The following is a 276,750-nucleotide window of genomic DNA, read 5'->3' as shown; positions in this document are numbered from 1 at the left end:
GACCTATGACGAATTACATGTTTACACTTCCATTGGCTGGGATGAAAACAAAATGCATCTGCAACTGTGGAATCACCAGAGGGCTCTTACCAGGGCTGCCACGTAGACTTTGTAGACAGGGTCTGCGCACACCATGGAGAGTACACTACAGCAGGACTCTACCACCACATCCCCTGAGATTTCATTTCCTGCTGCTCCAAGCCCCGCACCTATTCCGGCACCTCCGCTTGCCAATGAGCGCTCACCATTGGCCAGCAGCAGAGCACCACTCACATCATGTGACAGTCGCCTCAGTGCCATCTCTCTGATATTCCAGTTTCGGGAGAAAAGACAGCCCACCAACTCCAAACCAAACACCTGACAAGGACAGATCGCAATAATATAGAAAACTTCAACAAACACTATTAAACTGATATTTTTTGATCAAAGTCAATATTCCAAAAATATATTTATAAAAAAAAAAAAAAAAAGGTTTTACTTCATGCCACTTCCATTGAAGGGAGGAACAAATACTTATGACAAAAAAAGATGCCAACATCCTGACTCATAAATGTGACAGGAAAGTAATGTCACTACCGAAATAATGGTAAGTACAACCCCCACCCCTCAAAAAACCAAACAAATGCTTGGATCTATGAACATGGAGGTAACATCTTTCACAGCCTCAGCTCACTTTGATCCAGGGCTCAGCCAGGTCTTTATAGGTCTGTGGGATCTGCTGCACTCCATAGTGAGGCAAGGAGAAGTCTCCCTCTTGGGCCGCCCTCTGGCCTTCGGTGTGTGAGGATGATGAAGTGAATGAAGATGGCTGGCTCTGGGATCGACTTGTAGGGCTCTCCACTGCAGACGCTGGGTCATGACTGGGCAGATGACACATGGATACATTAAATATTTGCCTTGAGTTATCTGGATGGTTTCAGTTGCAAATTATATTGCAAAATTGCTATATATAATTTCATGTCTTATTCTAATACAGTTAAATAAAACTCATGAATGTTTTTAGAATTAATAATAAAGCATCAAACAGTACAAAGCTGCAGATCTCTATCACCAAGGTTGAAAGCTTCAGGTCTAACTAATTCAAGTGTACTGTGTACTGCTCTGTGAAAAATATATAAGCCACAGGAATGCAATGTAGCAGGTTATTCACTTTTTGAAGATTGCTCTTGGTTACGTGATCACCACTAGTTGCTTAGTGCAACGCTATTGCTCATCCCTTCAAAGTTTCTGAAGAGTCAATCAGAAATTGTGATTCTTCATCTGAAACACCAGCACAGGGCTTATTTATCTCAAGTAAGAATGCCCAGTATGACAGCACTAGTTTAGCTGCTCCTGGATGGTGTCACATGAACATGCTGATGCAGTCGTTGTAGTACCAAACAAACATCGACCTTTGAAATTTAAAAAGCTTTTACAAACTTTACCAAGAAACACTAGCCAGCTCAAGTGAACCAAGACACACTGAAGATGGGGGAAAAAGTGCCATCTTAATTTCAAACATATGTTTTCCATAAAATTAGAATAATTGTCATTTAAAGGAAAAAAAAACAAAACAACAACAGGGTATGGTTTCAGGCTTTTTTGTGTGGGGAGAATCCCATATCAGAGCCGCATTCATGTCCTGAGGGACGGGAGTCACTGTGTACCTGACTAGCTGCTAGCATTTCAGCCCAGGGCAGAGACACAAAACAGAAGTGGTGGCATATTGTCTAGCTCACCTAACCGCTGAGAGGAGACTGCTGCTTACAGATGCCCCTACAACAACCAGCTCCTAACAGCTACCATTGTTCCCAGCCTCACTACCTTCTACTATAAAAAGGGTTCCAAATCAAAACCAACACACAGTATGCCTTAACGAGGCATTTGTATGGAGTCCCATTTTTAATTTATACTACAGAAAAAGTGAAGGATCTTGACATTCTTAACCCCCTAATCCTTTGTAAAGCACCACTGTACTGAATACTGGTAGAGCACATTTGTGAGGGTTTGAGAGTCACTCATGCATGCTGGCAGACCCTAGCATTCCTGTGCTCCTGGTGAGGTCTGGGATTTTGAGTCATATTATGCCTGACACAAGTGGCTTGGAATGCCTCTGGAGCCCCCCAGCAGCGGCACGGGACCCATGAAAGCCTTCCGCCTGTTTGTTTTTCCATGGGACCCTTCTCTTCCTGTGTCTACGCATAGTTGCTCCTCTCAGTGCCGTGGACGCTCCTGCCGCGTTTCCTGACCCTCATCTGATTGTCTTATCTCCGAGCTTCACTGTGTGCTAAGCCTGACCTTTCACCCCCAACCACATGCAGGTGCTTCCTCCAGCACAGGGTGGAAACACCAAGCACCGTGGCCTGCTACGCTCTCGCAAACTAAAACAATAGCTGATATTCCTGGTACACTCTTTCGTGGAGGTTATATTAGAGGAATTATCCATAATTTGTGACAATCATTGTTCTGTGAAGATTAATGACTGCCAGTAAGAATCATTTTCAAACCTCTCCCTCAAAAATCACTTGACATATAACTCATTTTCCACAAAGCCTTTTTTACCTGTAAAAGTCATGAGACTTCCACTTGGCTCTACACAGAGGACAGATTAAGGGTTCATGGTTCCGCCGACATTCTTCTGCCCCTGAAAAAACAAAGAGAAACGGGCTTAATATCAGATCAAGTGTCTGGCAGGAGGTATCTTTTCAGAGCCTGTCAGTGGACAAAGCCTCATAGAGAGGACTGGCTTTTAAAAAGGCCATGCCTTGGTATGAACAAGTCTGGCATTTGATGATCCAGGCCTGCAGCAGAGAGGCTTCCCAGAGTGGGAGTGGGAAATAGCCTTGGCTGTGAGAAGATCTTAAACATCGGCTGTTGCAAGCACCACTTGCGCTTAAGAGGCGGATATTAAAGCATTATAGTGTTAATTAATAAAGTATAATTTAAAGCCAAAACTAAAAGATTTTTGATTGGGTGAGTAAAATATGGGGAATATTCATTAGGTTTAAATGGCACCAATGAAATCTATTGGTGTCCACTCAAAGCAAGGCAACACACTGCACCCCGGTGTACTGTAAAAACTACATGTCTCCTTTAGGTACTTCTGGAGTGGCCTGTTGTGAACAGAGGACTGTGTATAATGCTTGTAGACCTGCACTCACATATGGACATGCAGTGGTGGTGCAGCTTATTCCTGCATCCCTCCTCGCACACAGTCAGACTTTCCTCGTCCAGCATATCCAACAGACAGATCGGACACATCTGCTCTTCCTCGTCCTTCATACTGCAGGGGGGATAAGTGGAGCAGAGTGAATGCTTTTAAACACTGGCCTTTTCTTAAAAGACTAATGTTTCATACCAGATTTGGTAAGACATTTTATCCCCTAAAGTCGTACTTTGGGGGCTTAACTAACAACGGCGCCTAGTCTGGCTTTGGTCCCTCATATGATTGAGATGACTGCATCGCAACACATGTGCTGCACCAGACTACAAGGACTACTGAGTTTTCTTCTTTTCCTCTTAAGGCTGACAGAGGAGATTGCTATAAATGTAAAGGCAGACCCAAAAAACATCATTAATTATCTGAGCAAAACTGATTTCATGCGGAGGGCTCCTTAAAAATAGCGAAACCGTCCATCGAGACTAAAAAAAACCCCACTAAGTTGGCAGTGTGTCGTTTCATATCTAGGTAACATTTCTTTATGAAATGAACAACCCTAGCTAGTCACTTTTTCTATAAAACAGATGACATCACATTTTTGTTTCAGGTTACAAAATGCCTTAGCAGCAAAGACTTTCCACACGCTTCACCTTTTAAGGAACAAAATGAAGGGTATAAAAATGTAGAAATGATTTGTAACTTTCCAAAGTTCTAAAGAACTCCAGAAAATAAGTAACATGGTTGGACCAGGACATTCAGGAATGCCTGATCATTTCTGCACATGGCACAAAGTTCACTATATGCATATCCACCCATCTTTTCTGTTCCAGGCTGACAGCTCTCAGACCTCAATGGGCTTAAGTACCCACCTGCTCTCATTGCTGGAGGGCAAGGAGCTGGAGGTACAGCTGGTGTGAGAGTTGGACATGCGCGAAACGAACTTCTGGATGGTGTTGCGCGACGGAGCTTTGATTCTCGAGCTCCGCCGATTGTGGTACTTCTGAAATAGGCTCTCCACCTGGGCATAGAAGTCAAGGTATGAGCTGGATGATCACCGTGAGCTGACTTTGAATCTTTGGTGACTGTATCAAGTGATGGGCATAGGCTGTTGCTGAGGGGTGCTTCTCAGTTTTACCTCAAAGTTTTTGAGAGTCTTTCTCCAGAGTAGAGGGTCGGATGACTCCAGCTGGAAGACTCTCAGCATAACGAAGAGGACGTGGATGCAGAAAGTTCCTCGACCACAGCTGCACGTCTGAAGCAAAAAATCTACAGTTGCACATTTTTCCCCCCACTTTTGAGTTTGAGGTGAAAAGTAGCAGAAACCATAATGTTTATAAGCACAAGAACAGCCACGCCCACATTCTAACTCAGCTTCCAATGCACTTGAGCCATGCAGAACTAAACAACCATGTCAACCTGTTTACTTGCATGCTGGAAGCAAGAACAGATCAAAATGGTGGCTGGGTGCTGAGAAGCAAACAGCCATCCCTACATCCTACATCAGCTTCTGACTTCAGTTTAAGACCATTTCACCGTTCATATGTCTATGCTCACCTGAGGTCCAATGAACACACGGTATTTGTTGTCAGGGCTATCTCCTCCAATCAAGAAGGAGTTAGGTCCTATTTGCTGGAGCAGGTAGAGCCGGGCCCTCATGACCTTGTTGACCCTGCGATTGGTCTCTTCTGGACTGTATGGGGAGAAGCCATCGGGCGACGGAGCTCGGCGAGGGGGCGTTACCCTGCCGCTCTGGAACTACACAAACCAAAATCAAATGCTCGAGCAACACACCAAAACGATGCACACAGATCATCCTTGAAACGATTTATTCCCATTACATGAACTTGGTCACCTCGGCAATACATGTATGTGAAAATATTTCTCTCAGCTGTCATAGCTACTTTTAGATCCACTTTTAAACCCATAGCTACTTTTAGATGTGCATCTAGATCTTCTGTGTACGCAGCAACCACATGTTGGAGTACTTTGTAAGAGAGGCTCACAGGAACTGGGGATGCCCTCTTCCTGCGAAGGCCAGGAGACTCAGGCTTCCCACCGGTCTTGGCAGATGAGGAGGTGGAAGAGGTGGAGGATGAGGAGGGGCTGGGAGAGGGGCTGCGGAGGCCCCTGCTATGGGAGGAAGATGAGCCTGGACTGTCACTGCCAGCCTCGAGCGCCTGCCGACCAGCCTCGCTGCCGTCTGGCCGCAGGGGAATGGGCTTCACGACCTGCAGAAGTGCAGGGTACACTTGGTCACTACCACACACACACACACACACACACACACCCACACCCACACACACTAGGTCTACTTGAGAACAGGACCCAAAGAACAAGAATTCAATACAAGAATGGCTTTTTTGGTCCCAAAAAGCTTGTTAAAAAAAGAAGAACACACTCTCTCAGTCTGAGAGAAGAAGTAGTCCTATTTTTCCAAGTTGTTGTCAATATGGGCAATTTTGTAACATTGATAAAGCAGAATGATGAGCCATTTTTAATTCTTTAGAGAGTACACAGAGAATGCTGTAATGAAGACACTGAAGAAGGTGCCTTTGTAACAGCTGACTCTCTAAAGAACAGGGTGCATGACAATACTGGCTCCGGGACTCACATGACCCAAAAGTGGCTTGCACAGCATTCAATTCAGAATACTCATCTCTCCCCATACAGTCCAGAAGAGAGTATGCACATATGATTGTGTGTTTGGAAGCTCACGTAAAGGCTGAATCATGACAGCTTACGTGATGCTCGGTGGTAGCAATTATCTGGAAGAGAATCATCAGGAATTTGGGGTGTGTGTGTGTGTGTGTGTGTGTGTGGCAGCTCACCACAGGGCCTCTCCTGTTTCTCCTCTCCAGCCACTCATGTTTCCAGGTGGGCATACAGGTGGCCTTGAGCTTCTCCCGGATCATCCGCTCCTCCGGCCGGTCCTCTATCTTCTGCAGGCCACGCAGCGTCTCCTTATTCTCCATGTCCCGGCTACATCCAGATAAACAAGGCAGCGGTATCAGTTAACTCCACAATGAAAGGGCAACTTCTGGAAATTCATAAATTTCCAAAATCCTGTGCACATCTTCATGCAGAGTAGACACAAGCACAGTGAGGACTTCCATTCTAAAAAGGTCTCTTATTCCTGGAGCAAAGGTCACTCAGGAGATGAACAGCACGGGAAAATCTCCATCAGCATGACAGTCTAATGAAGAGCGAAGCTGAGCGAGGAGAAGAAATGTAGTTTGCCCTTATGTCTCCCTCGCGAGACTCAGGCAGTCATAGTGCTTCAGAACAAACAGTCTGCTTTGTAGCAGAGGATGTTATGATAAGGTTCCTGAGCAGTATAATCTCCTAACATTTACAGTACATCACCCAAACGCACCCTGACAGCAGTGCCCATCTCTTCCCCCCCCCCACAGTGAATGAGTCCTTTTGACAAATTAAACTCCCAGTGCTTATAAAAGACAGCGAACAGAATTCGGCCTCAGAAAGAGCAGAGGCCAGTGCAGGCGGGGGAGGAGCCCAGCCGCACTGGCCTCTGGCTCAGGGTGAGTAAGAACAGATCTGTGGGACAGGGCGGTTAGTGTTTCTGGAGCTTTGGTGAGCTGGCCTCCTCACCTCCCCTGATGCCTGTCCTCAGACAGAAAGTGCTGTATCACTTACACGCCCAAGATGAAAACAAACTAAACTGTTTTTGAGAAAGTAGTTACTAGGGTGCAGGCGGTATGGTCCTGCAAATACCATCTGAAAGGTAGAATTTTTTTTTTTAAGGCCGCAAGGGAAAGATACTAATACCCATTTTCAAAGTAACGCTTGCATGAAAACTTCATGTTAGAGATTACTGATGATAAAAATCAAAATTGCAGGTTTTAAGTCTCATTAAATCAATTATGTCTGACTAACTGGTGGTGGGAAAATCCCTGACCAGCTTGGCAGATAAAGAAAGGGACCTCACCACCTATTTGGCTCCATTTGCCCACATGTGGTGGGGCAGCGAGGGGCAGACCAAGGGCAGCTTGCATCCTTAATTAAGTGCAGAATTGGTGGTGGACGGCCCCTCTGGCCCCCTTCACCTACTCAATAAAGGGCTGCGCAGAAATAACAAAAGCAGGCAAGAGGAAGTCAGAGCTTCCTTTGCTCGTCACTGCCCTGCATGTAGTCAAAATGCCACACATCATGGAGGAAGAGAGCCCCAGTTCTGACAACTGCAACAGCAGCTAGTCGGGCAGGAGCTACTTTTTTTTTTTTTTTTTTTTTAAATGTACTAACTTGAAAAACAAGTCAGAGTTTAGGACGAAATCAACAGTTCTGATTTGAGATATTTACACGGCTGCATGAAACTGGAGATTCAATTCATCTTTATATATGAATATGAGCTCTTAATAAAAAGGAGACGATGCCAAATGTGTTTTAAAAAACGCAAAACAAAATAAAGAAGTGGGGAAATCCCACGCTCAAATCGAAACAGCTAAAGCTTAATGTTTCTTTAGAAATTTTTTTGGGGGAAAAAAGCAGACACTTGGCTTGTAAAGCATTTGACCCTTTTATTATTGCATACAGTGTGAGAACTGCAGAAGGGGCCTTAGACATCTCCACAGCAAGCACAAAGTGGGACTGTTAGTAGTCTAGAGACAACCAACAGCACCTTTCACTTCCAGTACAAGTGGAGTTAGCTGCAATACACAGAGTGCAAAGCAAACAAGCCGAAAGGTTCCCTCTCCCTCCGGCTCCACTCAGCCACGCTGAAACCAGATAGCAGGAGTTTACCATTTTTACTTTGAACGAAAAAAGTTGGCGGTGACCAACCCTTGCGTCTCGGATAACAGCTATCCCACAGTGCCATGGGCCAGGAACAAAGGGGCATTGTGGGCCATGCAGGTGGGACGGGGAAGAGCCGTGGGCTGGGAATCCAGTTCAAACCTCGGCGTAAGCTGAGACTGCGCCTCTCTCCCTCTCTCTCTCTCTCTCTCTCTCTCTCTCTCTCCCTCTCTCTCTCTCTCTCCCTCTCTCTCTCTCTCCCTCTCCCTCTCTCTCCCTCTCCCTCTCTCTCTCCCTCTCTGTCCGTCTCTGTCTGTCTCTGTCCCACACACACACCCATTCTCACGGGCCACACCGCTCCCAACTCTCAGGTTACTGTTCACATAATCAGTGGCTCTTTGCTGGAGGGGACAGTGGAGTCAGTGGCGCTCTGCATAATGACGAGAAGTGCTTACCAGCCTCGCATACACACTCAGACTTACGTTACAGGCTCTGAACACAGACGCAAGCACAAAGGCTCCAGGACAACTAAACAAAATCATAAATGTAAAATGGGTCAATGGAAAGAAAATTGAAATTGAACAGGATGTAAACCACCCAGCAAATATTTATTACATCTAAAACGTATATTAGAATCTTTATGTCGTCCTGAAACTGGGCAAGGCAAAAAGAGCAGGTGTGTTGTGAAATCTTAACCAGACACACTTGGCTTAAATGCAGACTCAAGCTTCTGTCAGTGAAAGGTCTTTCCAGCTATGAGGAAACATACTAGGAAAACAAACTCATAGCAGAAAATATGCACTAAATCACTGTACAGAGCAGATTATGCCAAGCAGAACACAAAGATCAGTAAGCATACACGATGTCCGCGCACAGTGCAGAACATTCTCACTTGGATCATTGTGTAGTGTTTCACTGTGCTTCAGCTTGTAGAGGGGAGTGCACCCTATAAAACCCTGGTTTCACTGGCTGCACTGGTTAAATGCTTAAGGTTGGGTAGCCATGTTTTAGATCACGTGTTTGAAATGTTTGCTTTAGCACACCTTAAACCAGAAACAATGAAAAATGTGTCAGCTGCCATATAAATTAACATGATGACATGCTGTAGTAGTTCAATAACCAAATATTGATTAGTTTAAAGGTTGACCCACCCTCAACCCCACCTTCTGCCACACCAAAAAAGGTCATCCGAGACCTGCACTTCATTCTGTGTAAACATAGCATCTTGCACTTCAAATGAACAAGCAGGGAACAGAGGTACACAACAAACAGAGAGGCGGCGCGAGCATCTCAAAGGCAACGACAAGTCTACACATAACGAGCCCCCCTGAGACCGCCCTGGCCTCCCGCAGTCTTGAGGGAGAGTGGAGGCCTTATGCAATGTGAACAGATTGCCCATCAAACGGTCGGGTTTTTATGCAGAAGTGAGCTTTTCGTCGGGAAAGGCTGTGCTCGAAATGGGGAGACAAATCTTTTTGGAATTTCCAGGTGAATCAAGGCCTAGCATTACTGGGCTAGAGAGTAAGAGCCATTGTTTAGGGTCAGTTTACATATACCTGAGACCTTCAGAGTGAGCACTAGTAAGCAACAGTTAAGATTTATGCGTGTTGTAGAAAGAGGGTTTAGAAAAGAGGGAGTAAGTGCATCAGACAGGCTCTGAAGGGGAATTCTGCTGAACTCCTATCTGCTGCATCAGGTACCCCCTCCACACATATTTGCCTCTGTGCAAGGGTGGATCTCGTGAGAAGGGGAATTTGCTCTTTATCTAGAGAGCACCAACCTTGGCAAAACTGCAGGAAAGTCAACAAAAAAGGGCAATGGAGCAGGAGAAAAGAAGAGTTGGCTGCGTATGATCAAAAAGCCAGATTAAGAGAAATGAAATCTTAATTCCTGGTGCTATAATAATTCAAAAGCCCAGTGGGGGGGGGGATGGCTATTCAGAGGCCAGTGTGAGCCTAATGCACACTTCCTCTCCTCATCTCCTGTTGAGAGTGCATGTACGTCACATGCCGTTGCATCTTCCTCTGCCTGCTGCTAAAAACCCATCCAATATGGGTCTCTTCCAGCTGCCTTTAAAAGATACATGTTAGTTAGTTGGCAGTGCTTAAAACTACACAACCGCCCTGCCAATTAATATAAAAAGCATGATGAATAATAAGAAGGACAAGCATGGTTGAAGGCCTTCAGTGTGAATACCTTCTGTACCAGCTGAAGCAAATCAGGTTCATCATGCGATGTAGAAACGAAACTATCAAATGATAAACAGGATCTGCCTGACAAAATGACATGGCTATGTAAAATCTGTGAGAAGCTACCTCTGTCACACCCAAGGAAAATATGTAACCATAACAGGACCCATCAGATGCCAAGACCAGAGCTCAGGCGCTTTCCATGCAGGTTTAATTCGGACTACAAAACCACAACTATTGAAGAGTGCATTTTTTGGTTTGTTTTTTGATAAAAAAAAAAAAAAAAAACCTTTTAAATGTATATGCATCATTTTCTGTTTAGACAGTAAAATAATTAGCCAAACCATAGCAACGCCACTAACCTCTAAGGAATCACATAACGCAGTTCACATATATTCCATCTTTAGGCTGCATGTGGAGAACTCTACATCATTACAGGAGAACTCTACATCATTCTGTATGTTATCAACACTAATGTTATTTTTAGTGCCTTTTAAAGCACTGGATAAATTAAGCTCTTGCAGGCTAATAGCGTGTGTCCTTATAGCCAGCAGGCTTTGACTCATTTCTAGAATAAATGTGTGAACTGGATGTGACTCCAGGCTCTAAACAGCCTGCACTTGATGGCAGAACTCTGCAAACAGCTTTTATTTTGGGGGGAAATCCGAGACTCCCCATATCTTTATAAATTTCTCCATTTAGATGCAGCAAAAGCCAAGGAAGTGCTCTTGCACAGTCGTGAGCAAGAGAAACTCTGGTCCCACATACGGGATGGGAGAGCAGAGAGTGTGCATACACTCTTTCACAAACTTTTCTCCAAGCTATAAAATTCAACATGTCACTTTTTCCTAAAAAAAAATAACCAGCTCTGTGTTTTCCTGGCTGGCTGGCACAGGTGTGGCAGACAGGGATGGAAGGCATGCACTCTGTGCAGCCTGTGTGACCCACTGCTTCAGCTCTGCTATGTGGCTGGAATGCAGAGGAACTTCCTCTCCTACCCAGTGTACACACCCAGCGCACAGCGCCCCCCAGGATTGGAGAAGGGATGTCCCCACCATCGCCACACCCACCGGCTGTTCACAGCAGGGGCAGCGTCGATAACCTCTCCCTCACACTCATTCTTTGGCTCAAAAACTGGCCAACTAGCACACCGCATGCAGACTCAGGAGAAGAGAGCAAATCTGGCTGTTGACATTACAGTACAACGCTCCTCCCCTTTCAAAATGTCCACAAACACAAAAAAGAAGTGCGGCTAAGGAAGTTTAAGTGCAGGGATAACAAAGAGCTGCCCTGGCTGTCCCCTTACACTTTCTCCCAGACTGCTACATTTACCTCCCCCTACAATACACACAGTTCCAGTGTCAGAGCAATTGAGCCAAGAGAGCCGATGAACAGGCATACAGGCAGTCCATTAATGGCCTGATAGCCATGGCACAGTAAGTGGGTCAAGGACTCCTTATGACACACAGACGCACACGCGCACACACACACACACACACACACACACACACACACACACACACACACACACGGCAGGCATCAAAGAACACTGTAATCATATAGTGTACAGATCATCTAGAGATTAACTAGGGTTTGGTCATCTTTGGAGTGTGGGACTGCTTAACATGCCAAGCAGCTATAAAACAGCCAAAATAACTACCGACCTAATCTGTATGTGAGGTGATCAAGGCCTGATCTGAAAAAACCTGGCAACTAAACGGCACCTCAAATTCAGCACAGGACACGGGCAATGTGGGTTGGACCCTCAGATCTTCTGAATGCCCGCCCCCCGGGGCATTACACCTTTGAGCAAAAAAATTAAGGCCACTATGCATGATGGCTGCTGACCCCTGGCGCCCCGGGCCCCTTAAGGCTCCCATCAGAAGCAAGCAAAAATCAAAAGGGAGCTGCGGTAGGAAACTCCACCTCAGGGAAGAAGACCGTAATTCTAAAGTGACAGGTGAGTGATAAGAAAAGGGATTTTGGATGTACACTGATGGTATCCTCCTGGTATTGTCATACAATTAACATCGCAATGTCACAATGACACAAAAACTAAGGTAACGGAACAAGAGCCATGTTTCATTTTCACCTTAACACATGCCATTAAATACACCTTAAGGTCAGAACACAACAGGCTTCCAGTCACACATCTAGTTGCCATACCAGTGATATGGCCTGCTGTGCACCCAGCCTTATCAATGTGGACCACTCGCACATGATGGGTTAAACATTTACTTTACACAGAATGAGCAGAGAAGTGCTGGGAAGTTCAAACCCCAAGGGTAACCGAAGATCAAACAGCTAAGACGAAATAAGAGTGTCTATTTATAAACACGTTCCTCTTGACAACTGTGGTTAGACCGTACAAGTTAATCAAAGACTACAGCAGTAATGGACACACTACCATAAAGCCCAAGAAAGCATTCCACAGTCATCAAATCAACATGAGCTTCAGGTAACACATCTGTGTGTGCAAAACAATAAGTTGATTTGATGAGTTGTGGTGGAGGTGGTTTGGAAACACAGGGAGGGACTCTAGACTGTGGTGAGCAACTGTCCTGATCAAGATCTCCTGGCTGGAGATGTGATCTTCATCCCAAGTGCATATCAAGATGCTCTCTCCGATTTGAGCTGACAGGAACACAACAGCGGAGTTCAAAAGCCCACAGGATTCATCAGGCAATAAAGGCAAAAGCACCTCTGCCCCAAAGACAGAGGAGATTACAGGAGGCAGAGTGGGAGAGAGAGTCCAAACTGGGGAGGAACATGGCCAGACTATAACGGTAACAATGCGGCCTGTTCCATTTCTCCATCAATTACCACCATAAAGTGCAATGCATTTCAGAATTCCAAAGAAATGAGAGAGATTCAATTCATGAGAGAATCTGGGCCAACTCTGCAGGGAATCACATGCCTGGCCTCCTCCAGAAATGAATGGAGAGAGCCCCCCCCCACACACACACACGCACGTACACACACAGAGTTGAAAATTAAGTCAATATTTAAGCTGTCCCTTCCCTACACATGAAAAACAAGAATGAACGTTCAAAATTATACCAAATAATATTAGTTAGATCTAGGTTGATTGGACAAGTTAATAGCAAAAAGTTAGGCATCACTGTTAAACTCAAATGCAATGCTGAGAAGCCTCTGCCCAAGATTAGTGAATAATGCTCACTAGACAAAAATACTCAAAAATAATGCTCAAGTACTCTTTAGCTAGTTTTTTTTAACTCAGGAAGTCACCCTGAAATATTATGATGTTGCCATTCATAGCAAAACACTGGCTGGCCACATCCCACATCATATGTGGGGCAAAAACACAGCCTATGTGAGCTCGAACCATTTCCAGCAAAGGAAAAATACACTGCACAAAGAGCAAAGAGACGACGGAAGGGCTGAAGACAAGAGGACAAGGAGGAGCCAAGTGGCATGACAGCAGATGGAAGAAAAAGCTCTGTTTAGACAGCAACCTCTTAAAGCCCAAGAATGCACTTTGTATCTTAAAAAACAAAACAAAAAAAAACCACTTTCTGTAAGAATTGTAAGCAACGGGCCAGTAGGAGATTAACACACAATGCTGTTAAATCTTAGCAGTCCATCTTCCTCAGAACGCACTTGTGCTTACTACATCATTTATTATTACTACTAGATCGCGACACTTAAGAGGAATGATGTTGCAAGAGTTCTCTTATAAAAACAAAAAAGAAAATCTGTGCATCCAGCCTTAATACTGCTTTCAACCAGAAGAAGAATGTCACGTGAGACGAAACTTGACCTCGAAAGAACAGAGCAAGGCAAAAGGGAAAGGGAGTGCGGAAGAGTGTCCTGCGAGCCAGGCCGAGGCCGTTGCCACGGAGGAACTCGGAGGAGAGACAAGGTGTGGCTAGGCAAACTCCTCCAAAGGCTGTCCAAAGTTGGACTGCACTGTAGCAGAGGGCAGGCTGGTAGAGACCGCAGAGGCCTGCAGGGTGGTTGAGGGCAGGCCGTTCCCTCTCGCTGACTCTCTGCGAGCTTTGAGCCGCAGACTGGGAGTGCAGCGCCATGACGTCACAACGGCAGCCTGTGTGCCGCCCTGCATGTGGCACAAGCCCCATGCAGCATGTATTTATGTGGCACGCCAACCAATCAGCATTCGCTCCACATTTAGGAGGCAGCTTCTCCGTGGAGGGCTCACATTACCCATACACTGTCCCTTGGAGGAGGTCGGAGGACTGGAGATCAATCCAGGTTTCCCATGCTGTTACAACTTGCAGTTTGTCAATGGCTAAGACTGCAGGGTTGAGGGTGTTTGGGGAACTACTACAGTGTTAATAGGGCAGATTAATTTGATTCAACCTCAGGATGACCAGAAGCCACAAAATGTTTGCTAAGGAGGAGCCAACTATATCATGGGGCCCCGATCCTCAATCATGTGAACCTATGACAGTACATCACACTTGTTACTGTGGTTAGGCCCCATGGGCTGAAAATATCACTTCAGTTTCAGTTCCTACAATTCCTGTAATTACAGCTACAGATCTCCCATGCATTCTAACCTGATACTGGACTTGCTGTGTCTTGATAGAGTTAATGTCTTTCAAAAGCCCATTGTCTTTCATATGTCTGCCAGTGTGTGTACATGCTACGCATGTGTGTAGGAGTTTCATTATAACAGCGTAATATGCATACCACTGTTTAACAATGGTTCTTCTATTAGGCCATCAAGGTCTGGTCTGTTGCGTACAGTATAGCAACTGCAGTCAAATCAGTCCCTTTCTGGACTACACTAAAAGGCTGTAAAAAGTACACTATATATGGAGGTTCTTCAGATTGTCTAAACACTTCTCTAAAATCAGCAGCCACTCATTTTAGAAACACAAAAGCCTCCCTGACACCTCATATAGGCAAAGCCATTTTTTCTCTCTCCCCGTTTTGCAAAGAAACTTTTCATGCATTAACTTCCACCAGTTACTCATCATGCACCATTAGTGAAGCATGCAGTTCTGGGATGCGACCAGTCTTAAATGTGCATGCCTGTGTCATGTGTAAGCACAGAGGGCACCCAACGAAGGGCCCTCTACAAGGCACGTTGTTTTAACTAGTAATGTGGGCCTGATTAATCGGGGACCCATGTGTTTACTTCTCACATGTAATCTCTAGCTAGCCTCATCCTTCTGCTAACCAAACAGAAATGGGGGTTGGGGGGGGGGGGGGACCCCTGTGCCTCCTGAGAGGGCCTAATGGGGATGGAAATATCCAGGCCTTTGTTGCCTGCATCCGGGCGTGAGTGTCCGGCTAACCCCAGGCTTTAAACTGGCCTTTTCTGGTGACTATGAAGAGGCCACTGCTGGCCTTTCACAATGAGAGCAAACATCTCTACGCACCAACCCTGGCTACATTTATAGGCTAGACATTTGCCTTCTAACCCAATAATTCTGCTGAGTATTAGAAAATAGCTAGAAACACTTTATTCTGTAAAACTAATACTGAGATATTTGTTAGCCAAGAGATAAAAACATACCAAATTTATGAGGCTCATAAGTTGGGTATTTTCTGGTGTGTTGTAGATGAATAATATGTACAGTGTGTTGTCTTGTACCTATAGCTTATGGTCTTTGTGGCCTTGGTGGTCATTATACAGGTGGGTATTTCCCGGTGCCTTGAAAGGGCGCCAGTTTAATCTACAACCCACTTCTAAATCATATACAAAAGTACACAAACTGTAAAAGGCCAAGTATTTTTACACAAGGTAAGGAGAGATAAAAAGGTAGCTTCTGACTCCCATGCATAGGATTCAATTTCAGGACATTCTTGCCCTTGCCTGCCTAGCAACAGTACACTTGACACATCAGCAACCCTTTGGAACAGCTCATAATGAACATTTGCTTGTAGCATTCATAGAAACTTTATATATAACCTGGAGCCTGTGCAAGGAAGGTTATGCAAGAAACTGCGAAATGCAAGAATGCAAGAAACTGGTAAAGCTTTCAGAACAATAGCACACTGCCATAAAAAAAACAAAAAACAAAAACATATTGGTGGAAGCCAATATGCTTAGAAAAGTTACCAGGAACTGGCAGGAACTTTGTCTTCACCAAATCCCAAAATTTTATTCCCAAGCACTGAAGTGCCACATGTCACACACAAATGTCATTGACTCACTGGATATATTTGCCATGATGGCATTCAATAAAATCCACCCTCCCACCCGAACATTCTTCATACCATATCAGTTTCTAAAGCATAGGCTTCCCAAGGGAGCAGCAGCGACATGCGGCATGTTTGAGTGCCGAGTTTAAGGCAGTCGGGCCGGCACCCTCCACTCTGGCTACCTAGGCACTGAAGTCAGCACTGAAGTCATTCTGTCCGTTTTGGGAGGGTCAGTTTTATGCAGTCAAGTCTGTCAGTCATCTTTTGCAAGCATGGTGGTGGTGAGACTCATGCAGTGTTTCTCTAGTCATTATAAGAGCATAACAGGGAGAAAAACCAAATCCATTTCCTTTGTAGCAAAGTAACATTTGTTCATAATGCATACAGTACATTTTACCATACAACATTACAAAAAAGTAACAGTACACCAGATCACAGACTTGACAAGTCATAAAGACAGCTACAGTAACACAATCAGTAAAATCAGTGTTATTGGTTACCCAATAACACTGCATCAGTTATACTATTTATATTTTAAATTTCTCTCTTCAGGCATATAAAACCTCATCTCTATTTATACACTTATTTCAAAAGCAAAGAATAAGAAGTGTGGGAGGACTGCAGTCTGTAGAGAGATTGTTAGATGTGTAGTAATTGTAAACATCAGATATCTGACAATAACTATGCCTTGACCTGATAGTAAAAGAAGAACCTAAAACTCAAGGAAATGAACATCCTACACGCCTCAGAAATATACATTCTGTTCCAAGAAAACCCAAGAACTATCATATGACTAATCAGATTTTTTCAGTTAAAGAAGAACTTTGCTTTAATGCATTCAGCAGTATTAACCCACACTCAAACCACCTACAGTTTGATTCTCACTGCTGTGAGATAAAGGTATTTCACTTGAATAGATGAAAGACCAGCAAGATTTTACTTTGCTGGGGAGGTATCTTATCCTGCATCTGCCTGTCTGCCTACTGTAAACCAGAGTGTCAGAAGTCCTGCCACATCCGCTGGAAATCCAAACAAATTAATTCTGATCCTGTGGGCTGGGGAACACCCAGTGGAGCCACACCAACCGAGTCCACTTTACAGGAAACTTTAGTCTCCATTGCTAGTGCTGCAGCTGTTTCACAAGTGTAGTCCATCCATTGCTAAATAATCAGCTGACAAAGGTTAAGAAATTCAACCCACATAAAATCACATTATAAAACAACAACAACAAAAAAAACCCACACAACACTGTTTTTGCAATCGTCTTAGAGCTCAGATCATAGTATAATTTTGAAAATGGCCAGGGAACAACCAGAACAAGTGCCCCTTAATGCCCACTTTGAAATGGATCTTTTTTAAATTTCCAGACCAGGACTTGTTTTCATGGAATTTGGGCAAAGGCATTTCATAGAAACTTTAAGTGCAATAGCCTTGCGTGGTCAAATGAAACCTGACCATCACTTGACAACCCATACAGTGATCAAAGGCTTACCCTTCAAAGAAAAAAAGCAGTCCAGACCTCTGAATAACATATTCTTTTTAAAGCTATGGCAACCTGATGATGTGTCCAAATAGCATACTTCTTTTGATCTCACCGCAAGTAGACAACAGCAGTTGCGTTCAGCACTAACACTAGAGTACATACAATTGGTGAACATCTGCTTTTGAAATCTTCTCAACACCTGTCTTGAAAAAAGCTTCCAACACACCGTGACATTTGGTTGGTTTGTGTGTGTGTGGGGGGGGGGGGGGGTGCATGGTATAGGAACAAAAGCGTGTGATGCTCCTCTTCTCACCTGAGGGGATGCCATGGTAAATGTATCAAGGCGCTGACGCAAAACGAACTGCTCTGACTCAGATTCCCCTTACTTCCATAACATGCGAACATGAAGAAAAAAAAAACGAAAACAACTCGTCTTCTTAAAAAGATAAAGTCACGGAACAAGTAGAAAACCTGCAATCTGACGCAGAGAAAAGAGAATGATGATTCTTTTTACACAGCTTAGTGGGACAATTCATAAAAATAAATAAATAAATAAATTAATTAATTAAAAATAATTCAAGAAATTAGAATATTAACAATATACAAAACCCATGAAGGAGAGCTCCTGGGAACTGTTTTTTGGAATACGTCTTTTCCTCAGTGGCTTACCAAATGCCATTATCCTACACAACAAACCCCCGAGAACAGCATACAGCTTTTTTGAGCCATGTCTTCATTTTTTTAGTGTCCTATTTATTCCTCATATTGTGTAGTCCCAAAAGCAAACAGCTCATATGGCAACAAACCCTTCACTCACCCTTCTCTCAAAAACCCCTTAAAAATCATTTTAAAACTATCCTTCATCCCAACATACACCACACTTCCAGAAATGGCTATCCTATGCACTGATCTGTGAACCACTTCTTCAACACTGTTTAACTGGGCCTTTCCTTTTAAGGAAAAGTTAGCAGGGGGCCATAATTTTAAGCAACCTACAGTAAACAAGGCTGAAAATAAGTTGCCCACCTACATTTTTGCTGCCCTAGAGTAGACAATCAACAACGACATTCTAAAACATAACTTGAATTCCAAATCCCGTCTTCATGGCATTTGCATCAAGAAAGCCATTATGTCACACAAAGGCAGATTGTTACAGGAAAAACACTAGAAATTGCATAAATATGGTTTGAAGCAGCACTGAAATATGCAACAGATACACTACTATAACTGTGTTAGAGATATTACTGTTAATACTTTGCACTTGTGGTGGACAATTAAAGCAGTAAAGTCTCAACAAAAAGTAAAAAGGCATACATGTACATTAATTGATTCACATCTCATATTGAAGCTAGTAAAAACAGCAGCAAAAACAAAACATTAATTTTGGTCTCAAGTGAGTTAGAAAGTCTACAACGACTTAGGCACAAATTAGTTATTTTAGTATCACTGTCCACGACAAACTAAATGCAATGTACAACCAAGCACAAGAAATCCTTTTGAATCATTCTCTAATAATGGCATCTCTCCATGTATTGAGCTACGCAATATGAAATACAACTAACAGCTTCTCATACTGTAGGTAACAATACCGATAAACAAAAGGCTAGTTACATACTCTACTAGATCAGACAAAACAAAGTAGACTAACGTTAATTAAATCTGCAAAAGGCTCTCTCATATGATAAGAGACGTGCACGTCTCTTACTAAACTGCCCTATACATTTAGCGATGCTAGGAAGCTTCACTTTCAGAAAAGCGAAGTTAATCATATCAGTTCATTTAAAGGAAAAACAAGTGGGATGCAAATTTGTGCATGTGTGATTATCCCGCCTATGTTTGCACTAGCAAGTTTTCTGCTGCCATAGTACACCATGCTTATTAGACGTCTTCAAATTTCTTTTCAGTGCCATTTCCTAATGTCCAGAGTGAACACCGAGTGAAGAGAAGACTGATATCTACGTTTGAGTTCACTCGAGCCACAGCCAACGCATCAGGAAGTCAGAGGACATTCGAAGCTCCCCTTGCAGCTTGACGTTTGCCAAACACGTCGTTCGTTGTCACGTTTCTACTACCGGTATATTTCGTCTATAAAGGAAAATTGCCACTTAAACCCTTACCTATGTTGTGTAAAATTCACTTCCACTGAAGTTCCGGTAGCAGCATTATCAGCACTGAGATGGTCGCTGCTGTTTTTAAAAGAAGTTTTCAACAATTCCTGAGCTGCAGAAGCCAAACTATTGCTTGTTTTATCAATGAAGGGATGTTCAGTTAGTGAATTGCTTTGTTGAATATGATGAGTTTGCTGTAACAAAGTAGCCTGGACCGCACCAGGCGAGGAAGCGGACAAGAAGTGCAGCTGCGCTGATATCGGAGCTGTCCCGGTCTCCGGAGATAGGAGCAGAGCCTCGGTTTTGTCCAGATCCACACTTCTCACTTTCCGCAGCTCTTTACGTCTCCATTGTGAATTTTCTCCCGCATTTCTCTTCGCCTTCCCTGGACTGCTCGAAAAACCAGAAATACTGGAGCTTCCCTGAGGTCCGTTTCCAACGTTATTTGAATCTAATAATCTTGACGACGAGGTCCGGCTCCCCGCCGTCGCCATTTTCTGTACTGAGTTTTGCCACTTAATAGGTTGTATGGGAGAGGGAGTGGAGGGATTTGGGGGAGGGGCAAGGGGAGGAGCCAAAGCACCCTCTCCTGTTGGCATGCGTTCGTAAAATGACTAGATACGTTTGCACGCAAAATGTTCACTGACAAAGTTTCAGGTATGCCCATATTCATATAACTGTAAAATACAATCTGTGTCGCATATAAATGATATAAAATATGCAAAAATACACTATAGGCCTAAAGCAAATGGAGATAAACAAAAGTTCACTCAATCAGTGTAATATTACTATAATAATTGTGATATAAGTGTTTTTTGAAAATAAAGTTGGTGTTTAACTTTCATCGCGGATGCTTAATATGTATTTAGAAAAATCTACCTGCAACTTTCAATTAGCCCAAACACTTCTCATTTCACGCTTTTGTGAACGTGCTTTTTTTGATATTAGGTTCAGAGTGAATTTCAGTTAAAGGCGTTGCTTCAGAGTAAACATCACAGAATGTCAACATTTTACCAGATATACAAGTGCTGGAAAAGTATAGGAGAATGACATTTATTTTTAGCAGTGCTTACAGATACAATTACGTCATCGGAGTTGATTGTTCACTTTTTCCTCGTATTATCAGTCATTAGTCCACGTATGTTAATGTGTGGTTCAGTGCGTGCCCATTTTCTAGGCCAACCATTGGTGTGGGCAGAGTTGGTCTGGGCTTTGTGAACCTGCAAATTGCACGCTCTTCTGAATAAATCCGTCTTTTGTATATGGTATGTCTTGCAAGTTATGTAATGACCCCATATGCCCCATATACATAATTGGGGAAATAGTCATGGCTTCTGAAAGTAACTAGACCATATTTAAAATGAGAGTTGAATGTTGTCATCAATCTAGACTGTTAATAGAGTAAAATATTTTAATACATATTTACTCTTTTAAATCATTCTTATCCTTATTATTGTTATGATTATTCGTATTCCAATATAAAATAAACTTATTCAGAAACCCTTTTGCAACTTATTTATTCTGGATCAGGGATTGAAAATAAGTAACCAATCCAGTTACTGGATAGCGAGAGGTGCAAGCGGTTCCTTGAAGCGTTCAAAAGAGCTGGAACCTGCTGAAACCTTAGGTACCGGGGTGGCTAGAAAAACGATTTCCTCTCAGTATGGATCCGGTCTATCACTGAGCGCTATTTTTAGACAGGCGTGCTTCCTGTAGCTTCTGTATTTCCTGCTCACATGGAACACTGCACAAACTATTTGTTCTCTCATGTTTTCTCAGCAGTGTTCATTGCCGTTGAGTTGCTTTGGGGTAGCAAATAAAATTAATCAAATTTTCAAAATTTCAATTTTTTTTTTCTTCAAATTTTAATAGTAAATAATACCTTCATAAAATGGCATTTAGAATATGCATATGCTTTGTGAAATTCGGAAATGCGATATGGTTGTATTTTATCAAATTACTTTATATAGAATTTTTAAAGTGTAATTTTAATATTTTTGTTTTTAGTATTTGCCTAAATGCTAAATAAATCTTTATGCCTATGAAGGCCAAAGCAGAATACTTTTCTACTGCAGCAGAAGTTGCACAAAACCAAAGACATGTTTGCCTTCCAGCAGCAACAAATGACTTGGATTCAAACAAAGGCTTAAAATTTGCTTCCATGGTGATCTTCCATGCAGATCATTCTTTATATAAAAGAGGCCCTCCCTACAAGGCACAGGTACCAAAGCAGTTTCTCACCTCTGCCTGTTACTTTTGTACACAAGAATTTCAAAAAGTCTGAAAGCAGAAGCAGTCACGTTTGGAGCTAAATGAGTGAATTGGTTTGGTGAAATCAAGTGTTCCCATGAGCAAGGACTGAAGTGTCAGTGACATGGCCTCTTCCACTTTCAGTGGAAGTCAGCAACATGGCTAGCATACAATAGGCATGGCTGTGCATTACTTTGGGAATGTGCTGATTTAATTCCCCAGCTATACTAAGTTTGTCTATTGTCACAAATATAACTCATAACAATGTGAACAGTGGCCACTTGCCAATTTATTCATACTCATTTTGTATTCAGCTAAGCTACTTATTATCTTAAAACAAATTCTAATGAATTGACAGTGCTTTGTACAACATTTGCAAAAAGCCTACTTTACTGAAGCATTGATTAAATCATATCATGATTGTTTTATAAAGTGGTAGACTACAGGATTCTTGTTTTTTAATGCATACTACTTTATTCATGATACTGCAGCACAAACCATGTTCAATCATTCACTTATTTTTTTCTTTGCGGAGAATCTTCTATTGTCTTTCAGGCTATTGCAAAGGACCAGACCTTTGTTTTATTTCTGACAGCAATACGAAGCTCATGCCAGCTTTCTAAATATGTCCCTCAACTGTCACTGAACTTTTGCATGCAGTTCCAACAGATCACACTACTCATTCCATTTGATTTGACATTGATTTTACACCAATGAAATACCCCCACAGCCCCACAAATGCCTTTTACTCCTACTTGTCACATGGTTCATTTGCATCAGGCACTCTTGACGATCGCTTTGCGATCAAGCCCTGGCTCTGCCCTGATTCCTCAGGACTGCCTGCACGACACAGCAGCCTAAGAAGCTGCTCCCCTCGGGCTGATAAAGCCTGTGCATCTGTGGGGCTAGCGGAGCTGGGATGCCAGCCCAGAATGTGTCACATGCTGGAGGAGGGACAGCTTTTGTCCTGGGGAACCCCCCGCCAGGCGGCTACAAGGTGCATACCTTCAGAAGTCGCATTCCAAAGCTCAAGGGGTTTGTACGAAGGAGATTTCACATTCATTGTACACTTGCACACGCACTCCACCCCAGCAAACACACATAGGCCCCCACTTTGTTGATTTAATAACTTTGCAGCTTGTTTGCATGAGATTTGTGGTCACAGCTATCATTTAGATGTTAGATGTGTCTGATTAATATTTAAAACACTAGGAAATTTTAAGCCCAGTTTTCATGGCAAATTTGTGAGCACTCTTTTTTTTCACTGTGAAGGCTGATGGTGAGTAAAAACCAAAACCATGTGCACAAAACATTTCAAACCACAAAGCACTGTTACGCTGGTTTTGAAAGAAGGTTAATTGAATTACAAAATAAGATGATGAAAGAATAAAACAATTTAGTTGAGATTTAAAAACCCGCCATTTTTTCCTCTGGGATCAAATGTTCTGCACTGTAGCAGTTTGTTTAACACTTTACCATGTCATCTCACTGCCCCACTCCCCTATATAGTTCTGGGTATAAGCCTTGGAGACACGTGGCACCAGGAACAAATGATCAAGTTTCACTTACTATTTTTAGGTCCCCAGTATTAAAAAAATAAAATGCTGAGCTCACTGCATTAGTACAGAGGTACAAATGAAATATAGTTTGTGTGGTGCTGAGGCACCTCTGATCTTTGTCTGGTGTAGGATCAGAGCAGAAGGTTCACTCCTGGAACTTAGGTCATGTCAAACATTTACAGCTCTGAAGCTGGCCAAAGCATTGGCTCTGCTGGTGTCTTTATCTTGTCATAAGACCTATGATAGTTGTACTATTGTAATACCCCAGTATATTTTAAACAGAGAACATTCAAACGTATTGAAGGACGTAATCATTATGTTAATGAATGAGGTCATAAAACAATGCTGTGCATATCCCAATGAGTATGCCCATGTGATCTAAATATGCAGTTTAGAAGTGAACATGGAATGTCGCATCACACTGCCTTCCTTATTTCAAGAAGAGAATAGGTGATTATAGGTGAGTAATAAGCTTAAAATGGAGCACTGGAAATTTTCAGATACCACTAGCAAGAATGTGGCCTGGAGCTATACAAAGACAAGATACTCTATACTGTCTTTCTATGAAGAAATGTGGCTTGATATTGTATTCCCTATTTCTTTTTGTGCACTGTTTCTCACGCCTGTAAACACATATTGTAGAATAGTGACAAATTCACACATTTCTTGAGTATGTAGTGTTAAAAGGTCTAGTCTTTCCCACCAAAACGATTTAAAATCTCCCATTGTAAGTGTGTTTGGATTTGAGTGGAGAGCAGAAGTGGAAAGACAGGGTGAATGGGCTCGAGTTCAAATTTACAACACTGCAAGGATGCTAAAGCCTGATTTAACAGTAGGACAAAGCAGGTCCAAAATGGGCATATGAAAGTGTCCATCAAATGTAAGGACACACACACACACACACGCACACACACACACACACATATATATATATATATATATATATATATATATATATACACACACATACACACACACACACACACACACACACACACACACACACACACACACACACACACATATATATATATATATATATATATATATATATATATATATATATATATATATATATATATATATATGTGTGTGTGTGTGTGTGTGTGTGTGTACACACACACATATACACACACACATATAGTGTATATGTGTGTGTGTGTGTGTGTGTGTACACACACACATATATACACACACATACATACACACACACACACACACACACACACACACACACACACACACACACACATATATATATATATATATATGTGTGTGTGTGTGTGTGTGTGTGTGTGTGTGTGTGTGTATGTGTGTGCGTGTGCATGCATGTACACACACACACACACACACACACACACATATATATATATATATATATATATATATATATATATATATATATATATATATATATATATATATATATGTGTGTGTGTGTGTGTGTGTGTGTGTGTGTGTGTGTGTATGTGTGTGTATATATATATGAAAGTGTCCATCAAATGTAAGGACACACACACATAAATTACACACATGTGTGTGTGTATATATATATAAACATTTTATAAACTCATTCTCTTCTATGATATCATAGTGATATCATAGATATCATAGTCTTTAACTACTGCCTAGTCCCAGCCTCTGTAACATATATGCCAAGGAGTTTACTATAACATGACTTTGCAATAATCTCAGTCTGCAGGACTTAATTTTCTGTGACACAATGTTCAATATAGTTATTTCATATCAAACCTGACCTCTGCTGTGGAAGGGGATTGGCTGCCAGGCTTTAATCTTGTGAGGGTTTGTGCTGAATCAGTGATAATAAGTCCTTGAAATGTCAAACACTCTGACTCAGCAGTATTTACCAAGAGCTTTATCACATTTCCTTCAGGAAAATGAACTACCAAACCTGTTTTGATATTTAACTCCCAATAAGGAAAGGTTTTTTATGGAAATAATATTATAATAATTTTTCATTGATTAATATTACTGTACAAAATAGTAGTTCTTTCTTTGTAGTTCTAATTATAAAACATCATGGTATTATTGCCAATTAATCAACAGTCATGAGAACTGAAAGTATACTTTACATGATGGAATTCTATTAATGCCAAATCAGTGAGCCAGTCAATTTAATTTGGTACTCTGCATTAGCCCAGATGAATACAGAAAGCACAAAGTGCACTGTGCTTCACATGGATGGTCTCACTGTGGTCATAAGTCCAGCCTTCTGCCACAGTTCAAGAGCACAACAACGATCATGTCGCCTACACCAAGACCCAGTCAAACTCTCCTCACGTCACACTTTTCCTTTCATTGAGTGGGAACAATAAAATCTCTCCACAAAGCTGTTTCCTGCCTCTGTCCAAACATGGAAAACTGGCTCTCTCTCTGAATATACATGGAAGAACTTTATTATTCTTCTTAAATAATAATGGTTCTCCATATTGACAAGGAATATGTTTAATTGAATAATTTCCCCCAAACAAACCTCCTGCAGATGAAATGTATTGGAACACTTATAAACAGAATATAAAGTATGGAACATTGATTGCCAGCATACTCTATCTGACACTTAGCGTATGGTGGCTTCTTCCAGTGACTACACAGCTTGTCAAATGCATTAGCATGTTCAGAGAAATCAGCCCTATGGAATCATCCCTATGGAATCAGCCCTATGAAACTTAAAACACAAAAGCTTGAGGAAGACATCAGTCTCTCTCTCTCTCTCTCTCTCTCTCTCTCTCTCTCTCTCTCTCTCTCTCTCTCTCTCTCTCTCTCTCTCTCGCAGTAGATAATATCCTCTTCAGCCATGATAAGCATCACTGTGGGCAAATGAAAGTAAAACTTGAGCCACAAACATGAAAAAAAAGGCTGATGTGACTTACAAGAAGGATTGCATCATGTCCTTTAATATTAAACACAAGTCTAGGTTTAATGATTAAAGGGTTTCAGTCATGGTTCTGTTCCTCCAATCTGTTTTGATGCCGAATATGTCATACATGTTTATGTTAGCATAGTCACAGAAAATGTCACACTATGATATTTAATATTTATGATATTCAATTTCATTTTATGTGCATAGCAGTTTTTACTAATGCAGTTTCACCACATCAAAGGCAGCTTCACACACAGATTTAAAGATTTTGGTATCAATGTATCTAACAGCGAACAATTTTGTTAAGGTTCAGATCTATTAAATGGTTTATTTTACTTTTCTACATGTGTGGACACAACTGAGTAGAATAAATTATTTGTTTTCTGGAGAAATACTGCATGGTCTGCTTCCTTGACTTTGCTATACAGGTTCTGGCTTGTCTGAAATGTTTTAAACACACCAACGTGCCAAATGGAGGTTAAAAAGGCATCTGAAAACAAAAATAGCTCTGTTTTTGGTGCTAAAAACCACAACACAGCTGCACTGAGAAATGGTCCCATGCCCTACAACATTCATGCCCTAAGAACAGGTGTAAGAGCTCTATAAAAACAAATAATTAACTGAGAATTTGTGTTTTTCACAGATTCTGACCTCAAAATTGTAAGATAATCTCTTCCTCATTCATTTCTTTTTCACAATAAATCATTTTATCATCAGTTGCATGTGTGAAGAGAGAGCTTTTATCTAATATGTAAAAACTTCACAGGCATGTTTGTCTGTATCGAGTACACACACACAGGCAAGAAAAATATGAGCCAGGCAAATAAAAAGATTATGGGTGTTGCAAGGTCTTTGGAAAATCCTCAATTTGCCTAGCTTCAACATGGTCTCAGAAACCAACATAAATTACAAAGTTCAAAAACTGTTTAGAAGTTTTCTTAATTTCTTATTAGGCCTTACAAATAAAGACAAAGGACTATGTTTCATCTAGACTTTTAGACAGCTGTGTTGGCCTTAAAATTAGGCCACGTTGAAAGATGAGTGAGAGAAGAGAAGAGAGAACTGCTTAGCCCTCAAAGGACCAGTCATGTGTGTGTGTGTGTGTGTGTGTGTACCTATTTTCCTCTCCTCATCCCTTATCCCTGTGAATGTATACAAGTTCCAAGAGATGGAAAACAATAATCCTTTTTAATGTCCCTCCAAGAACAACAACTGGAAAGAATAACATGCAATTATAAGCACAATAATCAGGTTAGTGCATGTATATTTGGATTATTTGGTCAATGGGCTACACAATCTGCTCCAGGATCTTCTTTTGTGATTAGCATCACCCTTAAGAGAACAGCAATCTGATCCTGAACAAGCACAGCCATCTCTACCTCCTTCAGTTCTACAGGCCCAAAGCTGGACGGACTGGGATTGGAGAAGAAATGGAATATAGAGTTAAAAGCAGAGTGCTGACTTGCCTCTCCTCCCACCTGCACCGTGCTGAAATGCTGTGCCTGGTACAGCATATTGCCTTCATCTTTCAAAACAATGATTAATCGACACCCCCCCCGGGACGCCCAGACACAGGCTGCCTCTGAGGAGGGGCTCGTTGCCAAAACAGCCAGGCTGGGAATACAGGAGTCTAACTGTAAATGGGGTTTCAAGGACGTCGGGTAGGTGCATACAGTAGTATGTCTGATTACTCCATGCTACTGGATAATGTTATGGACAATCAAGAGGTAACCAATTATGTCTCACTCAGGGGTAACCAACTGTCCTGCACAGTGGATATAGATGTTAACATTTGTCTTGAGGGTACTAAGGACAGTAACATTTGTTAGCCTAAATAGTATTTCATTGTCGATTAAAGATCCCCATTTACAAATATTTGCCTGATTTCCATATATATATATATATATATATAGAGAGAGAGAGAGAGAGAGAGAGAGAGAGAGAGAGAGAGAGAGATTAAATATTGTTGTAAGGTACACAGAGTTTCAAGAGAAACAGGACGTTTTGGACAGAGGTCCTTCATCCGCTTTGTGCTTCTTGGACTTCTTTCCGAAATGTCCTGTTTATATATATATTCCACATATAAGTAGGATGAGTTAGAAAGTTTTCTAACAAACTTCCACATTTGAACAATTAGAAGGGTAGCTAATCTTCGCGTTCTAACAGATTAAAATAGAATAAGACAGCTAAGGATTAATTTACCTATGGTCTGATTGTGCTCAACAGAACGTAGGGATTTAATCATACAAATGAATGTTTTGGGGCCATACCCAAACAAATCGCAGTTCAAGGTAGGATAATTAATAGGATTTAATCACAGCAGTAGGGGAGAGGGTAAGGTCCCAGATGCATCCTCCCAGACAGAAACTATGTTCTGCTGGCCTGACTGATTAGTCTACTAATTTTATCCAACTGATGCACAAAGTTTTTTTTCTCCCCTAGACAATGGTCATATGCTTGTGGGATTTCAGAACTACTGCCATCTTGGGTATGACATAATTATACATTAAATGTTGCTTGCAATGCAATCAAGTAAATTTTTCTACATTCCTAGTTTTCTATGACTCAATCATTGGTAAGGCTTTGGTTTGTTCATACCAGGTTTGCAGTCAGTCAAGCGCAGAGGATGGGAGACGGGAAAAAAACACTTGAGGCATGTGCCCAAATATGTGTTTTGTTTTAATTTGAAATTTCAGGGATGTACTTTTATAAGAACAACCCTGCTGGAATGTTTCCAATCCTTTGTGGACACACTATCATTTTTTCCCACATAGAATATTGAAAGATTCAAGTGCTCGAGAATGGGAACACAGGATAGCTGCTGCCTGCAGAAACCTTGGTCACATTTTTTCTATACTATAACAGAGAATGGCATGTCAAATGTTTTACATTTTCCATGAATTCCTCTCTTGATTCAGCATACTTTACATTTTTACAATCAACTCATAGAATGTGTTTAACATGAAAATCTCAAGGTCATCTAAGAATTCAGGGACTGAGCTTTTCCTGTAAATGTAAGGCATGAGGAGGCGCTGAACCTTCTCATGCGCTCTACTCTATCTCTCTCCCTTTCTCTCTCTTTTTCACTCACTACCCAAATACCTTTTCTCTTTACAGTCTCTTTGTGTTTGACTGGAATGTCATGAGTCAGTACAACAGTACATATTGCGTTCCATGAATCAAAAACTGTTTCCTCCCACTAGTTGAATTGTTGAATTAGAAATCCTTGTAAACACTGAATTCTAATACTTGGTAAGGTGCAGAATGTCTGTTGGCCAATAATCTTGTTTTTGCTTGCTGGTGATGACATTTGAATCCATTTTTGTGGGGTGCTCAAACATTTTCCCCCTTGACAAATAAATGAGACAAACTGGAGTCCTTGCCAAGCTTGTTCTGTTGAGGCACGCATACACATCAGTGCATTTCCAGATAAAGTACATGCGTGACTGAGGGTTTTGGCTTTTGCTGGGTACCATTAAAGTGCACTCAGAATGCCCACATGGCCTTAAGCTATTCCTGTCTATGAAAAACCTCAAGATGAGCTAAGTGGCAACGGGTCTCTTTACCTCAGTAGAGTTATTACTGACAAAAAGGAAAAGACAGGAACACTGGCCTTATGTGATAAGTATGTGATGAAAAGTGCATTTAGGAAAAGGTTGCCAAATACAAGTACATGGTGACATGATGAATGCTGAACATTTCTGATTAAAAATGTGCTTCAAACTCCGGAGGACCCTGAAATCACATAATTTCCCGCAGTGTGCGGTACAAATAGTGGTCTCATTGTTTACAACCAAAATCAGAGAAAGAAGTATGATACATTACATTACATGATACATTACACACAGTATGATACATTACAGTGTAATGCAACGCGATGCACTGTCGAAAGGAAAAAGTATATAAAGGAACATCACCACCTCTGTGCAGCTGCTAGACATGGTTTGATTTAGTTAGATTTGATTCCCATGAAAGTGAATCTGTCCCAAACTCTGCCTATCACAGACAGCTTCCAGCCAAATATGTCTCTTATGTGAGTTGGTGTGCTCATAACACACACTCGTTCTTGAGACTTTCTTCACAACCAGTAAGCCAAAACAGGAAGTAAAAAGCACATCAAGATGGTCTCGGATATCCCCCCTGCTTGATCAGCTGGTCTTCATATAGACAGATGTTTAAGGCTTTATCCAAAGCTTTTTGTGATGTCTGGCCCATGTAGATGTCTGGCAGAAAACGCTGAATGCTTCTCCAAAGGGAGGAAGCTATTGACGTTCTTCCTGGATGTCAGAGGAAGGTACTGTAATTATTTGCGTGCTTCCATTCTGGTTTCATTAACTAGAGTCTCTGAGGAAATGGTTAGATTTGGTTTAGCTATAGTCTTGTTTCACATGTGAAATCCCAATAGCATATCACCATTGTTTGGAGCAAGAATAATTGAGAGATATAATTCTGATATATGATGATTATTACAGTGTGGGTGGATGATCTGGTGGTCAGGGCGGCAGTTTTGTATACATTATTTCACAGTGTCAGCTTTTGAATTTAATTCTACGGTAATTTAAGATGGCAGTTTTTGATTGAGGGCCCAGCCAATACCAGTAGTACTGTGATCAGAAGATCAGTGAAGAGTCGTATATTGTCGTATATATCGTATATTTTAAGTTTTATTCTGCCATCAATGACGTGATTAGGTTTGAAAACATCTGGTGTTAAAAAAAATGAGATGGCTTTTGTTGATTTTTTGAGTCGAATTTCTTTTCTTTTTTTGTCATTCTATGTTGCTTGTTTGCTGCATATTATAACTGATCAATAAAGGTTTTAGTAAGTCTCTTCCATGCATACTAGAAAACTCCAGTCAGACTTCTAAATGACTGATGCTTTAAAAAGTAAAAACATATATAGTATATTTGGATTAATATTCAGGTTGTTTTTTTCCCAACTGAAGCCAACAACTTGGCAGCTATCAATTCAAATGACAGAACACATTTCTTCATCCTCAGGAAACTGGACAGGCAAGAGCTTTTAGTAAGCCAAAACACAACCTGTGAAGGATATTCCAGAGCAACAGTGTCCCTGCCCAGGGTTATATACAAGGGTATATAGGTTGTATACAGGATTATATACAAAAGGTATATTAAAGTTTTGTAACAGCTCTGAAAGTGTTTTTTTTTTTAATAATTGATAACTTAGATAAAGCTGATTGGTTTTTTTTTGTCGCTAACTGCTCTCAGAACACAAGCAAAAAAAAAAAAAGAACAGGCACCAACTGCTAACATAATCACCAACTAGTAACATGATTTTGGTGTCATAACATCAAGTAAATGTGATCAAGAACTCCAAGGTGAAAATAGCTTTTGCTGACTGACACTGCTGTACGACTCAGTGTAGCTATAAAATGTTAATGTTCTCCTTCAAAAGCACTGAAGACCCAGCATCTATTTAAGCATTTTGTCTGCGGTATGTAACTTTAAGAAAGAGATCCAAAATTCATCCATCAAATGTTGTGATCTCTGAGAATGGCTTCAGATTCAAGGAATGTCTCAGTCTGGCATGGAAGAAAATATTAACGAAAAACAGTTTGCCAGGTTTACTATTCTAACCCCTGGTCTGTTATTACATTGAGTTTAGTCATTACATGACATGCAATTCATCATTGTGTTTTTTATGAAACACTCTATGTAAATTAAGCTATTCATGTCTATTCACTTCAAAACTACTCTCTATAAAAAGCAACATTTCCATGATTTTACAAATGTTCACCCATGATGTATATTGTAGTGTTTTTTCTACATAAACTATGCTAAACTAGGTCATAGAGTTTCTATGTTTATTGTTTTCCAGCAAGCAAAAACTTTGGAAGATAATTTGGAAGATATTTTCCAACAGACTGAAAGGCCTTTGAACGTGTTATTGTTAAATATTTGTTACACCCACCCAGCCTGACGGCAGAGAGTTGTGTGTTCCGTAGGATGTGATACACTATGTGTATTGAAAACGTGAGAAAGTCAGTGATATTTTGAGTCTTAGGTATCATAGCGTGCAAATGTCAAGCTATATTGTTACACTTCCCTTGTGTCAGTATACTCAAATGAGAGCAACATCGGTTTGCTTCTCTGCATAAACACATTCCAGGCTACCTTTGATATTCATTACTGAGAAATCAAAATCTTTCTCATTGTTCTGTGTCGAGTGGTAGTAAAACAAGAATAGTGAGTGTGTGTGTGTGTGTGTGTGTGTGTGTGTGTGTATGCGTGTGTGCGTGTGTGTGTGTGTGTGTGTGTGTGTGTGCTTATGTGCATGTGTTTGTGTGTGTGCATGTGTATCCATGTGTTTAAAGGTTTCAAAGGAAATTATCCATTGCTAAAATATCAGCTAGAACTTTGGTAGCCATACAACATCTCCAAAGAAGGATAAGTTGTTCTTGAGAGCAACTATACAGCCCTGAAAACTCCCACCATCACCATCCATTTTCTTAATCGCTACGTTTAGTCATGGAAATTATGTCATCAACAAAATGTGGTCATAAGTCTAACCTTGCATCGTGCATTATTGTCATAAGAGGCAGTCCATTAACTTTTGGCCTGTACAGCTACAACAATCGCCATAAGCCAGGCTTGCACAAGCCGTTCAAGGTCGACTTCACGTCCTCGAGGCTGCCGTGGAGTCCCGCATGCCTGGACATCCAATTTCACAGAGGACACCCTGCGCTGCTTTTGGCCTTCTTATACGCTTGCCTTTCTTGTGCCCCACAGACAGCCAGGCCCCTCTGCACTAGCAGTAATCCCTGAGAGACTCGGGGCCTTGTTGTAATGAGGTGTTCCTCTTTAAGGCTGTTATCACTCATTCATTCTCTTATGGACCTGGGGCCCGGGCCGGAGAGTAATGAGCCCGGCATCGGCCTAGCTGGCCTGACATGTTTGCTCGAGCTCGGCTATTGATGGCGTGATGAGAGTTCTGATGCCCAACACCTGCGCCACGTTTATGGGATGCTGATGAATAGCTAGAAAACGTGGGGCTCCCACCGACACACAAAACCGCTTTTATTTGTCCAGCTGTGAAACAAGTCTCCACTACAAAGGAATATTGTGGGAGAGAAAAAAAAGACAAGAACCTATGGATAAAGCAGCAGCAGAGAAGAAGAAGAAGAAGAAGAAGAAGAAGAAGAAGTGGGGAAACTGTAAAAATTTAGGAGTAGGAGTATTTGATTAAAAATAAATTTTTCTGCACAGGACAATATAAATGACATTTAAAGTAAAGGTAATAAAAGCAATTGTAAACCAAAACCAAATCTTTTTGCAGTTTTTCAGCTTCTCCTGATAGGGCAGTCCTTTTCTGTGTTAAGTGTAGTGTTTTGTGGAACATAGAATTGCTCTATTTGGTATTGAAGTGTTTTTGTGTACTGCAAGGATTGCTTAGTGCTTGCAGGTCTCTAACAGTTTATCTTCGTTATTTGGTTTACCATGCATGAATGCAAACCTGCAAAAATCCACTAAGAAGCTATTCAGAAGACAATACAACTTCTATATGTTTTGGACATATGTGTTTAAAGTATTTAAGAGTGCTGTCAGGAGCCTACTAAAATTAATAGTTATCCTTACTAAAGCTAGAAGCCTTGGGGTTATTTGGGAGTGATATTACTGCACGTCCGGTACAGACCCAACCCTGCATTTCAGCGCTTTTGTATTGTTAGTGGATACGCTCTGTAGTGGATACACTCTGTAGCTAATCTAATGACAAACACAGGGGGAGGGACACCAGCAAATGATATTTGTGGCATGCAGTGCAAAAAGGGGTCAGAATGTTTCTCAGGTTATCACCGAAAGGCAAGCATCTAAACTACGCCAGGGCCCAAAAGATCTGAAGTCGAAACAAACGCTGCAACCATGTAAGCCAATGCAATGCTTGCAAGTGCACAAACAGGCAAATGGTAAACCTAAGCCACCTAGCACACCCCCTTTTTTCACTGGTGACATTTGCTTTCTGTGTGCCACCTACAGGCTTTGATTTTGCCACACTAACTAAACATGGGGCACTATTTTTGCCATTTCCCAAATGATGCTGATTATGTTTAATTAATTATGTTTAATTATGTTTATGAGAAATCGTGTGTGCGTAGTCATTTGCTTCAGGAAGCTACAAGAAATAAGTAACAAAACCATCAGAAAATGAACCAGTCTATTCATTAATTTTAGGGACTTGTAATTCCCAGTGTGATTCAGTATGATTAATTTAAACTGGTTTTGTAACCAACTGCAGCTACCAAATAAAAATGGAAGTTAGGGAAATCCAGTATAATTATATCCCCATACCTGGTAATATTTTCATGGTATTAAAATACTTGGTAACAACATGAAAATCAGACCTACTTTTTCAGTAGGTATGGCAAATGCCACCTGGCTGCTGCATCCCCATGTCTCTTCACTCTTCAGGAAATGTAAAGCTATGTTCCGCCCCACACATACACACGAACTGACATTCCCTTTAAACCCCTCCCCAGTCTCTCTCTCCCATACACATACACTCTCTGTGTCTTTCTCTGCTCTCTCTCTCTCTCCTTCTCTGTCTCTCTCACTCTCTATCACTCGTTCATTGCACGGCTCTCTTCCACGCCTTTGTCTGGCCTTTCTGATGACTGTAAATCATCTTGTGGCTGGCAAAGTTTACTGCAGGGCCCCTTTTCAAAGCCCCCTTTTGTACTTCTCTTTCTTTCCCGTCCACACCCACCCACACTCCCTCCACCTCCCCACCCAGACTCCCTCCACCCCACCATCCATCCTCCCTCCACCTCCCCACCCACACTCCCTCCACCCCACCATCCACCCTCCCTCCACCTCCCCACCCACCCTCCCTCCACCCCACCACCCTCCCTCCACCTCCCCATCCATCCTCCCTCCACCCCACCACCCTCCCTCCACCTCCCTGCCCACACTCCCTCCACCCCACCATCCACCCTCCCTCCACCTCCCTACCCACACTCCCTCCACCCCACCATCCACCCTCCCTCCACCTCCCTACCCACACTCCCTCCACCCCACCATCCACCCTCCCTCCACCTCCCCACCCACACTCCCTCCACCCCACCATCCACCCTCCCTCCAACACCCCACCCACCTTCCCTCCACCCCACCACCCAAACTCGCTCCACCTCCCCACCTACACACCTTCCACCTCCTAGTCCACACCCCCTCCACCCCACCACCCCCAGTCAGCACCCCCTCCATGCATCAGTCTCTCTCCACCTACTCTCCCATCCACACTCCACCCTCCCCATCCCACACACGACCTCCACCCCACCACCCCTCTCCATTTGTTTTTTTCTTCTGCCTCACTCTGGCCCACAACACACACAAAATAATGGCAGTTTCAGGTCAGGTCATGTAAAATGAGCATACATCAGTTTCTTCTTTGTCTTGGCAGAGGTTATGGAAAGGACTAGACTACAGCTGCATCTGTGAGATAATTGCCCTTATAATTGCCAGAGAGTTCTGAATTAAAATTGGCCACTGGCACAATGAAAAAAATGTAAGTCATTGCAACCTGTCAAAGCTTCAGGTAGCTTGGATGTTTCTGTATGAATGAATCAACTCATTCCTGATTTCCAGGCAATATGTCTATTATTTTCTTACACCACCAGTGGGTAGGGGGATTTAATAGCACAGTCAGTCACTTTCCTGTAGTTAATTTTAATATACTAAAAATCAAAAATCAGGCAGATTTTTGGCAGAAATCTGCCAAATGTCATACAACACACATCATCATACACATTATTTAACATGCTATATAAAACTAGAGGCAAGTATCTCACAAATGCACAGAAAACAGCTCATTAGTTAAAGTGCTGGCTTGGTCAGCCAAGCCCCTGAAAAAGTTCCAAGGGCCCAGGTGATCAGGTGGTTTGCGGGTGGGAACAGGCGCTGTGGTGGGAGCTGGGTGGCTAAAGCTAAATAAGGATCTCTCCCTTAATTTGTTCTCCAAGGGGAGTGGTTGGGTCCAGCCAAATGCTCAGTAATTCCATTAACTCAAACCCCACCATGTCTCCAGAGGACTGAACAAAGTGGAAGAAAAGAAGAGGCTGACAGAAACACAGGCACTTGAGATGCCGCTGAAAAGTAAGAGCCACTTCGCCCTTTCAGTCAAGAAATCTGCACACAATGAGCAAAGATTGGCGAACGAAGACCCTCTAAACTAAAAACATGTACATTAGTCAGACATCTGGTTGAACAGGATCATTCTAGCTCATGATACTGTTGAGCAGAAATTTTTTCTCACTAAACATTTCTGCTCAGTGCCAAAAATCTAATTGATGAAGTAAATATTAAAAAGTTAAAAATACTAAAAGGTCATATGTGGATGACCAGGGATTCTCAAGCCAGTACTGCAGTTATTCCCAACTACTCCCAGGATTTTCTACACTTTAATTTCACAGATTATCAATTTTACAAAATCATTAAACATTTCACACCTTGTGAACACTCCAGCCAATTAGATTTGTATTCTTTTCACACCTGGAAAAGTTATTCATGTTTGGTTTAATAAGTTGGTTAAGAGTATCACTTATACAGAAGCATGATAGCAATTTACCTAAGTTCTTCATGCTCCATCTCCAGGCTTAAAAAACCCTCCTCCAACTCTGCACTATTCTGGTTTATGGTAGTTTACACAAAGTAGTAGTACATGCAGCTCAAACTGATATCAATTTTGTCCTCTGTCTTTATAGACCTATGCACAACACTGTGGCAACTATGAAGGAGTTATTGTGTTTTGAGATGATTGTTAAGCCCCTGCTTGACTTTAAAATCTAAACCGGAACACAGTACAAACATAGCCTTGATCTTACCATGTGCACATAAGAGCGAGGTGTGGAACGATGGATTAACATTTATCCAGGGGTCAGAGAAGAGGATGCGCGCTGTGCTGAGCAGCCAAACTGTCCAACAGCAGGACTTCCTCTCCAAGTGCTTCCTGTCCAGGACCCAGCCCCTCTCTATTTGGCAGTCATTTTGGAGCCATTTCTTGTGATGGACATCCAAAAACTCCCCAGTGATGTTGGCATGCTTACACACTATTTCAAGGGAGCATAGGGTGGAAATTTTTGAATAATTTGTTGAAACAGCTTTGTCAGTTACAAAGCTTTGGAACAATCATGAGTTTCCAAACATTGAGTTAATTTTCATGGGAAAGACAATGTATATAAAGTCTTTAGAATGTGCTGTTGCTTATAGAAAGGGGACTTGTGTGGTTAAATTAAAATGGTATTATTAAGAAATATTGTTAATCTTAAAAACCTGCCCAACAGATCTGAATTCATAAAAGGTCATTTTAATTCATGCATGAGTATAGGCGGAAAGCAATGTATTTACCATTTAATTTAATGCTGCTACTTTGTCAGGCAATAGTTCACTGTGCGTACGGGTGTTCGTATGTGAGTTCGTGTGTGTGCGTGTGTGTCCTTATACATTAATGTCTTTGCAGGCTCTGTCCTCCCAAAACCACCCACCCTGAGCTCTCTCAGCTCTGGACATCTCCCACACAACTGACGTTCTCATTTCAAATTCCAAGGAACAAAAGATGCAGCCCACGGGCTCGTCCAGACAAACAACCAGCCTACAGTGCTTCAGTGGATACAGGCTCTTTGGCAGAAAGCCACTCACTGTAAAAAAAAAAAAAAATCCCGTTTTTGTTTTGCTCATCCAATAACAGGGGTGGGAGAGTTAACTAGCTCCAACTCCTCAAAAGAATGTGTTAATAATTCATTTCAAAGGAATACAAATGCATTTTTATTTTAAAAAAAACCCAAAAACAACAACAACTCACATAGTTGCCTGTTTTATATAAGTGGATGCAACTAGCTTACTTTCACCTCTGTCATTAGGCATATGATTGCGAGGGAGGTGGTATACAGAACAATACGGTAAACAGAAAGTCTTATTAATGTTCTAAAAGGTTTGTTACCTGTCTATTATATTTATGCTAATTAACAGTTGCATGTCTGGGCAGCTAAAATTTCTGCACCATTGCACTGACCTAACAAACTGTTTACACTTTCTATTGCAATGAACAGAATGTGCAGACATGATTGTAATCCTGATTTCCTGTTTTCCCAAATCTCCCGCCTGTGTACATTTGTTTTAACTGCTTTTTCCATGCCAGTTATGAATCTGGGAGAATTTTACATCACATGTTCAGATCAAAGGCTTTGTCAATATGCAACCAAAGCGCAAACATTTTTCAACATTTTCTCACTTGTTCCTTTTTAAGTAAATAACATCATGTGATCAAAGCAAACCATATGTGGGAAAGTCAGCATATGACTTTTTTGTATGTTGAAGCTTCATGTTGTTAATGGTGCCACTGTTCCTTTATTTGAATTAGAACTAAAATGGCCAAATCTTTATTTTCTGTAAATCTAATGAAGGCTACCACTTGGTTTTGAGCAGGTCAGCATATTTCAGAGCTGCCTGTTGTCCAGGGATTTCCTCTGTTTATAGATTCTGTTGCATCTCTTGTCTGTTTGCCTAAAGCATGTTTATCCTTCATAATTACCCAAAATCCCCTTCTCTCTAGACTGGGCCAGTCTGCATGCTTTCAGAGGAGTTCATGGAAGGCCAGCACTAGACTACAGCATTTCCTCTGTTGCGAAACAGCCAGCAAAGGCCAAATGCAAAATGAATAAAGAAATGATTGTGAATGGTTCTGTGTTTCAAATGAGCCTCCATAAAACCCATAATTTTTGCTTCGTGTCCAAAAATGTGAGAAGTCCAAAATGAATGAAGGAATTTCTAAAATCCATAAGACCATGTATTGTATCATGTCTCTTTTAGCTCACCATTATTCTTTTAAGGTTTAGGGCTCTATTAAATATTCCTGCAATGTCTATTACATATATTTAGTAATATTTTTAACGAAGCTGCTGCACTTTCCTAGCTTGTGACTTTCTTCAGCTGTAGCCATAGCTCACTGATAAAGTGTCTACATCTGCTGGACAAATATTGGCATTGCAGTCATGTCATTTATATTTGCATTTACATTTGGCAGTCGCTCTTATCGAGCCCACGACGTTGGCGTTACCTCATGCTCTGCAAGCTACATATATAATATTTTTTCCCAATTTCAAATCATAACATCAAACACCCTAACATCATAATCATAACATTTCCTAACATTTCCTAACATCAAAATCATAGAGCATTGATATCTGAAATTATAAATATGATTAAATAAATAAATAAATAAATAAATATATAAATAATTATTTAAAGAAAGAATTGGTTATTAGAACATATTAAACCTTTAGCGAATCTTTATACCCTCTATAAAGATGTATTTCTGACTCAATATTTAAATTCAAACATCTTTCCAATTAAGGTCATAAAATACAATTGATTACATAACCTCATGGAATTACTGCTATGATTTAAACATCTACTTTTCTTAAACTGGCTTCACATCCTAGAGCTTCAGCGACACTTTGCTTGTACAGCTGATGAAAAACCTTGTCCAAACGTTTCCCTGGAATTCTTGTGTGCTTTCGAAAGAAGAAATACAGTTGGAACTCTTCAAATGTGTATGGGTACAGGTCGAGTGTTTACGCGGGATTAACTCATATATATGTATAAACTTCACCGTTCTCATGGCGACAAGGTGCATGGCAAATATGAATGGAATGAAAATATTTTAATATTTAATATTTAGCTTATAGCAATGGTTTTTTTCGTCCCTTATTGAATCTCTTTGTATCGCAGACCGTGTCAACTGTTTTACGTTATAGGTATACAAAATACACTGGGGCAGCATAAAGAGTGGGTGTGGTTTAAATAGCAGCACATTTATAGCTGCATTTTAAAAAGTCAAAGATTGCTCCTGACATTGCTCCCGTCTCTTTGGACCCCTCTGAACGGAGACAAGCTGCATTGTGATGCTGCTGCACATGCTCAGTGCGAGCTTCTCCATCCCCATTCACAGATCGCTGGAGCGGCGCTTCGTCTACACTCGCCTCACGCCGTGTCCAGCCATGGATGCGTAGAATGCCACCTGGAGAATCCTTCCCCAAATTTTATCCTGCCAAGGTTCTCTCTCTCTCTCTCTCTCTCTCTCTCTCTCTCTCTCTCTCTCTCTCTCTCTCTCTCTCTCTCGCTCGCTCGCTCGCTCTGTTTGGTCTGTCTGCGGCTATGGGGGTGCACCATGTCATAGGCTACCGAGGACTCTCACACCGGGGTTGATACCGTGGTGATTTTCTCACGCTGTGCTTCTCCGCCATGGAGTTCACCTCTTCTTCTGTATTTGACCAGCACAAAGGTAAGCAGATGCGTGAGGATGTAGCTAGTGCCGCTGCCAGTGTTGCCATAGTAATCCCTAGCTCTTATCAGTGGTCTTTGCAATAGCCCGCCACTCGGCGTGGTAATATGTTTATAATGGATGCTAGAAACTTGCACATTGAAAACAGTCCAGTTATACTGCATTTTTTTTAAAAATAAAAAATTAATAATAATTTTTATGAGATTTTCAATAAAACCTGAAGCACAAATGTGGTTGGCACAGTAGCTTTGCAGGTAAGATGCAAAAGGGTTACACCAGGGCATCCAACAGTGACGTGCAAGGGGGTTCTCTACGAGGTGGCTAGTGAGGAGTGTTTGTATATTTATATATCCCCACATGGCATTAATGATAAATACAGGGATAATTATTTCAGGGACTCACTTTCATTGTTAGAATGGGAAAACAGCCTCAAAAGTCATAACACAAATGACTTCAGAGATAAAAAATAGATACAGATTAAACTCTAGGCCTAATAATCTCTTGGCTATCTGTTGCATCTGTAGGTTAGGCTCATTTGATGCCAAGCAAGAGGCTAAATTAAAGGATGCGTTCAGTGATTCAAGCAGTGTATTCACCAAGTTTACAAGTTCACTTTAATGCATACTTAAACCTGATTCTTCCCCTTTTCCTTGCTCTCATACTTAATGCAAAAGCACGCCGCGCTCGATTTGAGGGACATCAAATGTGAGGGAATGCCGTCTGTTCTATTTCAAGAAGACCTGATCCATCTTCCTGTGCCTGTGCTCATTAGACTGTGTTGAGGAGGTCGACCTCAATGTGGTGTTCCATGCAGCAGCCACGGGGGACGTCAACACGTTGACTGCCACGATCCGTGAGGACCCGTCCATCCTGGAGTGCTGCGACCGTGAAGGCAAGCGCGTTGCATTCAATTTCCCCTTCCGTTTCAATACTCATTTTAATTCACTGTCGTTTAACTATTCTTCGCAACATAGACATTGCACAGGGCATGGTCAAAGCACAGCATCTCACTATAGCAACAAAAGGTCCAAACACGAGAAACTGTTTTGAAGTAGCCATGAAAGTTAATTGGGAGTGGTAATGAAAGCTGGGCAGCAACACGAAGCATGCATATCTGAATAGAGTCGGTGTCAGGTATCATTCCAGATGCATGCAAACCTGGTCGCTTTTGCCTCATTAACTGCACTCCGCAGTATGTCTACCAAGCCTGATCCTTTCCAGGCTCATTCAGTGGATCTGAGTGAAATGTAACTTGGCGGGTGGACAGGGTTTTTTTTCCAGACACCTTGTTTATGGCCTACATGTTGAGACGGAGCCCTAAGCTGGCTACTTATGTCTGTGGCCCAGGCTCCACGCCCCTGATGCACGCCGTCTCTGGCAGACAGGTGGATACAGTGAAGCTACTGCTGAAGATGGGAGCATCCATCAACACCCAGGATGCGTGTGGCAGGACCTCCCTCTCCCTCGCTACATATTTGGTACAGTCCATGCTTCGGCATAGTCATATATTCAAAAGGTCTATAAAAGCCCCTTAAGAATCATATTTGCCATTATACAATATACATACATGGTATTTAACATGCATCGTATTTCATAAGAAAATCATGTTTATAAAGCATAAGATTTGCATCTGTAATCATGTAAAAAAGTATATTTTTAATAATATACTTGTATAATATATACAAACTCATGATCATTCATGACTTTTCCAGACCTTTTTCATGTGGCATAGTAATTGGAAGTAGGTTGTAACAGAATACAGTACAGATTTTGGAAAGTTCATACAAAAATGATGGTTCATAAATGCCAGGGCACTTTACTCAACATGGTTATACCACACTGTATCATGACATACTGTATCACTGTATCATGGCTCTAGCTTGAAAGAGTTGTGGAAGTAGACTATAAAAACAACTTGTGTGTTAATGACACACTGAAATGAAAGAGTGAGCTATTTGTCTTAATAGCCTGCCCCCACTCCATCCCCACCCTGCCCCACCTGTAAATGGGATATGCCCAATGCCTGTTGCCACATTTTAACATTATAAAACACGTCCATGAAATTCACATTTGCTGACTTTTAACTTATAATAACTTAAGTTATTATAGCTAATGCGATATCTTCTAAAATGTAAATAACATTATCCATTTCAATAGATTAAAATTGTAATGTGTGTGTGACGGCCCAAGTACTGCAGGGCAAGGAGCAGGATGCACAAACATATATATATACACAGAAAACATTTATTTACACAAAACACAAACAGTAAACAATATGCTACCCACACATTATCAGTGCAGCGTGAATACGATTTACGAGTACAAAACAAACGTGAGCAAGAACTTGAACACTTAGGCCAACACCAACAATGACCAACAACCAACGACACACATACACGGGTTTATATGCATACATACAAACTTGATGTTCTCACACCTGAACCTTATCTTTCACAAGAGGGGCATGGTCACAGATAAGGAGGCAGTCACAGTTAACTAAATCAACAAGTATGAGTCCCACAGCAAGTAACGGTGTATGGGAATGTACTGTTACAGTAACCCCGCCCCCTAGGGCATGGCTCCCAACGCATTCACCATCGGGGCGGCATAATCCAGGCCACTGTGGCATGGCGAAGCCTGGTGCCAGCACGGAACAAGGCAGACTGGAAGCCACCACCAAGGGAAGTCTCTCAAAAATGAGGGGGAAAGTCGGAGTCCGTGACGTTCCCAGGGCAGTGCAGTAACCTCCGTGGTGGGACCAGCAGGACTAAAGGTGCAGTGACAAAGAGCTTCAGCAGCACCCTTGACGGGGCCCCTTGAAGCGCATCGGCAACTAGTGGCGGAGCATCCGCTATGGGACCAGAAGCATCCGCTATGGGACCAGAAGCATCCGCTATGGGACCAGAAGCATCCTCAATGGGACCAGAATGGCAGCAGCCTTGGCAGGACCAAGCCAAGACATACAACATGGTACACCCACAGAGACAGTGCGCGCGCAAAAGACAGACGAGATGGTACGCCCACAAGCACAGTAGGCGTACAGACAAAAGTGCCTTCTGGGAGCCCAGGCACTGAAGGCGTGTCCCATTCCCTGTAGGACATGCCAAGGAGCACATCTGCCCTGGGTCTAGACGTGCTGTGATGAATTTCTGCCCACACATCTCAAGCCACCCGGGGAGAGCCCATCATGGAGGCGAAGCCCTTGAGGCAGTTCTCCTCTTGGGCTTTGGGTGGACCCGCCACGTACTCAAACCCACACCTGGAACTTCCCCTAGCGCCTGAGTAGTGTGATTCCTCCTGGCACATGCTTGCTTGATGCTGTCCTTTTGTCTCACGCATGAGTGCACCCCCGTGAACAGTCCATGTGTCAAGAGCATCGACATCCTGTGGTGGTCGGTTATTCTGTGATGGCCTGAGTGCCGCAAGATGCGTAAACGTCTCTCTAAGCAGATAAAGATTTATTTACGCAAAACACAGACGATAAACGATATAGCAGTCACACATAATCAGTGCAGCGTGAATACAATGAACAAGAAACAAGCACATTAACATAAACATGAGCAATAACTTGAACACTTACACTAACACCTACAATAATAGACAACCAACGACACACAAAGGGGTTAATATACATACATACATACATGATGTGATCAGTAAAGTTCAGGTGTGAGATAACAAGGGGGGACATGGTCACAGATAAGGAGGCAGTCACAGACAACACAATCAGCAAGTATAAGTCCCAAAGCATGTGGTGGGCCGTATCACGTCATGTGTGGGGTAGGGGAGTGTACCGGTACAATCTGAAGTAACCATTTGAAGATTTGCAGAGTTAATTTGAATGCATCAAATGTTTTTATGTTCTCACAATAATACTTTTATAATAATACTCTCACAATGGTACCCTTTGATAATACTTTTCAGCAATGTTGCATGGACGCAGTATGTTTTTTAGCTGCTATCGTTGTTGATTGAGGCCTCCATGATATTAAAGATAGTCCTCGGTTTGCTTGACACAGCCACACTCACAAAATTGGAATCCAAGTCTATGATTCGCTGATAGGTCCTTCTGTGTTATCGTACACAGGGCTGGCTGGAAGGCTGTGTTTGTTTACTGCGAAATGGGGCAAAACAGAACATCCCTGATAAAAACGGCCGATTGCCACTTCATGCTGCTACTGCTGAGGTTGACCTCAGGTACAAAGCTGATTTTTCTTCTAAAGCTTGTTTTGTATAGCTCTGCTTATCAAGAAACAAGGTTCTCAGAAGGTTATGAAGGTATAACCCTAGATATCATGCCATAATGTCCTTTCAATGCACATTCTGTTAGGACCGTCCATGAAGAAATCATTTTCTGGGCTATTATGGTTGACCTAGGGTTGAGGTTCCTTGTGGAGGATAACAGCTAAAAGGTTAATGTTTGCCAAAAGCCTAACTTTGAATTATTCCTTGCAAACATTTCAGAATGATCACTTTAGCTGTTTTTAATGTTTACTTTTTCAGATCTAGTTCATATAGGTTCACATATGTTTATTGAACACATTAATAAATAATAATAAGCAAGCATGATGCTAGGTGCATTGAAGATACTTGACAAAAGTAAACATTAATTGACAAACATAAACATTTGAAAGTACATTCAAATATCTGTCAATTTATATCAAGAAGGTTGATCATCAATTTTATAAATACTACTAAATCCCCTGTAGTTCCCCTGTAGAAATGAGGAAGTATTCCAGATTCATTTAGAATTCTAAAAGGAACTGAAAGCTCTTTGTAGTATCCACAGCCACTGGGTCAGCAAATTGGCTTCTCCAGATCATAACGTGGTCATGGTGCGTGTTAAGGAGTGCAGACTTGCAAGTTGCTTCCTCTAACAGGAAAACCACACTCACTGGGGCTACATTCATGGTACCTATAGCAACCAGAGACCTATAGCACCACTGCCAAGCTCCTCTGACAGCAGGAAGGGGGAAGGCAGTCTACATGCATCACTACCTTGCATATGCTCCTCCTGCACAAACAAAGCCAGATGCTTTCTTGGCACTTCCTGTTTCTCTCCTGACCATCTGGCAGTCTCTTTATGCATTACTAGCAGTCATGGTAATGAGAATGTAGTGTCTGCAGAAGTCTTTCCAAACAGAGTGAACATAAGCATTTTGCAATTAGCGTTCTCAAGTTGAGAAGAGTTGGAAATAACTTTACTAAGAATTAATTTACTAATTACTAATTACACTTGCATTAATCGATGCTTGATATTAGACAATGAGAGTCAGTAAAGAAGGTCATGATATTATGCTTACATTTTATGTCATGTTGTTTATAGACTCATGGCTGTGTTACTGCAACAATCAACTCTGTGTGAAATAAATCATCAAGACAATGAGGTAATAAAAAGATGTTAATCAGTCATCACATTACGCACAATCAAAGACAAGTGCCCAGTGCAAAAATAGAAACATAGATTTTAAAGTAATTTCCCTCACAGATAGAGCCAAAAAAGACTGTTCCCTCTGTTAGCAGTCATCTCATTGTCCTTAGTCATTCACAATCCTAAAGATGAAGAAGCTATGAATGTGATTCATGCTGATGATTCTCTCTTTAAAACTCACCCTTGGCTATCATTTTAAGCACAGTGACATTTAAAAATCGTTAAAAAACACAGATTAGTAAGATCATGCTAGGCTATAATTTGAGTATTTGGCAGCATGTATTTTATGTTCACAGCGAGATGTGAGAGCAGACTCATCAAAGAGGGCTTTAGTACTAAACCTGTAGTAGATAAATACACGGATTTCTGACTGGTTTTGTACATGTAGTAAGTAAAGCCAGTATTTGTGACACTTCTAGACATCATTTGAAATGATTGACATAAATCCCAAATTAAAGTGTACTCATTAAGTGAACACATTAACATGCATTTCATGTGCCCTTCCCACAACTTCCATACAAACTTTCATCAGTACAGCATGTTACTGTCATAGGGATTTGTATACCTTGTTAGAGAGGGTAAGGAGGTTGCCATCACCTTACAATTCATAACTAGCGTTACTACCAGACACATTGCTGGATTTTGCAGGGAATGACAGCTCTTCACTGGGCATCCTTCCATAACCGCCCGGAGCACGTGCAGGCCCTGCTGCAGAAAGGGGCAGACCCCACGCTGGTAGATAAAGACTTTAAGACTGCGCTTCACTGGGCTGTGCAGGTAGGAAAATATCTTTCTTGTAAGATGATTAACTGGACTTTTATGTGTGAACTGTGTGCAAGCCTTCAGTAGAACGATGAATCATGCAGTAGAAACATTGTTCAGCTACACATGTTCTAATTTTAAGAATTCTGACTTTTGATTTGTTTTGTATGCTCCAATATGTTAATTAAAACCCAAATGTATTATATATTGATTTTGAAAGAGCAGTTCATGGCATGTTGCATCATCCATAGCCCTAAAGTTTGGTTGTCATGGTGAATCACTCTAAGGCCCTTTCCTTTCTAGATATACACACTTAATCATCCTTTTGAATGAATAATCTGAAATTAAGTTTTGTTTTTTTTTAAATATGACTGGTGTGTGTGTGTGTGTTTGTGTGCGTGCGCGCGCGTGCGTGCGTGCGTGCGTGTGTGTGTGTGTGTGTGTGTGTGTGTGTGTGTGTGTGTGTGTGTGTGTGTAATCCCTCTGAGATCTTGGTCAGGATGCCCTATGTCATAATGAGGTACACTAAGCTTGTGTTCATCTCCCTCAGGCCTTCATCTCTGAGGGAACAAGGCTTCCTCCCCCTCAGTCAATTAGCTGAGACTTGAGCATGAGCTAATAAAGCTGTTGTCATATTATTCTTGTTTATCTACATTCAGTAGAGATCTATCTATCTATCTATCTATCTATCTATCTATCTATCTATCTATCTATCTATCTATCTATCTATCTATCTATCTATCTATCTATCTATCTATCTATCTATTCATTCGGCAGAGTGGTAGCAGATTTATGTGCTCACTAATTCTTGACCATCATCTTGGCTGCTCTGTCATCAACTATGATGATGAAAATGGCAAGACCTGCGTCCACATTGCAGCAGCAGCAGGCTTCAGTGACATCATCTACGAACTGGCACGTGTGCCAGAGACCAACCTGCAGGCCCTAGATGTGGACGAGCGGTAAGAGAGCATGCTATACAGCATTGCACCACTTGCAGTCTTATCAAGTAGCATCACCGCAGACACCCAGGACATCTGAGTGCCTATCACCTTTATCACCTTTCTCATCTTCCACGCAAATCAGTAACTACAGTTCTGCCTGCTCCAGTACTGACTACTCACTCTGTCTAGTGCTACTCTGATGAAAGCGCAGATGACAAAGGGGCTCTTTCTAAATGAAAAGCTACGAATTAAGGACTGTGGAGGGGGATACGATTTCAAAACTCAGAATAATTCAATTTAAGTGCACATGTAACATTTGCAGCAACAAATTGCAAGCATTGTTTGTTGTTGCATAACCATGACATCGCACAGTGCCCTTGTGTGATAAGGCTTACTTGCTCATGCCAAGAAATCGGGGCGGTCAGTGTTCTCCCCCAGCATGCTCTGTTCAGAACTTACTGCCACTATTGTTCTCTGAAGTTTGTGAAGGATTGTACTGGAGTCCTGTATCCTGTCTACATTGTATCAGTTTATTGTCCTCTTTCATGAGTGACATGGTTTTCAACATAGGACATATCTGAGTAGGATGTTTTGAATATATATATACACACACCTTTATTAAAATAAATATGTTTTTAAGACATGTATGAAAGAAGCCATTGGAAGCATATCCTTACTGTGGAGAGAACAAGACTATGGTAGCTGTAGAGTAGGTGAACTGGCAACTCAGTGTATATACCATACTATACATATTATCACCTTTTGTTTGCTGTACTGGCACTTCCTGTTACCCCTGACTCCTAAATTAGGACCCCTCTGCACTGGGCTGCTGCAGCAGGGAAGGAGGAATGTGTGCAAGCTCTGCTACAGCTGGGTGTTGAGCCTGGTCCAAGAGACATCAATGAGAACACACCCCTCACGTACGCCATGTATTGCGGTCACACTGAGTGTATCAAACTCCTTTCGGCTGAGACCAGGTCAGGGCTTTGATCCTCTAAGGTTTTCTTAAATTAGACTTCTATAAAGATGTGACTGTAGGCATAGATCATGTAGTTGGGTGGAATTACCAGGTGGTCACATTTTGCAGCCACATTGAATGATGTTAGAGCCATTTCCATGTTTTATGCAGTGAAACCTTTAAAGTATCTATAGTATTATAAATTACCAAAATTGTTATAATTGGGATTATTAGGTTTTAGACAAAATTAGCGTGTTAATGAACAGTGATATTATATGTAACATACTCTCTAGTATAACATAATTTTCTTATTCAAGATTTTACTATCATGTCCTCTTTCTACATGAACATGATTAATGGGATTAAAATCACTGGGCTTTACTTAGTGACTTCAGTGACTGTTTAAATTTTGTAACATATAGGCTTAGGCTGAATTTCTGCTTATACTGTCTAACACTATAAGACTAAAAACAGTATGTAAAAAAGCAAACAGTCTGCTACAATTAATAATTAACTGTAAATTCTGCTAGCAACACTTATGATCTTGTTTGTCAGCAGGTCTGAGGCAGCTCGACAGGTACACTTTCAGAGCAGTGATCCCTCCATGAGAAAGGAGGGCAAATTCCGTGTGCTGAACCACATCTTTTCCTGTAAAAAGAAAAAAGATGTGCATGCCATACGACAGAGGGACCTGGGCCAGGAGCAGCATCTGCAAGAGGAGACCTCCGAAGTGGACGACATCATCACTGTGTTTGACTGCATTGTTGATCTCCCAAGCAAGGAAGATGGCCGAAAGCACCCTAATGAATCTGAGAAGCTGTATCTATTAGAGGACACCACCACCAAGGACTGCAAGAGCCTGCCACCCATACGTACACAGAGTCTTCCACCTATCACTCTGGGAAACTCTTTGTCAGCCAACTCACACACTGCAGCACATGGGACTGTCTCAGGGCAGGGGGTCAGTCATTTGGTCCGTAGGTCGCAGAAGAGCAAGAGCGAGCATGACCTGTTTGATGGCAGTGTGCACGGTCAACAAACTGCTGGACCTGCCTGGAAGACAGAGTCTAGCCAACTGCTAACACACAAGGCTTGGATCTCACCTCCATCTACACTGTTGCAAGAAACAGCAAGTCCCATAGATGTGCTTTGCTCTAACCATGTGCCCTACATTCAGAGAAATGATCAAGGTGATTCACAAAAACAGCCTCTGCTTATTGAATTTTTTTTTTTTCACTGCAAACATGTGATATCTGTTTTCTGCTTTTCCCCCTTTGGCAGCTGCAAATACTCACCTTGTGCCACTAAGGATAAGAGAATCTGTCCTGACACGTCACAGTTTGGCTCCCATTCATGATCACTGCACTCATAGATGTAAGCTTCTTCATAAATGCAAAATTTTATCCCTAAAATTCAAATACCTTATATCTTAATACCTTAATATTTTAATACCTTAATATCATAATATATTTTAATTACTTGCTTTGTTTGTGCTTGTTAGTTAGTAAAGGTACTGAGAGAGCACTTTTAGAAACTTTATTTAATTAGTTTAGTTATGTTTGCTAAAGGTAATGCGTCTATACATCTGTATGAGCTGCATCAAAGTTGCTCAACTATGGTCCTAGAGATCTGCCTCCCTACAGATTTTAGTTCCAGCATATCTTGCTCTAATATTCAGACATGATGAAGGCCTTGATTAACAAGATCAAGTGTGTTACATTAGGGGATGGAACTAAACTCTGCAGAGTGATACATCTCCAGGAGAGAAGATAGGAACCTCTGTTCTACCAAATTAGGACAGCACACTTGATATGATTTGATTTCCTTTCTTGTCTTCAGTCTCCTTGCCACCTGACCAAGTGTCTCAAGGAGTGAAGAAGTCCAAATCCCTCCCACTCAGCTCTCTGGGACGTAATCTGGCAGGACTCCCACCTCCTTTAACCTCCAAGATTTATAGGTCCAGCTTCCCTCAGAGCCAGTCGCTATGTTCCTTTCCCACTCCTCTGACCACTGAGCCCCTGCGCAACATACAAGTTCTTCCTGCCATCCCTCCTCAGAGAAAACGAAGCCCCTCACCCCCAAAACTCCAGAATGTTCACAGCTCAGAGTAACCCCGACAAAAGAACTTAATAGATCTTCAGTTTACTAGTGACCTCTCATAAGCCACATTGTGACTGGCTCCACTCCGTAAACTTGAAAATATTCTTTAGGTTTAATTAGACTATTTTAAAGCAAAAAACTATTGATCTTCAGAGTTGCCAGTACATTTTCTTGGCAATGAGAGAAGGAGAAGGTCCATTTTAATTAATTGTTATAGATAATATGTTTGATAAAATATATGAACTTATTAGCCTATTTTTCATACATTTTTGCACAATAATTGAATTTTTCTCTATGGCATGCACTGTGTACTAAATGGTTTTCTGCTTTACCTTGTAATTTGAACACAATTTGAGTATGTAATGTGAATGTTTTAATGATGAAAATGAATAAATATGGGTATATATTTTTAAATAATACATGTGTTGGTTTCACTCACACACTTAGGAGGAGATTGTTCACAAGCTGAAGCGATCAGCGTTCAAGTAGCTCTTAGGCACATCATTCAAACGGAGGAAACTGGTAGTTTTTCACATTAGCAACAGTGTGTGCATAGTGGTTCTTGGTCAATCTCTTTTTTTCAGAATAAATGAAATGGTGGTTGAAAATGTGAAATACCATATGATGCCTACAGTTGAAACTCCAGTTAGCTCCATGTAGTCAGTTGCAGAGTTTTCATCTTTAATTATTAAATGAATAAATCAATAATCAGTACTAAAATCGTCAACATGTATTAGTGTTGACTGGCTGTTTGTGTGTTTTTGTATATTTATGTGGTTTACGATCCCATATTCAGTCAGTTGTAACTGATACCTATCAGACCTGTCAAGGTTAAACGGAAGAGTCAAGTAAGAGTACTGCTCAGTGAAAACAAGTCAAATAGAAGTAAAATGACCCTATTTAAATCATTAACCGCTAGTTGGATTACAAAATGTTTAGTCATTATCAAAACTAGCCAAGTACTGAATTCCCTCTTGCAAAGTTAATTAGGCCATGTGCAACAGGACCCAACGCAAGCTGCGCATAAAGTAGATTATTTTCCGCATAAAATATACTTGAATATAAAAATGTCTCGGAATGAATTTTCAACAAAAAAAGTAGGCTACAATTCTATCACAGATTTTACTTTGTGTAAGTACAGCTAACTGGCTATCTACCTCTAGTTCAAATACAATACACGTGTTTGCTTGTAGTGACCTCAAAATCTCTATTCTTTAAATATAAAATAGCGAGTAAACGAGAAAATGAGACGTTCAAAAAGTTTTTGGACGTAGTCCAAATGTACGGTTTCCCGATAGCCTGGGAACTACACTAGCTGAATAAGAGTCCCGTCACCCCTCCCTCAAACGTGCTTTCGGGAAGCGGGTGGAGTATAACTGGAAATGTAGTAGCAAATTCCTGACGCGTTACATTTTGTTGATTGACAGTTGAATTGACGAACCAGAACGGACTGCAGGCAGGGTTGGCTCTTAGGGTTCGTGGTTGCGCATTTTGTTTTAGATCTATAGAGCCTTCCTTCTTTGTAGATTCAAGTAAGAGGTTTGCTGTTTTTAACTTATGCTCTCAGTTGCAAAGTCTTGTGTTACTGGCTGAAGTAGCTAAGAAGGTAGCTAGCTCGATAAAACGGTCACGCACAACATATGACAATGGTTTGATAACACCGGAGGTAAGAATTATAAAAAGACAGTTTAGTTTCAGAGGCTTGTATTAACCGAGACAAATTCATTAATATATATCTATTCATTATCTTTCAAGGTAGCTAACCTATGCTAGCTAACAAGCGAACTAGGTAGTGTTTGCTAGCTAACTAACTTGCGTAGCTAAGTACCTCGCAGCCTCCCAAGCTAAACAGGTAGCTGGCTGTTAACATCTGGGTAGCCGTTAACAGTTTGCTAGCTCCTGCGCCCACTGTAATGCCACTTGCTGTTGTAAGTCATGGTTTTGTCCCAGATTCTTATCGAATAGCTGAATTAAATCTTTTTAAACACATATTTTAGCGCCAGTGTTCACAGTAAAGTTAAGCTATTCGAGACCTTATATGTTAGCTAGGGTTAGCTAACCAGGTAGAGAAGTATCTGTCATTTGTATTTTAATCCACACCCATGCGTCATTGGATTTCATTTGAAGCTACAATTAACCTGGCATTTAAAGTTACCGATTGTGATGTATTTTACAGGTTAAAGGTTTGAATACGTGATCTGGATCCATACAGCAGATTCAGAGAGGGAAAGGAAGATTAGTTATTATGGCTCAGTTCTAAAATTGTTGAACAAAATTGAACTAGTTAGTTAGCTAGCTAATTTAGGCATTCATTTTATTAAACGATCAGCATCGATAGCTAGAGTATTCAGAGGATCTCTGCTTGGATGGGCTACTACTCAGGGGCTCACTGCCGATGTTCTCGTATATTTTGTATGCTAACTATTTAGCTAGCTAACTTCTTTAGTGCAACACTTACAGTTAATGTTTGACCCCAGAAAACACAGAGGATTAAATCTATAATAGTTAAAAGTCTCATCAAAGCATGCAAGCATATCGTCTGGCGTGTTCAGGGAGTTGGTTAAGTAGGTTGCTCTAATGAATGACACGTTATAACAAGTCTCGGTAACCATAATTTGTTTGGATATAGTGACGGTGGAAGTTGTTTTGCATGTAAAGAATGTAAATACATTTTCTGTCATTGTCGTGGCCTATGTATAGATCAAGAAAGTCAGCTGTTAAAAAAGTGACTTGACACACATTGCATTGTGAATGTTAATTGTATACAAAATATTTTATGTAGTATAGCTCAGCCTATCTTGCAAATGCATATAATTACAAATTACTTTTCCAGATGCTGGCAATTAGTGTCAAAATGAAAACCTCACTACGTTTTTTACTGCTTATCTTTATGTCCTTCAGCCATGCAGTTGGTAAGCAACTTGTTATAACCTGATAATACACAAATGTCATAATATCCTATGGCAATATCATTTTGTCATAATCTTAATATTCCAGTATATATTGTTATTAAGATTGTTATATATTTATTTTAAAGTAAATTACTAGTAAAATCAAGTACTAGTAAAATTGCTAGTAAAAAAAAACCCTACAGATTTGAAACTGCACATTTTAAGCACACTCATGTCATAGCAGAAAAGGGATTTAAAAAGCAAACAAATACATAATAGAAATGGAAATGTATTGTAATCTGCAGGTGTTTGAAATGTATACCTAAAAATGTAAAATATTGTAATTGTCAGGTCAGTGTTTAGCAAATTAGATGATTATAGAAAATAATGTGGTATGAATTCCATACCTCATAATGTGTCATTTCTGTCATGCTGTTTAATTTTTAGTACGTTATTTGATTTTTAGTTTCATTTGGATTTTTACCCCCTGTCCTCAGGTTACATTGATAACTGTGCAAAAATACAACCAGATTCTGCACAGACAATTCCAGTTGAACTAGACAAGGAATTCACAGCTACCTGCATTCTTCATCCAAATTCAAAGTACAGCGCAGACAACATTGAATGGCTCTTTGGAAATATTACTGTTCCACATGAGTTGTACAAGAAAAGTAAACAATTCCAGCTGTTGCTGTCACTGTGAAAGTAAGCAGTGACATGAAAAACCCACTGATTTGTAAAGCACATAAAAAATCTCCTTCATATGAAGAACCATGCAATTATGGTATCTTCCTTGATAAAGGATGTAAGTATTTTTTAGGTGTTCAATTTGTCATAAAGGTCTGTGATGGTGTAGTGCTTTAAAAGGGAGAATTATTGAATTTTCAATAGTTTATAGGAGATAATTGTATTAATTGTAATGTGATATTTTTTTAGATCATAGGAATGTGTTACACTTTTACACATCACACACTTTAAAATTTTTCTAACAGAATGGTGGCATTGATGTCTTTCAGATCCACCATTAAAGCCACAGAATCTGCGATGTGTTGCTCTTCAACATAACAGATCGGTGTCTCCTAATTTGACTTGTTTGTGGGATCCCGGGGAAAGAAAACCAATATTTATCACCAACTATACACTCAAAGCAAAGACTGGGTTTGTTTTGGTGCTTGAAATGAATTAAATTTGAAAGGCAAAATCCAGAAAGCATGATTTTAAAAAGGGGGACGCATTGAAAGTCCTAAAAGTAGACTTTCCTACTAAGTAACTCTTTTTCAAAACAGAGCTTTTATTGTGAATTTTTGTGTAATGTTATGAAACAAATGGCATTTTTTGTTTGTGTTGTTTTTCTTTTCTAGAACAAACACATACTCAGCCTTCTCTGTTGACCCACTCTGCCGCAACCTCACTGTAAACCTTGACACTTTTCCCCATTATATGGAAATAAATGTGTCGGTCGAAGTGAATAATGTATTGGGCTCTGTGAAATCGAAGAAACTGCAAAATGATCCAGAATGTTTTGGTATGTAGTATAAAATTTAAGATGATTTTCTTGCATTTTATTATGGTGGCAGTTACCTTAGTAGTCACAGCTTTGAAAGGTACCTGTATTAATTGGCAGCATTTTAACCCACTCTTCTCTCCAAGTGTAGCTCAGAAATGGTACATATTTAGGCAATTGAGTATAGTGATTTGGGAGGGTTATGTATTTCAAATAATCCAGTGAAATGATGAACCCAATGTTTTTTGTCTCTTCTTTTCTCCAAGTAAAACCAAATCCACCATTAGAAGTGAAATTAATTCCAGAAGCCAATTTCCCAACATCTTTATTGGTTACCTGGATCCATCCCATTCACAAAGCAACCTTCGTGCTTAAGTACAACATCAGATACTGCCATGTAGGCTCCCATGTTTGGGAACAGGTGCCTTGCTCTTTAAATTATCCTGTATATAAAGTTGGATAATGCATGAATGTCATTTGGCTAATCTTTCTGGCAGGTGAAAGCAACAGTATGTGTGTTTTGTTTATCAGTATTACTGATTTATTAGGAGGTTGAATTTTCAACATTCCATTTAAATATTGCAAAGTCATTTCATGTTGTCCAAAACTATTGCTTCCTTTTTTGTTTTATGAGTCACATTACCTTTTGACGTTCTCAGACTAAAGAAGATTAATTGTTGTGGCTTAACTACTTTCTTATTTCTATTAATACTTTGTTACCCAGAATTATTTAAAAGTTGGACAGTCAGATTCTGTCCTGGCTCAGGATGTCTCTGATCTACCACATCATAAACATTCAGCCTGGGATGGAACTAGAGGGACGTTTAGCCATATGTCATGTGATGTCCAACTTGGACCATGTTCTTTCAGGTACCCCAAAGCGCCACTGAGTCATACATTGAGTCCTTCAGGCTGCAGTTCCTTCAGCCCTACACTGATTATGTGGTTCAGATGCGCTGCATTAATCAGAAGGGCATCGTTACTGAGTGACTGGAGTACCCAATGCAACAGCTCGCACACCAGAAGCCAGTAAGTCACTGCTGAGTAGATTCATCTTGTAGGATTCTCAGTGGTTATGTAAAGCCCAGTACAGTCATCTTTGATCATTTGCATATGATCTTATTATACCACCCCATTTTACTCAGAGCCTGAAAGCAAATCAGATCTGTGGAGAGTCTATGAAGAGAAAATAATACAGTGGTGAAGCTGATTTGGAGGTGAAATGTTTATTAATGTTTGGTGTAAATGTTGTTACTAAACACATTTATTGAAATGGCTTTCTTTGGTAGTGTATGTGCTTTATGATATGAGAGCAAATGATTTATGTTTCTATTTTATGTCACAGGATCCTGTGAAATCCAATGGAAAAATATTAGGATATAACATCACAGTTGAAGAAAATGGGGTCAGTGCCGAGAGACATGTTGTCCATTCTAAAGAGCACCAGTTGCATATAAAGGGGGAAAAGATGTTTATCAGAATGACTGCACACAATTCTGCAGGTGTTTCTCCTGTGGCTTCTTTAGTGGTTCCAAGATCTAGCCAGGGTATGTGAAACATGTCTCATTGTTCTTGTAATGAAACGTTTGCATTGACTGTGAAGAAAAGAGTTTGTGCATGTTGTGCATTTTTTTTATTTTATACCCTACCCTAAATGAATACTCTTTAGAGGTACAGGAATGAAATGATGCAATTTGTGCACATCAGTCGAATAGTTTATGATAGGATTGATGTGCAATTACAAAATTAGGAATTCAGTAGCTTTTTGTTAAAAAGAAACACTTCAAACCATAACAAACATTTAGGTGTTTTTGGGAGTTTTATTCAAAGAATTCAAAGAATTTGTAGTTACAGTTAAAGATGATCACGAGATGTGTAGTTTGTCTAATAGATGGTGACCAAACAGTGACTTTGGTAAATAAGACACATTCCTATAACACAAAGGAAGTGTTAACAGTGGGCTTTTCTTATTTTCTCATTTATTTAGCTCAAAATTGTCAAATAACCTTTAGATGAACACATGCAGCAGTACTTAACTTCAATATACAAAACATAAATCAAAACAAAAATAAAACAATATGGTGTTTTGGTTTCTGTAGCAAATCACCCTGATCTAATTATGTGGTTTTACCTCTCAGTGCTCCGAGCTGGAGCAGAACAGGTGCGCTGGTCAGTCCGAGATGGGCAGCTGTGGGTGGACTGGCTCCCACCCTCTGGTTCCAAATGGCTCTTACGTGTCTTTGAGTATGTGCTAGAATGGGTCTCGGTACCTGAAGGAAAAAGGGACTGGCAGAGAGTCTTGGCCAAAAAAAATGCCAGCTCATACAGTGTTCTGCTTAAAGGTGGGAAACTTTACATTAGAATTCATCTTGTTTGTATTTGTTATACCATATTATACATATAATATTATATATTATGTTAAATATTTTATTTGTATTTATTAATATGTTATTTTTTCAGCTCATCTTTGGTATATGTATGGTGGTTGTCTGACTTTAAAATCTAATTAGTATTTAATTCTAGTATTTCATTACTGTATATCAATAGTTCCTAAAATAACACCTTATTAATTACAGAACTGTCATTTGTCAGGTGGAGGATAGCATATTCTACATTAGTATTCTCATGGATATGTTTATATTGGTGTCCATTTTCAAAGAGAAACAACCTTTAAGCCAGCCTGAATGTATTAATGGCTTCATGATAAGTGTGGTTCTATTAACTATAGACTCCTTTTGACTTTACCTACTAGGTAACTTTGAGCCATTTGTACGCTACAAAATATCAGTCTGTCCAATTTATGGACTCAAGCATTCCAACTTGTATTATAACCTACCAGGAGACAAGGTCACTGTAGAAGCCTATCTCAAACAAGGACGTACGTATCATCAGTTTGCCTCAAGCTTTTTCACACGTATTTATATGATTCAATTTCTTGAACTTTCAAATTTCAAAGTGTTTTAGAAAAAAGTAAAAATAAACTGATGTAATACATTGGTTTCAAGAGACATTTGGTGAGTCCTTTCTAACAAAAGTAAATGTGGATAATTCACCTGCATTAATGTACTGAACTTCTTTTAATTTGAACCCCAGCTCCTCTACGGGGCCCCTCTGTTGAAGCAACTGAAACACAGAAAAACAGTGTTCACTTGAAATGGGAGGAGATACCAGTTACCAGTCAGCGTGGATTTCTCACCAATTACACCATCTTCTATAAAACAGGAGATAATGAGCAATGTAGGAGAAATTGGTTGAGTCTTACAAAATGTTACTTTACTGCTTGTGCTTATACATACTTGATAAAGACTATGTTGGTTTAGATGATGTTGTGCAGGAACACTCTCAAGTTTGTATCAGTACTGAATGTAAAGTATAATTCATGACCTTTTGTGGCTCATAATTCAATCTGTTTGCCAGTTGTTGTTGTTGGGTCTGAGTTCCATTCACACAAGCTGACCGAACTGGCCAGTGCAAGCCAATATGTGGTACATGTCATGGTTTCCAACATGGAGGGCTCAGTCAACGGCTCTGATTCCAGTTTGTACACAAAGAAGTATGGTGTGTATTCCTTTGAGATTACCTGCATTTTCTTTTGCTGTTGTTTATATTGTTTTTATTTTACATAGCACACAGTATAATGCATGCATTTTACAACATATCTGAATTTAATGTGTATTTGCTTTCATAATTCAAAGATTTTGGTGAATTTAAGTGCTCAGTGCGAATTGTTTGTATAGTATAAGTGAACTTGCATAATTAAAAAAAAAAATTTCTGCCAAAAACAAACCAATAACCACAAAAAAAGAAAGAAAAATGTTGCTAAGTTGTAGTCTAAACAGAAAGTTCAGTGGAATTTCACACATTTAGTGTAAGCTTACCTGTGAAGAATGTAGGCATACAGGTTTGTGAAGAGTGTAGGCATACAGGAAAAAGAAGTGTGAAGTTAATGTTACTCTCTTGAGCAAACTGTGAAAGGGTGCTTTCATTTACAGAGTATAGTTTTCAGTATGTACAAATGAATGTGCCTTTCTGCAAATATGCCTTTTTTGTGTGTCTCCACCCCTGTGAACTGTAGATGATGGTGAAATTGAGATGATCGTGGTATTGGTGTGCTTGGGCTTCCTCTTCTTTGTTATTTTCATAATGATGTTCTCCCTCAAGAAAAGAGAAGCGTGAGTCAGTTACCACATGAATCACCCCTTTTTGCTTAACTTAAAAGACAAATCCACAGACCTCCCTTAAACCCTAACACAAGCAGAAAACTTGCAAAAGAAACATTAGTATCAAATCTTATATATTCATGAATACAGTATTGGATTGGATTGTTGATTATATAACCTAATGTTGAAATATCAATACAGCGACATCTATTTCTGTGTCTTTTAAATGGGTATTTTTGTTGTTTTTGTGATTTGTTACCTCTTTCTTCTTAATCTCTCTCCAGGATTAAAAAACGGTTTTGGCCAAAGGTTCCAGACCCCTCCCACAGCACAATTGCTAACTGGTCACCTGACTGTCCCACTAGGGTGAGTGAGCAGTACATTCTCTGAATTTTTTGCAGTTACTTTTTTTTCACTGCTTCTATAATTTCATATAAAATGTAGGACTGTTACCTAGCTGATGGGACTAATTTGTAGGAGTGTAATGGAGCATTTCACTCCTGGTTTGATTCAGTTCTTGGTTCTGGATTCACAATTTGATTTCTTCACGATATTTTGAAACAAAATTTGAATGACAAAAAATGAAGATATATGTCTTTTTTATTTCTTAAATGCATAAACAAGGCAAAAAATATGCACATTTATAATATAAAACTTTAAACAAAAAGAATATTTAGTCCCCTGAATTTGAAAGAAATTGGGAACAGAAGTTTATAATTGTAAAATGTACTGTAAAGAAAATGTAGCTTCACTATATATAAAAAAAAAAACAAGTTTCTAATGCATAGTCAATGCAAAAGACTAGGATTTGCTAGTGTGAGTTAAATCGAAAGGTCTCTGGTGGTCAAACATTGCAACTGCATTATATGGCATAATACACAGAACATTTTATCCATCTCCACAGTGCACACTGTCACATTTTTGCAGTGTATGTATTGCAATGCTTCATTACACCCTTACTCATTTGTGTGCATAGAACCCCAACAGCTTTATTGCTAACTAATTACATAGATTAGGTAAACTGTATATTTATGTATTTTATATCATTAGTCAGTCTTTGGTTTAATTTATACAGTCTCATATCAAATTTGGAATTCCTCATCAGCAGTGGGATGTTCTATATGCTGTTTATACAGTCTCATATCAAGGTTGTATGACTTGTTAGCAGGCACATTTGTGTTTAGCGGAAGGTAACAACTGTTTGAAATTTCCTTAGGCGGACACTCCGAAAGAAAGCCACGCTACCTGATGGTGAGTGTGGTGGAGGTGGACATGTTTGATGGGAAGTCTCTGTGCGAGGAGGACAATGACAGTGCTTGCCTCTCAAAAATGGATAAGTACTTCTCAGAGGAGCACAGCTAGTGGCAATTGGGGGCTCCTCCTGCATGTCCTCCCCACGGCAGAGCGTGTCTGACAGCGATGAGGGCGACTCGTGCCAGACCACCGCCAGTACTGTACAGTATTCCTCTGTGGTAGCCAGCGGCTACAAGGGCCAGACCCCCAGCTTGCAGGCCCCTGTCTTTGCCCGTTTCTGAGTCCACACAGCTCTCTCCTGGACATTGAGGAGACACCCAGAGCATCTGCTAGAGGGCAGCAGCCACCCAGAGAAGTGCTTACGTCAGAAGAGGCCGAGGCCTGGAGCAGCTGCAGATGCAGGAAGGGGAGGAGCCAAGCTGTAGCCCCCTGAACTTCAGTTCAATGGAGGAGGAGGACACACCCACTCTCACAGAGGATCCACCTGGCCCTGCCACCGGTTACATGCCACAGCAGAATGGCTACCGACCGCAGTGATAAAAGGATGGTGATGCTGCGGCATTTCATTGTTAACAAGGTCTGTGCCTTTATTTGGTGACGTGATTTCATTGCCACATTTTATTGAATGTTGTAGTATTTTTCCTTTGGTTTCACTCTGAATGCTGCTTAACCCAAGAACATGTTAAAGACACACATGTGCCTGACAATTTCAGTTTTATTTTGTATATCAACAATCATTTAAGAAGAAAAATGTCTAATTGTGGTGTTGCACATACTGTGTCAGAGTGTATACATAAGAATATGCCTTAGTCATATGACTGTGAATCTCCTTTAAAATATTTAATATTCAAATATATACTATGTATGGCTCTGTTTATGCTTTTCTTTTCTTTATTGAACAAAGATCCTTTTATTTTTTACGAAGCATTAAGCTGTTTACTGCTTTTGTAATTTTTAATTATTTAAGCTAAAGGTCTTCGTTAAAGCAGGAAGGGTTATAAAATACTGACTATAACTTTTGAAAATAATTGAATGTACTTTTTATTTCATAAATCTGTAAAATATTACCAGGAAAACTGACCACTATACATTGCTGTGGCCACACTGTACCATAAAAGTTCCCAGTTTTCAAAGTTTTACTAGCATGTTTTTATCTGACTGCTTCTGCTGTAACTTGCATTTGTTGGACTTTAGTTGGAGGTAGAATTCAGCCCCAATTTATTTTCCTAATAACAGCTTTGAAGCTCAGGACACATGGCTGTGGACGATCCACAGGGCGTGCTTTAAGTAGTGAATATATGTGAAATCTGGAAACTGGTGAACAATTTCCTTGTTGCTTAAGTATCACTGCACTTTTTTCATAATATGCAGCTTCATTCAATCACGACTAAAACATCTCTACAGGACTGTCATAATCTACTAGAATGCGCATATTGTGTGTATGCACATGTGTATATGTATATCTGTACGAAAATCAACACTACATTAACTAAATAGACACCTTTTTAATGCATGCCTTTTGTTATGTGCACATTCCCCAGGATTGTCTGACATTTCATCAACAGAGTATTTACACTTTGTAATAACCTAACATTGAAATAAAGGGTAATTTATCAAAACAATCTATCTTGCGCTTAAGTTCATTAGTCCATTACGATAAGAGCTGGAAAGTGCATTTCATAATATTGTCAGATGAGTAGATCTGAGAAACTGTTTCTATATGCTTATACTGTTAAATATAAATGACAATTATTGGACATAAACACGAACAGCTCAAGATTATTCAAGGACATGGTGTGTATTTACTCCAAATTAACAACTATCATGTACTCATTTAAAAGGTGAAGCAGTATGGATTTCACAAGGTCAAACAGGACAATGTCAGGCAACAGCCTCAAAACACTTGGTTATTTCCAATCACTACTACATTGCTATCTTGAGAATAATCTGATATCTAACATGTCCAGTCAATAGCTGTGCTGTCGTCAGAAGTTGACCAGGGCTACAAAATGACTAACGCAAAACTATGCATGACAATAGATGAAGTATGTTCTAAAAAAAGTTACTGTCAAGTGTATATTCACTGCCCCTTGAGAGATCTTGACTGACTGTTAGCAGATGCGGTCAAACATCTTTTCGTTCATTTAGCATACCTAAATCCATGTATTCCTGCTGTGTTGTCATGTGTCCTACAACAATTTAGGCTTACTTAGAAGTTGAATAGTTATGTTACCAAAGCATAAGCATTTTCCAATCTCAAACCCTTGTCAGGCTCAGGAGGCAGAGATGGAGCTGCTTGTATGAATGTAGGCATTTAATAAAAAATCATAGTCGAAACTCAGTGTTGGTAAACAGGCAAGGGTCGGTAACAATGCAGACAATAATCCAGGCAAACGCCAATGGGAGAAAAGGCACAAAGACGTAATCTGTAGAAACAGGCATAAATCGGTAGTAAAGGGGAGGGTGTATATACACTTAAAGATGTAGGAACAAATAAGAGGCAGGTGATGCTAATGTTCAGGGGATCTGGAACAATGAGAAATGTAGTCTGCGGGTTTGCGGCTGAAGACATAACAAGAACGGGCTGTTTGTGTTATTGCACATTTAAGATGGATAGAAGATCAATTGAGCTCTGTTCTGATTGGCTGCAATTTATTGTGCCTGTTTCAAAAACACTCAGAGCTGAAATACGCCTGAAAACTGCAATGTATGTGGTAGGGGCTAAACGGCTGTTGGCTGAATAGGCTAGGATATATAGTTCTTTTTTTTTTTTTCGTGACATCAGAGAAAGTGATTTCAGCACAGGATGTTTTTCATCTTACATTTCATGTATGGATTGTTTGGACTGGAGGAGTGAATGTTGTGTTTTGAAACTTTAAACATATATTTACATATATTTCAAAGTTCTTTATTTCAATAAAGCAAAGGAAATTCAGTTTTCCTTGATAAGGGCCCTGTAAAAATCTAAAACTAGAGTGCATGCCAAAATCCAGAGTGCATCCCAAAATCTTTTGAATCTCCTTTACTTCATCTTAATTCACAAGTGAACATTTAGAGGAAATAAAAGAAGTTGTAATATGATGCAAACATGACTATTACAACATCTTTGGTACTTTAATGTAAGAAGTAATTAGTCTATCTGAGAGACACATTTGCCTATCGTAGCGCGGTTACCCTAAAATTTTATGAATCTGGTCCAGTTTCTCCAGTCTCCCTTGAGGAAAAGAAGTAACCTATATAACTGGATGATACATAACTGTAACGTATGGAAGCCAGCTTCATTGAAAAGAATGATTTCCCAACAGAGATAGAAACATGAATTCTGAAGGAAGTTTAGTTAATGAGAGGCTGTGGGCCAGATTCATAGTTCACACATTCTCCAGTCATCTCCTTCCATATCTAACAGCACACCGAACTTGAAAATATTTCTGGAACAAGAGAGGAGAAACAAAAAGTCTCACTACACGCTTATGTCCGGAGGATTTAACACCGCCACCCCAATGCCTATATATGGAAGTTTATTTTGAGAGGGTCTCCCGCTTCCAGATACTTTACAAACACTCACCCTCTATGAATCGCTTAACCTAACCCCCATTTGGGACCACTGTACACACAATGCCACTTTCTCCAAAGCTCAAAATATCCACCTTGAAATTAAAACGTTCTTTTGCTTTGCTAATAGTCGTGGTACGTTAGGAAAAGTGCCTTTGGAATGCTTCATGTCTTTATTTTTCGTGCCGTAGAAGTACATTTTATTTGCTTAACAATGAGTCACTATGCTGCAGACGAATGTGTCATCTTTGTTTCTTTGTGGTTACAAAATGCCTAACTAGTCTATATTTCACTGAAAGTCATTCTGAACCGGATGCTGTCCAACTTCTGTCGTATGGCGCTTTCGGGCAGTGGGAGGAGCATAAGTGTAAACGAAATAACAAACGCCTCACTGTGTAACCGACTCTTCATAGATTGACAATAAAATTAACCAACCATAAAGGGGTTAAGGAAAGCGTCATTCCCCGCGATAGTAGGCTACGTGCTCATATTTTAGGTTAACTTTAAATCAGGTTTCTCATAGTGACTGAAGTCAGATTTTACATGCTGTGCATTAACACTGTGAACCGTCTCGGACTGGTAACTGATCCAAGGAGCTAAGAGAGAACACTGTTGTGGAAAAGGTGTCCAGCAAAACAGATCACGTAGCCTTTAAGGGATGAATATAATATGACCATTCCGAGGAGGTAAGATTTCGTAAACTTTGACACTAAACTGATTTTGGAGCCGAGACAGCAAAAACTAAATATTTATCCACCATTTCAGTTAATATGATTCATAGACGTTCTAAAGTATAAACATTCAGAGAGTTTAATTTGTGCTGTGTGCACTATTGTGTTGTTTTTATTTTGTATGTTTGTGGTTTGTATGTTTGTATGTTTATTTTGTATCTTTTTGTTGTTTAGTTTAGTGTGGGGTTTTTCTTTCTTTTTTTTAATAAAGAAGAGTGTGGGAAGTAGAATTGAATAGGAAGCGCAAATTAGCTTTTTTTTGGAAAACTAGGATATAGTTAAACGCAAATCAGATATTTTCCTAAAACCTCTGACCATACAGTTCTGTGGTAGAGGAAGTCTAATAATGTGTACATAGTTTTGGACATGTCATCATACCTCTTGCCTCTAGTACAGCTCATCTTGAACCACAGCCCCTCAAGAGACAGGGAAGACATGACTCTTTGGCTACACAGCAAGTGTAGGCTTGAAGTGCTTTAACAATCACCAATCCTCCACTTACTTCTCTACATTAACAGGATTCTAGTTTAATGGTATCCTTAGACTCAGACCTAGAATACTAGAATTTCTTACAGGGAAACAACTAAGCACTGTGGACAAGAATGTCTGATAAATGTAACGTAATGTGAAATTCTGTTTACAAGATTGTACTGCCTACCTTTTCCACTTTCTACTTTAAATGTTGACTTTATTTCTATATTACAGGTGTCAGTAACTGATTTGAGTAGCTGTAGTTACATGCAATATTATATGTAGGAACTATAAGAAATTTAAGTCCAAGTCCAATGTTTAATATAGAATTTCTTCTGAAATTAGTTGTAGTATGACAATCCCAGACCTCCTTTATCGGGTCATGCTCACAATATATAGAAACTACTGGAAATTTCCTAAACACACCCAACTAAATTCGGTTAATGATGCCTGTAACAAAGTCATAAAGCCAGATTTATTAAGCGTAGTTTCTCCAAAATAGATAGTAATATCTTCTAAAATTAAATTTGGGGTCAATCATAATCATTGTGTTCAGTAACTTTGGCAAATGTCATAACTACAGCAAAATTAAATCAGTTATTAAATCCTGCAATAGATCTGTAAAGCTAGACACACACACACACACACACACACACACACACACACACACACACACACACACACACACACACATTCACACATTTCCAGGAATAACCATGCAATTATAATAGATTAGTAATATGCTCATATTTGTGCTTGTCGTTACATTGCATTTTCCTTTTGTGACATTGTCATTGTCTTTTAAAACTTTCTCAAACAAATCAGCTGCTAAAACCTACTTAATATGCATTTTAGTTAAGTTGTTTTTAATGTAGGATACAGTGCTGCCTTTCTTTTGGAAATGTGTATAATTTTTTTTTCAGACGCTAACAGGGGATGTGACAATGAGAATTCCACTGCATTCCACTTTACTATTTGTCTCCTACTTTTCCTTCAGCTTCCCATTAGGTAATGTAATGTCAGAGTTTGAAAGGATTTTACACATTTTTATTAATGCGTGATGTGTTACATTTACACATCAGAAATCTTTGTTTTCACTGTGACACTGATGTCTTTCAGACCTGCCAATAAAACCAGAGAATTTGCAATGCATTGCTTTGCAAAAGGGCAAGAGGGTGTCCCCTAATTTGACATGTCACTGGGATCCTGGGGAACATGCCCCAGACTCTAACACAAGCTATATACTCTATGCACAGTATAGGTTTGTACTGGTTGAAATGTATTGTAATGTAATTTGAAGCACAATCCAGATATATTTTTTAAATTAGGGAAATGAAAGTCCTGAAACTAGTCTACAATTGTGAAATCAGTTACTTCAGTTGGCAAGACCATCAGTAAGAACAACTCTTTTTCAAAACACTCATCTTTTTAATGGTAGATTGTTGTGTTGTTGAAAGTGCTTTAATTGTAAGTAATGATATTTTTTATAAACCTTTGTCTTTCTAGCGTGGAACCATACTCAGTTGTCAGTTATAAAAAACTTGCAAACAACCTCACCGTTGATTTAGGCAGTTTCCCAATATATATGGAAACTAAGGTCTGGGTAGAAGTGAAGAATGAACTGGGCTCTGTGAATTCAACAGAACTTTTAGCTCATGCAGAATGCTTTGGTAGGTGATAGTAAATTGATTAAAAAGCAATTCTATTGCAATTCTAATAATGCAATGAAGTTCTACCTGAAACACCACTGATTTCTGTATTTTCTTTATTCTTAGTAAAACCAAATCCACCATCAAATGTGATGTTAATTCCAGAAGCCAATTTCTCAATGTCTTTAATTGTTAACTGGACCCATTCATTTTACTTAAAGCTTAAGTACAACATAAGATACTGCCAAGCAGGCAGCAGCGTTTGGAATGAGGTACTTATGAGCTTTTATTAATTCTGCATATAATATTGCAATTCTTATATAATAGTTGGTTAAGTTTTCAGAGGAGTTAAAGATGTAAAGATGAACTATGATATGATATGATATGTGTTATTGCTGAATTATTGGTGATTGAATTCTCATCTGTCCTTGTGGTATGTGAAGGGCTGATTTATATTAATTATGAGGGAATACCTGATTCCTGGTAGAATTATTTAAAAGTTGGACAGTCAGATTCTGTCCTGGCTCAGGATGTCTCTGTGATCTACCACATCATAAACATTCAGCCTGGGATGGAACTAGAGGGACGTTTAGCCATATGTCATGTGATGTCCAAACTTGACCATGTTCTTTCAGGTACCCCAAAGCGCCACTGAGTCATACATTGAGTCCTTCAGGCTGCAGTTCCTTCAGCCCTACACTGATTATGTGGTTCAGATGCGCTGCATTAATCAGAAGGGCATCGGTTACTGGAGTGACTGGAGTCCCAATGCAACAGCTCGCACACCAGAAGCCAGTAAGTCACTGCTGAGTAGATTCATCTTGTAGGATTCTCAGTGGTTATGTAAAGCCCAGTACAGTCATCTTTGATCATTTGCATATGATCTTATTATACCACCCCATTTTACTCAGAGCCTGAAAGCAAATCAGATCTGTGGAGAGTCTATGAAGAGAAAAATAATACAGTGGTGAAGCTGATTTGGAAGGTGAAATGTTTATTAATGTTTGTGTAAAAGTTGTTACTAAACACATTTATTGAAATGCTTCTTTGGTAGTGTATGTGCTTTATGATATGAGAGCAAATGATTTATGTTTCTATTTTATGTCACAGGATCCTGTGAAATCCAATGGAAAAATATTAGGATATAACATCACAGTTGAAGAAAATGGGGTCAGTGCCGAGAGACATGTTGTCCATTCCAAAGAGCACCAGTTGCATATAAAGGGGGAAAAGATGTTTATCAGAATGACTGCACACAATTCTGCAGGTGTTTCTCCTGTGGCTTCTTTAGTGGTTCCAAGATCTAGCCAGGGTATGTGAACATGTTGTCTCATTGTTCTTGTAATGAAACGTTTTGCATTGACTGTGAAGAAAAGAGTTTGTGCATGTTGTGCATTTTTTTATTTTATACCCTACCCTAAATGAATACTCTTTAGAGGTACAGGAATGAAATGATGCAATTTGTGCACATCAGTCGAATAGTTTATGATAGGATTGATGTGCAATTACAAAATTAGGAATTCAGTAGCTTTTTGTTAAAAAGAAACACTTCAAACCATAACAAACATTTAGGTGTTTTTGGGAGTTTTATTCAAAGAATTCAAAGAATTTGTAGTTACAGTTAAAGATGATCACGAGATGTGTAGTTTGTCTAATAGATGGTGACCAAACAGTGACTTTGGTAAATAAGACACATTCCTATAACACAAAGGAAGTGTTAACAGTGGGCTTTTCTTATTTTCTCATTTATTTAGCTCAAAATTGTCAAATAACCTTTAGATGAACACATGCAGCAGTACTTAACTTCAATATACAAAACATAAATCAAAACAAAAATAAAACAATATGGTGTTTTGGTTTCTGTAAGCAAATCACCCTGATCTAATTATGTGGTTTTACCTCTCAGTGCTCCGAGCTGGAGCAGAACAGGTGCGCTGGTCAGTCCGAGATGGGCAGCTGTGGGTGGACTGGCTCCCACCCTCTGGTTCCAAATGGCTCTTACGTGTCTTTGAGTATGTGCTAGAATGGGTCTCGGTACCTGAAGGAAAAAGGGACTGCAGAAAGTCTTGGCCAAAAAAAAAATGCCAGCTCATACAGTGTTCTGCTTAAAGGTGGGAAACTTTACATTAGAATTCATCTTGTTTGTATTTGTTTATACCATATTATACATATAATATTATATATTATGTTAAATATTTTATTTGTATTTATTAATATCATGTTATTTTTTCAGCTCATCTTTGGTATATGTATGGTGGTTGTCTGACTTTAAAATCTAATTAGTATTTAATTCTAGTATTTCATTACTGTATATCAATAGTTCCTAAAATAACACCTTATTAATTACAGAACTGTCATTTGTCAGGTGGAGGATAGCATATTCTACATTAGTATTCTCATGGATATGTTTATATTGGTGTCCATTTTCAAAGAGAAACAACCTTTAAGCCAGCCTGAATGTATTAATGGCTTCATGATAAGTGTGGTTCTATTAACTATAGACTCCTTTTGACTTACCTACTAGGTAACTTTGAGCCATTTGTACGCTACAAAATATCAGTCTGTCCATTTATGGAGTCAAGCATTCCAACTTGTATTATAACCTACCAGGAGACAAGGTCACTGTAGAAGCCTATCTCAAACAAGGACGTACGTATCATCAGTTTGCCTCAAGCTTTTCACACGTATTTATATGATTCAATTTCTTGAACTTTCAAATTTCAAAGTGTTTTAGAAAAAGTAAAAATAACTGATGTAATACATTGGTTCAAGAGACATTTGTTGAGTCTTTCTAACAAAAGTAATGTGGATAATTCACCTGCATTAATGTACTGAACTTCTTTTAATTTGAACCCCAGCTCCTCTACGGGGCCCCTCTGTTGAAGCAACTGAAACACAGAAAACAGTGTTTCACTTGAAATGGGAGGAGATACCAGTTACCAGTCAGCGTGGATTTCTCACCAATTACACCATCTTCTATAAAACAGGAGATAATGAGCAATGTAAGAGAAATTGGTTGAGTCCTACAAAATGTTACTTTACTGCTTGTGCTTATACATACTTGATAAAGACTATGTTGGTTTAGATGATGTTGTGCAGGAACACTCTCAAGTTTGTATCAGTACTGAATGTAAAGTATAATTCATGACCTTTTGTGGCTCATAATTCAATCTGTTTGCCAGTTGTTGTTGTTAGGTCTGAGTTCCATTCACACAAGCTGACCGAACTGGCCAGTGCAAGCCGATATGTGGTATGTGTCATGGCTTCCAACATGGAGGGCTCAGTCAACGGCTCTGAGTCCATTTTGTACACGAAGTATGGTATGTACTTCGTAAAGCTTGCATTTTAATTCATGTTTTATGTATTACGTAGAAGAAGATGTAATACAACTCAGTTGTACCTTCACCTTGCATTTTCAGTGCTGAGAGATTCTAATTAAGCCTTCGTAAAATTCATCACTCCATCACAAAGAATACTTGTGTGTTACAAATGAACATTAATCAAGCTATAAAGTTTCCATGCCAAAAAAAGAGTTTCATTTCATTTCATTGAAATGTTAAGTTTCATTTCAAGCTGCAGCACTGCATAATTTGTCACTAGCAATTCATTGCATGTACCTTTGTTTGTATGATTCATGTTTTTCAATTTACACACACAACATAATGTTTTTCTTGTAAACTGTAGATGTTGGTGAACTCGAAGTGATGGTGTGCTTGGGCTTCCTGGTCTTTGTTCTTTTTATAATGATCTACTCTCTGAAGAAAAGAGAATCGTGAGTCAAGTAGCACACGTAAAAACCATATTTCTGCTGAGTTTGAAGAAGAGAACAGCGAACTACAACGCTGTAAATTAAAAGCTGAAAACAAATATTTGCAATGCAAATAAATATATTAAACAAAGCGCAAAGAACAACAAAGAGCAATAATAAATTATCTTTTTGATCAAGGTATATCAAGGTATCATTAGGGAGTTTTTTTCTAGAATTGTCTGATTGAGAGTGCAGACCACACCTTCAATAGCAGCTGGAGTAGGGATGATTCTGTGACTGTGGGTAAACTTTGGCTAGAGTTCTGTGCAGTGTCTATGATGGAAGAAGCCAGCGCCAAAAGCTGCAGGCTGCATTTGGTACATCTGTTGGTGGTACGCATGGGGTGCCTTTTCTGGATACAGCAGCTAGATAACTGGTCAGATGAGTAACCACTTGACCAGGATAGTGGTCGAACCAGTGTCGGGAGACAAAGGAATTGTTTTTGGAGGTGAAGAGGGGATTGCATGGCGTTTGGGCAGTTCTAATTTGGACAAGGCATACTAGGGGATCATATGGACTGAGAGGGGACTCAAGCTGGAAACAGGTACAGTGCTTTCCTAGTTTAGTGGTGTTGCTGTGCCTGATAATGGTTTCTGATGGGAAGTGTCCTGAGTGGAGAATGTGGAGGTACTGCAACAGAATTACTGTTGTCATTGTGAGATGTGTCGAAGCATGGAAAACACTTCCAGCCTGGCCAGCAGGTGGAAAAGGTGTGTGGGGCCAATGCATTTAGAATGGCATCCTGAGCATGCTGCATTTGGTAGAGGAACTCAGGATTCAGTGGAAGGCTGTGTCCTAAATTGAAGGAACTTGAATGGAAACTGGGTCTGTGTGTGGTGTGGAATTCAAGGTGAATGGTATGACTGTCTTAAAAAATTGTACATTCAAATAGAAAATAAAGATGCAGACTCAAGAATTAGTTCAAGAGAATAGCTGGTCTCGTCCTGTGTTGCAAGTTAAAGATAACATGCATTTGAGGCACTCTCCGAAGAATATCTGAGGGGTACACAGGAGTTTTTTATAGTTATTTTTATATACTTTTCAAGGGTGATTATGTAATCGCCTTGCCTTTTTACACCTTGATCTTTGAATATTCCACCATTATTTCCAAGTCATACATTATTTACCATTATGCAACTGATATCCAAAATACCATTACATTCCAATAAGAGACATCTAAAAAAAATTAAAAAGACTTTATCTTGCATCTGCAAGATAATGTTGATTTTATTTACCATTCTATGCCTGGTGGAGGGATGATCCACCATTACAGAGGCCTTTAGAGGCCTACCCAGAGTCCTTTGCAAACGCCTGCAAGGCCTCTACAGAGGCCCCTGCTCTGTACATAGATAATTTTATAAGGATAAATAATCTCTGTAATCCTTTATGTTTTATATTATCAATATTTCTACGTCAATGTTTAAACCCCTTTTTCCTGTAAACACTCTTTATAGGATATCTCGAGGCTGCTCTTACAATCAAATGTGAGGCAAAACGGTGAAATAAAACTTGCCTTCCCAACATTTGCCAAAGAGATGCCAGAAACGAGGGTGTAGCTGGAGGACCTTGAAGGCAGAAACAGCGTCTGCGCCTAGCGGTCTTGATGGGAGAGGTGGCATGGTTGGTGGTCTCTGAGCTCAGCTAGCCCCAAACTTGGTGGAGGGAGGGTGGTAGGGGCTGTAGGGAGGAGAGTGGGCTTGGCTGCTATATGAATAAACATGCAGGAGTTTGCAGGAAGATGCAAAGTGACTGGCATAATTGAAGTTACTGCAAATCATATTGCTGCACAGAAAGCACAATGGTTGTCCACTGTCACAGTTGCTGGAAGCGGTCAGGCGGGGGGAAGGTCTGGAAGAAAACAAGACAGAGTCGGATGGAGCATCAGAACAGTAGGAAGCTGTGATAGCAGGATACAGGGTCAATCAAATGAAGCTAAAGTACGCTGGCTTCTGGAGAATCGGTCCTCATCAGTTGTGGAGATTTTAAGTTCCATTAAGGTGGAAGGAAGGGTAGAGTTTCTGGTGTGGTCTTTCTCCCAAACTCTAGTAATTCGCTAAAATTTTTAAATATTGATATTCATGTAGAGGGTTTTTTCTGTGTTGAAATTAATTTGTGGCTTTAACAGATACAACTGTGTTAATGGCTAAAATGTGGCCTTTGTGGTTTGTCAACTTTAATTTATTTCCAGGATTAAAAATCATTTCTGGCCACACATTCCAAACCCCTCCCACAGCACCATTGCTAACTGGTCACCTGACTGTCCCACCAGGGTGAGAAAACAGTACATTTTCTGCACAGTGAATGTTCAGCATGCTTTAGTCTCTCTTACTGTTTGTGTATTCTCATTATGTACATAGGTAGCTTACTGCTTTATTGCTTTACTGGTTGCCTAGACTAGTGAACTGTACATTTATGTATTTTATAACATTATATCTTTCTTCATGTTTATACTGCTCATTTGACTCAGTTTGCATTCATGGTTACCACTATTTTGTTTCCCTTAGGTGAACATTCTAAAAATAGCCAAGCTGCCTGATTTGAGCATAATGGAGGTGGGCATGTTCGATGGGAAGTCTCTGTGCGAGGAGGACAAGACAGTGCTGCCTCTCAAGAAGGATAAGTACTTCTCAGAGGAGCACAGCAGTGGCATTGGGGGCTCCTCCTGCATGTCCTCCCCACGGCAGAGCGTGTCTGACAACGATGAGGGCGACTCGTGCCAGACCACCGCCAGTACCATGCAGTATTCCTCTGTGGTAGCCAGCGGCTACAAGGGCCAGACCCCCAGCTTGCAGGCCCCTGTCTTTGCCCGTTCCGAGTCCACACAACCCCTCCTGGAGAGCGAGGAGCACCCAGAGCATCTGCTAGAGGGCAGCCGGCACTGGACAAGCGGCCAAGGCATAGAGCAGCAACAGATGCAGGAAGGAAAGTCCAGCTATAACTCTTTGAACTTCTGTCCAGTGGCAAAGAAGAAATACACACCCACTCTCACAGAGGACCCACCTGGCCTCACCCCTTGTTACATGCCACAGCAGAGTGGCCACTGATCGCAGTGAAAGGACAGTGGTACTGATGCATTTCATTGTTAAGAGTCCTGTGCTTTGTATCCAGGGACCTGATTTCACTACCACAGTCTAATGCCTGTTGTAGGTTTCTCCATTTGGTTTCACACTGAACGCTACTTATAAAAGAGAATATTTTTGGTAGAGTTGTTGTTTCAGTAACACTAGGCTTTAATAACATGTGCCTGTAAATTTCAATTTCATTTTCTGTTATCAGTGAAAATCTCTGGAAGGAAATGTTGTGTACTTCACTGCAAAATACACACACACACACACACACACACACACACACACACCAGAGATCTGGGAGCTGGAGGGTCCTGCATATTGTCTTAGCTGTTACCAGGACTGAACACTTCTGGACGGAAATCTTGTTGTTAGTGTTGTTAATGTTGTTACTAGTATCTGTCACTCTCCCAGTCTGGGGTCACAGCCCCTAGTGCTCCGATTACTAATGGAATCACTATTTAGTTAGCCCTTATCATTTTGTCTATCTCTGTCTGGAAGTCCCACAGGATCTTAGCTCAGTCATTCTCCACCTTGGAGGGTCTCAGTTTGACCTCGGAACTTCCAGCCCGTACTCGGCACAGATACTCCTGTATACTATGCCAGCCACTTGGTTATAGCATTCTATGTATTCTCTGCCTGCTAGCATCTTGCATCCTGCTGTTATGTGCTGGATTGTCTCATGGGAATCTTTGCCTGCAATTGTGGTTCTGCCTGGTGAGGTAGATCCCAGAAACTTGTATTCAGAGCTCATTCCTTTTCTGCAATCTTTAGTGCCTCTGTGCAGTCTTTCAATCCAGCCCTTCATATATATATATATATATATATATATATATATACACACACGTATGCGCACGTACGCGTGCAAGTCTATGCAGCCGTGGGGATTAAATAGAGTGAGATCAAAAAGGGAAAGGTATGGGTGATTAATGAAAAAGTGGGTGATTGGACCAGGGAAGTGAATGGGTAGTATGATTGGTGGATGTGGTCTGTGAGGGCTGACTGGGTACTGGCTGGGGTGTGACTTTTTTATTTGATAAATCCTTAGAATGTATGCATAAATGTTGCCTAGTTTACATGTTTTGAGGCCACAAGTGATTTTTTTAAACAAATGCATGAAGAGGTTCACCACGTTTCTAAATGTGTTTTTATCCAAGCATACCTTCATTGATTGGGCTTTTGCCCAAAAGTTTGTTTCATCATGCATTTGGACTGACATCTTGGTAGAATTTCATTGACATTAACACTTTTGAAACCCAGCCCACACACCTCTGGAAGTATCATAAGCCATACCTTGCAGTACAAGTAAACATTAAAATATAACAAAATGGTGAACATTATTTGTCAAATGCCATTGCACTTTTTGCCATGATGTTCATATTCGGGCAATAAGAAACATTTTTATAATAAACAGCAATGTGAATTTTCTTTTTGGTCTGTGTGTGTAAAAGAATAAAATAATCAACATATATTTATTGGTATTTTTTATAATGTAACATCAGAAAGATTTTTAATGCAAGCATTTTCACATGCATCTTTTTCCAGGACGGAAATCACTGAATACAGATATAACACTCTGCAATAACCCTATGAGAAATAAAGGCTTACTCATGAGAAATACACTTAAGTGCATTAGTCTGTTATGCTAAGTGCTTGAGAGTGCACTAAGCACCAACTTTGGAAGGATGCAGCAATACTGGTGACTAGCCTAAAGTTGCCATTAAACACCCATAAATGACCATTTTGCAGCAGAATCCACAGCCAACAATGCCGTTCATACATTACATTCAAATCTAGGATGCCATTTTGTGTAACTATTGTAGCATTTGTGGATGGTGTGTTTTGTGTAACTATTATGTGCAAGACAGAAGAAGAAAACATGGTAATATTCAGGTTATGTTGGTTACAATCTAACTTCTCTGCCAATACCTGCCAGATATAGGAAGGGAGATAAAGGCAAATAATGAAGCATTATAATCATCATAATCTAGGTCCAAATAACAAGGACAAAATATGTCAAATAACTGCAAATACTCCTCTTTTTACTTGCTTTCACGTTTACCATGTTCAAACGCATCCACTGCAACATATGTGGTATCTGCGGTTTCATTTTGGAACTTTTGTTTCAGTAGCATCTCTGTCTCCTCTGAAGGACAAGGCTTCACGGGACCTTTCCTGGGTGACTTCACGGGGCTCATCACGGTGGTTTGGTTTCTGTAAGAAGACTGAGAAAGGCGTAGGGGACAAACTCCAGGTGTATGGACATCCGTCAATGGAAAAATCTGGGATGTTTCCCGTTTTCCACCAGATGGCAGTTCCATTATAATAGGAGAGCTGGCCAGAACCATGTTTTCTGGCATTGAGGCCTCAAGCTTTAGCTCTCTTCTGCTTGCTGGGGAGATGCTGACTGCCTCAGTGTCTAGGTGACATCGGAGAATCTTCTCAGTGTCACAGACCCAAGGCATTGTTAGGGGGTTCCAGTTCTGGAAACAAAACCCATCATGAGCATATTCATAAAAAGACACTTCCTGCAGAAACAAGGTTTGCTATAAACATGTGGTAGATACAAAGAAAATAAGGACCACCGTTCTATGACACTGTGAAGACCATACAGTCAATGAGCTAAATCGAGGATTGGGAAACTTCTCACTCAAATATTTCTTCCTCCTGTAGAGGCAATAGGAAATTATTAGATCGTGGAAATCTGCTAGTTCTATGGATAAGTAATCAACTCAAAGAAACGTACGGGTGTTGCAGGGGGAAAGGAAAACTCACATCATCACACTGAGTACTACAAACACAGGGAGCAGGGCCAATGTCAGGCAGTATGCAATGAGTGTGGTAAGGGAGGCTCCACCTGGCAAAGTCAATGTTTTAGACACGTCTGTCTAATGTTCATATTCAATACTGCTATACGTGAAGTCAGTCATCTGTTCATTAATCATAAACACATGTCAAACCAGGATAATCCTCTCTTTAAAAGATTGACAAGACAATTAAATTTACTACTGTGAAAAGTAAAGTTAAAAATTACCATATAGCTTAGTTGAGAATTGTTTAGTATCACTATTCGAGGAAGAAGCCATTGAATTGGCTACGACATAGACGGCGTAGACTGTGCTGGGCCGCAGGTCATCCAGGATGACACTTCGTTGTTTTTTACTCACAGTCACATCTATTCAAAAAGAGGGCTCACTGTACAACCAAATCATAACACCCTTGTGCAAAATGACATTTTTGCAAATGCAACAAAAGACACACTGGACTTACTTCTGGGTTCGGGGTCATCTTGGGCTTTGAAAATCACGGTGTAGTTCACAACCAATGCACAACACTCAGTGCGTGATGCTGGGACCCACTGTATCTCAGCATTTTTGTCACTAATCCACGTCACCCTAACTTCAGACACTTTTGGGGGCACTACAGGGAAGAGGAGGATAAATTCAAATGTACAAAAGCGAGGCTGAATTATATAATGAATTACAGGCCTACTTCTGAGCAAAGTGATCTGAAATTAACTACCAGCTCCGATATGTTACTCACTTCCTTCTTGAATGTATTCATCAATTCTGACTTCATCTCCAGGTCCATCCTCATAAATTGGGCTCACAGATATGGTGTAGAGAGTTAAGGGCTCACCTGTTGTTGCAAGCAACATTATTTTTACTTCTCAGTTATAAACATAGAATTAAAAATTGGCACCATTTCCTAAGTGCAACTACCTTGTACAGAGAATTGCGTTTCCTGAGTTTGCTGCCACAAAAAGTCTTTGTCTGTACTGTTCCAGACAATTATGTAGCCACTGACAGGAGATGGAGGCTTATCCCAGGTGACATGAATTTCACCATCCTTGGCTAGCATGCTGACATTACGAAGCGGAGGGAAATCTAAATCTGACCAATTGAACATGAATGAATTCAAAAGGCCACATGTGAAATAATTTGAATCCGTTTCATATATTATCCAAATCATCAAACCTTCTGCTGTGCTTGGTATGTCAATGAAAGCTTCGGTGAGGTGGGTGTTATTATGGAATGCAGCTACAGACAATCTGTGTGAATTGCCATCCAGTGTAATAAAGGTATGATTCTCGGAGGGCTTGAAACTTGTAACAAAGTTTGAGCTGTAAGTGTGGTCAAAGAGACGATACTCATCAAAAGCATTGCATGATGCAGGGACTCCCTGAAAGAAAGGGAAAGCGCATGATGTGAAGATTGTATTTGATAACGGTTGTGAGCACTAGAAACTTTTGTTGTCTTACCTTCCACATAAGGTGCACTGATCTTTTCTCTTTGTCAGATAACACACTTTTAGACCTCCACAGCTGAACATGACTGACTTAATAGAAACAAAATGACATTTGTTTTACAAAATGGCATCTTTCTATTGCAATTAAGAAATGTATCTAAGAAACTATATTAGGGTTAGAAAGACAAAAGGTATCTTATTACCATTGATATAGGTGAGAACTGAAACATTTTGACTGCATGCACTCCAGATTGAGCCTTTTAACTTGCAACACACTGAGATTGTGTAGTTGGTACAAGGTTTCACTCCAGTCAGTAAATAAGGACTTTTTGAGGCAACTTTCACAGGTTTAACAGGCTAAAAGGCATATGAGTAAGGTAAAAATGAACAAAGATAGAGCATTGTTATAAATGTATACCATTTAGATTACCACCTTCACAGAGGGTACACAAGCAATTAAAAACCTCACTTTTTCAGTGCATAGTAAGGTGTGTTCATTTGTTTTCTTTGAGCAAAATACTGATTTTATTGGCATTTCCATCATAACTTTTTCCATCCAAATTCACTATTTTAATACTTTGCACTTGAGCAACAATACTTAGTAATAGACTTACAACATTGAGGTAGAATGTACTATTTTATCTATTGATAAAAACATTAGTTATGTCATTGTACAAAAAAACAGAAGCAGTAATTCCACAAGATATTTGGGTTAAAGACAAAAACAAAATGTTTATACAGAACACATGGAAGGCAATTATTCAGGAATTCATGACTCACCTCAGTATATGAATCTCTTTCATGATCAGTAAAATGTATTTCACAATCTGTTTCAAATTTTCTGAATTCAATGTTTTCCCAATTCACTCTGAGATAAGTCAATTCAAGTTCCACATGAACATCTGGTGGATCTATTTTAACTAAAGGAAACAGTGCATTTAACTCGCTCAGTTGTACAGTTGACGAAAAATTCAAAGTCACTTAAAGAGTGTAGTCCACTAACAGTTCCATGCAATTTGACCAGTCTAAAGCAGTTCTATAAACAGGAACTGTTCAACTAGTGGATGAGAAGTTACCTCCCCTCCATTGTCTATGTGTAACAATTAATCTAACAGTGACAGCAATAACACCAAACAATCTACAATACACATTACATATAATCAAGGGCTGTGTTCGGTCATACTTGTGTTTTGTACACAAAGTAAATTCTAGTAAACACTTTGCTTAGTGTGTACCTGTTAGTGCACAAGTACCAAGTACAGGTAAAAGCACTGCAAACAAAATCTACTTAAGGTCTGAAAAAAGGAGAGTCAGGATACTTAAACTGTTGAATTAATATTGAGTATCTGCTACTCACCAATTGACCAAACATCATCATAGGTAACTTTATCTGACAAAGCTTTCCCAACTGGATTCTCAGCCGTCACTGTTATAGTAATGCTTTTACTTAGTAATGGACCCCTTTCATCAGCAAATGTGCAGGATTTTTCTCTAGATATGCAGGTTTTCTCCTCTGAACCTCTGTGGAAAAACACCACATATGCATGTAGAGATAATAGTTACTCATAAGAAAGACAAACACAAAGGGTCGGGCATAATTATTTTTAAAACAATATATTAAACATGATTACCCCTTTCCTATTTATACAATATGCAGTTAACTTTTAATTCATGTACATCATACATTATCAGGACCAAAACAAGCCATTTTTATTTCTACAGCACTTACAAAGAGCACTTTTGTAAGTTGGTCTGGATAAGAGTGTCTGCCAAATGCTATAAATGTATAGCAGTATGAAAAGTACATAAAATTTGAAGATCACATTTATTTTTTTAGTAACCTTCTACATATGGGGTAGTATGTATCAAGAACAAGGAGTGCATTAATTACACAGTTCACACTCAAGTCCATCAAAGCTAATCTTATATTGCAAAATTACTTTTGTGGAAATACATGCAGTGGTATTAAGCTTTATGGCATTTTGCCACATTTCTTCAAAATATTTAATATTGTTTTACATACGCATTATGGTATATGGAAGGTCATAACCATGTAAAAAATAGTATCATTTTACACAAATCCTTAAATAATATTTTTACAGAACTTTTGCATTTGGAATTGCAGTTAAAACAAGAATTAAACTACATCAAAAAGTTAACTTACTGTTTCAGCAAAACTGTGTAGTTAGTATTCTCTGTATGATCAAGATCCCAATTACAGGTGATTATACATTTAATCAGTAAAGAATCAAGTTTTCCAACACATGAGACATTTTGGGGGTTGCTGAGAACATCTGAGAGATCCATCAGTGTAGAGATTAGCATTTTTATGTTTAGCATATTAACAGAATGCAGAGAAAGTCAGATCCAAAGGTGTTTCCATAAGATGTTTTACTTACAATATGAAGTAAAGATGACACCACCCAGAATGTCACCATCTAAAAGGCATTCTATTACCCCTCGTGCCAGTGAGAAGTTTCCAATGGAAACTGAGGCAAAGCTGGAGTTGGAGTCATAATAATGTTTTGCTATCCTCTGATTGTTGAGGGTCCAGTAAACTCTGCTGGTATTAAAAGTATTTTTATTGTGGCAATTACTGTTCGGCGACGCTTTCAATGACACTATTATGTCTGATCCATATATGATGTTTTGGTTCCCTGGAAAAACTTCACATAATTCTTGTCCTGGAAGGGGATAAGAATGACCGTAAATAGCAGATATTGTGTTATGCATACAGACACTAGCCGCTTTATTAGAAAAACAAACATACATGCACTAGTTTCTCTTATAGGTCGATTTTGTAGGTTTACATTTACAAACTGCTGGCATGCACAATTGTTAAACCAGCGCACAGGACCACTGCTGATATAAATCATCACCAAAGCAGTGACCCACTGTAGCTGGAAAGTAGTTGCTGAACAGGCATGGGTGTAGCCGGCACAGTAGTTACTGGATATGTGCCAGCATCACTGCTGAGCTGATACTAGCCTGGCAAAAATAAACAAACAAATAAATAAATAAATAGAATCACATTACATTGGTGTGCTGAATTCCGATTAAAAATATATGCCAACTAGTTTAATGAGTTGTAAATGTAAAGGTCGGGCCAGGTGGTCATAGCCTTGGGTCTTCGACCACAGCCTATACCACCCACAATTTGCCTGCTAGTTCTTTTTTCCTCAAAACTATTTCCTGTAAACCGGACAATATACATTCCGTTAAATGGCAGCTAAAAGGCCATCTGTAGCCTAAGTAAACTTGACTGACTGGGTAAAGAGATAAAACAAACTCACCTGTACAAACCACTTGAAGCACTAGAACCATGACAAGCGGAGAGGTCTGCATTGTTTTTAAACCTACTTTGCTATATATAGGGGGAAAAAAGGTTGGTTGCGGGCTTCCATGACAGTAGAATACGTGGTATCTATAACAAAGTTATGTACAATTAGCTTTTAACGAAGCCACAAGCTGAGAAACTTTAAACCCATGCATTAAATCAAACGTCGTCATTCCGCTTACTTACCCTCGAAGCAAGTTTCGTTTGTGGTCACTAAACGTTGATCCTCATCAGGCTGCTTTACAACAAAGGTAACAGAGCCTTGAGAAGGGTGGTCATCACGCCGTAATTTACCCTCATTCTTTATCCGTGATGTTGTTTGCCACGCGAACAAATTACGAATAACAAAATGCATCAATGGAAGCGCATGTTCTAAGACCCGCGTTTTGACCGTTGCGACACCAACCTGCAAGTCGGGATATGAGGAAATAACGCCTCCCGTGTTACAAAAGCCAAGCTGTTACCAATCGATTATTTAAATAATTCGAGATGCGTTGCAGCTGTATTAAATTGGTACGATGCCAATATCGCTGCTCAGGCCTTTAAATTGTATAGAACAAAGGAATCCCACATTTAAGCATTAATTTGATGTGTAAACGACTTTATTTCACAAGCCCCATCTGCAAACCATTTTTTGTTCAACTTGTACCGTCAGAAAAACACTGAAGACCAAAAATCAAACTGGAAACAGCCTGGCACAAAAGAACCGGGGTATACAAGGTCACGTGATTGGTCCATTTTAAAGTTCTAAATTAGTGCAAATCCACTCATTTTCAAAGAAAAATATACCCGGGTACGCGTACACACACAGTAAAGTGATTCATCCCAGAACTCGGGCAAAAATCTACACCCATTACATTTATTTATGAAGCCAAAACATGCAAATCAAACCAACAGCTTTTTCCAAGGCAACTCTTTTCGAGTGCCTAAGTGTTAGGGCCCTCCACAAATCTAAATGCGTGCACCTAAGCAGATTCTTAACATAAGAGATATATATATATATATATATATATATATATGTGAACACAAACATCAGAACAAAAGGTAAAAGGTAAGCACATGTAGATCTACTCCCATTCTTCGTCATCAGCTGCTGCAGCACTTTGCATAGCCGGTTGGGTTGCCCATTCCTTCTGAAAAGAGCCACCCTGTGAGCACAAGGTCAAATTTAGGCACTTCTACAGGGTACCAAAGCTACCAAGTACAAAATCCAAACTTAAGTATAGATTTCATTACATAAATCTGTGTCTATTATGGCAGCACTAGAGAAGTGCAAGGCTAGAGAATATCCACAAAGGGCCAATATGACGACAGGTTTTCATTACCAAGCAGCACACCCGATTCCCTTATTTAAAATCAGATGGTCTCAACACGGATTGGGTGTACTCCAGCTCACTTCTCCACCAGTGAGAGAGTACAGTTAAAAAGGGCAACAATGAGTCATCTGGCATGTCAAACTATGCACGTACCTTGCGAGTGTCTATAGAGGCAAACACCTTCCCATGTGGGTTAAATCCTGTGGTGCCATGTGCACTGAATGCAATTTCCTCCAGCCATGAAGGAACATCCTGCTGTGCCTGAGGAAAAGAGGAAGCGGCTGACCTTGAACCTTTTGTACGTGCACAGATGGTGCAACTATAAATTGTCTCATTGGATGGAGGTACATTTTAAAAACAATAACAAACCCCTGACAGGACTTTGACCAGCGAGCGAGCCAGTGGAGTATCAGGCTCTGGGTCAAAGAAGGAAATGGCTCTTCCCGTGTTTCCACAGCGGCCCGTTCTCCCTATGCGGTGCACATACTCCTCAATGTTGTTAGGCAGGTCAAAGTTCACCACATTCTGGACATGCTCGATGTCCAGCCCTCTAGCAGCGACAGAAGTAGCCACCAGCACAGGACACCGGCCTGTGCGAAAGTCACTGAGGGCCATTTCCCGCTCCCGCTGTTCTCGGTCACTGCAAAAGATATATATATTCTTCGGGTTGTTTACGTCATGCTCAGAGCCACCAAAATTTGCTTAGAACATTTTAGTCAATAAGTGAGATGGTCTCTTCAGATTGATAAAGGAGCCTGGAACACCAAAAGGTCATAATATGCCCTGCAATAGCAAACTATGCAACCTCTATCTGGCAGACACCGACAGGTGTGCTGGTTGGAAATTTCTGAGGGTATGCCTGGGTAACAGCGGGAAAAATTATTATTTTTTAAATTCAGTTTACATTGAGCATTCAAAAAAAAGTAACAAGTCTAAATCCCCATCACTCCAATTCTAAACATTCTGTTCAGAATAAGCCAGATATAAGTGGGCTGTTTTCAAGCCATTTGCATACAGCTGTAATAGCCACACAAATATCAGCAACTGAAATTCTCAATAAATTGTCAAACATGTCAAAAAACACGTCAAACGGATCAGAACCCCATCAGTATAGTCTGAGAGTAATTTCTATAGCCATATTTTCAATTGTATAGCAATACATAGAAAGTGAGTATGGGGAACATGACAGCAAATTTCTCTCCTGGTTACCTTTACAGCATTTTCTCCTAAAATTAAGTTTAAAGCATTACATGCACCTACCCGTGAATGCTTGTAGTTGGCACTTTCTCCTGACAGAGAAACGTCGCAATGAAATCTGCACTTCTTTTGGTTTCAACAAAAACCATTGTCCGTTCCATCCCTGAGGTTACAATGGCAGAACAAAACCTCCAGGCTACCAACCATGCACAATCACTTTATATGCAAAACAAGACCCTACTGCATTTCCAGAATTAAAAAAAAGTTATGTATGGATTCAGTATGATTTTTAAAAGAGAATTGTTATATGGAAATATGGGATTTGCTAGCATCAATTAGCCAAAGTGACCTTGCAAGTCTGAAGTAGGGAGTCTGAAATTTAAATAAATAAAATCTAGGTGGCAAGAGCAGATATTAGAATATCAAAAGGGCCAGCTGCTCTTTGAATGTGACTATGCTTTGAAAAACTTGAGCTGGTAAAATCCATGCATACCTGTGGTCTTTAGTAGCTCCAGCAGCTGCTCTCTTTTTAAGTACTGTTTCACTTGAAAGATCTGCTGCTCCACATCACTGCAAGCTCCTCCCACCACCCCCACAGCCAGAAACAGATAGTCTACCTTTAGGAAATCAGCTGCCAGCCTGTCAGGATACACATTACAGAAATTATGCAAACTTGTGTCAGCTGCTTTGAGGCTAAACCGCATTTCCTCAAACTCAGACAACTGACTACTTTAGTTAGACGCTCAGCCAAACATCAGAAAAAAAGAACATGCACAGAGAGAGGTTCCTACTATTGAGACTCAATAGTCCATATTTACACCCTCCCTCAGCTTCCATTGCTCCTGAACTAAAGAATCAAACATTGGATCTCTCAGATCTATGCAGTTAGGATATTACAAAACTGCAGAATATCCAGGAACATCTTGGAGATATTACTTTTAACTAGGGATCCACAAAGACAAGTCACTTTTACTGCTCAATCACTGGGGTTTTAGCATCCAATCATAGAAGCAATTCAGAGGTCTGTCACCTTTGAATATCCTCTGGGTATGTTGCACTGAACATCAAGGTCTGCCGCTCTTCTTTAGCAGGCATTCCTGGAAAGCCCACCAGCCTCCGCATGTCCGGCTCAAAGCCCATATCCAGCATCCGGTCAGCCTCATCCAGGACCAAGTATCTGAGCTTACTCAGTCCAACCTGAAGAACACCAAACAAACAATGCCAGATGTATGCCAAGAGCATTAACATCTTTTCCCTTATAAATACATTTACTTTCATGCAGTTATTTAAATGTGCTGCTAAAAGTCTGGTTGGTCAGAAAGCATTGAAAGGCAACTACATTTCAGCTTCTGAATAAATTTACCCATCAAATATCACTTCAAAATAAAAATACCTTTCCACGACGAATAATGTCCAGTAATCTTCCAGGGGTCCCACACAACACGTTGCAACCCTTCAACACCTCCCGAATTGTGTATCCAGTGCTTGTACCTCCATAAACAACGACAGGACGCACGCAAGTTCTACAACACATTCATAAGTGTTTTTCAGCCATGTGCTTCAAATGATTATATTGCACTCAATACTGCATCAGGAGAGACTGGCAAGGAAAATATTAAAAAGGACCACCAAGTTATCCTGCAAGAAAATACAACCATGTATTCAGTTAAAATTAGTGATTTAAAAACAGGGGTTTATACACATTAAGCCACTATAAAGGGGATTGGGTGAAGACATTAGTTTGTACCCATATGCAAACTTGCGGGCCTCCAGATAAATCTGATTGATCAGTTCTCTGGTGGGTGCCACGATGATTGCTTCAGGTTCCTGCATTTCACTGAATTTGCTGGCTGGCACACCATCAGTCATCAGCTGCTGCAGAATGGGCAGCAGGAAGGCAGCCTAAGGAAGGTGAAGGGGGGAAAAGAAGTAAACAATACTGGCTTAGTGTGATGGCGCTACCACACAGACCATTTGCTTGGTTTTAGCTACTTAGGATGACGCAATCCTCATGAGACCACTTCTGGAACATGAGTAGCATGAATTAAACATTTTTACAACTTTGTAAAAACCTAATGGGGCCCAAGCATGAATAATATTGTGCATCAGTCAGTACAAAGAATTAAATAGATACGATTTACACAACAGTAGAGGGGGGTCCCAAGGCTGTTCTGCATAAAGGAACACTAGGAATAAACGATGCTCCTGCTTATTTTCCAAGTGAATACTCACTGTTTTCCCCGATCCAGTCTGTGCACAAGCCATGAGATCTCGTCCAGCAGATATAATCGGAATACCATGTTTCTGAACTGGAGTGGGCTTCACATATCCTGATTTTGAGACATTTCTGTTGAGTGACTCACACAGTCCTGCCTCCTGAAATGTCTAGAAGCAAAAAATAAATAAAATATTGGTTCTTTCAATTTCTTACCAAGTTAATCAGTTTGGTTCAAATGAAACACACAGTGTCATTATGATGGGAGTGTGGGGTTGAGAAAGAGGACATGAGTGGGGGAAATGTCATCACCCACCATGATGGCCTTGGGAGGATTGCTTCCACTAACATCCACAAGGATATCATCATATTTATCAAAGTTGATTCCTGTCTCATAGTGGAAAAAAATAGAACCCTCCTCCTCTGGTGGTGGAGGCGGTACATAGATGACCTTGGGCCCTGCGACACAGAATTAAGGAGAACAAAGATTAATTAATGCCTTAGTGCAGTTTAGCATCAACAGTTCTAATTGTAATAATACTCCAATCCAAAACAGGGTCCTCACATTGTCTTAGGTTCTATTGGACTAAGGAATCCCTCACCTGCATTCAAATCTCTCTCTTCGTCCATCTTTGAACCTGGTTAATAAAGGACAAAAAGGAACAAATGCAATAGGATACAGAAAAGGAGAGGAAGCCCACAAAAGGTAAAAATATTTTAAGACAGGAACCAACCCTTGGAAAACACCTCCTCATTCCGTCCTCTGTAACCTACATGATTAAAAACACCAATTTATAATTCTAATGTGAAATGAACACCTTTAAAAGAACACTTCACACAATTTAAAATATATGTCTGATGCTCTGAAAAATTTAATACAAATGTTTATCCAAGATGACCTCACCGCCACCTCCCCCAAAACCTCTTCTGACTTCTACACCTCCAGCTTAAAACAATAGGCAGAAACACTTTCAGTAGAATCACAGATATAGTCAAGAAGCACGCCAGTAGCTCATTGGATAGGAGACTTTACTCTGTACCAGCTAGCTTATCCTGTCTGAAAGCACTATGCCCTCCTCTGTGCCCATGACTGCCCCCAAAACCACTGGTTAAACCTAATGATAATTAGCCTTACACATTTTTATAGCAGCAAGTTCAGAAAAAACCTGCACTTATCTACTGTGAAAAACGTTAAACTCGACCATTACCACTGCAATTTTCATCAGCCTCTAGCAAGGGAAAAAATTTATTTTCTGGCATCCACTGAACAAAGTCAACAATTAACAAGTCAGAAGAATTACCTGTATGGAAGGCATCCCTAAATCCTCCTCTGCCTCTAGGTCCCCTGCCTCCTGGATCAAGGTAACAAGAATAATCAACACAGATAAACAGATTCCTGCCTCATCTCACCAGCTCGACTGATTACTTGCCTCTACCTCCTCTTTCCCCGAGTCCATCTCCACCATTAAATGAGCTGCTTCCATCACCTATACAGAGCACAGCATCATGAGCATGCCCAACAGATACAGCAGTTACAGACAGGGCTATACCATTATCAGGAAATCCTAACCCTCACTGGTGATTCACAATTTCCTGCATTTATATATTAAATAAAACTACATGTGCAGAGCATGTGTTTATCTGGGATAGTTTCTGCACACTCTCTGGATAACTAAATAATTCAGTGTCATTTTATGGGTTACATGTGCACTAACCAAGAAATCCCTCATGTGTGCATGTAATACCTTGCAAAGAAAAAGGTATAACGGCGCACCTGAACTGAAGCCCTTGAAACCTCCACCACCACATCTAGAGCCCCAACCTAATGTTGAAGACATTTGGAATTGTTTCAGAAAGAGCCAGATTCATGCTACCACACAATTATGACTCATCATGAATTAGGCTCATAGGATACCACCAGCTCACTCACCCCTGTTTCCACCTTGGAACCCAGACCCACCACCACTGGTTTTCCAAGAGCTGTTATTGTCTACAACCCACAAAGCACATCAGACCCTCAAAGGCATGATTAAGTCTAACAATCCATGATGGTTTAGTGCTTATTTGGTCTTTCCAAATGTTTTGAAAAAAAATTACTGATCAAATACTACCATTGAAGGTGCTTTTGAGACCATTTTGGCAGTCCCCACTGTTCCAAGAGCTCCCAGCAATTCCTAGAAAACAAAATCAAATGAAACATTGCACTGTGACATTGTGAAATGTGAAAAATGTTAATATTTTACTACAATAATATGCATTTATGTATTACATACATCAAGAGGAAGACAAGCATTTGTGAATAATGCACAAACACTGAAGGGATAATAGCAGAGAATAAAAAATATGGAAGATTTATCTGGGAATCCAATGAAGTGTATTTACCAAAACTTATGTTGTCCACAATTGGGCTCTGTGGAGGATGGAAGAAAAACACAAAAAACACACAAACAAGAAAGCAACAGGTCACCAAGAACTTTAAAAAAAAAAAAAAAAAAGCAAACATGTCTGCATCTGAAATAGATCATTTCTAAAAATCTCCCGTATAACTTGTGTTTTCACTGATGTTGAATAGCACTACCACAAATTTAGAAAGTAATACATTTGACATAGAAAAGTATAAAGTGTATCGTATAAAACATTACCTCTAATATTTTTTGATAAGCTCCACAAATAACTGACATGGCTTAGACCATGTCAGTGATGGCTTTTTGTTTAAACATTAGCCTTTTAGCAGTTTTTGATAACTGCGTTACTAAGACATGTATATTAAACGCAGCAGTAGCAAGCTGCTTTTTTATTCTTTTATTCAGCATAGCGTCTGCCTGTTCAATACTAGCAACCTAACCTGACATTGACAATTGACTAACGCATTAGTTAAGAGCTAGCTACCTGCTCTTCTTCCCATTCGTCCATGGCTGCTTACTGGAGATGTGAACTGAAAAATTAAAAAAAATTAAAAAGACGTCATGTAAAAATATAGCTGTATGAATTTTTATGGTTGACATTTGGGGGAAACCCCTACTATTTGTTTGCAGGTAGGCTAACTAGGTTAGCTAGCTAGCCATCAGTTAGCTATGACACGCCACATAGCACGCGGACCAAACTAGGACAGCTAGCAAGAAACAGCTACTTGGCGTAACATGTGCAATTGGGCGTGATTGAAATTGCCGTTTTCCTGTCCATTTTGTTTTAGAAAGCAGCAAACACAGTGTGGCTAGCTAAATAATTAACCTAACTAGCGGGTAGCTAACTATATTTATGCAAGAACGCCCTAGCGTTTATAATCCCAATTTTTGATGTCACAATTTAACCGGACAGTGGCACACAGCATGACATTGTATTGTAGCTAGCTAGCCAAATAACAATGTAATGCTTATTTAATGGTCCATAAATAGCAAAACGCATCAACCATGATAAAAGTAGCTATACATATTTTAAGTTACTTTGGCGTGCGATGATAATCTTCCACAGGAATTCTGAACTTTAACCTAGTTAAGGCTAACTAGCTAGTTTCATCTTAACATCGTCGAGCAGTTAACACCAACTTCCTTCTGCGCCAAGACCAGCTCGTTAATTTGCTAGTTAGCATTACGACTTACATTAAAAAATAACTGATATGCACAGTATTGTTTCATTATCAAGTTTATAAAGCAAATGCATAGGAGCTAGCAAGCGAAATTAACTTAGAATCAGTCCGTTAGGCATCGTGCTCAAATTTTGAAATTAGGCGTTTATAATAATGTGCCTTAAATTTAAGTCAAACAAATTATTTCGCCATTAAACTACAGTATTTGCGTTACGTACACAAACAGTTTACACACCCGTACATTTAAACCCTAAATCCTCGAAACAGCCTTTAAACGTGCTCACACGGAAAGAGTGGATCGACGAAAAGGACCGAAAAAAGCGATGAGAAGACCAATAATGGGCGGGAAACGGATTTGGAGGCGGGAGGGGGTAGTTGTGTTAAGTAAATACCTGGGTAGGGTATCTCCAAAGCTTCATGAAGTAGCTGGAGTATTACGCGAAACACTTTCACTCACACACACACTCACTCTCCCTCTCATGTTTAAGACGATCATACATCGCTGCGATTTTGGGAAACGGGTCCCTGATTTGTTTCAGAATTAGAATTAGTCTATTGGCCAAGTACGTTTCTACGTACCAAATTGAAGCGCTCACAGGTGTGCAAATATTTTTAAGTGCTATGTAATTGACCTAGATAAAAGATATGCAGTAGAGTCACAATGCAATGAGTTTATATCAGGGGGACAGGTTTTGTTGATGAGGCTGGCTACAGCTGCGAAAAAAAAACAGCTTGTGACGAGAGGTTTTGGTCAGAACAGCTGACTTCGACCTCTTGCCAGAGAGAAGTGGGAAGTGTTTTTTAGTTGCTATGTCCAGGGTGTGAGGAGTCAGTCATAATCTTGCTTGCTTGCCTTAGTGTTCTGGAGGCATGTAGGTCTTGGAAGCACAGTAGCTTGCAGCCAGTCACCCTCTTAGCTCAGCAGATGATGCTGTGCAGTCTGCCCTTGTCCGCGGCAGTAGCTGCGGTGTACCAAATGGTGATGGTGTAGATGTGCATAATCAGTGGTTTTGGCAGGCTGAACTGCTACTGGAAGTGTATTCCTTGCTCTGCCTTCTTCCCAGTGAGGTATATAAAGTAAAAATATAAGGGCTAAATTTACACACAAAAAACCCCCAAACATACAACAACAAAAAGGTCCCAAAGGAATGTTGAAAATCAGCAATTTTGAGATGAAAGGAAAACACATAATTAGCCTTAACTGACCTGTTAACTGTTGGTGGAGCACATGGACCAATCAGAAATGCTAATTTCAGTGAAAGGGGCAATGGTTCACATTCATTCACTCAGTGAATTTATTCCAGAGAAATAGAAGGTTTCAGACAGAGGTCCTTCATCAGCTGTGCATGTGAAGTTCTTCGTATTCATGAGCATAGATTCAAGTACAGTTGAACTTCTCACCCTAGGGTTTTCTTTCGTCTGCCAAGATCTCCTCCCCGATACATCCACCCACCCACACACATAGTTCACCCAGTGTCTCCCCCAAACTGTTTTTGTTATAAATGTATTTTTTCCATGTTGAACCCGGTTGCCTGAATTGTTGTCTTTGTTAAATTGTTTTAACTTGGTCAGAACCATTATTAACTAAAGCCTTCATAATTTAATTAAGTTATTAATATTATCATCAGTAGAATTGACTGTAAAAGTTTGAATTGGTTGATAAGATTAACAAGTAGTTGGCAATTTAGTGCTATTAAATTGCAGGTAATTTTATGAGATTACTTTAACTTGACCAGCACCTACAGATAAGTACTGCTCTTACAGAAATACTCTTAGTTTTAGTAACTTTCCACTTAAGTCTGGGAGTTTTTAACAATGCTCTTTATGAATAATGAAAAAATAAAAAATCATAATGCAGAATAAACAAATTTCCATCACAGTCATAACAGTCTGGTCAGTTTGCATTAGCTCTGGGGTGGCTTCAGCCTGAGCATCAATCACCTTGTTTGCTAAAAATGAATTGAACACAAAAGTTCATGGTCTCTGCTTCAGCATTCACCATCATATTCAGTTTCTTCTCCAATAAGAATCAAATTTTAAACAAAACCTGACTAAAAATGTAATATTTTACAATTAATATTTCAATAGTAGAAGTGCAATCTTGTAGTAGAAAAAGTTCCTTTTTCAGTGCTGAACTGTTCAGCTTTATATCAGTAGCAGCTCAGCTTTGTTACTGTTCATCATATTTGTCACACATTGATATTAATGGATTTTGCATAGGCTAATTACAAAAGATGAACAGGCATGTTAGTACCATGAGATCTGATTAATTTTTTACTCACTCAGAGGTGTATTGGTATTGACCTTTTCCAGTGTGTCCACCTGAGCTTCTGCAGTCATTATCTTGAATAGCTGTCTTCCAAATGTTTAAATAATTAAATCAATATCAACAGATGTTCTTATACACCAGAATTAATCTGTTTAGAAGTGCATGGCCAAAATACAACATAGCAAAACAAATTTTAAATAAAATATGCATTATATATATATATATATATATATATATATATATATATATATATATATATTTATTTATTTTTCATATATGATATATATATATATTGTTTAAATATATTACAGGTCCATCCCAATAAATTAGAATATCAAAAAGTCAATTTATGTCAGTAATTCAATTCAAAAAGTGAAACTCATTATATAGATTTATTACACACAGAGTGATCTATTTCAAGCATTTATTTCTTTTAATGTTGATTATGGCCAATGAAAACCCAAAAGTCAGTATCTCAGAAAATTCGATTATTATATAAGACCAATTCAAAAAATGATTTTTAATACGTACATGTTGGCCTACTGAAAAGTATGTAGAATACTTGGTCAGGGCTCCTTCTGCATGAATGACTGCATCAATGCGGTGTGGCACTGTTGAGGTGTTGTGGAAGCCCAGGTTGTTTTGATAGTGGCCTTAAGCTCATCTGCATCGTTGGGTCTGGTGCCTCATCTTCCTCTTGACAATACCCCATAGACTCCCTATGGGGTTTAGGTTAGGTGAGTTTGCTGGCCACTCAAACACAGTGATACCGTGGTTATTAAACCAGGTGTTGGTACTTTTAGCAGTGTAAGCACATGCCAAGTCCTGCTGTAAAATGAAATCCGCATCTCCATAAAGCTTGTCAGTTGAGGGAAGCATGAAGTGCTCTAAAGTGTCCTGGAGACGGTCACGCTGACTTTGGACTTGATACAACACAGTGGATCAATACCAGCAGATGACATGGCTCCCAAAACCATCACTGATTGTGGAAACTTCACACTAGGCCTCAAGCAGCTTGGATTGTATGCCTCTCAACTTTTCATTTATATGCTTGGATACAGCACTCTCTGAACAGCCAGCTTCTTTAGCAATGACCTTTTGTGGCTTACCCTCCTTGTGGAGGGTTTCAATGACTGCCTTCTGGACAACTGTCAAGTCAGCAGTCTTCCCCATGATTGTATAATCTACTGAACCACACTGAGGGACCATTTAAAGTCTTAGGAAACCTTTGCAGGTGTTTTGTGTTGATTAGCTGATTAGAGTGTGACACCATGAGTCTACAATATTGAACTTTTTCACAATATTCTAATTTTCTGAGATACTGACTTTTGGGTTTTCATTGGCTGTAGGCCATAATCATCAACATTAAAAGAAATAAACACTTGAAATAGATCATTCTGTGTGTAATGAATCTATATAATATATGAGTTTTACTTTTTGAATTGAATTACTGACATAAATTAATTTTTCAATGATATTCTAATTTATTGAGATGCACCTGTATGATAAAAAAAGATGTTCCTGAACATTTAACTAAAAAAACAAACCAGAAGATATTAAAGCTAATAGCTATTTCATCCAAGGTGACATCATAAAGTGAAAGAAACTATTTTATGATGCTGTTTTTAGGTATACACTCATCCACTCCTATTATACTAAAGTAAAAGAAAAAATGAAATGAGAGACAGGCTTGATGCTTGAGTGTCAAACTGAAAATATAAACCCACAGTGATACCCCCACTCCTTTGTCTCCATGTCCTTCTTAATGTTGTTTCATCTGTGATGTAGATTTTTTAAAAATACAGCCAAGCAGAAATTATTTGTAAAAAGGTTTCTTAATATGGGCTGTTTACATTGTTGTGGTATGTCACAATCACCATCCATGCACCTGGCTTTGTTTTGTTTATGCTACACCATTGTCAGTAAACTAACCTGTAAAATGTATTTTTATTTTATAAAACAGGCAGTTGCGGTCCTAAAATATGATTGGTTGAGTCATTTTGGAATCCGTTCTAAAATCTATATACGCACACCTATGATCACCTTGTAATCACTGGATTTTTTATTAATGCGCCAGCTTTTTTTTGAAAAAGCCCATAATAACGTTGATTTACTTAGCAATCAAAAACTTTTTAACGGATTATATTGTCTGGTGTCAGAACTGTTTATCGTGAAAATTGTTAATAATAAATTAAATTATTGAGCAATGGTGTATTTTTTTTTAATCATATTGTTTTTGTCGCCGTGTTATAAGTGCAATAAGTGCAATAAGCCACTTGTGGTCTTTTTCTATTTTAATATATATATATATATACACATTTTATCAACTAATTTATTCGGAATGTATTCGAGCCGAATGAAAAAATGACGTCTTGTTGAAGGAGAACTATGGGTATTGTAGTTTAGTGTTTTCTTTCACAAAATATGAGTTTATTAGGTTTGGGCCAAACATGCACTACAAGTCCAACATGACCTATAATCGGCACGTGTCTTTACTTTTCAAAACAAGTTAGTCTGGGAAAACGAATAGTTTGTTCTTTCGGCTTTTCATGGGAGGTGAGTGATTAGATTGTTTATTACAAGTAAAATGTAATTACAGGACACCATCCTAGGTTATGGAGGTAATGCTTGTTGTTTATATTCTGGAAAGCAAATGACCGGTTCTTAGTAGACCACTACTGCCGACGACTTTAGCTGGTTATGGAGCCAGTTAGCTAGCTAGTTGTTAGGTTAACTTTCTAGCCAGGGTGGTAGATAGGTTAGCTATCTGCGCAACTAGCCATTTTTAAAATATGTCTGTTAGCTGGCTAGCTGGATTACAGCTCCCCCTCTTTATAAACATCTTTTACGTTTCCGCTTACTCAGGAACTGGTTCGTATAATCAGCAGTCTTCGTCATAATGGGGACTAGAATTTTTTTTTGCTGTGCTTACAGAAATCTCTTTGTCACAAGCCTAGTCCTGCGTGCAAATTTAAATGGTAGTAGGTAATAGGCTCATTTAATAATGTTAGGTAGCTCGGAAGAAACTTAATTGATGAATGCTGTCCTGTGAAGAAGGTTGACAGTTGGTTGTAACATGACTATGGATTTGATAAGAAAGTAACGTGATTTTGTTCTGTATGTATTCTAGAGCAACATGTTTCATTTTGGACCCTATAAAAACTTAGGTGTCATGTGAGTAGCAGTGTCGATGGCCTACGTGCATTGGGTTATATTACTTGAGATAAGATCCTCTTTTTAGCTCAGAAGGAGACTGATCATACTTTTGTCCTCCCAAAAGAATCCTGTTTTGTTATGCGATTTTTCTTCTTTTCTGCATAAGTTGTCTGTATTTGCATCGTAATTCCATTTCATGTCTTATCTTGTAATTATTTAACAACCATTTTGATAACGATGATAACTTTTTTTTTTCTTCAGCAAATTATCACTAGAATTAGCCTGAATTAGAATTTTCCATACCAGTTACTGGATAGGAAGTTTGTGTACAGCTGTTTTGCCCTTCTCAAAAGTAAACTGGGTTTAGAGTGTGGCTGTGGACTGCTCTTTTACCTTTTGCCTTATTAGTCCTGCTTAAATGCAGGGGTGAAGCATCTTTCCACCCTAAATGTTTACTTTGGATTGCTGAGTCAGCTGCAGCAAGGGGACTCCTTGCCAGTGATTTCACTCCTCAACTTAAAAAGGGATCATTCTGTGTTCGTTCTGACTTCATTAGTTAATTGCCAGGTTTGAGTCCCTTCCAAGTTGGAAAGGGGATTGACTTCTCTTGGTTCAGTTACAACAAAGATGAAACTACAGCAATTGTGAAGGAGATGGGTTGAGTTCTCTATGGAAATTTGTCTAATATGAATTACTGGGCTCTTTCTGTCTCTTTGGAGCATATTCTTGAGACTATGTCTCTTCTGTCCAGGTAAAGATTTTTAAGTGAAGCAACATGGAGGAGGACTCAGAGTCACTTTTAGCAGGAGAGTACAACACAGACCAAACTGGCTCCCTGGACCCTAGGCTAAGAAGGTATGGCTTTGCCTACATGTACTTTTAAACTGTGAAGACATACTCTGAACAAAGACTCTGTAGAACAAGCTTAACTCAACTGTATATTTCCTGATAGCCTTTTTGTATGTTGCAGTCTGTGGAATACACAGTGTATAATGAGTTGTTATGCCTAAGTATAATGGAAGTGATGGAGAACAAAATCCCTTCTCATGAGGTGAAATAGAAGTAACCTTATCACCATCAAAAGTGACAACCCAGTATTAAAAATCTGCTATAACTGCTGAAATATATTTTAATGCTTGTCCTCAAACCTTATTAAATATTATTTATGCCCTCATCTGCAGGTGTACCCAGTGAGCCACCATGTCACATACAGTGGCAAGTTATCGTATGTTTCTCAGACTAAAGTACATCTGGTGCGCTGAGCAAGTTGTCAGCCCCCATTGGCCTATTGGAATAAGCCATTCTCGATCAGAGTGTCCGTTTGCTGTGTGCTTTTCACAGTGTATATCGGTTCGGGTTGTAGAATGTTTGAGAGCAAGCTCTTAGTTTCCCATCTATGACTCAAGTCATTGTAAGAAACCAGCTGGTGATTGTAAACCAGTGTGTTAGTTTTAGCTCAACAAATTGTTTAGAATAAACAGTTGCAATACAAAAGTCACATTCTCAGTAATGTTTTGAAACTCTTGGTGCATGATGTCTATGCCCATGTGCTGAATATGCTGACTATACATTGTAATTGCACCTCATCTGAATCTTACACTCTTTATTTGGTTGTCTTAGAGAAGCATGTAATCTAAATTACATTTAGAAATGTTTCATGTAATTCAAAGTGCATTTAAAAATAAACCTGACAGTCTGTTGTGTGCATTCTGTATTAAATCAGCTTGTAGAATTCAGAGGTCTCCTTTTTCACAGTTGTTTCTTTTCTAAGTAATAATTGAACTATATCAAGGAGTATATAATAGTTGTACTTCTTTATTTCTTGCACTATTGCCACTTGGCTTGGTGCCATTAAAAGCTACTTCACTTGTGCCACCTTCATTCTGTCTTGCAGGCCTTTCTATGTGGAACCCAGGAACATAGTTGAGGATTCTGTGCAGGACCGGGTGTCTGCTGAGGCCTCTGTGCTCAACAGCAGAGTGCACTACTACAGCCGTCTGACTGGCTCTTCCGACAGACTACTGGTACCGCATCGGTCCCTCATTACAAAACTACACTAGCCAATAACATATTTCACCTGTCAGCCTGTGCTATTGGATTTTACCCAACATGTCTAATTAATGTATGGGAAAACCATTAGTTGAATTGGCCAATCATTAGTGACTAGGCACTTTTAAGGGTTTAAGTCCTGTCATAGCCTTTTTTCCCCCCTTTTTTCTTCTCATCTCAGATTTTTTGTAGTCACTGTCTTTGCAACTTGCATGTTGCCCTAAATATGAGAAGTACATGAGCCCCTAATTTCCCTTCAACTGTGTCCTGATTTTCAAATGAAATGAAGCATCACAGATTTGCATATGTTTACTCTGCAGAAAAATGTTCTCTGAACAAATCCCCTGTAGCAGACTGTTGGCACTCTGGCTTACATAGTTTTCCCACATGTTTATCAGAACGTAATGCTTTTGTTTCTTGTGCTTGTCTTCCAAAGGCTCCACCAGATCATGTGATCCCTCCACCCGAGGAGATCTACATTTACAGCCCTCTGGGTACTGCGTTTAAAGTTGACGGAGGAGAGGCCACTACCAAAAATCCCAGCGTTGTCACAATGTTTGTACCAAAGACCTGTCATGCCATCTTCTAAAGTCACAAACCCATGTAGTATGAACAACTACTTGTAGTATACTACAAATGTCCTCCTTTTGAACATTTTCCTGTAAAGGACCCATGTCCCGGTCAATTACCTTCTTGTGTTAATGAAGCTGATTTTGTGTGTAGATTTGCCATCTGGAATACAATGATGGGGACGTCTATACTGAGCATCCCATGGGGAATAAAGCAGGTGTGTGGCTTTTTGTTTGTTTTTTTTTTAAATAAATTTTTTATTTATTTTTTTTTTTTTACACACACTTTCCCTGTTTCAGTTTAATTCACGTGGATATGAACTTTACTTCTGATTTCCAGGCTGGTTTTACTTTGGGGATCATATCTGTCATCTTAATGGCTTTACTGACTCTCTACTGCTGCTACAGAATACTCAAGTCCACTAAGTCAATACGTGAGTGACAGAGTTCTACTCTGGGGGTGGGGACTTTTCCCATAATATCTATGCTTCTCCTTTGTTTGGATGTATATTATACATGACAAGTGAGACTTAATTGAGCAGAATTGTCCTATATGCCTCATCAGTAGAAATCCAGGCAGGGAGCTGATGTTTTGAGATATGACAAGGGCAGCATGCTAGAAATGGAGGAGGGTGTGGCTCTTGTAGCAGGTCTGTGTTAGCCTTGGCCCAGCTGTTTGCACACAGTTGCAGGAATTCAGGAATGGAAGGCCTAGTATTTCTTTGAGTTTGCCACATTTTGTGGGATGGTTTATGTGATGCCTTTGCTCTTTTGGATCCTATAGATAGTGTTAGTGTTTTGGATCATGTAGGAATTTTTGCTGAGTCCTGTCAATGAGCATAACATTAAGACATCTTAATGTACAGTCTTCGTAATGCACACCATAAGAGCTTATGGCCCATTGTTGTTGAGAAGCAAGCTACACTGTGTGGTTTAAGTACTAAAAATATTAAGACACTCACATAATGCTAAATGTTTGTCTGTCTTATTTATTTATTTATTTATTTATTTTTTGCAGCTTATGTAGATACATCAGACTGGGAATTTCCGGATGTGTGTAAACATTACTTTGGGGAATTTGGGAAGTGGTTAAGTCTGCTCTTCTCAATGGTATCGCTGATGGGGGCAATGGTGGTCTACTGGGTGCTCATGTCCAACTTCCTTTTCAACACGGGCAAATTCATCTACAGTAAGCATCCATTATGCCTTTATGTATGTATGTGTGTCTCTCTCTCTCTCTCTCTCTCTCTCTCTCTCTCTCTCGGACATCGCCTGATGCACTTTAATTTAGTTTCTGTGTAATATCCTGAGATTAAATTGCCTATCTTCTCACCACCAGACTATGTTCACAACATCAACATATCCGATACAGAATTTGGAACAAATGGAACGGACAAAGGTGGGTGCTTTTGGAATATTTCCTGTTTCAAGTCCATCTTGCTTGCCTCATTCATTCTGGAGTATGGGATTTTCCATTAAAATGTCTGAAAACGAAAAAATTGACTGTCGTCTTGGTAGTGTGTTTATAAATTGTTGCATGCTGATATGAAATAATGGCTAAGTAGTCTTCATCCTCCAGAGTCTTCACCTACCCTTCACAATACTTCCTACTGCTGTGTAACAGCTGATCATGTGACAGCAATAACTATTCAGGGTGCTGCTCAGCTGCACCAATATGGCAGTCAGTATTAAAAACATGGTACTTGGTAGTAACTGCCTGATTGTCTCCGCTGGGCCAGTGGTGTGTCCATATCCAGACCTGGATCCGCACAGCAACAGCAGTGCTGGCCTGAGTTACCATAGTGACAACAGCACAGCTCTGTTCAACCACTGGTGGAGTAAGACCAACTCCATCCCCTTTTACCTCATCGTGCTGTTGCTGCCGCTGCTGAACTTCCGATCGGCTTCCTTCTTTGCCCGCTTCACCTTCCTGGGTAAGGTGCCATTTTAACCCACCGTAGTTTGAACTGCTATGGTTAGTCGGAGAGAAGCAGGAAGGTTTTGCCGTGACTTTCAGTGCAGAGTTGTTTGTATGTTGTTGATTTGATGGACGAATAATGACATTGCCAAAGGTTTGGAATTTCTGAACAAATTTTTATTAACACACATGCCATACTATAACACTGTTTATCAAGGCAAAAGAGTTGGCATTCTCTATTATTTAAGCTAGTTATTCTGTTCTTAGAATTCTATGTTTATGGGTTGTGAGCTGGAGGGCTGAATGTTTTCTGTATTTCAAAGGTAACTTGTTTGAATGGTTGCTTTGTTTAAAAGGTGAGCATTGATTTGGTTATGCATTATATGCTCTCACTGTTTTCCTGCAGGCACTGTTTCAGTGGCCTACCTTATCTTTTTGGTCACCCTCAAAGCCTTTAGACTAGGATTCCACCTGGAGTTCCACTGGTTTGATTCCACTGAAATGTTTGTCCCAGGTAATTGCTACAGAAAGCTTTTGTATACCCAAGGTGTACTATATTCTTCTATATAGTCTCTATATATTTATTTGCCCATTGTCGTCACATATTCCTCAATTAGTCACATTATCCAGACATGCAGATGAGAATGAAAACAAGATTGACCTTTTTGAACATTAATTAAAGATTTAGAAAGGCTGCAGTGTTATCTTATTTTTTCTAAATCTTGAATCAATGTAAAGAAAATAGTAGTCTTGTGGCTCCTCTCGTGCTTTCATTTCAAGTCCCAGTTGGTGCACACAGATATCATCATACTGACTTCCCGTGGAATTGGACTTGCATGTACAAGTTCACTAACATGACATTTCATACAATCAGCCTTACAAAGAAAAATGATAAGGCCATGATTTTTAAGGTCCCTAGGTTTTTGTTGAGTGAAAAAAAAATATTGCAAACATAATGCTGAATTGTTTGTAAGTATATGTAAGTTGCTGTCTATCGTTCTAAATGCCCTTTGTTTTGTGTAGACTTCAGATGGTTTACCAAGTCTGTGTGCTGCTTTGCGTAGAGTTAACATTGTTTATCTACAACCTCTGTGTACTTTGTGTAGAGTTAACGTCGTGTGCTCCTTTTGTGCAGAGTTCAGACTGCTGTTCCCTCAGCTGACTGGTGTTCTCACACTGGCTTTCTTCATCCACAACTGCATCATCACCCTCATGAAGAACAACAGAAACCAAGAGAACAATGTGAGTGCCCCTTCCTCCATATGGCCATTTTCCCAATCGCTGCCCTGCAGTGCTGCCCTGATACTTAATGATGCTTAATGCATTGGGAAGAGAGCTAATACATGAAAAAGCCAGTGTGGTGTTGTGGTGTGTGTGTTTTTTTAAGAGTCAGTGTTGGACCAAAAGAAAATAACTACATTGGGAAGAGAATTTGAATACCAGAGGAACAGAACTATAAATGTCGTTCTAGCATAAAGCTTAATTGAAAGACTTAAAGATCAGGAAGCATTGTGAGTGGTGAATATAAAAGACATTTGTCAGCAAGTGGGAACCTTTTCTCTGTCATGGTTTTTAGAGCTGTTCCTGCTAGTTTCACTGTGTTGGAGTAGTCATGGGTTATGCTGAACTAACAATCATTAACATTTACTGCGATCTAAATGTTTGTGCATCTGTACCTATGCATGTGTCTTTGATTGTTGATTATCCTAGGTTTCACATTTGTTTTGGTTTTCAAAATTATCACAGGGTGTTTAGGGATTTGCCGAAGATTACACTTGCTCTTGAGTGATTTGTGGTTGCAGGTCCGGGATTTGTCCTTGGCCTACCTGCTAGTGGGACTGACGTACCTGTATGTGGGGGTGATGATTTTTGCTGCCTTCCCTTCTCCTCCACTGTCAAAAGAGTGCATAGAACCAGTAAGACATTCATTTATTTTTTGGTGTAGTTATGAGCTTTAATACAAACATAAGGTGTGCGTGTGTTAATTTGAGTCATTTAATCATATAATTATGCTGCTGACCTTTTGACTGACCCCCCTCCCCTCCCCTGGCACAGAACTTTCTGGATAACTTCCCTAGCAGTGATGTGATGGTCTTTGTGGCTCGGGCCTTCCTGCTGTTCCAGATGATGTCTGTGTACCCACTGCTGGGTTATCTGGTCCGAGTCCAGCTGATGGGCCAGCTCTTTGGGGACCACTACCCAAGGTCAGCTCTCATGTGCATCTCTCCTTCAGCACCAGTTATCATTCTTATTCAGCTCTCACCACATACTGTTGGGCTGAAACAGGGGTAAAATGATAGAGTGGCTGTACCACATTATCCCATTAGCCTAAACTCCATTTGCAAATTGTAGAAGCCATTACTCGTGCAGACAATGTAGCATTATAATGGGAATGATGGGATTAATAAAACTTGGATATGCAGGATGTTTTAAAATGGAGTATTACTTTTGCATCTTTCTCTGAAAGCACTTAGGAAGTGAAGCTGGGAAGTACTGCAGGTTAGTCATCATAGCTACTGTGAGTAGCATATGGCTTAGTACTTCTCTACTTTATCTTCACAGTTTTGCCTATGTCTTCATACTCAACGTGCTCATCGTGGGTGCTGGGGTACTTATGGCCAAGTTTTACCCCAACATTGGTTCCATTATCAGGTGAGGGGGGGAAGAAGCATGGCTTCAAATTAATAAACCCACTTGCATCCTTGAAAAACACTGGGGGAGAGACTTTTTTTCATGCTAACTTAGTACAGCAATTGACTGTATAGTTCTGACTATCTGCAAAATGTATCCAAATCTTTGGTCACAGTCTTTGACCTGAGCATGGATCATGATCCTTTAAAGTTCAGCATTATTCAGTATACAGTGAATTTGTCCTTGAGATGAACCCGTTTCTGTAATTTAATCAAAACTTGTATTGTACGTTCTGTCTGTGTCTGTGTGTGTGTGTGTCTGTGTGTGTGTGTGTCTGTGTGTGTGTGTGTCTGTGTGTGTGTGTGTCTGTGTGTGTGTGTGTGTGTGTGTCTGTGTGTGTGTGTGTGTCTGTGCGCGTCTGCGTGTGTGTGTGTGTATTTATAGGTACTCGGGGGCTATGTGTGGTCTAGCTCTAGTGTTTGTCTTCCCCTCCCTCATCCACATGAGGGCGCTGAGGCGTCGTGGAGAATTGCGCTGGCCCTCTGCTTTCTTCCACAGTTTCCTCATCATGCTGGGTGCGGCCAACCTTCTGGGTCAGTTTTTCATGTAGCCTCCTCTTTGTACTCCCTGTTCTCTCACAGACTTTGCCTCACTCACACACACACTCATTCACTTACTGGTTCAGCAAAGGAAACTCTCAGTTTGGTGTTATACAGTAGTAGTTCTGGTGTTTAATTGTAGGTGGCAGTGCTGGTATGCTGCCACATTGCAACTTCAGCTTTGTGCCGTAGGCGGCACTTCCAGTATTACACTGTTAGGTGGGTTTTACCTGGAAGAATTTTGAAGCAATAAACTCGTGACACTTGGATGATCTCAGTGAGCGAGTATGTCTGTCTTTTAGTAAAAAGTTATTACTTTTCATTGAATTGAACACAGTCTAATATAATGTCCCAGAATGAGTGTTACTGAATGAAAACTAAATTTTTTCCACTATGGGGACTGCCCACTTTAATTCTTATTTCACATTTAATTGGCTCATAATAAGCTACTGATGCGTATAAAAGCCGAGTACTGTTCAACAGCAAAATTGATGCATTTTAAGACTGTTCTTAACAGTTTTATGGTGAATGGCCCAAAGGTGTGAGCAACATGTAATTTTATCACATTTAATTTGTCTATGCAATTTGATTTGGTAGATAACTATACATTTCAGGGTTGTCGGGATAGTTGTGTGGAACTACACTTTTTGACTGTGCCGTATCAAAAACTTCTTTAATGTTGTGATGGTGCTTTCTGACTTTAACAGTTTGATAATAATGTTGATGCTGACAGTTTTGACAGTCCAGGCCCTGTCAAGGGTTTCTTTCTCAGACTGAAATTTGTTTTAGACTTGCTCACTCTGACAGTCAATTACTTTGTTAAACATACACAATATTATCTTGTGTAGATTACATTTTATAACCCTGTTAATCTAAAGTCCTCTAAGCTCTGCTCTTTGAGTTATAGATGGAATTGTAAACAAAGGTTTATATTAAAGGTCGAGCTTATTGTATTAAGATAAACAAAGGGATATTGTCATGTCTCTGGAAATGGGTACAGACAGGCCGTAAGAACTGTGATTGGTACTAACAAATATATAATGATCTAGACCTGTCAATACAAGATCAATATATACAGTTAGTACTGTGCGTACTGAATATAAAATTCTTATTTTCGTCTTATGGCTGTTGGTTGTACATAATTACTCATTGTTGTATTGGTTGTAAACATTTGTCAACTGTTGGATATTAAAGTGACTGCCAATTGCAGTGCTTACATTTGCACACCATGTGAACCCCCACACGGAGGTTCCAAAGCTTGAATTGCATATTTGTATAGATTTCTTCTTTGCTTGGCAACAATATAATCTTGTGTGTTGCTAAATTATTTTAATAAATGTTAAATAATATTATCAAATTTTAGTGTTAATATTTTTGATCTTTCAAGAAAGTTGATATTGTATGTTCCAATTAGGTAATGCAACATTTGTTTGTTTGCCATGCTTGCTAGCTGTTCAAATGTTACAGGGATGACAGCAATTCCAAAATGACACATTGCTTTATTTATTTTTCAATACAAAAGGCTGGGTTACAGTGAAGCCAATAATGAGCTTTTGAATACCATTCCCAAGAAAATTAATTTAATAATAAAGCCATTTTCCAGTCCTACCACACCAAAGTCACATAAAGGTCTTGCTGTAAACAGTTTCCAATGGCATTTTTTTTCTTTCCTCTCAGAAGTACATTATGCATATGTACTGTACATTACTTGACAAAACAGCCTTTATTAGTGTTTCCATAATTCCTTTGATGTGGTAAATATGATCATTAACGGGGGGTGGGGGGTGGAGTCAACTCATGATAGTCTTGAGCTGATGAGCTAAATGAAGTGCACTAGAAAGTTACAGATTTCAAACTGCAGAGCAGTGGATACATACGATTAACTGGAGAACCTAAAGAATGCTTAAAAAGTGCTTTTAAACTTTAAAAAAGTAAACAATTGCAAATTACTAAAGCACCAGTGTTCTTAACTAGTGTTACTAAAGCACCAGTGTTCTTAACTTCTTAACAGGAATTGAATACAGTATATGGTCATAGAGGTTACTAAGGCCATCAAATTAAAGACTATTGTGGTAAAGTGCATGGCATGAAAGCAATATTTTGTCCTACTGAATTGCATATATAATTATACTGATTTATATATCAGTAATTATATATACACAATTCAGTAGGACAAAATATTGCTTTCATGCCATGCATTTTCCACAATTATCAAATCAAATCAAAGTGTATTTATATAGCGCTTTTTACGGCAGATCACAAAGCAGCTTTACAAATGTCCAAGTCCAAGCCCCCCGTGAGCAAACCAGGGCGACAGTGGTGAGGAAAAGCTCCCTAGAGCACGAGGAAATTGTCTTGGTTTTGATGGCACACACACATATGTAAAGGACATTTCAGACAGAGGTCCTTCATCAGTATATTTATATACATGTAAGTATATGCATGTCGTTTGTGTGTGTGTGTGTTCTAGCATAAGCATTTCTTCCATGGAGACAACCAAACATTTTTGTAAGTTGCTCTGGAAGATGCAAATGTACATGGCTGAGACTTAGGTGAAGAGCTCGCTGTAGTCCAGATTGCCAGGCTTCTGCCCGCATGCCATCAGCAGCCGCTCCCCTCCAGATGCCGTTAATGGCTCATCCTGGTGGCAGAATCCAGAAACAAAGATTCAGACCATGTGTATTCTCTGAAAAACTCTATGTATTAAAGTACTTCACAGAATTTTACTAGAACCTTATGGTACTCCACCAGTTCTTCCAGAGAAGTGAACTTGATCTGATCTCCTAGCAGCATGTAGCAGTTATCTGCGGCATCAATAAGGAAATGCTTGAATCCTTCTTGGCTTCGGTAAGAGAGAACGTAACCCAAGATTCTTTCACTAACACGGACCAAGAAACCTCCAGGGCTGACACTTCCTAGAAAATCCTCAGCTTCCTGAAGAGAAATGATGCCTGCAGAAAAACCAAAAGAAATGTAGTTCATTAATCTGTTTTTTTCCTTTATCAAACAAAACACACTTTATATAACCTAATTGGTTACAGTAGGTTTGGTTGAGGATTGATTGAGGACTAAAGGTGCAGTGGTGTTTCTATGTGCAAAAAAGCAGCAACAATGAATAGCAAACTGGGATAATTATATGAGCATCACAGATGGATACTTGTCACCACGGCTGTAAAAACTCTTTGCATTTTTCTGAAGTGGGATGTTTATTTTATTAACAATCAGGCCAACTTAACAATACTGAAGAAAATCAAAAAGTACTACTACTGCATACTGTGAACTCACCATGGAACCAGGGTGCAATGCAGGTCTGGTCTTGCTGGAAACAAACTCTGAGGGGCAACTGTTGCTCTCTAAACCAGCGGATAATTTCCTCACGGTTTGAGGATGACACAGAGTGCCGCATGTTTGGCCTCCTATCAGTCACAATGGGGGAAAAAGCAGGTAAGATAATGAAGCATATCTAGAAGCAACCACCTTGTCTGACTGGAAACTCCAGTAGCTTTAGCAATAATAGTTGTCAATCATCTCATGGCTCCAGGGAGCAAGGGAGGCATAGAAATGTTGAGCATTTTGAAATATAGTGCGGAGTTAAATTTAACATGCTTTCCATAGCTTTTGGGATATGTACTTAAACCTTACTGGAAATGTTGATCAACAACATGTCAGTGTCTTACACATCCTGGAAAGGTTTGTACAATCACCACTACAAACGTGAATGTGCTTCAAACATGGGAAAATAAATCTATGAATGTCAATCATTTCTGTCCAATTGTGTTTTCATTTTCATTTTTTTCAGAGTAGATGTTTGATTTGTACTATATGTATGAGGTTAGAATTATCTTTACATCTTATTAATTTTGTAAACAATACTTAATTTACTTTGTAGTTTTATTTATATTTTAGTTATTTTTATTTTACTATACAGTCTTTTTTGTGTGTATTTTTACTTCTGACTGTATCACCGTTATTTTCTGCTCTTTTAATGTTTTGTACACTGACCATGTGCATGTTGAAATGTTTATAAATAAAATACTGTTATTATTATTCTTATAATTATTAATTTAGAATATTGTGGCCATTAAGGATCTTGTGAATGGACTTTTCTGACTTGTCTGTTGATAAGTCCTAGCTTATAAGAAGTCCTTGTTAGCATTCCTAGCACTAAGAAGCTTTCAGAATAAATAATACTTGAGTTGAAAACATTAGCAAGGGATTGATTCTTTATAATGTAAAATAAGATCATGTAAACTGACTGATCAATGGGTTCATTAGTGAGAGTGAGCTTCCGAGGCTTGGCTTTTGGTGGGAGGGCAGTTGTCTGTCCTCCAAATGCTTTGGTCATGGCTGCCACTCGACCTCTCTCCAGGGCTTTTAGTGAACGCCTGCGGTTATCCTCCCTCGTCTGTTTGGCCAAGGAACGCCGGCGCTGGTCAGCCACTTTGGATTTCCGCACTGAAATACACACAAACACACACATTGTCAACTTTCCTCTCATGATGGCTTGCAAGCAACTCACCATGACCCAAATGGTTGATGCCAAAACATTAGACGAAGCAGCATGACCGGTCGCATGCCATCATAACTTCCTTCACACTCACCCCCAACGATTTTAGTCAGTCATGCAAAAGAAAGCGTGCAAACCAATCTAAAGCTGTCAACTCCCTTACAGGAATCCTGCCAGGCTTTCTCCTCCTTGTCCTGGCCTTTCCCTTGGTGCTGCACTTCCTTCAGGTCCATGAAGATCTGCTGGGCCCTCTTGTCTTCCAGCCTCCTCACCTCCTCCTCAGCCTTCCTCCTCTCCTCTGCCTCATACCTCTGAAAGATCAAACCAAACCAGACATGCGCTTCTGATCTGTGCTCTCACATTCAGATATTTAGAAAGATCTATTGGTTTGTACATTTAAGAAAGATTTATTTTCTATATTCATTTTGTAGCTGTGCTTTTTGCAATAGATTGTGACATCTGGAATATCTATTGTAACTACCTAATCTAGGTGGATGTGGATCTGGATGTATTTTATAATAGACACCAACCAGTTTGATTGACTAAGTCTGGAGGGACCGTTGGAACAAGCCAACCATGGTTTGGGAAACCAGCTAAAGGTGCAGTGGTGCAAGCTCTGGGGCTGCTGGGCTGGGAATACCTTGAGCTCCACCTGTTTGTTCTGCTCCAGGGCTGCAGCCTTACAGGCCTGCTTCTGCCTGTCTGTCTCCTCTTGCTCCACATACAAACCAGAGAAGCGCTTCTCAATTTCAGCTTCCTTCTTAGCCCTGTACACAGGCACAAAAACCAGGGTTTGGTTTGTGCTGGAAGTCATTTGTGGAATGTCTCTACCAATATAGTTGGAAAATGTCACCCCTGTTACTGAATAGCAAGATGAGCTGCCAGGCATAAATTCTTATGTGCTCATGTCACATAAAAGAAAATCCATTCCATCACCAGGCCTTGCATAACTTAATTGTCAGTACAAAAAGAATGCAATGCAATATTCTTAGTAGTTCTCCATAAAGCATGAGAGACATCTTCATTTACGTATTTATCGTTGGTAAACCTAATTTCTTTCAGTGCTCTTTAGCTGAAATAACAAACAACTGCTTATGATTTTCCTGTTCTAAAGGAACATTTATGGCATTTGACAGACTCGCTTATCCAGAACGACTTACAAAAGTGCTTTGTCATTTACTCACATAATATATCCTAGCTAGTACAGTAGGTTAGAGTTCAAGATACCATTGAACTAGAATGTTGCTGAACTAGAATGTTGATGCCTAGAAGTGCAAAACACATAAGCTCCATCTTGGACAATAAGTGCAATAACAAACAATACCCTACAATAAGTACTAGTTTGAGCTACTCGACATAGGTGCAGGATCAATGGTCATTTCACAAATAGATGCGTCTTCAGTCTGCATTTAAAGGCTGCAAGGGACTGCAATGAACATTTTTAAAGTGCTGTTATGACTCAATTGCAACAGCTAATGCAGAACACTAAATGTGCACTCCACAGGGAGTGCCCCATGTCAATAGCCTGAGATTAAGTTGGGTGAATATTTAACTAAAGAGCATGAAAGAGCAAATTTGAAAAATTCACAAGGTCAATTAGTGATTAACTGGAATATTTGGAGAGTCATTCAAAGAGGGAGCCAAAGCTGCATAGTTAAGAGGCAGTTTTTGCTGGCCACACTAGTCTTTTAAAAAAGGAGACTAGACCTTTTTGATGACACACGTTCCATTGTAACTTGTGTTCAAATGCATTGCTACGATTGTAGTTTTAGGGCGTGTCCTATACTATGAAATGTAACAAGAATTAACAGCTTCAGAGATCCTTAGTATATTATTATAGCATTATATTTCAATCAATAAAAGTTATCATCATTGAATAATGATTACCTTACCACTTTAAACATATTAATAAAATAAATCTACCATAAAAAGGGGTAAAGCTAATAGTATTAATAGATAAAATCTGAAAACGTACATTAGCATAAATAGGAGAAACATGAAAAATAAGATGTCACGCTGGATGGCCAAACATTGTAGTGTAGATTTAATAGTTCTCTTGGCTCCTCTGAGCATGGAAGTGACTGAACTGGACAATTCTGAGCACAACCAGATGGTTTATATTTACTAAAATCCTGGTGAATGGGAGCACATTCAAAATCACACAGACCACACACAAACCTCACACATTGCACTCACAGACAGACAGACAGACACACACACACACGCACGCACACATGTACACACGCACACAGGCACCTGAACTCCTTTGCTTCTTTTTGGGCCTGGTTTGCTGCTCTTTCTGCCATGATCTCATCACAGATCTGGTCGTAGGGCTTATCATCAGGGTGCTCACCCATCAACCACACCCAGACATCATTGTCTGAGCCCTTCAACCATGACACAGTCTTCCCTGATACTGAGAGACAACACACACAGGTCACAGGTCACCTGAGATTAAGACATCTATTTCTGAAGGTTACTATAACATTTTTGTAGTCAATGCCAATTCAAAAAATTTTTAACTAAATTGGTCTCTAGTTCATTTTCCTCAGTGACCTTTATAACACAATGCCTTCTATATAATACAAGAGCATAGTAGCAGCTATGTTGGCTTTTGTCTGTTGTGTTTGTGACCTAGTAGACATACGAAGTTATTCTCCAGTAGTGTCAGCAAATATTAAACCAGCCGTCTTTAACTCGTCAGTAATGTTAAAGTATAATACTGACTTTTGCAGGTGGGTTTGGAATCGTGAGAATAAATCTATAATAAAGTCATGTTTCATGCTTTGGGATGAAGGAGGACGTTTTTATTACAGGAGAATGGCGACTGTGTCATTTAAATAACTAACAGTAGTTAGTGTGTTTGTCAATACATGCTAAAACATTGTATTGTTTATTAAAATTAAAATAGGTCCAGAGCTATATTTTGGGAAGTTTTAAGAAAAAACGTGGAACAGTGACGGAAGGTCACCTTTTCTTGGTTTAACTGTTCCCGCCTCTTCCTTCTCGAGTCCTGTCTCTCTCTCTCTCCACCTCCGCACCTGCTCTTCTCGCATCTTAAAGAACAGTACCTGCTTTTGTTCCTCGTTCAGCTCTGCCAGTAACTCCGGCTCGATGAACATGTTCGTCAGAATCTGCTGCAGCATAGTTACTGGCCTCAGTGTTCTCCTTTCAGCGAAAAGTTGTGTCCATGGATATAGTCCAGAAAGTTCAGCTCAAGATGTTCAGAACGAAGTCACTGATTTCTTAACATGGTCGTATCCAAAATAACTGCATAAAAAAAGAACATTGGAGCCTATAATGTATGATTAGTTGAAAGTTGTAATAGAATAGCATAATTAAAACATACGTTTAAGCATTTCCACTTTTATCCCCAACTGTAAATGAAGTAACACTAACTGTCACAACGAAGATGCAATATAGTCAAAATTCTTGTTCAATCTGAATCTTATTTATAGGGCATTTCCTCGCTGCACAAAGGTCGACGTAACTGAAATCAAGCAGGCGTTACACTGCTCACTCTTTGATGCGCAGTACGACTCAAATAAAATGTAGAATATTCTGAAAGCATAAAGTATAAAGTATAAAGTGAAAGCATAAGTAAAGCAGAACTTGAAAAAAGATATCTACACGTTACCAGCTGGCATACGCGGAGAGGTACACTCTCTTACTCTCCTATTCTTACATTCTTATTTAATTTTTAGGTATGCACCCTATTACGCAGACTACATACAACTTCTTCGCCCATTATATAGGGAATTACTTTAGATGTATCTGCGTTGAAGAAATAAATATTTTCCAATGCACGATTTGAATACACTGCAATTCAACCATAAACTGTTGCACCCCTACCAACAGACTTATCTATTATAAAAGTGTTTTTAAAAAAGCATGTTTGGCGCAATTACGCACTGTCATGTCCACCGTCTAGACGTCACAGTTGATTTAATTGTAAAGTAACTGAGATTACCGGCAAATTAAGTCCAGTCGTAAACTTTCTTTCCATTCTTTCTCGAGAAAGTTCGAAAAAGTTCTCGAAAACTCTAATAAACGTTGTCGAGCTATTGGGCTTCCAAAAACGTACGCTTGGACCCTACTACTTCAACACAAGTTTCGTACTTGTGTGGATTTCAAACGCTGTAGGAAAGCTCTTCACGTAGGAAAGGTGTGGTTTTACAAAACTTTGTCATCCCATTGGGTGGACGGGATTTTTGGTCATTTAGTCAGTGGAATAACATGAATTTGCTGAGTCTTTGATATTTTTTATTTTATGCATTCCCAGCATTAAGTAAAAAGCATTAAGTAATTAAAAGACAATTAGGTATGGTTTGCATAATTCATAGTTTTTGGCCTCGGTGTCCGTCGCGTTCTTCCTGCTCAGAGTAAACAGTACACTTGCAACAGTGGCTTACAGACACGTGGCTATAAATAGCGAACCACACAGAATATCATAAAGATTCCGTAAGTTTTATTGCTAAATACTCATTCATACAGTGTAAAAAAAGACGACCCATTGCACTGTAGTCTTTTCGTCAGGGTTAATGCATTATATATTCAGTAGCAAACATGGCAAATTCTTTTTTGTTCTGGCGACAGGAGAAGGATGCGACCATCTCTCAACCCTTGCTTTTTCTTTTGAATAACAGATGGATGAGTTTACAGTTTCCAGTCCTGAATTTTGTAATCACTGGTAACTGAAGAAGTTAAATACTACTAATTGAACACTTTATCTTCGCACCTAACTCGTAGGTAAAGGGAGAGTACCTTCTGAACCCCAAAGGCTATGATTTGGCATATTTTACAATATAGTTTACCTGCCAGTGATTATAAAACTCAGGCCTAGATTATGGATTCAGTAACTAAATACTTCTCCTATAAACTATCTGTAAGTTCTCCATTTTCCATCATCACCTGTGTTACACAGTGTTAAGCTTTCGTCCTCAATGGTAGCAGTGGTACAGGCCTCCGATAAGCTAACACAAACAGGCTGTGTGGGTGTAACGTGTTCCACTGTGTGCACAATTTTGGTTATCAGAATCATGAAAGATAACGAAAAGTGTTTGTATGTCAAGCAAGCAACTTCAGTGCGCTTCACACACACACACACACACACACACACACACACACGTACAGCATGTACAGCTGCCCTCTGCCTCTGGCTTCAGAGTGTTGTGTGTGTGTAGCATATAGTATGTATGTATGTATATAGGATCAGTAATGACAGGCATAGGCAAAATGTTCCTGTAGTCTTGGCTCCAACTGTGCAGTAGGTGGCGCTTGTATCAAACAGACAAGGAAGAAAATATCGCCAACGTTGTGGGAAATAATTGTCCATAGAGATTACTCAGCTAAAAATGATATCTCTGTTTCTATTTTTAATAATCTAGTACTGTATTATTTTACATGGCATTCATAAATATCTGATTGGGATTGCTTTTGTATAGACAAACTAGTATTCCAGTTAAAATAAATAAATAACCCAGAAACTGAATTTATTGGCTACGTGGCTAAGTAAGATATGACTACCACTAGCTCACACCAACACATATGTAGTAGCAAGTAATTTAAATGAAATAGAAAAGAAAGTAAAAATAAAATAAAAAGGAAACCACTGCACTTTCATTTTTATTCTCTATTTAGTTGTTTATCGTAAAGCGCCTTCTTTTGAGATGCGTTTAGAAGTCATTGGTATTCGGCTGAAGTGAGACTGGTTCTGGGTTTTCCGGAACATCTTGTACTGCATTTGTATTCCTTTACGCTCTTGTTTACACTCTGAGGACTATGACTAGAGGTGCTTGATGACTCAGTCTTCAACCACAGTGTTTTATATTTTAAACATATAACTTAATCCCTTAATTACTCCATCTTTCTCTCTTTTGTTGTGTTTGTAGAGGCAGTTATTAAAGCCATGTCAGGCGCTCTCTCTCTCTCTCTCTCTCTCTCTCTCTCTCTCTCACCAAGGAGTATGAAATGATACACACTTGTTGTTGTAAATGACTCTTCTTATTCACTTGGATTATCTTGACTTTGAGGCCTGCTTTTTGAGGCATAAATAAATCCAGATGTAACGCTACTCCATGAACAGACACATGCTTGCAGACTGGATTTTTGAGGTTTTAATAGAGAATAAATATTCTTGTTCAACAATAGGGTAACAAACAGTGAACCAATTAAATTGTGATCAACAGGGAATATCTGAGCTGTAGTCAAAAACATAGCTAGCAGGGTCAAACCCAGCAGGGCATAAATTGAGTAAGCACCTAGAGGGAAAAAACCAAAACAAAACCAGGAAACAGACAGCGAATCATGCACAAGAGATCAGTACAACGCTTGGTACACAGTACTAATATGTCAGACTAAATGAGCGATATAGAGAGTCTTTATAGGATTGACTAATGAACCACATGTGAGTCTGATTAGTATTCCAGAGATGGTGAAATAATGACATGGTGATAGGTTTCCTGTGCATTCTGGGAAGTGTAGTTGCTCATAGTCCTCAGTGGTTCAGAGCACTGCATGACACTAGATAAACGCTGAAAGAGATTTGGATTGGAGAGACTCCTTCAACAATGACATGAAGTCAGCGCTTCGGCTGTGGCTGGAAAATCAGCCCCTAATTGTAATGCTTCATTCTATTTATATCAGGCTTTTTCATTTCCCTTGAGAAAACTGCTCAACTATGGTTTGGATAAATCAATATTGAATTTCCAGTGACTGAAATTTCAGAGGATGTACCATACAAAATACTGTCTACTTTCTTATAACCCTATGGTGATGTTTATTTTCTGTTAAATTTTGCTTTTTTAAATTTGCCTTTCGGTCAACCCTACAGATGTGTGCACGACAAAGGTTGCAGCATCTGCTCAGAAGGAAGGAATTCACAGACTTCCATGTTAATTTGCTGTTTGTATACAAATCACAGTGTTGGGAATAGTACTGGGCATTAGCTCAAAGGCAATAAAGATTTCCTGTTCCATGCAGGAAAGGAAGTCTATAATTTCTCTGTTTATGGGCTTACATGATGGTATCTTCTTGAAGCTTCACTCAGTCGTGGATATGGTACCAGGGATGTAATTAGTAAGTGACCCAAGATGGTTTGTGCACTGCTGAGTATTTTATGTCAACAGTGATGGGAGATGGACAGACACAGCCAGGACATTCCTGCACTTGGCCCAGATGAGCAGTGATTTTGGCATCCTGGGTTATCTCTAGTGCAGATGCTGTTTGAGGGAGGGCAAACAGCAAGGGCTCGTTATTCAGACCCAAAGATTCTGTTGACATACTGGCCAGAATATAGCTCCATGTGCTCTCTGACAGTGGGTGCTCTTTACAGAAAGCCTTTATATATTATACTTATATCGTGCCTCATTAAACAAGAAAAAAATAGTATTTGACGCCTAATTTAAATAGCATGTACTTTAAATAGACCAAATGTTTTACTTCACATGTAAACTGGATTGCCAGTAGTGTTATTAGTTTAAATCTAAACAAGGTGGCCCATAAACATAGCAAGTTTATTTTGGGTGCAAAGCAGAGTATCATTCTGAAAGGTGTAGGTGCAAGTAATTGTAATCTGGTTTCAAAACCTCACCTCCTGGCTGACTAAAAAGGCCTTTTTAAAAAATCAACATTTATCAAAATGTATGCATTTATGTTTCTAACTTCTGCATGCATGTGAATTTTCCAAAACCATTTTTTTTCCCAGTTTGCTGCTTTTCTCTAAAAATGCACTTTGTCCTGTCACCTTGTGCCTGTTTTCTTCAACTTTTTAGATTTCTAACCTGAATCTAGCAGCTGTTATAGGCTCTGTTATAGTCTCAGTAGCCTAGTCTCTGTATCTCTTTAATCTTGGCTTTCCCAGTAGAGTGTTTAGAATTGAGTGAGAGGCCATGTCAAGTGTGTTCTGACATCAGAGCAATAGGGCACATTAATACAAAGGTCAGGCCTACTGCCTGAGAGGAAGGTCAGGTCCACTGACATAATTCAGCTGTCCCAGGATGGAGGGTGGAAGAAAGGAACTGCCTTTCCTCTATGTCATACTTTTCCTTGCTTTCAGTGATGGAGTAAATGGGCCCTCTGTTGTCTTTGCCCGGCACACGTGGTCTAGCCTGTGTGTCTTCTGTCCATGCCCTTGGGTACCTGGGTACCTCAGGGAATTGCTATTTCTCATAGACCCTGACATAGAATGACAGTAAATGTTTATCCACATAGAAGGCATCTATTATCTCCAAAGGTGGTCCTTTTGGCAGCTTGGCAAAAAAAAAGTTTTGAATTGCTGGGAGATACAGATGTGGAGGACCCTTTTTTTTTGTTTTCAAATACTGGAGATTTATTTGAAGACATTTGAGCTCAAAAGATATGTAAAGTAGAACAAAGGACTTACTAACATTGTATATTAAGTAAACAGAATAATTTCTTATAAAAACCTAATGCCTAATAAGTCTAAAACTCTCTAAAGATACCTCTCTCATGAGAAATCATAATAATAACAGTTATCACTTTCTAGTGGACAGTCTTCTTAGAGCAAACATTATCTTTTCCCAGAAACAAACACAGGACTGTAAACCAAAAAAGGAAGTAAAACAAGATGAATGTCAATATTGTCTATTCATTCATGTGACTTGGTCATATGGAATCTTTGTCAGTCCTGAATTGCCAGAATGAATGAACAATTTATGTGCCCAAGCCTTTTTGCATTAATGTAAAATATATTGAATGTTCTTTGCTAGTGGACTTTAAGAATATTCATTTACCATGGCAAGTAATGGGCTGGTCACTACTTTATATTTAAGTGCAGCATCCCTGGCTTAAATTACAAAATATAAAAATGTACACAGGATTCTGGAATGAGACACAGTCTGCATGTGTGTGTTTCATAGGCACTGAACAATGCCCCTTTCAGACCACTCTGTTTTGACTGGAATCCTGCCACTAACACACTGTGCTGTAATTAGGATGACCCCAGGGCTGGGGTCAATATCTGGCCCCAGTCCCCACCCCTTGGATTTCAGAGGGATTTAAGTGATTGCTTTAATTCCCTGCCTGTGTATCACCTTCCATTCATCATCCCATGCTATTCACTGAGTACTTTCTCTCAATTTGCCATAGTACACAAAGTTGCTTTGATGCAGAAAATCATCATCTAATCTGATCATGTCTACTCTTATTTTAGACACTAGTTTGACCTCTTGTTTGAAGGATAGTGTTAACCAGCAGTTAATTACTCAGGTATCAACTTCATGATAGAACTTAATACATTAAAGTATTATTTTATCAAGTTGAATGGAGATGATTAACAAACAGAGACTGAACAAAACATTCTTACCTTTACTATGCAATGAAGAAATGTAGTTACTTTTGTATCCATTAATAAGGCCCTGACACTGACCCTTGCCAGTGTAAACTGGAGAGGCATGGCCTTTTGTGAAGAGGGAAACTCTGGTCTTTGTATTTGACTGTGTCACAATCAGCTGTGGAGCATGGTGTTGGTCTCTTCAAGTACGAGGGGCAAGCAGAGTGTGTCGTAGTTTTTCACAACTAGCAACTGTGGTGTACAACCCTTAATTCTGTGACATACTTGCACTTCTAGTGGTGTCACTCAAATCACTTGACTATGACCCAGATTTCTTTTTTCAATCTCAAATTAGCATTGCCCTCAAATCCATGGAACATTGATTTCAAAAGTAGAATGTCCTCATTTTCTATTTTTGAAAGGCTTATAGACTCTATGGTCAGAAAGAATTGTCATGAATAGAGAAAAACATGTGCTAGTTGATTGAATAATTTCTTTAGGGGAATGTTGATTTCTGAAAGGAAAAGAATCAGTAATCTGTAAAAGAATCTGCATAAACATTGAAACTATGTAATATTGTTCATATGGTAAATATTATACTAGAGTAATCCGTGTATGAAAACAGAATTATGAGCAATCATTCATTAAAAGGGATACATTACAAAGAGAGTTTACAATTAATCTAGATGATCAAGATTGTAAGTAGCATAAAATAAAATGTGTATTCAGACAGGCTCCCTTGTAATTACTAAGATCTGATTAATCAGTGATAAAAACCTACAGATAAATAAACAGTCAAATAACATGGCCATTCATCTTTAATAAGCAACTTTTTTGAATCCCTTCACAAGTTTTGTGGGGTTTGTTTTCAAAGGAAAAGTTACATTTTATCCCCTTGGACAGAAACAGGACAGGCCATTCAGTGTACAAGGTACCTCCGGACTGTTTTAAATGCAGAATCACCCTTCTGGACTAGTGCAACAGCACTACGTAAGGTCCTTAAGATCATTTCCTCTGAGAACAATCCACTCATTGTCCTAAACTGACACGAGTGCATACTTCTGGGTTTAAAGGGAGTGAAATGAGAAAAGGCTATAATTGAAAACAGACTTAACTCCATAATGAACAGTACTCTGGAAATGTTAATACAAATAAACTTATTTTTTCAATGGAGTAAACAAATGCTGGCTGTACAGCAGTGACCTGCAATGAAGGATAGCCCATGTAATCCACCACATATAAGGAGAATGAAAAAAGACTTTACATGGCTATAGGCTATAAGACTGTTGTAGTAACCCTAGAGGTGAACAGTCACGCTTCTTCCACTTCCCATTTCCTGCACTCATATGCCAGGCTTTTCTCCAGCTGCTTTGATGGAACGAAAGTTAAAGGACAACAAGAAAGACGGTAAACTACAAAACATAGATACTATCCAAACTCAAACTAAACAATTCTGACTGTGATATAGTGTTATTATTTATAACATTGTTTCATTGCTTACGTGTGGTACACTCTGTGAAGTACTGTAGTGTAAATACAGTTGCTACACCACTTGTGCATTCTGCAACAACTTCGACGGCTTTCGCTGCCAAGCTCACGGTCATTCGACCGCGGAGCTGTGGGTGGGTATTCCTCCTGCACGCTGCTTACTGAAGTGTTTTTTTACTGGTAGGAGTGAACGGTAAACACGTGTGAATGAATGGGTAAATGGACAGGAAACAGACTGACAGCCGGTATCGGCATTCGCTTTGCAAGAATCAAGGCATGAAAACCGTTAATATCTGTGCTGGATATGTGCTGGATGTGTGCTGGATTTGCCATTCCATCAGAGTATGTACCTCTACTGCTCCATTGTCTTGCTTTTCAGGTAGAAATGAAAATTAAAAACCCATCGCCTAATACACGGGAATCAACAGGAAAATGTCTGGATTTCATCGTGGACCACAGAAGCATAGTAAGATTTACATTTTGTTTTAAGATTTGGGAGTTTGTAAAACAACCTTAAGGGAATAATATAGCATCATGACAGTCAAAACTGTAGCTGCAATTTTCAGAATATTACAGAAAATGTTACAGAACAGGAAAGTTACAGAGCAAGGGCATGTTTTAACAGTTTTAAGTTTTTAAGTGTCTTTTCCAGCTGATTTGTGTTAGCAGTGCAGTGTACCATTTATTTATCGTACATTTTATACAATACAATACAATAAACATTTACCTCAGTGAACCTTTGTCTCAGTATAACTATAAGACCAAAACATTTCTTTAATGTATAGGTTCAGGTCAGATAACAAATCGAAGCTTCATAGAAGTTTAATGAGAGGCAGAATGAAGTTTAATAAAATTCATGTTGTGTTTACTAAAATGCATGAATATATGGTGCTGGTGGTCTTCCAATTTCCAAAATGTAAGGATTCAAATGAGTCAACTCGATGCATATATTTATCAGTGTTGGCTGATTTGTTCTCAATAAGGAGAGTTTTGTCTGGTACAGAAGTTCCTCACAGTTTTGGCTAGGCCACAATAACAGTGTGAGCAGGATTCGGAAAACCCTTCCCACCCCCTCTTTTTATCCCTTGGTAAATGATTGCTTTGGTGCCCACTCTTTGCCCCAACAAGCCCTTGTCTTTATCAGCAGGCTTCCAGCAGCATCGTAGCAATGTGGGTGAGTTCAGATTGTCATCTGCTCGACTTGTCTAAGCACTCACTGGCTCATATATCTATATATGATGGAGATTGAAGGTAAGTTTGTTCAACTGTGCAGTGTAACACACGCAATTTTGATGTTCAAAAGTGTAGTAAAGTACATTAAAATTCTGGAGGACAGGTTCTTTCAGAAGGATGTCCTTCATTTACTGTGGAAGTATTTCTGAGGTTCTACGAGGTGAAATGAGTTTACATTATAAAAAGTAGCTAGATATTTAAACATACTATTCATTCCATGAGATTCTAAAGTTCAAAGCGTGTAGATCAGTTGTTTTTTGTTGTGTTTCCTAACTTTATTGCTGCCATAGTAACAACTGGCAATACAAACAGATATGTCAATAATGCAATGTCTATTAGCATTAAAATGCTTTGCCACTGGAAATAAGAAATCCTTGATTCTAATGGTTCAAAGATATTTCGACAAAAAGCATTACTTCTTTTGTTTTTGCCAATGTAAAGCTGATTACATTTCTTGCAAGAAATACATTAGACAACTCATGCAGTAATACATAAAGAGGAATGGGTGATTATAATTGATCCTTTTGTGCTAGTTATTTTAGTCGCTATGTTAATACATTTACATGCAGCACATCTACAGTATTTAAATGCAGCATACCTATGCACTTTTATCCAAAGTGACTTATAATTATGACTGAATAGAACTTCAGCAAATGAGGGTTAATTGATGATCCCCTTGATCAAGGGCCCATCAGCACCTGGTGGTGGCGGGGCTTAAACTGGTAACCTTCTGATTGCTAGACAAATACCTTAACCGTTGAGCTACCACTGTATATGTCAAAGTCCCCACTTGCCCTCCTCTGGGTAGTCTTTTTCCTTCAAGCTTGGGTCCTCTACTCCTCTGGATGTAGATCTCGAATGTTGTTCCTGGGATCTGATGGAGTTTGGGGATCACAGCCGATTACTACTGGAACCACTATTGCGTTTACCTTCCACATCTTTTTCAGCTCTTCTCTCAGCCCTTGGTATTTCTTGAGCTTTTCATGCTCTTTGCTCCTGATATTGCTATCACTTGGGATTACTACATCACTACAGCCCATTTCTGCTGTTTATCCATCACTCCTATGTCTGGTTGGTTATCCATTACCATTTTGTCTGTCTGTATCTGTAAGTCCCACAGGATCTTAGCATGGTCATTCTTCATCACCTTCGGGGTTGTATCCCACTTTGACCTCGGAACTTCCAGCTCGTACTCGGCACAGATGTTTCTGTATACTATGCCAGCCAGTTGGTTATGGCAATCCATGTATGTTCTGTCTGCTAGCATCTCGCTCTTATGCGCTGGATTGTCTCAGGGGCATTTCTGGACAGCCTGCATCTGGGATCCTGCCTGGTGTGGTAGATTAATCTTGTATTCAGAGATTGTCCCTGTTCTGCCATGATTAGTGCCTCTGTGCTGTCTTTCAATGCAGCCTTTTTCAGGGTCATTGGCAGGATTTTTTCATATTAGCCACTTCCACTATTTTTCGGTGGTATATACCATGCAGGTGTTTATCCTCCCATGATGGTTCCTGCTCCTCCTCTTTCCTGTCCTCTGCTGTCTGGGGTACTCACTAAGCACTTCATCACTTGGGGCCATCATACTGGGGTCTTATCTTGGATAATATATAATATTTTTTGGATGTCAGGATAATGAGGACTTAGTTGCATGAAAAACGACCTGCCCATAAGGAATTTTAAAACTTAATAAACTTCATATTTGGGTAAAATTAGACAAATCCCTTTCTATAAGAGTGAAGGCTTTGATCAGTGTTGAAGGGGTGGTGGGCTCTGAACTGCTAGCCGAGCTGTCTTCCCTTCTTGACTCATAGTTGTCCAGACCTTACTGCTAGTCTGCCAAAATAATGCTTCCATTGCAAATGGATTCATCGGGAACATGCTTTTCACTGGCCTCTGTGGTGAAGAGACAGTCTGAGGCCAAAGCTGCCTGAAAAGCGAGGGCTACCTTGGAGCATGTCAAATAACATAATTTCCTCTGTGTTTGGATTCAATAATGGGTGCCCCATGCAAGCTGACATTTGGAATCCTCGCACATGCCTTGTAAACAAACTTCTGTTCACCATGTGTACCAGGCTGCTTAAATTGACATCTATGGGCTTCATGACATGATTCTGCCTCAGTAGTTAGGAGAGAAATGATTGGGAAGCAGCTATAATCTCCTTGTTTTTTTTTCAGATGGACAAAATGTATACGGTTCAGTACTTTCAGCAGGGTCCTTCACAATCATAATGTTGAAAATGCTAATGATTTCCAGAATGCTTTCTGTCCAGTCATCATTTAATAATTTTGTTTTTAGATAGTCAATTTTTATTCTTTGTGTGTCAGCATCAGTATACTTTCTTTACTACCACAACATTTATTTACTATCCTGACCTTATGCTGACCATCATGTTTCTCTGTCTGGACTGTTGCAATGTCCAACCACAATTATGATAGATTCTACCCTTTTAGTGTTATGTATTTACTCCCTCTCTCCCCTTCCATACAATATGGGTGATATAGAATGCTAACCTAGTTTCATATGGTATTAAGCAAGTTGCCTCCCTAGGCTCCCCTCCATAGCTTTAAGTTGAGTTGTGGGCTCACTGAAGCCTAGCCACTACAGCTCAGCTAAAAATAGTAGCTGTCACTGATACTATTTTATCATGCAATATATGGTGATGTACTGAAGAGCAGATATGACTCATATAACAAAAAACATATAAAGGATAATAATGCAGTAATAAACCTCTTTGGAATATTGTTACTAATTTTGAGCCATTTTCATTTTGTTTTCACATGTCCCCAGGGAGTCCTTTTCAGGCTGTCATCAGAACTGTCAGCTTTCTTCTGCAGCAAGCAACACAGGCACCTTTTAGCTTACTGCAGTGATTAGTGATTTTTGCAAACAATGATTTTCCACTGACGCTGCATATTTTAGAGCAAACTGTGCAAACCACTGGCTTTCACACTTGCATATACATTCTGACTTCACTGCAAGTGTAGAATACTTGAGACCATAATATAACACAGTCCATTCATTTCTGTATGTGTAATTATACAGGTACTTTATAATGTAGTAACATGGTTTATACACCACTGAAACTGAAACTAGCTTTTCCTCACTTGATTTCATATATGGCAGGTGCTTTTGTAATTGTGAAACAGTGGACAACAGTGAAAAGGTTTCACAAACAGTGGCCTCAGCGGTACCCTACCACATGATGTACCAGTTGAAATTGAACGAATCCATGACACTATAGTTTTGCATGACTAGGAAAGAGGATTACATTTTATAATGGCAAAGTAACACAGGGATGATAATGAATACTGAGCTAAGCTTTTTTGACCTGTTATCTGTTAAATCTGTTAGCTCTAGCTAATGTCTGCTGTAGTGTGTCATAGTGTGTGAATCAGCAGCTTGTGACTACTAAACAGTTTCAATAGTTATTTAGTCAAAAAGAAAAATACATATTTTATTTAACAAAATGTACTTTTGTATAATGTAGGACTATGTTTCTCCATTGTTCATTAGCAATTTGCTAATCCAATTGTATAGCTGCTGTTATGTAAAATACCTACTCTGATGACTTGTTCTTTCCAAGGCACTGAAATTTACTTAGTGCTGAAAATGCAAAGGTGCTGTTTCACTGAGTCTTGCTCTGGAGATAAAGGAGGCTTTCGGATGATAATGTCAAGGTTTCCAGCAATAATGTCCGCTTTGTGCTGATAGTGTGTCTTTGCATCTTTAGGTCTGTGGTGACCTGGATTAGGCTGGGGAACCTGCATTCCCAGCTGCTGTGTTGCCCCAGACTTCAGTGAGAAGTGGCTGCCCTCCCACACAAGAAATGGGAGATCATCATCAAGTCAAGACTTCCTTCCTCTTCATCCAATTGCAGTCACCCTCCAGGGCCACTCAGCACCAGCCTCTGACATCAGCCTCTCTTTGCACTGTTACGGAGGAAGGATCCTGTACCCCACACCCTCCACCCAGTCCAGGGAGCCTTTACAAGGAAGCAGTCAGGGAGAGAGAAGGTATAGTTGGCCAGAAGGACACCTCAGAAGACACCTCATCAATAGGTGATTTACTGAATGTGGACGATACTACTGTGATTAAGTGTATATCAGAGGAAGCTTCCTTATTGCTATTTGATACAGTAAAGAAGGATTCCACTGCTGCTCAAGGAGACTTTACAGAAGAAAACTCTTCATCAGATGTGCCGAGGATAGATATCAGGACAGCTAACAAAGAGGGCATTATAGAAGGTACTACTACAACATTATGCTCTCACTCTCCAACAGGAAATGTGTCTGTAGCTGCAACAGATAACCATTCTCAGGAGTGTTTGGTCCCAGACCACAATAAAACAGAGCCTGAGACAGACAACTCTGGTGAGGAATCGCAGCCCTCCATTTGGATATTGCGTCAGGACGCTGCTAAAATCATGAATGCTGCAGTTCCATCACCTTCAGGGGAGAGCTCGTCCACATCGATCCACCCCGAACCTTCACTTCCCAGAATGAGCTGCCTTTACCCAGCATCAGGATCTGCTTCTGACAACAGAACTCCAGTGGAGAAGCCTAAACTGAGCCCAAAGCCCAGTGAAGTTCCTGCAGCCTCAGAACCACCACCACTATCCACTGCACAGTCACACACCAGCTGGGTGCACAGTGCCAAGCAGACGGACGTAGCCATCACTCTGGTTGGAGCACAGATGGTCGCAAGCAAGCCACTGGAGCGGACGACCTTCATGTCAGCTGTCATAGAAAGGTCCTCAAAGCTCTATGGGGATGCTTATAAACCTGCTCTTGGTTGGAGTTCATCTTCCAGGGCAACACCTGCCATGGAGTGCTCTGCTAAAGGTGAAGTCTTGCCTGAGATGGACAGTAGGGCTCCAGCAGGGAGTGCAACAAATCAGTTTGCAGTGGCTGAAGCCTCTAAGCCCACTGAAGGCACCGATGTCCCCTTAACTGTACTTGTGCCTACAGCATGTGAAAAGGTAAGACCACCGTTTATCTTGGCAATGGGGACTATACATATTATTACGAAATTGTTCTGCCTACATTTTATTTTAGTGCTGAGTCCAAAATGTGTTCAACTATGATTAACACTGACTGTGTTTTTGTAGCTGGTATCATATTTGTGATTAATTAGTTAAAACACAAAATAATAATCTTTATAATATTGATCTTTATAAATAATACATTTTCAGAAAATAACTATGAATTTGAAATACTCAGGTTCTCAATAAGATGTATTCAAAAGTTTAAATGTTGAGAAATTTGATATTGCTTATGATCATAAATGAGGGTTTGGGAAGCTTCCAGAAAGGAACGCGTCTGTGGGATTTGACCACCCAAGTGTGGCTAATGTTTGGGGGCTACCCACCCAGATGGACTGATTACAGATGGGTATTCAAGATTAATCTCTGTCATTCCTGCCCTTAAATGGACCAGGAAGAATTTTCATCTTCCTACTTTGCTCTTGCCATTTTCTTCTCCCCCCCCCCCCCCCCCCCCCCCATTTGACTTGAAATTTAAAGTTGTCTTGATAATATTTTTCATGTTGGGTTTATGCTTCCATTTTACTTGTTTGTTAATGGTATTATTAATTTAGAAAAGGATTTTTAATTGTTAATTTTCCACTTGTCACATTAATGAAATAATCATGTCTGCTGTGAAAAGTAATGTGCAAGTTTAATAAGTGCAGTATTGCACATTAGCCATAATTGAAGGTGACAAATCATATATTTTCTTACACTGAAATCTCAGTATACAGATAGCATGGCTTTTGCCCCGCATGTACAATTTTATTGAATTTAAATAAAATAAATTGGTCTGTGTAAAGGATAGAGGGGGCCTGATGTTTAGTGAAACTCTGGGGCTGGATCACCCCCTACTGTTGCATTCTTAATTTTAACGCACCATCAACAATCCCATTCTCTACTGTAGGGAACAAATATTAATATTCATAGCTATTAATAGCTATGTAAAAGTTGTTTTTGTTCTAACCAAATTATGTGAAATCAGTGGTTCATATTTCAAGGAAATAATTTTAGAATTGAAACGCCAAAGGTAGCAGGATTATGAGTCTCCCTGTAGGTAAGGCAGCTATGATCTGAAGTCTGACTTCAGACCATACACGATGTCACAATACATTCACTACATACACTTTAGATTTTTACAGCTATTTAGACTGAGCACCTTCTGAAAGAAGAAATGACTAAAGTGTTTACCTAGTTGATAGGACTCGAATTTTATAAGAGTACATTTACGTTTACATTTAGAGCATTTAGCAACGCTCTTATCCAGAGGGACTTACAAAAGTGCTGTCACTTACTCATACAATATATCCTAGCCAGTACAGTAGGTTAGAGTCCACGATACCAATGAACTAGAATACGGTTGAAATTCAGGGATCAGTGCTGATGCCAAGAAGTGCAAAATACATAAGCTCTCAGACAACAATCAGTGCAATCAACACTAAGTACTAGAGTTAGTCAACAAAAGAGCTGTCAACATCAGTGTAATAAACAAGACCCTACAATAAGTACTGGAGTTTTAGTTAGTCAACATAGTAGCAGGGTCAATGGTCATTTAAATAATCCACAAATAGACGGGTATTCAGTCTGCATTTGAAGAATTTGTACCACTAGCTCTATCTTAAAAATTGAACCTTGTAGGTTTGTGTGATTATCAAAGTTCGAAAATCGGAAACGTGTTAGCGACATGACAGGCCACCATCCCAGGCGATATTAATCAGCCTCTTTCCCACATTCTTACTCAATATTTTAGTGACAGACCTTTTCTTTGATAAACTTTTCTCCCGCGGCGCTCATGACATTTTTTCAAAACTACGCGCTCCCAGGAACATACCAAGTATCACTCAGACAGAGGGATGAAGGCATATGGAGAGCAAAACGCAAGTGATAGGGCTCAGGTTAAAGCGTGTCAGACGAGCTCCTGTTGAGACCAATATGCAACGATGTTTATTAGAAGAGCTTAGTCATTATTGGTGAGTATTATTTGCCTGGGCAAATACAACTGTGATACTTAAGCGTGTTTTCACTTCTCTCATATTTCTTATACAGGACTGTCACGCCTTCAGTTCAAGGAAACAGATTAGATGCCCGTTTCTTGCAGCTACTCGCCAACTAGCTAAGTAGACAGCCGTGTCGGTATGATAGGACAGACTATGGAATTATTCAATGGGACTTTGAACGTCGTTTTGCTAGCTAGGAATTTTCTATCTGTTTATTCAATTGATTTCCTTTGTGTGTTGCTTATTCAGATAGCTAGCTAGCTAACATACTTAGCAAGCAAGCTGGAGTATTCAAAGCGAAGACTCATTCCCAGAGCCAGAACCACAAATCATATGAAAACAGGACACTTTGGATATGGAAGAGAGAGATGGGGTGAGAGGCTTTAGCTAACAACTGCTGTTAACATAGCTAACCTACGATTGTAATAAATGAATTACTACTATAACTAGGTTAATGGAACCGTAACGTTATCGTAATGTTAAAGGCTGCTTCGTTCAGGTTCATGGTAACTGCTTAGCCAGTCGTTTGCCAGTACATGGTTTGGCTTTGGCAGCCTTTTATTATAGTGACAAGCTAACGTCTATTGGTAAACTAATAGAAGGGTGTGTGAGGCATAAGTAATTCTTTCACACACTTGCAAAATCCTGCGAGCTAGATAGGTTAGCCCAATTTTAAGTTATTTTTCCTCTATGTTTAAATGTCTAAAAATCCAGTCAATCGCTAGGCTATCCTAACCTAGCAAGCTACGGTTTCTCTTGGTAGAGGTGCGGACTCGTGAATCAAGTCATAAAGAGATAAGATGTGTGGGTTTTTTCTCGACTACCAACATTTCGTCTTGTCTTCTCTTACCAACTTATGTTGGGTTTAAAAGTAGGCGTTTGACGTTACTTCTGCTGGGAAAATATCGTATTGCCTCATCAGCGGTTGCGCTCAGTGTCCTGATCGTTACCCAAAAATTGGTCCGGTTTCTTTGTGTAGGATACTGTTCCCATGGTCCTACTGCACTCTGTTTCTGTCCTCTTTCTTCGGAATAAGGAAACATAGGGCTCTCTCTGCGTGTGTGTGTGTGTGTGTGTGTGTGTGTGTGAAATCCTTGGCACAGGTTCAGTGAGTTAGAGCCCTCAACGTGTGTTCTCTCAGCAAATGTTTCCATATCAGTATCTTTTCCTTTCCTTTTACCCCTACCAATTACAATAAATATAGACTTTCATAGACAATAAATATAGTCTTTGGATTTAGTTCTGAGAAGTATCAGACTGTTGGACTCTTTCCTTAAAGAATTGTTTGACCTTTATTAAAGGATGAGAAGTGTGAGGGAGATTTAGTTGAACTGAAAAATTTCACATCCTCTGTGGATATCTGTTTTTTTTCTGTCTGCTAAATAGGCTGTACCTACATGCAGCATTGACTATGCAGCACTGACTATGTGTATGTGCATGTATATATTTTACATGTATATAAATATAAACACCTAGAAGCTTCTTATATATATATATATATATATATATATATATATATATATATATATATATATATATATATATATATATATATATATATATATATATATATATATATATATATCTCTCTCTATCTCCCCCCACTTGCTCTCCTTCAGTAAGTCTTTTTCCTTCATGCTCAGGTTCTCTACCAGAGGCCTGGGAGCTTGAGGGTCCTGCATCCTAGCTAATCCCAGGACTGCACTCTTTTGGGCGTAGATCTCAGTTCCAGGGTCACAGCCATTAGTGCTCGATTAAGTAGAATTTTTGGAAAACAAGCAAACAAAAGCAAAAAACAGTCTGTGAACAGTAATTGCATCTTATTTACCTATTTACTGTGTCATATAAACTCAGAACTGATAAAGTTCAAATGTGACTGGCCAGATGTATCTTGGATGTTTTCAGTCATATGCCTGTATGTATGCATTATTGACATAGGGTTAGGGTTAGGGTTAGGCTTAGAGTATATAGTGACATGTAAATCCTAACCCTAACCCTCTATAGTGACATGTAGGGACCTCAGCCATTTATTAAGGTTTTATTATCTTGTATTTGCATGCTGCCTTGAAAGGTCTGGAGCACCAGTGGAAAAAAGTCTAGTCTGCAAACCTTGAACTTTTTTGGGAACTTTGCCTTTTACTAATTACATATTCCATTTGTATGCGCCATGAAACTGGCACAAAGTTCTCATTGCTGTCTGCTGCATATGTGTGGGAATTTTTAAGTGCTGCGACACAGTGAGAGCTGCATGCGACGTGCATCTGTATGGTCATGTGGTTGGTGCATGAATTATTGATTACTGCTTGTGAAGCACACTGGGCTCTGCATGCTACTTCATGTTCAGTGGTTTGGAAAGATGTGGTTGCAGGCTTCACCAGTGAGCCCTCTATGGGATGAAACAGAGAGAGAAAAACAAATTGAAAAATATGTGTGGAAAATAGAAATAGTTCCCTCAATGTGTGATTTTCGTTAGGTGCTTTAATGCCTTTAATCTGAGACTCTACAATCAGTCGTAGTCATTACCATTATCTGAAAGCAACATTCCAAATGGTCAGTTTTGGTTGTTACAAAAAAGTTATTTGTGTGACATCAGCAATTTTACAAAAATGGCTCAAACATTATATTTAATGCTGTAATGGGTGCAGTCCAGTCTCGGCAGTTTTGTTAATCTAGTGGTTTATTTAGCTGAGCAGTGATATAAAAAAAATGATTAATTCTACTGCCTAGACTTGATTTGACAAAGGTCTAGGTAGTAGAATTGACTTGATGAAGGTATGAATTAATTACACATATATAATTGTTTCTTCACATATATCGCAAGTATTCCCATCATCCCCTGTGTTCTAAGTTTGAATGCAAGCGCAAATGTCTTTTTACGCTGTGAGAACAGGGATGCACTCTCTTTTTGCTGGCTAATGGACAAGCACAATTTTTGTCCAGGGGATGTTTAACATGCCAAGTGAAATCTAAGGAAAAAACATTTGCAATAAATGCTCCCTCTCTTTCCCCATGCCAGAACACCAAGTCTCAGTTTGTGTTATTAGGAAATAGTGTAGGCTGTGCATCCGAATATTTTCCTGCTAATTTGATATGCAGCTTGTGCATCCAGCTGTATTTGGAAAGGCTGTGTCATAGTACGATTTTCTGTAAGACCTGGAAATTTGTTATCTAGCTAATTCCTTAGAATTTTTGTTGCTGTATTTAGTAGGTCAGTTTAAAAGAGAAAAACAGAGAGGTTGATGGCCACTGGGTTGATGTGTGACATTTAGTTAAAGAGCTAGCTTGCTGTCTTATTTCAGTTGGAACCCCACCCCCACCCTTGAGTCCTGGTGGTGTATGGATCTCTATATATCTTCTCTAATTCCCAGACCGGGCTCCTTAGGGCTGCTTCCCCCTTGGTGTGCCCTACATGAGTGCCCTAAAAGTTCACCTCATTAACTCATTTTATTATCACTGCTCAAATTTTCTTGCCCCTCAGGGTTAACATCCTGTCTCCCCAGACATCCTACAATAGCAATATAATATATGACATAACTAGAGGATATTGTGTTAATATTATGTGGGCTTCTGCATGGGTAAGATATGACCAGGCTAATCAGCTGAATTTAAAAACTAGCTTTACTAAGCTTATGCATCCTGTTTATGACAACATGTTTCAATATTTCATTCCTGCACCCAGGTCTGATGTGTAAACACAGTGTGACATTGCATAAGCTATTAAAAGTTAAATAATTCTGGCAATAATGGCTTTAAATTCCTGCCTAATGTTGTAACATGCCATAGAACTAGTAAAACGTGGGTTATAGTGTATCTTGTAAATATGCAAAGAAATAAGTGCTGGGGCCATTAGTGTTAGAAGTTAATTACTGTGTTAAGACAGCAGAACATAGGCTGACATGCTGGGCCGTCCTAAACACTTAGGGGTCCCAAAAGGCAAAATTTTAACGATGTTCTAATGAATTGTGCAGGTTTTTACAGACTGGACAAGACTGTACCCGATCATATTAATTTTGTGTAAGATACACTGTGATACAGACATTAGTTTTGCTGAGTTTGGGAAGTGGCCTTTGTGGGTGGAACACTTGAGGGTTTTCTTAGCTTCCTGATCCAGTGAAATTCGTCAGGAATCGGCAGTTCAGCCAGACCTGGACTGGAAAATGGCCGGATCACAGCTGCTTAAAACCCAACATTCTGGAAGGCTCACTGTGAGTCTGAGTGTAGGCCTGCTCATACTCCTCCTATAGATTCCAAGATACCTTTCTCAAGTGTGTTCGGAGCATTAAGTGCATTCACAACTATTGGTTAGAAAAATCGGTTGGTCAGGAGAAGATGGAGAGAGCAGTTGTGCAGCTGTATTTTCTGACCCACTCCATACTTTGAATCCCCCAAGTGTCTAGTCCCTTAAATATGAACAGTTTAGAAACCAGTCTGTCAAGGTCCCCTGCCTTTTTCATGTTTTCATATATCAGTACTTTTGCTATATGAACATGGCTGCTAAAACAAAATAGAACAACTTTTCTATCTTGAAATTAAGTCTTTACTGTGATGCAAAGCACACAGTTTCAGGTGCAATATGATTTTTTTTATTGTGAAGTCAGGATTTGATATGTTGTGTGTTAAAAATATGAATTATACAAAGCTTTAATAATGGATTGGCTTGGATTGGTTTAGTTCAAAAAATACAATCTGAATTTAAAATTATTATTGTAAAACAAGAATGGAGCAATAAGCAAAAACCTGAGCTGTCTAATAAAACCTTGTATTAGAAACTTTTGGAAGTGGCCAGGTGATGTATCAACACAGTACAATACAGGTTTTAACTTTAGAGTTTTGATTCTGTACTGAAATTGTTACACCATCAGTGAGTTTCATTTTCATTCATACAAATCTGTATGAGCGAGTCTGATCTTTTCCTACACCATGTTACACCACGTGCTTTCCTCGTTGGTATAAAAATGTTTTGTTTTTTTTTGTTTGTTTTTTACAGTATGTCTTGTCCCAGGTTCAGTTCATTTATCTCATACAGTTAGCAAAGATGATAAAACCATTCGGGATGCCCCAAGCTGGACACAAGCACACAAAAACTGGATTTCCCTGTCTAATTACAATTCATTAACTACTTCCTGATCATGGTTCCTGATTGGGCAGCTGACTGGCAAGGAAAAATGTGATAAAGTTGTACATAGCAGGGACAAACCTAGGTGGGGTTACACTGGGATAGCAGGGAGAAGTACTCTGTTTGAAATTTCTGTTCTCCAGGAAGTGCACACCTCCCTCCGAACTGTACTTGTTCTGTGAAAATTCATGCCCTCCATATAACTTCCTTTCACACTTGTTAAGAGTTTTATGTCTTCTTCAGTGTTCACCTTAACACAAACTTCTAGATGCCTTTATTTAGCCAACTCATGACAAACACGTTTGCCCAGAGGTGTTTTAGTCTTACATCTCAGGGCCGATGGCATTCCTTGATGCTTATTCATTTGTTTTTGTTGGCAACAGAGAAAATGGTATTGTGTGTTATAGAGATGAAGAGTGTGCGTAGTGTTAAGGTCATTCATTTGAATGTTTTCATATTAATATATATATATATATTTTTCCAAAATATTCATAGAACAGTTAAGTGTCAAGTTGCTTAGCCTAATTTATTGTTCAGATGACAGTGACTGAAGTTGTGAACTTCTATAGTCTGAATTATGTTAAAAAGTGCTGGAGAGTTACTTAATCTACAATTAGTATGTTTTATTTACATCAGTTTACATCCCTACTGTGTCAAGGACTTGTTCATGAAACTTGTGTCTAGGGTAACCTGAACAGCTCCTAAAAAACCTGCTCCTAGAATATAGGCCACTGAGTGTAAGATTAAGTGATTGTACTGTGGTAAGAAAAGGGGGCCCCTAGTCTTGCATAATCTCATTTACCCTAATGTGGAGAGAGAACTGGGATAGCGTGATGCCCTGAACTGCTACAGTGCCCACATCCCCATACTGCACTTCTTATCTTACTTAATGGCTCTGGTAATTATTCTGCGCTGTCTAGTGAATTAAGGCGCTACTCCCCAAAAGAGGCTTCTGCACGGCTGTGATGAAGGTGGGCCTGACAAACAACCTTCTGGACTTTGGGCATGTTGTATAAATAGTGAGCTTTCCGATAAAACAACAAGGTATACAGCAGACTTTCACTATTAGTCTCACAAATGGCTTGAATGGTGACGTTACACCTGCTTTCCCCGTGCAGTACAGTCAAACAAATGAGTGGATTTTACAGTGATGCCCTCATTTGGTAAATGCTTGTTAGATGTTTATAAAGAGTCAACAATTCAGTCCTACGTGACATCATTAATATTGACTTATTAATAGTTTGCATAAATAAATATCTATAATACAGTTTGCAGTTTAATTATTTGCAAGTCCTATGCCAGACATTATGAGCTGTTTACAATGGCCTGTGCTGCTGTGCCTAAGCTTTTAAACCTGAAACTGTCATTGGAGTTCTCCAGCTTCACTAATGACTGAGTGTGTGGGCCATGTTGAGTCGACCGCCCTTCTGCTACAAAAGTGCTTTTTAATAGTATAAAAAAAACCAAAACAAAAAGAATGTGCAGGGGAATGACTGAGACCAGGAGTACATAGGTATGAAGAGGGGCCTGTGTTCCCTGTTTGTCCACATGTTGCCATGGCAACGCATCTCTCCCTCTAGTCAACACTTTAACCTTCTGGAACTGTGGGAACTCCATGGGAACTCCTTACAGAGTTCGTGGTTCCACGTTTACATTTGCATTCCGAACTGCCTTGCTGTCCACGTCACAGCCCAGGTTTGAACAGCAGATTGAGTGCCATATTTGATATTATGATGTGAGGAGGTTAGAAGAAGGTGAACATGGTGAACCGACTTCACGTTAAGGGCATTTGTAGCTTACTCAACTTCAAAGAACTTCAAACAAACTTATTACAATTAATGTAAAGTTATGGTTATTAACTTTTTACATTTATTGTAAAAATTTGTTTATGAATGTCAGTCAGCACAGTCACCTGATTATTTCTAATTTTTTCCTCTCACACTGGAGGACTTCAGTGCTTATTTTGTGGTCTCGTTCAGCAGGCCAAACCATTTGTTTGGATCAGCAGCTCTTCTCACGCTCAGAGTGTTGCCAGAGCCAAGTACGAGTTTCTCTTCGGGAAGACACAAGACACGGGCTCATCGGACAGCGGTAAGAACCCTTTAAAAATTTCATGCTGTGTCCTTTAAACCATGCATGACAAATTAATGTCCCATTGGGAATTAAGAGTCATTCACAATCGCTAACTGTAATCCAGTAACCTGGCAATAATTTGGCAACCTACCCCATTCTAGCAACTGTAGCTAATACACCAACTGTGGCTAATACACCGTGAAGAATAGTAGAATAGAATAGTAGCCTAGCAGATTCAGACGAATAGGCAAGGCAAGACCAGTTTATGTGTATAGCAGTTTTCATACACAGTGGCAGTTCCAAGTGCTTTAGTAGAATGGTGTGTTATCTTATGAAAATGTTATATGCTAATCTGATTCTGATTTTTTCAAAAAAATCTTTACATCCTTACTTATGCTACAATGAATTTTTTTTTACCACAAAGGCGCTTTGAGGTACACTCAATACATTTTTGCTTTTATTTGTAGAGTTTAACTATTAAATAAACAAATAAACTATAGTTTATTTGCTCCTACAGTCTTACAGTATTTTCTGTACTGTTATTGTACTGTATTCTCATGTGTATCACATATAGCATGTACTTTGGGCCAAAACTTGTACATTCTTACTGACTATTAAGTTGTGTCTCTGGAATGAATTGCAATATTTAAAATGGAATCTAAAGACATAAAACACTTTTTAGCTCACAAATGGTTCACATTTGGAATGGTTTTCAAAAGAAAATTGCAGTAACTCTTTGTATGTATGCATTGGGAAATTCACAGGATTTTACAATTTATATGATATTTATTTTGATAGAATGTGGGATAGTAATTGACTACTTGTGGATGTAGGTTTATCAATAGCACAACAAGCACTGAAGTGAAATATGGATGCACATAAATAGATTTTACAAAAAAATTGCTGAGTACAGCTTTTATGTCTGTCAAGATGTTTTTTTTCTGATTTATTTTGTTATACTAACAATGATTTAAGAATTGCCTTAATTGCACTAACATTTTTTTGGGCACAACAACAAAATGTACATAAATGTTTTACTGAGATGATGTGTAAACATGTTGTTACTATTAGGGCAAGAGCTGGCAGATGCTGCCACCTTGTGATGTTTTTACTCAGGAGCTCATAAATTGGGTTCCTATTAGAAGTGCCGTGTTCTCATGGCCCAGTGACTTTTTACTAATACCTTGTGCATTTAACAAGCCAGCACAGTAAAAAGTAGACGTTTTCTAGGCAAACCTTTAGACTGTAAACTAATTCCTACTTCACTTTGCATTGCCTGCTAGTTTTATTCCAAATAATGGAACACATCTGACATTAATTTTCACGCTGGGGGGTTATGTTGTTACTTAACTGGAGGCTTACCATTTTAAAGATGTCCATTAACAAATGTTTGCACATTTTTGTTCCGAACCAGAGGTGGCGAAAGAGACGTCTGCATGTGCCTGAGTCCAGCTGTGCTGCGTGCCGTGGTTTAGACCAGGCACTTTCGAAACCTCTATATGGAGAGAACACAGTCCCGTTCTGTTCACATACCACACTAGAACTATTCATGATCACCTCACCCCCAGACTCTGATATACACAAGTCAACTGCTAATAGAGTTGTAATGAGAACATGAAGATCTGAGTAGCTGATAGTTAAAAACTTCATTTCCATACATATTAGAATTTATGTCTGCAATCTCTCTCAGCTGTCAAATCTTGCCATGGAGCCCTGGAGCCCTGAGTGCCAGCTAACAGGGACGCTTCCATGAAACAGACCCACAGACAGCGTGATTCCTAATGATGATGATGATGTAGATGGTGGACAATATAACTTAGCCACATAGAGCATTCAGACTTCCTGGCAGTGGGTGTTAATAGAATGAGGCGATATAGCTAATTAAATATCATATACATAGCATAAATCTGCAGTTATTTTTAGATGCTTGGTTACATGTGTTGCCATTCCAGCATTTTTTACAACAGCACTGTTTTTTCGAGAGCCTAAATGGATAATTGGCAAGGAAGTACAGTCAGTTTCTCAAACATTTCCTCCACTAAGACCTACTTACAACATTTTAAGTATTTGTCTGGAATTTCTTTACAAGAGGTGGTTATGTAGTAAGCGCTAGCAGTTTAAATTTTAAAAGTGGGTTGTTAGCTGGTGCTTAGGTTTTAAATGGAGCTCTCTCTGTCTGGATGCTCAGTCTCTACAGGTAGCTCCCAGCCCCAGCCGGAGGAGTACAGCAACAGCAGCCTTGATCCTGTCACACAGGACGATGATCTCGACGAGACCTCGCTGTTCCTAGAGATCGACCGGGAGCTCGCCAACCTGCTGAGCGGCCTGGTTGCCCGCACACGGGATGCTCCATCGACCACTCAGCTGGACGAGCAGGGTAGCAACTCAGGAGACGCCACCTCAAACATGATCCCCTGCAACGGCCAAAACGGGACGCCACCCTCTCCGCCCGCCATGGCCAATCAGGGCTCGGAGCTTCAGAATGGTTTTGCTGACGCTGGGCAGCTGGAGTTGCCAGGTGAGCGTTTCCTGACGTTTGACGCTTGGTGCGATGCACTGATTCAGAACCCCAGCGCAGCGGCGGAGGAGCTGAGCCGTTTGAGCGGTGGCCTTGGTGAAGACAGCAGAGATGCGCACACCAGCCAAAGCAAACCCTCAGCTGCCACAATAGCATCTGCTGAGGAGCCCACCACTGGGCCTTGCTCCACTCCACCCCGAACAGAGACAGACAGGAAGATAGGACGGAGTGGAGAGGGTGCAGACACCTCGGCAGGCCTGTCCGATGCATCTCTGGAGGAGTCCAGTAGGATCCTGGCTGAAATCCCTGGCTTCTTCACCGCCTTCCTGGACGGGGGCAAACCACGGGAAAGGCCCCAGAAGAAGCTGCGCTTTGTGGAGGGCCAGGCGGGGGTGGAGCTCTTGGTTAACGGAGAGGCGCCCGAACCCAACAGCGGTACTGGGGAACAGCTGGCTCAGGGTGTGGAGATGCCCGCGCACGCACACACACCCATGGCTGCTGTGCCACAGGTGTTTGTGCTGAGCCATGAAGGCAAGTCAACTGGAAAGAGCTCAGCCAGGTTGGTAGTACCTCAACTTCACTGTTTCAGAGGACTAATTTATAATAGATAATTTCCTCACTGTGGCATTGATAGAGCAGTAACTACTGCTGCTCTTTTGTTGGCAAACTTGTTGGTTAGATGCCGGCCTATACAGAGCACTACTGTATCAGGCACAGAGTATAAAAGTTCTAAAAGATGCAACATCAATGTGATTGTAATATATGAATGTAAAGTTGAATGGCCTATGAGTTAGCAGTCTGTGAATTCCAATGTCCCATCCTTTAGCTAAAATTCACACCAACAGAACTGTGCCTGCTGCATATTCCTGCAGCACATGACCACAGTAATTCCTGAATGGAGTTGTTATGCTGAGCTGTCAGTCACAGTTCCCCCTTAAACAGTAGTTACAGTGAGGAATGTGTGAGCTTGCTACAGGAGGGGCGGCATTTGGACTGAGCCGTACTGGAGGAAGATAGGAGGGGTGAGGTCAGTGTATTATAACAGTCGTGCCCTTAGTGCTTCCTCTGTAGCGTCAGCACTGTAGAGTCTGGCGGAACTTGATGGTACCCACACATTGATCACTTAGTTTAGTTCCCACTTTTTCTGATGTTGCACCAGTTTTGACATGAGATGCCAAAGGTCTGGCCATGTACTGCCTTCCTGAAGCTATGTTCAACGCAGTCATACAGTACAATAGTTACAATAGTGTAGCAAAATGTCTAGCAGTAGTTTCTGCTTGTAACATTTTAGTGCTGATCACACACTCTCCTATGCTGGTCACCCGTTCCTCCACACATCTCGCAGGGCCTGTGCGAACGAAGAAGCCACCGATGTTTTCAGTCGGCAGTTTGAGAACATCCTGGAGTCGGAGCGGATGCGCGGGACGTGCTACAGCAGCCTGGACTCGCTAGATGCGCTCTCGTCCTCTGCCGATGAGGCTGATGGCGAGCTGGGCCAAGCTGTGGGGCCCTGGCGGGGCAAGGAGTTGGCCGCCGCCCTGGACACGCCCCTCACGCCCATGATCCAGCAGCGGTTGAAGGAGAGTGCTCTCTTCGCTGAGCTGGGTGTCAGGCAGGAGGTGCTCAGCGTTTCTGTCACTGGGAGGAGCGGGAGGGCAGCCCTGGAGGTGACCTCCTCCTTCCTAGATGCAGGTGCTGCAGCTGCGGACCTCTCCGGAGGATCCCTAGCCAACGGTATAATGGAGAGGGACACAAAGGACTGGCTTCAAGGCTGTCTGAGGTAGGACTGGGAATTTCGTAAAGTAGCAGTGGACTTGGTGTATTGAGCGGTTTCCGACCAATTTTGAGGCCCAGTTTTTGATCACCATAAAAATATTGTTAGGCAAAGTCAGTTGGCTTCACATGTATCTGGGTTAACATTTGCCTTAACTTATGTGTCTTTTTAGCAGCATCACTGCTTACTGCATTCATCTGCATTTTGGAGAATACATTTTAGGAGCCTATGGTTCAGTGCAATTAATGAATCACACTTCAGCACAGTGATGGTTAGACTGAATATTGTTTATTGACAGATAGAAAGATAGTTATATAGATAGATAGCAAGATGTACTTTATTGTCCTTGAGTGGAAATTCGGGTGCTGCTGCAACATAGAGTGAACGCAGAGTGCAATGCGTGTCATTACACATGCTTATAATGCAAAGACGGCAGTCCAAATCATTAGATGATGTTTTAGACATGGACAGAAATTTGGTATGGTCTATGCATGATATTTGTACACGGATTCCCTCCCATTATGCTTGTAGATTATCATCATTGTTATTGCAATATTTTTTATTTTTCAAATATGTTCAATTTTTCATTTTTTAATGGAAATGGCTAAACAACAAATAATCTAACAAAACACTTGATTTATTGTCTGCTACAAGCTTTCTGACTAATGTAAATCTTTTCGAGATGAGTATTCTATTGGTGTTCGAATTATACCATTCACGCAGTGCAAAAAACAAAGGCATTATGTAGACAATATGAGGCAATACAAATAATTTGCAAACGAGTATTTCTGTCTATATCATGCAGCCCTGGCATACAAAAGTGACATAAATTACTTGTAGGTTTTAGATTGTTCCAAAGAGCTGTTCAAGTTTCGTATTGAAGTATGATGAGATTCCTGTAGGGAAAGCTACAAGTGAATGCACCACTAGGAGGAAGTATCTCAAGTTTGCCATCTTATCCAAGTCATTGTTAAAAGCTGTCATCTGCTGGACTGTGGCGTAAACTGCACTCATAAGGCAATTTGACCACGAGTCTTTGCTAATGTATGTAACACACCCTTGGTGGGGCTTTTAAGATTTTAGGATGTTGAGTAATGATATAGGGGGTCTTATTAGGTTAGTTTCTGATTCAGAAACAGTAATGATATTTAATGAATCCAGGGAGCGTGATTCTATGCGCCTTTTATTGTATCTAAAGATGTCTAAATTACAGGGCATGGAAAAATATGGCAGTGACTGTTTTGTTCAAGCTTTTATTATTATTATTATTATCTTCTTTTGCTGTACTGGCATCTACCAAAACTTTTGGGTGTGGCTGTGTCACATATGTCACAAATGAGATCTAAATGCCAAGTCTTTACTAAACCTGGCACAAAGATAGTGTTTTGGCTGTGTCATGTACCAACATTGAATGTACTTTGGCCAATAGGTGGCGCTGCAGCATTAAAATAACTGTTTCAAAACCATTCAAACTTCAAACGCAATTTGGACTTTCATTAATAGAGGATCATATGAATATGCAGAAACAGAAACAGAAACTCATGAATTTCTAGGGTGATCTTCAACAAACTGGTCATACGTCCTATACAGTGTAAACAGTCTCATTCTGACTTAAACAGATTCATACAGTCACATCATAAAAGCAATTACGTTCTCATCACATCTCTGGATTAACACATACATGGATGCGTTTGCTCCTAGTGCAGTCTTTCTCGAATTTAGCAAGAATATTGCCTAAGTTCCACACACCTTCTGGAGCTCCCCCTCTATCCACCTTGCTTGGAAAACCATTGCTTGTAACTGTATTTAGATTTGTGTTTGCTGCTGTGACAGCCGTAAATAGGCCTGCCATTTACTTGCTGTTATACTATGCTAAAGCGCAAGCAGTACTGCAACAACCCTCAAATCAAATTTTGGTCACTGTGCCTTGGTATGGCATCTTGGGAGTCTTGGGCATCTTGGGCTTTTTGTGACAGTTTGAAGTAGTGTGCATCTTACACAGACAATTCAGTTCATGGACTGGCAATGTGGAAATTGTACTCATGTACTCACTGCAGCAATGACTACATTTGTGACCTGGCATTTGGCCTGCTTTAAAACAGACTGCTTTAAAAGGAACAGCACACACCCTGTAGCAGGACCAACACAGCTGCTATGATGCTGTTGAACAGGGGGGTTCTGCTAAATCTATTACCCCCATAATTTGGTACAAAAGCCCAGTACAGCCATCTGACGGGTTCTGTCTGAACTGCACGTGATCGGCCTATTGGCAGAGGGGTATTCCATATATCAATATGGATTAAAGGCCAAAGTGACTGGTCAGGATCTGGGCTCCCTGGACTTACATGCTTCCGTAGACGAGTGGAGCAGGGCGGGCCTTGGCTCCAAGCCCTTACTGAGGTCCCTTGTGCCTGCCTCAACCCTGATCAGTGCAGGCTTTTAAATATAACAATATATATATATTTTTTGTCCACAAGAAGATGCACCTTTGAAGTGACTTATGTCACGAAATGAATTGCATTTCAAACAATGTGTGTGTTTCAGACGTGCTGTCTATCTGGTGTAGTTTACAGAGCAACCTTGCTAAATACGTCCAGTGGTCATCGGCATGCACGGCTGTTTGGAAAGGACCGGCTCAGCACATTAGCATGGGAAGCCTTAAGCATGCGTTCTCACCTGCACAGCCCTGGAATACGGGAGCATCTCCGGTGCGGTGTGCTTCCTCAGTGTCTCCTGTCCTGGCGGCGGCAGGGCAGCACAGCTGCTCCTGGGTTATTTATAGCAGCAGGCAAGCAGAGGCAGACTGTGCAGGCTGCACCCAGCCAGACTCCTGTCTCCTTCCCCCCAGCCCCTGCTGACATCACGCCCTCGTGCTGAGCGCAGTCCCATCCGTTCACTCCTTCGGTCCCTTTCCCCACCCATCGCGTTCTCTCGCTCGTCCTCTCTTTCTCCTTCTCTCGCTCCCTCCCTCTGGCTCTGGCTCCCTTTCTCTCTTTCCCTCTCGTCCTTCTTCCCGTTTCTCGCTCTCTGGCTCTGTCGTGAGGAGGAGCTATGCTCCGTCAGCGTGTGTGGCACCGCCCCCTCCACCACCCCACCCTTTCCGTACGGCCCGCAGATGGAGAATGAGGCAAGAGGCATAGCTCTCCTTGAGCCCGATTGGAACCACTCCATGGGCAGAGAAGGCTCACCATTCACTCCCTCCCCACCCGCCCGGTCCCAGGCGCGCTGGCCTTAGGTGCTCCGGCCCTCCTAACGTCCAAGCGACAAATCTGTGTCCCAGCTGCCAGGGCGGAGCCAGCACTGCACTGCCTCCATGTAGGTCAGAGCAGAGGCACCGAGGCAGCGATCACATGGCGCGCGGCAGGGAGAGCTCGGGAGTTTGTTAGCGGGGACTCTCCTCTTCCTCCTCCTCCTCCTTTTTCTCCTCAGCCTCCTCCCAGGTCCTCCTGCTCCCTGGCTGCCGTTGACCCCTATGGGCTCCTTCATGTCTGGCTGCTTTGCCCAGCCGGGCCCATCCGACGCAGAACGTGACACCTTCCAGTAAGTCTTGACCTTTGGCTTGCATGACACGCGATGATGACCGTTAGGGTGCGCTCGGGCTGGAACACGCAGCCAGCTGCTCTTGCCATGTTCAGGTGCGTGTGTGTGTGTATGTGTGTGTGTGTGTGTGTGTGTGTGTGTGTGTGTGTGTGTGTGTGCGTGTGTATGTGAGAAAGAGAGAGTGAGTTCGAGAGTGAGACAGAGTGCTTGGAAATGTGTACACATTGCAGCACCTCCTTAGAACAGTAGCCGGCAGCATCTGTATCTTTCTCCCTCTCTCTCCCTCTCTTTCTCTCTCTCTCTCTCTCTCTCTCTCTCTCTCTCTCTCTCTCTCACTCTCCCCCTCTTGCTTGCACTCTCTCCCTCTGTCTTTCTAATGTCCTCTAAATGTGAAGGTTGAAGTGGTGCTTTGCTCCTCCTGTGTCTGTGTAATTCCCATTTTCCTTTAAGAAAGTGGATGGTTCTTAATCCAACAGGAAGGAGATTATCATGGAAATGTTAAACAAAAATGCACATGCCATGATTTTTTGTTTGGCATATACATGAAATCTAGAGGTGCAGCTTCCAGCAAATTTTCACTTAAACACCTTCTGGCTTACATAATAATTCATCACATTCTGACCGAAGGCATGTAATCAATATGTGGTTTATTACAGCAGCAAAACTGCTTTTAGCTTGAGTAGTTCATGGAGGCCTTTCCCACACACTGAGATGAAGTTTGCCCTTGAAGCACACCCAGTGAAACTGACATAAACAAGAAGCTCTGTGTGGGGACACTGAGAAGTCTCTCGATGGACATCAGGGAAATAAGCTTCCAGTACATTTGTGTATGCTTAGGAACTGTCACAAACATGTAAACAGAAGGACTTCTGGGAGTGGGACTGAACATGCACTGTACGTGCACAAGATTGGTTCTTTATGGTGCCATACTGCAGGGTAATGTAATTCCTCATCACCACCATTTGATGGCAGTAGATCGCCTGCCTCAGTCCCCCATACAAATCCCAAAGCATCATAGTCAACAGGAATTTTGATGATTTCAGTTTTTGACGAGTAAATGAAGTGCCTAACTAACAAATCTCCACTTAATAACATGCTGCATTAATATATTGCAGTAGCAATTTTAGTTTGCTGTATATGAGGGCTGTGTGTGTGTGTACAGCATACATATATGTGTGTGTATGTGTGTATGTGTATATATATATATATATATATATATATATATATATATATATATATATATATATACACACACACACAGCATACATATATGTCACTTTGATACAGTACATCTCTCACAGAAAATAAAACATTTATATATAAAACTGGAAAATGACATGAAACCACCCAAACCACTAGATAATATAGAACAATCCAATCTCAGTCCCTTTGTTGTCTATGCCATGTTTATTATACAACATGTGATGCTTTCCACTTGCATGATTGGACCGCATGCAGTAAACAGTATGTGTTGACGCATGTACCAGGTGGCCCTCCGAGGTGTGCGGCTGTCATGTGCCAGAGACCCGCCCCTTAGGTCCCGCGGCCTCTCCGTTTGTGCTGAGAAAGCTGTCACTTCCTGCCTCCAGGGACTCTGTCCTGGGCCGCTTTCATCCCCTGCCGGTGCCAGAGGCGTGACTCAGCAGAGCCGGCCGGCTGCCAGCCCAATGGCAGCCTCCGCCCTCTCTCCCGCCGTGGCCGCCGGCATTCCGAATTCACCTCTCAAAGCAGCACTTTTTGGGTATTTTAGAACTGAAGCAAAAAGATATGTCTGATACACACACACACACACACACACACACACACACACACACACACACACACACACACATATATATATATATATGGTGCATAAATAGAACTGCCTTGAGCAGTGAAGATATATACTATTATGAAAACACAATGGCTTCTGGAAACTGTTTGCTTCTTTCAAAATGACTAGGGTTTTGTGGCAAGCCAATTCTCAATTTGCATGATGGCTGAAAGAAGAGTTTTGGGCGGTATGGTGGATTTGCAAGGTAAAACATACGAACCTTGCTGTTTGACTCGTTACAATCTAAAGTAAGAATGTGTGTGTACGTGTGTGTGAGCATGCTGCTAGGTGTCAGTACTGAGCACACATAGGGAGGATGATACACCAGCTGTTTGCACTCTGTGAAATGAGGGAGTGGACATCCTGCCCAACCCCACAGAATAGTGGGAAAGATCGCTACTCCCCCATACATTTTCAGGCAGACCAGCTAGATAAAAAGCTGCAAATTTAAAGCACAGCTATACCTATAATCATCTACGTAGCACTACGTTGCAACTGTTGCAACAATACTTCAGAAGGCTAGAAAAGAAGTCCTCTTAAGAACCAAAACACCGACTTTCTGTCTATCTACAGACCTCTCTAGTTGTTCTCATAAAAAAAAAAGAAAAAAAGAAAAAAAGATTCAGATAACTTCTTCACTCTAGTTTTTATGTTAGAATTTTTGAGTCCATTATCCCTTCAGGGGGTTAAGTCCAGCACGTGAGCTATGGCTGACTCTCCAAAACATTGCGAGGTGTGTGAGCCGCAGTTCAGAGGGCTTCACTTAGTCATCAGGGCTGCAGCTGACACCCTGCCAAGGGGCCCTGTGTCAGGGGACTGTGAGCAGGCGGCTCCACGCTGCTTGTTTATCTCCTGACCTGAGCCTGATCCCCTCTGAGAAGGAGGAGAGATGTTCGACAAGCAGTACCAGGGAGTGTTTGTGTGTGTGTGTGTGTGTGTGTGTGTGTGTGTGTGTGTGCGTGTGTGTGTTTTGAGAGCTTTTCTTCTTCCTTGTCTTTCCAAGCTAGTGCACATAGTCAGTTCCTTTGACTGGTGTGTAATGCAGTCATACCCCATACCTCCTCCCTTGCATTCAGCCCTTCATCCAAATACGCCAAGCGTTAATTCTATGTGCTTAATTAGGCAAGTCTGTCACAGAGCATTATCAGAGTTTCACTGGTAGTGTGGTGCTACCATGTAATGAAATGTAATGTTGCTTTCTGGCCTTTTCATTTTTCCGTGCCGAGACTGTACAGGCAACATACTGTCCTGAAACCAAGAGAGGGACGGGAGGAGTGTTTGGAATGGGTGGGAAGGGTTGCACATGTGTAAGTCCACTCTGTTAGCATGTTTACCACTGTTGCACGCTATCACACAGTCAAGAAAATCATGCAAAGCCTGTTATGGAAAGAAAAGACTGTGCAAACTGTGCAGAGGAAGTAGTCACAGAAACAAGTCTGAAGTCTAAGGTATAGAGTGAACTCAGTATGAGTACAAATGCTCTGTGGGATGAGGAGCTTGTCCCTTGCACTACTTTTCTGCACATACACATGAAACTACCACTAAGCTATGATTGTGTCACGGAACGCTCCCCCCCACGAGTCACGTGGTACGGCCTGCCATGTGCAGGGTGTTCATTTGTTTGTAGCCACACCCTTCTTGAGGGCACACTCCTGTACAGGGTTTAGACGTTAAATGTTTGTATGTCTATTTAAACCGCTGTCAGTGTGCACCTCGTCGTTGGTCATTGTTCATGTTGAACGTGTTAAACGTCTAGGTTCGTGTTGCCTTGTTAATATCCACATCGTTTGTGGTAGTTATATGTATCCATGTTCACTGATTACGTTATGTGTGAGTGCCACTGTTTTCTGTGTTATATGTAAATAAACGTCTGTCTGCGTCGAAGGAGTCTGTGCGTCCTGCTCCGTGCCCTGTGGCACTTGGGGTGTTACAGACTGACCAACCACCACAGGACGCCAGCTTCCTCGGCTAAGAACGGACTTCCTAGCAGGAGGGGCGTAGGCACCCACCGCATAGCTACCTGGATCCCAGGATATTGGCGAGAGTACTGCGACCGGTGTCTGCGTCCACTCCTGAGGTGGAGGGGAACACCTCCAGGAATTTCTTGGGGGGGTCCTGAGGCTATCGAGTCTGGGCCGAGGAGGACAGATGTGCCCCACAATGACCGTAAAGAGGGCGGTTGGGTGGAGCTGTTGGAGCTCCGGAGGGTAGGGCTAAAGCCTAAGTCCCTTCCCTTCAGTGGACCTGCCAGCAAGACTAGAGGGGTCTGCCCAAAGCCTCAGAGGCAAACCGCCTCTGGGGTGCTCCTAGAGCGGCTGGGAGAAGGAGGACCGTTCAGGGGAGGAGCACGACTGGGGCCGGGGCGGACGTGCACCCCCACGTGTACAGTCGAGGCTGCGGACACGTTTACAGTGACTGCGCTGACAGCAGGCGCTGCAGTACAGCACCTAAAGTGTTTCTTTATAGGTGTATCGCTTCACGGGGAAAGCGTAGGACTGATCTGAGAGAGGCAGGCACTCTGCCTTTCTCCCTGTCTGGTGAGGGTCTTCCAGGTGGGAGGTTCCTGGCCTGCCTTGTGCTGGGTGGGCACTGGGCATGGCCATACTGTCTGTGTGTGTGTGTGTGTGTGTGTGTGTGTGCCTGGAGTTCGCTTTCCTGGAAGGGAGAAGCTTTGGGAACCGTGCTCCTAGGGAGGGGTCGTCGTCGAGGACTGCTTCCCTCCCGCACTTCACGTGGAGCCTAACGGACTACCCGAGAGAGGCAGAGACTCTGCCCTTTCTTCCTCGTTTAGAGAGGACTCCCGGGCTGGCGGCTCCTGGCCCGCCTTGTGTTAGGTGGGCACCGGGCATTGCTGTGCGGTTTCCGTGTGTATGCATGGCGGCCTGGGATTCACTGTCCGAGCATTGGATGCCTCGGGAGCCGTGCCCCCTGGGAGGGGATTCTGTCACGGGACGCTCCCCCCCATGAGTCACGTGGTACGGCCTGCCGCGTGCAGGAGGTTCATTTGTTTGTAGCCACAGCCGTGAGGGCACACACATGTACAGGGTTTAGACGTTAAATGTTTGTATGTCTATTTAAACCGCTGTCAGTGTGCACCTCGTCGTTGGTCATTGTTCATGATGATGTGTAGCCATGTTAAACGTCTAGGTTCGTGTCACCTTGTTAATATCCACATCATTCGAGATAGTTATATGTATCCATGTTCAGTGATTACGTTATGTGTGAGTGCCACCGTTGTCTGCGTTATATGTAAATAAACGTCTGTCTGCGTCGAAGGAGTCTGTGCGTTCTGCTCCGCATCCTGCGGCACTCAGGGTGTTACAGCTTGGCTCTGATGTTGCCAGTCTATACCTGCTAACTTTCCCTCCTTTTTCACAGCTCCTCTGTAGTTTTAGTCATAGTAGCAATGCTTAATATTATAAAAAATATTTTATTTATATAGGATCTTTTATTTTATTCATTTTTCTAACAATCCATTTTTTTTAAATCACCCAACTACAAGGCTGGAGTCTACTACCCTAGGTGATGTCTGATTTTTTTTTTTTTTAGTGTATATGCTTAAAGGAAACATTACTTTACAGAAGGTTCTAGGCTTGTCACAATATTGGTACAGATTTTGACTTCCGTACCAATACCATGTGTAATAATTCTCAATAACAAAATGATACATTGGCATAAAAACCTCACAAAAAATCCTTCCATTGTCTGAACTTAAAATGTTTATTGGATTGAACGCAGAAAAACTATGATTACAAAAGTTTGATTTTAAAATGGAATCTTGCTAAATAAAATAAGTAAAATTACTTTTGTAATAAACTAAATACTTCAAAATGTCTTCTTCTGTAATTACATGATGGATTTTCTCTGTCTGTTTAAGGTTCTTAGCTAGGAGTACCAGTGTGTCTGTGTGGTCTTCTATCAGTCCTATTCTCCTTGGGCTGCTCTGTTTAGTCTGCAGTGCCAGATTACCAAATAGGTAATCAGAGTAGGCACTGGCCTATGGGCTCTGTGCCTTTTAGGGTCCCGTGACAACAGATTTAAAAAAATGTATTTGTGAGCCCTGGGGGACCCGAGATTTTGACTGTCTATGGGTCTCCACAGGGATTAATCCGGTACTGTTAGTCTGTTTAGGCTTCTTTATAGTCTTTTCCATATTTTTTGTGTCTGTCTATCACAGATGTTATGGTAAACTGACTGGATGAAGTTCTTAGTAATGCATTTTCTTAGAATTAGTGAGTTCTTAGTAAGAAAAATAAAGAGTAAGGAAAAGATTCATAATTTGATGTTAAACTGTACACCTAATGCTCTTGTTTTAAACACCAATATTTTACTGTTTAGCCCACATGAAATTTAACAATTAAGTAGGCTAAATGCTTGATAGCCTATTTGCGATGGAAACACAAACACACAAGCTCACATTAGCTGATATTGCAAAGTGAGAAATGATCTTTTCTCAAAAACAGTTCTCAACGGAACATTTCACTAATCACTTAAGAAAGCTCCGCAGCGTAGCCTTTATCTTTGCTAACCTGTCATCTATTCAGATCTTTGTTGAGGTCAGGATAATTATTGGAAACATTCTTAACCAAGTTGCTGGTGTAGCCTGTCTTGCAGGTGTTTCCTTTTGCATACTGCTTTTGTCTGTTGGCTAGCTAGATTAATCTGTGATGTAGACAAAACATGTCCACACTTCTTGAGTCCGTTTTTTGAGAATGTAAAATTAGGCCTTATTTGATATTCTAGAGAGACGACCAATACGAGGAGGATGATTTTTAGACACATCTTAAACAACTGTATCAGGTTATTAGGCTGTTCAGAAGAAACTCTTCTGATCGACACTGTGATTATTTTTACCATGTAGTCAGAGTTTTTTACAGCCCTAAACATTTTTATATTTTACATGACGTCTGAGTCTGTTTCTGCAGCTTTAACCACAATATGCAGACCTTTGGAATGGAAACAGATTTGCTGTAATTAAAAACATAATTTACAGTGAAGAATAATAGGAGTGCCTTTTAAAGCACCCTGGTTTGTTGGTATGGAGAAGTTGTTTGGTTGCTGGAAGTTCATATGTATTTCATGAAGTGAGAGGCATGTGGACTTGGGCTAGGTCAATTGCATGTCATAGTGAAAGAATGACTTCCTGGTTTTGGTCACTTCCCCCAAGAGATGTCAGAGCAATAGAGGAAACTAATGCTGATAAAATATTGATGAAAGGGCCACAAGCTGAAGAAAAATCCTGAAATTGCCCCAGTCACTTCATGCTCACATATTTTCAGAATGAGGTGGTTTGCTGTGGTGAACTCCACCTTAAAATATCTTCTATTCCATATGGAAATAATCATGTGTGTTTATCATACATTACTAGAAGAAAATGCTACAATACAAAAACTTTATATGAGATGAAGCACAGGTTTTACAGGTGTTATTCCTAAAATACAAAGAAATACCTAAGAAAATGTTATTTGTGTTGTATGGGCATTAAAATTTCATTTTGAGAGAACCTTTATAGAAGATGAAGTCCTCAATACAAGTGTAATTACAGAAAAAATGTGGGACATCCCTACAAATGATCAGAATACAATATTAACAAGGTTTAGTCAAAGTGGCAGGTCTTTTCTGCAGCTGAGTCATTTTCATTTTGATATATATGCATGTGTTGGAGGGATATATGCAAAGTGTTTTATGTACTGTACATTCCTCTTAAACCATAGCAGTTTACACAGTTGTATAAAGTGTGGTCATGAACCTGTGCTTAGGTGATTTCTGCTTTTTGCATTCATCCATATTTTGAATGAATGGTTTACTAACTTTTTTGTTAACTTTACCAATCCAGTAGTACCCCTGCAGTCTATATTTTAGTGCTTTTTGTGCTCCTAATTTGTAAAGGGTGTGTACGAGGACAGAAGACGTTCATCTTTGCAGTGCAGGGCTGTTCGAGTATGCCATGTTTCCTAAAACGAATATAAGCCATTCCGATAAATTCCGACCTGTGTCTGCATGGACGCTCCATTCTGCGCTCCAGAGAAACACACACTAATTGATCTGGTTTACTAACGTTAGTGATGGAAATCAAGCAAAATTTCAGAGAAGTTGTACCTACAGAAGTTATTTTATATATCCACATCCCTTAACAGGTTTCTCATTCTCTTTGGCATCTCTATCTCCATGGCCTGCCGCGACTGTTTTTATGCGGGTTGACTAGCCGAAACGACAAAAAAAAAAAGAAGAAGTTTGCGTTAAATACGCTCAGCCAAGGTCCTGTCATGGCAGGACAGTCATCTGTTGCATCTGTAATTCATACGGGAAAGTTCTTTGAGTGATTCGCTAAGGCGTTTTCTTGACCTGGCTTCTCCTTCTTATTGTACAGGGTACAAATCTGCAGCTTTTCTAGGTGTTTTTTCCCCTCCTTGCTTCGTGCAAAGGTTTGTGGGAAATGCCAGCTCTGTTCCGCGGAGGGATGAGCCGGGATTCAACGAAGTGATTTTGGGGTGGGTTTTTTTTGCGAGCTTTTCCCTCCTTGACTCGAGATGTCGTTGTCTAAGCGCTTACCGTGGAGCTTCAGCCGGCGTGTCATCTCGGGTGCGCTGTAAAAGTTTCTAGTTTGGGTTGTGCTTCCAACTACGTGCGGATCTGTGCGCTAAGTATTACAGGTAAACAAAATGACTCGTTGCTGAGTTCATTGTTAAAACTTCATAACTAGATAAAAGGCAGCTTGAGGCTGTGAGTTAGCCTACTGCTCATTGTAAAAGACATCAAAATCAGTGTCAGTGGAGTTTAGGTTTCCTATTTAATGCTTACGGATAAACAAGGCGCACGCAGGCAACACGTTAATGCATTTTAGATGCTGGAGATTCATCGCGGGAAAACTGAAGGTTAACTAACATTTAGCATGAAACTATTTTAAGATGCCTCGTCAACACGAAAATCCCGAAGAAATGTAAAACTTCAAAACGCTATTATGGGGCCGTATGTTTTGCCTTCTACTGGTCTCTTGTCTTTTATTTTTAGATTTCTTTACTTAAAGTTGGCATGCGAGAGACTTTAATCTTTCTAAAACTGTTAAATGGTAACTTATTTTCACACTTCCTTCTGCATTGTCACATAACGTACGGCCTTTTAGACTGCAGTTTTTAGTAAAGCTACAGTGTATTAACAGTCTTGGAATGGTTAAAACCATCGTATGTTGTTTTCCAGGCTCAGTGTCTTTGCACCATGAACATTCAGCTAGTCCTTTTTGGTGTTGGGAACCTTTTGTATGTCTAAGGCTTTTTCCAGATGTGCACATCCAAGAACATTTACCTCAGTGCTCCTTATTTGTTTGATTATTGCAGAGTGAATTCATGCAATTAAACAGGCTTAGGAAGAGTAATTCATTCTTCAAATTGAACTGGACTGAAAGTAGTTGTTCCACTTTTTACGCTCATTTCACTCGAACTACAGTAATAGTTTATTTAGTCTAAAATGATAAGGTGTGTCATCTCGCTGGTTGTAATGTTCTATTTAAAATGACGTCTGATTTGTGCTCCTGTGCCTATGTTACATATTCCCCTTTCAAAGTAAATGAAGAGTTGACATCACAAAAAAAGGCTTATTTTAAGGGCAGCCTAAATGGTACACCTTACAACTCTGCAATTGTAGTTTAAGGAACTAGATGCTTTTTTTATTGTTAAACCTCATGTATTGATTGCTCTGATGAGTCGCTGGAAATAAATAGGCCAAAGAAACCTCATAAACCAACAGGCTTCAATCTTGTGTAGACGCTTTCCAAACCCCTAGCCTGACTCTCATACAGAAGTAGTCAAAATGCGAGAACTGTGATCATGTTTTTGTTACACCCACCATGACTAAGAGTTCATTCATGGCCAAACATTCACTCTCAAGGAGCACAGGTGGGCTCTGGAAGTAAGAACGTGACCTCAGTTTTAATGCAGACAGGATATGTTCTGTTGATTTGTTCTGGCAGCACCATCTTTCATGGGTATCAATAGGCTCCAGTTTCTCTGCATGAATTTGTAAGGTCAATTTTGCGTGTTGTTCCAAAGGGTTATCTAGTGTTATTACAAGGTTTCTTACTTTCAGTTGATTCTACTGTGACTGCCACACAGTGGTGGAAGTCTAGAAAAGCTGTCAGGTTGTCAACTACCTCAGTGGTGTTCACCTACCAGTGTATTATCATGCTCATAGTTTTGCTTCGTTTGTCATTGCTGTGGTACCTTTTTGTAAACTATGGATAATTGCTTTTGTAAGTGGAGGTATGAGTATGATCTTTATGCGTGTATACATTGTTTGTTGTGTCTAAATTATACATCTTCATTGTATGTGTAATAGAGTAGTATTGTGGGATAAATACCAGAAATTTCTGGTATTATTCATTTCAGGCTGTACTGTTCAGAGTCAGTGCTACATTCTCCATTAATAAAGCCTTCATCATTCACACTTGGCTCAGCACGTACATTTTAACTAAATATGGTGATCCCTCAATTAAGAAGGCCATGTTGGCTTTGTTGTCAGGATAGAACAACTTGAAATCAAAATAAATGGGTTTCAGTTCCTTTTGTTGTGAATGAGGAAGTCAAATGAGCTCATGGTCTTTTTTTTTCTCCACTGTCAGAAATAAGGAGAGATTTTAGGGGCTATGATGAACCTGCCTCATTTCAGTGGGTGTTTTCCATTACTCGGGCATTAGCTGTCGCAGTGTTAAAAACAAGACGCGAACCTTTATGAGCAAGTACTTACTGAAAGGAAAGTATGGAATTGCAGGGAACATTTAAGAAAATTAGCACATTTGAACTTTTTTGTGGATGGTTTTGTCAACCATTTTATGTGGTTTTTCAACTTTTATTAAGCAACCACAGATTTTAGTCTCTTTATTTTGCTGCTGTGTGGAACTGTTAAATTTATATTAAAATGATCCCCTCTGTATAGGTTAGGTGTACTACACTGACCTTAGTCAAGAACTGATTATTGGCTGAATGGATTTTTGCTCGACATTTGCATGCCATGATTCATTTGCACTTGAGGAGGTGAAATTGATATGTACCGACCCCAACGCCATTTTGCTCGGGACAGCATGTACGATAGCCAGCGCTAGAGAGGATGAGAGTGGTGGGAGGACCTGCTGTCCTACCTAACAGGTGTCTTTTAGAGGAACTCCACCATCGTATAGTCTCTGAGGATTAAGGCTGCGTGCTTTTACACTTATGAGAGCCAGAAGCTGTCCTGATGGGTTCACTTCTAGTGCCCTCTAATGTAGACACTACTGAGCATAGAATTCTCAAGTAAAGGAAAATGTTAATATTGAGCTTTAAGCCATAGTATACTTTATTGCTTTTCTGTTTGATGAATTATTTGTATCATGGGGGTGCCCTCAAACTGAAATGGGAGAACAGACATGCATACCCATATGTAAATGTATACATTATGCAGAAACACTGGTTCCTGTTACACCTGTGAGCATTTCCTATAAACAAAAGTTCATCTGAATTCAATTTAAATGCAATTTATGTGTAATATCTTGAGGTTTTAAAATTGGTTTTATTTATGTCATAAGTCCCCTTGTGATTATTATTGTTCTTTTTTTTATTGTTCTTGGATTAAGAATGAAATACATCATGCAGTAATCATTCTGTGCACATTTTTACTGCTGTGCTCCAGGATAGTCCACAGGTGGCACTGTTGTTTAAACATTGTGCTTGGACCCCTTTGCCTTCACACACATTTCACATTGTTATTTAATATCCATCAAACGCTGTAAAAGGCCCCAAGGGCTACAATTTAGAAAAAAAAATAAAAAATGAGCAGGCTGTTTCTCTTTTAAGGAAAGAGAAATCAGTTAATTGGTATCACAGCGAGGTTTACATTGCTAAAACTCTTATAGCTAGGCTTGTCCTTTTTGCTTTGTTTGCTATTTGATTGATCTCCCTCAATTTACATGTGGCTCCCATAGACTACAAATAAAAGCATCATTAGATTTAGCGCCTAAAATGTCAGTAAACGCAGCCACCATAACAGTCTCCCCTTTTCTTCTAGTTATGTGTCACAGTTTGGGCTGTTGCAAAACTCTGTCTGAATAATAATAATGGCCTCAGTGTCTGCCCTTGTGGAATGACCTGGGCTTCTCTCCTCCTCATCGCTTGTCATCCTGCTCGTGTGGGGGGTAAGAGACCTGGCCGGGCAGGGCTTGGCCCGTGTGAAGCCGTTGGTGATGACTCCTGCACTGCTCTTCCTGCTGCATCTCCGGGCGTGGTCCCTTCCATCTTGCCCAAACTTTGCTTCATGTGCCATGTGGTGGCTTCTTGCCTCCCGAGGCCAAAGCGTTTGGCAGAGCCCTATGTACTGCCACTGTTGGCTGGATGTCTGTAGTGCTGAAAAACAATTATATTACTTAGCTTAAAAAAGCTCCATAAATTGTACTTTAAGCCAACGTTGCATGTTATTTGAGCTTGTCTTTCAAAGTTAACATAATCTAATGTAATAAATCTATTTTTAAGTGAATGCCCATATTGAATGGTAAATCAGCTGTATGCCTTACAATGGTTTTCTCTGAAATTGCAAATACTTAGGAACCACTCAATCAGCTATTACCGACCACAGTGGTCATCCTAAAACCAGTATTAAACTTCCACAAAAATAACTTCCAATGGTCAAAGTTAACTGACATTAAATAGGATTAATCCATGGGTACCACCCTACTTTGTCCACAGGAGAAATATTGAAATATTGGAGCATTCTGTGTTAAGATATATAGGGAGAATTGCCACACTTTCTTACCCCTCCCTCTCTTTCTCCCCCCCATAGCAGCAGCGATGAGGGGTTGAAAGACGCACTGTCGGACTGGGACTCGGACATGGACAGCACAGAGGCGCTGAAGGAAAGTTCCGGCCTGCTTAACAACGGCCACCGCAGCGACCAGGAGGCGGCGCGGCGTCTGGCCCGACGCCTCTACCGCCTGGAGGGCTTCCGCCGCTGCGACGTGGCCAAGCACCTGGGCAAAAAGTGAGGAAGAACTGACACAAATGAGCGCATGCATTTTCATGAACTCGCGGTGTGCTGCTGCTCCAGCAATTGCAAATTCGCACATGTAGGCTCATGCAAACTGGCTGGGCATATCTGTACTTGCTCACTCGTTCTCATACACAGGGACGAGTATATCCAGCCAATTTCCCTCCGGTGCAGCGTGCATACACAATGGCAGGCCCACCTTACATATACAGCAATGCCGTGTTAACATGCACACACTTGTACACAGGCGTACAGAAACACACATACAACCCAACACCTGCTGACACTTATCAGCTGTAGTTACAGACAAACTCAAAGAAAAAAGTACAGCAGGAAATACTGTAGCCATGCAAACATATCCACTGCCTTATTTCCTCACCCCCTGCTGTTTTTACTCAGATGTCTGAGGGGGTGGGGAAAAGGGCACTGAGCCGCTTCACATAAAAGCCTAAAGGTAAAACACTGTCAATAGATTTTGGGCCTCCGTGTCATCCGGGAGCGCAAACTCTCATGCTGGAGCTGTGAATCAGGCTAAGGCAAAAGCAGTGAGGGCTGCAGCAGCCTCAAATGATGGCAGCGATGCTCCTTCAGTTGTCGTTAAAGCTGTCCGACTGCTCAACGTGAGTCATCGCCCATCTCCTTTTGCGTGGAGCCCCGATGAGTCTTTCCGCAAGGCTGCTGGCCTGTGGTTTGGTGAAGCAGAGAATGAGCGAGGCAAGGAACTCGGTCACTCGGTAGGAAATCACATTCCGGTTAGGTTTGCTGGAGCCTTGAATTCTTGGGAATGGCACTTCTTAGGCAGCTGACCTGGGATCAGTGTTCAAATTTGGGGGATGCATTGGGTAGCATGTTTTAATTACAAGTCAGGCTGTTTGTATTTTTCTGGCTAATCAGAAAACAGACATCACTAAGCATGTTGCTATTTGCAAAGCCTTTTTAGATGTGCCAACAAGCCAGTTTCTTTTCAATCAGGTATTTCATTGAATTACATATTTAATCTCACATAGGTATAAATGAGACCTGCACTGGATATGAAAGTTGTACCCCGATGTGTACCTGAAACCACACATTCCTTCCTCTCTCAGTTCATGAAGTCTTAGTTTGATGTCGTTTTAAAGAAAGTATATGCAGAATATTCCATCTAAGCCATTTTGCTTTTAATCTTTAAAAAAAACTTCACTTTTATAGGGCCATTGTGCAAGTGAGTATTAAGCACAAATAACTTCAGCTATTACCACATGATGAGGAATATTTTTGACAACTTATCCTATAGGTTTCAGGTGTACCCTGACTAGGGTAGCACAAACTGAGCAAAATGCCACAGGCAAATAGAGTAACCTTTCATTTAATATAGTGTAAGTGAGAGGCACACAGGAACCATCCTGGAGGGACAGGTGTGTGAGAGACATAAAAGCCATTATACCATTAGTTTTCACTAAAGAAGCTGTTTCCGGATACCATGCTTTTATCCATTACAGAGTATTTGGGCCCAGAGCCATATTTCGAAAAAGCACATAAAAGATAATGACACCCTGGCCAAACAGAGGGCTTGCTCTGCACAAAGAGCTTTTGCCTTGGTCAGGCTGCAGTGAGAACTCATCCATGCATAACATGGATGGCAGCGTTTCGTGTTATTGGAAGACAAGAGTCCAGGGAGAAAACCAGCCTGAGCCAAGTGAATTAAAGATGGTATGATCGCTACTAATCGCAGCGCCAGGATCTTAGCAACTACTCTGTCATCTTTATGAAATGTACCAGGGACTCTGAGCTACTTATCTTCAAAATCACCTTTATTTGGTTTTGGACAACATTTATCTGATGGCGGTTGTGTTGTGTTTTCTTTTTGCTGCCATTTACTGATGTTCAGTCAGACCTTTATGCAGGCTGACAGAGAAAAACCTGAACCCTTGCTGAAACTTCTTTCAATATTTTTATCTTCCATATTCTTTTGCAAAATATCCAGAATTTCAAAATGAATTAAGGAAGTTAAAGTTCCCTGTCATTGATGGGTACCTTGAAGTCGACCAGTTTCTAGAGGCATATCCTGTGAAGATTTTTTTTTCCCCCCCATATAGCAAAACATTTCTGGAAGCTGTAATTGTCAGTGCTATAGCTGCTTGTTCTCAAATGGCCCTATCTTAAGTGGTAGCATTTTGACATCTTAATCACTACATTCAAAGTGTTTTCTGCGTAGTCCATGCAGATCAAAGGTAGCTGCCTGGTGACGCATTGCCTGCAGGTCAGATCTAATGTGTTTTCATGAAGCAGTGCTCTTCAGAGGACCTGTCATCATGTTTATCTGACAGATCTTTTAATTCCATCAGTAAAGGATTTTTTCACCCCACATTCCCTTATAGACATTTACTTTGTTTTTGTAGTCTCGCGCCTCACACAACTCTTAAAGATTTTCTCTGTGAGAGAACGCTGAATGGCTCTGTGGTCTCTGTTGCCAAGGAGACACAGTTGTTTAATTTGTGACACCCCGAATCCCCACGAGTCCTCACTAGTGATGTGGTCAACCTACTCATCCCCCCCATTGTTACATATCGAAGCCTACACCTTCCCCACCTGATAGAAAATAAGAAAAGTGATGATATAAACACCTTCTCCAAACCGAATGTAAACAAAATACAGACTATTTCTAAATGAGCCCACACTTAGTCTGAAAGGCTTGTTGTTGTTGTTTGTTTTTTTTGTTTTTGTTTTTTGGTTCTTCCGCCAACTGCCTGTGGGCGTGAGTCATCCCGCATACTGCTAGGCTGTGCTCCCTCTCTCAGCGTCAGCAGAGGTCTGGAGGACAATGCCACCCTCTTTTACTGCCATCAGTCCCTTTCCATGCTTGATGTCGTGATTTAGAATTGGTGCTGTGGAAGTCTGTGTAGGCGTTTATATAAATCTCTCCCTCTCGTTCTCACACTCGCTCGCTGTCTGTCTCGCTTGCTCTCGCGCGCTCTCTCTCCCTTGCGCTCCCTCCTTTCTCCCCTCCTCCTCCTCCTACTCTCCTGTTAGCTCTCATTTTCTCTCTTTCTGTCTCTAATATGCAATAAATGAAAGTGATGTCACGACCTAGTACACGTTTCATGCTTATGAAATCTAGCGCATGCAGGCACTGCAAAAACAAGGTGTCCTTGGCCCAAATGTGAAGGATTGGTTTTCATTAATGTTATTAGAGGACTGAAAATAATAAAATGCACTATAATTCTTGAGTGACTATAGTGTTTTTTTCCTGGACCTCATATGAATCTCTCTGTGCCTACAGCAATGACTTCAGCAGGATGGTCGCTCAAGAGTACCTCACTTTTTTTGAATTCACAGGGATGACGTTGGACCAATCTCTTAGGTATAGCTCTCTTATGTATCCCAGTTCTTCCCAATTGTTTAAAAAAGTATATTATAATAACTGGGAATGATTATAGCAGGCCAATTAAACATGATGTAGGAAAACAATAAGGAGATACAAACAGAAGTTAGTAGGCTGAATGTCCATATAAAAAAGTATTGCTTTAACTATATGTATGTCTGTTATTTTTCACAAATTTGACTTCACCCTTAATGGTCAAAAATTAGGTGATGTTCTCATTTGTACAGGGAGGGATATTAACAGTAATTCTTCTGTTCTTTCTTTTCAGAACCTTTCTGAAAGCTTTTGCACTAATGGGTGAAACCCAGGAGAGAGAGCGGGTTTTAATCCATTTTTCTAATAGGTACTATCAATGTAACCCCACCATCATCGCCTCACAAGGTACCAAACTTTTTTTGCTAACTTCTGATAAAAAATTGTCTTGAAAATATTTATAAATTAATTTCTTTCCTGAAAATTGCAGATGGGCAAACAAATTTTAAATGAACTGATTTAGAAGCCAAACTTTTGATTTTAGGTTTTCCAGCCTCTGATAAAGCTCATTATACACTGAAAATTGTTTGACTGCAAGCTTAAAGTGTCTGCCAGACCTGTTTTAATATCAGTGAATGATTGATTTCCATCTTATGGTTTACTGAAGACCACCCGTGAAACTGAAAATCTGATTCACATCTTTTAAGTCTTCAGCAAACCATTTTTCCAATTTCCGCTGCCATTTTCTTTGCATAAAATGGCACCTTCCCACCCACTCAGTGTATAGATTTGCTGGAGATCAACACAACAGTCCCTTGAGGAATTAGCCATTAGGTGAGAATTATAGAGCTTGCTTGCCATGATGTTGACAAATGATGGTTGAAGGAGATGAGCAAAGGTTCCACGAAAGGTCAACACGAGAACCGCTTCACTATAATCTTCCCCTTAAATTAGGCAAATAAAAATAATCTGTAAGTGTTTTTTGTGTGTTTCTTCATAGTATATTTAATTACATTTAATATTCGTACCCAAGTTCGTCTCTTGTGGCTTCCGTCTTTGTTCAATGTAGGAGTGTCACGTCTTCCCCATAGCAACCATCTTGGTAACAACAAGCCTATGTGACCAGTAGATGGGTAAAAGCTAAAACGGTCTCCTTGTTGCTAAGACTGTTGCCATGGAAGTAGTGTTACACTTTGGCCCAGTGTAGAGATGGATGATTACAACATGGGGGCACTTCTGCATTTTCAGAGGCTCTTCATATGGCTGTGAAATGCATGTTGTTTTGTTTTAGTCTTAGATTAAACAGAGGGGGCAGGGATTTTGAAGTATGTAGCTCTTGTGTCACAATCTGTGGACACGCCCATAGCTGCACATAAGATACATGTGAGCATAGCAATTACTTAGACATCTCTGTTGCCACCTGTCAAAGCCATGGCTGTCTAATTACTCATTAATAATTGTTTTTTGCAGATGGAGTGCATTGCCTTACGTGTGCTTTGATGCTGCTGAACACTGACCTTCATGGCCAGGTACATACAACCCTCCCCGTTGCCCACGGATATTTCTGTCTAAGTGCAGTATATTTTCATTGCTCACTTGGATTGGCAGTTAAATGAAAATTGCTGCATCTCCTCCGTTTCCCCTCTGAAGAGTTACAGAATGAATTGCCGTCATTTGGCCCTGTTGTGGTTGATTATTCATCAGTTCACTCAAAGCCATTCCTAATGAGAAGTGTCCATCAGCTCCTGACCTAGAGCCCTGGCCCACAGAGCTCTCGCATGCTTCAGGATTTTCAGACATTTATAGTTGTGTGGAGAACCTTCAAAGTCACCGAGAGTTTTCATTGTGTTCATCAAGGTGGACCTTAGACTGAAAAAAAGAATTTCACATTTAGTGTGTGGGTGTGGCCCACTGCACGTTTGGTGTAAATTTGTTGAGAATCCCAGGTGTGAATTGTGATTGGCCTGCAAAAAAGTGATATGCTCAGATTCATAAACCCAGAGCTGCTTTTCTTGCTATATGAATTTAGGCTATTGTTTGCCCTATCTGTGGCTATTGGGACTTTGTCCTCACTCTTCTTCTGTCCCGTTGTCTTTCTTGAGTCTCTATAGTTTCATTGTATTGTCTTTAATTGTTAATTTTCCCTCATTCTTTTTTTTATGTCCTCCCGAATAGAGGCCGTGTTATATATGTCCTATTCAAATCTCTGAAAGTCTTTGAGCTTTCATGTTGGTATCCTCTGTTTTTAAAATTTTAAAATTAAAGTTAAACAATTTAGACCAGCTAACACTTTAAGGCTGGTGGCTCTCAAGCGTCAAGAGTCTCTTTTCAGTGTGAGGTGTAGATTTCCCCCAGCAACCATAAGTATCTTTACCACAAATTTGCAGTGATTATTGTCTGCAGAGTGAGTGCGCAGTTTAAACATTCTCCTCAGAATAGCTTGTCTCTTTGTCTTCACAGAGCTTGCTCATGTGTCTTTATGCTTGCGGGGTGGCGAATCTTGGATTTGACATTTTCTGGCGCCTTCTCAATAGAACACATATGCGCCACGGAGACGCCAATATTTCACGCCCACACCGCGTTAGTTTGCTAGACGCTTGAATTGAAAGATCGGCTTCGTTGGACTAGCCTTCAAGCAGGTGCGGAGTATGCTCTGTAAAGTTGTGTGATACTGGCAAAGCAAAGAAAACGCCCCTCTTGTATTGCCTTCACACACGTACAGAATTTAGTCCATTTTTAGAAAACTGTGTTAGCAAAAAATTTTAAAGGAAGGAGTGGACTATCCATGTGTTGCTAGTGCTGCCAGTCACCAAGACTGAAATTGCTGTCGATAAGAAACATCCTAATATTTTAAAAGTCTTTTTGGCTTTGCGCTTTAGGCTGGGGAGCCGATTGGCTCTTGTTTAGGTAGGGCTTTGCACACTGTGCCCTTTTTGTTAGGATACTACGTGACCTTGATGCTGAAGTAATCAGAGTAGATGACCATACCAACCTGTGGCCAGGAAGCCAATCATCTAGTTAAAAAGCACTCCTTAGGTTGTCTCTCACATTTTTCGCATAGCTTTGACTCAAAAAACTATATAAATAAATAAAGACAGGAAACTGGTCATTGATGTTAACTATAAATGTTTTTCCCCTATCTTTGCGGTTGTTAAGGAGGTTATTTGACATTTTTAAAAAGCAGATGCTGCATCAGAGGCATTTAGACATGCAGATCAAATCGAGCATGCAGAATCTGAAACTGGGCCAGTTTAAGTGAGTTTACAACTTCAAAGAGACTATATCACCAGCAGTCTAGCAGTGTACAAGACAGAGACCATGGTGCAACGTTAGTGTCTATGCTGGCCTCAGAACGCAGCACAAGGACATTTGCCCCCCAGCAGTCAGTAAAAATGATCCACTTGCTCAGTTGATGCATGACTCTAGACTCAGATGCGCTTTCATACATTGAAGTGGTGTCAAAGGGCTAATGGAATCTCACTTTGCTCCCTTTCACGCATGTGCATATTAGAAGCAGGCAGTGTGTCGCTCTTTGATATCTTGTGCCAGTCTGAACATTTGTCAGCGCTGTCCACCTACAAAGTCGGCTGGTGCTGGCAGAAACTGTAAAGTCACTGGAACAAACACCGTCTGCTCATTATTTTAGCATTTGCAGCAACCCCCCCCCCCCTCGCCTCGGTCTCTGACGTGATGGAAAGCATGGAAAAGCTCTTGTCTGAGAGCCCATGTTTGCAAGGTAAAATCCATGTTTAGGTTAATTAATAACAATAACTGTCTACTATGATATAGGATGTTAATATATCCAAGTTGGTTTTAGTAGTAACTAATGTCATTTCACTACAAAATTTCATTTCAGGAGTATATACTCTAAAGCCAGGTGCACACTACAAGATTGTAGCCCCAATTTTGCTGTCACAGATGAATTTTTGGGCTCAGCAACAAAACCTCACAGTTTCATGAGAAATCTCTGCATGCGCTCATGTAGTGCAGACGGTTCAGCAATGCAATTTTGTCACTCTGTGAGCAGTCGCAGACCTCTTATATTTTCAAACAGGTTTGACATTCTCAGTGATTAATTGTCAAATTTTGCAGTACGAGTACCTCTGCGACAAGTAGAAGGAGCAGCAATGAGCAACAGCCGATGATAACGCAAGAGAAATTCAGAACAGCCAATGAGAATATCAGCGAAAACTCTTGCAGAATGACTTGTGCCACTGCCACTTCTGTTTACAATAATTCTGATTACTTGCAGCTTGTACAAATGTATAATTTATGAAATGCTGAAATTAAATCTTATTTTTGCCAGTACCGTTTGGAAAAATATTTGCAATAGGCAGTGAGAGGGATTAATTGTTTGACTTTTCTAGCATGATGACATTTTTTAGCCTTTATTTGTACCAGGTTTCAGTTTTTAAGACTAATCCCCAACAGTTGAATGACGTGGAGGGAAAAGAGTCTTAGCTTAGTGGATATAATTAGTTTTACATTTATGGAATTTAGCTGACGCTTTTATCCAAAGCAACTTACAATTATGACTGAGTACATCAACAGCAATTGAGGGTTAAGGGACTTTCTCAGGAGCCCAACAGTGGCAACTTGGCAGTGGTCAGGGCTCGAACCAGATTGTAGTGGGGCTTCTGATTACAAGTTAAGTACCTTAACCACTGAGCTACCGCTAACCTTTTAGAATGGAATAGCTTCATACGCCTCTATAAAACCCGAAATAAACATATGAATGGTTCCGTAAGCTATTTGTCCATGAGTGAGAGTTTTATAGTTTTGTTTTAAACCAAACTTTCAGCTCACACAAAACACATAACCATTCCTGCTATTGTTATCCTGGGCGATGTGAGGATGCATGTGAAGCCCAGGTTGCAGCTCTCTCTGAAGTATAGACAGTCCTTGTTGCCCATGTCTCCTCGACCAGTTCTTCCTCCACAGTTTCCTTTTGTTTCTTGTTTTCTTGTTTCTGTACAAAGGAGTGCAGAAACCACCACTAGGCTCCATATTGACAGGCAGTTCTCATGTGTTTTTGTGAAATAATGGCATTTGTTGATCAGGCATTCTTCTTAGTTGAAATATCGTGTAGTGTGTGAGGTTTGTCTGTGATCACCTGTGTAGTGTGCACATCTGTACATCAACAAAAAATGTGTGACAGACTATAAAAGTTGTGTAGTGTGAACTTCAGAGAGATTCTGAGATTTTCAAAGTTGTGTCATGGTTGATGAATTGAAGTATTGACCGGCAGTCTGAATATGGCTTAAAAGAGGTCTAAAAGTCTAAAACACCCTTTTTCTCCCCTTTTGTTTCCTTGAATTTGAACTGTCCACTTCACATAAGCACAAGTTGAGGTAGAAAGCTTGAACCAACTTCTAGAATGAAGTTTTCTGTTTGTATGTTTGTCCTTTTCACTCAGTAAAGTTTTTGCTGACCTCCCAGGTTCTTCCTTCATCTGTAGATTAATGCAACGGAGCAGTGGCCACCAGACTAGGTAGGCAAGCGGTAATGCCAGCCCTCTTTGCGCCAGACCCCAAGCAGCTGCCTGGCCATGTCTTTGAGTTGCCATTCTTTCACTGCGGTGGCCACCTGAGTGTGGGTGTGGGAGAGAAGTAGCTCACTGGCCAGGTCCGCATACATGTCCCATAGTGATTCACACATGTCACGCCCCTGCTGCTCTCCCTTCATTGGTATCCAGCAGCTGCCAGCTTCAGATTTAAAACCTTGATGCTTGCTTACAATGGACCAACCCCCCCCCCCCCCCATTCATGACGTCAGTGGTCAAAGCCTGATCCGTACCTCGAGTACTTCAGACCTCAAGTACGGCTCTAGAAGACAAGCATCGAGACTATTCTCTGTCCTGGCTCCTAGATGGTGGAACGAACTTCCGCTTGCTGTCTGGACAGCAGAGTCCTTTGCAGTCTTCAAACGCAGACTGAAGAGCCATCTATTTGTGGAATATTTAAATGACCACTGACCCTGCTTCTGTGTTGACTAACTGAAATTAGTACTTATGGTAGGGTGTTATTTATGGCACTGATTTTGACTGTTCCTTTGCTTTGCTGAGTAACAAACTCTAGTACTTGTTGTTTATTGCCCCGATTGTTGTCTGAGATAGAGCTTAGGTATTTTGCACTCGTATTGATCCCTGTATTTCAACAAAACACTTTTGTAAGTCGTTTTGGATATGGTCATCTGCTAAATGCCACAAATGCATATGTAAATGATGTATGATGGTGCAAGCCCATAAAAAAAACAGGAACAAAAAAAAGAAAACAAACACAAAAAAAAAGCACAATCAGCCAATGGCTATCTGTTATACAGCGACTACTTATCAGCACTGCATGTGCTTTTTAAAAAAGGAAAATAATACAACCCTGACCTGTACAGCTAAACCTGCACAGGAAGAGAAAATAATCAGCATTGATTATGCAAACACACACAATGCTAGCCCACAAGGCTAAACCTGCAGAGTGAGAAAAATGTCTCTGCGTGAAGATTTATAGCAAATGCGCTTTCTAAAATTTCACAATGAGGCGCTGCGGTTAACTGTTGCTAAAGGTATTGCTCAGAAAGTGATGGAGTTTATCATACCAGTTGTTCAGTATTTTTCTGTGGTCAATGACATAATCTTTATTAGTCCTCAAGTAAGTTTTAATTTGTACACACTAGACTAAGGATTTTACAAAGCAGATTTTGGCAGTTTTATTTATGTGTTTTGTTAAAGAAAACACTTCACTACGATAATAATGTCTTAAATACAAGACATAAGAAAATGGAGGCAACTTGTCCAAAAATCTGAAAAATGATTGACATTTGGACTTGGATTCCTACAATCAGTTGCAACCTTCTTAGCTGATAGCACCACTTGAAAACCTCAGTATTGTGCATATGAATGTCTCAGACTGCATAATACATTTTAATTGCATTAGACAAAAATACATTTCTCTGTTACAAATGCATGTTTAATATTCAGTTTAAATTGTGCCAGATATCCTATCCACTTCAGTTAAACTGATGCCAACAAAAAGAAGATGGAGATATTGATATTGATGGGCTGAAAGGGTTCTAATTAGATTTTATTAAAGCACTGTATACCAGACTGTATGTTGCTACATTGTGAGAACAGAACAAGTCATGTAATTTGCCTGTGCATGGGTTACAGTGACCTAATATGATTGGGAGAGAGACTAATCCATGTGTATGAATTTAAATTAGCAAGTCAGCAGTGATGGGTGTCTTGTATTTTAAAGGAGAATCTGCACAATGTTTTTTTTTTTTTTTTGAAAGATGGCTTCAAAAAGCAGGGACTCATCTGGAATGAAAAGGATTGCTTGCAGAGGGGAAAGTGCTTCAAGGCGTTCAGCACGGACATCACTTACAGTAAATGGGGCTGGCAGGCATGCTTTGTTGGTTTCACTGGCGATCATATAGTACTTCCAGATAATCTGATATTATGACATACATGGTATTTGATTAGTTCCTGATTGTAATAGATAGTTTTCATCATGTTCGCAATTGCTTGATGAAAACTTGGGAGAGCCTTAACCCTCTCCTGACGTTTAATCATGCTGATCCTGTGAGCATCTGAAATTTGTCTTTTTCTTGTACGCAGTGTCATTTAAAGTGTCGCAGTGTCATTTAAATCACTCACACACAGCTGTTTGGTTTCTTCCTTCCTCCTGTAGTTCCCCATTGTTCTGGTTTGGTCATTCTGAAATATTAATACTATGTTAATATGCAGTTCCTGTATTGATATGAAACCAAGAGTGACAGATATGCCTACAACACATTGTTGGAATATGGAGGTCAAAACAGACAGAATGTTGCTGGACCAGTTATACACCCAGCTTGAGAGAGAATTCATTACTGAGGTTCCCTTAGCAGTCTATGGCTACAGACAGCATGTAGCTCTATGCTAAAATAAGTTTTTACTGGGATGACGCATAACAGTTTTGCTACATTATCAGAGCAATATATGCCTCTATCACTTTGCAGAATATTGGGAAGAAGATGACGTGCCAGGAGTTCATCAATAACCTGGACGGGCTGAACACAGGACAGGATTTCCCCAGAGAGCTGCTCAAGGTAAGTTCAACTGCTTTGGCTTATGCGAATCCATACATGCTTGCATGAATGTACTGGGGCTTTGTATGTCATGATACAGCATGTAAGATTAGCCAGCCTTCATAGGAGAGACAAAACAAGATACAGGTCATGAGAGCTTTTGGACACTGTAACCCAAAACGCTAGTTTGGCCAGCAGGGTACAAATGATCAGCTGATCTCCTTAGAGTATGTTTCTTCTGACCTATTCAGTACCACACCCACCTGATATTTGTAAACCTGATATTCCCCATGACTTACAAGCTAAGCGCAAAAACATTCTTACGCTGGACTAATTAGGACTGCTTAGATGTTGTCATTGGAGACAAAACGGTAGGTCTTAGGGCAACAGCATGAAATTAATCTTCAGATTACTAACGAGTGGTGGGATCAGTTACAGCATAGTTCAATTGTATCAGCAGGTGTGCGTGCGTGTGTGTGCGCACAAACATTGTGGCATGTACATACATGCCTGTATGTCACAGTATTGGATTTATCCGCATCGCGGAACAAGGTCCATTGATATAACTTTGAATATCAGCATGTATCCTAATCCACCTCCCAAGTTCTTGCAATGTCTAGCAATTATATAATTATTATTTGTATTATTATTAAATGTCAATCCAAATGACTGCTCTATTAGAATTGTCCCCTTGGAATAAAGAGTTACTTTTACTACTTGCCATCTACATCAAATTTTACTACAGACAAAGTTGAAAATGTAATGGGGAAATTACCTGATAACAAGGCTAGTGGTGTTGATGGGGTCACACGTGAAACCGTGAAACTCACAAGGCAGTATACTGCTCAACCCTTGCCATGTGTGTATACACCTGTCTGCTTAACGGAAAAGCTGTTTTGATATACTATAAATCACATACCAGAGGACCCATCTACATGGAGAGACATTTCTCTCCTTCAGAGTCAGAATCAGGCTTTATTGGTAAGGTATGCTCACGCAAACAAGGAATTTGTTCTTGGTTACAGTAGCTCACCCTGCTCTTGCTTGTACATAGTACAACAAGAGACATTTCCACCCCACTAACATCACACGCATATACTCACACATACACACACAGTCATACTTGTGAACCTTACGTGTGCATCAATTGCTAAGAATTCTGAGTGCAGCAGTTGGAAGATGCAGTTGTAGAATGACAAAGTAACATAAATAAGTAAATTGCCAGGTAAACGGTAGGACAGAAGAGTGCAGATAAAGGTGAAGTACTATGACAAGATCCAGATGAAATGTTTAGGTGTATGATTATGGGGAGTTGTATGCATTGCGATATGCAACTGTTCATGAGTTTGACGGCGCATGGAAATAGACAGTGATGGTGACCAGAGGTTAGAAAGAGTAAAATGTAATGACACTGTTGGAGGAATTTGGTTTCCATCTATAAGGCCTTTTGAAGTGTTTTCTTTTTAGAATATTACCATGGTTTGTATTCGTTGTGTCTTCTGAGTAAAGATTGGAATTGATTTTAAACATGAATCTTTCAAATATTTTACTTTTGGGGGGGGGATTTTAGAGATGCATTTGGAACATTACAACATGTGTTATGATTTGTGCTTTGGAAAAATTATAGCTCCACAAGATCTATGCATACATAGTGAAAGTGACATGTAGACATAGTGTATCAAGGTTCCTTTCTGCATTTGTGGGAAAGATCTCACCTGTACCTTTGGAAGCAGGAATCAAAACCGGATGTCCATGGAATGCTATTAATTTCGTTCATATTAATCATTGTCTTAAATGGCTACGTTTGTACCCTCTACCTTGGGTTCTCTCCCCAAATCCAGTCTGAGGTTATACTGACGGTGTCCTGATTTCATCTAGAGATGAAAGTGTAATTAAGCTTTGATGCACCCATATACTCCTGCAATGGTCAAGTGTAGAATTAAAATATAGCAAGTGTGTAGTGTTTTACGAAAGAAAGAGTGGAGGAAATCGGTGATATAAATCTACACCTGATCAGTCTCCTGCTTTCTGTATCTTGAACCAGCCTGTAAGGTTATATTCTAGACATGACGCCTACCTTTGTCATAAATCTAACTTTGATGGGGAATGGTCAAAAGGTGGAAGATGACTTGCGTCAGACTATGACGCTGGCGGCACAGAGGGAGCAAGAGCCGAGGGTGAGGCAAAGGAGTCTTTATTCTCCGTTATTCAGCGTACGTCAGGAAGCTGAAACGCAGCGATAAAGAAAACAGAAGTAACCAATGCGTAGGCTTAGCACTGTGATGATGCGCAGCACGTCACTCAAAGGTCCACTAATGTGCAGCGCTGACTTCAAGAACCTGTGGGCTTAAATAAAGACAGGGGGAAACAAGGAACAGGTGAGTATGATCAGTAAATGGGTGATTGGGACCAGGGTAGGTGCTGTGTGTGGTTCTGTGCAGCAGTGAGTGTGTCCCTCCAGTTGGATGACCGGCCTACCATGACACAGACTGTATTCAGACTTGAATTTATTGAAGCATTACCTCTGCCAGTTGTTATGAAGCTGCATAAAATAAGAGACTATTTATGGCTAAAATTCAACATTTATTTGGAAATGTGCATATTCCCAAAAAATGTCCTCCATGAAATAGATAGTAGACCTGTTCAAGCAGTTAAGAAATGGCTCTGTCTTAATATGCATTCAACAAGGTGATTTATTTTTCAGAGCTGACAAGATGTATTTAATGGATTTATGTTGCTACATGGCAATCTCCCCTGGTCAATATAAACAATGATGATACCTGTGAGATGATACCTCATGTTGCATGCATATGGTGCTTGCTGGATGGGGGTACATTTAATTAATTTGCTTTGATTTGAACAAATTTAGGTGCTAAAATGTTCTCCTCCTCTCTTACATTTCTTTCTTTGTTAGCTAACGTTATCTATCTTTTTTTTATTCTTAGCTGTCTCTCCCTCACCCTCTCGTGCTGCCACAGCAGCCTGGAAATTTTCAAAACATTAATTGGATAGCTAATCACACTGGTGGGATGTTTTCTTATGTTTCTAACTCTGTTTTGTTAATACTTCTGGTCCAGATGTAATACCTCTGTCGCATCTCCTCAGGACACACCCTTTTGATGCTTGGAAAATATTTTTCAGTATACATCAGGACTGAGGGAGCCAACATTCAAATCTGCTAGTATCACACAATTTATACAAATACCACCATCAGTGAGGAGGTTCTTATCAGTATCACACCCAATGTACACTAATGACTATCCGAGAGGGGAGTTTTATTTGTCATGCAGTATCACACGCAATCTATACTAATGCCTCTGTCAGTAGGAGGTTCTTATTTATCGTTCAATATCATAAACACAAATGCACTAATGCCACTGTGTGCTAGTAGGTTCTTATTTTCTATTTGAAAGTTTATAGCTTCTATCGACTAGCTATAATCATGTGCTGTGGTAGTCATCCATCCATGTTCTATAGTCTTTATTTCCTAACTTTTCTTAGCATTTGGAGTCAGGTGCACATATGTTTTATTGGCTGTGGTTCTTTTAAAGGGCTGACACCAGATATTGTGGTACAGATACAGTTTTCATTTTGCAAATATCATGTGCTTTTGATTTAATGTTAGAAGAAGACACAAGATGCTACAAAAATAATGAAAAATTGACCAGCAGTTCCTGCCATTGAAAATTGTCATTTATTTATTTATTTGAATGTCAGGATTTAAATGTCAGCTTATTGCGTTAGTTTTTGGCAGGCTTGGACATGAGCACAGACATACAGTGTGAGGACTTTGTATTGGAGGATTATATAAGGCAAAGGTCAAACAGTTGACAAATACATTTATGGCATGTTAAGGGCCTTGCTCAGGGGCCCATCAGTTGCAACCTGGTCGTGGTAGGGCTTGAACTGATAACCTTTTAGTTACAAGGAGAGTATGTTAACATCTGAACTACCACTGCCTGTTGTAGCAGTGATAATACTGTTCCATCTCAGCCATCGCTGATGCAAATATGGAAAAGACACGTTTTTTCTTGAAATGTAACATCTCTAATGAAATACGATGCTGTATATCATATCGGACATATTCAGAAAATTAATATTCCTGTTGTTTGTCATTGAATGTGGAATCAAATAAAGTAACAACAAATGTGTGTATACACATCATGCATATGCATACCCGTGTCACAGTATTGGATTCATCAAGAAAGAAAAGGCAGTTGTGACATATTGTTGACTACAATAATGTGGTGTATCACAGCTTCAGTACTCTTGAGCTGTGCTTAAACCCTCTTTTGAGAGCACCCCCTCCCACCCAACCCCTGTGGAATCAATTAAATATGCTACCTTTTTTACCTTATACCAGATTAAACGCGTCTGATCTCTGCTGTCCTATACCCTACAAGGACATAAAACATGACTTCCAGAAGCCTGTCTCCAACGCCCCACTTCCCCAACTTCCATGGTCCTCCTGCTGTCTGCACTTTTTGTATGATTCTTTTGACTTGTCCTGTGCTGGCACGCCGGCCGCAGTGAAAGCTTAGTCTTACACTGTGGCACAGCCGCTTCAGGACTCAGCTCTGCTACCCGAGAAAGAAGGAAATGAGTTCACGGTGCCAAGAAATGCTCCCCAGCAGACTTATCACCCGCTGTATCTCTCTCTCCTCCCTAGCCCTCTTTTAATTAAATGAAACACACAGCTCACTCTCTCACTCTCACTCACACATCTCACTCTTGCAGCAAATTTAGCGTCCTGGTCTACAGCATGGCAAAACTTTGGCCTACTTCTGGACATGGCCGGTCGGAAGATATGACGACACCTTCCAATTAAGTGGAATGCCCTAGCTGTGCCTCCTGTCATGGTGCTTCTGTTGTTGCCAGCTTGGATTGGCTGGTTGCTTTCATAAGCTTTTCATTACCTGCTCACAGTATGTCTCCTTGGACACGAAAAACCTTACAGGCTTAAGGTTGTAATTAGAATAGAGTGGTGCTTTCAGTACTTGCTTAATTAAATAAGATGTCCCTCAGAAATGACTCCTTTGAAGTCAGAGAGATTCTGCCACTTCAGAATTTAATGGGCATCATTAATCCAATCAAATTAGCTGGGTCGATAATGTCAGATTGTTTGCTATTGGCACCTTCAACAATCATATCGTGGTTATAATTATAACTAGTGAACAGGTGCAGCAATATACTCAGAGTTTCAGCATGGGCAAAGTAAGTTTATTTGTATAGCACTTTTCATACACAGTGCCAGTTGTGTGGCAATTCAAAGTGCTTTGCAAAGACATGGAAAATTGTAGTATGTAGGATGGAAAAAAGCTTTATTATTTATTCTTCTATCACCTCAGGAAGGTTATTGACAAAAGGGGGCAAGGGGGTGTTACATGAAACAATTTACTTAAATAAATGTAAAATGAATTGCTTTAAATAGAAAACAAATTGAAGGACCAATAAGTAATATTGACATAATAAGCATTTAAAACTTTGCAACTTACATTGCAAATGTTTGCTGTATTTTTATTGTTAGTACAGCTGACTGTGAATGGTAGTCGAAGCTAAGCCCATTATCCCGAAAACAAAAGCCCACTGTTCTGAAAATACTCACTGGAGTTTTCCAGGCCCCAGTAACATATTGTTTAACAGGAATGTATTAATCATTTCACGTTTTGTTTCAGAATAGGAGCCTACTGCTCTTCCTTATTGCAGCCCAGTGCCAATCATATCAGGTGACACAGTGAATTATTCATCCTTCTATCAAAGAGGAATATAAGACAGGTTGCTTAAAATCAACATTTTTATTGCTTACATTGCATGCAGTATCTGTCAAAACTAAACCTAATTTAGTGTATTTGAATGCCACGGTAATATGCTAATGTTTTCTATGATATGTGGGGAACATCTGTTTATGAGTTATTTTGACTAAGCTGGTGTAGCAATGCTAATTAATTGTTTATATGAATTAGAAACAAAATAGTTTAGTTTACACACATGAAAAATATAAAGTAGGTAAAACTAAGTAATCAGTGGGCTTAACATTTATGTGAAAGCAGAGTTTTTGAAAGCAGTAGCTAGATTTCTCAGCAATGTATTACTTCCCCAGTATAAAAAGGTGATTCCCTAAGTATTTGTTCATGTAGTTAACAAACTAGCTACTTTGCCAGCTAATCTTATGGTAAATAACAGTGGCATGACGTTCTGAGTAATGCATGAGCACCCTGCTGTGTGAATTTCTACTGTCAGTGCAGTGATAACCTAAGCATGATGGTACAGACTGTTTGGACACTGGATAGGCTCCATGTCTGTTTTTAAATAAATATATTCATCTATTGTCTTCACTAGAACATGCTCAACCTTACTGCTGAGTTCTGGGCGCTTATTCATAACCTCTCCATTGCTTGCTAATTATTCAAGGAAAAAATACTTCAGAAAGTCACTTTTTCATTTTATCGTTTCATTTTATTTAGGGGCAGTGGTAGCTCACTGGTCAAGGTACTTGACTTGTAATTGGAAGGTTGCTGGTTCAAGCCCCACCACTGCCAAGTTGTAACTGTTGGGGCCCCCTGAGCAAGACCCTTAACCCTCAAGTTGTACATAATTGTAAGTCGCTTTGGATAAAAGTGTCAGCTAAATGCCAAAAATGTAATGTAAATGTAATCCCCCTGCCCTTCTACAGTTGGGGTTATACAATATCACCTTGCTTTAACATGGTTTTGGTATGCTCCCACGTTTTTGTTGTTAGCGAGACTAGTATTTAGCTACTGACTCGGTTTTTGGTTTGATGTAAGTCAGTATGTGTGATGCACATATGTCACAGAAGGTACAACAGGGCATAGGAATATAGTGGATTTAGTTATATGGATTAAAAGAAGCTTAGATGCAAAGAAAAACATGGGAGAATATAAAAACAATGTTAAAGCAAGGTGATATATTGCTTTTACCGTAGAAGGGCGGGAGGATAAACTGAAGGAACCAAAAGTGACTTTTTTGAAGTATTTTTGCATCTTTTCAAAGAATTTGCATCAATCATTTTTAGTAATCCTGTTACTTGACTTTTTGAGGAATCATTTTAGCCCTTAAATAAGATAAGATTAGCTAACCTTAGCTGAAGCCCAGTCCTTACCTGTTCAAGAAAAAATTAGCCAACTTGCCATCCATCTTTAAAGTCTTTCTGGGCTCTAAGATGTCTCCATCTTTCAAATGCATCACCAATATTTACTCTTTTTTACTCTCTGATCATGGAGCTTTTTAAAGGATGCAAAGGCTTTTTAGGTGTGGTAGAATGTAACATTACTCTATTGATCTAGTTTGCTTGCTTCCATGACTGAAGCATGCTGTTTTCTGGCCAATTTTTAACATATCTCACAACCCGGGGTGTTAAAATGGTACTGGGACATGGGCAGTGGGCGGGATCACAGGCCAAAACACAAACAGACTTTCTGCCCTGGAATAGAAATTACAGAGAACATACTGACTGTTTCACTTGGAGGATCATGTATTTCATCTGTTTATGTTTCATTAATCTCTGATGACATGTCATGGTAATTTTTGTGTAGTAAATATAGGAAGGAAATATACATTCTTCCTTTTAAATATTGAAGTTTTAAAATGCATTGAAAGAAAAGTAAATGATTAAAATGAAGTGAATGAAAATGAAAAATAAAGTTGAAAAGGGGTATACCAACTGGCACTCAATATTTTGATATTGGCTTTTCTTGCATTGCTGTTCTGCTAACAGCAAGAAAGCACTGATGCATTGCAACTCCTGCTTATTATACCATTATACATGAAGTCATTCACATTATTTCATATTTATCTGTTGTCTTAATGTGGTGGCACCTGATATCACACTAAACTTGAACACATTGTAGTATGTTGTCTGTCTGGCTTCATGTCTGTCTGGCTCACAGATAAATTACTACCACTGTACTTTTGGTACTGTGGGCTCACCCTGCATCTGTATTTTGATTTCTTTGACCTGAGTAATACAATAAGAAGGCCATGGACCTGAAATTGGCTGCTTCTTAAAATATTAGTTTTTTCCTTTGTCAGTCAGGAACTTGGGCTTTGAATTGAGTTACAGCTAAGGATCTCTTTTAAATGTGAAATGTAGTTATGCAGTGTTCATAGTAACAGTGGGTAGTGGAATATGAAGTCAGTAAAGGAATAACTGCTCAACTGAGACATTATTATTAAAGTTTTAATGCCATAAGCAGCAAGATTTTCCATTCATGCACATCACTCCTGTTTATAACCCACTTGGCTTCAAGGGAGAAACTGGAAATCACAGTGCATTTCAGCACTCATTTAGCTTTAACGGGTATGGCATTTTTCTCAAGTCGGCCTTCTCCAAACTCCTTTGCTTCCTTTGTATGCGCTCAGCGAATCATTCTGTTCTGCACAATTTATCGAATGGAAGCTAAGGCTCGCTGATACCCCCAGCTAGCCCTGCAGCATGACCAACCAAAGTTGAGTGGAACTGTGTCTCACCTGCCATTACAACAGAAGCACAGGAGGATGCTAATATGTTTTGACTGGCCATCCTCAGTGTGCATGTCTGAGAGGGAGAAAAGAAGCCCTGCCTGCAGTTAGCCGGCCACTCCCTTCACTCCCAGGGAGAGGTCTGCTTTCCTCAGAGGAAACAAAACAGCCAAGCCTGTATAGTTCCATGAAATTGCACAGAATCTCCTACCTCCAACGTCTGTATATATAAAGTTCTTATAGATCCCGAGGGCTAGGACACCACCTTTCCTTTCTCCGGTACTTAGGGTGATGCTAGAGGATGCTTACTTTTCTCATGTGACAAGTCATTTCAACAACAACAAACTAGTAGTGTATGATTTACAAAGAAAACCTTTAGCAGAATTACCCCATGCACATTTTAAAGAAAACCTCATACACTGATTTCTCAACAAGAACCTGTTTTTCTTGTTAGTTTTGTTTTCTTTTTCGAGGGCTACAGCTGATCGTGGGCCCCGCAGATATAGACTTCATAAAATCATGTATAATGCAATACAGTGCAATACAACACAGAACAACAGACTTCCCTCTGGACCAATATAGACGGATTACCAAACCATAGTAAGGACAAAAAACAATACCCAAATAATTTTCATCATCAAGCTGCCAAACCTTTTGGGTGTGACCTCTCAATGGCAGTACATATTCTGCAAAAAACTTGAATTGATGCAACAGCAGAACCAATCTAACACACATCCTCAAACTGTTCTTTGAGCCGATTATCAGTAGTACCACGATTGGCCGTCTGGTTGGTGTAAACAAGAATAGCGTTCCTGTGTTTCACAGCCACTTATGCATATATTTCCTTGCTTCCAGTCACTGTAACCTTGACAAAATTGGTTTTGAACATTCAGTCATGTTTCCAAATATCTTGCACACAAAACAAAGTTATGATCATTTGACATAATGCTGAATCTTGGCTAGTGGCGTTCATGGGTTTACTGACGGATTAAGTGACCTTTACTCCTCAGATTGCGATTGAGTGTTTTCCAGCTTCTCTTCTCATGTTTCTTTTTCTTTTGGAGCTTTCCATTTTCGCCCGCTCTCTCACACACTCATACTTTCTGACCTTGTTCATTTTGATAATGAGTTAGCTCTAATTTTCATGTTGTGTAACATACAGCCACCAATAAGAATCCGAGCAGGTCTTTCTAATCTGGCCAGTCAACAATCATGAATATGAATGTAAATGTGTAAATGGTTTAACAAATTATTGGTTTGTGAGTGTGTAGCTTTGCCATTCAAATTAAAAATAACAAAAAACAGCAAATCTGGGATCCCCATGCATTAATGCCCCTGATCAAGAGTGAACTAAAGCCACTGGAAAGAGGCTCAGTTGATCCAGCTTCTGTTTTTTTCTCCTGGCTCTGTCTCCTAGACTCAGCAGGATAGTGACCTTGAAAGGCTTCAGCATTCACATCAAAAAGGAAACAGTGAGCTAAGTTTTTCTCTCAGAAATGCAGCCACATCAGTTTTTTTTGGTTTGTTTTTTGTTTTGTTTTGGGTTTTTTTTTTGCCAGATTTTGTTTGGATAGATAGTATTCGCAGAATCTGGAAGAAGCTTTCTGAGGCCATATTGTTGACATTCTGTCAGCTTGTCTCTAAAGAGTTAATGCTGACTAAGGCATCAAGATATCAAGAAAAAGTCAGTGTGCTCTGCACCAGATAGATGTTATCTCTCAGTTTTTAGTTATTGCTTGTAATAACATATCCAACGATACATTAACGGCATTTAACAGAAGTTCTTATCTTCAGCGACTTAGAAATGTCACCAGCATGTATATTGCAGGAATTGAAAGCCTAAAAATAGCTAGAATCATATAATTATTTCATCTGTGGTAAAGGCAGCGATATTTGGTCTTATGTACAATTACCATCAAACATTTGTCATGATAGCAAAAGAGAATAATAGCTATGCAGCTGTGTTTGATGGGTTTAGTCAATGTTAGTTTGAAATTAGATTAAGATAAAGTGACCCTTGTTAATGTTTTGATGTTCTCTTAAGTTGGAGCGTTACATGATGCACAAAACCTAATTAGACTTTTAAGGCAGTCTGGTTAATTTAAGGAAAAAGACCAAATAGTTTTTTACACTGTAAAAATTAGGATAGATAGGGATAATGAGAACAAGCAAGAGAAAAAAAGATAGAGGGAGGGAGTGATTTATTAATTTTTTTTTGGTTTTGGTTGTATTATTACTACAGCAGTGAGCCACAACATGGTCCTTTAATGCTCTGAATGCCCTTTAATGCCCCGGTTGTCTTTGGGTGACTGGGGGAGTGTCAGCAATATGACTGTGGCAACAAAGGTGACATCAATCAAATAATGGCTATATTCAAAATTGCTTACTAAACAGCATGCCAAAATAGTACTTCCAGGACAGTTAGTGTGTCCGAAACCTTTGTATTCAGTTAGTAATCGAAAAGTTCCCAGATCGCCTTACTAAGCCAGGTGAAAATTTGAAGTGTGTGAACACTGGATGCTATTCAGTCCCATGATATCAATGTTGCAGGATGTTTCTGAAGCCAAACTAAACAAAATGGCAGATGCTGATCAAGTGGTTTTCAAGTGCAAGTATAATGACTAATAGCATAATTGACAATTGATTCATGTGCTGAACATTTATTTTTAGTGTAATATGTGCCAAAACCTAAGGGGAAAATGTGCTAAAATATTAATTTGAATAGCTGTTAACTAGGGGAGGGACGGATACTCTAAAAGCTAGCTAATTGTTATAGGTTGTCAATGTTGTCAAAAAAATGCTGAAAGACATTTTGATCGTTGTGATTTTTTTTCAAAAGCTGTTGTACTCCATGAACATTTAAATACTCCTGGGCATAAAACTGAATATTTTCATTATGAAGGTCAAAGCTCATTGGGCAGTCAGCTGTAATGGAAAAAGCATGTGCCGCACTGTAAAATGGTCAAATGAGTTCCACACTCATTTGAAATTTGTAGTAAGTATGCCATGAGAATAGTATGCATTAACATTACAGATAAGTCTATAGTGCATAGTACCCGATTTCAGACATAGCCACCATCTACAACAAACAAATAAGGAAGTGTACAGCCTCTAAAAATTGGCCAGTAAGCACTTTTGCTGTTTTGACTCTATGCCAGCACATTGGATTTTAAATGAAACGAGTATGCGACTGATGTGCTGAATGTCAGCCTTATTTTGGCAGTGTCTATATCCAGTAAATCATTTAAGAACTGCAGTCGTTTTATGGCTCTGTATGCAATCTCATACAATAGAAACAGGTTGCTAAGCATGATAGAGCTGAATATAGTTCTTCTGATTACAGTAGATTTTTTTTCCCCCTTGTTTTTGTGTGTAGGTCATTTTAACACTCCTATGGTATAAATTTGCTTGAGCAAGTGTAGTTTGTCTTTGATCAGTAGTGATGCCACTGCTAGCCTTCATTAGTGGTTTCATCCTCCTGGGATCTTCGTTCTCCTGGGCAATAAAGGGCACCCCAGCCACAGAGAACACAAGTGCCAAATGCTCAAACCAACCTTCGCTGGGGCAGTCCTCAGGGAGGGCCTTTTGACTCTAATATGCACCCTCGCTTTGAGGTGCTCACAACTTCTAAGCAGTGGGTATATTCTGAACCTAAGCGTGTGAGCATGCCCTGAAAGCATAAGAGGCACTGTGTTAATAAGAGCTTGAAGATTGGGAGAAGGTTTTCTAGGTCTTCTGTTTATGGTCTGAGTCCCTGCCAGGGATCAAGGAATTTGTTTCCATGAGTGTGACATGAAATGCAAAGGCTGACCTTCTGAGAAAAAAGGACATGGCTGACTCCCATGTTTCTTTGTAATCAGACTCCGATTGCTGCCATTACACTAGTGATATTTCTATTTTGATCAGACTGACTTGACAGCTGTGCGAAGGTGGAGATTGCTTAGCAGGAACTGTGTTTGTTATTTTGGACTTCATCCATCAGCCCAAATAAAGAGGAAAAGCAAACCTCATACAGACTGGGTGAACCTTACTGCTATCAAATAGAAATTAACAAATGAGTTATATTCCTTCATCACACTGTTGTGCTTTATTTAATGAAGCAATGGAAAGTAACATTCATTTCCATCAGAGCCAAACTGCTGAGATTGTTTGCCATTTTTTGCCACTCTGATCATGTCATGGTATCAGTGTTTGCCGTGGCCATGAATGCCGGCCTTGCTTCCTGATAAGTGTCTGAATAGCTGAAGTAGCAGATGAAGGGAATGGAACTGAAAATGATGCGGTCATGCTGAGGTCAAAAGATGTTTGGGATTTTACACCAAGCTCAGTAGCTATTTTTAGATGCCTTTTAAGTGAAGGAAGAATGGCCATCAGAGGAAACCTCACCGACCAGGTCTTATCTTTGTGTACTCTGAAAGTCAAACTCAAACAGTTGTTGTGCCTCTCTAAGCAGTCTGTTTTATTAAGGGATGCTCCTGTTCCATCTTCTCTCTCTAGATGGTGATTCAGATACCTGAACTAATAGCTTTTTTTTTTTTTTCTCATTCAGTTCTGCATGCTCACTGACTGGGAATGCTCTGTATGTAAAGTACCATGAGCCTGTAACTACCCATGCTTTCAATATGTGTATGTTAATTGATATTACTGTATTTCTAGTGTCAGTCTACACATTTCAGTGCAGTGCAAGAACTTAGTAAATATCAAAATTCAAAATACAGCATTATTCCATGCTACTGCTCTTTAGTTTAACAACTTAATTTTTAATGATTAGTTAAAATGCCTCACAATTGTTTCAGAAGTTTGCAGTGTCCATATAATCCATTGCTTACTTCTATCTTTGTCACACACTGTTACATGCACTTTGGTCAGATTTCTTCAGTGGCAGCGATGAACTACTGGTATAGAATTCACAAACACGTCTGTCACTGTACTTTGAAAAGCTAGCAGAACTCACCCAGCAAAGGTTACTGTTAAATATAGCTGTAGCAGACACTGAGCTTGGATCTGTAATGAAGCTCCATATTTTAATTGCTCTGCAGAGTGTGTAGGTACTTTTAAGTAGCCTACAATTAAGTAAATTCAAAGTTTATTTGTCACATACATAGTCATACACAGTGTAACTGGCAGTGAAATGCTTTTTGTAACTGCTCTGTCCATTGCCGAGGAGAGATGCAGGGAAATGGATACGGATTAACAAATAAATAAATATGTCATGATGAATGAAGAGGGAATGTATAATATGCATATATACACAATGTACAATTTCCAGTTTTTACAATTTACAATTTTAGTTTTTTATGATGTTATTGTGGACATCATACATAGATTAGTTCGATCAGTTGCCCTGATTCAGAGCCTGGATGGCCTGCGGGAAGAAGCTCCTCTTCAGTCTCTCTGTGTTGGTCTTCAGGGAGCAAAAGCGCCTCCCTGACCTCAACAGGGAGAAGATCCCATTGTTGGGATGGGTGGGGTCCTTCACAATCCTCCTAGCCTTGGTCTGGCACCACTTGTAATATATGTTGAACGCATCACCCTTTGGAGTGCTTGTCTGTTCTGCTTGGTGCTGTTCCCAAACGAGACTGATGTTTCCCATGAGGATGCTCTGAATAGTGCCGGTGTAGAAGTTCCACAGCACCTTGGTGGGCAGTTTGAAGTCTCTTAGGCGTCTGAGGTGGTAAAGACGCTGACGAGCCTTCTTTGTTGGGGAGTTAGTGTGGCAGGACCAGGACAGGTCCTGCGAGATGTGAACTCCAAGGTTCCATTGATCCTAACAGGTTGGTAGTGCCACTCCTGCTTCTTGCTGCAGTCCGCAATCAGCTCCTGATAGACGGGAAATGTCTAGCTGACTTTTAGGAGGAGGTTATTTTCCTGGCACCAGTTCTCCAGGTGTTTAATCTCCTCCAGGTAGGCCCTCTCTTCGTTGTTCAAGATCAGGCCCATGACGATGGTATCGTCAGCAAACTTGACGATGGTGGTAGAGCTGGAAGTGGCCACGCAGTCATAGGTGTACAGTAAGTAGAGCAGGGGGCTTAGGACATGACCCTGGGGAGCTCTAGTGCTGAGGCTGAGGGTGGATGAGGCACAGTTGCCCACCCGTACTGACTGTGGTCTGCCTGTTACACAGGGATGGATGCAGTCCCAGATCCTCCAATTTGGTAGTGCGTATGGAAGGGATAATGGTGTTAAATGCTGAACTGTACTCGACAAACAGCATTTTAACATAATTACCCCTCCCTTTATCCAGGTGTGTCAGTGTGGTGTGGAGTAGATGTGCAATTGCATCGTCAGTGGAGCGGTGGTGTCGGTATGCAAACTGCAGTGGGTCGATGGAGGCTAGCAGTGAAGAGGTGTAGAAACACTCAGAAAGGCAAACTTTTTCATGGTGGTATATGTGCAAACTACATTTACCCCCACATTTTCTTTCTCTACATATTTTCTTTCTCTACATCTTATGCTTGTGGTTTTTGAAGTGTTGTGTATCTTTGAGACCTGTCCATCAATGCTTGCTCTTTGCACTTGTAATTCCGTTTTCTGCTTGGTTTGCATGATTTACTCATATTCCTTCATGTGATACTTGTGAAAGTGACTTAAATTTGTTCTAAATGTAAGTTGTTAGCCTATTATTTCCTTCCTCCCTGCAAAACATTTGTATTTGCAATGCTGATTCTTAGTAACTGCAGTGACATAATGATGACTTTTACTAAGAAATAGTATTGGATGTGAATTGGTCTCGATTGCTTTATACAGATCCCATTTAATGAGATCCATGCTGGTGGCACAGAAGTCAGTTACATGTTTAATTTATTTTTTTAATAATCATAAAATGTTTTCAAACCATATATTTCTGTTTTTATTTTAACATAACTGGTCTCTTGTGCATCTCTGGTGATGTTTATCTGCAGAAGAATTTCAAGCATGGACCTGCTTCCCACACCCTGAGAAGTAGGAATGTCATATCAGTTAATTTTAAACTTTTTTCCTTCCCCAGAACACAAGCCTCAGGCTAAATGTACCTTCTCTTTGACTGCCTGGTGTAACCACCCGTTTCATTATGCAAGATCTTTATTTACTCGATGTAGAGGTCATTCCTAAACTGCTTGATTTGTTGATTTTTTTTATTTTTTTTAATGTATTTTATTTTTTAAGGAGACCCAACCCATAAAACTCTCTCAGAAAGGAAAAGTATCATCATTTAGTTAAATGGCAAAATTGCAAGCTCCTTGCATTGCAAGCAGGCTAGTGAAGTGCTGAAATATTGATATTATTGTTAATGTGATGAATCGGTGGAACTGTCACTGTAGGTTAAATCCATCATGCATGGCTTGGATGACAAATTGATGGCCTTGGGGCAATACTTGGGCCCTTAGACACTAATTTAAGTCATAACCATTTACATTCAGATCAGAATAGCTCCATTTGACCATTTTGGGTCACATCTGTGTACGTGCGACTCATATAGTTTAAAAGGCCTTGATATTTCAAGTGGAGCAATGTCTGTACATTGAAATGTTCAATGTGAGCTAGCCCAATTTAATATTTAACTGCAAAATGTGTCCGAGGACGTTGAGTTGGGCTTGCCATTCTCTGAACATCAAAACAATGAGTACTCAAGATCTTTCGATTCTCAAGGTTAACTGCATTTTATCATTGTACTGCTCACACCAGATGTTCCGACTACCATTCTGGTGGTACCATGTGTGCTACCCTGACAGTGGTCACATCATGATTGATTTGTCATGATTGACAGATATATTTTGAACAGGAATTTAAATAAGAGCCTAAAATGTTATCATGTGTCAGCACACCATGGTTACACTATGCGAGAAATGCTTTTTTGCAGGTGTGGCATGGGCTGAATGCGGAAATTGTCATGTAGCGTAACGAGGTACCTGCTGGCAATCCTGTTGCTCGCAACTATAGCTCATGCAGCGGAATTCTTTGCAGGATTATTTGAAGTAGGCAGTGCTGTGTGAGTGCATAGCTGTGCCAAGTGGCTTGACCTCAGCGTATCTACTCATCCCATTGTGTTCGATGCACTTGGGCTAGTTTGGCAGCCTTCCTACACATTCATTTACACATTGCTGGATAAAAGGTTTAATGTTGTAATGCAGGATTTCTACAAGATGTTATATGGTCACTGAACCACTTGTAATGTACATGGATTTTATTAGCTGCTTTGTTATCTGTTGCATTTAGTAACTAGTATCTTTAAATGCAAGTCACATCTTGGGTTATTCTTTGTTTTTGTTTGTTTGTTTTTGGGGGTTAGGACTTGATTTTCGTATCATTTCCATAGTAGTTTTTTGTTTTTGTTTTTTCTTTGTCAGCCCTCTCTGTTAGTTGACATAACATGTTTTCTTGTTACCCATTAACACCGTCTGAGGTGACAGTTTCGGATACATTTACTTCTACAAAATGCAGAACTTCTATCATGATCTTTTGCTAGATTTAATCAGGTTCCTGCAAACCATCCCCGACAGAACACAAGGAATGATATTGACAGTTAATCTTTTATTGCATTCTTTCTATCTTTTGCAATTTTGGTATTACTGAAGGTTGAACTATGAGCCTAGTTACAAATCACTTTTTTTTATTGTGTGCTGTGAGCATCCTGAGCTGTGTTAGACTTACCAGGTTAATGTTCTGTGTGTGTTTGTTGGATCACACAAATTCCATGAGTCAACACAATTTTGCCATAAAAATAAATTTGGCAAAATATTTTTCTTAAGAAACTGCAATTGTGATATGTAGCAGTATGATAGCAGATTGTAGTATTTTGTCTATACCATGCAGCCTAGCTGTATTTATTCATTCAAGGATCCGACAAACTCCCAGTGGAACCTGTCCCAGCACCACCAACCACAGCTTCAGTTTCCAGTCCTGAGGATCGTGAAATGAATTTCCCAAAAATGGTGACGTGACGTAAGGCATTACTCAGACTGTATCTCCTTGTCCGATCGCTCCTCTCACCCATGAAATGTCCCCATGAAATGTTTCGAACGAAGTATTTAAAGCCCGTGAACCTGCAGCAAAAGAGTATCTATTATAAATCATAGCATCTGTTATTGCTATTGTGATTGTTTTGTCATTTCACTGAGGCCCTTTCCCTGGTGCAGTGTACAAGTGCTGTTTGCCAGGACAGTCCCTCTGTCTGGGCGACTCGGGCTCAGTAACAAGCGTTTCACTCCAACACCAGCAGGATATTATCAGATGAGATTGAGCCCCAAAATGGAAAGATTATAGCCAGGTTGCCTCAATGCCGCAAGACCACGGGCCCCAATTTAGTAGCAGATGGCTAGGTCAAAACAAAAGGTCACTGAATTATTTACGTTTATTTCTGTGGTCTGCGGCTGACTGAAGACTGCCACGCCCCTTCCCCTGCCTGCCATCCCTTGGAAAATATTTTATTCAGCGACAGGCCTGCATTTGATTGCACAGTGTCACAACTACAGAGCACTTTGCCTTGTGTTATAGTCATTTCGCTGCATGCTGAACAGTACTTGAAGACATAGACACCAACCGTCTCTAGGCATTTCCACATACGCCCACATGAATGTGTACTTCGCAGCAATACATCAGCGTTTTAGTGTGCAAGCAGCATCAGTGTATCTTTTCTTTCTTTAAGCTATATGTCATACCATAGTTTGTTATTGTCACTCTGTTGTTCCAAGTCAATTTTATCAACGTCTTGACATTTTTTTTTTTTTAGCCGATTTGTTCAGGCCAAAGTTTTGACACCCGACGTGCAATCTAGCTGCAGCGAGAGCACGGTCAGTGTCTGAAGCGCCCTTCTGCTTCCTCCGTGCCTAAGCCCCGTGCGCTGCTCTATGCAGGGAGTGGTCCTCTCACCTGCTCCACGCTGGACCCGCACCCACCTACTTCCCCGACCCCACATTTGGCCGCTGGTAGGCAGATAGGTGTCGTTTTGAATGCTCTCATGCAGTACATCAGCACAGTCAGAAGAAGTGAACATTGAAGAAGTGTGTGAAATACTTTTGTAGTCCCCCAGGGTCATTTAGTACTTCATTTAAAATGCCCAAAGCATCCATTTAGGAACAGTTAACAACAGTTAAGACAAAAACATCACCCATCTAAAGGCCTTATACACACATTCCACATTAAATTAGTTGTTGTATTAAGTGTATTATTTATATTTTTCAGGGTAGAACTGCATTTTGTCTTTCTTTTTGTTTGTTTACTTTTTGGAGTCCATTAACATTGTTAGAAAGCTAACAATAATAATAGTCTACTTAACTGAAGTGGTCCTGCCTCCACAGTGACAACACAGGCCAAGTTATTATTGACTTGAATATTATTTTTGTTTTTATTATGCTTGCAAAATGTATACTTGTTTTTAAGTTGTAAACAGTAAAAATGGTACTAAAAATAATGCATTTGTGTTCAATTAAGCAGGGTAACACTGTGATTCTGTTCTTTATTCTTTAAGGAATTGGTTCAACCAAAAGCCACCATTTTCCAAAATGGACTCCTGTAATGTACCAAAGTTTTCATGCTGTACTAGTGATAACACTGAGCCCATGTGCTATAAATTGTGATCTGAGGAAATCGTCACTCATGCAAAATGGCTCTCGCAGGGCCTCTCTCTCTGCAGTAGGGGAACAGATGGACAAGATGATGCATGGGCCCACTGGTTCACTGATCACATTGGGGCATATTGTTGGGCACGCAGCCGTGCAGCCTTAACCAGGCTGCACCTACCAATCAGCAGCCCTGCTCAAACGCAGGCCTGTGAGCTACCAGCCATATATCTGTAGTAGTATAACTGCTGCGCGACGTTCGGTAGTTGTGCACTGTCGCGATTTTGACATTGAGCTTCACTTGCAGTTAGTGCTGCAATTAGTTTTTCTCTCTGAATATGAATGTAACAGAATAAATTGGTGGTCTGGCTAAAGTCTATTCAATGCACAGGTGAGCAGAACAGGAGTTATGGGAACTTCTTTCTATAATGATTCATGGTGATGTGCTATCCTCTCCAGGAACATCTTATTTCATCACTGGCTTGGTGCAGTAGACGTGCCTGAAAATTTCTGCTCTGCTCACCAAGGTCACTCAAATAGCAAAATTACAGCCATTTCAAATGTCAGGCTGTCTTGTGCAGAGACCCCATATACTCCAGTGTATGATTTGCATGTTACCTCAATTAAATTTGGCTTGAGTTTTTGTGGGAAATTGCAAAGCGGTATCTCCTCAAAGCTGTGTTCCTGCAGTAGATTTTCACAGATCAAGGCAAAATTGAGCCTGTAATTCTACATCCAAATGGGCATTGAGTGGTCCCCTGAAGAGCAAAATTGGATGCTGTGGGAACAAAATCCCTAGTCCCTTAGTATAGCCCCCCTCTAAACGTTAATGCACTCTATTATGTATGTCAATGAGCATCATCCCGCTTTGCCACAAGCTCTAGAGCTGATCATCATTCCCCATGCTATGGCTGGCACTCGCCCACAGTCATAAAACTGGAGCAGGTCCAATCATTTGCAGAGTTGCTTCTCCTTCAGTGCTTGAAAAGACATTTTGCACCAGCTCATACCAAGTGAGATTTTTTTCTTTCTCTCAAAGGCTCAGCATGCGTTAAAATCCTGCTTGCACGTCCAATAGATCATGGCATCCCGTCTTTCGGCTGGTGTCCCGCATGCCTTGGGTCCAGTCTGAGATTGTTTCGCCTTGAACAGGCTCAGTTCTCAGTTTCGCACGACCAGTCAGGATCTGGCTGACCAGAATGCTTCATTAGCCATCGCGTCAAGAGGCAATAGGCCAAACATGTTGACGCCTTTACCCGTGGTTTACCACCTTGTAATTCTGCACTTGCTGTGGTGGAATAATTAGACCCAGCTGCTCCAGCCATATCACCATAATTTCACATGCTTGGAGAATTAGTGGGTTAACATTTTTGAATTATTGATTTCAATGTAAACTACATAGAAACATGCTAAATTATATTTCTGAGTATTATACTATGTAATGAAATGTGTATTATATTGTTTTTATGTTACCAGACAGGTAGAGCCAGCTGAAACTCTATTAAATGTTTACCCAGTTCCAAAGAAAAGGAAGAATTTAGAAAAATAATTCTTAGAGGTATGTTAGAAACAAATGTATTTAAGAAAGTCTGCTAGTGACGTGTAAATGTGTGTAATGATCCCATTTTCAAAAGCAGTAATAGCGTTACTATATTCTCCTTAGCTAGTGTTTGCTTTTAAGTCTGAGTACTGCCATTATAACCCTGAACACAAGGACTACACTGCTGCTCTTAGTTTACATCCTCAGGGGGCTTACCCGCTACAAATACTTCTAACCTTTGCCCTTGAATGTGCGTGTGTGCGTGTGTGCCATCACCACTGCTGACGCACTGGGCTCTGCACTGCCATCCTCATAATCATGCGGCAGATATTAATGAACCTCCAGCCACTCTGTTGCTGTTTGGAATAAAACTGAACCGCTTCTAAAGGAGGGGAGGAACTGCCTCCTCCTCCCCTCCTCCCTCTCTCGCTCGTGCTCTCTCTCTCTGTCTCTCGCTCACCCTTCCTCCCTCCCTCCCATCCTCTCTCTCCTTCCCTCTCTCCTTCTCTCTGAAACTCCCAGTCACTGAAGCTTCCAGGGGATCTGTAGCTCTGAATTAAAGTGCAAGCAGACGCAATGCTGGCGAGGACCACGCTGGTGGTGCTTTGAGCGGTGGAGCTGTGTCTGCGAGCGAGCGAGTGAGCGAGCGAGTCAGTGCGTGCACTTTGCAGCCCACCAGCCCGAGTCGCTCCCACTGCCCACCTCTTGCCAACCCCTTCGTGGCCAGTTCTCCTCCTCCTTCCTACAGGGCAGCGTCAGCGCCGGTCGCTAGGACGGACGCCCCTCTCTCACTTGCGCTCGCGCTCTCTCCCTCTTCTCCCGTTCTACGGGTGTTCAAGCGTGTGGGGCTTAGCCGGAGGGCTTCGGACAGCCGAGGAGATGATCGGGGTAAACAGCGTTCAGGGTGCCGGCAAGGTGCGCATGCGGGCCAGCGGCTCGGTCAAGTATGGCAGGGAGGAGTCGGTCAAGCGCCAGGCCCAGCACCGCTCCAAGTCTCTCAAAATGTCCAATTCCACTGAATTCTCCACCGGACAGCCCAGGAAGGACAAGGTAAACGCGTGCATCTGCTGAGAGTCTTGAGATTGTCGCCTGCCTGCTGCCTGGAGTTCAGGCTGCTGTTCTGATATTTTCTAACTAGCTAATAGTGGATGAAAGGATGAAGGTGTTTATTCTGTCACCAGTTGCTGTCTGTTATGTTTTTTTTTGTTCAAATTTACAGCAGTGATGTAGAATGTTTGTACTGCAGAGACTGCAGCCTTTAACCCAGGAAATCACTTTTTGTTAGTTAGAATGCTTCTTGCATTGTTACTTAGTGGTGTAATGCTTGCAGCATGCAACCCACTAATTCACCTTTGAGTCTGGTGCTGTAGTTTTCTCTAGCAGTAGTCTTCTTGGTGGCAGTGGGCTTCTCAAACTAACAGATATATCTGTCTCAGTTTTGCCTATCTCTCTGCAGGGGGATTGAGCAATTGTTAACGTTTTATTGGACTTGCCTTTTAATGCATTGATAAGTCAGCCTGCCCTTGCTGCACTCTCTCTCTCTCTCTTGCTCACTGTCTCGTTCTCTCTCTCTTGTTCTCTCGCTCACTGTCTCGTTCTCTCTCTCTCTCTCTCACTGTCGCATGCAGTCTCTCTTGTGCTCGCTCTTTCTCTCTTGCACTTACTGCATCTCTGTCACCTGTTTGTGACTTGATTAATGTTGACACCAGAAACATGTCATTTCTCTGACTCGCTATGCTCACCTGTTCCCTGCTCTGCCCTGCTGTCTGCCTGTGACGTGCCCACTTGCCCTTAAGATGTCTGTTGACTGGCACCTACTGTTCCAATTCTGCCCCTTGAAATGCGCCTTGTGTGTGCGTGTTTGTGTGTGTGTGTGCATGTTTGTGTGTGCGAGTGCGCGCCTATGTGTGTGTGTGTGTGTGTGTGTGTGTGTGTGTGTGTGTGTGTGTGTGTGAGTTTATCCTGAGTACTAAGCAGTGTGTATGTATGAAAAATAAATGGAGTATAAATGCAGTAGTTGGAAAGATTTGTGCATTGTGGTAAAACACTTACATTTTATATTACAAGCTTATAAACGTTTGACTTATTGCATATAATATAATGTAATTAGTCTGACTGGTTGATTTATTGAGTGCATCTGTGTTGCATTGCATTTTTTGTTGGATTTAATGTATTTTTCATTTCATTTCATACTAGAATGGTCTCTTTGTGCGTCACGCTGGATTGTCGTTCTTATTCTAGGTTTCAGCTGCCTTGTTTCTTAGTGCTACTGCCTTCCAGCAGAGGGCGCTAATCATACAGTAAAGGATGCCACAGAGCCCCAGTGGGAGCTTCTGTGTGATGGCTTTGTTGTTTTTAATGGCAACGCATCAATTAACCACATCTTGTCAAAGAACTACAGTGTGGCTGGACAATAACAGAGCATGTGGGTAGCTGGCAGTAAAACATATAGGTTTTTACATATGAGCTTCTTAATTCATATTCCTGCTTGAGTTTTGTCCTGTAAAACCAGCTTATCAACCTTTTGTTGTAGATATGCATTGAAGGTACATTTGCTTAAACTATGGGTGCGGGCTGATGTCTCAGGTATAATGATAACAAATGGTGACACCTAATGGAGTTATCAAAATCATCACCAGCCATTTGTGAAGTCATTTATCTCATGCTAACTATGCGTGAGAATAGAACTCTTCAGTCCTGTGCTCATGTAATAGTTGGTACATTAATACAGCAGATCCAAAATGGCAACCACGGAGCCCTCTGCGATAGCGGTGTGTAAATGAAGAAAACCTTAGAAGCATATCAGATATTACACGGCTCTCCTATCTGAAAGTGACACATCTGAGAGTAACATCACCTGAATTCTCAACCACCTGAAACTCCCTAAATGAAGTTTATAAGACATGGCTTGCATTTAGTCTTTTTTATACTTATAAGAAGCAATGACATTTCTTTCTAGCCTTGTGTGCAGTGTAAGAACCCTGGCAGCAAGTGTTCTGCTTTGAACGTCGGTTATCCTAGGAGCACTAGCAGTGTAGTTGGATTGCCATAATTGTGTGAAACTCTTAGAATCCTTAATCATTCATAAATGTACCTTCAGCATCATTGCCTTCTTTATTTTAGCCAAGCTACACAGCGCCTCGAGGTGGAGCTCGTCAGCAGTTATGCCAGAGTAAAGCGAAGGTGTGAGAGGCGTTCTGGAAAGCTGATTCAGTGAAAGTGGGTAGGGGGGATGGCTGTGAGACGGGCCCCCTCGCCATCACACGTCCTGACTGTAGGGTTTGACCAGCAGCTGTTGAAAGCAGGCCATCAAGCATATGTGGTGCCATTGCACACCACAGAAACTGAATCAGTATGGGTTTCTTGAACAATTGTTCATACAATTGAGTTAATGTGTTGCATGCTATTCGCCTGCAGCTGAGTCATAAAACACCTCTTGCATAAAGTGAGAGATTATGAAAAAGCACACTGCAAAGACTGCAACCAAAAGTATAGTAAACAATATGAGGAGTGGCTGTTAAGAGCATGTGTGGATTGTCATACTGATTTTCTGTCACTTTGTTTCCCTCTCTGCAGGCATTGTACAACTCAATCAAGAATGAGAAGCTGGAGTGGGCAATGTATGTACTTTGAATTCAATCAGTAACTTTAATTATTGCATACATTTGTGAATGTCTGTTTGGGTTGTAATGTGATGATATTCTTTAGTTAATTTGGATATTGGTTATTTGTATTATGTTCAAGTTTTCAATGGCAGAATAAACTAGCATATATTCAGCAAACTGAAAGTAATTTAATGATCAGAAATTATTAGGGCAATTATGTACAAATAGGTAAGCCTTCAAAGGTTATGTAGCGTAGTAAACAAAGCATACGATCTAGTTGTTAGAATAACTATTTTCTTTCATCATCAATTAAATAAGAATTTAAGAGTTTAAATGAATTCTCTGAATATTTTAAACAATGCATGTCTTTGCCAATGTTCGTCCATCATCTCCATTTTGAAGTTTAATCTTCTGGTCTGGTTTAATACTGTGATCCATTGTAAAGTATATATGGAGGAGGTGCAAACACATACAAACTGGGTGTATGCATGCATGCGCATGATTGCACACACGTGTATGTTCTGAGGCAAATGATTGGATTGGTGACAGTTGACACAAGAGCCATAATTAGCATCAGAAAAACATTACATTAGAATGACAATCTGTCCTCCTGATAACAATGATAAGGAGTGAGGCTGTCCCATTGTTCCTTAGGTAATCTACCAAATTACAGCCTGCAAACGCCAACTCTCCCACATGCATGGCTAGTGAGTTCTGATGTAAAGAGGCTCTCTCGCTGTATGTCATCACCAGTATGTTTGGACTATGACTGAGATTTATGCTTCTCTGAGGTTATTTGTCTCATTTGTAACCCTGTGGCTTCTTGTATGTCTGATGCACTTTTTCCTCTTGCACAAATTGTGCCGATTCGTTACATAAATGTGAAAAACTTAGTGAATCTTGAGGTACATGTTAATAACATTTAATAACACACAGAAAACATTACGAACAAGTATATAATACCTTACAAGAATAAACAGAAAAAAAACATGAGGCTTCCTTCTTAAAGAATAAAATTGCTGCATAGTAAATGTCACGGCCGTGGAACGTGGCTAATAAAAGAAAGAAAGAGAAGTGTTTAATGAAATGAACAAAAATGAACATAAAAGTGCACTAATGTGAACAAACGAGCCAAAACAATAATGACGGACCTCAGTCACACAAACTAAACAGGTTTAAATACAGACAACGCATTAACAATAATACCCAGGTGGTGTGGTTACTCATATCCAACACACAGCACCCGAGGAAGGCGTGGACAGACATAAAACATAACGAGGTAACAAAAGGAGTAACGAGCAAAAGTCCACGTGTACCGCTGGCAAGGAGGCAGCGGTACCATGACAACAGATATACAATGATGATTCCGAATAGAAGCTGGATATTAGCTGTACTTTCATTCCCATTTTTAAGAAGACCATTGGACAAACCTGACACATGGATATGAGCACATACTGTGGCTGGCTACCAACACCCGCCTCAACCCCCAACCTCCACATCATGGTTACATTTCTAAGTCTGATGTTTAATTGTGAGTCATAGAAAAAACTGAACAGGTGCAAAATAATAAAAGAAAAGCCATCTGACGGTTATATTTGTCTACTTTCAACACTACTTTTTTCCTGCATTTTTACATGCTGGATCACCTGCAATAGGAGAACTAAGGATCAGAGGAGCATTTCTCTCCTGCGTTAACTAAAGATGCCCTGTGACATCTGTGGAGCTCTTGGTACCAAAGCTGCGATCAAGAGCTGAATTAAATCTCGTCTTTTGAACTTTTGATTTGAAAGAACATTTAAGCTTGTTTATTAATTGGCATCACTATGCGTGGGGGAGGGGTGGGAATACCCTTTGTTTTGCAAACAACACCTTTGGAAATCCATGCGTTTTCCATTGTCATAATCAGCTGAAGTGTTAAATACGTCTTAGTCAGCATTATGTTGGAGGTTATTTGCCAGAAGGGGCACACTTGGTGAAGCAGCTCTCTGCAGGCTCGTTGACCTCCTGCTAACTCTGTTCTGACTGTGGCATTTTCTTCTCAGAGGCAGCTGCACGTCTTTAATAAGAGAAGAATTGCATGCTGTCTCCTGACCTGCCACTCACATGAGCTCCCCGCCTGCTGCCTGTGCTTGGAAGGGGGACACAGAAGCACAGAAGGTGGTGTTTTTCAGCACACGACATGTAGAGCTGTTCTGTCACCTCTGCGTTCTTCAGCTCAGTTATCGTCGTCCTTCCTTAATTTTCTCACGTGACTAAATACAGAAGTGTACATCGCTTTTTAAACTTTTGGCCCATGCTGTGCTTGTACTTTTTTCCTTCCACTTGTGGTTGTCTTATTTTAAAATCATGTGGCTGGCATGTGAAAGCTTCACCTAATGTCCCAGTGGGCAGAAGCGTAGGTGGAGCAGTGCTCATTACTCACTGCTCCTGGGCTTTTTGGTCCTGTTCATCCTTCTCCAGGGGGACACCCCATCAGCCGCAATGATGGTTGCCACATGAGAACATGAAACAGGAGCCTGTCCAGTCACATTTGCAGCAACGTATTACTTCACTACCTCTCCAACTTCAGGGAATAACATGAACATGGATGTTTCTCGCAAATGCTTAGAGTTAGAGCCGCATCAGCACTTAATTCCATACCCCACCTGTGCAACTCGTGGGTGGAGGACATCTTTACAGAGGAAACACAACCACTTTGTCACTTCAGTTTTAAAATGTTATTCTAGTCTCTTTGACAGGCGCATGGATGTTAGGTGTTATGGCTACTTACTGGACAGGACACAACAAACAAAATGTCAGAACTTCCTTTGCATTTTCACTGTTCCGGAAGAAGGGTGTAGAACTTAGAAGAAAAGATATTTGTTGGAGTTTGAGTGAGAGACAAGAACGATAATAATGCTTTATTTATATCTGTTTTATATAACACTTTTTATACAAGGTTTTTCAAATATACAGTAGAAATGTGAATGAAATGCAATAAATTAAGATAAAAAAACCAAATGATTAAATATAAAACAGAATTTAATAAAATACAAGAACAGGAAATACATTCTGAGTCAGACAGGTAGGCAGTGCAGCTGTGTGAGAACAGAAAATGTTACCTCTCTCGTGCATGTCATGATTCTCTGCAAGCTAGAAATGGGGGGCCTTTGGTACACCAAAGAAGCATTTTTATAGTAATCCAGAGGAGTTTGGTTTTCATGGCCAGATATTCAGAGAGTATTACAGATGTTGGATATAAACATTATTTGTATGATCCTTAAAGCTAGGGTCACTGTAGAAAGTAAAACACTGGTTTTGGACAGTGGGCATAATAATTCTGATGCACTGTTTAAAACAATATTTGAAACAGTGTGTCAGAAATTAAAATTGTTGTTGAAATTGCCCAAGGTCTCTTCCAGGGGTCTCTTATTAGGTGTCTTTTAGGAAAATCACCGCCAGTGGCCAAAAATATGTAGAAACATGGTGCATCTCGTCTGAGTGTGACTGAAGGGGGACAAGGTTATGCTATGCACTTTCTGAGCTGAACCACTCTATGTAGTGTATAATTAGGATGACAAGATTAAAACTCTAATTGAATCTTTATATCGGAATCAAAAATCATATTGAACCTGAAAAATATAGTATTACACCCATAATTATTATTATTAGTTATTATTACTACATGCAGGGATTCCCTAACAGCGTAATAAAAGACCAGGGAAGTGTGTGCAGGAATGAACAGCTTTGTCCCTTCAGACACCCCGCTGTTGTGGAGGAAGTGTTAGCCATATTATGGTGGGGGAGCGGTGGTGGGGGGGAATAAGTGACTAGTCTGCACTTCCTAATGCAGATTCTTGCCCAAAGAAGAGTGTGTGTGCACCAATCCATCACGTTGACCCTTCTTCAGATACTTATTAGAGATAATGAGGTTTCACTGAATAATCTGGCATCTTTTGTAGTGGCGTTTATACTAATTTGCAGTAGGATGTTTTAGCGTAGCTTTTATACAACACTGTTCACTGCTTTCGCTGTGTTAGGAATGACTTATGCATTACTCTCACCATTCATTGTTCTGTTACAGCTTTACTGATGACATTTGACATAAGTGCATTTGCATATAATCACAGCAGGTCATATTTTCTAGTCCTCAGAATAGTGTTGCACAGTATACTGGTACTGGAAATATACAGTGGTACTAGGGTTTTGAAAATGGTACTATACCAGAATTTGAAAAAAAATCAATGCTTATTGATCTGGCTATTGTCTCTTTAAGCACAATGCTGACAGAGGCGACTTTGCTATTGGTGTGTGTGTGTGTGTGATGTGGGAAACCCTGATTGAGTTTGTAATATGAGGCATGCGTGAAGTGACTGGAGAGCAGCAGTAGAGAGAGCGTAGCACTTTTACGGTGTCTTCTGTATACTTGGAGAGATGGCAGCAGCTCCAGAGCTCACTGACAAAGAAGGGGAAGGAAGTGGAATATGGAGAGTTTTGGGCAAAGGGAGGCGACACATCAAACCTGGCCAAACACCCCAAACCTTTTTGAGGATTTCAAAGAACAATAGAAGATAGTCGACTAGTTCTTTGCCCTGTTACGTTCATAAAAGAAATACGCAGCGCTCGAAAAGCCTCTATGCAGTAGTAATATGCATATAAATATGTATACAAAGCCTGCACACTGTATTTGTGGTTGATGGACCTATTTGGATGCGATTCAATTCACATCACATCGGGTCCAGGAGTAATTTCTTCTTTTACTGGTGCTTTGGACAAAGATAAATGTTTTTCTCCCTCCTCCCCTGAGAAAATAACAGGCCAAATTATCTATGGTTTTTCAAAGTGCTTGTCTGTTAATTGTAGTAATATCCAGATACAAATATCACTCATTTTTGCAGATTTTGCCTCACATTGGAAAAAAAAAAGATTTTTGACTGCTGATACTCGTAGTATTTAGTTTCTTAGCGCACATCCACCAAAGACTTTTCTGAAGAGCGAAACTAAAATATAGATGTGTGTTAATCACTCAGCCACTTCCTTGGTCTGTATAGTAAATCTTTCTCTCCATAGGCTACCTCGGAGTGCATTATCCAGAAAGAAATTAACAAAAAAATCAATGAGAAAAGCAAGATCCTGCAGTCTTGTTAAAGGGGCCATTCTAAAAATTATTATAGCAATATTATTGTTAATAATAATAATAATAATAATAATAATAATATTTATTATTATATATGTTATATTTATATAGTGCTTTTCAGTACTTTGGGGGCGGGGGGCGCTAAAAGTATGTGTTTGGCTGAAAACATCATCCAAGTTTGAAATAACTTGGATAATAATGACATTTCCAATTTTTTTTTAGGCAATTTATGGAAACCATGAAAACACAACCACAACCACAATTTATGATTACCATGAAAACACAACCACAGAATCTCTGGTGGAAATGCACACAGAAGGAGAAAATATGGTAGCGAGAGAGATAATCAGCACTTCATGCACAGATGATTTGTAACCATGCTCTTGTCTTGTTATTGCCATGCCTAATAGTAACTTGGGATGAGTGCACGAGCAATGCACCTCCTAGTATGGTCATGGAGAAAGGATTTAACTGGCCAGAATTCAGCTACAGATTATCCTGGTTGGAAATCAACTGGCTGGAATTCAGTTGCAGGTTATTCTGGGTAGAGAAAAAAACTAGTTGGAATTCAGCTGCAGATTATACTTATTAATGGAAAAGAAGAACTTATTGTATGTGCCATTCTGATTTTATAGCCTTGCTCTTCCTCTACTAGAGGCTATGAGGCTATGATTTTATAGGAAACCATAGGGAGCTGAATAGCCACGAAAGTGTTATTCCTTAAGAAACAAACGCATCACAGTATCTTGTATGTGGCTGAACAATAGGAAAGTGTTTATACGGTCATTCCTATTCTAAAGATGTAAAGCATTTGACCCCATTCAGTGGTGTATAATTAAAAAGATACACTGAGGCTCATTGCTCTCTCATGTGTGAAGAGGTGCCAGAGGAAAACTCCTAACCTCTACTTGACTACTGGAGTGCAGAGCATAAATTAGTATGTACCTAAAAAAAAAGAAGACCCAGCTCTGCCAGTACAGTAATTTCAACTATGGTTAAATAACATTATGATTTATGTCCCCATATAGGTTTTGGAAATGAGCAAAACCAAATGGACTGTGTCGTTTGCTTTAGAGAAATTGACTGTATAATAGAATAAAGCGTAAAAGCTAACCGTAGCCATGTTGCCTTTGTTTGCAGTGACGGGGACGAGTTGAAGAAGTCACTGTCTGAACTTGCAGACAGCAGGCAGGACAACGCTCACACGAAGAGTGTGAGCAGGATGAGCAGTGGCAGTAACCCCTTCCTGGACATTTCCCATGACCCCAACGCTGCTGTTCACAAAACTGGCTTCCTGGCCCGCAAAATCCATGCCGACATGGATGGCAAGAAAAGTAAGACTTGCTGCCCTAATTCAACTTCTGAGCATTTCATTGGATGAGGGATCAACAGATTCACATCCATTTCCTCTCAGTTAGGCTCCTTATCTTTTAAGTGTATGCAGATTTATATTTGTCTGTGTGCATTAGGGTTGACGCACGAATATGTTTATCTCCCCCAAAAAGTCATTGGAAGCGAAACATTACAAAATACGATAGTGTTAGTGTTAGTCATCAGTCACACTAACAATGTGTGATTTGCTACTACAAATACATGTTTCTCTTGATTTAGTCCAGCCAAATGGGATCAGAAATATACTAGCTATAGCAGAGAAGAGGAGGAAGAAAAGGTCATTAAAATAATTGCTGTGTAATGTGAGCTGGCAAGAACAGGTTGAATGCGGCACTGCTAGCAACCAGACGTGAATGGATGGGCTTTGGCATAAGTGCCTCATATTTCATGTCCTTGAATCTTACCTGTCTAATGGGTTTCAGTGGATACCAAGGTGGAAAAAAAGTTACTGAGTTGTTAGATGTCTGCTTATGTCTGCTCTAAAGGCCTAAATTATGTGGCTGTGGCATTGGGGTACACACAAGAAGTAATTCTCTTCCTTCCATATGATATGTCATATGTCATGACTGCTTATGGACTCATACAGTCTATGGTTAAGTAGGGTTCTCCTAGGAAAGCACAAAAGGGCTTGGAAATGCTTCATTTGAAAATCAGAATGACAGGTGGTCTGTTTACATTAACTAGCCCAAACCTAATGGCTATGTTGCACAGGCATAAGCTAGTGTTACCCCATAGCAGGTCTCTATATGCAGATACATTTACAAACCATCTTGAGATCCTGGAACAGTGTTTCAGCATGCAATTTCAGCAAGCAATGAAGACAAAGTTAGAAACCAGTCTTGGGTCAGCTGCACTTACATTACCAAACACACCATGCCTGTAATTCTATTAGCACCAGCAAGGTTAACTCCACCCATGGGCCCCATGGACCTCTATTATTATAGTGATAAAAACAGCAGGGCTTATGTGATCTGTTCCTCTGATTTGACTAGTCGTATGATGCAAGAATGCAGGTCTGTGTGTATATAGCCAAGAATACGCAAGCTCTGAGGACAAGGACGATGTGAGAGATTTCTGGGAGGATGCTTGGAGGATTTTTTGACAGGGGGTATTGGGAAAACGGGGGCAGACGTGTTTGGAGTTCTCCCAAATCCCCTGTAGCATGCTAGTAAATAAACTGTAAACATGTTCAAATGTTTCACTAAACTGTGAATATTCTTAACCAGATATGTGACCTATATAGTTCTTTTCCATATCATTTTAAAATTCTTGATTTACCCTTTCTGTATAATGTGACTTAATGAACATGGTTTGTGAATGGCCCTTGCTTATCTGCCTTAGCACCAAGAGGAAAGAGAGGCTGGAAGACATTTTATGCAGTTCTCAAAGGCATGATCCTGTATTTGCAGAAGGTACAGTTCCCATTTCTTCTCCCTTCATGTTTCCTTGTGAAAGGTTAACATCAGTGCTGTTTGAATAATGCTAATGGGTTTATTTATTGTATTATTCTAATTACTGTTCTTCTTGTCTTTTATGTGCTATTGACCTTCTGCATAAATGATTAATCTAGCCGACATTCAAAATTTTGATTATTGTCGTAGCACTGAGAGATGATAATCAGTCACTCTTTGCCTGCTAGCGTCTATTGTCACTGCTTTCCCAGTGCTTTTTCACTGCTGTTAAATTTGTGACTCTGTAGTTCTTAGTAGTTTGTTAATTTACAGGCCAATCAGCATTGAACATGTTTCATTTTGCATTATTGACACGTTCAGAATAGCATACATTTATGTTTGTTTCCCAATGCAAAGTTCATTTACCCATTAACTGCTACAGTACAATGACCTGTTTTTCTCTGCAGAGGAAAACAGTCACTACAAACAGAAGGAACAATCATTCACATGTTCTTAATAAAAAAAAACCCTGAAATGCACAGACCATTAGCAAGAAATTGCACTATAAGAGCTGACTGAGGTTATGTGGTGTTCATTCACTCATTCATTTCTTCATTTCTTCATTTGCAATTATGGTCACAGTATTGGAGCATGTCTTCACTGGAATGCAGCAATGCTCATGCTTCAAAATAGGAATCCATGTTTTCTAACAGTGTATTTTTGCAACTCTAAGTCTACCTGAAGTTGTACAAAGAAATGTCAGCGCTGATTACTTTTAAATCTAGTTCCAGATCACCACTGATAATGAAGGGACATCAGACTTGCTCAGAAGCCATTGACGGGCATTATGTGCAACCGTGTGGAAACATGTACCTGAAACATCTTGGCCACTATTTTTTTTTTTCTCATGCTTTCTGGGAATTGGGTTCAGTATAGTACCGGGCAAATGTGTGTCAAAGTATATGTATCGGCTTGTTCCTTTAGTTTACCTTCCCATTCACCCAGAGGCTGTCCGTTGGCTGTTTAATCGAGTGTGATAGCTGTGTGAGAGCAATCCACCTGGAGAAGTGATGCAGACAGGAACACAGCCTGTCTCCTAGCAGCCTGTTGATCTTTTTTTAATGTAAAATGCTAGTTACTAGTTTGTCTGAAGATATCTGTTCTTTTTTTAATATAAAGCTCATACTGAATTGGTTAAAACTGCAAGAAGTCAAGATTTTGAATGTATTTGAAGCTACAAGTACTTGAAGCATCTGATTGTCGCATATTTTCTACTAGTTATAAGATTTGTATAGTTTGTTCTTCTCTTTTTTTTACTCGTCTACAGAGCTGTGTTATATAAGGGGTCCAGCAAGGGGTCCTGGGGTCCAGTGAAGTTAGCTGCGAAACCGGCAGTGATGATTCTAGCGTTTGAACTTGTGACTGGCTTCAGTGGCAATCATAGCTGTCCTTGGTGGTGTCAGTCACTGAGTGTTGTGCCTGTTATATTAATTGAGGAGTGGCAATCATGGAAAATAAATCTCAGTAGCTCATCAGCACAGCAAGAAAAGTGACGGCTGGATTTTGAATTTTAATTTTAAGCAGCCCCTATGACTTTCTGCGGAGGTGGCAGGTCTCGGAGGTTTTGACACACTTATCGGAACACGACAAGAGATTCACTTATTCTGTCATTCAGCGATGCCTGTTCCTGAGACTGCCTGACTGGGTGTTTTGAGGATTATATATCTCAGTTTTTCAAATGTGGTAGATTTGCCTAATCTTTCTGATGTTCCTTCTCTCTCTAGAGTTTCTTTTTTTTAAGATACTGTGAGTTGATCTTGAATATGTAAATAAAAGATTAACATTTACTTAATAATAAGATTCACCTCTCAAATACTGTTAACTTGGTGGATACCAGTGCACATCTAATTTCCTAAAACAAAACAGGCATCCCAGTTCAGCGTCATCTTTGGTTTGTCAAGCTACCTCATTAAAACGTTGTACTTTTACATTTACGCAGGCTCATGTTCTGGGCACATAACAAGGCACAACAAGGCACAACAAACTCAAGTGTACTCCTCTAGTTCACCTAGTTAACCGATAGAGAATGATGCTAGAAATACCAAGGTCATGTGTTCGATTGCCGGGGTGTGTCGATTGCCATGTCCTGTCATACTGATATGTAAGTTGCTCTGGATGAGAGCATCTGCCAAAATGCTATGAATAAATGAAGTAAGTGGTTTGCTTGTTTTTCATATATTTTTTTAATATATATATTTTATATATATATATAATTCAACAAGTGCTTTCTGTTTTTCACAGATGTTGTTGGTTTAAAGAGTAACATGAATAGTTTGTGAAAACTGAAAATGTTTAGTACATAGTGTATATCAAAATATACTATTAGAAAGATTAGAATATAAGGGAAAAGAGATGCCATTATTTCAAAGTTGAACGAATAAGCAGTTAGTAGTGTTAAACCTGACATGCCAGTAAAGTGATGCCAGTTTATTTGTGTGGATGTTTATTGCTTATTTAAAAATGTTAATTAATTTTTATTACATTAAAAACTGCATTATATTTACATTAAACTTATCAAAACTGTGAGGTTCTGAGAACAGCTCAGCTTTTCATTATAGGAACATTGGGCATGGAATGCAAAATGATAAATGATAACCTTGACATCATACCTGACAGACGGACACTCAGCACTAAGTCGGTGATGTTTACCATTCCTCACACATCTGTCATGCAGCCACAGTAGCACTGCAGAATTCATATTAACTCGGCACCACACTGGCCTAGTTTACAGTTCCCAGTATAGCCACAAGCACTGAGAACACCACCCACTCAGTTATTTCCCTCGGCCTGTGTATTTCGAATAGCTGGAAAGTTCTAAAATGCAATGCTGTATAATGAGCTTGAGTTTAGACCAAATGAATGTGCTTCCTTCCATATGTAAATGTTTTCCAGGACTTCTGACCATTCAGACAACCTTTTTTTTCCCGTGGTTTCATCCTGTGTGCAATCTTTTTTTATTGTTGTTGTTGCATTCTGGAGAGTTGTCCAGATCGTGAGTAATGTTTAGGTGTCTGTTTCTCATGCTGTCTCATCGTGACTAACATAAAGACATCTGAATCTGGCACAGTTTCACTGTGCAGGTTCACTGTGGGTTGTGTCTGATTGGCTGTGCACACCACGCTTCCGGAATTGACTCACACTACTTAGTCCCATCATATAATATCTCTGTTTCTTCAGTTACTAGACTTGTTATTTGGAAAGGAGAAAACCTTGCTTTAGCACATACAGGCTGTATTATTGTCTTGAGGTCAGGGCTAGGTGTTGAGTGTAGGCTGACATTTTTTTAGAATGTAATTGTTGATATTTGCACACTCCTTTATTTGGACAAAAGGGTATACCGATGCATGGAAAAAATTATGAAAAAGAACCAGAAAAATAATTTGCCTTTCCTACTTCCCTCAAGTATGCTCCTGTCTTCCTGCAGGATGAGTACAAGCCTGAGAAGGCCCTGTCTGAGGAAGACCTGAGGAATGCCATCAGTGTGCACCATGCCCTGGCTATCAGGGCCATGGACTACGAGAAGAAGCCTAACGTGCTGAAGCTCAAGACTGCTGACTGGAGAGTCTTCCTCTTCCAAGCACAGTAAGAGCTACCATGTGGCCTCCCGAGACCGCTGCAGACACAAAGCTGCTGTCAGGTGCTGGTAGACGAAGGGACCTCCCCTGGTGCTAAAATCTAATTTCACGCTTGGGTTCAAGCATAGTGAAAACACTTTTGTCTCTGCTCCCTAGTCTGCCTGAGCCACTGTTTTTTTTTCTTCAGTTTTTTCTTCTCCAACTTCTTCCAGTATTCATGGAAACCAAAGAAGGGTCTGATCAATAAGAAAGATTGGTACTGTCCTCAGAGACCATTTTCTAAATGTGTTAATTAGAGAAGCACAGTGCGTGACGTCCTAGTAAAATGTCAAGGCATCTTAATTGGGTCTTTGAAGAACATAATCAAACAGTTCCTGCATTTTTCATGTCTAAATGCTTGTTAGCATCTCGCACTACTGAAACAAGGAAATGACAAGCAAAGGTGCGGTAAATATATGCGATGCATCATAATGTTATACAACAGCTTCGGGATGATTATTTTAAAGAGATTTAAATAACCTCTGTTAGCTCAAATGCTAACGTCTGAATTATAAACCCTTTAATGGTCAGGGGAGGATTTTAAACTTCTGTTCATTACACGTAAAGTGCCGACTGCCCTGTTTTCTCTGCAGGACCCCAGAAGAGATGGATTCCTGGATCAGAATAATCAACTCGGTGGCAGCCATGTTCTCTGCTCCTTCCTTTCCTGCAGCCATTGGTTCACAGAAGAAATTCAGTCGCCCACTGCTGCCTGCGACCGCCACCCGCATGTCTCAGGTGCTGAACCCACACATGGCTCTGCATTAACACACTTTCCCAACCCAGTCCACAGACATCGGCCTCCATCCCACACATCTGAACCAAGTGATCCAGAATTCTCCATTCCTGGAACAGTTTTTTCTGGGAGTGGGGATAGAGTGATAACGTGGACTATCTAGACATCTCTGAGATTTGGATTCGGAAACTGGATTAACAAACAGTGCAAAGTTTCTGTCACACTTGAAACAAAACTGGTGGATTTGGGAGTACAAAATCTTGACAAATACTTCACCACAGGGCGACTCAGATGGGGAAGATTTAGTAGCAGAATTGTAGTGGATCGATCATTCTCTTGCTTTGGCTGTAAAACGGATGGATGTAGTTTGATATTTTCTGGGACAAGTCTTAGGCAGACCGTGAGGTAAGCCGTTCAACGGGGGGGGGTTTACACTTAACCGAGTTTTGCATTTGTGTTGCAGGAGGAGCAGCTGAAATCGCATGAGGCCAAGCTAAAGCATGTCTCTACAGAGTTAGCTGAGCACAGATCCTACCCTCCGGATAAGAAGGTCAAAGCTAAGGAGGTTGACGAGTACCGACTGAAAGAGCACTACCTGGAATTTGAGGTGAGAAGCATCTCCTAAGAGCAACAGAAACAGCCTGTTCAAGTGTAGTTCTGCTGTTCACTCCATCTCTAAAGCGGCTGCTGTTCATTCTATTTCCCTTTCACATTAAAGCACACTGACACAGGCATTTTTTTAAACGTTTTCTGAGAGTACCATGGCAGAGTTCACCTACATTTTTGGAAATAGGTTTGTTTGTGCGGTGTTGCCTTCCCCGCCTCTCGTTTCACTGGACTTCAGTGAGCAGCTAGATCAAGAAAGAAGAAAATTATTCTAAACTGAAAGGGTTGGGTAGACTTGCACTGACTTTTTTTTTTGAATGAAACTGAGTCCATAATGCTTTGCAGTATTTGCATTTATTATGTATTTTTCTTGTTTATTCAGTCAGAGTTTAGTTTAAACTTTTCAGTTTACTTTGAACTTTAGTTTGAAAGGTCTTGTAAAACAACCTCACATCATGTCTGCATATAAGGATTTTGCATATGTTGACCTAATTAGCCATTTCCTAAAAATTACAATTATTATTTTAAATAGTGTATGTGAGATACATAACTTTGGCCATAGCTGTCAAACTCTCCTCAGTCATCTGTCAAGATGCCACAGCACCAGTACTGACATCTGCTATAAAGGCACCATTTATCCAGTGGTAGGTTGTACTGAACCAGCTTGCTTAGTGTCCAGGAATGTTATCACTGGGGTGTTATTGTTTAATTGCTCTATAAATATTGGCTGATTTATTTGACCCCCCCGCCCCTTTTTCTCAAGACCTTGTTCCTGGTTGAGTCTTGACAAACGATCCATGAGCCTATGTTCCAGGGCACAGTAGTTGTTTACGTTGGTGTTCTTCTCCACCCACTGCAGAGTACAGTCAGTATGTGAAAACCATGTCAGCCCCTTGCTTTGGAGTGCCAGCAGGGTCCAAGCGTGTTGCTTGTGAGCAGCTGGCTAATGCACAAGCTGAACTGAAGGCTCACAATCCGCAGAGTGTTGCCAGGAGAAGTTGTGAACTGGTCTGTGCCTTCAAAATGAATTTAGTCATCCTTCTTTTCTGGAAGTCCTTATTACATGTTTTGAAGGGAAGCACTTCTCCTGGATGCTGAACCAAGAAATGTTATGAAGGAACTTATCTCTTAGGGCAACTTTTCCCACCAGAAGCATCATTCCATTGCACACGCACAGCTACATGCACAGGCACACGCACAGCTACATGCACATGCACAGGCCACAGGCACACACACACACCATTTGCTCTAATGTCCAGAAGTCCTTAAATTTAAAATTTAAACTTGTTCATTGTGCCTCTATCGTTTCTACAATGTTAATTTCACAATGACTGTAGTGTATTTAAAACAACCTGACATTGCCAGAAACATAATTTAAAAATTATGCTGCAAATAATAGATGAGAAGAGTTGGGAGAAATATAGGTTCACTGTGAGACCAGCAGTCATGTCTTGTTCCAATATGCTTCAGAGTGTCTGCAACTTGTTTTGGAGGTTTGGAAATAATCAGCCTGAAAGTGTCTGTGTCAGAAATGTTCATGCAAGGATTAAACCTGTCAATGATGTCTGCTTTCAAGGCTACAGGACAGCACCACTGAATCCACCTGAAAATTCCGCCATGACATGAGATTACATAAGCAGTGAGGCGTTCAAGCTTCATTCAGGAGATAAATGTTTTCACACTTTCACTGAAGCTCTTGCAGCTCAGTCTCCTTAATGATATGATCGATCTCATCTTAAAATAGTTCAGGTTTCTATCTATTCAAGTAAAACCTAGAATAGGCTATTACAACACTGCACAACATCAAAAATATAGGCTCTTTCAGAGAATAAATTAAGATCTTGATTAAATGAACACTTTCCATGATATGGTGCCAGTGCCTTTAGGACTGTCCACACTATTTTTCCCTTGGTTCTCTGGCTAATTTGTCAAATGGAAAAATATGAAGTTGTGGCATGAAACATCATTAGAATCCAGTCATTTACATAATTGTGTGTGTTGTTTTGGGCACTGTGACATGGAGTGATGAACTCTTTTGAAAGGCAGATGGCGGGTGTGCATGCTTTAGTAATGGGATGATTTACAGTGGAGACACGACACCGCCATGCAGCTTCAAGTTTAGCCAGTGACACAGTGATCTAGTCTGACTCTGAATTCACTACTTTAAAGTGGTAATATAACACCTTTCCAGGTAAAGCTTAAGATGGCTGATATCAGCCCTATCTTTTCTAAGGTACACACGTATGAAATTGCACTGTTTCACTTTATTTACACTTTCTTTTTAAATACTTTTTGTAGGGTGGACACAACACTTGTAATAACACTAGAGAAACTGCAATTTAAGTAAACTGTTTTAGTCTAATGATTCTTTCAGAAATTCAGTCTCACATGAAAACAATAAGCATTACACGTGATTACACATCACATACATTTTGTATTAATGCAATCTACACAACTAATCATTCCAAACTACAGTAAAGAAAAACAGAACATTTATCACATACATTGACTAACAGAAAATCTCTTAGTCAGTTAATCATCTTGTAACATGAGGAAGAATAACCAACAAAGATTCCACAGGCGTGCAAAGGCATTGCACCCTCAGTTTCAATTTCCGCAACATAAATGGAGCTTTGCAGTTATGCGGTCTATAAGACTGTAATTAAGTTACATAGAATGCATGCATCTGAAATACCTCAAAGGGTCATAATACATCTGTGAAGGTGCATGTAATCTCTGACATAGTCATAACAAGCTAGTGAGATGTGCATGTGTGCCTACTGGCCTGCCTTGTTAAAATACACTGCTATATTGAATCATTTATGGGTTTCTCGCCACTTATATAATAATGGGCTCCTTGTTGGTATGAAGACAAGCTCATTATATCTTTGAAAATATGCAAGTGCAGAATAATGTGCATGTGCATTTCATGCCATTTTTCTTAATCATTACTTTCAAATAAGTTCGGCACAATTTAATTTCAGTGCATCGTCTGCAACTTTTCTCTGGACCCCGGGTCAAGCCAACACAGGACAAAAAACAAAAGAAGAGAATAATTTGTGGAAAGTTGTTGAAAAATGTGCCAAGGTATACTGTTAGTTGCAGCTTGCTGTGAAACAAACTTCTTATGGGTGGTTTGCAGCCTGTGCATTTATATTCTGATGAAACTATTCGAATAGTAATGTGAAAGTGCAAGCTTGTCATTAAAACAATCTCTACAACTCCATACGGAGGGTTTCCCTGCATCTGCTCCCCTAAAGATGACAGAGTTTTGTTCGTTTTCTCTGGCTTCAACATTACAAAACAGAAAAAATAAGAAATGGAACAACATTGTAAATAGCCTAAGTGCCTGCAGTGTTTATTAATAAATCTATTTATTTATTTATTTATTTATTTATCGTTTATTCAGTTTTCATGTATATAATTAGTGCACTGTTCTTGGTTTGTTTTATTGGCCTCTTGCTTTTTGGTACAGAACTGCAGGCAAAATTCAAATAACGAAGCACATTGTGAATAACGAATGAGGTGTGTTAGTTGTTATTTGTGAGTTTACAAAGTACTTTAATTGAGGGTTTTGGGAAATACTCAATAGTTAACAAACATTTTTAAGATTAAGTTAACTTGATCTTGATTAACAAGAGCTGTTGGGAAATGCACCCCTGACTGTTTGCAAATGGTGCTAGTAATCCTGTCTGCTACCTCCACCCATCATGGCAGTGCTTCCACTGTATCTGTGCTTCACAAGCTCTGGACTGGGCATGGGTGGAGCGATCCCACCCACAGTGTGCTCCAACCAGAGGAACAAAACTCCACAAATGACCATCAGCTTCCTCTAATCAGTGTTATTTCATTCCCCACCCCAAGGCCTACATCATACAGGTTTACTATCTGAAGCCAGATGCTGTGTACTTTATGAATGTCAGGCATGTCATGGATGAAACGGCCTCCTCTCTTCTGTCTGGAGAAGTGATTGATTCTGTTAGACCCCTTTTGACCTACTGCTGAGAGATCAGTAGGCCTGTCTTATATTTAGTGATTAAAGGCTACCGTCAGGTGAGCTTTAATCAGTGTCACGAACATTAGATTAACCCACATTGCTGCACATTCACCGTATTCACCTGCAGCTCATGTGACAGGCACCTCAACACTTGGCTAAGGGATTTCATAGGATTTTATACCTCACATTCCTATGATTACCCTTATTCTCTTTTTTGGTGGGAGTATTTTTATTTGCATGTCTTGTACAATAGACACTGTTCTTCTGCGTAATGATGGCTTGGCCACTTGTTTCCTGGGATACTCCTGAAGTGTCTTTTTAGATACAGAGATACAGTGGCTCTCGTATTTGGTGTGTGTATACATAGCTGTATATCATACTCTTTAATGCACTCTAATAAATGTGAACGGACATCTTTTCCTACACATGAGATATTTAAATCCATGGCTTGAAATTCGGTAGCCTTTTTTATGAGAGACACCGTTGAAAGGCTGCATGCTCCATATAGGTGTAATAGGCACACTGTGACAGCAGCACAGTGCAACACTGGGACATCGCTTACTGTAGGCAGGGTTGTCTCCCTACATTACATACCTGCATGTAGTATTCTCGTCTCTGCAAGTGTCTCTTCTGTCACCATCTCAGTCCCTCATTAAGAACCACACGATGTAACATTCCGGATTATACATTTCCGAGAATAGGCTGACATTTTTCTTTATAAGAAGAAAGAACCCGAGTAATTATATCTCTTTATTTTTGCTGGCATTGATGTTTGCGTTGTTACTGCTGCTGCTGCTGCTGATTGAACTATCTGTTGTGGTTACTGAAGGCTGACATTTTTGGACTCTCCTTGCCTTTTGCAGGAGAGCCGCTACGAGACCTACGTGAAGCTCCTGAAGGAGGGCGTGAAAGAGCTCCTCGCTGGCAAAGACAATGACAGCGTACTGAAGAAGTCGCAGTCCAGCCCCTCTCTCAACCAGGAGTCCCATCCGGCTGCAGCCAAAGTCAAGCGCAACACATCAGAGAGGAAGGACTACCGGCCCGAGACGCCCAAGGTCACATAGGCACACACTCTCTTTATTGTCAAAAGAGCCATTATACACAACATGTGAATATATTTTATTGGAATTATTTATCTGCCACTGTTATAAATTGGTTGTGTAAAATGTAACTGAATTGATAATTGTCCTCCTTAGATTGACTGGTGCTCGTGTCGCTGTTTGTATGGGACATTACTTACATACGTGTGGTCCTTTTCTGGTTGTTTGTTTGTTTGTTTGTTTGTTTGTTTGTTTTCGTTTCAGTGTTGTTGGTGTTGCGGCTGTCATTACTGTGATGAATGTGAGATTTAATTGCGAGACGTCACTCGATCTGTTCCCGCTGCATTCTGTCCCAAAACTCGATTTGCCTTTTTTTAAAGAGAAGTAGTACCTTCTCGATCACAGATTACTGGAAATTGCCACACCGTTTTTTTTTTTTTTGTTTTTTTTTTGTTTTTTTTTGTATAGTAGATGTGGTCTTACGCTGAAGGTAATTTTAGTGTGTAAAATAAGTGAATGATAAAATTGTGCAACAGTAAAAATTAGGCAAGTTTTGGTTCCAGAGAAGCGCATGAGTCTTGGTTCCTTCTCTGCTAACAAAGAGAATTGGTTTTGAAGGTCTCTCTAAGATTTTTATTTTTTCAATTTATCGATGCATCAGGATGTAAATACATGAAAGCGAAGCATCCCTTCATTATGACACTCAGTGCAGTTAGTGCTTTACTCCATTATTAATTTACTATAGCAAGATGAAGGCAGATACCCAAATTATGTACTCATCAACATTTTATTATATTGTACCAGCATGTCACAGTTCAAAAATATGCCAGATACATTATTTTCTAATGATAATATAGGGGTACCCAACAAGGATTGTTTGACGCCGAGTTATATTTACAAAATATGGCTTTTTAGACTGCAAAATGATTAGCGTCATAATTTGTGCAGAGGAGCCATTTATTTTTTTAACTGTTAAAGCAAAATATACTTCTGCTTTTTGAGTAGTGTAAATGCCAATGCTCCTTTTGTGTATTTTATAATCTTCTTATATATTTGGATTTATAATTCTCAGTTCAGAACATTATTGTTGTAAAGATGAAATTAGTATTTATAGTGCACTTTATGACTTAGTTCTTTTGAGTATTTAGAGCTTTATAAAAGGTAGTGATATGTTTCTTACCTACATCACAGGTTTTTCAGGCAGTACTAAATTGTGTTTATTTTATTCAAGGTACTGAGCTGACTGTACGTTTTTTTTCTTGACAGCTCGAACCGTAATGTGTTAGTATGTCAGTGGCTCTGTAGTTTTGCTGTTATAGTTGTTCAAAGACAAAGTTTCCTTTTTAGGAAACTATTTACAGTGCTGTATAACTTGGAGTTATTGCCTTTTGTGATGTTATTATTGACTTTAAGATGTCTCTTTCGCGGTTTCATTAGCAACAGAACTGACATGAACACTATGAACATTTTACACTTCCATTGCTAACTGCACACCAACAGATATTTTCCATACCAGACATACATTTTTTTCAGTTTTTGAAGGTTTTAATTGCAAATGTATCTCAATTTTAGTACATATCAAAAAAGGTGGTTAGAAGTATAGCCAAGCTATTTGAAGATGTTTTTAATCTTATTGTTATAAATAGGCTAGATAATTCAGTCCCTCCAGTCTAAATTAATGTTGTTTACTTGAACTATATGTATTAAAGACACTTTATTTTTATTTTATAATTTACTTTTTTTATTGTTGTTTATTTACCACACTTGTATGGAATTTGATGAATGTGAACCATAAAGTATGGAAAGAATAAGTCTATAGGTGCATTACTTTTTTTTTTATATATATAGTAAACGCAAACTCACTCAGAACAGAAATTCACATATCTCCTTTCTTTTGTGCTTGCTTTGCTATGTAATTGCTACATAGATTATTAGCATTCTCTCTGCTCTCTATTCTGAACAATGGTAAGGATATTCACATAAAAGCACTTAATATTAATTTGCTTTTTAACTCTGGTTTAACTTTTGCCAGTATATACAAGTTCATGTCCAGTAACTCACATTAAAAGGTATTTCCTCCCATAGTGTGGCAGACAGTATGAATAGAATAGACATTTTGTAATTCATTTCTTTATACTGTTCTTTTTCACTACATATGCTGACCAAATAGTTTCCTTTGATTATACAGAATAATTTTAGCAGAACCCCTTTACTAATAGATATGTTGCACAAGATTTTCTTAATTGTTCTTAGTAATTATTTTTGAGAGTAGGTAGAAGAAGAAATCAGGGCACAAACAATGAAAAACTGAGAAATGCGTAGGTCGACTTATGAAGTTGAATTAAGACATTAAGTATATGTTATGCTCATTTTAAATACTTTTATTTAATGTATTTTTAACTGGAACATATGCATTATGTTTGTTGCTTTTTCCTCAAAGAAAAACGCAAGGTATACAAATTCTACATAAATAGATATATGATTTGATCTTAGTTGGCATGATGGTGAACAGGAAGAAAGGTTTAAGTTTTTGTGTAGGCTTTATTGTCTCCAAAGATTGGGTTGTATGTACTTAAATGCTCAGATGGTACCAGTGTCATCAGTTCACTGTATGAAATATAGTTAGTGCTGTAGTCCACATCTAGGGCATCAATGAGATCAGAGGTTTTAGTCTGAGTTGAGACCAAGACCAAAGCAGGGTGAGTCCAAATCAAGACCATAACTGATTACATCATGCCATTATAATGTACACCCTGCATACTCCAGTTCATGTTTATGAGCAGTGCAACTTATTACAGTTCTTAAGGTGTGTTTCCCATTAAAACACATTGTTGATAACAGTTTTGGTTAGTGGTCATGGGTGTTTTTTTGTTTGTATGTTTTTTGTTTGATGTTTTTATATTATTATTATTATTATTGCTATTTATTTTATATATATATATATATATATATATATATACACACAATTTTTCTTTTTTCTTTTCTTTAATGCGTTCAAAAACAATTACGAGTACTTAATGTCCAAGACCAAGGTCCAGTAGGAAAAATCTCCAGACTGAGACAAGACCATTGATGTTCAGTCCTCAGTTCGATCTTGAGTATTACAACCCCCCCCTCTATATTCTCCCGTGACCTCAGTTCGGAGGTCAATCATGCACCTATTATATCAGTAACTGAAAGGAGTGCAGTTGATTTGTATATACGCTTGTCTCAGTTGACAGTGAGACAGACACACCTTGGCTTTAACCTAGGATGTTTAGTCTCTGAACAGTGCATAGAAATATCTCTCAAAGCTGTGATCTTGTACAATCCTTTAACTCTGTAAATGTTGGTAAATATAACTGTTGCCCTGTATTCAGAGGATTCCACTTTTTGGTAGTTCCAAGTGATTCTCTTGGCACAAGAGCGTGTCTTACGCCCTCCAGCCATCACCAGGGATGCAGTGCTGGTGTCATCCAAACTGTAGGTGGATTCAGTGAATAAAATACAGTATTTAATTCAATGTTGCAATTGTCATCATTTCTGTTCAGGTTGGTTTGTAATTATTTTTCTTACCGGAAAACTCCAGAGTACATGTCTACTGAAGCCTTTCTTGAGATGTTTGGAATGTAATAGCTCAATATATCTTTTTGTTAAACGTGTAGGTTTGTAATTGGTAAACTAATCAAATTATTTGTACTCTATTGTACTCAACATTCTGTTGAGCTGTGCATAAGAAAACATCCAGTAACCCATAGCAACACAAGACTCAAGAGTGCTCGTTTCATGCATAACTATCAATTCTGGGCTCAGGCTGTATAAATGTAGCAAGTGCTGATTGGTAATACATCTGCAAAACTATGATGATGTGCATCATCTCAACAGTAATTTAGGATTTTCAAACAGTTTTGCTCCTCAGAGTCTCTCCAATAGTCACAAGTATAGATAATTTTCCAGATTTGGCCATAGAGTTCTCATCTATACTTCAGCAATTTTCAAAGTAAGAAGCAAGAATGTAAGCAGAAAACAATGATGTAAGGACTGATTTTGCAGATATGGACAAAGCTTGGACTTCAGTTTATGGTAGACTTGATCTGTGCTTCCTTAATTGTAACCCATAATGCAGTTGGTGATATATGTATCTTAATTAAATGAACATTAATTCAGTCTTGTGCTTTCCCTGTAATTTTGGCTTTGCTCCCCAAGATTAAGATATTTTGCATTCTGATATTTCATGCTGAAGTCTAGCTTGTGGGCACAATATTGTGAACCTAGGCATGAGCTGCTATTCCAACAGCTCTCCACAAATTTCACATAGTGCAGGTAAAGTGGCCTTGGAGATGGTACAGCTTTTAAAGAGTTAAATGAAATTCACAGAACTGCCACTTTATCACAGGTCAACAAATAAAAGTAAGTTGATAAAGTGGTCTGTTAAACATAATTAGTGCAAATACACAAAGCTTCCAAAAACATCATTGAATTGGGCATGGACACAAAGCAAAGCCCAGTAGAAAAGGCAAAGAGAAAAGTTGTTAAAAGCAGGGGATTGTGATGTATTGGAAATAAAAGCTTGTGACAGAAACAAGGGTGAAGAAGAGGCTATAGCAGTGAGGCATCTCATCCATTAGTAAGTTAAGGAGAAACCCGGTTAGACCTGTAGCTCAGAGTAATTGTACTTATGGTTTCTAATGCTCTCTGTTAAAATGCCTCATTTATGAGATAGAGACACCAAGGTTATCACTATTGGGCAGGTTTGTGAACATCAATCTCACCCACCTACCCAGCCTTAAATTGAAAGACATTCTACATTATTTTTGTAGAACAAGACTGCTAAATATTTTGCTCCCTGCCTCGGCCAGCAGATAGCAGTTGAACATCCATAAGAAATGTTTAGATGGATATTTATGTTTTAAGATACCTCCTCTAAAATGTAACCTGCATTCTATCTCAATTAATACATAAATTAATGCATAAACCCATGAGCATGTACAGAAAAGTTACATAATCATAAGTGGACTACTGTGACTGGGAACAGTTGCTTGGAAACCAGTTGCTGCAATGCACTTCAAATGATGGAGAGCTGAGGAGGGAACAAGAGCTGAAGGAGAGGAGGCATGATGTTAGCAAGTATGTCTGTGGGTTTCCTTGTCCAAGCACGCTAAGATTTATATGCTAGAAAGTCACTTATTGTAAAACACAGAGGCCAAATGGTTAACTTTGCAATCACATGACACTGAGTGCATCAAAGTCTCAAGTTATGCTCAGATAAATGTTCTTCCAATTCATGGTCCGTAGAGTATGGATAGATGTTCTTATGAATATAGATTTAGCATATTTAACCCAGTGTACACCATATAAAATCTTTCAAATGTAGCAGCTTCTTCAAATAATCTGTTAGAGCGTCCTTGTCACGTAGCCATGTGACATTTTACTGAGATACTGGTCATACAATAGGCAAATATCAAGAAGTCTTTGATAAGACTCAATCAGTGCAGTTTATGAAGGTGTATTGTATCACAGAACCAAAGAAATACATTTAGATAACATTAGCCTAATTTTAAACAACTAGATTTAATTCAGTCCTGTTAATCAGTCATTTCAACGATTTTCATTTAATTAGTTAACACAATTATACTTGATGCCGCCTCCACAAGTTACTACCAGCAAACAAACTCTAAATGGCTTTTAACAGTTAGAATGGGCAGCAATAATGAACTTGAAGTTGAACTTGAAAATAAGAAAATAATTTTTCCCTACTTTGCTAATTGCCACAACAGCAACTGATTGATAAATAATATTTTGTAATAATGAAATAAATCTGCATTTTCATCCTCGTAAACAATACTTACTTCAATAACGTACATAAACAAAATTATTTAAGATTTCTTGAGTTGGTGTTTTTTTTTTTCCATTTGCATTCAGAAACCATAGTGGGATTATACCCAGCTGGTTTGGCCTTAAACCTTATTGAACACAGACATCAAACCCCTGAACCTTTACTGTCCAGTTCAGGACAAAGAGGATGAATGGCTGTTTATTGTTTCCGTAAGGTGCTCTTCACGTTCATTAGCAAAGGAAGGTATCCTTCATTCTGTTTCTGCTTGTAATGCCCCAGTCTTTTTTGAGTCCTACAACCGAATGTCTCCACTGCGATAAAAAGGTCACACTCACAAAAAGGACTCAGTATTCATGAGTCCGTCAGCCATATATCGGATATAACAACATTGCTGGGATTTATATAAACTGGTAATTGATGAAGTGCTAGAGGATAACTAACAGACTCAAACTATACCGCTACATATAAATAAGTAATGATGTAGATTGTTGCTTTGTATATGCTGAGAAACTGTCGTTTTATGATGAATTCGTTATGCACAGAAGTGAACAAGTAGCAAGCAGCTGTTTTTCAAAATAATCAACCAAAAATGATCTTAAACCACTGATGTGCAGTAAAGAAATTATTTATTATAGATTGGCACATTAACATAGCTCAGCATGGTCTGTGAAGTAAGTAATCTAGTCAAAAGCTGTTGCATTAATCAGCCAGAAATAATACATTTAATAAACATTTGATTAAATATGACTAAACATGTATCCAGTTTGTAGGCATTTGTGAGGAAATAGCCCTCAGTAAGTTTTTACCGATGTTCATACAGCAGCCTGCAATACATCTTTGTCAGGTGAACATTTCATTGTGGTAAATGGACTTTGTAAATGAACTACTGCTCCTTGAAAACGTTAAAAGAAGCCAGGAGACTTGTCTGTGTTTCTGTCGTTTCCATGGAGGTGACCAGGTATGACTCATTGTTTTCGCCGGTGAAGCGCTCGCCGAGAGGCGCGCACGCATACACACGTCCGCATGCGCGCCCACAAAAAGCTTCTTGAGTCGGGACTGCAGACATGGTTCCTTTAGCAATACAACGTTCATACGGACATTTCAGAGCACAATAGTTGCTTGGATATGAGCTGTTCATATCTCGAATGTGTATATGATTTTAAATAGCTAAAAAAAACCTATTACACTGCACCTCCACTGACAAAGATAACTGAAAGAAGGGACATTAAAGATGCTCCTATGAGTTTAAAGATGCTTCCACCTTCAAGTACACACACACACCCACACACACACACACACACTCACACACCCACACACACACACACACACACACACACACACACACACACACACACCCACACACACCCACCCTTTGTAAGGTTCTAACATTGGGACGAGCATCGCAGAGCCAAAGCTTTTTCCACTGGCGTTAAGACCGTCCTAGTAAAACTGATTGTATTCTGTAAATTCGGCACAATTCTGTGCTTTTAGCGCTGGCAGCTGTCATGCACACTTGCAACAAGCAAAGGTATAGTTTTGGTTTTTTTTAGATTTTAAATAATGAATCGCTTAAGTGACTGCGTGAATGACACCTAAGTCAGTAAATATTTAAGTGATATACTAGGTTGTGAAGATTTTGAATAAAAGATACGGACTGGAATGCCTCTTGCATCATGTTCTACGTTTCAATGTAGTATTATTTGGAACAAACATAAGTGTTGCAAATGATGACGTTCCACTTGGCGGCAGTTCACAGGCCTGAATCCAAGACCACTGACCTTCATACCATATGTGTACACTGCGCACAATGGAGACGAGCTGCTATTTCCCACTCTTTCTGCTATGTTTTTTTTTGTCAGTGAGCATTTGCTCTGACGTTCTTGAGCAGGAAGTTAAAAGGCGAAGCTTAGGCTTCGTGGAAAATGGCCGAACAACACGACCATAACTCCCTTTGAACTAAATCGTGCCAACAAAGTCAAACTACAAAAAATGAAGCTTGATTCCATACTTCAGTGCTTAAATTAGTCATGGTATTAATCGTTTTAAATGCATTTTTTTTTGCACAGGATTCTTGACATGGCGCGACTTTCTGTCAGGAAACTTTTTGGTCTTTGCTTCTGCATTTCATCGTTTCTTTTTCTAATCATAACTTTTCAGGTAACTTAAACATTGCTTATTGTAGACTTTGTGCCTAGAGCTAAACATGTTAACGTATGGATTTTGTTTCATGGTAAAACCGGCCGATTCGTGGTACCCATATCCTAACGACGAAGACAGTAGTTGCGTTTGATTAATGAAGACTTCGTGTATACGTTAGCCTGCTGCTCATGTGGGTTCTAATCAATACATTTGCATATCTGCAAAAATCTACTACTTCAGTCATCATAAGGAACACCGCTTTGTCTACGACGTTCTCTTTTTTTGCAGGCACAGTTGTGCACTTGTCCAGTGCTTGTCTTCCAGCACTAACAGAAACCTCGTTCCTTCGTCATTATTGGTAGCCCTTTGTCTTTCCCTCTAACCACAACTTTGATACCGTCACATTTATTTATTTCCATCCACGCTGATGGAGAGTGTCCACCTCAGTACCCAAGCAGAACTTTAGTATTCTCATAGTGATCTATAGCCAACTGTTGTGTGTCTTCTGTTGAAGGAGATGTTGTAGAGGACAGCGTAGACCAGAATTTTTCTGACATATCTAGAATCTGTCACGAGCCTTTTGTTTTTTAACTGTCAGTTTAATTATTTCTGTGTTCCTGTCATATGATATTTTTTTTACATGGCATCCATTCATAAATGTAAATTAAAATCAACAGTATTTGTAATTTTTATGCCTTTATGACTGTGGTTGACTGTAACTGGTTGCTTGAATAGCAAGCCCACCCCACTTGCATGTTTCCAGCCAAAGTGAATTTTGAAAATGCATAACGAAGCTTGAGTCATTACACTTGTTTGCTAAGTGGGCATCTTTCGTCACCAAGTTTCTGTGTGTCCTTCTGTGTGTCTGTAGGTCGTAGAGGAGATGGGCCAGTTTGAACAGACAGCACACACACTCCCCCTTAAGGACACAGACGAGCTAACACACGTGCACTCAAACCGAGACAGTACTCTATTCAAGAGCCAGTGGTACCCAAGTATTGTATGGTGGTCCCCACTGACTGGGGAGCTGGGACACCTCAGAGAATGTGGGAATAATGGGTGCTTTTTCACTATCAACAAGTCATACCATTCTCACCCGTCTACACAAGCCTTCCTGTTTTATGGTGAGTGGCTTGAGCCTGAGCTTTTAAGTTTTAGTGAATGCTGTTGAAGCATTTATTGTGCCGTGCAAAAAAGAGATGAAAACCAGCTTGGGTGCTGTATTGTACATTCATGAATAGGAATTGTGTTGATTCATTAAACATTTTTACAGAAAGGATTAGAAAAAACATTTACATTTGAGTATCCTGAAATTAAGGGTCATTTAGACTATATTTATATGTATAGTATCACTGCTTTGCTAGTAGTATGTGTAGCACTCAAAGCAAATTCATGGAAGTTGCTTCTAATAAGAAATAAGTAATATTGAGGAAATAATGGTAATCGAATTTAAAATTAAGGAATTTAAAATTTAAAATGAAATTCAACAAGTAGATAAAGTAAAACAAATATCCAGAAGGTTACTTACTGTGTAAAATAAATGAAAGAAGTAAGTATTGAAGGGGACAGGCTTTTATAAGTGCCAAAAGTAATCGAGTGTTACTAGTTTGTTTCACCAATTACAGGGTTCCACACTCAAATGTTTAAAAAAAAATCTATACCCCACAGGGGATTTCTGGTCACGTTCTTTGTCTACATTGCCACACCATGGCTGACTGATAAATTTACACTAACGGTTCAAAACTGAAGCAATATCCTAGCAATGGAGAAGCGGCACCCTTGGACAAAAAAAATATTGGATTCCAAGCAGATATCGCAAAGCGCTGGTACATATGCAGCAGACAATTACCACAACTTCACTGCTGCTGTCCATAAAAGATGCTCAGGTGAGGTGTATGGTTTTGCATTTACAAACCTGTAAATTGCACTTCCAGGGCTGTTACTGTTTTCTTGTACAGATTTTGTAAGTATTGAAGTATTATAAGGGAGAATAATAAGAATCCACTGTCTTAAGAACTAATGATAAAAAAACCCAACTTTATACTGAAAATACACAGCAATATTACAGAGTTTGGTTATGGCTTTTGATGTTATCATTTTGCAAACATGTTGACAAATAGGAAAATTCAATCCATTTAGGTTTTGCCTTCTCTTAGTCTTTCCCAAATGGTTGTGATGTGCAATTGTACAATAATGTACAATTACTGTGATGAGGTCCATGGTGGATAGTTGCTGCAGGCCAACTAAGCAAAAGCTCTGTGCTCTCGTCTAAAAATAGATGAGTGATGGTATTGAAGATCCACTGATTCAAATGGCTCATCCTGTGAAGGAGAATATGCATTGAAAGCTTGACAAGAGTTTAAAGCCAATGGAGACAGCATCATTAAATTTATCCTCCTACCTAAGTGTTTCCATAGAAATCCTATGGCAACTGTGAAGGAGGTAAAGCTAGTGATTCTGCTTCTGACAGGAAAGGCTCATTGAATGCCAGAGGAGAAGTGCTAGGGGCAAACTAAGGTTACACTGGTCCTGCCTTGGATCAGCCTTTTGAGTTTCAATAGACAGAAAGGAAGTCAGAAGGGAGGCGAGTGTGACAGTCCAGAGCTGGGTATGTAGTCTTCTACAGTGGAAGGTTCTCTGACAGTAGTGCTTGTCTCTGTCCTAGAGACTGTGCTGCCATCGGGTCACCTGATGCCGATGTCATTTGTGATGACATAAGACCTTAGTTACAAATCCTGCGGAGGTGAACATATGCTTTGTATGATTGTATTAATATGGTACATACGTTACATTGTATGGTACATAGCTTCATCACGCGAGTGGCGTAATGAGCTGCCAGCAGAAAAAAACCCAACAACCTCAAAACACGCAAGAGTCAAAGCAAAAGCAGACTTGCAAAAAAGGACAGAATAACAAGGAAGAAAAAGGCATAGTGTTAGGCTGTATACAGGCTAAAGTGAAATACATGGTGAAGGAAGAGGGGGATTTAAATAGGGAGAAGTGAAACAGAACAGGTGTGTTGAACAGCCAGTACTTGGATGAATGTGTGTGGGGATATGATTGGAGGGACTGGGAGATGTGGGGCAATTGTGATCTGTGAATGTAGCCTGTGCAGTGCTGTCTCTGCCCTGTGGCTGGCTGAATGTTGATGGAAACTTGACAATTGGATTCATGAACCAACTACAATTGAAAACACCGGCGATGGGGGCTTGTATGCAGCACTAGATGAACAATAGATGAATTGCAATTTTACCAACTCTCACTCTTTTTGTTCTTCTAAGGTACAGACTTCAACATTGACAGTCTCCCTCTACCAAGGAAGGAGAACCACCAGTGGGCTCTGTTCCATGAGGAGTCGCCCAAGAACAACTACAAGCTTTTCCATGAGCCTGTCATTACCCTTTTTAACCACACGGCCACCTTCAGCCAACATTCCCATCTCCCCCTCACTACACAGCACCTGGAGAGCCTCCATGTGCTTACCTCACTCGCATTCTTCCTGCCCCTGGCCCAGAAGAACCACCTGAGACAGACTCTGGCTCCCGTGGTCTACGTCCAGTCAGATTGTGACCCACCGTCTGACAGAGATGTCTATGTATGGGAGCTCATGAAACATATCCAGGTGGACTCGTATGGCCAGTGCCTGCACAACAAGGACCTTCCCACGCACTTGAGGGAGTCCACTGCCATGGAGGAGCAAGGCTTTTATCAGATCCTAGCCCAGTACAAGTTCATCCTGGCCTTTGAAAATGCCGTCTGTGATGACTATGTCACAGAGAAACTGTGGCGGCCGCTCAAGCTTGGCGTGGTACCAGTGTATTTTGGAGCCCCTAACATTCACACATGGCTGCCGAGTAACAGGAGTGCCATCGTGGTTGATCCAAATGAGCCCCCAGAGAAATTGGCCCAGTATTTAAAGAGGCTGGACAAGAACGATTGGGAGTATTTGACGTACCTGGACTGGAAGCTGAAGCAGGAGGTCTCCAACCAGAGACTTGTTAAAGAACTGCGGGAACGTCAGTGGGGTGTCCAAGATGTCAACCAGGATAACTTCATTGATGTGTTTGAGTGCATGGTGTGTAACAGGGTATGGGAGAACTTCAAAAGGCAAAAGAAGGTAACCTGTTTTCTGATAGTAGTACCATTTTAGCTCAGCCTTGCAGAAAAGAGCGAGAGCCTGTTTTTCTGTATCCACTGTGACACACTGATGATACTCAGAGACGGTGATTATGCTGTAATTAGTTGTGGTTTAACTAGCTATGAGCTGAAGCTGTTGGAAAACAAGCCACAATGTAATAGCAATAAAGAATTCCTGCAAAAAAGGAATAGGACACAAACGTAGAACATTTTTGTATTATTCATAAGTAGATATTGTTCAGGATGCATTATAATAGAGTACTGTTGGTTTTTCAGTTGTACATTTTGAACTTGTTGGATCTGAGGCTACACTATAAATTGTAGAATAGTAACATGCTGATTGGTCCGTTGTATGTTAGAAAGCCAAGGGAAGTGTGTGTGTGTGTGTGTGTGTGTGTGTGTATATATAATATTATATATATATATATATATATATATATATATATATATATATATATATATATATATATATATATATATATATAATGTGTGTGTGTGTGTATGTATGTATGTATGTATATATATGTGTATGTATATATATATGTATATATGTGTATGTATATATGTGTATGTATATATATGTATATATATATGTATATATATAATATATGTGTATATGTATGTATGGATGGATGGATGTACTCGTTCATATACTCCCCATTTAAAGAAAGTAAACAGAAATACGTTTGGAATCTAAAAAAGATTTATATACTCTCACATTGTTGTCTGGTCTTTTAAAGGATCTTGAATGAATTATACTGAACAATAAACATTAAAAAAATCCTAGGGTAAGGATTTGATGTGCTCGCTGTATTACTCGCTTGCCAGTGTGCTTGCTGTTGCCATGTCAACACAATTTCAGTTGTTTTCCATGTCTCATTCTGTCTCCTCTCCCTAACAGGGCCTGCCCTCCAGAGTCTGGCAGGCTGAAGGAGATCATCTCACATGCCCGCCTCCGAAGATGTTTGACTTTGCTACAGGTCCTCCCAATAACTCCTCTCTGCGCCATATCTGGAGATCCAGTTATGAGCAGTCTGTGAAAGAAGCCAGAGCTCTGAGACAGCTAACACTACGGAACAGAAACTTCACAGTAACACAGTTCTGGAGGGAGGTCTTCAGTGACTGAAAAATATGCTCCTTGAAGTGTGTCACCTGGATCCTTTAAGTATTATCTGTCTGTATATCTATACATACATGGACCCACAATTGTGTGTGTGTGTGTGTGTGTGTGTGTGTGCGCATCTGTATGTATCTGTTATGTATGTAAATATATATGTACCCTGTGTTTGTGTGAGACAGGAATATATAATATATATATATTTTCCTGTCTCACGCTTCTAGTGGGTGGATGTATCTCTTTTTTTTTCCCCTTCTTCTTTTTCACACTTGGGCCTGAGAGATTGAAAGTGCTGCACAGCATTTTTGCTGTTCCTAGACCGGGAATGACTATTGATAGGGATCTGTTGGATCCCTTCCTCTCAGTTTCACCTTTCAGTCCCTGCTGTTTTTGCAATGTTTCATATTCCTTCCTTCACTTAGAAAAGCCACGGCTGTTTTCTGCATCTTACCTGCTATCCGGTCGGTTTGTCACCAACTTATCGGTCTGGATCTAGAGGTCCCACAGGATGTTAGGCTTACCTGCCAACAGGTTGCATCCTGCTTCTAGGTGCTAGGTTGTCTCAAAGGCTCCTCTGCGCACCCTGCATCTTGGGAGTTGTCTGCTGTGACAGACCTCTGCTTTGATTGTGGTAGTGCATAGTGCTTAATCTTGTGCTGCCATGATTACTGCCTCTGTACTCTCCTTCCAGTCATGTCCAGTGTTTTCCTGTCATTAGTAGAATATACTGTATATTTACGGAAGTAATAGAATACACGATACAGGTAATGGCGTTACATAATTAGGGTAATCAGGATTTTAAAAAGGTAACTGAAAGTATGGTGATTGCTAGCAGGATTACACTACAATTTAACAAGGATAACTCACTCTCTTTTTATTTCCCCCCCCCCCTTTTAAAGTGTTAAAAACTAATCCAAAATTAAATAAATATAGTCATATTTAATATAGGAATCCTTAGGATTAGGTTACATTTAATAGGTAATCAGTAGTCACAAATGGAATGCATTTCAGCCATATATATATAGTAAATACAGACATACATAGGTGCATTTTTCCATTACACTTGCAACTGTAAAATTACAGAATCAGTTTTAGACCATAAGTTGGCATGGAGTTACCAACTCCCATCTACCCTGATTATTGCTACCTCCACACTCAATGACATTCTTTGGGTGCTGGAACACCTTTGACATAGTGTGATAATGACATGGATATAGATATTGAGGTAGGACGGTATTAGGTACAGCAGTTTTGCTGGGGAGAGTGGTCCATCACCCAAAATAAAGAAGTCCTACCAAAATTCAGCCAACAGTGTTCCCATGGTTCAAAACCACACATACTCCCTGCCTAACCATAGGAACACCAGAGGTTATTCGGTCTACTTATTCTCATGTGACGAGGCTTGAGATTAACATGCATCTGGCTTCCCAATATGCTATGATGGTGCTATCATATTTGGACTTTGTATTACACAAGTCTGTGTTTTCATGTTCGGAGAAGCATTTGATCGCTTACTGAAGTAGTCTACAAATGAATGGCTTTGAATAAAGATAGATATGGATTTTGTAATACTCACAGTTCAAAGAGTGAACGGATTGACTGAGCTTGTGATTTATTGAGCTTGTGATCTAGGTAAGATTTGCCTAGATGCCTTTTACCAAATTAACCGATATGCATAAATATTATTAAAAATACTTGTTCATGCAAGTCATATGAAAAATAGATATTTCAAAGCTCAGGTTTTAAATTCACACTGAAAATTGTCAATCCACCAGTTATGGAATTATTTTAAGATTAACAAACATGTAATTAATACTTTTTGAAACATTGTTCCTCTTCTTATACAAAAGAACCAAATGAGCTATTCAGTTTCTGTATTATACAAAGACACCATTAAAGGGAGTGTCTTCTGCAGCCAGCCACTCTTAAGGCTGACCATCCTCATATATCATGACTTCATACTGCTCCAAACCTCCTTTATGCTAATGCGAGCTGGCTTTTAAAACTGGACCAGTTCAATCTATTATCCATGAAGCTTCTCGACCTCATCAAATACCCATGAGATAGATCCAAAACAATAATGACATTAGATTTTGGAAATGCATGAATTATACATACAAAGTAGCATTACAATTAAGCTATAGTCTAATATTTACATATTTTTACATGAGAATGGTTCTCATTGAAATCTTACAACACCTGTGCCTTGATTCAGAATTTCTGAAACAACAGATCAACAAACCATTGTAACACAAAGATCATCTCTAAGTGGTCGAACGAATATTACAATGAACATGTTCTCTCTCATTTAAAATGATCTTAACAATACAAAGCTTTTGGGAAATGCGACTGTGGTAACTAAAACTATTTTTATATAAAAGTCTTCTGTACCTAAACTGAAGTACTATTAAATGCATACATATTGTAATAAATTAATTATGTTTGAATTTCTTTACATCTGCCTGCAGGTGTTTGAAAAAATAATTTTTAAAAGTTTATTTTCAAATCTTTTGTCATTATCACTGATAAAGATGCAAATGCACATGTTCTTTTGGCTATGTATTTTGGATCTTAATCAGTGGGCTTGTTTTGAAAGAGTATTCCACCGTTTGTACAGAAAGAAAGGAAAGTTAAGAAATGTAGCTATGGAAATGTGTTATATGTTCTTCTGCTGCTTTCCCAGCTACACTAACGCATGATCAGCAGTCTGGAGCTATGACTGAAGTCAGGCCCTTTGGCAACAATTAGGCTGCATTCAAAACACTTCTTTAGCCAGAGGCCCCGGTTGCTTGTCCCAGCCAAGTATGAGCAGGGTCTTACTCATTAATACATTTTTAACTGGCGAGATTCCTTATGAATAAAGGGTTCCACTTGTTACTAAATAATGCAAGTCCAACATTTAGATTCCAGTTCCTGCTTCGTTTGTTCTAATATTAGTTATTTTTTTTTTGTGTATGTTTCATTTGTGACCGCTAGATGGAGACGTTGATCTCTTTAATGAAGACCTCAGCAAAACCGTTTTGTTTCACTGCTTGTGTTCAGGCTTCCAACAAGGTGCATTAAAGTTACAGAAACTAGCGTTGATTTAAAAAGCTGAATTGATATATGACAAAGCAAAAACTACAAAATTTGAATGGCGGGAAAGAAGCAGGCCAAGTGTTTCATTAAAAATTTGTTGGCAAAGTTGTCATGTACAAGATGTAGTAAGCAGTTGTAGTAAAAAGAAAGGTCATCAATCCGTGCTGTGATGAATTATAGAGTGCCTCAAATGGAAAAGGAAAACAATTTTATTCGAATTTGTAATGATTCACCTATCAAATCTTAATATATTTAAGACATGCAGATGCATATCTAATTTAAGTATAATTAAAATCACATCTAACAAACACATCTGTGTTTGTTACAACTTAGTGACCCTCATCAGGAGATCTTTTTCTTCATGACCACATCACTGAATGGCTTTCTGTCGAGACTATTCATTAACTATAATAATAAGGTAGGAATTAATGACACTAAACTTTTCCACCAGTTATCCAGTTGCATGCAACAATGTTACTATAAACTATAACGTGAAGCATTTAAATCATCTCACAGTTTATGTCAAGTTAAAGTCAGGTGTGTTAATGTCAAGCAGGTACCTGGAAAACAACTCATTGTACACCTAATGAACTGCACCAGCCAGAGGCGTAGCAAGGCATTAATTTTATGTGGATGAGGAAAAACTAGCTAAATGCTGTGTAAAATTAATGTGACTAGTACAATGCAGTAATAGACTCTACTTGATGCAGTTTTAACATGCAGAGGCATGATCTACTGTCAACCAATCTTGCTGTATTCAGAATATTAATAGGCTTAAGAAATAAAATACTGTAGCACTGGCATGAAGAAAAAAGAGTAGGAAGACATCACATCTCCCGTGAACAATTTATTAGTGGCAGCAGAACAAACGGCCAGAAAAACGAATCAAGCTGGTACTAGGCAAGCTGGTGCGCAGCATGAAAAAGGCGGCAGAACTCCTCACAGCATCAAATCCAGTGTTACCGGGGGCGACAACAGCTGCAGAAACACTCCTCTCAGCTTCCTCTGTTTTCTGTATTCTCTTGTCTCTTGTTGACTCAAATGCTGGTGATCGACCTGCGTCAGATTGCCACTTCCCAGTGAACCGTGTGCACGTGACCGCACGTGATTGCAGTAGCAACACCAACGAGCCTGTGTCAATGTGGGCAGTGAGCTGCTGTCCACCTACACTGAGAATTGTTCCTTCCTGCTGCCCATCCCTCACTGAGCTGCATCATAAAGCAGCTGTTTGACTAGTAACACTGCTGGCACCGACCCCAAACTTTGGTGGAGGGCCGTGGTCAGTGCTGCGAGGTTGTCATGCTGCTTCAGCGGCAGGTCTACGAGCTCCTGTTGTGCCTTTCCTTCTAGCGGCAGCTTCATTGCCGTGATGGCATTCATACTGAGAGACTTGTAGCTGTGTGGAGTATGGCTCCCCATCCAGGAGGGGGCAAGTATAACGTTTGGTACTCCTTCCTTATCTCCTTTGCAGCATGCCTTTGGCTTCATTGATGCGCTGCTTGATCTGTCTTGGTTTGGTGACTGCATCCCTCTTCTCTCTTCAATGTAGTGGAAAAAAAAGTCAGAAAACGGCATGGCTCCAGTGAACATTTTATTAGTGGCAACAGATTAAACACAGTCACAGAAACAAAGCAGGTAAGGACTGACAGAGGTATTTAAAAGCAAACACAAGACAAAAATGATGGTAGCTAAGAGCACACCAATAGCTATCAAAAAAGCTCAAATGCTGCTCAATTACTAAACAACCATGTAAACATTAAAATTAACTAAATAAGTGTGTGGAGAGGGACTCATTGCCACACTCCTCTCTACTCTCTCATTTACCCACTTAAAAAAAAATCCATGGTAGACACTGCAATACTTATGGGAACATATGGCCACAAAAAGTTTTATTTATTTATTTATTTATTTGTTATTTTAAAAAATATATTTATGTGACCAAGCTTCCTTTGAAAGTGCAACTAGCTGGCTACGGCGTGTGAACAGAAATGTAAAAAGTGCATAGTCCTGATAAACTGATTCAACTGCATTTAGAGATGGGATAGAGCGTAAATATGGACCGTATGGAGGTTCCGGAGGACTAGGTTGAGAAGCAAAAACACCTTGATGGTGCACTGACCAGGAACTAGGTTTTGTTATGAAGCAGAATTAATACCTTTGATTTCTATAATTTCTGCATTGTTTTCTGAAATGCACAATTTATTTTGTATACTCTACCTCACAACATTTATGAATATATGAATCTGTTTTGTGTAGTGTACATTTTTTGTTTTTGATATTTTTTGGCATTTTTAACAAAGGTTTGTAGTTCTGGTACAAGATTCTGCATTCTGCCTTGCATTAATGTACAGGTCATACACTGTTGTGGTTTTACATGAATTCGTAAGTAAGCCCTTTGGTCCAGTGACACTAAAGCAGCTGACTGCTGCAGTACTCATGTTGCGGGTCTACCCACGTAACATTTTTCTTTCTGATTTTATTTATTTGCTGCTTCCTCACAGAACATGAATTAAAATGAATATTGCAAATGAAACCAACATTACAAAATATAAACAGGCAAAATGAACTATCCAAAAGCAGGGCAAGTGCGTGTTTGTTAAATATTTGATAATAATGCCAAAATATTCACTGTCGTGGTTGAGTCTATGAAGTAGGCTGTTATGACTGTGCTGTGATTAATTATGGACAGGCTGAAAATGGAAAACTGTCCAAACAACTCAGCACTTCCTCTAGTTTCCTGAGATGCTGTCTGCCTGTTTTTGCAGTGGTCCAGAAAGCAGGTCACTTGCTCAAGGCCCAGGAGTATCAAATAAAATCAAATTAAAATGTATTTATATAGCACCTTTTACAGACGTTGTCACAAAGCAGCTTTATAAATGTTTAATTACAAGCCCCCAGTGCGCAAGCCAAGGATAAACTCCCTAGAGCATGAGGGTTAGAAAGTGATTAGCTGCACAGCAGTGCGTTGCAGTATATATATATATATATATATATATATATATATATATATATATATATATATATATATATAAATTCAGTGTGTACTGTTGGTGTAGTGCATAGTGTATAAAGCCCAAATAAAACTGGTGGCCCTAAGCACACATTAACGGTGTCAGTAGGGCTTGGTATAGCCTTAGTTATCAGGGAGGCCAATGATGGTTTACATCTAAAGAGGTTTTATGGTCGGTTTAAAAGTGAGCTTGGAAAGGGGAGAATCTGGGATGCCAGATCTCACTGTTGAACATTCTGGAGGTGTCGTGGACTTAAGCAAAACTGAAGAAAAGAGGTGCATGCATGATGACCCCCATGAAGAACTTTTGAGGTTGAGGTTTCTGAAAACATACTGAGCAAATTGATGTCACTCAAACCACCACACAGAACCAGGCTCTGTCGCGCTGTCTGCAAAGCCACTGGACCAGACAGCATTCCTGGCTGGGTACTCGGAGCATGCACCTACAAGCTGGCTGCTTCACAGAGATCTTCACCATTTCCCATTTCCATTTCCAGTAGCCTAGGCTACTGTCCTCACATGCTTTAAGGCAACAACAATAATTCCAGTGACAAAGACAACCAGCATTGCCAGCTTGAATGACAACTGTCCAGATGCCAACATGACTGTTGTGATGAAATTCTTTGAGACATTGGTTATGTCCCATATATATGTATATATAGTGCACATACATACATACACCAAAATGTTTTAAATCACATTTTAATGGAGTCCCAAAATATAGTCCTGAAGTGTCTAATGATACTTTGTGGTCTTGTTTCCTAAATTCTTGTATGGAATTCCTCCATGTGAGAGGGAGAGAATGAACGCAAAAGGAAGACAAAGAGAGTCAGTGAAAGCAAAATTAAGACTCGGCAGTCTCAAACTGTTCTCTGAGCAATACAATGTATTGTTATGCCTGATGCAGACCTCTGCCAAATGGTTGGTTTATGCATTGGAGTAGTGAAGTAACAAGATACCCCCCCACCCACCCACCCCAAAAAAGCAGCACACTCCTCACAAAAAGCAAAATGCTCCAGAATTGTAAATCTATTGAGGAGCCTCACAAGGTTGTGTACTCTCAACACTACTCTACACTTAAAGCATTTTAACAGCTGTATTCTATTCTGGTATGGCTGCTTTACAGTCACTGACCATAAGGCCCTACAATGAGTAGTTAAGACAGACCATCATCTCTCTGCCTGCAGTGCATGATATTATTGGCAAGAAATGCCAGAAGGAAGCACTAAACATCATCTCTGACCCCACTAATCCCATCCACTGCCTGTTTAAACCACCATCATCTGGAAAGCGATTCTGGAGCATAAGTTGCAGATCCACAAGTCTATGAAATATCTTTTTTCCTTCAGGCAGTCAAGCCAATGTAAAGTAGCTAAGATAGGAATAACGGGATCAAATTTTCTAGTTCTAGTATAGTAAGGATCCATAATAACTCCAAGATCTTAAACTGTTAGGGAAGATGTGATTGTGTTACCACTGAGGTTCATTGAGTAATTAGAGTGAGGACCTAGCTTTCTCTGGGCCTAATAGAAGCACCTCTGTTTTGTCACTATGAAATGAGAGAAAGTTCCTCAACATCCAGTGTCTGATGTTCTTTATGCATTCATCAATAATACTAAACTGAAACATGTCCTCTGGTTTTGCTGAGACATATAGAGTGTCATCAGTTATAGCAGTGGAAACTAGCACAGCATTTACATATAATGTCACCTAGTGGCAGCATATATAAAGAAAAAATCAAAGGCCCTAGAATGGATCCTTGTGGGACACCAGATTTAAACCAGGAAAGGGATGTTTCCCTAATCCCAACAGCATTTTCGAGTCTATCTAGTAAAATGTTGTGATCTATAGTGTCAAATGCTGCACTCAGATCAAACAATATAAGCAAAGAGACATAACCCTGGTCAGAAGCCAACAACAGGTCATTAACTACTTTAATTAGTGTTGTTTCCATACTGTGATTAGGCCTAAACCCTGACTGAAAGACTTCATGTATCTGGTTCCGATTCAGATATGATCTTAGCTGCTGAGTTACATCTTTTTCTAGGATCTTGGAAATAAATGGATTATGTTAGTAAAAATAATTCCAAAGGACAAAGTGTACATAGCTGTTGCCAGAAGGACATGCTTTGTTTAAAGCTATGTACTCATTTGGCTTGATTCAGATTTCTGTTAGGCAAAGTACATTAAATCTATGATCTGTTAGGATTTCAATTATCAGGAGCACTTTAGATGTTAGGGATCTACATTTACTAAAACCCATCTTTAGACAAAAGGTGCAGGCAGTGTTCAGTGAATCAATTACTTTAATACTAATTATGTTATTAAGATATGTTTTTCTTTGTTTTCTGTATTTCTGCTTAGCAGAAATAGCACTGGATTGGAATGGGACCAATGCACACTACAGCATCGGACATCACCTTTGCTAATTGATTCAATATTCTTCAATATTATATTTAGTCATCTCTGACTGATGAAGGTGTACATTGTTAGCGCCTACATAAATAATATCTTAGAAAACCTGTTTGCCTAAAACCTTAAGATGCAGTGTGTTAATTGTATCAATTTATGTCAGTTTTCCTCTTCATCTTTGTCATTGTAACGTGACCTTGAGTCTCTGAAAGGCACTATATATAAATTAAACTTATTATTATTATTATTATTATTATTATTACATTTTTATGGACAAATATGCAAAATTCTTTCTTCTCTCTTATCTGTCAACATTAAGCAAATAAATCAATGTTTTCATTGATCATTTATAAATTGTTAATAATAAAACGTTTTTTAAAAAGTGTGACAAACAACCAGATCTATTTTTTAAAATAATTTCTGGCACTTTTTGTGTCACTTTTGTTCCACTTTTGCCACAATATGATACATTTTTAGCAGAAACTTCAGATGAGCTATTCACCTTGGCATTCGTAGAAGTAAATGTCCCTGCCCAGGAATGATGTTTTGAGTTATTTCAGTTATTTCATTTTATCACAAGAACTGAACAGCTTACATGACATAAAGGTCAGTGATGCCATTAACAGAGCATGAGCCAACAGTGTTTGCCAGATTTTGGTTCAGTAGGTATATAAACAATGCATAACTCAGTAGTACATCTGATAGTCTGCTGATCTTTTGGAGAAAACTTAATCCCCATTGACAGAAACAGAACAAACAAATTAGCTTCTTTTCTTTGTGTTAAGGGCAGTTTTTTTTTGTGAGTGTTCATTCACTTTCAAAGTGTGAACTGGTTTTTGTAGCCCTCTGATGTCCCTGACAAGTGAATAACATATATATGAAATAGGCCCTACAATGTTGCTCTTGTTCTCTCGCTGACACCTGTAATATGATTAAACAATGCAGCCATAGACTAAACATATCCCCAGCAAAGGACTGACAGCTCATCCTTTTACATGTTATGAATCTCAAAACATGCTTTTTTTTTGCCAGAATGAAGACAATTACCTATTGTAATGTTACAAAGGTATCACTGATTAAGTATCATAGGGTCAAAACTGAAGACAAAAAAGGCCCTTGCACCATAGCTGCAGGAAGTATTGGTTCATCTGTCCGGTAAACCAAGGATGCAGTTAAAGATTTATATTCAGGGAAACTTATTTTATTCTTCTGAAATTAATAAGTCCTTCTTTATGTTTTGCTCAACCTCCAAATATATCATTTGAGTGTCAGAAAATACATTACAAGAAAAGAGTATGGCTTGCTGTCTAAACCGGGTTTATTAATGAACTTTCTAACGCGTGGAGGCTTAGAAGTATGCAAAGACGAGCTGTGTAGAACACAACAACATTCATGAACAGATACAACAAACGTAGTATAAGGTGAGATCAATCACGGACAAACACCAATGACTATACATACAAACACCAAACACCACAAGACATATACATACATGATAACAACTTCAAACAAGGAACAGGTGTGCCACACAGGGAGGGCGAACACACACACACACACACACACACACACACACACACACACACACACACACACACACACACACACACACACACACACACACACACACACACACACACACACACACAGAGGTTTGTGTGGAAAGGGCTGTACCGTGACACTAGCAAACACGGTCTTCTCTCTCTCTCTCTCTCTCTCTCTCTCTCTCTCTGTCTCTTTTCTTTTACATTTCAGTGGTCTGTAAATAGATAGCTCCATTTGATGCAAAACAGTTCTATCATATTTTACTTGTTTTTGTGTTTGATGTCAGTTACTGCATGGTTTGTTTTACAGCTTTCAATGCTGATTTATAGTGGGTGTTGTTAGACATACTGGTGCCAATACTGGTGTCCTGGTCTGTGTGAAACTCAATTCTGAGGGAGGGGATAAAAAGTTCAACCTTAGAAAAAAACTATTTTTAATCAGAGGTATAAGGACAAGCTATTGCTACACCAGGTATTGAAATCTAGAGGTGGTACTAAAGGCCACTTTCCATTCATCCCCTTTTCTAACTTACTAAACATCTAAGGGCCCCTAAACTGTTCTAGATTTTATGGGACTTTAGGGAGTGGATAGGGGAATTTTACCATTATGGTGTTGTGCCCACAGTAGTCAATACCCCAGCCTACTGTCTTCTGTACAAAGAAGAACCTGGCTGAAGCCAGAGAGTTGGAATGTCACATGTAACTGTGTAAATTTCTATGTAATTCTCCATGGCTGTATGTTCTTCTTGTGTGCTCCCAGGAAAGGCAGGCAACTGCTTGGGGCCCCAAGTCAGTGGGGGGCCTGAGAGCTGACAAACTTTAAACTACAGCAGAGGCAATGTGCAAAGTTTGCAATGACAGTATGAGACTTGGGGCCTTGTGAATTTTTGCCTTGGACCCCAACAGACGCTGGACTTGCTATTGCCTTTCTGAGGGATAAACTCTGTTCCTAGGCAGGCTGGTGTTAATAATTAGGGCAGTCTGTTGTTCTGTGACGGGGGAGTGAGATTGCCCTACATTCAATAAATGCCAAGACGAGGACCTGGTAAGCGCTGAGTGCAAGCCATGAGCAGACAGGACATTCTACAGGGCTGGTCAGGGTGGGGTTTCTCTCACCCCTGGGCCATGGACAGGAACCAGGACCCCTCTGACGCCTTGATGCTCAGCAATAAAGCCATAAATGGCCTAGCTGATAGCTTACCAGGCTGGCCTTGCTTTCTGACCATTCACCCTCTCTGCTTAGGTCTCATAAAACCCACAGATTGGAATATGGGAAGCTCTTAACAGCCTGGTTACAATTAAAGGGACTGTGACCATAAATTCTATCAAACTCAACCCTTACCAGGGCAACCATCTTTTCTCATCCCACAGAGATATGTCCACAGATATATATGTTTCTCTTTCCCACAGATTCACAAAGTAGCAACTAGCCATTTAACCTACTATGAGGTCAAATGATAATCAGTCAGTAATGTACTGCTATTTTAATATTATCTCCAAAATTTTAATGTTTGCTGCTATTATTTGAGTGTTTTTGAAATCAATATGTCCAAAATATTAATTTATTCATCATTGAATTTTGACACTATTATATCCCAACAGATTTTTTTTCCTTTTTTGAAAAATGTGATCTCATTTGCCCTCTTCTAACTGATAAGTATATTTTATGCATCATTCACGGCTCAATACAGGAAAAACAAATTTTAAAAACGCTTTGCTGGCCATGAAGTCTTCTGCACCGTGTCCCTAGATGCTTGTAGGGGCATTATTAAATTATTAAAGTATCTAACTGAATGAACAGATGCCTGCCTGGTTAGTCTACAGAAACATTCAATGGCCATTACACTAAGATCCCAGGTTACTGTAATGATGTCATACACAAACTATAATAATAATAAGTTTAATTTATATACCACCTTTCACAGACGCAAGGTTGCTTTACAATAACAATAAAGAAAGAGAGAGAAAAAAACATTAATTGACACATTCAACACATTCATTAATATCTACAAATAGGAAGAAATGTTATGAGAAATGTTGAGAAAAGCGGCATGTTTTAAGGTTTGAAAGAGGAACGTGAAGAGCAGAGATGGAGAGGTTGAGGTAGAGTGTTCTATAATTTTGGGGCCATGAAACTACAGATCTGGCTCCTACAGAGACCAGTCTGAACTTGGGAATGGAAAGGAGACCTGCATCAGAAGACTGAATTGTATGGATGGGGCAGTATGGGTGTAGGAGTTTAGATATATAGGGAGGTGCAAGACTTTGGTGCAGAGCTTTGAATGTAAGGAGGAGGATATTATACTGAATGCATTCAGGGACAGGGAGCCAGTGTAACTGATATAGAATAAGGGTGATGTGGACTGATTTTCTAACATGTAGGACAATTCTTGCAGCTGAATTTTGGACATATTGATGTGAGCGGATGGCTTTGTTTGGGATGCCAATGAAGAGAGAGTTGCAGTAATCCAGACAGGAGATGAGGAAAGCGTGAACCAGATTCTCAGCGCTTTGTTTGGAGAACATGGGCCTTGTGTTGTGATATTACGCAGATGAAAAAAGTAATTTTAAACCAGTGACTTGACCCCACGTTCAAAAGAGAGTGAGGAGTCAAAAAGTACACCAAGGTTCCTAACTGCAGATGAAGATTTGACCAAGACACTGTCCAGATTCAATTTGAAATTGGAGAATTTTCAGATTTTGGATTTAGAGCCAATAAGTAAAACTTGTGCTTTGTCAGTATTTAGTTTTAAGAAGTTTATGTTCATCCACTGTTTGAGATCTTGGACACAAGAAAGTAAAACAGGAGGTGGTAGGGTAGTGTTAGCATTGGTGTCATCGGCATAACAGTGGAAATGGAGACCATGATTGTGGATAATCTGACCAAGGGGTAGCATATAGATAATGAACAGGAGAGGGACAAGAACTGATCCCCGAGGAACATCTTGATTGACGGTATCAGTGAGTGATTGGCGTTTACCAAAAACAAGAAAATGTGATCTATTAGAAATATTGGAGGTGAATTCTTCAAGAGCCATATTAATGATGCCAGTGGTTGAGAGGCAGGTAATGAGTATGTTATGTTTAATTGTGCCAAATGTGGCAATTCAATCTAGAAGGAGCAGAATACTCAGGTCACCATAATCAGTATAGAGAAGAAGATCATTGAGAACATGTAAGAGGGCTGTCTCCGTGCTGTGCATAGGATGAAGGCCAGACTGGAAAGGTTCTAATAGAGCCTGAGTATTTAAGAAGGACTACAACGTTTTCTAATACCTTGGCTAGAAAGGGGATATTGGAAATGGGCCAATTATCAAGAAGTGCAACATTTAGTCCAGGTTTTTTAAGAGTGGGAGTGATTGCTGAGGTTTTGAGAACTGAAGGAACATAACCTGACGTAAGGGATGCATTAATGAGATGGCAGATGGGAGGAAAATTGCAGAAGAACACTTCTTAAAAAGAGGAGTGGGGGCAGGATCAAGTTGGAAGGTTGAGAAACTAGACTTTGTTATAATCTTAGAAATTAGGGAAAGTTGGGTGAGAGAGAAGGCAGAAAATTGTTCAGAAGCAAGAGTGAGAAAGGTGTCCCTGTAATTGGATGTAGGGAGAGCAGAGGGAAAATACTGGTTAACTTTGCTTATTTTTTCTTTAAAGAATCTAAGAAAACCTTCACATTGTTCAACAGTACCAGATTGAGATGAAGATGGAGGAAAATAGTGGAAAAAGTGTTTGGGGCTTGTGTTCGGGTCCATTAATAGCAAAAGAAATAAAGTGTGAACGGCCAGTATTTAGAGCTGACCTATAATTAAGCATATGGTCAGAATAGGCTACTTTATGAACAGTAAGATGAGTTTTCTCACAGAGGTGCTCCGGGTGCTGACCTGTGGGTTTCAAGGCATGTAGCTCAGGAGTAAACCATGGAGAGGAATTTCCAGAGGGAACTTGCCTGGACCTGAGAGGTGCTACCTGTTCAAGTAGATCAGAGATGGAATCCTTATATATAGAGAGAATATCATGATGAGATGATATTGAAAAAGACATTAGGGGAGAGTAGTGGAGATGAGCAGAGAAAGTGAGAAGGTCAACATCTTTAATATTATGGAAAGAGATGAGAGATATAGTACATAGCTGAGTGCCTGAGATGCTGGCATTACCTTCAATAAGTTTATGATCAGAGATACCAAGTAGCAATCCAGTAATAGAAGTAATATCTAAACCACAGGAGCAGATTAGATCTAATGTGTGACCATGGGAGTGGGTAGAAAAATAGTCAAGCACAGATAGGAACGCAACTGAAAATAAACAATCAGTGTCCACATGGATGTTAGCACAACCACCTAGCACAACCACCGCTGAACACACAGAACTGGAAAGGGTGAGAAGTTCACTGATTTTTGACAGAAGGTCTGATGATGTTTTGGGTGTTTGGTAGAAAAATAAAAACAGTAAGGGTAAGGAGACAGTTAGTTTTTATACCAAATATTCAAATGATGATATCTCATGAAACGTACAAATGGAAACATTGAGTGTTATTACAGACCACCACCTTTTCCATGGGCTCTGGGATTTGACAAATAACTATGACAAATACTGGGTATTAGTGTATTAGTGGATTAAGATGTAGGAAGTCCCCAGGTTGCTGCCAAGTCTCATAAGAAAAAATAAATCAAATTAGTTTTGAACAATGAGATCAGAACATACAGAAGCTTTATCCAGGAGGAAGCAACAGTTGAGCAATGCAAAGTTAAGTTTATTAGTCCTAGGGTTTTCCCAAGGGGGCTAGGAAACAGAGGGCGAAGACCCTCAAAGTTAATTCCCCAGGTGCAGGATGGGGTGGGGGTCGCTGGTGCCATCCACTTGTCCAGATAACAGGAATAGCAGAGTCAAATGAGTGGTAAATAGAGAACTGAGGTCTGTAGGAACAATGGCAAGTGATTGGCAGAAGACTCCAGATGATAATGGGAACAGAGGCTGTGGAGTTGTGATGGCGTGTAACAGAACACCATAGCCCAGCAGTGGTAGGCAGGTAGACCAACCACAAACACTCCAAAGCAAAAAAGGGAAAAAAGACATTCAACCAGACAAGGTCATAACAGATCATTATTGGAAGAGAACCAGTCCACATCGGTAGAAAAAGCTCTCGACAGGGTGACTCAGACCTGCTTACCATGCTACGTTAGCCATCCCACTATACCAACCAACAACCAGTCTAAGAACAGTAAGGACGCACATAGCAACCAAACGTATCCAACAACTTTAAAGAGCAACTGAAAACTCACTTGATAAAGAAGCAGCCAAAGTGAAGCTTAGTTGGGCGAAAGCTCGCAGCAGGAAAGCACTTGCGGGGAGAGTCATATATTGTCATATATAGGAGACCAAAGAAGGATATAAACCAAAAATGTAATCCATAATTATGATCTGGGAAAGAAAAAAGTATAATATCTGGAGAGAAGCAACAATTGCGCCAAGTGTACTCTCACCTGGATGTGACGGAGTATCAATGAGATGTAGGGATCGATAATATCAAACAAAATAATAAAACATTAATTTTAATACTTCATTACTATACATCATCTACTTGGAGCCTTGATGCTTTACTGACTAGCTCCTTAAAGAATATATTTCACTTAATAGCAGCTGACATACTTCAGATAATAACCACTTCAATCTTATTGGGTGTCTTTCCTAACTCAAACTACAGTGTTGAAGCCTCTATTAAAAAAAGAAAAACTTTGGAGCAATTAAAGTAATTAAAGGCCAAATTAATTAAGACTCAAATCTACCCTTAGTAAAATTGTTTTCAGGCAAATTAATGGTTTTCTATCCTCAAATAGCTATCTAGACAAATTTCAATCAGGAATTTGGCCTACTCATAGTACTCAATTAAGGTAATTAATGAAATTCAATTAAATACAGTAGTAAAAAGGTATCAGTTTTATAACTGCTCATTCTCAGTGCAGCTTTTGATACCATAGACCATAACAATCTTATAGATTGATTTGAGAATTGGGTCAGACTCTCAGAAACGGTCCTAAAATGGTTTAATTCATACCTACAGGGCAGGAATTACTTTGTTGAAATAGAAAATAATGTTTCTGAAATAGTGCCAGTGACATGTGGTGTCCTGCAGGGTTCGATTCTTGTGCCATGCTTATTTAACTTATACATGTTTCTTGGCCAAATTGTAAAAGATTTTGGGATATCATCAGATAACTGCGGTCCCCTCGACTGTCTTTGTAGATACCTTGAGCATGTCACTAACCAGATGGGCCAAAATGTTCTACAATTGAATAAAGACAAGACAGAGATTATTACATTTGGTATAATGGGCCATTTAATGAAGGGCACAGACTAACTGCCTACTTGGACTCAAGAACTCTAAACTATAAAGAGCTAGATCATAACCTAGTCATACTAATAGACTCTTATCTCAGTTTTAACAGTCACATCAAATCTTTTATGAAATCAGCATTTTATCAACTTATGAACTTTAACAAGATCAGAGATTTCTTGACAAAACAGACCTACAGAAACTCTTCTATGACTTTATCTCTAGCAGGGTTGATTTACTATAATGGCCTTCTAATGGGACTCCCAAAAAAGACAAATCACTTCATTTGATTCAAAATGCAGCTGCTAGAGTTCTAACTAGGAGCAAAAGAAGAGAACACATTCCCATTCTTAAGTCCTTACACTGGCTACCAGTATACTACAAAGTTGACTAAGGTATTATTACTGGTCTATAAATTGCTTAATGGTGCAGGACAAGTCTATCAATCAGCATTATGAGCCAAGCAGAACCCTTTATCATTAGGAATAATTGTAACGACCGAGTTGGGCGAAGGGTGAGTGGCAGGATGCACAGACTCCAGCGATGTGGACAAACATTTATTTACACAGAACGGTAATGGCACTCACAAGTATTACACATGAAGAACATGAACATGTAATGGTTGACATTAAACAAGCACAATAAACGAAAAGAACATTAACCTTGACATTAATACATTACATCCACAATGATCAACAATCCTGCACATTATGACGAGGGTTTAGGTACACAGACAGGACGAGGTACAGGTGTGTGCAGGCGTGGCCATAAACGAGGATACTCCCACTGCACATGACGGGCCAAACCACGTGACTCGCGGGAGGTGAGTGTTCTATAACAATTATTCAGTTAGCCCTGCTTAAGGTAAAAATTAAGCATTGAGAGGCAGTGCTCAGCGATTATACTGTTTTTAAATGGAACCAGAGAATATTAGAAAAGCCCTGACACTAGATGTTTTTAAATCTAAATGATTAATTTTATTTCTTTTATTTATTAATTTATTCTATATGTGTAATTTGATTTTATGCACTTTATATTTTTATTAATCACATTTATTTTAATTGATTTCTTTAATCTTTAATTTTATTTCTTTAAATTAACTTCAGTTAATTTGAACTTTATTTTAATAAATTGTATTTGTTGTATTTAATAAATATTATATTATTAAATAATATTTAATAAATTGTATTTGTTTTATTTTTACTTTTTGACCTTCCTGGGGGATGTAATAATCTTTATGATTATTCTTTATCTTATGTGAAGCACTTTGAATTGTCATTCTCGCCTCGTCTTGCCTTGTGTAATGATAGAAAGTACCCAAAACACAAACACATCCAATTTTGAGAGATTTTATTTTTAAGACAAGCAGGCTACTAATGTGCAAGACTCAGAGAAACTGTGCAGATCATGCTGAGTTTTCAGACTGTAGTGTCACGGTACGGCCCCTCTCCCCTCAAATGTGTGCATGCCTGTGCGTGTCTGTGCGTGCGTGTCTGTGCATGTCTGTGTGTGCCCCGCATCCTCCTTAACCCGTTATACGTCACAGAAACACCGACCGACCGAGGATGCCTGGGAAAGGCATAAAGAAGAAGGGGAGGAAAGGAAGTCAACGCCCTCCCACAGCATGTGCAGCAAAGTCTCCCGTGTTCTTGGGCACCCTCCTGACTCCAAGTGCGGAAGCAGGGGAGTCATATGGAACCCCGGCGGATGACCGGGACTGATATAACGATTTCCAGTCCTCGGAGTCAGACACTGTGGATCCCTACATTCCAGCGGTCAGACCTTCCCTTATCCTGGCCTCGCTTCATGGAGCTACCGGAGGGGAGGAATCCGCTGATCGATTTTGGGGAGGCCCGGTGTATGGTCCGGAATCGGACGGTGCAGAGTCCTGCAGAGAACAGCTGGACCAGGAGGACCGGTACTCGGAGATGGACTCTGCTGGGTCCTACGATCCCTACCTGGACGATCATATGGGAGACACAGAGTATGGAGACACAGGAGTGCAGCGACGTCTGTCTGCAGTCGGAAAGGGGTTCCGATTGTGAGGAGGACGCTCCTATGGAGGTAGAAGAGTACCCTCATAGAGATCTTCCCTCCCACGGCGACGCCAAAAGCTCAGAGAGCAAGGAGCCTCCAGCACCCAAGGAGCTGCCGAGGGCATGCCACCCAGGTGCGAGCTGGCTAACACGGGCGGCTAGGAGGGAGGCACTGTTGTCAAAAATGGACAGTCCCCCACCTGAGGCGAGGAGCTCTAGAGCATATGCGCCTACGCCGAAGCCTCGTACAGGCAAAAAGGCAGCGGCACCAGTACCAGATCCGGGACAATCACCGCTAACTAGGCGAGGGACACTTTCCGCCAGGCTGGTCAGTCTTTGACCCAGCCAACGACAGGGGGACTGGCTGGAGTTCCTTCCCCCTTTCCCGGACTATTGAATGTGTGTGGTGTTGTTCATGTGCCTTTCCCTGTTACCATGTCTGTCCTGATTACGATAAATGTACCGGTCACTTTGTTCCCCTTTATGTCTGTGCCCGTGCCCGTTAGTGTGTGCGTCCCTGTCTGTCATCGTTTTTGTCCCTGTCCTTCCCCCCGCTACCCTGCTCGAGCTGGCCCGTGGCGGGTTGTCTGGTCCTCCGGCGTCGCCTTTTGCCGTTGGTCTCGGGGCCGCAGCCCGGTGGGCTGGCGCGCCGGGAGTTGCGCCCTTGAGGGGGGGCTCTGTCATGGTACAGCCCCTTTCCCCTCAAATGTGTGCGTGCCTGTGTGTGTGTGTGTGCCTGTGCGTGTGTGTCTGTGTGTGTCTGTATTGTCACGCCCTCTTGTGTTGTGCACCTGATCCTTGTTGTATGTAATTGTTATGAGTGTATATAAGTCTCGTGTTGTATTGTCAAGGTTGTCGGTGTTTGACCCATGTAGTTTGTTTATGTGTGTTGAGTTGTGCTTATGATTAAAACGTATGTTCTGTTTCACGTGCCTCATCCCTGCATCCTCCTTAACCCGTTATATGTCACATGTGGGGCTTTACTGGGGGTTCATTCCAATCCAGGGTCAAAATGGCAAGACTGAGCCCAGGAGGTACCCAAGTATTACTTTTTAAAATTTTTATCACACACTTAAACATCTTTCCAACCTGAAATGTGTCTTGCAATTCCTGTCTACCTATTCCAAAGATCTCCTAGACGCTTGCTTCCTTCTGGCTCTATCCTTTCAGCAGTGCTGCCATAGCTAGATCTGCCAGAGTCTATCTTTGCACATTATAGTTCCCCAATTTACACACCCTCGTACCTGGACATGCCTAATAATCTATTCTCTCTTTCTGCTGCAAGGATTTTTTCTTCTCCCCTTAACCTTTTCTTTCTTCTCTTACTCCTGAGGATTTCATCACCTTCCTTGAGGAGAACGTTGCAGCAATCTTTCAGTCCCATTCCTGCCACTCTGCTTCAGACAATCTCAAGAGATTTACTTCCTTTTGTCTTTGCCATCATCAACAGCTCCATATCCTTTGGACACATACCAACTTGAATGAGTGTTCTCATTCAGGCTATACTCGACAGCTCCAACATAAGTGATTACAGGCTGGTATCATTTCTGTCTTTCATTTCAAAAGTTATTGAACAAACAGTTAACAATCAATTATCTCTTTTCTTTACCCAGGACCAGCGCCACAATCCCAATCCGTCTTGCTACAAACCGGCATATTCAACAGACACAGCACTCATTGCAATAACAGAGAAACATCATGCTGCCTTTGCGGCAGCATTTGACACAGTAAACCACATCATCTTCCTCTCTGGTCTCTCCAACCTTGGTGTGACTGGCTCTGCATGGAAATGGTTCCAGTCCTATTTGGAGGGACGGTCCTATTGGGTAACATGGAGAGGATGCAAATTCAAATCCCAATCAAATGTAGACTCTCCACTGGTGTCCCCCATGGCTTAGTGTTAGGCACCTCTTTGTATACTCACTCTCTTGGTGATATAATATCTTTTCATTGCTTCTGTTACCACTGCTATGCTGAAGACATCCAATTAATTATTTCCTTCCCACCTTCTGACACTCTCATTTTCAGGTATATCTTGGCATGCTTCAATGACATTGCGTCATGGTTGACAGCCCACCACTTGAAGCTCAACCCCAGCAAAACTGAACTTCTGTACATCCAAGGAATTCCCAATCCTCACCATGACCTCACAGTTTCCTTCAGGAACTCCCTGGTATCACCATCTCAAACTGCTCGTAGCCAGGGCATAACTTTGGACAATGAGTTGTCATTCTCAAATAATGTTTCAATCGACCTGGACTGATCCAGATTTCTCCTTTGTAACATTTTAAGAATTTGCATGTCTAGTTTGACATTGTTTGTCACTGCACTTCTTGTTGTCTGATATAAAGCATATACTTGTTTCACACTTCTAGGTATCAGCATTGATTCCTGTATTTCAACACTATTCTAGTTCAACAGTATCTTGAACTTTAGTCCACTGTACTGGCTAGGATACATTTTCCGATCAAATGACAACAGACTCAAATGACAAAGCATTCCATTCCCTGGAAGGGAAGCATTGGTTAGTATATGAGGTGGCAGTGAGGAAAAATGCTCGGTATGCAACATTAGTTTGGCAATACTTTGCGAAGAGGAAGGGGAAGAGCTCTGTATAAGAATATGGGTGGAGAACTGGGGTGAAAAACAAGGAACATGTAGGACTGGTTAAAATACAGATAAGCTTGATCGAATGTGCTGGTGTATTTGAGGGAAGGGAGTAGTAACAATGAGAATCAGTGGTGTATGTGGTATGTGAATACTTGCCTTTATTATGGTTTCATAAGCAATGAGATGACATAACACAAGAACTAGGAAATAAAACGCCACCATTTGTGCCCCAACCTGTTCCTGCATCTATACTGAAGTCTGGGCCTCCTAATAGGCCTTTCCCGGTGGTAGCACCTCAAGGCTCTCCTGTGCCCCTTAGGGCTGTTTCAAGTATACCTCCTGTGGCACTTAGCACTCCTGCGGCCAAACCTCACAGCCGGCCAGTGACTCCTGTGGCCTCTCTGTCGGCCTCCCGACCCCAATAAATCCAGAGGCCTCTCTGTTGACCTCTCAGACTCCTATGACTCCTTTGTCTACAGCTGGTGCTTCCATGGTAACTCCTCTTCTCCCTGGGACTGCTGTGCCAGCCCTTACTTCTGCCCCAGTTTTCTTTTCCTCACCCATTCCTGGTACTGTACTTATGTCTGTTGTTGTTCTTGTCCCTGTTCCTGTTGATCTGTCCGTTTCTGTTCCGGTATCTGTGGTTTCTATCCCAGTGCCCCTTAATGTGTCTGTTCCTGTACCATTATCCATCTTTGTTCCAGTTGCTCTAGTTCATTTTGTTCTCCAACGTCCTGTCCAGTCCCCTGTGGTCTAGTGTCCTGTTGTCTATTTTGTCTCCATGTTCTTTGAGGTCTGTTGTACAAGCAATGCCTGTTCCTCACCCAGTCCCTGATCCTGTGTTTCTGCCTCCTCATGTGTCATCACCAGTCCCTTTTCCTCGTATCATCCCTGTTCCTGTGACCCCATGTTTCCTAGTCTCCGGTGCCTGATCTTCTGTTTAATCTAGTCTAGTCTCTGTTTAGTCTCTTAGAGGGGGGCTCTGTCACAATTCTACCCTTCCCTTCTCTTCTATTTTGTTTGTCAGTTGCCACGTGCTTTTGTTTACTTCTCGGCCCTGCCTTGATTTCTGTTTTTCGGTTCTGGTTGTTTTCCTGTCAGTATTGCCATGTGCTATTGTTTACTTTGTAGTCCCGCCTTGGTTTACTCCGCCTTGTTACATATTTGGTCATTGTCTCAGGCTTCCACCAACCGTACACTACTCCATCCATCTGGACCATCCAGGGTTGCACGGCACTCATCAGTGACTGTTTGAAAATCAGCCTTCATGCATGTCTGGGCCCACTGCAACCGTTTCTGCTTGTGATCACTGGTTAGGGGTGAACAAATAGTAGGTTAATGCACAACTGCAAGCCTCTAGAGGATCCTCCAACTTGAGGTACACAGGACTCCAGAGACACCAGCAGCTTCAAATACATGTTTGCTGCTTTGCTGCATTTTAGCAGCTGTTCTTCTAATCCAATGAATATGTCTCGCAGAAACCTTCCTCATTATGTCTTTATCTGCATGGACCCGTCTGTGCTCTGAGTCAGCCACAAATCTCTTTACAGTACGATGATTACGCTTAGGTTTTCGCCTTGTCCAAGACGTTGCACCATTTGACACTTTTCGGCAGCAGCGAGATCCTTTTTCTTTCCCATATTGCTTGAAATCTGTGGCCTGCTTAACAATGTGGAACATCCATCTTAAGTTTTCCTTTAATTGGGCTCACCTGGCAAACTAATTATCGCAGGTGTCTGAGATTGATTTCAGTGATCCAGAGCCCTGAGGCACAATACCATCCATGAGTTTAATTGAAAAACAAAAAAATTAAATCTTTATGACACTTAAATCCAATTTGCATAATAATGGGGAATGTGGTATACTCATACAATTAAATGGCCGTAATGCTTAACATAATTAATTCATGTCTTGAGTAAACACAAAAGCTGAAAAGACAAGTAACAGGTTAATCCTGTCTGACTGGTCAGGTGGAACATTTAGCCAATGCGCTGGAACTAAGTATATATTTTTGTGAACCTTGTGAGATGAGAGATCTTACCCAGCTGTGCATCTTTGGGACAGGATGGCTCTGATTGCAGCACTCATCCTTCCCGGAGTTCTCTTCAATCTGGCTCCTGGTTTCGTCACTGCAGGTCAGAGATTTAATCTTTCCGATTTTATTTTGTTGCAAAAATTGATGTGATGCACTTGCAATTTGCAAAGATAGGAGTGTAGAAAAGGGGAAAATGATTCATAAGTCACACATTGTAAAGGCCAGTGTTTAAAAATAAAGGTTCTTCAAAGTTTCTTGAATGTTTTGCAGAAACCAGTGGTGGATCATATTCCATTACCATGACAGTATATGATTCCCTCTCCAGCAAATACAATTTGACATACTCCACTACTATTGCCTACAGAGGAATTTTAATTGGAGCTATGAAGAGGGTTAGGAAGACTCACAGTAATTTCAGGTACAGTAACTTTCTTCCATATTCGCATCATCCATACCTCTACAACATAGATCTCGAAATGTGAAAAACTACAAGTATTATGATACCACTTATGATTTGGGTCCCTCGATATTGTTCAGGTATCTGTTCTTTACTTTATTAAATACCTGAAATCATCTGACTTTATGCATATTTTTATGTGGACTTTTGTTTTATGTCTTATTCCATTTACCACTACTTTCACCATTGCTTATACTAAATCTGTAACGTTGTCGCTGGCCCGAGTGCTGATGGGTGTGGAGCAGGATGCACAGACTCCCTCGATGTGAAACATTTATTGACAAAATATGTAGAACAGTGACATTCACACACAACATTAATGACAGACATGACTTATACATCTAACTAAACACAGGCTATAGTAACATCCAACAAATGACTACATATGCACTTACATATATCAGTAGACAAACAATGACCAACGGTGAGGCACGCACTGATGGGGGTTTAAATAGACAAACACACATTAACACGTAACCCCGTACAGGTGCGTGCCTTCATGGGGGTGTGGCTACAAACATGGGTGAACCCTCCCTGCACGCGGCAGGCCGTACCACGTGACTCATGGGGGGGGGGGGGGGGGCATCCCGTGACAAAATCTTTATTTAGAATTTATATGCACTTAAATATTATTCACTTATTATATTTTTGCAAAACTTTTGTCTGGAATGTTTAAGGACAAAATCTGTTAAAAAGAGATTTCTAAATGTACAGATTCACCACCACCTACAATGAAGACTATGGGCCCTTTCTCGAAAGCATCAATGGTCTGAAAGGAAACAATGCAAAGCATACTTACTGGGAGCTTCTTATTCAGTCGCAGAATGGCACCATTGTCACCGCCGACGTAGGTTAGTCTAAAGCTCACTTCCTGATACCAAAATAAGCACTAATGTATTCTGTGGCCATTAAATTAACCTGTAAAAAGCTACAGTTAGGGAGTTTCAAAAACATTTTGCTCATATAACATTTTATTGTACATTGTTTTAGGCTAAGTTTCATTTAGACAACCATCTATCCTACACCTTCATGTGCCAAAACAAGATCTTAGTGATTTCAGGCTTTACAATTATTTATAACATCAACATACCTTAACTTTGTTTTAAGTATTATTAACAGATAAAAATGTGTACAAATTCTTGAAGTTGGTAACTGCATTTTGAGTTCTGAATGTAATAAAAAGTGAAATTCTTTTCAGGCATTGGATGCTATATTCCTGACCCAGATGACCACATCATCTTTAAATTCACCAAATAGTGAAGGTGTAACAATGTAATTCTCCCAGATGCCATCACAACAATGTTGGTGACTCCCCATTCCACCTGCCCCTAATGCAATTAATTTCTGCATTGTTACCTGTGTATTCAATTTCTGCATATAAGGTCACCACATATTTCAACTCTCTGTGAAATTTTGATGTGCCACATTTTATCTTTCCTTTGTTGTCTTATCATTTGTACCTCACAGGTAAACACAATTAAGCGTACTTAAGCAAACACAATAAAGCATTTCTCTCATACCTCTGGTGTCTGAGTTCTCGCTCTCTGTGACGGGTATCGTGTTCCTTTGATCAACATGCACAATCAAATTTAATAGAATTGGCATATAGAATTGGCATAAGTTCACCAAATTCATATGACATAAGTAATTGCAATGGTATCAAGTTAATTAAATTCATTTCTGTTAAATAATTTGCATGGGCTTAAGAATACATTCCAATTTCTAACACTACGGATCTAAAATCCTTAGAAAGCAGTTAGGCTCCATTCAGCATATGGTGTGTCTTTCTCAGTGTGTTTACACAATGTGTCTTTGTCATCATGGCATTTTTCCTGAATAGCAACCTGCACCAAAGGGTTTAGTTTGATATTAATGCAAATTCCATGCAACTACATTGGTTCTTATGTCCACATTCTGAAAATGTATGTGGTGCATGTTCCTTTGTGGCACTAGACAGAGACTGTGGCCACTAGATGGAGACTCACATCTTTGGCTAAAGAGCACACCACAGCAATGGCCAATCATTTTACTTGCTGCAGTGTTTCTCATCTCAGTTCTCCACCAGACATTGTTGCTCTAACCCAGCTCTCAATACATCAGTGCAAGGGATTCAGTGTTCATAATGTCTTGATCCAGCAGCATTTAGAAATCAACATGTAAAGATTTCCTGTATCTCTAATTCTATGCAAAGTATTGCCACTGTTATATTTAGTGAATATCAAGCCTTGTTCTGCTCTCTGTATTGTGGTTTTGTTTTTTTGTTTTTTTTTTTTTGGGGGGGGGGGGGGTCTCCCTCTGGTTTTGCTTGCTTGTTCTGTTTATCATTTTACGATATTACGTATTTTATGATGTTTAAGATAATGTTGATCATGATTTTTCTACAAGTTTTTGTACAAGAATGTTTCCTCAATATTAAAACCTCAAAAATCCAATCTGTAAGCGTCTGTCTCTTCACAAAGGAGCGTTACAGGTGCTTTAACAGAGAAATAACCAACCAGATGCTTGTGGATAAAAAACAGTACCACTATACTGAAATGGGGATAACCTGGAACATCGTCAGGACACAGGCAAAGGTAAACAAAAGAGTGAGACAGAAATCGGGCAAAGAAGCAAAAGTGCCAAATCTGAAAAACAGTGAATTACTTTGTTCCTTGTTTGTCCTTCATTAGTGTTTCTATTTAAACCTTGTACCATCATCCTGTATTCGCTGGTCATTCTCTCCTTGTTCTGTTGTACTTTCTCCCTGCACTCTCATCCAAGTTGCTTTCCCTTTTCGTGTTCGCCAGTATTTTTCTCTTCTCATTCTCCTGTCGCATCGCTTCCATCTAGATTACGCTTCCCCTGTTATTGTACGGAAGTATTGTCTAGTCTTTTCTTTTCAGCTTGTGTTTGTCTATAACCCTCTAGTATTCCATTTAGCTCTGTTTTCCTGTTACCTGAGTTTCTTGTTTTTGTCTTGGTCTTCGTTTGTCTATCTAAAGTAGCCTGGTTCTGTGCTTCATTGTTCTCCCATTAGCCATTCCTTAGTGTTTAGTTTCCTTAGTTGGCTAGTTATCATCCTAGCCTGTTAGTCTTCTGTTTGTTTCCCTTCTGTATTATGTGTTTCCCTCTGCTTAGTTTGCGCCCTTTATTAAACTTGCTATTCATTCGTTCTGTCCTTTTTGTTCATTTAGTCAGTTATTCAGTTCACTCTCAAATCCAAGGCACTGTTGCTTTGTGTGTGTGTTTGCCCTCGACCTCCTAACCCTTACCGTTTTTTTACACTTACATAGTGCCTTTCTCATACTCATATATTATTCTCATATATATTACCTTTTACAATCACTCACACTCTCACTCCATTATTCACTCAATCACTTATCATTTCTCCACTGTTTTTTGAAATGATAAATTTATTTTGTATATTCTACCTTGCAACATTTGTGAATATAGGATATAGTTTTTAGGTCTCTCAATTTTCAATTCAAAAACCTTTTATTTTTGTTTTGAGATTATTGGCATTTTTAATAAAAATGTGTAGCTCTGGTACAAGATTCTGCATTCTGCCTTGCATTAATGTACAGTTCATACACCACTGCAATTTTACATGAGCTCGTCTGAAGTGAGCCCTTTGGTCCAGTGACACTAAAGCAGCTGACTGCTGCAGTACTCATGCTGTGGGTTTACCCACATAACACAGAGCTTGTGGCTCATGCTTTAGTGATCTCTGAGGCTGGAGGTAATGCCACTTTGACTTACCATTTTCTCATTTTATTTATCTGCTGTTTCCCCACAGTATAACTGAAATTAATATTGCAGATGAAACAAACTTACCAGGGCAAGTATGCGTTTCTTAATAATGCCAAAATGTGCACTTTTTTGGTTAATATTATGTAGTATGCTGTTGTAAAACTGTGCTGTGATGAATTACAGACAGGCTGAAAATGGAAATCTGTCCAAACAAAAAAAGCAACAGCACAAGCCTTGCATTCTAGAAGCCACAATCTCAAGTGAAACTGGATTATCTTGCAAGTTTCAGCTAGTTTACTGCTTTACCTTTTCTAGAGGCAACATTTTTGTGAGCATTTTGATCATGCAGTTTATTCAAGATGAATCTATCCTTTGCATTTCAAACACTAAATCTAACACATTTTAAATAATTTAATAAACATTCATATTTTGGCCATGTAACAGGATAGCGGGGGGAGAGCAAACAGAGGGCAATTCCCATAGTAATTATGCCAATACGTGAGATTTATTTTCCTCAAAAATCCAGTGACAGGAGCATGATGCCATAAACCAACAACAACAAAAAAAATGTAATTCCAAAAACTAAAGAAAAAAAAAAATCCAGTCATCCACACCAACAAAAATTAACCCAAAATAAGGCAACTTAACGTGCTCCCAATTATAGCATTCAATCAACGGGTCTCTCCATTTAAACTTTGCCCCTTAGACCAAACCATTCTATATATCTAATTTATTAAATTCATAATATCTCTCCCTTATAATTCCAAACAAAGGCTGTCATTTAAAACATTTTCCCATTATCCCAATTATACATTAACTCTAGTAGTTATCTACACACATACATGAACTCTAGTAGTTATCTACACAGTCAGTTGGCCACCTGAACAATGTAAGACAATGTAAGACAATGTAAGACAATAACAATGTAAGAAAATAACTTTACAAACTTTACAAACCTTTACAAAAAAAACTTTACAAAACAAACCAAACGGCAAGTTTGTTCCCTCTGATCCCTCTGATTCCCTCTGATCGGGGTGTAATTAAAATAAAAGTCCTTCTACCCCCTGTATTGCCCACATTGTCACTCTAATGTTCAGCTCTGCTGTTTGTCCACATGGAACGGGCCAAAGTCCCGTTACAGGCCACATTAGATTATTTTCTAGTGATGGGCAAAATGAAGCTTTGTGAAACACAAAACATTTGAAGCAAGTGTGGAAAAACTTTTTGCGGTTTTGAGGTTTCTCTCTAGTTACATTCGTGGCTGTCAGGTCAACTGACCTTCAAGCACACTACAACACCCAACATGCCGTTTGTCACAAGGCCAAGGATTCATCCAATCATACACATTCATTCAGATCCTCATCTCCAGAATATTGACAGCACCTGTGTTCTACTTCCCACCTGTATATAAAACTGTTTAGATCTCACTAGCATTGTGAACTATTGCCACTAGTTTTGACTGTGCATACCGAGTGTTATTTCCTTGATTGCTTTCCTGTGTTTCGATTGTGTTTTTTGCTCTCTGGACTACTAATTTTTGCCTGCCCCTTTTTGTATAGTTTGCCTGGTTTGCTTTTTTGCCCCTTGGATCTTGACTCGGACTGTTTACCCTGATGATTTGGATTACCCCTGTCTTGGCTTTCCTGGTTTTAACTCTGGCTTGTGCACCCATCACCAAGTGGAAATATAATATATCTATTTCTTTACATCCACAAGCGTCTGGTCTTGCTTGTTGCGTCACAGAATACTTTGCCTCTATGCAGACAGAGGATTCAGAGGAGTTAAAAAAGGCTATCACCAGTCAAGGACAGCTACTATGCCAACACCACCAGGTGCTCGAGGGATTCACATGGTCTATAGACACGATTGCCAAACAACAAGTAGACCAACAGGCACAAAGGTCGGAACTCGGACAATGTCTTAGAGAACTTACATCCCAGTTACACGCTATGACTACTTCACCCCATCACGACCCACCTCAGGCATCCGATGCCGGCGGCACTCATACTACTGTACCCATAAGTAAACCGGATTAATACAACGACTCTCCGGAAAAGTGTCGGAGTTTTTGTTACAATGTACACTGTATTTCAATAGCACCCCCCCTTGTTCTAACCAAGCTAAGGTAGCATTCCTTACTTCTCATCTAACAGACAAAGCATTAGATTGGGCTACTGCCATCTGGGAGAACTTACAAGCGGTTTCTTATGAAAATGTTATCGCTCAATTCAAAGCCATTTTTGATCACCCACATGACAGGAGAGCACGCAGAGAAATGCTTACCAAACTCCGCCAAGGCAACCGTTCTATATCGGCCTATGCCCGTGAGTTCTGTACTGTTGCTGCAGATAGTGGGTGGAACGAAGCCACCCTGCTTGTCACTTTCCAGAATGGTCTGAACACTGAGGCACTGCATGAATTGGCTTGCCGGGATGACAAGCTCAAACTCGATCAGCTGATAGCTCTTGTTATCTGTCTTGACCGTTTTTTGCGGGAACGAAGACCACATAGAGATAACAGTACTCGCTTAACTTATACCACTCTTAGAGTAGATCCCAAACAAGAGACTGCAGCGGAGCCCATGCAATGTGATTCCTCTTGCCTGACTAAGGAGGAGAGGAGACACCGTTTCCAGGAGGGACTATGCCTGTACTGTGGGTCTTCAGGACATGTTGTCAGGGAGTGTCATATTAGACCCAACAGATCTATTTCAGTGTCCCATAGAGGAGACATAAACACCAAACCACTAAGTCAAGGCTTCATTCAACATTCCACGTCCCCCCTGGCAACAGGCTTTTTCTTTGTGAGGAAGAAGGATGGAAGTCTACGTCCATGCATTGATTATCACAACCTCAACCAGATATCCAGAAAATTTGCATACCGGTTACCTCTTGTCCCTGCTGCCCTAGAACAACTTAGAGAAGCCAAATACTTCAGCAAGTTAGACCTCCGTAGTGCATACAACCTGATACATATAAAGAAGGGATATGAGTGGAAGACTACTTTCAGTACCACCAGGGGTCACTATGAATATACAGTTATGCCTTACGGTCTCAGTGTAGCACCAGCTGTCTTCCAAGCATTTATCAATGACACCCCATGCAAGTATATAGGAAACTGTGATCGTGTACATCGATGACATCCTCATCTACTCACGGAATCTGGAGTCTCATATACAACATATCCGTTCTGTTCTGAAGAAACTCCTAGACAATGGACTGTATGTTAAAGGAGAGAAATGCGAGCTCCATCTCACCACTACATATCCAAAGAAGGTTGTAATCAGCCAGGATGGTATCACCATGGACCGTAAGATAAAGACTATTCTCAATTGGCCCACACCACCACAGTCAAGAAGCTCCAGAGCTTCCTCGGCTGTGCAAATTTCTACAGGCGCTTCATTAGGAACTTCAGTAGCATTGCAGCTCCTCTTACAGCCCTCTTAAAAGGAGCAGCAACCAAGCTCTGCTGGAGCCAAGAGGCAGAGTGAGCATTCAGTCAGCTGAAGGAAGCATTTACCACTGCTCCTCTCCTTCGACATCCTGACCCATCTATTCCTTTTGCAGTGGAGGTAGACGCCTCGAATATAGCCATAGGGGCTGTTCAATCTCAGAGACACAAGGATTCTACATCCAGTGGCTTACTTTTCCCAAAACTGTCTCTAGCTGAACATAACTACGGAATAGGAGAACATGAACTGTTAGCCATCAAACTGGCTTTAGGGGAATGGAGGCACTGGTTGAAAGGGGCCAGCCATCCTTTTTTAGTGATCACTGATCACCGGAATTTGGAATATATCCAGACAGCCAAACGAGTAAACCCTCGTCAAGCTCATTGGTCGTTGTTCTTTTCGATATTCCATTTCAGGATTATGTATCGTCCAGGGTCCTGCAATACTAAAGCAGATGCCCTGTCCCGCATTCACCTAGGTAAGATGGAGGAGGACTATAATGACCAGGAAAACATCCTTCCCACATGGGTACATTTGGCATCCATATGTTGAGATTGTCCTGCAGGGAGATGTTATGTACTGGTGTCGTGTTGGGATTGGCTGTTAACCTGGGCTCATTCTGCACTCGCTATGGGACATCCTGGTGAGACTCGCACTCGACAGCTCCTGGCTAGCCGGTATTCGTGGGAGACTACCACTAGCAATGTACACTTCCTGTTCTGTATGCAGCCAAAGTAAAACCCTTAAGACCCTACCTGCAGGAAAACTCATGCCACTCCCCATTCCTGAAAGACCCTGGTCACATATAGCCATTGATTTCATCACCGACCTACCCTGCTCCAATGGCAATACTACTATACTTACGGTAGTAGACCAGTTCTCCCAATTCATTGCCTTTCCAGGATTGCCTATGGCTCTTCAGACTGCAGAGGCCCTGTTCAACCAGGTGTTCCACACATTCAGCATCCCGGAAGACATTTTGCCAGACAGGGGACCTCAATTCACATCCTGTGTGTGGTCATCTTTTTTTGAACACCATTAGTCCTGCATCTGGTTATCACCCAGAATCCAATGGTCAATGCGAACGAACCAATCAAGAACTAAGAAGAATCAAGAACTTGCACTGTTTTTGTTTGCACAATCCCTCAGACTGGTCCACGTTCCTTCCTTGGGCAGAAATAGCCCAAAACTCGCTCATGAGTTCCTCTACCGGCATAATGCCTTTTGAGTGTTTCCTAGGTTACCAGCCCCCGATAGCCCCATGGACCTCTATCGCAACTGATATCCCCGCTGTGGATGAATGGATGCGACCCAGAGAGAGGGTATGGGAGGAGACACACCAGCAGATTGGACACGCAATCCAACGATATAAGCAACTAGCGGATAGACATAGAGGGGATACTCCTGCACATCAACCAGGGGACCAGGTATGGTTCTCTACATGGGATTTCCATAATCCGGGTTCATGTCACAAACTAGGTCCTAAGTATATTGGTCCCTTCGAAGTACGCAAATGCATAAATGACGTGACGCACCAACTAAATCTGCCCACACATTACTGGATCTCTAGGTCTCTCTTCTTAAGCCTGTCGTTCCAGGTCCTTTGGATGAGGTGTCTCCTGACGACACTCCACCTTAACCAGTTGACTATGACAGCACTCAGGTGTATGTGGTGTGTCGCATTCTGGACTCCCGGAGATGGGGAAAATCTATCCAGTACCTGGTTGAAGAAATCACCAGTAGCTGACGCATCCGCCGAGCAAAATGCACCTTAACATATTCACACATAATACAAGATTTGTTATATGATTTCATGCTGGGGGACTGCCCCTCGGCTGCACCACACACCAAGGAAGTCCTCCTTGGCCCTGTTGATGTCAATACACTTTAGCATTGGGATTATAAATGGATAGATATCCTATCCACCTAGTAACATCCTTTGCAGAGTCTTTGGTCCTTTCTCTCCTTGTTTTCTTGATAATTGCTTGCAAACCTTACTGTAGGAATAATGGGCCCCATCTGTGTGATAATATTGGCATTATTTTCAGTCTCGACAGCTACAAAAAGGGGGATAGTGGGCTTTCAGAGTCATCAACAGCAACATAATGGTAATTTAACCTGTGTGGCCTCTCTGGTAGTGGCAGGAGAGGTAGGGATAGGGAAGGACCATCTGGTATGTCAAGCATTTCATACACCTTGGGTACCGGTCCTGGTAGATGATGATATCGCAACAACACTTAATCATAACTCATCAGACTGTCAATTCAATATGAGAGTAGGGTTTATGCTAAATGTATCTAAGGCAGTAGCTGCCAGTGGTAACCCACCTGGGGCTCAGATGATAATTCATTGCCGGACCACAGGACAGACTGTGACACTGGCATTAGTAAATGGTATTACCCCAAATTCAGATATATTACCCTAGCAGTATTACCTGTGACAGGTACCACATGTTTATGTTCTGCGGGCTTACCTGATGGTCCATTTTTAGGCCACATGCCATGTAAAAATTAGATATTGGCATTAGGCACTGGGCTGGGAAGGTGATTAATATATAACAGGCACGCTGTCTCTTCACCCTGCAATCCTGGGCACTGGAGCATCTGCAGCTATCATGTGGGTATGCAGTAGGATGGCATATTCCAGACTACCCACTTTGATAGTTAATAATACCCTTCATCAATTTCCCTGGAAAGGCGGTTGTATCCTGGCATTAACAATCCATCTCTGGTCGTATATACACGTTCACAGTCAACATCTGGCAGGGCTAAAAGGTCTGTAATTCTCTGCACCCCTAATAGGTATGATGGGTACGTACTGGCCAACCCATGGACTAACCCTGGAGTGAACTTGGGTTGGAGTTTGTTCCTCTTAAGGAGGAACTACTGCAGCCCTTATCAAAATTAATGGTTTGGCATGATTGAAAATGCCCTGGGATTGCTCAATGATGAGGTAGATAAGATCTGAACCTCTGTTTTGCAGTACTACCTAGCCCCAGATCTCTTCTTGGCAAAAGAGGAAGGCGTCTGCAAGGTCATTACTGAAACGTGTTGCTTCGAAATCCCTAGTTAATATAACAACATTACTGACATCATTTTGCACATGAAGGCCACTACTGCTGATCCTCCATCTACTGATGATTCTTGGTTCCGTTGGCTGGTGGACCTTGTTGGCCCTTGGGGATCTTGGCTCATAAACATGTTTTCCCATAATCTTGATAATTGTGTTGATTCTTGTTTGTGGCCCCTGTTTATTATCACTGCTATCTTCTTTCATAACTCGCATCTCTACCTCTGTGATTAATCATGCTAATGTTGCCTTGGTGCCCATGTATGAGAGGTCTATATACTGATATATGATTCCTAACACCATTAATTAGTGTTAGACGCTGGAGCGTTTCTGTCTTCAGGCACCCAATGCAAGGTCTCTGCTTATCAGCCATGATATGACGGCTTGACTGCGAGCTGGTCACCGGCGGTCATTCACTCCCTCTTCTTGTCTCCTTTACCCCCCCCTTTCTCTTTCTCTCTCTCTCTCCCCGTCTCTGTCTAAGCACAGGAGTGCTGGCATGGGAACAGCTTGTACTTGTTCATGCGGAGAACATCTAATCTTTACTAACCTTGCTTCTTTCTTTTATACGTAGACCCTTAGAACATGCCTCGCTTTTCCCCGTCATCCTGTAGATTAGATAGTAGATATAGGACACACATATACTCTGTGCTTTCCTCAATAAAGTGGAACTCTCTTGATTCACTGCCCTGGTGTCAATGTCTCTTGACTTCTCCAGATTGATCCAGTTACAGAGGACAGAGGGCCGAGGGTAACTTAGAAGAAATCGAACTTGAAGTACTGGTCACTGGTCACCATCCCTCCAGATAGGACTGAAACCATCTCCAAGCAGAGCCAGTAACACCAAGCCTGGAGAGAACAGAGAGAAGAATGTTGTGGTTCACTGTGTCAAAGGCTGCCAAAAGGTCTAGAAGTATCAAAACAGATGACAGTTTGGCAGCTTTAGCTGCATGAAGTTTCTCTGTCACTGCTATGAGGGCTGTTTCTGTAGAATGCAGCTGGTTCTGGGTGAGGAAAACAGACAATTGATTGTAAACTGCTTGTTTGAGGGCTTTTGAGAGGAAAGAGAGAAGTGATACTGGTCTATAGTTGGTAACGTTGAAGTTGTCAAGTGTGGCTTTCTTGACGCTGGGTACCACCCTGGCAGTTTTGAATGCAGTTGGCACGTATCCAGAAGATAAGGAGTATGTTGCTAACCTCATTCATATTGTAAAAAAATTATTAACCACTCCTAATTGCATTTACTGGAAAACTGATCTGACCCAGTTAGACAATATATTATGTTAGCAGTTTGTAACTTCTAGAAATTAGGAAAGTAATTAAGTAATTAAATCCCAGACTATCGAGCAAACTCATCTGGATGAGTTCCTTTGTATTGCCGGTAACAATCCAAACTCCAACTTCAGAAAGTTTTGCCCACAAAGGTCTATGGCTCTCTGGCTAAGCCAGCACTGAAGATCCAATTCCTCGGTCTAAGAATCACCATCATCGGCCTTCATTGCTAGTGCACTGCCATTCAGGTGATTTCAAGGAAAAGTGGACATTCTCTCAGCCATCAGACAAGTTCAAGAAAATGGATTCTCTGCATGAGCCATTCTGGTGTGATGGAGACTGAAATTCTCTCTTAATGTCATCCAGATGACTCCAGATGCTCTCTCTCTCTATCCAGATGGCTTCTGCCCCCGACGGTCTACATAGTTTATGTTACCAGTTAGTATCAATAGTAACTTTATTGTTTATATGTCAAATTAGGTCAGTTAACTCTTTCCTTTCATCCTTGATATAGCATTCTCAGCCCTTCTCCCTCCTCTGGCTATTTCACAACAGCTCTCTCCTGATTCTCCTAGTATACTGTTGTCATGCTTTCATTGCAAATTTTGCTAAATTAATACATTTCCTTTGTTGGGCTTGTTGGTTGATAAGTAAATTACCCAGTTGGTTATCGCCATAGGTTGTTTAAAACAGTTTCTCTTCCTTTTTGGTTCTTTTCTTTTTTTATTCATTAGCTCAGTTAGCTACCTCTATCCACCACAAAATATTTGTGATAAATTTTGCTCGCTTGCATTTTTAGTATTGTTATTCTAGTGATTCTAGTGAACGCGATACTCCTGGTCATTAGTAGAATCTTAGTCAAAGATTGTTGTGCATCTTTTTCCTTTGATAACACTATCACACATCCCAGTGTTTGATGCCCGCTCTTGCCAAACACCACTACTATACCAAGACGAATTTGTAGAGTAACCTACTTGGGTAACATGATTAGACAATAAGTGTCTAGGAAACTAATTAAACATAATGGTATGTCATCATAGAAAAAATTGATTCTTTGCTTTGAGATAATGGCTCACTTTTGCTAACAAATAAAAAATGTATTAATAAACACTCTGTGTCATCACTCAAAAATGAAGTCATGGCAACTTTGATAATGCTAAAAACTGAACTCCACTGGACACCCTAGATCTTAGAAGCATGCCTTTGTGTTTTGTGTTCATCAGCAGAAATGGAAAGTGGGTTCAAAGAGTAAAAAAATTGTTCCAGTGTTGCTGTACTCACATACTTAACCGCTATAAGTGGTGCTTCTTGAATCTTGACTATGCACCTTTAATGTTACTCTAGCTAAACTAGCTGAAATGCCCTGCAGCTTCATGATGCTTCTTCATACTTTTTGGCACCTGACAGATAGGCAGGCTACCTGATGGGATGCGTCATGAGTATTGAGATCTATTATCCTTTGACACACCTTGTATTCCAGGATGGAGGCTTCAGAACTGATTTCAAGCTTGGAATTCTGGAGCCATGTGACCCTCTCAGGTTGAGAACTTGCCATCAAGGCACTGAATCTGGTCTCACCCCATGATTACCAACATGGCCCAAGAATGTATCAAATTCTGTGTCTTAGGCTTCAAAAACCAAAGCATTTATTTTAAGGCTGGTCTAACTTCAGAGGTGTTTCAACGGTTACGTGCCATGACTGCTTACAGTGGAAACATGCGGGCTTAGCATCCACATCCCATGAATCAGATGGTGGATGAAACCTCCGCCTTTCTGCAGGCTGGCAACCTGTCAGGGGTACATAACATGCAGGTGAACTTTCAGCAACTTTCAGTTCTCTGAGCAACTTCATCTGTTCTTTGATTTATTCTACAATCTCTCAAATCAAATTTAAAAAAATCTAAATTTCTTTATATAGCACTTTTTTTTTTTTTTACAGATGTCACAAAGCAGCTTTACAAATGTGCAAGTCCAAGCCCCCAGTGAGCAAGCCAAGGATGACAGTGGCAAGGAGAATGAGGAATGAACTCAGAGCTCGTAGATATTGGATAGTAAATGCCAGCAAAGTAGTGGCCAAGTGTGTCACTTGCAGAAAGATGCCTGGACCAACCAAAGAACAACACTTGGCACACCTCTCTGTTGACTAAGTAGATCCTTTATCCCCATACTCATACACTGGAATGCAATCTTATACCAATTCTTAATAACCTATTTACTAAGACAAGATTCAGATTGTGAATGTGATTTCACTGTTGAACCTTTCTTGCTTAGTGTCACAAACTGCACTGCAATGTACTGTGTCCTTGTTTTTTGTAACCACGCCCACCGGGATTGCACACATCTGTATAAGGTTCAATGTTAATGTCTTGTGTGTCTATTTAAACCCCTGTCCGTATGTGCTCCCTTTGTTGGTCATTGCCGCTATGTAGGAATATATGTAAAGCCTCACTGTAGCTGTAACACCTGTTTGTGTGTTTTCACTGTTTCATGTATATGCTATTAGTTAAGTGTTTAACTTATCATGTTCACTGTAGACGATATATGTGAGTGCCACCTTTGTCATTTGTGTTTAATGTTAAGAAATATCTTGCACCGTCGAGGAAGTCTGTGCGTTCTGCCCCGCACCCTGTGGCACTCGGGCCACCAACGTTACAGAATGACCAACCACCACAGGAAGCCTACTCCCTCAGCAACTGCTGCCTGGATCCCAGGAGATTGGGGAGAGTACCGCAACAGAGGATCGTGGAAACTCTGGAGTGGGAGAGGAACACCCCCTGGAAAATTTGGGGGGGGGCCTAGGGTGATCAACTCGGCAAGATCTACAGCCAAAGATGCGAGAGCCCGAGTTCTTCTGCTTCTACAGACCCACCAAGAGGAGGACTGGAGGGGTCCACCCAAAGTCCTGTATGGGGAGTTCCTCTGGCGCGCTCCTAGAGTGGCAGGATTAAGTAGGACCGTTAGGGGCGGCTGCACGTATGGAACCAGGAAAAAGGACAGTTAGTTGTTCTACTTCTGAAAGCATCATCTGTGAGCAAGCATTGTTGCCCTAATGCAGCCATGTGAGTCTTAATTTCCTGTTCTACATTGCAGATGTCAGATGAGTCCATCAGTTATTTTCTTTTCTTGCTCAATTCCCTTTAAATGTGCTTTACCTTTAGCATCCATGCAGTTGCTACCTTTAGTCTCTTCCAGTCAGAAATGTATGCAATAAACCGGGTTGTTGGATTTGGTATGGTCTTCACAATCACAGCATTTGTTTAGAGCTCCTTTTTTATTTCTGGATCATGAATAAAAATGCTAAAATCCACATTTTGCCCATTCTTCTTTTGTGCTCCAAAGAAAATCTGGGCCATTCAAACATCTTTTGTTTGTCATCAGCTTTTCCACCTTTAATCCTCCAAATGCATCATCTACAGCATTTTGGTGTTAATGTACTTCCATTACTTGGTTTCCTTCTTCTCTGATGGTTGAGATTCCGTTGGCTACAAAAGTATGAAACCTTCTGCTAAGTTACCATAAAATTTCAGTGTCATCAGTAATATGATGCAAATGCGCATGGACAGACTGTCCTAAGTGTTGTGGCTTAATGCATCTTACCACATTGAATCCATTCACCCATTGTAAATCCAACAGCCATTTGGTACATTGTTATAAGCATTGTGGAATCTGATCATCCCAGGTATAAGATGTCCTACACAGCTCTTGTAGAGCAAGTATGGCTGGAAGTTATTTTGAACTGACCACAGATAACATACCATATCTAGTATATGCTTGATCCTTTTTTACTGTCTTGAACTTGAAAGTGTTTCTTCTACTAGCAGGTTATCTTGATCCAGATTCAATTCACACAAGTTCTTTGACCTATCCTTTTTAGGGATGGTTTGAAAAACCTTTCAGTTGTTGCTAATTCACTGTATTAGAAGAAAGCCTCCTTTATGCCACAGCGCAGAAAGATCCTTGACTATTTGGATAGCTTCTTCTTCTGATGCTAAGTCCTTTAAAGAGTTCATGTTAACACTGTTAATTCCTTCAGCAGGAAACTTGTGCATATTGTCTTCTGACATCTTTTGGAGAACACGCACAGCTTGGTGATGACACTTCCCCAAACATATAAACAGTCATCCTGTATTCTACAATGTCTTTATTCAAAGAGCCAACAGGTCAATACAAGAATTTAAGGAAATCTGTGTGCTTCTTTGCTACTCTGACTTGATATAACATGGATTTAATGTCAGTCATGAATGCAACAGGCTCTTGTCTATACCATAGCAAAACTCCTAACAAGGAATGGTTTGGACTTTGTCTTGTGGTACCTTTTCAGCATAACCTTTCTTGATGACATAATTAAGGAACTATCATTTTCCTGCTGGAACTTTTCATGTCTCTTCAATCCTATTATATGCTCTTTAGCAATACAAAGATTGTTTGGCATGATGACGTTATCCTGTTTGAATGGTAAGTTCAAAACTTTATGTCCAGCTTCAACCTTCAATGAGTCATTTATGATTTCCATGAAGTTCAGGTCCTCTCTAGACATTTTCACTTTGTCTTTGAATGCCCTTTCATTAAAATCATATTCATATTGAATTTTCAATAATTGTTCAAATGTTTGTTGAACCTCTGGTTTCTTGTCCTTCTCCATTATAGGTCTTTATATGGTTGCAATCACAGAGGCATAACTGTTACCTTTCAGTTTAGCTTTGGGTTATAATTTTCCTTTATTCACAGTGTTGACACGTCACACATGACATACATGTTATTTTCAGGAATTACTAGGTTTCTCTGGTCACATTATTAGCTCCTAATGACAGGATTGTCAGTTTTCCTCATTTTTCTTTCTTCAGATATACTATGTTTCTTCTAACATTAGTTACAAAAAGGTGCACTTTGCCAAAATGTCACTACAGGGAGGGATGGCGTTCAAAATGTAGGTTATTTGCTTAAAACTATCCCATACTAAGCTCTAAGATTGACATCTTAATAGTCTATCAAATGGCAGCTTCAGTTAGGGGAAGGAGGTGCTCCTGTGGGAGCCAATTTTTGTAGGGGCTGCTTCTTCCATAGGCCTCCCCACTACACATGCCCCATGGAATTTCATGGTTAATATTTTATGACATCAAACATACAGCGGTGTGAAAATGTGTTTGCCTCTTCCTGATATCTTATTTTTTTGCATGTTTGTCACACAAATGTTTCAGATCATCAAACAAATTTAAATATTAGAAAAAGATAACACAAAATGCAGTTTTTAAATGAAGGTTTTTATTATTAAGGGGGAAAAAAATCCAAACCTACATGGCCCTGTGTGAAAAAGTGATTGCCCCCTCGTTAAAAGATAAATTAACTGTGGTTTATCACATCTTCAGAAAACATCTTGATGATCCCCAAGACTTTTGGGAAAATACTCTGTGGACTGACTAGACAAAAGTTTAACTTTTTGGAAGGTGTATGGCCCATTACATCTGATGTAAAAGTAACACAGCATTTCAGAAAAGGAACATCATACCAACAGTAAAATATGGTAGTGGTAGTGTGATGGTCTGGGGCTGTTTTGCTGCTTCAGGACCTGGAAGACTTGCTGTGGTAAATGGAACCATGAATTCTGCTGTCTACCAAAAAATCCTGAAGGAGAATGTCTGGCCATCTGTTCATGACCTCAAGCTGAAGTGCTGTTGGGTTCTGCAGCAGGACAATGATCCAAAACACCAGTAAGTCCACCTCTGAATGGCTTAAGAAAAACAAAATGAAGACTTTTGAGTGGCCTAGTCAAAGTCCTGACCTGAATCTGATTGAGATGCTGTGGCATGACCATAAAAAGGTGGTTTATGCTCAAAACCCCTCCAATCTGGCTGTATTACAACAATTCTACAAAGATGAGTGGGTCAAAATTCCTCCACAGTGCTGTAAAAGACTCATTGCCAGTTATCGCAAATGCTTGATTGCAGTTGTTGCTGCTAAGGGTCGCCCAACCAGTTATTAGATTTAGGGGGCAATCACTTTTTCACACAGGGCCATGTAGGTTTGGAATTTTTTCCCCTTAATAATAAAAACCATTTAAAAACTGCATTTTGTGTTTACTTGTGTTATCTTTGTTTAATATTTAAATGTGTATCATATGTGACAAGCATGCAAAAAAACTAAGATATCAGGATACCACTTTTTCATTACCTCTAGATAAAATCATACGTTGAGGCATTTAGCTGATATTGAAGCTGACCGCATGGAAATAGTTTTAAAAACAACTATGTTAAATCATGTGAATACATTTAGTATAAAAGATTTTTGGGAAAATATTAAATAATCTTGCATCTAGGTGAATGGCTTGTTGGCACTGAAATTGACAAACTATATGACATTTCTGAATCATGGTCAACTACATGACATTCAGAATTTTACATGAAAAAATCAAATACATGGTGGGACAGCCAACTAAGCAGTTGTTTTTCATTTATACATATGACATACATACTCTGTGGAATGCATATTCTGTACAAGCAGTCACTAAATAAAAGAATGCCATCAAAACAAGAGTGCATTTGAATACATCATTTATATAATCTGTGTGGTTTGTTATTAATGTAGTTTAAGTGGATGTAAAAAAGGTTTTCATCTTTTAGCACTGGAGTAAATAAGGATAATTGGATCTTAGTCTTTATGCTACATGTTATGTAATCCTGTTTAGTCTAGTTAATGAATGTGCCACTAAATCTGTCAAAGCAACTGTGGTTCTGTAATTTTTTGAGGCTGCAGGAAAACACATTATACATCCAGGCACTTATGATGTGAGAGTACCAACATAAGAATCAGTTATTAAAACCATACATGCCTTAGTGTTCTTTAATGTGCTATAAACATTCTCCACAGAATAGCACTGATTAAAGCTTGCTGGGAGAGTCTAGGTGGAGCTTCTCTTGTGACTCTAATAAAGTATTTCATAATTTCATATAGTTAGTCAATTGCATCATGGATGACAGCCCTCCACTTGAAGCTCAACCCCACTAAAACTGAGCTTCTGTACACTCTAGGAACTCCCAGCTCTTATCAACACCTCACAGTTTCCTTCAAGAACTGCCTGGACCAGTTGTCGTTTTCAACTCATGTTTTGAATCTGCTGGTCTTACTCCAAGAGCCATCAGACCTCTACAACACGTCCAGAATGCAGCAGCAAGACTGGTCTTCAATCTTCCGACGTTCACACATCAGTCGGCTACTGCGTTCTTTTCGTTGGCTTCCAGTAGCTGCCTGCATCAGATTTAAAACCTTGATGCTCACCTACAAAGCCAAAAATGGACCAGCCCCTCAATACATGATCAAAGCCTGATCCATACCTCAAGTACTTCGAACCTCAAGTATGGCTCGGCTTGAAATACCATGCTTCAAGTCTCATGGAATACAAGCATTGAGACTATTCTCTTTCTTGGCTCCAAGATGGTGGAATGAACGTCTGCTGGCTATCTGAACAGCAGAGTCCCTTGCAGTCTTCAAACGCAGACTGAAGACCCATCTATTTGTGGAAATAACCACTGATCCTGCACCAATGTTGAGTAAAGGAAACTCTAGTACTTATTGTAGGGTATTGGTTATTGCACTCATTGTTGTCTGATATAGAGCTTATACTTGTTTCACACTTCTAGGTATCAGCACTGACTCATGTATTTCAATACTATTCTATTTCAACAGTATCTTGGACTCTAGCGTTCTGTACTGGCTAGGATACATTCTGCAAGTAGATCACAAAACACTTTTGTAAGTTGCTCTGAATAAGAGCGTCTGCCAAATGCCGTAAAGGTGAATGTAAATGTAAAACTGGCGTGAACATTGACACTCATGTCTGCTTACACATGCGTGGCTCACAAAACAACTGCTTCATGTATTTAAACATGTACTAGCAACGCAATGTTGCCCTTATATGAATTATCCAATTTTTCAAATGTTCGATACATATCAAAAGTCTTTTTCAATTAGCATTGTAGCACACTAAAACACTTTTTGGAAACTAGGCTCTTTGAACCATCTCCAATGAAGTTTACTCATTTCAGCCCATATTCAAATGGCAAGAAAATGTCTAAATACACATTTGTTCAGATAAGAAGAAAAAGGCCTATTGAGCATGTTATTCTATTTGAGAGGTGTTATGTATCTTCCTATGTATACTAAGCATAAGGCATGAATTCTTGATTCCATCACCTGTAAGATCTAACCAGATATATTAATTTTTCATTCTTGAAAGCTTCCCTAAGGCACGCCTTGTTGTATTTTATGAGATTGAATTTGTTATTGTTTTTCTCACAATTAAGTTCTAAAAAGGCTTCATGGTTTCTGTCATGGTTTCTGTCTACATCATTAAATCAATTAAGTATCCAATACGTCTTAGATGGGAAAATCATAAAATACAGCTTCCCCCTTATACTTAAACTTTCTTCTGTTTTGGAGAAAAACCTTTCCATTTCCCATTCACAATTTCTGAAAGCCTTCCACATTGTGTTGACTTGCTCAGATTGCATCAACCAGTATGCATTCAAGAGAACACATCTTCTCCTCAGGGTGTTTCCCCAGTCACTCTGCAGCAGTTGTAGCAATTAAAATGGTGAACAGTTTCATTGGGCTACTGGGAACAGCTGGCTCACTCTAAACAGCAGGTCAAAGTCCTGGATGGGCACCACCTGAGGGTGCTAGGCCAGTTTAACAGAACACCTTTTGGACAGGAATTCTTTCCATGGTGACAGCTTTCTCTTCCCTCAAAAAATCCTTCAAAAGAAACAAAAACTTTTGCAATTTCCATGAAGCTTAGCCACTGTAAACGTTATGTCAGTGCACTTGCACTTAGGTATGCACAAACAAAGTCCTTTAGCAGTTGTTTTGTTGACAAAGCTGTTCTCCTTAAACTCTTACGCATTAATTGTTGAATGATGATATGTCATGTGTACATTGATTATATTATAGGATGGATATATAATTCAGGAGTTTTAAAGGTCCTGCAGAGGGCCACCAAATGCTAAATGTCAGCTGAAGCAGAGTCAACAGGCAGTCAGCTGAAGCAGAGTCAACAGGTAATCAGTTCCAGGAAATCACAACTGCATAAAATAGGTGTTGTTGGGGCGTGTTCATTATCAAAAAGGGGAGCCAAGGTAGACTTGTCAAGTTCAAAATACTTTTATCATGAGTTCACAGGTAAAGTGTACTGGACTGTACATCATTTTATAGGCTTTACTTCTTTGTGTGCATTTTTTTTGATGATTCCTCAAACATTTTTTCTTCATGAGTAATTTTCCTGGGTGACATTGCTGAGTGACAATGACTTGGAACTATACTTGGAACCAGATATGAATAATCAAAACTTTGGTCCTTCTCTACAGAGAAGGGAATTTTATCCTGGTAACATAACTCCTAAAAACATCTACACTACACAAAATCAAACAGCATAGACAGCCATGAGCCAGAGACTTGCCAAACCTGGAGAAGAAAGAGTCTGTCAAAAGATGAGCACAGCTGGATACTGTGGAAACCCACTGCAGCTAACACGATGGGGAAAAGAAGCCTGGACCATCAGATGGCAAGTGTTTATCAAATATAAACTAAGTAAACAAAACAACACAAATAAAAGTTTTCTGGTAATTTCATACAGTTGTGTAAGAGAGTTCTGGGTTATCTTAAATTGTATGTCCTTGGAGGAGATACTAGCAAATCCAGACAATTAACCCTGCTTAGATCAAGTGTAGTAGACTTTGAGTTTACATCTAGTTTTAGTTTGTACTACAACTATGCTGGAAATTATACTAAAGCAAACTTATAAGTCTAGTGTAACCCTAGTTTAACACATAACCTTACTTCCTGCATCTTGTGAAAACATGGCTGGGTCCAAAATGTCTGATATTTACATGGGCGCAAAACTGCTACCCTGGGGGTTGTTGCTGCCCTCAACCATTGTTATAGTATGAACACAAAATATCTAAACCCAACAGTTCACTGTGAAACATGTTGCAAAAGTCCATCATGTAGCATCTAGCATCTGAGAAGGGCTCCAGATACCTTTAAAAAAATCAGATAAATGAAATATTTTTAAATTAACTTTGTACTGAAGTTATTTTAAAGTACTTAATTTTGGGGTGTTGTTCCAATGTATAAGAGAAGCTACACTCTGGTGGACATACACTTGATTTAGTACTGAAATACGGTGTAGACATAGAGAACATAGTCATACTACCCCAGTCTGTTGCCATCTCAGACCATTCCCTCATTTCATTTCAACTACAATATAATAACCTTTCCTCTCTACCACACCAGACGCATGACCACGTCAGCCACTACATCTAGATTTATTGCGAATCTCCCAGACTTATAATTTGCAAATGGGATAGCCTTAAACCCCACGGAACAAATAACTGAATGATTAGAATCAGTATCTCGCTGCACAGTCAATGTTGCACCAATTATGTATAAAAAAATTAGGGACAAAAAATTAGTACTTTGGTATAATGATCACATTCGCAATTTAAAATAAAACACTTGAAAAATAAAATGTAAATGGTGCCACACTTGTAGTCTTCTAGCTTGCATGGAAGGTGAACCTTCTCAAGTATAGAGGGCAGTTATTACTGCTTGAACAGCTTATCTCTCAACCCTAATAGAATATAACAAAAATAATGCTAGATTTCTATTTAGTACAGCTGCACATCTAACTAGGAATAAAACTGACACCAATGCTCGGATTACAACATCACAAAGTAGTAATGAGTTCATGAATTTCTTCAATGAGAAAATTAAGCAAAATAGAGATAATGTTCAGAGTATTAACGTGACATTGAGACTCAGACACAGTCTCAGTATTTAAGGCTAAGCTGAAAACCTATCTGTACAGTCAGGCATTTTATTAACTACTTCCCATTTTAGGTTAAGTTGTACATCTGGGGGTCCAGGGGCATTGAGAGTTATGGTAAACTGGGATGTTATGATACTGTGACTTCAACTCTCTGTTGTTACTCAAATTTGTTGACTGAGAGCAGCGGAGTGCTGATGTTCCAGGGTGCCCTCATGCTTTTGGTTCCTTCTGGCTTTTTCCTTTTAGCTGTGCTGCCATAGCTGGATCTGCCTGAGTACATCTTTGCACATTATACTGCCCAATTTACACAAGCCTAATAATCTATTCTCGCTTTCTGCCAAGGTACACCAACCCTGATGTCATGATGTTACCCATTTCAGATGTCATGGCTACTCCAATCACCCCCTGATATTCCCTGCTGTAGCCCACCACACCTCCACTTCAGCCAACTACTTCTTCGTTGCCCTTGATGGACGTTCTTGTGCGGGATGGGTTTCAGACATACACACACACACACACACACACACATACACACACACACACAACATCGGGAGCAGACTAGGACTTCTAGAAAACCGGACTAGACATTAATTGCTTATTTTTTCATTTTATTGCAGTGATTTTAGTACTTCTAATGAATCGTCAGTGATGGTTGGTAAATTTAATTGGAGCACCACCCTGAATAACAGGGAAAATATATTAATTTTAATTAATGTATTAATGACTAATAATTCAGTCTCAACTCATGAAAGTCACCAATTCGATACGTGATTATTTCTCATCTACCAAACACTATATCATCACTTGGGGCTCATAGATGTAATAACCAATATATGTTTATTGAATATGCAGAGATAAGAAAAACATGCACAACAATCATTGACTGAGATTCCATTAATGGCCAGGAGTGGGTAGTTCACTAGAATCATTATAATCACAAGTCTAATAATGTAATCACGCCAAAGTTAACAAACTTTGTGGTAGATGCAGGTAGCTAGATAATAAAAAAAAAATAATTAGAGAAACAAAGTAAATAGACTATAGGTAATCTACTTAGCGATCAAGACCAACAAAGGAAACTTATTAATCAATACATTCCTAATAAAACTATTGCCTACAGTCTAATAGGAGGATCAGGAGAGAAGGAGTGAGGTGCTGAACTAAATAAATAAGAGTTATGAGGCTGTGTCATAAGTGAGGGAAAGAGTTAACTTATCTAATTGGATTAATAATAACTAAAGCTAGTAATGATACCAACTGGTAAAATATTAGGTAAATGTCGTCTCTTACGACTCGCGGGCGTTCGACCCTGTCGAACAGTCTGGAGTGTGTTGAATTGGATCGTTCGGACAGCGCGAAGAGTATGAAAAGCCAAAGTGGTCAAAGTTCGTCTCAAACGATATGCGTTTTATTAGTAAAACGGCGAAAAAGGGCGTTTTGGACGCTTTTACGCCGCGAAATATAGCGTTATTTTTTCACTACGCCGTAAAATACGCCGCAAAAACCATCAAAAACGCCATTTTATATGTCAGTTTAAAACTGCGTAAAAAACTCTGCTTTAAGTGTTCCAAACGGCATTTTAAGCATCGCTTTATAGTAAAATAATGAGCTCCTCCTACTGGTTTATAGTAAGATAATGAGCTCCTCCTACTGGTTTTGACAGCCAATAGACTGGAACTTTCTTCACTAAATCGCTCACAAACAAGGTCAGACCAGACCAGTTCACTACAGATCTTAATTGTCTGATAAACCAGTGCTCAAGATTGTTTATTTCTGAGATTCACATATGTGTTAATTTGCTCAACAATTTATTTATTCATTTATTATTAGCTATCTAGCTAGTTTAGTAGACCTAGCGGTAGTGACCATGGTTAGGTACTTTAAATAGGCAATTTAAACAGGCAAGCACTTTAAATAGGCAATTGGCTAACCAGGATAGTTAGTTACCTAGCTAGCTAGAAGTTTAGTAGACATAACAGTAGTGACCATGGTTAGGTACTTCAGACATCATACTTTAAATTGGCAAGTACTTTTAATAGGCAATTGGCTAACTAGTTAGCTAGCTAGCAACATTTCCTACAGCTGGAAGATGGTGAGGAGGAACTTCATTTTACGTTGTCGATGGACACTTGATGGACACTCCAACTACTATTAACAGACAATCCTGGACCAGATGTACTAATTCCACATTATCGAGGTAAGGACCATTTTAAACGAGTTAATTGCAGAGTCCGTTAAACTGGTAAAACAATAATCAGAGACAACTAACTGATAATTGGCTGCAAAACAAAGCTCACCCAAACGTTGACAGCTAACTTAGTTAGGGTTATTTGACCAGACTACTTATTTCTAGTGATAAAAGAATGAAAACAAGTTTGTCATCTTGTAGAAACAAATACATATCTTAGCTAATGTAATTGGATTTGCTAGCGTAACACTAGCTATCAGAGGAACAGGCCTGTGCTTTAGTGTTAACGCTATCATGGTGATGGCTAACCTCAGACTTTTGTCAAGATAAAAACTAAATCGAAGGAGATGTTATTGAAACAAACTAGATGGATGTCAACATACGAATATATGGATAATGGCATTATTGGTCCTGGAGTATCCCTGTTTTGTACTCTTTGTGTTCCTGTTCCAACTCTAGCCCTGCCTAGTAAAGTTTCAAGAATTGGCTGCACCCACACCTGTGCCCGTAAGAGTGCTGATCTTGGATTTGTGCTACCAGGAAAGGTCTGGTAAAGCTAAGAACCACTGATCTCACACATCCTCTTGCAACCAGGACTGACTTGTTAGTTATCAGATTGGTTGGAACAGTGTGTCTGAGCATGAAGAACATCAATCTGTGCAGGGAATGGGCACTTCCAAGACCAGGGTTGGGAACCTGTGCTTTAGTTTGTTAAATAAATGCCCATATTTTATTAAAATGTATTACATAGTGCCTACTTTTTGTCCGCATACATATAACTTAAATGACTGCAAGTTCATACATCTGCATAGGCTGTAAACAATGCAAAGGAGTCCTGAAGATTGGCAAATGTCACTGCAGCCGATCAGCTAATAAATGACACAAGTGAATACCTCCAGGAATTTCGGACATCTATTCATCACCCACAAAGCTGTATTGTTAACAATATATGGTGCTGAACACAGATTTGTACTTTTAAAAAATTTATTAATGGTTTATAGCTTCAAGTGGGGAAGCTGCCACTTTTTAAAGGCCTAAATACCATTGCATAGCCTATATGTAAGCAGACCTTAAAACCTAAAATTGTCTTGTACTATTGTTGCAGCCAGTTCAAGTTACCAGGCACTACTGTGTTGGAGTGGCACTAGAGGTTGACCACATTACTCTATCACTAGAGACAAATGATTATTTCTGAGGTCATGTGGTTTCACAGCAACACAAATGGCACACATTTTACATGTCGTGTACAGTCAGAAGACATTTGAGGTAAGTTTGTTTAATTCTTGGATTGTTTGTGATGGAATGATTTGCCTACACAATTTTTTTTCTGATCATTTGTTCCCTGAAAAAAATGTGAAATTGCATTTAGATTGTTGAATTGTTAATCTGGTTGTCTTTCTGGTTTTCAGACAGTTCAATTTCTCATGTTCTGCATCATATTTTGAGATGGCAGACTCTGCTCTGGATGAAATGACAGGACAGATTGTGGTGGAGAGAACAATGCATTGTGCTTGCCGATGAACATTTTCAGAGGCTATGAGAGAGGCAGTGCTAAAAGAGGAAGAAACATGCATAACCAGGATATTGAGAGGCTTTGCGGTGACCTGTGGTGGGTGTTTACAAATGTGTCCTACGACTTCTTCAGTTTTCTGGAGTGTGAAGGAATTATGGATGTAGACAATGAGCTCCATCTCTGGGCTCTTCACTATGTGTACTTGCCAAGGATCAACAGAGATTTAGATGCCTTTGCCCAACAATGGAACAGTCGTGCTTTGAGGACAGAAGCGCACTAGAGCCCAGTGCAGATTTTTGTCAGAGGTGGCTTGGAACAGCAGGGACGGGCAACTACTGCACTGCATGACCTCTTTGGTGCCAGCACAAGTGAAGGTGGTCTCAAATTCCCACCAGCTGTTGTTGCTGAGAGTAGAGGAGCCCCTGCACCTGAGGTAGACTGGGCAGAGAGGCTTGCAGTACCTCAAATACAGTTCATGTTGGATCCTGTAGACATGGAGCAGCTGATTGCTCAGTTTAGCTCATTTGCAGGCCCCAGGGAACACCTTGGAATGGACCTCATTTGAGATGTTATCTCTTTTCTGATATTCCTGAACCAGACTCGGCAGTAGTCAAACCGTTTCCAATACCAGCTGGGGATCGTTCAAACTTTTAAAAGATTTGGTTGGTATCAAAATGCTGAATTTCACTAACCAGTCCTAGATATGTGTAGGAATTCCGAGCCATTTGGCGATGTTAATAAATATTTCCATGTTTAAGTGAAAATTTGTGTTTTATGGCATCATTTTGCACTTTTTTAGAAATGTATATTCTTGCAGTGCATTAAACATATAAAGTTTATGGAATGCTTCATCAGAGCCTATTAAAAATACTACTTTGAGTATTTTTAAGAAGTTACTTAAGTCCTATTTTTAGATTTGCCTTTATCAATATTTCATTTTATTATTTTTTAAAATGTATTGATTTATAGTGCTTTGGGCTTGTAATAATAATAATAATAATAATAATAATAATATTTAAGCTTACATAAAAATAACTCATGGAATTCCATCACTGACAGTCATTTAACAGTGGCATGTCAAGTTGCCATAAAGAATGGATCAGATAAGTCCATGAATGTATGTCAATTTTCTTTTTAATCAGAAATGATGCGTATATTGACATTCAATACAATACTATAAATTCCACATTCCTACAAAAGCTTACTTCTTTTACACCTTCCCAAAACCTAATGATCTCTTTAACGCTATGTACATTGACATTCCTTGTGGTAGGAAGAGGCAGCAGGCACAGGTGGATGCATACGGCATCCTCCGGCTACCGTCTTCCTGACATAAAATTCGATCTGGCAGTTTTGCTGGAACCCCAGTGGAGGGACTGAGTCAGCTCCGGTGACAAAGATGAGGCGGTCCTCATATAATATATCCACATTTTCTTCTGTTGATATTTATACAAAGAAATGTTATACTTGATGAATAACCATTGATGTATAACCATTACTAGTTATATAAATTCTATACATATTATACATATATATTCTACCATGACAAAATACAGCTGTTGCTTTATACTCTTTACAAACAGATGACTGTCACTTGGCTTGAATGGACATAAGCCAGCACGCCCATAGGAAGATGGCTTCCTCTCTGTAATTGCTGCCTTCTGGACTCCATATTATTGTAAACAGGTCCTGGACATCAGATCGTGTAAGTGTTTTGGCAGTGTATGTGAATACTGGGAGGAACTACTTCCAGAACCTCTCCACCATTGTCCACATCAGTCCACAGGAATTCACTCCTGCAGTGAACTGGTGGATCACACTTGCCACCCTGAATATGTTAAGCACAATCATTAAATCTGGAACTGTTAATCTGGAAGAAAATACAGCATCAGTGACTGGCTACATCAGCAAGTGCCTTGGTGATGTTACTGTCTCCAAGACCATCACCACACGCCCCAACCAGAAGCCATGGATGACTGCTGAGGTGCGCATGCTACTGAGGACCCGTGACTCAGCCTTCAGAACAGGTGACTGAGAGGTTCTCAGGAAAACAAGAGTCAAACTGTCATGTGCGATCAGGGAAGCAAAGCGTGCACACACACAGAGGATCCATGGACACTTCAAAGACACTGGTGACACACGGCGCATGTGGGAGGGCATTCAGGCCATTACTAACTACAGGAAAACATCACCTTCCTGTGACAGTGATGCCATCCTCCCAGATGCACTGAATGAATTCTATGCACAGTTTGAAGCACAGAACAACGTTGCAGCAGAAAAGTCCATCCCTCCGCAAAATGACCAGGTGCTGTGCCTGACGGTGGCTGATGTGAGGCGTACTCTGCGTGGAGTTAACCCACGGAAAGCTGCTGCACCAGACAACATCCCAGGTCGTGTGCTCAGAGAATGTGCTGACCAGCTTGCAGATGTCCTGACAGACATCTTCAATATCTCTCTGAGCTGCACCGTGGTCCCAACATGCTTCAAGACCACCACCATCATCCCCGTGCCTAAGAAGCCCACGGTGTCGTGTCTCAACGACTACCGTCCCATTGCACTCACATCTATCATCATGAAGTGCTTTGAGAGACTCGTCATGAGACACATCAAGACCCAGCTTCCCCCTTCTCTGGACCCACTGCAGTTCGCGTACCGCCCCAACTGCTCTACAGATGATGTCATCTCTACCACACTTCATCTGGCACTCACACATCTGGAAAAAAAGGGCACCTACGTAAGAATGCTGTTCATAGACTTCAGTTCAACATTCAACACCATTGTTCCTCAGCATCTGATTAGAAAGTTGAGCTTACTGGGCTTGAACACCTCCCTCTGCAACTGGATCCTGGATTTCTTGACTGGTAGACCTCAGTTTGTCCGGATTGGGAGCAGCACTTCCAACACCACCACACTGAGTACTGGTGCTCCCCAGGGCAGCGTACTCAGCCCTCTGCTGTTCACACTGACTCATGACTGTGCAGCGATGCACAGTTCGAATCACATCATCAAGTTCACTGATGACACGACCGTGGTGGGTCTCATCAACAAAGACAACGAGTCAGCATACAGAGAGGAGGTGCAAGAACTGGTGAGCTGGTGTGAGGTCAACAACCTGTATCTGAATGTTGACAAGACAAAAGAAATGATTGTTGACTTCAGGAGAGCAAGGCGAGATCACTCCCCGCTTGCCATCAACGGCTCCTCAGTGGAGATCATCAAGAACATCAAGTTCCTTGGTGTTCACATAGCGGAGAACCTCACCTGGACCCTGAACACCAGTTCCATCACCAAGAGAGCCCAGCAACGTCTTTACTTCCTTTGGAAGCTGAGGGAAGCCCATCTCCCATCACCCATCCTCACTACCTTCTACAGAGGTACTGTAGAGAGCATCCTGAGCAGCTGCATCATTACCTGGTTTGGGAACTGCACCGCCTTTGACCGCAAGACCCTCCAAAGAATAGTGAGAACAGCTGAGAAGATCATTGGGGTCTCTCTTCCCTCCATCACGAACATCTACATAACTCGCTGCATCCGGAAAGCCACCAACATTGTGAAAGACCCCACACACCCCTCACATGAACTGTTCACCCTTTTGCCATCTGGAAGAAGGTACCGCAGCATCCAGTCCCACACCTCCAGACTGTGCGACAGACTCCTGAACTCTGGCTAACTCCAATTCCAATTCAGATTCCAAAATGGGCACTTCTATACATGCTTATAGACAGTCACACACACACACACACACACACACACACACACACACACACACACACACACACACACACACACACACACACACACACACACACACATACATACATATCTATACACACACTCACACATTGTTTTGCATCGGACTAGTGCTGAAGTCAAACCTCACACAAATAAACTATGCGCTCCTGTTGCAGTCTTGCACATTATCCTGCTTGCTGCTAGAGTACTGTACTAAACCAGCACTGTACTCTGAACTGTTCTGGCTGCTACCGTTGACTGCTATGTTCAGGGATATGCCCAGTACTGTGTAGTGTACTAAATTGCACTGTCTACTCATTTTGTATTTTGTATTTGTCCTGTCCTGTATTTATTATTGTTTATTATTGTTTATTTAATGTTTATTTAATGACATTTTGCACTATATTGGACTGTTTGCACTTGTGTAGCATGTTGTTTGTTGCACTGTTGTTTTCAGGTTGCACCATGGTCCTGGAGGGACATTGTCTCATTTTTGTTGTGTACTTGTATATAGCTGAAATGACAATAAAACCTCTTGAACTTGAACTTGAACTTGAAATACAATCTACTCTTTGGCATCCTCTATAGTCCATACACACAGAATTAGTTATTATAAAAAGGCAGATCCAAATAGAAGTATTAAACATAATTAACTGAAAAATACTTGTGCTAAGAACATGTGAAAATGTGTAGATATTAAAAACAGGTAAGACCACTGATTCAGAAACCACTTATAATGTTTAGCTATATTAAAAAAAGATATCAATATCTGTCAGATTAAAAAAAGTGCAGCATGTTTAATCACGACAATGAACACACTGTTAAGGATTTGAAAGTCTTTGCTCAGTTAGAAAGTAGCATTTGGAACCAACATTCTGTACCTTCTTTGAGGGAGCTTTAACCCCAAACTTTTACATGAACTTAACCATTGTGCTTTAGAGATCTATCTAGTTGAGGGAGGACTTTTGTGTGGTATAATGCATGAAAATGTTCTTTAATTTGTGATGGAAATACCTATTATATTAGAAATACCTAAATATTAGAATTTAACTGTATTTATTTTTTTAACTGAGCAGCTGGATAAGAAGGGTCTTGGTCAGGGAGGTAAGAATGAACCCACTGCTAACTCTAAAAGAGCTCCAAAAGTCCCGTGCAAAGATGGGAAAACCTATTAGATGGGCAACCATCTCTGCAGAACTGTTTTGCAAATTGTAAGCAGGCTGTTGTATGACTTTTACTCACTCTTTCTCAAACATGTTTTCACAACAAAGTGTGAGACAAGAGGGTTGAATACTTTCTGAATCCAAAGTGTAAATATATATCTCAAACTATTTCCATAAACTTGAGGTTACTGTGTGCATTAAATAAAAATGTAGCTGATTCTTACCTGTGATACAGATGGGTGATTATCTGTTCATAAATCATGCGCATGTTGGTTAAAGAAGCTGTGTAAATGTTTGGCACACCACACGCAGCAATGAACTCTCCCATTGTTGTTTTGATATCTTCAAGCTCATTATGAGAGCTACACATGGTAACCTAAATAATTAAACCAATTCTATTTTTTGTTTGCTTATATGTTGTCAATGTCACGTTCACAGACCTGAGCGTTCTCCGTTTCCAATGGAAACGTAGTCATTTCCGGGTTTTCCAGTTTTTGTCTTCATGGTTCTGTGTCTCCTCCCCTTTGTGTCCAGCTGTAACTAGTTTATATCTGATTGTAGTCCCATGTAAACCCAGTTCTTACATCTCTTGGTTGTTGGTCATTGTCTCTTTCTTTTGTCTTTCATGGTTTCTGGTCAATTCTCATTTTTCCGCGCTCACTGTGTTTCTAGTAAGATCCCATTTGTCCTAGCTCCTCGCTCCTCTTTCTGTGTTTAGTTAGATCTCGTTTGTCCCCACTCATATTTGTTTAGTTATCCCATTTTATCTCGCTACTCATTCCTTGCCCTGCATTCTCATGTTTTCTTCCCACGCTCTCTGTTTTGTTACCCTCGCTGTCTGTTGTTGTTGTTGTTTTCATATGTTAATCTGTCTGTTCTGTTCTGTGATTGTGTGTCTGTTTTTATTAAATCTCTTATTTATTTATTCGGTTCTATTTGTCACTCTCAATATGGCATCTCTCGTTAGTTCCGTTCCGCATAAGATCCGAGGCGCCAGCACTTTGCAAGTGTGTTCACTCTCCACCCCTCACGCGTTACAGACAACATT

General features: G+C 40.1%; 11 protein-coding genes across 25 annotated transcripts in view; 7 read left to right on the top strand and 4 right to left on the bottom strand.

Moving 5' to 3' along the window:
• The window catches only part of map3k1 (mitogen-activated protein kinase kinase kinase 1, E3 ubiquitin protein ligase), a 30,254-nt gene extending 9,916 nt beyond the window's left edge, over positions 1-20,338 (bottom strand). Inside the window, exons 1-11 of one of the 4 annotated variants that reach the window (XM_035535327.1) lie at positions 18,365-19,224; positions 18,009-18,173; positions 5,968-6,118; positions 5,143-5,367; positions 4,694-4,894; positions 4,275-4,391; positions 4,009-4,157; positions 3,141-3,262; positions 2,542-2,623; positions 674-860; positions 91-357 (exon numbers count right to left, since the gene is read on the bottom strand). In XM_035535327.1, coding sequence (XP_035391220.1) covers positions 91-357; positions 674-860; positions 2,542-2,623; positions 3,141-3,262; positions 4,009-4,157; positions 4,275-4,391; positions 4,694-4,894; positions 5,143-5,367; positions 5,968-6,118; positions 18,009-18,100 — 1,593 coding nt within the window. In that variant the 5' untranslated portion in view covers positions 18,101-18,173; positions 18,365-19,224. Of the gene's footprint in view, positions 1-90; positions 358-673; positions 861-2,541; positions 2,624-3,140; positions 3,263-4,008; positions 4,158-4,274; positions 4,392-4,693; positions 4,895-5,142; positions 5,368-5,967; positions 6,119-18,008; positions 19,225-19,812 lie in introns of those variants that run through there. The other 3 variants (XM_035535328.1, XM_035535324.1, XM_035535325.1) reach the window with 3 other exon arrangements.
• A 20,149-nt stretch (positions 20,339-40,487) lies between these two features.
• Positions 40,488-51,372, top strand: ankrd55 (ankyrin repeat domain 55). 2 transcript variants are annotated; one of them, XM_035535705.1, is made up of 12 exons: positions 40,488-40,788; positions 41,561-41,680; positions 42,136-42,266; positions 44,876-44,985; positions 46,115-46,175; positions 46,868-46,996; positions 47,759-47,943; positions 48,735-48,902; positions 49,442-49,460; positions 49,542-50,073; positions 50,165-50,257; positions 50,723-51,372. In XM_035535705.1, the coding sequence occupies exons 1-12, from the start codon at positions 40,749-40,751 to the stop codon at positions 50,992-50,994; spliced, it is 1,860 nt and encodes a 619-aa protein (XP_035391598.1). In that variant the 5' UTR covers positions 40,488-40,748; the 3' UTR covers positions 50,995-51,372. The 2 variants fall into 2 exon arrangements, with proteins under 2 accessions (XP_035391598.1, XP_026864859.2); XM_027009058.2 differs by having other exon boundaries at positions 49,442-50,073.
• Positions 51,373-52,456: 1,084 nt separating this feature from the next.
• Positions 52,457-62,414, top strand: il6st (interleukin 6 signal transducer). The gene is given in 23 exon segments (XM_035535608.1): positions 52,457-52,649; positions 53,817-53,895; positions 54,372-54,553; positions 54,556-54,679; positions 54,891-55,032; positions 55,236-55,399; positions 55,645-55,799; positions 56,249-56,354; positions 56,357-56,407; positions 56,524-56,558; positions 56,561-56,602; positions 56,724-56,925; positions 57,517-57,720; positions 58,131-58,256; positions 58,472-58,615; positions 58,796-58,936; positions 59,454-59,550; positions 59,823-59,904; positions 60,755-60,772; positions 60,774-60,788; positions 60,790-60,897; positions 60,900-61,139; positions 61,141-62,414. Coding segments are annotated over 22 exon segments (2,646 nt in total). The 5' UTR covers positions 52,457-52,649; the 3' UTR covers positions 61,330-62,414.
• Positions 62,415-64,811: 2,397 nt separating this feature from the next.
• LOC113576766 (interleukin-6 receptor subunit beta-like) lies at positions 64,812-75,442 on the top strand. Its single transcript, XM_035535609.1, is given in 16 exon segments — positions 64,812-65,030; positions 66,470-66,554; positions 66,666-66,807; positions 67,053-67,216; positions 67,322-67,467; positions 67,831-67,990; positions 68,107-68,180; positions 68,306-68,501; positions 69,102-69,282; positions 69,697-69,757; positions 69,760-69,844; positions 70,054-70,197; positions 70,378-70,515; positions 70,880-70,967; positions 73,192-73,273; positions 73,508-75,442. Coding segments are annotated over 15 exon segments (2,265 nt in total). The 5' UTR covers positions 64,812-65,030; positions 66,470-66,490; the 3' UTR covers positions 74,048-75,442.
• A 95-nt stretch (positions 75,443-75,537) lies between these two features.
• Positions 75,538-82,060, bottom strand: LOC113576775 (interleukin-6 receptor subunit beta-like). Of its 2 annotated transcripts, none has more exons than XM_027009068.2 (16): positions 81,840-82,060; positions 81,610-81,680; positions 80,716-81,000; positions 80,481-80,610; positions 79,674-79,837; positions 79,097-79,236; positions 78,520-78,673; positions 78,330-78,406; positions 78,046-78,250; positions 77,791-77,961; positions 77,612-77,707; positions 77,339-77,488; positions 77,103-77,243; positions 76,844-76,925; positions 76,654-76,735; positions 75,538-76,551 (listed from the first exon to the last, which is right to left on the bottom strand). In XM_027009068.2, the coding sequence occupies exons 2-16, from the start codon at positions 81,659-81,661 to the stop codon at positions 76,111-76,113; spliced, it is 2,370 nt and encodes a 789-aa protein (XP_026864869.2). In that variant the 5' UTR covers positions 81,662-81,680; positions 81,840-82,060; the 3' UTR covers positions 75,538-76,110. The 2 variants fall into 2 exon arrangements, with proteins under 2 accessions (XP_026864869.2, XP_026864868.2); XM_027009067.2 differs by having other exon boundaries at positions 81,610-81,740; positions 81,840-82,059.
• A 633-nt stretch (positions 82,061-82,693) lies between these two features.
• On the bottom strand, positions 82,694-89,294 carry ddx4 (DEAD (Asp-Glu-Ala-Asp) box polypeptide 4). The gene is made up of 19 exons (XM_035535777.1): positions 89,271-89,294; positions 88,764-88,791; positions 88,493-88,555; positions 88,312-88,371; positions 88,156-88,203; positions 87,818-87,868; positions 87,683-87,733; positions 87,116-87,151; positions 86,984-87,019; positions 86,698-86,840; positions 86,399-86,551; positions 85,914-86,068; positions 85,560-85,689; positions 85,197-85,363; positions 84,660-84,805; positions 84,230-84,329; positions 83,339-83,609; positions 83,123-83,230; positions 82,694-82,801 (listed from the first exon to the last, which is right to left on the bottom strand). The coding sequence occupies exons 1-19, from the start codon at positions 89,292-89,294 to the stop codon at positions 82,721-82,723; spliced, it is 1,851 nt and encodes a 616-aa protein (XP_035391670.1). The 3' UTR covers positions 82,694-82,720.
• A 5,419-nt stretch (positions 89,295-94,713) lies between these two features.
• slc38a9 (solute carrier family 38 member 9) lies at positions 94,714-104,507 on the top strand. 3 transcript variants are annotated; one of them, XM_027009070.2, is made up of 15 exons: positions 94,714-94,792; positions 96,144-96,247; positions 97,287-97,416; positions 97,878-97,996; positions 98,165-98,228; positions 98,351-98,444; positions 99,029-99,199; positions 99,350-99,409; positions 99,750-99,944; positions 100,335-100,442; positions 101,064-101,170; positions 101,731-101,844; positions 101,984-102,132; positions 102,491-102,580; positions 103,004-104,507. In XM_027009070.2, the coding sequence occupies exons 2-15, from the start codon at positions 96,168-96,170 to the stop codon at positions 103,167-103,169; spliced, it is 1,647 nt and encodes a 548-aa protein (XP_026864871.2). In that variant the 5' UTR covers positions 94,714-94,792; positions 96,144-96,167; the 3' UTR covers positions 103,170-104,507. The 3 variants fall into 3 exon arrangements, with proteins under 3 accessions (XP_026864871.2, XP_026864873.2, XP_026864872.2); XM_027009072.2 differs by lacking the exon at positions 94,714-94,792 and adding an exon at positions 94,839-94,857; XM_027009071.2 differs by lacking the exon at positions 94,714-94,792 and adding an exon at positions 95,132-95,221.
• Positions 104,508-105,570: 1,063 nt separating this feature from the next.
• sh2d4a (SH2 domain containing 4A) lies at positions 105,571-141,153 on the bottom strand. Of its 3 annotated transcripts, none has more exons than XM_035535372.1 (9): positions 140,857-141,153; positions 110,637-110,935; positions 109,922-110,081; positions 108,306-108,432; positions 107,829-107,976; positions 107,415-107,613; positions 106,444-106,574; positions 105,892-106,109; positions 105,571-105,799 (listed from the first exon to the last, which is right to left on the bottom strand). In XM_035535372.1, the coding sequence occupies exons 2-9, from the start codon at positions 110,809-110,811 to the stop codon at positions 105,707-105,709; spliced, it is 1,251 nt and encodes a 416-aa protein (XP_035391265.1). In that variant the 5' UTR covers positions 110,812-110,935; positions 140,857-141,153; the 3' UTR covers positions 105,571-105,706. The 3 variants fall into 3 exon arrangements, with proteins under 3 accessions (XP_035391265.1, XP_026864863.2, XP_035391264.1); XM_027009062.2 differs by lacking the exon at positions 140,857-141,153 and adding an exon at positions 111,636-111,756; XM_035535371.1 differs by lacking the exon at positions 140,857-141,153 and adding an exon at positions 111,578-111,610.
• On the top strand, positions 118,730-124,349 carry LOC118242854. The gene is made up of 4 exons (XM_035535776.1): positions 118,730-118,911; positions 123,410-123,692; positions 123,816-124,305; positions 124,340-124,349. The coding sequence occupies exons 2-4, from the start codon at positions 123,506-123,508 to the stop codon at positions 124,347-124,349; spliced, it is 687 nt and encodes a 228-aa protein (XP_035391669.1). The 5' UTR covers positions 118,730-118,911; positions 123,410-123,505.
• psd3l (pleckstrin and Sec7 domain containing 3, like) lies at positions 124,371-211,550 on the top strand. Of its 3 annotated transcripts, none has more exons than XM_035535370.1 (18): positions 126,619-126,672; positions 126,749-127,072; positions 133,798-133,906; positions 136,077-136,965; positions 137,752-138,186; positions 154,334-154,531; positions 157,797-157,877; positions 158,167-158,279; positions 159,342-159,400; positions 165,159-165,251; positions 165,867-165,956; positions 190,068-190,111; positions 196,353-196,546; positions 197,946-198,016; positions 201,480-201,637; positions 202,263-202,407; positions 202,869-203,012; positions 207,872-211,550. In XM_035535370.1, exons 2-18 carry the CDS (start codon positions 127,055-127,057, stop codon positions 208,070-208,072), a joined length of 3,042 nt encoding a protein of 1,013 aa, XP_035391263.1. In that variant the 5' UTR covers positions 126,619-126,672; positions 126,749-127,054; the 3' UTR covers positions 208,073-211,550. The 3 variants fall into 3 exon arrangements, with proteins under 3 accessions (XP_035391261.1, XP_035391263.1, XP_035391262.1); XM_035535369.1 differs by having other exon boundaries at positions 133,795-133,906; XM_035535368.1 differs by lacking the exons at positions 126,619-126,672; positions 126,749-127,072; positions 165,159-165,251 and adding an exon at positions 124,371-124,657 and having other exon boundaries at positions 133,795-133,906.
• Positions 211,551-215,763: 4,213 nt separating this feature from the next.
• fut10 (fucosyltransferase 10) lies at positions 215,764-222,180 on the top strand. 4 transcript variants are annotated; one of them, XM_035535909.1, is made up of 4 exons: positions 215,764-216,020; positions 216,874-217,126; positions 219,290-220,119; positions 221,041-222,180. In XM_035535909.1, the coding sequence occupies exons 1-4, from the start codon at positions 215,910-215,912 to the stop codon at positions 221,263-221,265; spliced, it is 1,419 nt and encodes a 472-aa protein (XP_035391802.1). In that variant the 5' UTR covers positions 215,764-215,909; the 3' UTR covers positions 221,266-222,180. The 4 variants fall into 4 exon arrangements, with proteins under 4 accessions (XP_035391802.1, XP_035391801.1, XP_035391804.1 ...); XM_035535908.1 differs by having other exon boundaries at positions 219,284-220,119; XM_035535911.1 differs by lacking the exon at positions 215,764-216,020 and adding an exon at positions 217,671-217,888 and having other exon boundaries at positions 217,048-217,126.
• Positions 222,181-276,750: the final 54,570 nt, after the last annotated feature.

Source organism: Electrophorus electricus, chromosome 17 (assembly GCF_013358815.1).
Source record: "Electrophorus electricus isolate fEleEle1 chromosome 17, fEleEle1.pri, whole genome shotgun sequence".
NCBI classification, from domain to species: Eukaryota; Metazoa; Chordata; class Actinopteri; order Gymnotiformes; family Gymnotidae; genus Electrophorus; species Electrophorus electricus.
This window is presented reverse-complemented; position numbering and strand designations above follow the sequence as displayed.

What these genes read in the sequence shown, in the direction of transcription:
- ankrd55 (XM_027009058.2), top strand. Translation starts at nt 40,749, where the DNA reads ATGGAGTTCACCTCTTCTTCTGTATTTGACCAGCACAAAG. An exon ending in ACTGCTGAGGTTGACCTCAG is followed by an intron (nt 44,986 to 46,114) that starts GTACAAAGCTGA and finishes TGTTGTTTATAG; the next exon opens with ACTCATGGCTGTGTTACTGC. An exon ending in TGATCACTGCACTCATAGAT is followed by an intron (nt 50,258 to 50,722) that starts GTAAGCTTCTTC and finishes TCTTGTCTTCAG; the next exon opens with TCTCCTTGCCACCTGACCAA.
- LOC113576775 (XM_027009068.2), bottom strand. Translation starts at nt 81,661, where the DNA reads ATGCAGACCTCTCCGCTTGTCATGGTTCTAGTGCTTCAAGTGGTTTGT. An exon ending in GCTTCAAGTGGTTTGTACAG is followed by an intron (nt 81,001 to 81,609) that starts GTGAGTTTGTTT and finishes ATCCCCTTCCAG; the next exon opens with GACAAGAATTATGTGAAGTT. An exon ending in AACGCAATTCTCTGTACAAG is followed by an intron (nt 77,708 to 77,790) that starts GTAGTTGCACTT and finishes TTGCAACAACAG; the next exon opens with GTGAGCCCTTAACTCTCTAC.
- ddx4 (XM_035535777.1), bottom strand. Translation starts at nt 89,294, where the DNA reads ATGGACGAATGGGAAGAAGAGCAG. An exon ending in TGTGGACAACATAAGTTTTG is followed by an intron (nt 88,556 to 88,763) that starts GTAAATACACTT and finishes TTTGTTTTCTAG; the next exon opens with GAATTGCTGGGAGCTCTTGG. An exon ending in TAGGGATGCCTTCCATACAG is followed by an intron (nt 87,152 to 87,682) that starts GTAATTCTTCTG and finishes TTAATCATGTAG; the next exon opens with GTTACAGAGGACGGAATGAG.
- slc38a9 (XM_027009070.2), top strand. Translation starts at nt 96,168, where the DNA reads ATGGAGGAGGACTCAGAGTCACTTTTAGCAGGAGAGTACAACACAGAC. An exon ending in CTGGACCCTAGGCTAAGAAG is followed by an intron (nt 96,248 to 97,286) that starts GTATGGCTTTGC and finishes TCTGTCTTGCAG; the next exon opens with GCCTTTCTATGTGGAACCCA. An exon ending in TCCCATGGGGAATAAAGCAG is followed by an intron (nt 98,229 to 98,350) that starts GTGTGTGGCTTT and finishes TCTGATTTCCAG; the next exon opens with GCTGGTTTTACTTTGGGGAT.
- sh2d4a (XM_035535372.1), bottom strand. Translation starts at nt 110,811, where the DNA reads ATGCTGCAGCAGATTCTGACGAACATGTTCATCGAGCCGGAGTTACTG. An exon ending in ACAAACAGGTGGAGCTCAAG is followed by an intron (nt 107,977 to 108,305) that starts GTATTCCCAGCC and finishes TTGATCTTTCAG; the next exon opens with AGGTATGAGGCAGAGGAGAG. An exon ending in ACTAATGAACCCATTGATCA is followed by an intron (nt 106,575 to 107,414) that starts GTCAGTTTACAT and finishes TGTGACTGATAG; the next exon opens with GAGGCCAAACATGCGGCACT.
- LOC118242854 (XM_035535776.1), top strand. Translation starts at nt 123,506, where the DNA reads ATGGGAGATCATCATCAAGTCAAGACTTCCTTCCTCTTCATCCAATTG. An exon ending in AGCAGTCAGGGAGAGAGAAG is followed by an intron (nt 123,693 to 123,815) that starts GTATAGTTGGCC and finishes TATTTGATACAG; the next exon opens with TAAAGAAGGATTCCACTGCT.
- psd3l (XM_035535368.1), top strand. Translation starts at nt 124,373, where the DNA reads ATGGTCGCAAGCAAGCCACTGGAGCGGACGACCTTCATGTCAGCTGTC. An exon ending in ACTGGAAAGAGCTCAGCCAG is followed by an intron (nt 136,966 to 137,751) that starts GTTGGTAGTACC and finishes CACATCTCGCAG; the next exon opens with GGCCTGTGCGAACGAAGAAG. An exon ending in TGGCTTCAAGGCTGTCTGAG is followed by an intron (nt 138,187 to 154,333) that starts GTAGGACTGGGA and finishes TCCCCCCCATAG; the next exon opens with CAGCAGCGATGAGGGGTTGA.
- fut10 (XM_035535908.1), top strand. Translation starts at nt 215,910, where the DNA reads ATGCATTTTTTTTTGCACAGGATTCTTGACATGGCGCGACTTTCTGTC. An exon ending in TTCTAATCATAACTTTTCAG is followed by an intron (nt 216,021 to 216,873) that starts GTAACTTAAACA and finishes GTGTGTCTGTAG; the next exon opens with GTCGTAGAGGAGATGGGCCA. An exon ending in ACTTCAAAAGGCAAAAGAAG is followed by an intron (nt 220,120 to 221,040) that starts GTAACCTGTTTT and finishes TCTCCCTAACAG; the next exon opens with GGCCTGCCCTCCAGAGTCTG.